The sequence below is a fragment of the Crotalus tigris genome, unplaced genomic scaffold, assembly GCF_016545835.1.
Source record: "Crotalus tigris isolate CLP2741 ecotype Arizona unplaced genomic scaffold, ASM1654583v1 scf7180000017625.6296891, whole genome shotgun sequence".
NCBI classification, from domain to species: Eukaryota; Metazoa; Chordata; class Lepidosauria; order Squamata; family Viperidae; genus Crotalus; species Crotalus tigris.
This window is the reverse complement of record NW_024096520.1, coordinates 2,420,129-2,663,921: the sequence shown is the minus strand read 5'-3', so window position 1 is coordinate 2,663,921 and position 243,793 is coordinate 2,420,129. Positions and strand designations below refer to the sequence as shown.

Here is a 243,793-nt window from a genome sequence, read left to right as displayed (position 1 = left end):
TATATTTCTTGAGTGTTAGCTGAGATTCAAAAAATATTACTACTTTATCATTGGAAGCATTGCAGTCATAAATTGAGATCTCCCTTTATTAGGTTGCATATAATAATTGTGAATGAGGCAGGTATGTATAGGATAGACCCAGAGAGAGAAATGATTGTCTGGGTTTTGAATGTGACTTGTGCAGAGTAGGCCCTTCATTTGGCTTTTTGGGACAGGTTAGTTGTTTGCTTTTGATATATAATTATAAATTTCCCAGCAGATCAGTATTTTCATGGTAAAACTTGTATACTGACTGAGTAAGTTGCTGGCTGTAAATCCTTCGCATTTCAAACCATTTTACAGTGAAGAAATGAAAAAAAGAGATGGAAGAAGAAAAAAAGGGAACGTTTTTATATTTTTCTTAAAAGAGGGAAATTCACTCAGTCCCGAGGTATTATCTCAGGGCAGCAATCCTCTGCACCTTTCCTACTATTTGTAAACTAACAGATGGGATTAACATTAATGCAACCATCTGTGCTTTTAGGCTGCAGTCCTAAATATATTTATTAAACAAGAATTCCAATGGCAATCTATTTATTTTAAATGGAGGGTTTCATTGGAGTCCAACATAAAACTAAGAATTTAGTAAGATATCTTGAATTGTACTAATGGATGCCAATTTATGTGTGCATTGTGTGTGCATGTTTAACTGACTATTGCATTATAACAATTGTGAGCTTTATAACCTGTAGTTTATTTTTTTTTTAAAAGAAACACAATTGTGTTGACTTCAGTCTAGTTTCTACAATGTAAGCTATGTAATCTGGAAACTATGGAAACAATTTTCAAAAAGGATACCAACATGAGTCTGGTTTGGCTTCATAAAGATCAAAGAAAGATAATTCCAATTTAAGTTTTACTTTCTTGTTAGGTCAAAGGTCCAGGAAGCATGTATCTCCCTGAGAGAAAGTGCAAAGATTTTTATCCTATGGTTTTTATCCTCTACAAATCCAACTCTAGCTTTTTTTTTTTGGTCAAAATGCCTCTTGTCCAAGAAAGCTTCCAAGGTTAGGAGACTTTTAGGACTTAGGAGGTTGCCATATGTAAACTTTAAGGGAAAAATATGTGTCAGAAAAATAATTTTATAAAGTATCTTTAAAATGCTTATACTGATAACCAATTATCTTAAGCTCTGAACAATTAGTTTTAAATCATCATTTAGCGCCATGTGAAAGACCCTATAAATTTCAGGGGGGTGATGGTTATTTGTCTGCTCTCTTCTAAGTGTATGCATGAGCAAAAATTGAAATCAGATGCTTTCTACAATGGGAATTGACCTGAAAAATACATCATTTTGTCATATTTGGTATTTCTGAATGAAATATCAAACTTGGTCAACTTGATTCAGTTTCTGACCGAAAAAAACATTGCACAATTTAAATTGAGAATAAAATCAAATATGGAAAAGCATTTCTTATCTTGACAAATGAAATTAAGAGGATTCTGGAAATAATATATTTAAAAAACTAACAATACAATCTTCCTTCCTTCCTTCCTTCCTTCCTTCCTTCCTTCTATAATTCTGAACAACTGTGGACATACACATTTCTTCTCCCAGCAATTTCCTTTATGAATTTTTAGACATGTTTTCTTGGGCCTGTCTGATAGAACTGCATGATTCCAGGAAAATATATGTCTGTTTTAAGGAGGTATTGACAGGTGTGGCACTGGTGTCCACAACTGTTTTGAATCACAATTTCCCCCTCAGAGCTGCTTCTCTATGTAACCCTAAAATGATTTTTTTTTGCCTTTTATCCCCATGTATAGCAAAAAGAGATAAGTTTTTTGCCGCAGGTAATGATTTAAATATTACGTGTTTAGATCACAGGAAGATATATTCCCTTAGGGATGTTTAACATGTGGTCTAATATATTGTCTAGTAACTGTAAGCTAATTGTTTAATTAAACAGACAACCAAGGGGAAGGGATCACATGTGCCAAGATTGCTTTTAATATCTGGATTAAAATGGCAGCTGTTCCAAAATCTGGCACTTTGAAGAGAAGCTCCTCTTCAATTAATTGCATTAGTTTTCCATTCATTTCATTAGTCAAAACTGAAAAAAAAAAGTTTCACACATCCCTAAGACTTAAATTATTGATCAGATGCATGATAATGGCATTTTGTCCAGACCGGAGCTACAGGAACCAAAGTTATATAGTACAAGCATAGGAACGTTGGGGTGGCAATTGTACAGACTTATTGTTTTTCAAATACATTTGAAAAATTAAGATATTTTGCATGTAAAACTAGAGGTAAATGTATACTTATTGGTCCGCAAATAAATTTTTGACAATTTTGGGAATCAAATATAATAGATCTTTTGTTCCAGTGAATCTCAGGATTATAAGTATGTGACCAATCCTTTCTAACAGAAGGGGAACATATTTGGAAGAAGTTAAATAGGATTGTATAGTCCTCTGTTGAGTGTCAGTATAAGACAAAGGTAAGGGCCAACTTAAAAAGTCTTCCATCCTTGGATATTCACTACTTTGAATAATTCAAGGAGAATCTTTGCACTATAGTATTACCTATAATTGTAGCTCCAAAATCTAACAAAACAGGAGGATGAACAGCTTGCGACTCTGGCAAGCTTATAGTTAGATGGAAGCATAAAAAAGAAAGGAACTTAAAGCAAAGCAAAGCACAGCAAACATCCATAATCTAAAAAAAAAAAAAAAAAAAAAACAGAATAATTGAAGCCACACAGATATTTTTCATTATGGCTGGTTTCATCTCATAATTTGGATCAGTGTCTGGGAAAATAGTTATGGTCTCAGGGCTTTCGAAAGACCAGTAGGTTCAGCGAATGGTGTTCCATCAATGGTGATATGAAAGAGAAGGCACTCTTTTCTGCATCCTGTTAGGTGTCCTTTTTTTTTTTGTAAAAGCAATCTGAAGCATGTTCTACCCTGCCAGATCTCATGAGATGAGCAGAGATAATTGGAGACAGCTGGTCCCACAAATAATTTAGCCATGTGCCATGTATTTCTCCCAGATGTCTGTAGAAAGCAATACAACTACAAATATATTGTAGGACTGTGGAAATCTACCTCATGGCAGCAATTCTTATTCTTTGCAATTTCCCTTATGTGATTACTTTGTGAAATTAATCCTAAGATTAGAATAGCTTGATTAAGTTTGTTGAAGAGATTAGGCACCGTGACTGAACCATGGCTTCATTGAAAATATTTTGGGGAGACTACTGTTATATTTTTAATAAAAAAAAAAATTCGAATGCAAACCTGGATGATTTTCTTTTTGCAGACTGAGTACTACTAAATGCAATCTTATTATGAATATTATGTTTGGAGTCATTCACTGTGGGTTCAAGTATTAAATAGGTTTTTTTAAAAATTCTAAAATTAGACACCTTATGAGCAGCAAACAATTCATCAGCCAGACAATAATTTTAGTTGCTGGATATTTTCTTGAGTCCTTTTAGCATCTAGCACTGGAAAAGAGCTTCAAATTTGCCACACTAAAAATATAAAATTCATAATTAATTAGAATTACTTTTTAGTAATTACTATCTTGGTAGGACATTAAATTAGAAAAAATTATATAAATACTTTTATAAAATTAATGCTGAATATAAATGCAAACCATCATGAAATATTTTGGTTTTTATACCTTCAATGTGTCTTGATGATTTTGCACTAAAAAAAGTAGGGGTTCTCTTAGAATTGAAATCTGTCACAAATAGAACTTTGAAATGTATCATCTGTAGGTTTTATTTCAGTTAAATATATGAGGATGAAAAGCTTAACATTTCACAGCACCTGTTTCCTGTTTCTTAAGATTTTTGCAGTATTTGTTGCCAAATTATCTTCAGTCTGAGAACATTTTGGGTTTGTAAGAGTCAGATTGCACTCATATTTGCATTTGAACTTGCTTTAGGCAATTGCCTGACTATATTAAGAATATTTTTAATGAACATTACTAATACAAATGCACTTGGCATTCAAATTAATGTACACCCTGAACTCATCCATTCAGCCCCAGAGAATGTGTTGACTTTCCATCCTTGAAGTAAATATTTCATTTTTCTCCTCAAAACCATTTCCCCTTTTACTGTCATTCTCTTTCTGTATCTCCTGGAATGAAGCCCTCATGTGGCTAGCATTGCTGCTTATGCTTTCATGTCAGAACTCCTGAAGTACTTCTGGGTCACCATTGCCATTTTCCAGGGGATGACCTGTTGAGGGTCCTTTCATGTCCCCATTAATTGCCCACCAAAGTGGTACCTATTTATTTATTATCCTGTTGGTGGGCAGGATCTGGAGCGAATGATAGGAGCTCACTCCATCACACAACATCACTTAGGTTTCGAATGCAGGCTTGCTGATTGTCACACGACAATCAGCAATTTTAACCACTTGAGCCACTGTGCTGTACCATGGAGCTAGCACTTACATGCTGCTGCTGTTGAAGAGTGAAGAGGGTGGAAGGAGAGGATTTTTATCATTCTCTCTTGCTTACCTTCCCATCCCACCATTCGCCAACAGCAGTGCCCCTCCTTCCCATCTGTTCTCACCCTTGTTGCACCTCCCTTATTTCTGTGCTTTTTTGAAGTATTCATGATTGACCTCAGTGTACAAATGGCTCGCTCCATACTTGCCCTTTCTTTTAGCTCTTACAAAGTCAGACAATAAAATTAGCATAAGGAAAAGTTAAATTAATTAATGCATTCTCAGCTCAGTAATGTGCATGTTTGCAAATAGTATGACTTGGTAAATAGATACTTATTATCAAGTACAGAAAAAACAATCTAAATAATCTCATCCCTTGGCTCTGGTTTATTTTATTCCTCATTAGGTTTCAGTCCTGATTCATAGTTTTATCTATGCATCATTATTTGTTCAGTTTCAGTATCACCCAAATCCAACTGGTTGGCTTATTTGTTCTTGAATTTTTTTTTTTTTAGTGAAGCATTATATTGCATCAAATTGTCATTCTTAGGTCTCATGTTTATAAACCTCCAAATGATCCTCTTGTTTTCAGTGAATATTCTTTTGTTTCAGTTCCATTTCTTTATAAAATTAATCAATTACAACTTGACTACAACATTTTGCTTTCTTCTTTATCTCAGTTCGAAGTACAAGAAAGTGCAGTTTCAGATCATTCTAATTAACTAGGGCCCACTACTTCCTCTTAGTTGTAGCTTAATTGTACCTTCTATTCATTTAATGACTGAATCTTACTGATTAATTCCTAACTGATATTATTATGGTTTTTCAGACTGTGTCTGTTGTTTTAATGATCCTTTGTTTTGGATCATTCTCCTACAAAGTTAGAGAAGATAATTAGCACTTCTTATAGTAGACAAGCAATCAGTAAAATATCAGATGAATTTTAACTACGTTCTTCAAGTTCTATCTTGTTGGCATGGCTGCTCTTTTAAATTTTCTGAATTTCCCTCATATGTTTGATAATGTTCCCCAGTCTGCATCAACAAAAATATGCTGCTTTATGGATTGTATTTTTTGTATTTATCCTATTGTGTATTTATTTTGATATTTATTTTGCTCCTCCAGTAAGATCCTCATGTTTATGTTGTTCATAGTAGATGTTGACAATAAACAGAGTGTAGAAAACTGCATTGTTCTGCACCAGTCCATTTCTTCTGTAAATCCAAATTTTTCTATTTGTCTGTTTTTTAAATTGTAGACACTAACAGAAAATCCTGCATCCTTTCTTAAAGTTGCATTTTGCATCTCTTGCAAATTGTTCTTATTAACCTGGTTTTTGCTACAGTCGTTAGCTTTGCTTTTGCAGAACTGTCTAAAGTTTTCCATATCTTCTTTGAAAGTCCAGAATTCAGCCTTAAATGTCAAGCAGCATAGTTTGCTTATTTGTTATTTCAATTTCAACTTGAGTTCGATTTTAAAATTCAACAAAAGTATGTAGGTAGGTAGTAGGTAGTAGAATTCCATAATGTGAATGCCATGGTAGAAAAAGCCTTAGGCCCTAGAGCAGGGGTGTCAAATTTGCTGCGTGACATATTGTGACTTTTCCCCCTTGATGGAGCTGGGGTGGGCATGGCTTCCACTTGATGCATCCGGCCTGCGGGCCGACAGTTTAACACCCCTGCCCTAAAGCTTCCCAGATGTAGCTTTCCAGATGGCAGAACCCATAATATACACACTCTGTTGAGTCTGGTAGGATAGGATGATATTGGGAAGAAAAAGACCTTCCAATAACTCCTCCAACAATCCAATAATCTCATGTCATGTAGAGTTTATAGTTAAATTTTAATGTCTTAACACGGAATATTCTTCATCAATCTATAATTTTTGATAGTACATTTAATACACATTTTTAATTCTTCACTGTTTCTCTGGCAAATAAAATGTTTTTGTATTCATATTTTAACAGATTAAGGATTTTTTGTGGACAAATAAGTGTACATTTGAGGCTGGACAACAAGTAACCTCATAGTCAGAGATGTTATTCCCATGGAAACAGATGTTTCTGCTTTTCTCTGTTGGCTGCTTTGGAGGTAAGGATATGTGCTAATAACGTTTCTGCCAGAGCTCCCGATTACCAGGTTTTTCTGCATTCTCCTTTCATAACTGCTATTAACACACATAACCCTTTCAAAATGTATGTCTGAAATATGACCCATGGGTGTTCTTTTTACACCAAACCCTATTTTGTATTGAAACCCAAATTTTAAGAAAATATGCTTCAAAAACCACTGATTTTAGTGAAGTTTGGAAGTCCAGGAATCTCTACTTTCATTTTTTTAAATTGCATATGCATTAACAATACTCAAGTTTTTACTTATTTGAAACTCTGAAAAGCTGAGCAACTTTCAGATAGCTTGCCTTTTCACAATTACTAGTATAAAATGATTATTCATCTGATAGAAGATTGTTTTTAATATTATATGTAAGTATTTAATATGAGAGGCGTAAATGGTCATTGCTGGTTTTTATATTTCCATATATGAAAATTGAGACATCTGCTAACAGTTTACTGCCAATCAAAATATGCACCTCATTCTCTTTTTCCTATCATTCCATTTAAAAATGTTTAATTATAGTTTTATACTATTACTTATGTTATTCAGGACAGTTTATTGTAAACTAAGTTCATTCTAACTTTATACTTTACTTCACAAAAATGTTTCCGATATTAGAATGAACCAAGTGAAGGAATAATTTAAATAAATTCCCTATCAAAGCTGAAGAAACCTTCCTCTTGAGGCTAATTATCTTGTATATTTGCCAGTAGGTTTTGCATGTTCTAACCATCAGTTGCTCTTTCCTGTCATGTTTTTTATCCCAAAAGAAGGACAAAGCTCTGATAGTAATTTTGAATATCTTGAAAGTCCTGAAGTTTTTGGAGATCAAACTATAAGAGCAAAACTGACTTTGAAAAGCAGACTGTTTAAAAGCTGGAAGACATGATTGTAATGCAGCTCTGATTTTTAAAAATATATTCTTGATACACTGCAATTTGAATACACACTAAAAGCGGGCATTTGGGTCCTTCCAAATAAACAAAGCCATCTAATAGGATCTCCATCTGAAATAAATCTTCCTTGTTGCAGTCCTGGCCCTCTTGAATAGTATCCCTTCAGAAATACATATGACTGCCACTATGAAGGTGTTCTGAAAGTCTTTGAAAACTAAGCACATTCTCCAAGGCTTAGGGAGTGAGGCAAGAGTGATTGTTGAACTTCTGTTGTTATTTTGCAGAGGAGTGGGGGTTTCACTGATGGTTTTTCTCTTTTGCCTTATTCTCATAGTACAGTGTAAGTCACCCAGAGTCACACGGTTTAGGAAACTTCTAAATTTAATAGCATAAATAAAATGTCTTTCTGTCTTCTTCTGTAATAGATATAATTTCATAAGTCTGTTTTCTTGTAGCTCTTTTAAAAATTAACAAACTTGGTTTAATGACTATGTTGTCAAGACTTTCACCTATATTCCGCTTCACTGGCAGCTTGACAAAGAAAAGGGAGAAGGTGGGATGGAATGCAAGGGTGGGAGGGAATTGCAGCTGGGACAATGCTTCAAACCAAGGACACTTCGAGCTGTTGGATTAGCGTGGCCCCCTCGTTCCCATAACAATAGGGACAGAAGTGATTGGTGGATGTAATGGACTGTGGGTGGCCCATAGGGAAAGGGGGGAAATTAACTATGCTAGCTTTTGCACAGGAAACCCAGGGCTGATTTTGCTTTGTCTGTGCCAATATGGTTTATTCAGTAAAGTTTATACTCTTGGTAAAATGATGTCCCAGGAGTTTCCTTTTTGGGGATCCATCAACCGGACAGTTGATATATTGAATGTCTCTGTGATGAAGATATTTCTTATGAAGTACTCAAATGAAGAAAGAAACATGTTTATAGATAATAGTAGAAAACTGATAATAGTCTTTATGCCAAATCTTAGCTGATATCATAAAACAACAGTTTGTAATTCTGTAAAAAAAAATGTTAAAATATATTCTGGCTTTCTTAAAAGAATAATCTGCTTGAGGTCTTTATGTCATTTAAAAGATTAAACATTATAGGAGATTTTGCATCTTCTATTTTTTAGATGCTCCTTCTATCTAAAAAGGAAATGGAAACCCTGATACATTTGAATTTTTATATTGTTAAACATCCATACTGAAGGTATATTATTGCATCATAGCCATTGATAGAACATTTCTATATTGACTAGGAATGTTCCAGGAATCTAAACTGAAAGAATCAAAGAGGCAAGGCAAAAGTGAATACCATTTGAAAGATGTTCTCCCTGTGCTTTTTCCATCTTACTGCTTGCAACTCTCCATATTTTATGGGTTACGAGATGACCTTATTCTAGTAGGTCATGCTTAGGTCCTTCTCAAATATGAGTACTCACATAGGGACCTATGCTTAATTCAATACAGGATTAAAGGGATTCCCAATTTTCAGTTCTGAATTCTGAATGGTTGAACTCCTAAAGGTATGTTGTCTTGAAATAACCAAAGATTGAAAAATCCACATGTACTATGGAAATGATACAAAGATTGAATGGAGGCTTAGTTATTATTAGGATCCCAGAGTCAAAACAATTTAGTATGAAATTTTTATATTTGGAAATAGTGGCAATAATATAGATGATATCTTGTGAGTTAGGATACTAATTGTATAGAACACAAACTTATTTGGTAGGACAATCTTAGTAATACAGAAATTAAATTTTAAGAATTTCAGAAAAAGGTTGTGTGAATTTCTTAAATATTATAGGGTCTGTGAAGGTCTGGAATAACATGTACAAACCCACCTCACTGTGTTATCTGCTTATGTAGACTAGAACAGTGGCCTCCAATCTTTTGGGCACCAGGGACTGGTTCCGTGGAGAGAGGTTTTTCCATGGACTGCTGTGGGTGTGGTTTCTCATGCTGCCTGCATGCTATAGATGGAGGTTCACTTGTTTGCACAGCCCAGTTTCTGGCATGCCGTGACCCGGTGCCAGTCCATTGATTGGGGGCTTGGGACCCTTGGCCTAGAAGATAAAAATAAAATTCTAAATAAGTCAGTTTCAATGTATAACTTTTAAATGGAGATATAGACCCATATCTACCTTAATCCTGTTTAATGTTGTGTATATGCTGGGCTTATCAACCAAAAGGTCAGTAGTTTGAGACCTAAGTGCCACGTGATGGGGTGAGTTCCTGTTCTTTTCCCAGCTCCTGCCAATCTAGCATTTGAAAGCATGCAAATGCAAATAGATAAATAGGTACCACTTTGGTAGGAAAGTAACACGTTCTGTGCACCTTGGCATATAGTCATGCCAGCCACATGACCACAGAAGCGTCTTTGACAACACTACAGTAATGGCAAAAATTGTGGAAACCTTTTGGGAAAAGTGTATTTTTGAGGTTTGATGACTAATAACACCACTTTTTTGGGAGTAGTACCATAAAATTGGCAATAAGCCAATCAGATCACAGTAGGATTCAGTTACTGATGTCATGTATTGAAGCTGAGAGGAGGACATTTGTCAGTGTGTTACGTGATCACTATCAAATTGGTTGGGTTTTTTTGTGTTCTTTCCTTTAGCGAGCTTGTAAAACGTAATAAAATTAAAGTAATGGTGCAAAGAGTTGACTGGTTGCCCAGAAAGCGATGTAACATAGTATTATTAAGAGAACAAGGCTACGGTTTTAAAGAAATTAGAAGAAAAATTGGTGGAAACTTAACCAAAGGTGACATTTCTACTATACACTTTTCCCAAAAGGTTTCCACAATTTTGGTCACTACTATAGCTCCCTTGGCTAGGTAGGAAACAGAGAGGAGCACATTTCCTAGGGTCGGACACAACTGGACAGGTGAAACCTTTATCTTTACCTTACACGCACGTACACAGTTAATGTGGTTATAAAGTATAGTAGAGTAAAATCGTTAATAATAAATTCTCTTATTTTTTAGTATCTTTTTATAATTGTTTAACACTGAAAAGCTTTGCAAATAAAACATACACTTTGAAAGTAACAGCAGCTACTTTATTTTGTTTTCAGTTTTCAGTCCTCTTTAACATTGGAAACATTGCTAAATTATTATCTTCAGTTTAAAAATTGTTACTAGCTTTCTTGAAAATTTCAAATTTCTTGTACATTATACTTTCTAGCAACTTGAATAAAGACTCCAAAAATGGAACTAGGAGATTAATAAATTAGCTACTTTATATACCACACCAGGCATCATAAGAAAGGCTGAGTGACAAAGAATTGAGGCATTTGAACTATGGTGCTGGAGAAGATTCCTGCGAGTCCCCTGGACTGCAAGGCGATCAAACTGGTCAGTCCTAGAGGAGATCAACCCTGACTGCTCTTTAGAAGGCCAGATCCTGAAGTTGAAACTCAAATACTTTGGCCACCTAATGAGAAGGAAAGATTCACTGGAGAAGGGCCTAATGCTGGGAAAGATTGAGGGCAATAGAAGAATGGGACGACAGAGAATGAGGTGGCTGGATGGAGTCACTGAAGCAGTAGGCGTGAGCTTAAATGGACTCCAGAAGATGGTAGAGGACAGGAAGACCTGGAGGACCGTTGTCCATGGGGTCCCGATGGGTCAGACACGACTTTGCAATTAACAACAACAACAACAACAACAACAAATCAGTGACTGAGATATTCTTTCTGAGCATATTGTATAAAACTGTCCCTTTTCCACAGCTTCTCAAATTATTGGTTGGGTATCAGAGTAGTAATCATGCTTCAGTCTTAGAGCTGAATTAAAACAAGACAGATAAGACAATTGTGATTCAAATTGAAGAACAACTATAGGATTGAAAATTGAGTACAAAGTATAGTATGCTTTAAGAGAGTGTTCTATATAGTTTTTATGTTTGACTTGTGATTCAAAACAGCCGTGTTAACTTTTAAATTATAATTACCTTGTATATTTTATTGATCGATGTCATATAATTTACTTGTTTTCTACTTCTTTAAAACCTATATAGTAAGTTAAAGAGATAAGATCTAGCATATTTTGTAATCTGAAAGACACTGCAGAAAATTTCTCAAATGCTGCCAAACAAGCATAGGAATAAAACAGTAGATATGATTTACTGTATATAAAACACATTTACAATATTCTTGCCATTCAAGTATGGAGGATCATTAGTTATAATGAGAAATAATCAAACTTCCTCCAAACTGTGCAATCTAAGCATTTTTCTTTTTTGAAAAGTTGTCATTTTGGCATGATAATATGTTTAGACTACAAGTTTCCATTGGATATTAATCTTGTTTTTCATTAGGCACTCTTTTTATGTAAATGCAGAAAGTGTATGAATGTCTCTCTTGTAATAAATCATATTTTAGTTTAGCAACAATGCACAAATTATTTATAATTATTTATAATATAAACTTTAGCTTTTTAAAGTTAAAATCTATATATTCAAGTCATTATTCTGGTTTATTATGTGTGTATCCCTTTTAACTATTAAAACATCAGCAACTTTCAACTTTATTGCTATCATTCTTGTACTCTGTCAACTTTAAATCCATATCCAAAACAGTCTGATTTTTATTTATATCCTCTTTTAGCTCTTCTTTTAAGCCCATTTTTATTGTATCAGACAGTCTAAAGAAAAAAATCCATGTACATTGTTGTTAAATGTCCTTGAATTCTTCTGAGTTAAAATATTTTTCTCCATTCTGTAACCTTTAATTCTTTCTAGTTGCCTTTAGTAACCAACCTTCAAAGTCTCCTCTAATCATGTTTTTCTCCCATCCAGAACATTTTTTCAGAAAATATTCCTTACACTTAAAGCCTTCATATATTTTTAATAAGATTTTAAACAAACTATAGGAAGTATTCTCATAAGTATTTCAAAATATTACTTCCAGTCCATCTGTTTCTTAGTCCACAGGTCACCAACCTTTGGGCACCAGGAACCGGATCTGTGGAGAGAGGTTTTTCCACAGATTGAAGGGTGTGTGGTTTTGTGTGCTGTCTGCATCTTGCAGATGGGGCTTTGCTTGTTTGTGCGCCCGGTTGCTGGCATGCCGCAGCCCAGTTCTGGTTGATGGATCAGGGATTGGGGACTTTTAGTCCACTTAAAAGCTTTCCAAAATCATTCTAATCACCCTTTTGCTGCTTGTTTTGCTGCAAAAAAGCTTTTTCTTAATTTTTAAACTAACGTAAAGATTATTTCACTGTGGGTTAAAGGAAAAATCCCAAGTGTAATGAAACTTATCTTTCTGAAGAATCTTAATATACAAGAAGCAATTTATAAGCCATTTCCAGTAAAGGTGATTCAGAGGGGAAGTGGGCAAACCCAGCATCCTTTTAAAGCAGGGCTTTTCAACCAGTGGTATGCATACTTGTGGTACATTAACGAGTGGCAGGTGGTACGCAGCCCTGCCTAGCCAAGTGTAATGGGGGAGGGAAAGAGCCAGCGCAAGCAAGAACTTACTGTGAGAGAGTCCTCTGGAGCTGCAGAGTGGCTGAGGTGAGGCAAAGGCCCTCAGCTCATTTCTGGCTCACCCTCCCCCATGAGAAAGGAGGAGGAGGGGGGCGGAGACAGGAGAGGCTACAAAAGGAAGCAGTTTGGGTGGGAGAGAGAGAAAGAAAAGAGAAAGAAAAAAAGAAGCAGTCTTGGAAGGAGGTGGAGTCAGTTCTAGCTGCACCAAAGGGGAAGGAAGAGGATGGGGAAGAGACCAGAGCAGAGCAGAGCAGGCCAGACATGAGCCAATCTACAATGTCTGTGGCAGCCACCTGTGCTAGCAGCAACAAACAGGCAAGAAATGCAGCAGGGGAGGGATTGCCCTCCATGAGGAATGAAGAAAAGTAGCATCAGCTGGAGATGAGACATGGAGGGAGGGAGATGGAGAGTGGAAGGATTCTTATGTGCCTTTGTGACTTTGAAGTTCTGGGATTTGTGCTATGAAGGCTTTGTGTTCTTAAGGAGTGTTTGGCAATTTCTGTTTTGCTGATGGCCGATGTCTCGTGTTAGCTTCTATTGCTCTGCTATTGTTAGTTGTAAGTTTTGCAGTATTTTTCTCCTGAATGGATTTTGCCTGTAGCATTCCTTTACTTATGAATGGAGCCATTTGGGGAGGCTGCCTTAGCTGGCAGCCAATACTTACTGCAAACCTTAACTTTCTTTTATAGCCAGTAGCTAATTCTTAAAGGGGAATGTGCCTTTTTAAGCTAGTTCACTCAGCAGTTTGTCTTTTCTGTCTCTGGAGGCTTTTCCTTGTTTGATGAATATATGGAAGAGGGAAAATATGAGGGGGGGGTTTCAGATTCTTCCTTCAGAGGAGGTGGGCATAAGAAAGATGGAGGCAGGGAGGGAGGGAAGTTCCGCCTTAGCACTTGGCCACCAGCAGCCCTGCCATTGACTTTGCTTGTCAAAAGGTTGCAAAAGGGGATCACATGATCCTGGAACACTGTGACCATCATAAATATGAATCAGTTGCCAAGCATCCAAATATAAATCACGTGATCCTGGGCATGCTGCAATGGTCATAAGTGTGAAAAATCGTCATAAGTCATTTCAGTGCAGTTGCAACTTTGAACAGGTTTTTTGGGTTTTTTTGGTCAATATTGCCATATCCTAAAAGTGGTACAGTCGATGAAAAGGTTGAAAAGCCCTGTTTTAAAGGCTTCGAACAATAACCTGGGGGAAGATGATTTTCTTAGGTCCCAGAGCTCTAACATCCACTGGAAACAGCTGCTTCACAGTCTCAGTGCAGGGAGCATCTGGAAGGAGAATTCTGGCCAATCCCAAATAATCCTCAAGTTCAGGGAGCTGATTCATTCATCTGCTTTACTTATGGCTGTAGTTGTTGATTTCCCTAAAAGTGGAGTTTTGTTGATTTCCCTAAAAGTGGAGTTGTTTCAGTCTGCCATTGTTTCCCTGCAACAGATGTTACTTTCTTCATTTAACTTCTATTTATGTTTACAGTATATTGGATTGTTAAGGCAAGATTTAACTACTCCTTTCTGGCTCTAAAAAATTTACAGGACCCAATCTGAGTCAGTCACTAGGACCAGAAGTTTAGTCTTTCAAGTGCTAGAGCCCATCCTCAGGGAATTTCTCTTTCTCCAGAAGTTTTCTGAGGATGGGCTCTAGCATGAATCCAAAAGCTTGGAAGATTAGACCTCTGGTCCTGGTGACTGACTCAGATTGGGTCCTGCAACATTATCCTGGGTCACCTATATTTACTTTCATTCCTAAGAATTTTATCCAGATATGTGGGCCACAATTTAGGTTATTGTCTTTTCCAAGAATCACTGTTTTAGTAGCATATTTTTATCTTGTAGTCAATATTTTATGGCTATTTTATCTACTTTATCATCATCATATGACAATATCTCAAAGCTAAGAAATAAATTTGGATTGATTTATCTGATAATAATAAGCCCCTATTTTATTGTTTTTGTTTACTTTTGTGTCTTTAATGAATCTACTCTTATAAAAATTTACATAAAAGCTTGCAAATTCATTTCAGAGTGTGCTGTGCTGATCTCGGAATGTAATAATCTATTCTAAACTCTTGATTTTTTAAAACAAATCTGTAATAATTACATAAACCTTATAATTCATATTGACTTTTCCATCTAAGAAAAACTGTCATTAATATATTGGAAATCTGTACTTTGGTATTACTGTATGTCTGCATATGAAATCAGTATATATTCTTACATGTTTTAAAAGAACTACTAGTGTATTGTCATAATGTATAGTATTGGTTTAGTAATTGTGTGAAAGTGAGATTTGAAAGTTTTATTATTTTAAGAGTTTGTGGTACAGTATGAGTCCGAACATTCTTTTCCATTTTTATGGTTAGATGAGGCTCAGGTGCTACCAAAACTGTGGTAGCAAAGAATGCCCATTAATAATATTATGCTGAACCAACTCAAGTGTGAAGCTGGCAATATTGCAGTAGAAGTTCTTTTTATTACTACATGCCAAAATAACAAGCTTCATTTCTTCCAATATAGATCTCTCTTTGTATTTGTTCAGTGTAACAATGCCTTACAAAGTTACTTTATATTTATTCCATATTACAGTCCCATGGTTAATTAGGAAAAAAGAAGGCAAAACTTGTGTTCATCTCAATTTTTTTAAATCAAACTCATTAGAAAATATGGCTTGTTTTATTCTTTGTGTAGATGTATCATGTCATTGAACAAATATGTACCATCATTAGAGAAAGATACTGGTTAAAAAACAACTTGGACAATGATTTGGGAGGTTCTTGGCCATGGTACAGAATGGGCTTTCCTATTAAGTACTTTCAGTGTCTCATGAATGTAACTAATCAGATTTTTCTTCGTGTTAGAAATTATGGCGAACAAGAATCATAAAAAGTTAAAGTCTCCAAGTCAAGCCTAACTCCTGATGATTTAAAGAACCAGTGCATTATAAATGTGCAATATTTAAAGTGTTGGTCTGACTATGCTTCTGACTTAGAAACATCTGGAATTTGAAAAAGCACTGTTTTAAATTCAGAAAAGATATTTTGATCTTGAAATGGGACTACAATTTCTTTTAAAATTCAAGGTAGTGTTTCAGAAGGAACTATTTCAGCATTGGGACATTTTGCATACTCTTAATGTGCATATAGTTGTCATGGTAACAGTATGTACTTTATTTGCATTGCTAGTGTTCAGGATGATGTTTTGACTTCCCAATGTATCCTTTGCAGTTATGCTCCCTCACCTATATATTGATCAAGTCAGATTTTTGAAATCAGTTAAGGTTGATTAGGGGTAATCACCAACCTGAAAAAAAACTGTATACCATTTGCTGAAATCTGAGTAATATATGTAGTAGGACCTACTATAGATTTGTTGAATATAAGTTCAAGGCCTCATATCTTTACTCCACAAAATTGTTTTGTTGTACTATGTAGAAATGGACTATATAAAGTAGAGTTAGAAACATTTTATATGTAGGGGTTGTATGAAACCTTCGTATCTCTGTATAAGAAATTCAGTAAATTGTATCTTTTATATATTTATAAATTAATTTATAAATTTAATTTAATTTGTAAATTAATTTATAAATTAATTTTTTGATGAAAATAATATATTAGGGCCTTGAGTTTTGTCATGTGATAATATCTTGAAAAAAATCAAAATAAATTGTGCCTTAATTTATACATATTTTTTGATTTAGGCCTCTGTATGAAGTGAATTGTAAATGGTTTTATAAAGCTGTAGTGCTTGTAATATTTATTTATTAAATTTATATATTGCCTTTCTCACTATCTAGAATGATTCTGGGCAATTTACAATGCAATATTGTAATGCAATATACTGATTAAACTATCCTTAGGGCCATACAATATGGATTTGATAATACTGTACTCAAAATATGGTTTTTGTAGTACTGTTGTATTGGCTAACTAACATGGCTTTTCTTGTATTTTAAATTTGCCTTTTTTCAAATGTATTGCTAATAATTTTCCATAAGACCTAACCTTTTTTGAAACAAGGACTGGCAAGAAAGCATTCAGTACATTGTATGTAAAAGTTTCATTTTCAGCTGTTCCTAAGCTTACTCCATGAACAAAGCAAATATTCAAGCTCAAATTTGGGAAGTGCTTAGAACGTGTCTTTTCCATATCCATTCTGTTATTTTTTTTCCTTTGCAAAAGTTTCTTTTACTTTTATTCTGAATATAATGCTCTTTTCTCTGGCTGTGGTCACATATTATTGTAAGCTTTAATTCTTATGATATAACTGAACAGATGATTATTTCTAAACCAATCAACTTTTATTTTTGAAATTTTTTGTTATGCTAACTATAAAAGTAAATATAAGCCATTTTTTCAGGTTCACCTTTTCATAGGGGGACCCCACTTTATCAGAGTACTCTTTTAAATGATCTTCCATCTCAGTTTCTCATTGGAAAAAGTAAGCCGAGGCAGATCTAGGACCAGATTTGGCCATCACTAAGAGGTCATATGTAGTAGTTTAAAAAAAAACCCCATAAGAATAATTAAGAGATAATAATAAAAAAGAGATTATTGGCAACACACACTATTAGTTAGTAATATATGTAATTTGCTGATTTAAATATTGAAAAAAATAAGTTTAATGGAAGAAAAATATTTAGCAACAGGGCTTGATCTCTAGCATGGAAATTATGTATAAAATATCAGCAAAAATGCCTAATTTATAAAACTTATCTACTTCAAAATTATATTACAGTGTTATATTATTGAACAATGTCTAGAACACATATTTCTAATTTTCTGAGTGTAGACAAAAATAGACAATTTTATTTTTAAACTCTTTCTACAACCAAACTAGCATTCTAAGACATATTATACTGTATATGCCTTAGATAAACCGTATAAATTACTTACTGAGTCTATAGTTATGCTAATGATGGCTATTAATTTATCACTTTTAATCTGATTAGTCTCCATATGAAATGTACAATTTACACAGAGTAATGAAATGTAAAAAGAATGAAGCACAATTATTTTAGGTACAAGATATTTAATTTGAAATATATCACTTGTACATGGTAATATTAGTTAATACTTCTTGCACATTATTGTTACAAATTATTTTTGTCAAACACATTCTAGGCTATGTGTCAGCCACAGTAATATTAAAGTATATTTCATTCTTTTTTAAAAGAGGAATAATTGTTAAATTCTTGGTTATGTTGCCTTTAGCAATATTTTGGCCTTTTTCAATAAACTGACACTATTTTGTGAGTGTTTTTTTATTTTTTTTTATTTTTGAAACATTTATATAGCTGCACATCTTATAACCAACTCTGGGTGACTCCCAAACAACTGTGACCCCTAAATAAAAATATGCTTTGTTACAGAAGAAATATAATTAACCATTATTGATGCTATGAACATTTATGAATTTAATTTCATTATTTAAATTTTACAAATCAGGTATCTATTGCGACTATGTCATTTATGACACCTTTAGATAGCATACATAGGATTTTGAATATGTGTATGTGTGTATATACATATGTATGTATGTAAATATGTAAATATGTATTACTGTAAATATAGAGAAAAGAGAAGATGTCCAAACTCTAGGAAGATTCACAACAAGACCATGAGATTACAGCCATTATTTAAAAGCTATAAGATGGCTTTTGGTGCACTTTCCAGATTTCAGTTGTTATAAAGCTTTTGCCTAAACTTCTGGGAAACAGACATTTACACATGAGAACATAGGCTTTACTCCCACAGGTCATTTGCATTAATGGGTACTTCTATATTTTTTTTAGCAGGCTTGTTAGAAAAGAGTTGGAAGTATTTATTGGTCAGAACTTTGTCTTGTGAAATCCTTATCCTTTTGATGTCTGTTCTCATGCACAGAAAAGCATGAATCATGATTTCTCTATGCTTCCAACAAAGGAGCACTGCTCTCTTTTTGCAAGAAAATCGTGAGATTATCATGTGACCTCTCTTTTTATACATTCCTAGAGCTAAATATAAATTGATCTCTAAACTCAGTGCCGCTTTGAACACAAAGAAATATATTAAGGCAGTAGGATCCAGAGCCAAAACTTAGTGGCCAAGGCAGAACTGATAGATTACATATATCTCCAAATAGTTATTCCCATTCAGTCAGCCCTTTGAGGTATAGTAGTGGCCAAAATTGTGGAAACCCTTTGGGAAAAGTGTATTTTTGAGGTTTGATGGCTAATAACACCACTTGTTTTGGGGGAAGTATATCATAAAATTATATGTCAGTGGGAAGATAATTTAATCAAGAATGTAATGCAACAAAGTTTATTCAATTATCTGTATGAAAAGTTATAGCCAAATAACCAGAAAAAGGAAGCACAACTTAGGTTGATATCAGGTAGCTTTCCTTCATCTGATTGTAGCCAATGAGCATGAGTGTTTAGAGAGCCAATCAGGTGTCATCTTGTTTTGGCAATAAGCCAATCAGATCACAGTAGGATTCAGTTATTCATGTCATGTATTGAAGCTGAGAGGAGGACATTTGTCAGTGTGTTATGTGATCTCTATTAAGTTGATTGGGTTTTTTTGTGTTCTTCCATTTAGCGAGCTTGTAAAATGTAATAAAATTAAAGTAATGGTGCAAAGAATTGACTGGTTGCCCAGAAAGCGATGTAAAATAGTATTATTAAGTGATTAATAATTAAAATAATTATTAATAATTAAAAGAAATTAGAAGAAAAATGGTGAAAACTTAACCAAAGGTGCAATTTCTTTTCCCAAAAGGTTTCCACAATTTTGGCCACTACTGTAGGTTAGGTCAAGAAAAGACAAGCCAGATATATTTTTTTAAAGGTCTTATTTGTTATTAGATAGAATAAAAGAACTTTGAAAGCTTATCAGATTATATTGTACCTACTGGCTGATGAAGACTTGACAAATCCTATTGATGTACATTGAACTGGGATATCTGAAGTTATACGGCTAGTGCCAATACTGTGTGGTGATTACCTTAGTGTTCATGGTTAAGACTTAGATAAAGTGAACAGAAATTGATGATTGCTAAATGAATTAATAGTTCTGTTTGATAGTTCTCTCTCTCTCTCTCTCTCTCTCTCCCCCTCCCTCCCTCCCTCCCTCCCTCCCTCGTATATATTTGTGAATGTATGTATATGGGTGGTATGTGTCTTCAACAATCTTGGGTCATCTATTAGAAGCCTGGGACTTTGAGAATTCTGCACAGTATCTTACCTGTTCCAAGCACGGCAGTCTTCTGGACATAGAGCTCTGATGTTGTTCCTGGGATCTGTGGAGTCACAACTTCAAGTGCTCCTACCACCACTTGGACCATTTTGGCCTTTACTTTCTATAACCTCTCTAATTCCTCTTACACACAAACTGTCAAGGTTCTGACTGATGATCCCAATGAAATAAGCACAGCTGAGACATTCCAAACTCTAATGCAAAACTTTATTGGGTACAGCATACCAGCACTGATGAATAGAAAAACAACTCTGGCAAAAATGTCATCAGAACAGTAAATTAAAAGTGTAGAACCTCCCTTTCCCTCTGTTGGTTCAGGTCGCAATCCCCAATTAAGTGCCAGACATTTGTTATGAGAAAAATCTTCAGTTCCCAGACAAACGGTTCTCCGATGACCTTGGTTCCCAGGCTGGATCATTTACAGGTGCACTGAGCACTCCAAACATTCCCCCTTCCCCTGCATCTATAGGCAAGTTAAGAAACAATAATGGCTGAAGCAGAATAATGTTTCTTTGATGCTTGACACACACACACACACACACACACACAGAGAGAGAGAGAGAGAGAGAGAGAGAGACTTATTCATTCATTTAAATATTAATAGCTTGTCAAATGGGAGTTGATTCCCTCCCTAAAGATATGGAAAGTTTCTGACACCTGTTTATCTTGGGTTAAATAAATACTTGGATTTTTACTCTGTAATATAGATCAGAGCTTTTCAACCTTTTCACCCATTGTACCACTTTTATGATATGGCAACATCCGAGTACCACCAGTCGCCTAGCAAGGTGTCAAAAACTTGATGACCCCCCCAAAAAAGGAAAAAAAGTGATAAAGTACAGGTAGTCCTCGACTTACAACACTTCCTTAGTGACTGTGCCCCCCAAGCCACAGCCGAGCAAGACACCTGCCTGGCCGCGCTCTTCCTCCTGTCCGAGGTTTTCATTGTTGTGAACATTTCTGTTGAGGATTGGCAGTGGAGGTGGAATGGGGAGTATTTGGTTTTTATTCCCCCCATCTGCTGGGTGGCTGCAGCAGGTTTTGGTCACTTCACATGACCCTGGGACACTGTGACCGTCATAAATATGAATCAGTTGCCAAGCATCTGAATGTAAATCACAAGACCCTGGAGATGCTGCAACATTCCAGCTGATTGGTGCTTCAGGGCTCAGCAGAAGCACCAGGATCAGTGCCGAGCTCCAGCTGGAGCCTGGCGCTGATCCTGGTGCTTTCACTGAGCCTTGACAGCCCTGCAGCTCCAGCCATCTCTCACTCAGGGTTGTATGGTGTTACCACCAGTTCAGCTCATTCCCCTCCCCCGCTACCACTTTTCTAGGATGGTCGCGTACCACCTGCCAGGTGCCAATGTACCACAGGTGGTACCCGTACCACTGGTTGAAAAGCCTGATATAGATGAAAAACTGCAAGTCTGAAACATAGCTGTTTGGTTCTTCAACTCCAGAACATCAGGTGCTTCTTTTTTATCTGTTCAGCTGATTAGGCCTCCCTACAGATACTAAAATTTGACTCTAGTGGTGTCAGACTTTAACCAGCAAGAAAAACTGGAATCTGTTAGATAGCTCAGAAGAATCTAAGAACTTCTAATTTTTTAATGACGGAAAGTTAGAAGCCATAGGAAACAAATTCCAAAGACTGTTGTTTCCAAAATCAAATCCTATATACATAATCAAGATTTAGCCTTCTTTTTACTTTTCCTTTCTGTGCCTGGCCTATGAAATGGGCTATCCAAATGCATGTTTTGAATAGAAGATTCAGGTTCCACCTGTCTCTTATTTTGACAACTGTCAACTCCACTATTATGTTCTGAGAATGTTCACAAACATGATTTTGTTTTAAAATCCAGTAAATTCTCATCTTGGAATTTTAGTGGCAGTTTTAAAAATGTGGATGTGATTCACTCCTTTGAACTTACTTTAATGTTCCTGTAGTGCTGGAATATGTATAACAGTTTTAAGCAACTGAATAATTTACTCAGACTTGGAGTGTAAACTGGGTTTGAGGGCATTCTCTTCTTATTGATAGTGCATAATTAACTCATTATTAGAACAATATATTTTACATAAATACTTTGTGTAACCTTTAAATTAAGCTTTAAAATCAATGCTAATTTTTCAGTACTTTTAGTGAAATTATGTCCTTTTGTCAAGGGAAAAAGAAGTCTTAAGTGGTAATTTTAAAGGTAGGAATAAGTAAAATAGAGGTTGTTATATGACTGCACTTAGAATTTCCCCTAAATGTGTTCTTGCTGATGACTGCAAAATTGTAGTAGAAGAGCAGTTCTCAAATAAATAAAAGATGATTAGTCTGTCCATATGTTGTGAGTTTAAGGAATTTCCATTGTGTCTTCTGATTGCTAGTTGGTATTTATAGATGTCCTTCTGTCTTCTTTCCTACATATTGGTTGTCACTTTCCTTACACTGTATGTGGTAGATCAGGGCTTTTCAACCGACGGTATGCGTACCACTTGTGGTACTTTAATGAGTGGCAGGTGGTACGCAGCCCTGCCTAGCCAAGTGTAGTGGGGGAGGGAAAGAGCCAGCGCAGGCAAGAACGTACTGTGAGAGAGTCCTCTGGAGCTTCAGAGTGGCAGGGGTGAGGCAAAGGCCCCGGCTCACTTCTGGCTCACCCTCCCCCATGAGAAAGGAGGAGGGGGCAGAGACAGGAGAAGCTACAAAAGGAGGCAGTTTGGGAGGGAGAGAGAGAAAAAGAAGCAGCCTTGGGAGGAGGTGGAGTCAACTCTAGCTGCACCGAAGGGGAAGAAGGAGGGTGGGGGGGAGAGGAGATCAAGCAGGCCATGCAGGCTGGTCATGATCCGATCTACAACTTCTGTGGCAGCCACCTGTGCTAGCAGCAACAAACAGGCAAGAAATGCAGCAGGGGAGGAATTGTCTTCCATGAGGAATGAAGAAAAGTAGCATCAGGTGGAGGTGAGACACGAAGGGAGGGAGATGGAGAGTGGAAGGATTCTTATGTGTTTTTGTGACTTTGGAGTTCTGGGATTTGTGCAATATTTTCTGTCTCTGGAGGCTTTTCCTTGTTTGATGAATATATAGAAGAGGGAAAATATGGGGGGGGGTTCAGATTCTTCCTTCAGAGAAGGTGGGCATGAGAAAAAGGGAGGCAGGGAGGGAGAGACGTTCCGCCTTAGCACTTGGCCACCAGCAGCCCTGCCATTGACTTGCTTGTCAAAAGGTTGCAAAAGGGGATCACATGACCCTGGAACACTGTGACCATTAGAAATATGAATCAGTTGCCAAGCATCCAAATATAAATCACATGACCCTGAGCATGCTGCAATGGTCATAAGTGTGAAAAATGGTCATAAGTCATTTCAGTGCAATTGCAAAACAAAACAAAAATTGTTTTTTTTTGGTCATCAAGTTTTTTTATATATATATATTTATAAACTTTTTACAATAAAATACCTCCCCCCTCTCTCCCCCCTCCTTGCCAAAGCTGAATACAGGGTTAAAAAAAAAAAAAACAAGAAAAAAATAAGATTAAATAAACATCAATACATACATCCAAAAAGAGTAAAAATGCTTTAACTCCAATACATTAAAAACAACAAATCTAATCATAACTACTTTAAACTATAAATTATTCAAAGGCTAAATAATACTTTCTAATCCCATATTTATTCTGTACAAAATTTACCCATCTTTTCCACACAGAATTATATCTGTCTTGTGAATGGTCTTTCAGATAAGTCGAAATTTTAGCCATTTCTGATAGATAAGAAACTTTAAGAAACCATTCCTCTAAAGTAGGCAAGGAATCTTTCTTCCAATATTGCCCAATCAATAACCTTGCCCCCGTAATAAAATTCAACATTAAGATAATCTCTTTACCATCACAATCTTCAATAATATCTAACAAAAATAATTGTGGTGTAAATTTTATCCTTCTATTAAAAATTTTCTGAATGTTCCACCAAATCTTAATCCAAAAAGCCTTTATATTTCTACATGACCACCAAATATGATAGTACGTTGCATCCAAACAACCACATCTACAACATTTGGGGTGTAGATTCGGATTTGGTCATCAAGTTTTTGACACCTTGCTAGGTGGTACTTGAATATTGCCATATCCTAAAAGTGGTACAGTCGGTGAAAAGGTTGAAAAGCCCTGTCCTAGTGTATAATCACTTAAATGTGAGCCAGCAGTGTGCTGCAGCTGCCAAAAAGGCCAACACAGTGCTAGGCTGCATTAACAGGGGGATAAAATCAAGATCACGTGAAGTATTAATACCACTTTATAATGCCTTGGTAAGGCCACACTTGGAATACTGCATCCAGTTTTGGTCACCACGATGTAAAAAAGATGTTGAGACTCTAGAAAGAGTACAGAGAAGAGCAACAAAGATGATTAGGGACTGGAGGCTAAAGCATATAAGGAACGGCTGCTGGAATTGGGTATGTCTAGTTCAGTGAAGAGAAGGACGAGGGGGGACATGATAGCAGTGTTCCAATATCTCAGGGACTGCCACAAAGAAGAGGGAGTGAAGCAAAGCACCTGAAGGCAGGACAGGAAGCAACGGGTGGAAACTAATCAAGGAGAGAAGCAACCTAGAATTAAGGAGAAACATCCTGACAGTTAGAACAATTAACCAGTGGAACAACCTGCCTCCAGAAGCTGTGAATGCTCCAACACTGGAAGTTTTTAAGAAGAGACTGGACAGCCATTTGTCTGAAATGGCATAGGGTTTTCTGCCTGAGCAGAGGGTTGGACTAGATGACATCCAAGGTCCCTTCCATCATCATCATCATCATCATCATCATCATCATCATCATTATTATCAATTTTATTTTTTTGAAGTTGTTGATTGTTTCACATGTCTTCTGTAGTTGTTCCTTTCTACTATGATGAAGGTGTCTTCTACATACTGGTTTGATACTTTGGGTTATATGTGTGGAAGTGTATAGTTTTTAGGCATTTTATTATTTTTCTTGCTATGAGTTCTGAGAGTGGCGATCCCATGGGTATTCCTCTAATTTGTTGGTATATTTCTCCATCAGAATGAAAGTAGGTAGTGAGGCAAAGCTTGAGAGGTCCTTGATTCTGCGTATTTGGGCCTTAGTGCAGTGGTGGTGAACCCATGGCACATGTGCCAGAGGCGGCACTCAGAGCCCTCTCTGTTGGCACATGTGCCACTGCCACCAGCAGCAGGTCCATCAGGCTGCCACTGCCACCAGGAGCAGGAGCCCTGCCCAGTACAAAGGAGGCGAAGCGGTCAACTAGCAAGCTTGAGTAGAGGTAGTAGAGCAGAGGCCACCAACCATTGTTGATTGGTGGACTGGAAGAAAAGGGAGGGGGAAGCATTTTACATGTGTGTATGCGTGCACCAGACTGCAAGCACGCATGCGCTGCAAATGGGTGGGGCTAGTGCTTGCGTGATACTACCCCTGCCCCATCCTTGTGTGGTGCAGCGCCTTGTATCTACACCCCACAGTGCGGCAGTGGCTGTTTTTGTGCCTTGCAGCACTGTGGCCCATTTTTGCAGCCCTGGTTTTTGCGTGCCAAAGGTGGCACTCAGAGGCGCCTCCCTGCTCCCCCCAAGGGCACCACAATGCTGATGTGGCCCTTGCACTTTGTGATAAATAAGTGGGTTTTGGGTTGCGGTTTGGGCATTCAGTCTCTAAAAGGTTCGCCATCACTGCCTTAGTGTATTTGGCTAGATCAGATATATTGCAGAATACTGTTGCCATGGATTATTTCACAGGTTCTGCATCTATGGATGCAAACAGTTCTGTGACATCGAATGATACCCTGATTTTATCTTCTTACATTTTTTCAAATATCTAAAAGTAGAAGCAAGTTCCTGTGGAAGGGAGATTTGACCTAAGAAATCATTTTATAATTATTTTATTCTCTCCAACCCCCAAGAACACTCTGTTACAAAATCTGTGTTTTATATTCTGAATTTCTCCAAATAGTTGTAGGAAAATATTTTAATAGAAATATTTCAATTTGAGTGGAAAGTATTGGGTTTGCATGATTGTTGTTTTTACATTTTTTGTATGAAATTTTTGCCATGGATAAAATTTGTCCTGCATTTTTCTCCAAGCTTTCATTTTTTATGAAGGAAGAAATACTGCTTTAAAAAAATAAAAAAAGAATTTCAGCTAAAGCTTTATGGATGGACATTAATGTTGTTGTGCTTGTTTATTTGCACAGTGATCAATAAATGTATGTGAATATGCTAAATTTTATTATAGACTTATTAATTTCCAGAAATAGACAACCTATCCAGCTAAAGATATCTGTAGATACTTCTCTAGCTTTAGAAATAATGGTTTTATATAGTATGTATATATTCAGGTCTGTGTGTGTGTGTGTCTGTGCGTGTGTGCATGCATCTATCTGTTGCTCTGTCTTTCTGTTTATCTGAATGGAAGACCTCAAATGCTGATATTGAACTAATTCAGTATGCAAACTGATAGGGAAAGCTGTTCTGGGTGATAATTCCTTTAAGCTCCATATAACATAGCCATTATTGGGATTAGTCAGTTACAATTTAATATTTGTTGAGAAAACAAAATAAAGAATGTACCAAATGAAGAAGAATTTGTTCTGGCATATTATGGGAAATGGCATAATATCGCCAAGATTTCAGTATAAAATGTTTTTCTTTCTGGAGAATAAAAGTTCTGGTAAAAAAAAATCATTAGGATAAATAGAGAACATTAACTTTTATTACTAAAGATATTAGAAATCTAGAAGGGAAATAATAATACTAGATGGAGTGAGAATCTTTACTGGGAGTGAGGGAAGATGTGTTAAAGGCTTCCTGTGTAATTAGCAGAAAGACACTAGCAGAGAAAAATCACAATAGGCAGCAGGTCTTTATAGTTTTCACCAAACAAAGCAACATTTGTTATACAACTATTCAACAGTTCCATCAACACCCCTGCATGGAGATAATTTATTGGCAAACCTGTAAATGAAAGACTTCTGACAGTAAATGCTGTCTTGCTGCATAGCTCAAATCACTGCAGTGCAGCATCTCTGAGGATAATGATGCCTGGGGGAAAAAAATCTTCCTATATTCCACTTCTTAAGGAAACTATCTTAAAAAAAAAATCGAGAAATTCTTAAAAAGTCAATGGTTTGCAATTATCCTTTGCATAGATATTGTCATTACAGCCAATAAAATCTGTTTCCAATCTTCATCACTCTGTTTGGGGCAGCATAGGAAAATTGTAAACATTGTGAAATAAATAAATCAGCAGAGTAGCATCCTATTTCCGATATCTGCTTCTCCATCTAAAGCTTCTGATAGGATTTATTGATTATGTGCCATCAAGCCAGGGGAACTCTTAACAACCACATAAGTAGACCTTTTTCAAGATGATATGTCCTCAATCAAGCCTTTCAGTTTTTCCAGTGGCACAGCCATTAGAATAGTAATGTATCCATCCACCTTACTGATGCCCATCCTCTTCTCTTTAATTCCACCCTTCTTAGCATTATATACAGAGATACTTTGGTAGTAAACTGCTTTGAAACTCATCTAATTTGGTACTCAACACATTTTGACGTAAAAATGTTGTCCCGGTACTCATTGTTTGTTTGGTATACAACATTTAAGTAAAACTTGTCACTGTTGGCTGCATTGTGACTCACTACAATACTCTTTATGGGAAAAACCTGTTTGGTACTCATTTGTTTTTGGTACTCATTGCATCTCCAATTAATGATGAATACTGAGGTACCACTGTACTGTACTTTTTTAAAGAGTTAGTCTTCACAAACCCTGGTTTGTAAAGCTGTGACCCACTTGATGAAATAAATACATTAAATTAGGGAAAGCATGCAGTTTCTGAATTCTTTCCAATATTTTTATCAGCATGAATAGAGTGGGCATTTATGTCCTTGTGTATGTGTGAATGTGTATTATTTGTAGTCTGTGTTGCACAATCTGGATGGAAAGGTGTTGAGTATATGTAACTGCCTGTACCAGAATGCATTGGGGAACATTATTCAGGAATATTTTCCTCCATAGCCTCTGATTGGATCTAGCATATTTTAAAACTTTATTTTCCTTGACCAGTTTCTACCACCTTGCCAAATTTTGTCCTGTTTTCTGTTTGGGCAGTTGTCTGCTGAAAGACAGACAAAATATAAAGAGCCCAGAGACCATTTACATACAACCATCCATTGGGTTGAAAAATTATAAAAAGTGCTTTGTGGTAGGAGAAGAAGGAGAAACTAATTATTCAAGCTGGAAAGTTTGATAAGCATGCAGTGCTATATGAAGAGATAGTGCACAAGCTTTAAAACTGCTCAATGAATTGAAGAAAATAGGGCTTTATATTCACCTAAGAACTTTTTCAATTTGTGGCATATTGAGTGAATGACAAAGAATTGTAGTTCATTTCATTGTGTTATGGAATTTGAAAGAAACTTGTTATTCAAGTTGAGACAGTATGTATTTAATTAGTATTGTTGACGGTTAGACACCTCATAGATTTTCTTTAGGACAGTCTGTCCTTAACCTAGCCCCTCAGGTTTTCTTATAGTGTGCTCATCGCCTTTGTAACTGAATCCATCCAATTTACTTTTAGTCATCTTTTTCTCTTTTCTTCCACCTTTCCTAACTCTATAGACCACTCCAGAGAGCTAGGTCTTCACCTCATGTGTCAAAGGTATAATTTGAGCCTTAGGTGAGAACTCTGTGTTGATTTGTTTCATGTTCCATTTGTTTCTTTTCTTAACTATCCATGGCATTCTCAGCAATCTTTTTCAACACTAGAGTTCAAAAATGACAATACTCTTTCTTCCTCCTTCTTTAACGTCCAATTTTTTGCTTCCCTAAAAATGTCACAGGGATCACAATTGACTGCATGATACTCACCTTTGTAGATAAAAGATATGTCCCAGCACCTGCTTTTTTCCCCCAAGGCTTTGATTTTTTTTCACTTTCCCAAGTACTACTTTCTAGTGTATTTCTTAACTTTTTGGTTCATTACCAATTGAAACACAACCCTAAAAGGAAAACAACCTATCCACCACATCAGTATGTTCATTGACACTTCTAAAAGTGATTGTTGCACTTGTTGTCATAAATTTGTTCTTGTTTGTATTTAAGTGTAGTGACATTTTTCACTTTATTTAACTACAGTTTGCAGATTATTTGCATTTTCAAACCATTAGAATAGGGTCTTCAGGATGTTGGGGGCAATGTATATATATATATATATATATATATATATATATATATATATATATATATATATATATATATATATATATACACACACACATTGCTTACTGGTGTACAACGCTTAGAGAGTGCTTGCACTTAAAGCGGTATATAAGTCTCATAAATAAATGATATAGGATATTTTATTTTTTTTTCTTCCAGTTTTGAAAGCATACTCATCTTTTACAATACAACTTCCCTCAAAGATCTAGTATACAAATTGAATAAATAAGTGGAGAGTATATGGCTTTGTCTCGCCTAGGAGCCAACCTGAAACCAATCTATCTTGCCATATTCTGTCTAGACTTTGGCTTTCTGACCTCTATATAGGTTTCACATGGGGCAATGAGATATTCTAGGATTGCCACTTTTCTAAGTATATTCCACAGTCTGACATGATCAACACAATGGACAGTCTTTAATCAATAAATGCATATTGACTTCATTGTGATAGTCTTTAGCTTTTTCAATTATCCCCTGGGCGTCAATATACATTTCTCCATCTTTTCTAAAACCATGTTGAATACCTGGCAGCTTCCTTTTTACATAAGACTCTGTTGCATTATTTTGCTACCGTAGTATGTAAAATACAGTTAGTCCTTGACTAGTCTAGAGAAAAGAAGGACTAGGGTGACATGATAGCAGTATTCCAATATTTGAAAGGTTGCCACAAAGAGGAGGGGGTCAACTTATTCACAAAAGTACCTGTAAGCAAGACAAGAAACAATGGACGGAAACTAAGGAGAGAAGCAACCTGGTATTAAGGAGAAACTTCCTAACAGTGAGGACAATTAACCACTGGAACAGCTTGCCGTCTGAAATTATAGGTACTTCATCACTGAAGGTTTTTAAGAAAAGACTGGACAGTCACTTGTCTGAAATGGTATAGGGTTTCCTGCTTGAGCAGGAGGTTGGACTAGAAGACTTCCAAGGTTTTTTCCAGCTCTGTTCTGATTGGCTGTATTGGCTGACTTACGGCCATGATTAAGCCCAAAATTTCTCTTGCTAAGCAAGACAGTTGTTAAGTGAGTTTTGCACTGTTGCCACATCTGTTAAGTTAATAGCACGGTTGTTAAGTGAATCTGGCTTCCCCATTGACTTTGCTTATCAGAAGGTCACAAAAGGTGATCACGTGACCCTGGGACACTGCAACCATCATAAATACATGCCACTTGCCAAGCATCCAAATTTTTATCACAAGACTGTGTGGATGCTGCAACAATCATAAGTGTGAAAAACAGACATAAATCACTTTTTTCAGTGCTTTTGTAACTCTGAAAGGTCACTAAATGAATGGTTGTAAGTCAACCTGTAGTTTGCCCACACTATAGATACTCCTTCCACTCATGTACTGTTCCAATTACCATGAGTGTCATTAGTTGTCTAAAAGTTAACCCGAGTTTTTCTACAGGGGTATGCTGAGTGCCATCTGAAGGGCCCATCATCCAGCAATAGATCACCAGACAATTTATATTGTCTATCTATGAGGTTTTCTTGGTAAAATACAGGAGTATTTACCATTGTATATACCATTGTGCCATCCTTACTTAAATGATTACCAAAATATGTGCCTCCTTGCTTTAATGGGCAGCTGTCATGAGCTTCACACCTTGGATTACCTTAGTAGAATCACGATACTTGTGACATAGATATTTCTTAGGAACATTTCTTCCCATGATGAGCACAACAGGATTTCAAGGCAGGGGCATCAGTACAGTAGATTTTCTAACAAGTCTATTAGTTATGTATGGCAATTAAAACAAAGGTTGTTTTAGTATTTAAATTTTTTACATCTCAGTTGATATTTGCTATTAAAGTTGGGCAGCTACAGTAAATTTGAATTACTAATAATAATCAAATATATTAAAATAACTGGATATTTATATTTCAGTGGATTTTACCTGATAGGGACACTAATCTTCACTTCTAAATATGCCAATCATGTTTTCTGAAAATTCAGTGGAAATGGGGAAATGAAGGAGCAAAATTCAGGATGAGAAAATGGAAAGAAAAGAATATTGTGATGACAAATATTCAATGCTCAAGTTATAAAATACTGCTCTTATAATAACACACAATTGGAGATGACCTCTTTTTCTTCTGAAGGAACTGAATTTTTATAATACAGAAGGCAGTTTCAGTTACAAAGAACTGACTTTTTACATTACAAATTTCCGTATCTTCTTTGTGGCTGAGCAATCAGTGTTGCATATGCTTTGCTCTTGTCATTTCAACCATTGTTGGCTTGTTGTGAAAGGGTAAAGGATCATTACTTTTAACTGAGGATGATAAAACGTTGAATTGTTTGAGATCATTAAACATTATTCTAATAGCAATGCAGAGTAAATGGTTTTGTTGCCAGTACTGCAGACGTTTTTTTTCATTAGTATATATAGACTCTCTGATAGGCTTTAGATGATTTTGGAGGCCATTCCACCTTGAAGTTGTCAAGCATTGCTCCAACAGATCTGACAGGCTATGAAAACTGATTTAAGAGTAGAATTTATGTTTTTATTTCTGAAAATAGAGAAATTAATTGGTAAATGGAGCTGAGGATTGAGTCTTCTTTCTCTTTACTGATCATTGATCCAACCCTGTCTTGGTTTTATTCCTCCAAATTCTTGTTTCTAAAATTAATTCTGGATTTAACAACAGTATCAGATTGGGTCTAATTTTCCTTGAATTTTCCTTCCCTTTGCATTTATATTGATCCATATTAATCTACCCTAAAATTAATCCATAATCCATATTAATCCATCCTAAAAAAAGAAACATCTATTTTTAAATGAGTTTTAAAAATGAGTTATTTAAAAGAAGGTAAAGAAATTGTAGTTGTATTCAAATTAATCCCCAGCTGCTTTCTTTTTACTTCCTACCTCTCAAGAACATCATAAACAATAAAAGTTAGGGATTTCAGATGTAAAAATCAGAAGAGATTTTGTAGCAATGATTAATCTCATTTTTCTTCCAAAGCTCACAATATTCTTATTCATTTCCCACAATTTTTATATTTGAAGTGTTTCATAATAATAGAAAGATAGTTGAATGATTTTTTCAGTGAGTAAATATAAATACTGATTTTACTGTACTGCATTTTTTGCGATTCTGTTTGAGAACAAAGCTAAGGATTGCAGTACATAATTTTCTGTATCCAAGTACTGATATTTCTTTGAAAACAGACACAGTTGGAAAGGAAAAGTAATCTTTACAAAAGCTTTAAAATAGTTTTTTTTTTAAAAAAATAAAAATAAAACAGAAACCACGCCCCATATAAAACTAAAAAATGAATAATGTGTTAACAGATTGAAATTAATAAAGCTTAGTAAACATTATGTAATTTTTAAAAAAGCACATTTCCTAAATGTTAAAAGTATTGGCTAAAGGTAGAGTAATATTGGTGGAAGGATAAGATGCAAATAATATTGGTGGAAGGATAAGATGCAAATCTTCAGCCTCTTGAGGTTGAATCCATAATTCAAACACCCATGTTTTCTTTTCCCAATCCTGTTTAAATCTTAGAACTTGGAAATGATGAAAGGAATGAGAACATACTAAAAGGAACAGTGTGGGAATAAATAATGTCAGCATAAAGAATTCTCCCAGTTTTCTGACCATAGAGTATGGGCAGCGTATCTCAATTGGCTGTCTGAATTAATATTGGAATCTCTATTGTTCTATTTGGAATGTAGAAATGTTTAAAGAACTTCTTTGTCCTGTTTAAGGTGCATCACATTTTTTTTCTAATAGAGTTTCACAATTTTTCTTCTCTACAAAAAAAAAAAATACATAATACAGGAATGTTCAGTGACTTTAATTTGAGATGATCAACATGATGGACAGCAGAACTTTTGACTTAAATTTCCACGAAACCTACACAATACGACACTTTGTTGGAGCTGTAATACAAACTTCTGGGCCATGATTTGTTACTTATCCTGGTCATACCACACCTAATGATTCTAGCATTTTAGAGCAATTGGCTGGATTTATGAATCATAACAAATTGATAGTGATGTTTGATGGGAGCTCCTTGGAAATAATAAGGTTCATTTTGTAGCAGCAGTAAAGATTGCCAAAATGAAACTACCACAAAGTGGAGTATAGTCTGTAGGCTGTGTGCCATCACACATCTGTAATTTGCTTCTCTAGTATATACAGTCAGCAAATGCTGATATATCCATGTCCTTTGGCGTTTTCTATTTTATTCTGCTCAGAGAATAGGAGTGTTTTGCCTTCACCAATTACTGGAATTTCCTAGAAAATACCAAAGCTTAGCTGGAAGGACTGTTGTTGTTATGCACTTGCTGTATAAGAGAGGGTTTGTCAGTGTATAAGTTAGGAAACTGAAATAAAGCAGGAGACTGACAGATCAGTTTCTACCATTGTAATTTCCTCCTAGCTAACACTGTCTTCAAGCAACCAAAATGACCAAATGGTGAGTATAGAAAGCGATTGAACTATAGTATTACTGAAAGGAAGTTTAGGAGTTATTTATAGCATCAAAGTCATCGCTAGGTCCTGACTGTAGAACTGATCCCAAATTGCTCATGTGAAAGTTCCAAGATAAGGTAAAGAATAAGAAGAAAGCCAACAACTTTCCACAATATGATCTTGAAAATATATCCACCATTTTCAAAGAGAACCTCAGGAATCACTCTGAAGCTCCGAACCTCACTGTAGAAAACCAGAGGAACAGTTTAATGAGGTTGTTAAGGATGAATGTGAAAAGAGACTGTGAAAGATAAAGAAACAGAAGAAAACAAGCTAGATGTCAGAAGAAACCATGGACATTGCCAAAAAGAGAAATTAAAGCTGAAAGAGAAAAAAAAAAGATAGAGATAAAAAGCAGTATTACCACATCCGTAAAGACATCAAAGATTGAAATAAACATGGAAAAACAACAAAAATATTTCAAAAGATTTCTGAATTCAAAATGTACTTCCAACCTCAAATTGGTATGCTACAGCCAACTCTAATTGACAGATAACAACTGATTCAATAGAGATCAATAAATACTGAAGGAGATCAATAAACATTGAAATACTGCAAGGTAGAGATACCAGTATACATTAGAAGATATTCCCAAGAATCTTTAGCATTAAAAGATGAAGTTAGATTACACTCCGATCATTACCAGTCAGAAGGCTACAAGAACTGGTGGAATATCCATAGAAGAAGAATCAAATAAATGTCTGATCAAACTGCTAGAAAATCTGGAGAATGATAAAACAATCCATAGATTGGAAGAGGTGAATCTATATTTCAATACCAAAAAAAGAGAGATGTAAGAGAATGTGAAAAAATATTGCACTATTGCCTTAATTTTATATGCTAGTGCAATAAAATTTAGGAGTCCAAAGTCCTACATGGAAACAGAGATCCCAAATATTCAAAAGGCGAGGAAAAGAAAGGAACTGTCTTTTAGAAAAGGCATTTAGAAAAGGCGAGGAACTTGAGACACTGATGCTAATACACACTGGATAACCAAGAAACTCCCACCAATACCAAAAAGAGGTCACTATGTGTCTCATTGATTATAAAAAAAACCTTTGTGTCACTCACACCAAACTGGAGTGTGCTCAGAAAAAAGGCAGTCATAGAAATTCTCACTGTCATCATGAGACACCTGTGTAGAAGTCAGGACTTTATATGTTTAGTCTTTAATAGAATTGCGCTTCCGCAAGTGAAACTAGTGTAGAGTCTGGAGCTCTTGTTGAACTCTCAGTTCTCACAGAACTGACCTTCTGTGCCAATTGTACCCATTTCTTGACTGGAAGGCTTTTAAACTAATTACCCATGCCATGGTCATCTCTTGATTGGGTTGTTGCAACACAATCTACATGGTATTGCTTTTGAAGACCATTCAGAAGCTGGTCCAGAATGCATTAGTCTGGGCAGTGATGAGTGTGTGTGATATTCACATATGTTCCCTTTGCTTCGCAAGTTGCAGTGGTTGTCAGTTGGCTTTCTGGTGTAATTCAAAGCTTTCTGGTTTCTTGAGGGACTCACTATCTCCATATGCTTCTGCTTATCTAGTCAGATGTGTTGGAGTGGACACTTCTATGCCCTATCAATTAAGCATAGCCATCTTGTGGGACCTAAGAAACAAGTCCTGCCTGCCTATGATGACTCCTGTTCTGTGAAATAACATGCCACTGGAGGTTCACACTGATTCCATCTTGTTGACTTTCTGCAAACTTCTTCATATCCAGGTTTGCAGAAACTTCTAGAAATTTCTGCATACCTGGATATTCTCTCAGTACTTGGCTTAGAATGGTGATTGAACCCTTTTTGTTTGCTTTATTTTGTATTTTGCATTTGTTCTTTGGGCTTTCTGGGTTTGGCTTTTAGTTAGCTGTCTTCCTTTTATGACATTGTTTTCTTATATTTTTTTTATTGGTCTGGTTCTTGTGTAATTGTGTGGCTTCAAAATTATTGTTAATAAATAAAATAAACATAACTGAAGCCCAGCTGGGGTCATTTCTGAGCAAGGAAAACCTTTCTCTATGATTCCTTAGACATAGGTAAAACCTTAATGACTGCCTCATTTAGAGACCATTTGCAGTTAGAATGATGAAGAAAAAGTAACTTTATGATCAAATCCTCACTTTTGCAACCTTTACAGATTTGTAAAGCAAAGGAAAGCTGAGGTTAGATCATAAGCAGTCATGGTTTCTTTTAGCATCCATTTCACTTAATAACCAAATTGCAAATTCCAATTATGACAACCTGTATGTTGGATTAGCTCATTTGAAAGGAAGAGAAAATTGAAGTTACTTTTACTAGGTAAAATAATATTTGAGAATTGTCATAGTTTGTGGATCTCTGCACTGAAAATATAATTCAGCAAGACTAATGAAAGACATTAGTTTAGTAGCTTTAAACAGAATTGGACAGTAATACTCATGAAGATTATCACTTATGGCCAAATATTTAGCTCACTAGAGTATAGAATGCTAGAAGTGCCACTATTATTTTCTTTACTTTCCTTTGGGGAAATAAAAAAAAAGTTATTGAATCTTATTTCTATCAAAATGCATATTCAATACCAATACTTCAAAGTATATATCTTATTTAAATTTGCTAAGTTATTTCCTCAATACTCCTACATTTTCTTATTCATAGGTGGTGGTTAAGTCAAAATCATCCTATACAATCTAAGTTTACATTGTCCAAAATATGGTACAGTTACATAAAGATGTGGTTGTGTTTTTTTTTTTAAGATAATCTGTTTTAAGATTTAATTTTTGTCTTGGAGTTTTATAAAATAAGTAAATATATTAACTTTCTGTTATTATCAAATTATCAAATGCATGAAAAATATGCTAAGAGATTAAACTATGAAACACCCTTTGGAAAGTTTTAACATCACTTTTTTATTATATGCAAAGCATCAATCTTTAAAATGTATGAAGAAATGCCATGCTTCCTTTGAAAATCAAAAGCTATTCATTTCTTTTATAATGTGCCTTTTAATTAACTGCTTTTGTCGACACTTCTGAAAGGAAGGCAAACAGAAACAGCCCTCAGGAGATGAATGCATAGAGTTTACATTTTTAATTTTTTATTTGAAAATGATACAAATTAAGCCTCAACCATAATTGCCAAAAGAAAGATGACCAAGGAATTTTAATATAGCAACAGTAACAGATTGTCTTAGCCATCATTTCCCTGTTTTCATTTCACTCTCAATTGTAGCATCTTTCATGTTTGATTCTTAATGTGGGTCAAGAGCATGACTGAAGCTGCACTTTTATGCTATTATATTTATACTATATAGAAATATGTATATATTTATAAATATTTATTTATTAATGTATAGAATTTATAGGCTTTCCCCAAATATATAATAGGGAATTAAAATATTAAAAAATAATTAATTAATATTAATTAATATTAATTAATTAATTAATTAGAAAATACCCACATAATGTTCATATGAAATTTGGAATCACAAATAAAAGCATTAACAATACTATTAGAAGACTCAGTCTTATAACTCAACAGTCCAATCCCTTGGGCCTTCTGAAATAATTAGTTTTCAACTATTATTTCAAGGAGAATAATACTCCAGATAAGATAAATGGTGACTGAAGAGACATGCTTATGTGGCCCCAAAAAGTGGCACTCTCTAAATGATAGGACATGTAGTGAGCCTTGCTCATTTTTTTAAAAAAAATCAGGTGAGTAGATGTTCTGGGAGAAGGCAGTTCCAGATATATCTAGGTGCTAACCCATAACCCATTCCTTAAGGGTGTTAATTAGCAATTTAATTTTTGAGAGTATAACTAATTCAGCCAGATGTCAAGATGTACAATTGGATATCATTGGTGTACTGACTCCTTGCCAATGGCTAACTTTCCCACTGGCTTCATTAGATCTTGAATTGGATGAAAAGAAGGTTGAGCCTTGTACCATTCTTGTGCCATAACTAAGGGGCCTGGAACTAAGTCTCTGCTTCTTCCAACTGGAAATATCTTTCAGGAAAGTGTTCCAATTGAATTCCCTCACTCTTAGGCCTCATAGATGGGTGATACAGATAACCATGATCAATTACATCAAGGCCACTAAGAAATCAGACGAGATCAGGAAGATCTCACTGCCCTTGCCACAGCTAATCTATCAGTATGATCATTGCCTTCTCCATTGAAAGCTGAACTTGGGCCTGAAACTGATCTAGGCAGCATGTTTCCTCCATAGTCCTCTACAATTGCCATCCAACCATGTTCAAGCGCTTATTTAACGCTGTCCTGACACAAGTCTCTTTTCCTTCTTAAAGAGTTTCCCAGTCAGGAGGAACAAGACTTGCATAATTATGAGATGCCTAAACAGATCCGGCAGATGAGCCTATCCACTTTCTCAGAATTCATAGGATTAAATTCATCTGAGATAAGATCACAAGAAGGACCCTCACCATTTCCTCTAGAAACCTTTGTCCCTTGCACACTTAATTTTTTTTTACGATGATTGCTTGAATAATGTTCCTGCCTAATGTGCCCATTCTTACTCAATTGGGTACAGGAGTCACTGTATAGCAATGCACAGGTGCAATAATAGCAGAGAAGTACTGATATTTTGCCACTCTTATCACAATGATATATGCCCATTTATAGGCTATTACCTGTATTTCATCAGGTTCATACTTGGTTTTATACTAATGGGGTTCTAGGTACTCTTGGTTTGTCTCATTCCCTGGAACTCCTCAGAACATCAACTGTTCTCAAGGGTCATTAACCTGGGAGAGACCATTCAGCCTTCCATCCTTCTGAGGTCAGTAAAATGAGAACCCAGATTGTTGGAGGCAGTATGCTGTAAACTTCTTAGACCAGTGGTTCTCAACCTTTCTAATGCCGTGACCCCATAATACAGTTCCCCATGTTGTGGTGACCCCCAGGGGCGTGGCCAACTGGGTGTGGCCACCAATAAGAGGAGTAGGACAGCTAGGGAAAAGGGAAAAAAATGGCGGACAGCGTGGTTTGGCGACCCCCGTGAAATGGTCGTTTGACCCCAAATGGGGTCCCGACCCACAGGTTGAGAACCACTGTCTTAGACAGTGCTGTAAAGTGCCAAGTATACTTTTATTAATTTAATTTACAAATTGCTTCATTTAAAGTGACTCTAGGCATGTACAAAAGCAACAGCAACACTAGTGTAGTAAACTACAAAACTACAATAATACGCAGTTAAAGAAATATAGAATTTGATGGTTTGAACAACAACAAAAAAATATAAGTTTCTTAGCACTGGGAACTCTACATTACTCATATCCCAAGAGGTTTTGCATTTTTTAAAAACTTGCAGAAGACAGTGAGAGAGGAGCATCCCTTGACTTTGGGGTTCAGGCTGTTCCAAGAAAGGGAATGCCTGTCAAGTTCCATGAAGTTGGCAAGATCAAGGGAATAAGAATGACATGCCTTTCAGCAAGGCATCTGTAATGCTAATCTAGGGTAAACACAAAATCTTCAAGCACTAATAGGAGGACTCAACACAGCATGATACCTTCATAGAGAATGGCCCCTGTCACATCTATCAGTAAGTCCTTCATATTGTCCTTGGATTGGACAGGCATAATCTATACAGAATTGGTTGTTTTGAAGATCCCCAGCTATGAACTTCATAAGGCTTTGTAGGTAGTAACAGCACTTAAATTGTATTCAGAAATTCTATGGGCAGTGGATATGGTGGAAGCATAATAGCATTATTATATAGGACTGAAATGCAAGTAGAAATGGACGAAAAAGGAAAAAAAACCTACCTCCCCCAAAAAACAAAAAATCAAGCAATAGAGAAAACATAACCACCTGAATGTAATCAGGACTCTGGGATATTTCAATTAAGCATTTTTTCCTTGTATGTTTATTAAGGAACTACACAACAAATAATTGCAACAATACATGTCATAATAGGGTTAGTATCTGAAAGCAACAGAAAGGTGTAAAATTAAACGTGTGTCCTGGATATTTATGCAATAGCAGTGAGGTGAGGCTAGTATAAATGTGTCGCTAATACAGGCATTAAAGAAATACATGTTCTTTTTTTCTGTGTGTCTAGAGTCACAGGGCCATTGTCTCTCCTGGTTGGGAATTTTCCTTTTTGGCCTTCAGGGGACAGCTGAGAGGAGGAAATGACATGTGCCAGAGTAAAGACCCTCCAATTGTTCAAGCATGCTATAGGGCAGGGGTAGGCTCTTTTATGACTCATGGACTTCAATTCCCAGAATTCCTGAGCCAGCCATGCCATGCTGGCTCAGGAATTCTGGGAGTTGAAGTTCACAAGTCATAGAAGAACCAAGGTGGCCTACCCCTGCTATAGGGAATTTGAATTTCTTCAGCATAGAAGAATATAGAATCCACGAATGGGTTTAAGAAGTCCTCTCGCCCAATTAGACCAAATCAGTCAAGTTGCCACGCCCGTGCTGGACTAGGTCACACCTCAGTTTCGATTTGGGCTCAGCCCAGACGGATGTGGTAACTTGGATCCCAGAAAAACTTTAGGAGGACAGGTTGTAATCTCTTCAACTTTATTTGTGGATTCTTCATTTTTTCCTTGCCAGCTGTCCTAGTTTGGTAGAAATCCATTTCGGATTCATTCAGTCTGCCTTCAGCAACCTCCCAGGTTTTTTTTGGCCAGCTGATCATCGCGATTGCCGCTTTTAGTGCAGCGCGACGATCGAGTTCCTTTCATACAGCGATCTGTTTGCCTTTATCTGATTTCTACCGGGAATATAACAGCTCTTCTCGGGCATTCAGCCCTCGCCTTAGGATTCCCTCGCTGGTCGCTGCAGGTGCCATTTTGGGGATCTCTGCATGATCGTTTTTCCCTTCCTACAGCAGGGAGACATTCTAACTTTAATAGCCTCCTTTCACTTAATTCGGTTTTCAGTTTGGTACTTTTCCTTATTTCTGTCCGGCGGTGTACTTTTCCCCTGGGCACTCAGCCTGCGATCTATGGCTCCTATATCTGCAAGGGTGACCCAGGCCACCCTCCTCATCTGCCGTGGGTGCCATTTTGGATCACCACGTGGCTGGCAGCGGTGATCTCACCATTGCACATTTCTCTCCCAACCTTTCTTTTTTGCTTCATCCGGTTATTTCCTTTTCTTTCTGAATGATGGTTTATTTACCCATTTCAATTATATACATTACATGGTTTCTTCAATTCAGTTTATAGTCAAAAGCACCATTTACCTTTCTTAACTGCTAAACTGCCCTAACTGTTCAGCTGGGCTTAGTTGGACTGTTCTATCACAGCCTGTTTCCACTGTCTGCATCTAGTGGACCGGCAACTTCTGTTATAGCCGCCACTAAGTGAGGCACAAGGGATCCCGTCACTAAAAAAAGAAGAGAGCTCCTTTACTGACATGCGACATTTGTCGTAAAGTGTGACTCCGCGCTTAACCGTGGGCTGGACTTCACAGATCCTTGTGTAGTCCAGTACCACCCCGGTGGGCCATAGCCGCATCTCTTGCAGACCAGGACGGCTTCAGCAATCTGCTGGAAAACTCCTGAATGTTATGGTGGATAACACCGTTCCACAGGCTTTCACCTCCAGTGGAAATAAGAAACACAAGTCACCTAACCAGACAGCAGCTGCAAAAATCAAGGCCAAAACCAAAAGAACTTCTAAGGCAGCTGAAAAGCAAGCTGGTCGCAGACATAGAGCGCTAGAAAAACAATTTTACAAGGCCTAAAAGCGGGTAGGGGAGAGTGCAGCCACCTCACCTCCCCTCCCTCTCACATCGACATCGGGGGGTCTGCACACCTCATCCCTCGTGCGGGCATGGTCCCCAGAACGAGATCTTGTTCAAAGTCCTTCATTTGGGTTCAGTCAGGATCATCTTTCACTCTTTGAGCAGGATCTAAGGGCATGGGACCAAGATCCAGTAGCAGGGGCTGTGCTCATCCCACCCACAGTGGCGTGTGGAGCTTCAAAGAGCTTCTCCCTTGTGGGTCCATCTCAGGTTCTGTCAGCCTTGTTTACCCCTACGGTGGCGGGCTTCTGCCTGGTGAAACAACCATCATTCACCGACCAACTCCAGGCCATGATTTCCCAGGCAGTAGCACAAGCCATGGCGTCATCAGTGCAGGCTCATCGTCTGCTGGGCCTTCAAACCTTCGGCCATCTGTGGGGACTTCACGATCCGGGGATTACCAATACCCAGATCCGGCCTTGCCACCATGTTCCTGCGGGAGCGAGGTGTTCGAATATTCGGAGCACGACCTCGAAGAGGTTCAGTGGTCAGATGATGAGTGCCACATGGAGGTGCCTCCCTTGGTAGATTTGTTTAATCTGACATTTTTTCCTCTCTCTTATGCAAGGCCTGCGCCACCGGAAAAATCGAACTGGTGAAACAGGTTCAGACACCCGGTCAGGGTACCAGCCCGCTATTCTCGGAACCAGTTGTAACACAACAGCAGATTCTCTGCCCTCCCGTGTTTTTGAAATCGGTACAAGATCAATGGGGCTTCCCCAGCACCTTTTCCGCATTTGGGGGGATAGACTATAAGCTTATAGATACGGTTTCGACTCTGAATGAGGCGGTGGAGATTCCGGGGGTGGACGAATTCCTTACTCCCATACTTTCAGAATCCAAGATTCCAGGGGACATGTCGGAGGCCCTGAAGGCCGAGGACAAAAAATCTGACAAAAATTTCCTTCCGTAGGACTCACCAGGCTTCGACGTGGGTGGTAAGAGCTACCACATCAAATTCCTTTTTCGCCAGAATCTCTCTGATCTGGCTACGTGAACTCCAGTCCAGAATATCCCCAGAGGAGGTGAGGGTACATCAGGACGTGACCAAGTTGTGGGTGGCCTTGGAATATATGGCAGATGTGTCTCTTCAGGCGGCCAGATTCTCGGCCCATGCCATAGCATCTAACGTCGCTACACACAGGTTATTTTGGATTAGGAACTGGCATGCCAACTCCAAACACAAATGGTGGGTGGCCACTGCCCCGTATCAGAGCGGTCGCCTTTTCGGGGAGGCCCTCACTCCATACTTGGTGGAAAATGGAAAAGAAGAGGGTGATCTACCATCTTTCCAAGAGATCGGGCAGACATTTCGTCCCATATAGCCGCCATCCTTCCTTTCGGTTGACATCAGAACCGGCTTCAGGACACGTATCCCGGCCCTTTCCAACAGGACTGGACCGTTCCTTGGACCGGTCCGGCTATAGGGACAGGTCCAGACAACAGGTTCAAAACAAGCGGCCCTTTCGAGGTAGGGGAGGTCGTCCCTTCCGTAGGTCAAAGTGACTTGGGGTGGACCCCTCCCATTGGCGGCAGACTGACTTATTACATACGCAAATGGGAAGACACCACCACGTATGCTTCGGTGCTCACTACCATCAGGGACAGCCTGTCCCTGGAATTCGTGACAGCTCCCCCTCAATATTCCATCACCTGCCCTTTGTTGTGGAATCCTGTAAAAAAGGGTCTCATGCGGGAAGCCATTCAACATCTGTTGAGCATAGAGGCCATAGAGTGGATACCATCGGACCAACTGGGGCAGGGATTTTACTCCATCCTCTTCGTAGTATCAAAGTCCTCAGGGGTATGGAGGGTGATACTTGACCTCGAGTCTAAATTCACACCTATCATATCGCAAGTTCAAGATGCAGACACTCCAGTCCATCTTGGCCAGTGTACGGCAGGGAGACTTTCTAACATTGATAGAGGCATACCTCTACATCCACATCCATCCGGGTCACAGACAATTCCTCAGGTTCAGGTACTCCAACCATCACTTCCAATACAAGGCTCTACCATTCGGCCTATCATCGGCCCCCAGGGTTTCCACCAAGGTCCTGGTGGTACTGGCCACACATCTCAGGTTGATCCTGATTCGCATTCAATACTTGGACGACATCCTAATCCATTTGTCCTCCGCACTGAACGTGTTGAAGGACCTGGCATTAACGATCAAGACGCTTCAAGGCCACGGTTTCTTAATCAACTTTCAAAAGAGTCACTTGGTTCCAGCCAACCGCCTTTTACACTTATGCGCGATAATAGACACAAAGCTCTGCCAAGTATTCTTGTCCCAGGAGCATCAGGTCAGCATCCATACTCTGGTCTGCAAGGTCCGCAGGGAGAAATGGGTGACCCTAGCCTTGCTCTCCCAACTATTGGGAAAACTGATTTCCTGCATTGCCATAGTACCCTGGGCCAGGCTCCACACAAGACAGCTCCAATGGTTCTTACTTCCCTACCAAAGACAGGGCATGAGCTCCTTCCCCCAGAGCGTACGAGTCCCATCACAAACACTCAGATCCCTTCTCTGGTGGATCTCCCCGGCGTTATCCAAGGGTTCTTTTTTCAGGGAGCCCGTTCATGTAACCCTGACCACGGACGCCAATCTGTTTGGTTGGGGGGCATACCTCCAACTTCAGTTTGCCCAGGGCTAGTGGTCCCAGCAGGACTTCAAACAAAACATCAACTGGCTGGAACTCAGGGCTATATACCTGGCTCTTCCGCTTCCGCAAAGCAGTTGCGGGGTGCCATGTGTTGGTCCTGATGGACAATGTGGCAGCAAAGGCCCATGTCAACCGGCAAGGTGGCACTCGATCTCGGTCCCTGATGTCCAAGGCCCGGTTACTGGGGTGATGGGTGGAGCGGAATATCCTTTCCCTGAAGACAGAGCAAATTTCAGGGGAGGTGAACCGGCAGGTGGATTATCTGAGTCGATCTATGGTAGACCACTCAGAATGGCACCTGCATCCACATCTCTTCAGGGAGATCACGCAGAGGGTTGGTCAACCAAGTGACGACCTATTGCCTCTCCAGCGAACGCCCAGCTCCCATGCTTCTTCTCCCATTTCCCCTCTCAGGGGTCGGAGGGAGCAGATGCCCTCCGCAGTTCTTGGCCAGAGGGTCTATTATATGCCTTCCCACCTTTCCCCCTGATTCCGGCAGTCATCAGGAAGCTGTTACTGGAACAAGCGGAGCTGATATTCGTGGCCCCACACTGGCCGAGGCGACCATGGTTTGCAGATCTCATGAGCCTCGCCATAGCTCCTCCGTGGAAGATTCCTCCAGATCGGATAGTCCTGTTATAAGGGATCATACAACACCCAGACCCGCAGTGGCTTCAGCTAGCCACCTGGCATCTGAACGCCAGTTCCTGACATGGGGTTCTTACTCCTCAAGAGTGATTTCCATGATTCAGGCTTCTCGGCGGCCAGCAACAAATCGTATTTACGATGCCACTTGGAAAAACTTCTGTCGATGGTGTGAACAAAATAATTTGTCCATCTCCTCAGTTACCATCTCCTCGGTTACCATACTTGTTTACCTCTTGGAAGGTGTGGATAAGGGCCTAGCACCCAACACTATCTGTAGGCAGATGGCGGCCCTCTCCACGGTCTTCACCTGTGCCAATTCCGCACCGTTGTGTCAGTACCCGAGGGTTTGATCCTTTATCAAAGGGGTCACAAACAGTAAGCCTTCTGTAGTCCATCGCTACCCCACTTGGGAGCTTCCACGGGTACTACAGGCTATTACAGAGTTCCCCTTTGAACCCATCAGGTCTTACAGTTTACGACACTTATCTCTTAAGGTGGCCTTTTTAATTGCGGTTATATGGGCGAGATGCATTTCGGAATTAGCTGCTCTTTCCATCAGGGAAAACTTATGCACTTTTCACCAGGACAGAGTGGTCCTATGGTTGGACCCCTCGTTCATCCCCAAGGTTAACACCATATTCCACAGGGCACAAGAGATCGTGCTACCGGACTTTTGTCCTAACCCTTCACATGACTTGAAACGACAATGGCATTCTCTGGATGTCCGCAGAGCGTTGCACCATTACATTAAGCAGACAGCTGGTTTCCGCAGGTTGGAGCGCTTTTTGTCACTTTTCACCCAGCTTTTAGGGGTCAGAAGGTCTCTTCTTCTACCATTGCCAGGTGGATTAAGGCCTGTATCACTGAGTCATACCAGTCATGCTTCTTGCCAGTTCCAAGGCATCTGACAGCACATTCCACATGCAGTGCTTCTACATCGGCTGCATGGCATACTCAAGCATCTATTGTTGACATTTGTAGGGTCCTTGCCTTCCTCCTTTATCGTCATTATAAGCTCAATAAATTTGCCTCTACAGAGTCCTTCTTCGGCCACCGAGTCTTACAACAGGTGGTTCAGGCCATGTCGACACTAGACCAGCCTGCTTCCCACCCGTAGGATTAAATGGGCTTTGGTATGTCCCATTCATGGATTCTACATTCTTCCATGCTGGAGAAGGGGCATTGTCTTACCTGAATGCCTTTTCTCAGCATGACAAATGTAGAATCCACCCCCTCCCTTTTAAACCGAAGTCAGGTCCTGTGTCAGGTTCCAGGAGCCAACACGTCATACAGTCATTAGCTTCGCCCTCTTCGAAACTGGGGTGTGACCTAGTCCAGCACGGGCGTGGCAACTTGACTGATTTGGTCTAATTGGGCTAGAGGACTTCTTAAACCCATTTGTGAATTCTACATTCGTCATGCTAAGAAAAGGCGTTCAGTTAAGACAGCGCCCCATCTGTTGGGTTTATTGGCAATAAAGGACCTAGGTAGGTCAAATTGGCACTCTGTGTCTGCTATTTATTGTATGCTTTGGTCTGTTCTTATACACACTGTGTAGAAGACCTTGAGAGAAGCCCAAGGGTGAGATTTTAGTTCTTTTTTTTTTTTTATTGAAATTTTTCAAAAATTTTACAAATAAACATCCCCCCCCCTCCCAAACCACCCCACCCTCCCCCCCGACTTCCCAGAACTGAATATAGGATTATTTAACAAATTTTAAAAAATAACGTTTACAATTTATAAGATAATTAATAAAAATAATAAAGGTCATAATAATAATATATATAATAATATATATAATAATAATATGCATAACATAAGCTTTAAAATGAATAATATATACTAAAAAAGAAAGAAAAAAAAGGGAAAAGAAAAGAGAGAGAGAAAGAAAAAAGAAAAAAGTAGACGAAAAATAGAACATATATATAAAAAAAATATATATAAGTAATAATACGTAAAGAAAAAAGGAAGAAAGAAAGAAGGAAAAAACAATCATTACAAGTTATAAAAAAGCTAAATGGTATTTTTCCATATCCAAATTATATTGTATGAAATTTATCCATTTTTCCCATACTGCAAAGAATTTCTCTTGAGATTGCTCCTTTAAAAAAGCCGAAATCTTTGCCATTTCTGCCAGATACGAAACTTTGTGAAACCACTCTTGCAAAGTAGGCAAGGATTCCTTCTTCCAATATTGCCCTATTAACAGCCTAGCGGCTGTAATCAAATTTAACATCAATATAACCTCCTTAGCATCACAATCAGTAACAATACCTAGTAAAAATAATTGCGGAGTAAATTTTACCCTCCGTTTAAAAATTCTTTGGATATTCCACCATATCTTAATCCAAAAAGCTTTTATATGCTTACACGTCCACCAAGTATGATAATAAGTAGCATCCAAATGTCCACATCTCCAGCATTTCGGCTGCAGATTAGGGTACATAATGGACATTTTCTTTGGATCAAGGTGCCATCTATAAAACATCTTATAAAAATTCTCTCTTAAATTTTGCGCTTGTGTGAATTTAACATTTCTTATCCAAATAAGTTCCCAGGTATCCATTGAAATCGTTTCACCAATATTCTGTGCCCATTTAATCATACAATCTTTAACTAATTCAGGTTCTGAGTCCAATTCCACTAAAACCCCATAAACTCTCTTAATATGGGTTGGCCTTTGATCTCTTACTTGTTTTAAAAGAGCTTCATCTTCTCTAAGCCAGCCCATTTTACAATCCATCTTCCATCTGTCCACTATTTGTCTGTATTGGAACCATGAATAAGTTAAATTTTCATGCGTTAATTCTTCCAAAGATTTTAACTGCCAATCTTGGCCATCCCATCTAAGTAACTGTGCATAAGAGACCATATCCATATTAACCCCTTTCCTTATACCTTCTATGGCATGCCGAGGTATAGCCCATAATGGTATTTTGAAGTCACTTTTATAATACTTTCTCCACACTCTAAGCAAAGAGATTCTTATAATATGAGACTTAAAAACCCAATCCACTTTTTTATTAAATATTAAATAGGCATGCCATCCAAAAAGTAAGTCCCAACCTTCCAAATGAAGTATTTCTATATTTGTTAAATTCACCCAGTCGCTGATCAATGTTAATACTACAGCATCATAATACAATTTCATATTTGGTACCTTGAGTCCTCCTCTCTCACGAAAATCTTGCATTATTTTAAGTTTCACCCTTGGTTTTTTCCCTGCCCAAACAAATTTATTAATACCTTTTTGCCATTCATCTAAATTACGTTCATTCTTTAAAATAGGTAACATTTGAAACAAAAAAAATAAACTTTGGCAGGACATTCATTTTGATAACTGCAATTCTACCCATAAGGGATAACTGTAGATTGTTCCAGTTTTTTAAATCCTTCTGTACCTCCATCCACAGCTTTTCATAATTATTTTTATACAGTTTTGCATTAGAAGCAGATAATGTGACCCCCAAATATTTTACCTTATCAACAATTTCAAAATCTGTTAAGTTAACTAAAACCTGTTTATCACCATTAGTCATATTTTTAGCTAATATTTTGGTCTTATTATTATTAATTTTAAAACCAGAAACACATCCATATTGTTGAATCAATTGTAATAAGAGATTTTAGTTCTTGCAGCCTTTTTCCACATGGACTGAAAATAATCACTCAAGTTATTGGGGCAAAACCAAGCAGAAAAAAATTGTAGTGAAGACAATGATTCATATTATTTATAGAACATAATGATAATGATGATGATGATGAAGATGATAATAATATAAAAAAGTTGGAAGGGACCTTGGAAGTCATTTAGTCCAATCCTCTGCTCAGTCAGGAAACCCTATACCAGTGATGGTGAACCTTTTAGAGACCGAGTGCCCAAACTGCAAACCAAAATCCACTTATTTTTCGCCAGGTGCCAGGTGGGCGTGGCCCACTGGATGGGCGTGGCTGGTCATGGCAGACTGGGTGGGTGTGGTCAAGGTGGGTGTGGTCAACTCGATGTTGCTTGGGGGGAGGGATGCCTGTGGGGGCCAGGCAGGGTTGGGGGAGATCCAAGGTGTCTCTGGCAGGTGGAGCGGTGGGCAGGAGGCTGATCCTGCGGGGCGAGGCAGGACAGGGGTGCCATTGTCGCAGAACAAGGTGAAGCAGGGGTCTGGGTCGGCTGTTGCCTGACCCCATCGGCCCCCACACACAGAGGCCAGTGAGCACATGGGGGCCAACAGTGTCTGTCAGCAGCCATAGCCTGCCGGTCCCTCAACCAGTGCACTCTGGGGCTCTGCAGCTTGCCACCAGCAGTTCAGAGAAGCCACTTCTGAGCTGGATGGCCGACCGACAGCTGAGGAGGCAATGCAGTGGGTCGTGCCTGGGAAAAGGAGAGCATGCGAGGCCAGAAGGGATGGGATGGGGGGAGGGAAACCAGCTGTGCTGGGATGCATCTGGCCACATGGGACCTCGGCGAGTTAGCAGGCGGCTGGTTGAAGAGGGACAGTTACCATCTCCGGGGCATGGCACGCATGCCCAAAGAAAGGACTCTGAGTGCTGCCCCTGGCACATGTGCCATAGGTTTGCCACCACTGCCCTATACCATTTCAGACAAATTTATTTGACAACATTGGACATCACTATAGCATTTGCATTTATGTTTGGCCCAAAAAAGCCAAAGAATTCAATATTCATAGTTTTCTATTAGCCACAGTTACTTTTCATGGGAGGGGGCAGAGGGATATATCTCTCTCTGTGTGTATGTGTGTCCCCAAATCAAGCAATAAAAATAGAAATTTTGTGGGCTTTCCTTTTGTGAAGATCATTTCAATTATACTCATTTATCATGTATTTTTCCTGACTTCATTATATCAGATCCCAGAATATTTTATGTTTGTAGAATGAAAGTAGAAGGATTTTAACTTTTTCATCAGTGGAAAGAACTGTTTTCAAAGCAGCAGTTTTCACTTGATTTTTAATTATGCCAGATGCATTGTTAATGTATTTTAGTATTGTCAGCTGTGATATTCTTTCTTTATCAGTCTTTCTAGAACTCAGTAGCAGTAGTTGATTTCTCTCTGGGTTTGTTATTCTCTTGATTGAAGCCCTCCAGTTAGTACTACTTTTTAAATTTCACTGCCATACTATACATTTGATGTTGTTCCTCCTCTTTTTGTTTTAATCCACTCTAGATATTTTTCTGGTTTTTTTAATTAGTTAATACAACAGCTATTACTATACTCCTTGGTTTGGGATACTGTTGAATTATTTTCTCATTATCCCTAATAGCTTTTTAAACTTTTCAGTCAATCTAAGTAAAATTTTGCTTTAAATGCAAAATACTTCTAATCTAGATATCTTTGAAACCAATTGGAATGTTGTTAAATTCATTTAGTTTAATTGCTGTTCATAATTACATTGGAGAACAAATATTTCTTTCTATAAAATCCTGTTCTTTTAGACAATCATCAGGTTTATTGTGCTGATATTGCATTGTTATATCCTTTTGTTATATATTTTATGCCTTTACCTAACTATACACAATTTTATACTTCTAACAATAAGCATAATATTTGATTGCAGTGAATTGCAAAATTGATAATTATTGATAATTATATTTTTCTTCTTTGAGGAAAGATATCCCAGGAAATTATGGCTGTGCAATTGCAAGTACTTACTATCTTAATCTATTTCATAGTGTTTTGAATTTGCTTTGCTGCTGTCAGTCCCAAAAAGTAATTGGAAACCTGCACTGTATCTGAAGATAATTTTTAGATACACATTCTCAATGTTGGATATATACCTCTGGATACTAAGGAACTGTGGGAGTTGGTTTAAAACTTGGACAGTAAAAATGTAAAATACATTGATGAAATATAATAATAGCTAGGTTCTCAGTGTGATATGGCAGGTTGGCAGGTTGAAATAAGACAATAAAAGAACTACACTATATTAATAAAACCTTTTCTAAACTTTTTTACAATTTTAAATTATAAATTATGCCCCTAGTAATACCATGAGTAGATATTAGCAACTTATCATTGAATAAAGAATCGGGCCTTGTGGTTATTTTTTGATTATGGATTTAAGCATTATCTTTTATATTGCCCATTATATTATCAGTCTGTGAGGAAAAATCTAGGAAAAAAAACAGATGGACAATCTCTCAGCATAGATAAAGCAACAATATTCTTCATTTGATCTTATTCTAATGTATGGCAGATAGTAGCTACATTTGCCCTTGCTGAACCAGTAATATGTTAGCTCTTGTAGAAATGGTATAAAGTGTTGAATTAATATTTCCTGTTTTAATAGTATTTTCTTCTTTAGTTTTACTTTGTTCCATGTCAATAGCCTCTTAAACATTGAATAAAGGAACATGAAAGAAAGAAAGCTCAAATTAGCAAGATTGCAGATGGTTTGTTGCAATGTAACCTTGTCCCTTTTGAATATGCAGATAATCTATGCCCAGATTAAGAAATCATTATAGCTATAAGTGGTTTTTTGAACAAAATATTCAGAAATCAATATTTAGCCATTACATTTCCCTATGAGTTCTTAACTTACTTTCAAAGATAGGTTTAATTAATTTCACTTCTGAGTAGAGTGGCATAAGCTGTCTTGCCATAATATGATTATTATTGTTAGTTGTGTTGTAATCAACTATAATAATTTTATTTAATATTTAATATTTATTATTAATAAATTAACCAAATGGGTTATTGTTTTAAAATAAGATTAAAACATATGTATGGTTCAGTCTGTTATAGGAATACAGTTCTTGAGTATGTAATTGAAGTAGACTGAGGGAGTCATAGTCTAGAGAGCATGCGATAAATGCATTATGCTTCCTGCAACAGGACAATTAGTCAATAAGACAGCTACAGAAAAAGGTTTTCTTTTTTGTCTTTTTAAAAGACTCACATCAAACAATAGGTCTCCCACTTTTCATCAAATGTAGTTTCCTCTTTTACATACAAAACTTTCCCCCCCTTTTTCTGGTCCTTTCTTTGAAATACTTTGAATCCTAATAAACTTTATTTCTGAAACTTTTCAATTAAATATTGTTATTCCCAAAACTGGGTCTTAGCTTGGTGTCGAAGCCAATTAATTATACCAAATCCAAGGTATTGGTACCAAAGATGAAAGTCACCCCAGCTTTGAAAGCTGCCGAGGCCTCGTCTACAGTTTTACAGCAGTTTTTATAATCAAAGGTGATTTTCATACACCGCTCTGCCCACCCAACACATCCTTTTTCCCTCCCCCTGATAATACATGCATAACATATAATATTGATTGGTTATCTGGATTGCAGCTCCCCTAAAGCTTTCTTGCTTGCTATGCAAAATAGCTAAATGTCACATTACCTTTGGTCACGGAAATATTGGAAAGCTTCTAATTTCTTGTGTCCACTATGTGGTTTTGGGGTTTTTTATAAGTGAGCTGTTCATGTGCCCAACATCTTGGCTAAGTGGTTAAACCTGTGAATCTGTCTTGCTTCATTGTCCCTCCACACACACACACACACACACACACACACACACACACACCCTGCAGTCCCCCTGTTAGCAGACTTGTCTGTAAAATCCTCAGTGAGCAGAAAGGGGAAAAAAAGCTGTTAAAGGAAAAGTTGTTTAAGAGTTTAAGAGTAAATGTTTCTTCTCAGAATTCATCTCCTCACTCCATGTCCATCACAACCACACCTGGGTCCTATCTCCACATATGATCTTTCCTCTGATCCCCAGGGCCTCATCTGCACATACATTCTTTCATCTGATCCTTCATAATGTTTAAAACACACCTTTGTTTGTATGTTTGTGTGTTCAAATGCATATACAATTTTATAAGTTTTTGTATATATCTATCTTTTGTTACCTTTTTCCAACCCATTAAATTATAGGCCTGAAGGAACATGTATTGTTTTTATGAGTATGTGGAATAAGTATTATTATAAACATCCCTACATGATGCATTGATACCTTTATAATAGCTGTAAGATTACAAGCTTTGCCTTTTCTCTATAATGAGGAATAGGTTAAGAATGTTATTGTAAATAACACTGGCTTCACAATATTTACACAGAATGGTTTTCAGGAACACTGCTGAGCCAGACATCATTAATATTGGATTGGATTGGATTGGTTTTAAGTTGTGTTCATCTAGCTTTAACAAAGCTGGCTGTGCATACAGATCACTCTTCCTGTAGTCATCAAACCAATCTGGATTTTAGTTGCTTCTGTTGTTAAATCCTTTGTAAACTAATGAGCACATCTGCATGGGCTTATCTACCTACCCTGCCAGGTTACCGTGTTGCCAGTAGGGACCATTAGTCATTTTCAAATAGCAGGAATAGACAATTTATTCACTCCTTCACTACCACCAGTGCTTTTCTGCTCTGCTTTCAAAATGCTATTTTTTTCTTCTATAATCTCTTTCTGATTTTATTTATTTAATATGTGGCCCATCTCACTCTTCAAAGTGACTGCAGTGTGTTACTTTTTTCCACAGCACTTTCTCTTACTTCAAGTGATAGGAGAAATGATAAGCCATTATTTGACTTACTAATCTGTGCAAATGAGTAATTTAGAGAAAGAAAAGAAGTGTGTTAGGTGTTGAGCCAAGAACAGGCATGGGTTGTAATTATTATCTATTACAAGACAACTGTTAGAAGTAGCTCTAGACAACTTTGGAGACCAATAGGGCAGCAAGAAAGGATTTTAAAATTTCATACTGATTGAACTAGTTTATATATATGTTTTGATGATTTTACTTTGTATATATAACTTTAATTTATATGTTATATGTGTAAGATTCACAAACAAGAAAAAAAAGCAATTCAAACGTTGGAAGCAGTACAGAAGTAGGGATTTATCCATTGGGAAGCTAAGGCAGCCTTTAGTCCAGGTTAAACGTTCATCTGAATGGGATTTTCCTAAACTATTGTGATGTGAAGCCAGAATGAACACAAGATAGGAACAGTTTAAGAGTGCAGCATGGATTTAAACTAGCTTCATGCCTTTCTATATCTAGATTGATTTGTCACTTTAATGAGAGATACATAACTAAAGCTTTTGAAGATAAATTTGCTGACTTCATTCACTGAATATATAGTTCATTGAGTGCAAATACTGTATTATACAAATTCTGTAGATCAGTGGTTCTCAACCTTTTTAATGCCGCGACCCCCAACCGGTCATAAGTCGAGGACTACCCAACTGGTCGTAAGTTGAGAACTATCCAACTGGTTGTAAGTCGAGGACTTTCCCTGCCTGGGAGCACCGTGCATGCGTGGTGCAGCCCCCTGCGCCGGCCGAGGCATAGCTGGCAAGCGGCAGAGATGGCGCAGGCCGAACACTGGCTGTGCCACCAGTTGGCCCAGCCCAAGGGAGGTAAGGCACCCGCCGGGCCCCATGCATGCCAGCAACCCTCCCTGCACCCGCCGGCCTCCCACCTCCCACCCCTGGCCCTCTTTTACTTACATTTTTAATAGTTGCTCAGCAGGGAGGGGTGGAAGCTTCCAGACAGCTCGCCTTCGCTGCAGACAACTTGCAGCACCGTTTGCAGAATGGGACTTTTGGCGGGCTCAGCAGGGCAGAGACAGCCTGAATAATCCCTATTGGCTTTTGAAAACCAATAGAATTAGACTCTATTCAAGAGAGTCTATTCTATTGGCTTTCAAAAGCCGATAGAATAAAAGGGAGTAGCACAGCTAAGGAAAAGGGAAAAAAAATGGCGGACTGCATTGTTTGGCGACCCCTGTGAAATGGTCGTTCGACCCCAAATGGGGTCCCGACCCACAGGTTGAGAACACTGCTGTAGATAATAGTGTTGGATTGCTTCAGTTTGTCTTTAGAAATTTATCAAGCAATTCTAGTTGCTAGAAGCTGTTTCAAACTCTTTCAGTTTTGATAAATTCTGCAACTAACATGAGGTCTACAAATGAGGTGAATTTCTTGACTAGAGTCACTTCTCACCTAGATTAGAATTGGGTCACTTCTTTAGGAAACACTTCATTGAAACAAGGGTAGCCATTTTTCATAGGCCTTATGAATAGCAGTGATCAGTGATTTTCAGAAGAACAATTGCTGTAAATACTTCTCACAAAAAACAAAAACAAAAATGTAATTGTTGCACAGGGGTTCTGAAAAATGTTCAGGAAAATTTCAGTTGCATGCACTTGTTTTAAAAAAGTCACTTTTGCTATTACATTAGCAAAATGTCATTTATGTATTATAATTCTAAAATGATTAAAATAACCAGAACAGCAAATTAGCACTACTTCTACATTCAATGGATTGTCCTTTAAAATGGTGAGGTACTGAAATGGCAATTATTGCTATTAAGTGGCTTGGATAGGCATCTGTTATTGCTTTTTTTAGTGTTAAAAATAAAATAACTATTTTTTCTCCAAGCCAGTATTTTCATTATGCTTTGTTGTAAAGATCATTTACTTTAAAGTGTCCTATGTGTAGCCCATTGAACATCTGTACCTGTGAAGCTATCTTTTATAAAAATTATAAACAAAAAGATTTCTGAACAAATCTTCTTAAGGATAAATAGGCCATATCCTTCACCTGTTTGTAATTAACCTGAAGGCAGAATAGGGTGTATAATGTATATTTGGGAAGATAGCACTGGCTTAATCATTATTTGAGAATATCCAGTACAGTAGCCATCTAGACTTTACTGCATGAAAATATACTTCTAATGGATAGAAAATGATCTATCTGAACACCTTTTGTTCTAATTTTGTCCCAACTTTCTAATTTACATTTAGATTCCAGATTTTACACCATTTACATTTTATCCTATTTATATTTCCATTTTTCTTTTTATTATAAAGATTGCTTACATAATAGCAATAACATTATTTAGACTTATATACCACCCACAGTACTTTACAGCATTCTCCAGCATTATTTGCATATTGCCTCCAACCATCTGGATCTTCATTTTATCAAGGTCAGAAGGATGGAAGGCTGATCCTCTTGAGGATTGAAGTCAAAGCTGTGGGCAGTTTTTGTCTGCAATGCTGCACTTAACCACTACATCACCAGGGCTCCTCTCTAAGTATTTAGAAAAGTAATTTCCAACTATAAAGGATTTTATTAAAAAAAAGAATTATTATAATTCCATAGGTCTCAGTTGTGAAATTTCTGAAAATTTCTAACTAAATAGTTTTGAGACTTACGAACAGGGACATGTAATATACATCCATTCAGACTCCTGATCTCATCAGTCAAGCCTTCCCATCCAATATTGAAAGGCCATAGATTCACCTCTGTTTTAGTTGAATAATGGTAGATGTTGGGTCTATTCTTCATGATTGCACTCTTCATAGGGAATAGTGCAGAGATGTTAAAATTAAGGGAAATGAATTGAAATACAGTTCAGTATTAAACTTAGAAATAAATGTGTTTATTATACTGTATATGCTTTCGGATGTGATGAAATGACTCTAAAATGATCATAATGTATTTGCATTTTTAAAATAGGACATAAGAACAAATTTTGTATTCTCTTTTAAAGGAATTTTTGGATTTACAAACAAAGAGTTGAGGATAATATATAATTTTAAGACATTATATGAAATGTCTTAGTATCTCATGAAAGAGAGGAAGTAACTGATTTCTTTTGTTTGGGTATAACTTGACAGCTAGAAAATTAGATTAGAAATGGAGAGACTTCTTATTCCTTTCTTGCTAGGAAGGTCACTGGGAGACTGTGGGCCAGTCATTTTCTTTCAGCCCAACCCATCTTACAGTCTTGATGTTGTAGGGAAAAAATAAGAGGTATGAGTATTACATGTATCACAGTAAGATATATAAAATAAAGGTGGACTATAAATTAAATAATTAACATTTCTATAAATTAAACTATGTTCTTCAGGTAAGCCTCAATTAACAACCACTATTCAGTGGCCATTTGAAGTTGCAATAGTCCTGAATGAGTGATATAATCTGGCTGTTGCACCACTCCTGTAGTCATGAATAATAGTGATCTGGGCACCTGGACAACAGTTGGTTCAGACTAGAAAGCTAAAGAAGAAACATGCATAAGCTTTTCTTTCATTTTTACATATTAAAGTTAATTGAGAGTCATTATTATTAGTGGACCAGAGGAATGCTATGGATATAATTTAGTTGGACTTCAGTAAGGCATTTGATAAAGTAGACCACAACCTACTACTTGATAAGATAGAAAAATATGGGTTAGATAGCATCATCAACAGATGGATTTGTAACTGGCTGACCATCTGCACTCAATGTGTAGTCCTCAATGGAACTGCATCTATATGCAGTGGGCTCTGTTTTAGGCACAGTACTCTTCAACATCTTCATCAATGATTTGGATGAGGGGATAGATTGGGAACTCATCAAATTTGCAGACGACACCAAACTGGCTGGAATAGCCAACACTCCAGAAGAGAGGCTTAAGATACAGAAGGCTCTTGACAGGCTTGAATATTTGGCGATATTTAGCAAAATGAAATTCAATGATGAAAAAGGTAAGGTTCTATATTTAGGTAAGAAAAATTATATGCACAGGTATAGTATAGGTGGTACTTGGGTCAATAGTAGTAACTGTGAGAGGGATCTCGGGGTCCTAGTGGACGATCACTTAAATATGAGCCAGCAGTGTGCTGCAGTTGTCAAAAGGACAAACACAGTCCTAGCCTGCATTAACAGATGGAATAGAATCAAGATCACATGAAGTGTTAATACCATTTGGAATACTATATCCAGTTTTGGTCACTACAATGTAAAAAAGATGTTGAGATTCTAGAAAGAGTGCAAACAAGAGCAACGAAGATGATTAGGGGATTGGAGACTAAAACATATAAAGAACTGTTGCTGGAATTGGGTATGTCTAGTTTAATGAAGAGAAGGATGAGGGGTGACATGATAGCAGTGTTCCAATATTTTAGGGGTTGCCACAAAGAAGTTATTCTCCAAAGCACCCGAGGGCAGGACAAGAAGCAATGGATGGAAACTAATGAAGGAGAGAAGCAAACTAGAACTAAGGAGAATTTTTCTGACAGTTAGAACAATTAATCATTGGAACAATTTGCCTCCAGAAGTTGTGAATGCTCCAACACTGGATGTTTTTAAGAAGAGATTGGACAACCATTTGTCTGAAATTATATAGGGTTTCCTACCTAAGCAGGGGTTGGACTAGAAGACCTCCAAGATCTCTTCCAACTCTGTTATTCTGTTATTATATATCTAATTTGATGCAAAAGACATCTGACATGTTCAGCTTCCTTATTTTGAATTTGTAAATGACTTGGAATAAATACAAATGTGTATTTAAATTTATAGAAAGCTGTTGGGTTAAATTTGGACCACATGCAGAGAATGCTAGTTTTAGTTCCCTTAGAAACTAGTGAATATTTACCACTCCTTTAGTTTTAATCCCATCCTATTTTTTCTACCTACATTTTTAAACATGTAATTATTGTATTTAAATGTTAATACCGTAGGTAAATTAATGCCATTTTTAATTGAATTGTGATTGACAATTATAAACAATTCTAGCACACCTTTTGTTAAAGTCTTTTAAGGCATCCTTTCTCTGGGAGTCATAGAAAATTCCTGATGAACTTTATGTCTTGCAATTCTTTCTAGTTCAGCAACATTCTTTATTCGTTCAAATGAATCCTGTCATTCTTTCTCATGTTTTAAGTCATTGGCAAGCAGTTACAATTGTAATTTTCTTTGCTGCCTGAAATAATACGGCTTTTAGATACCCCATGAAAACTAAAGTCCCCACAAAATTTGGTGCCTTTGTTGTCCTTCTGCTAGAAAGGAAAAGGAAGGTAAAGGAAAGAAAATTCATTGTGATGAGCTGAATAACATCAGTTAGATACTTGGGTTGGAACAGTTACTATGGAAAAGACAAGGTTGTAATGTTCATATTCAAAGTACCGATTATGAGTAATAGAAGCTGGTTTGTATTCCAAATGAAGCAGCTTTGCTAATAATAATCTTTATTAGAGAATTGGATTCTTATAATGAATACTTTTGTGGACATTAATTTGAAAGTTAATGGAAATGCATTGATTAGGATCAAATATAGGTCTTTTTGTAGGTATCTACTTATTAAAACTTCTGTCTCTTTTTTTTCTTTTTGGAAAAAACATAGGTATTGAACACTTAAAGACAAAAATAAGAAGTACTGTATCTGTGCGGGAAGGGCAAGGGGTTGTTCTCCTCTGTGGAGCACCAATTCATTCTGGAGGTAAGGAAACAGGAATCTATTACATGATCAGGCAAAATGATTGATGTGCAGTAGAGCAGGATATTATGAATATCCAAAAGTCATGTTTGAATCTATATTAGTGATTACATTATTTAAATTGTGATATTGGGCTATTGCACTTTTTTTTGTTTAAAAAATCCTAAATATAAATTTTAATAAAACTGGCATGCTTATGGAAGAAAAGGAAGTATGGAAGAAACGGAATAATTTCAATAAATGAAAATATTTGTATTTCAGGATTGAAATAAGGGGACTTTGGTGGTCTCTAAGCTTGGTTATTTTCTTGCAGACGTTTCACTACCCAAACTAGGTAATATCATCAGTGCTAGTCTTGATGACTAGTGATCAACACTGATGATGTTATCTACTTTGGGTAATGAAACTTCTGTAAGAAAACAACCAAGCTTTGAAGGCATCAAGGACCCCTCAGGGAATGGCTTGAATAGAGATTTACTATTCTGATAAATGACAGTGCAAGCTATTTCATGAAAGAAGTTCATGTAAGAAATTCAACTAAAATGTCCAATATTCCCATAGTTGCGTGTAACAGGAAACTCAAATCATAGAAACACAGAGATTTAGTTAAACCCAGTACTGTGATTTCTATCGCATTTAAAAGTATCTGTTTTAAACTTGGCACTAGATTCAGAACCATTGGGATTATGTATTTTTATTACATAGATAATAGAAATCTATTTTATAAACCTATTTCATGCTGCTGAGAATTGAAATTATTTTTTTTTCTGGCTTCCAAAAGCTGTGTTTCCATCTTCATATTATTGAATTGGAAATGCTTTCAGCAGCTGTAGGTAATGGCAGTAAAGATTCCATCTGTTCCTTTTTTAAAATTCATTTTTAAGGTCTTTAAGATCATCTATAGAGAAAAAGGGAAAAGTGTTTGCTTTTGAGGTAAAGAGCATAGTGATATGCCAGTCAGAATACAATCCTATGCAGGGCTTCTTAGAAAAAAATCCATAGAATTTAATGCTAATCTTGGATCTTCTTAACCACGATACCCTTTTTTCTTTGATAGAAATCAAAGATAAAGAGCATAGAACCAACAGATGTGTGAATGAGTATGTGTGTGTGTGTGTGTGTGTGTGTATGCATTTGTGAGTATGAATGTATGTATGTATGTATTTATATGTGTGGATACAAAGTCTACTATTATACAAAGTCTACTATTGTGGATACAAATATTATATAGATATAGTAAATAAGGATTAATGATAAAATCTCCAAGTTTAGAGTTTAAAAAAATCTGCTTTTTAATATCATCACATAAAATGACAACAATAATAATAATGCAATGTAATACAGTAATAATTTATTGTGCTATTGCCATATCAAATTGAAAAGAAGAAAGTATAGATCATAAGTGTGTCAATATCAGGAGATAGTAGAAGAAAGATCTAAAAATCATGATTTTCAAGATCTGAAAATTGTAATTGAAAGATTATGACATAAACTGGCTGAGATGGTCACAGGAATTATCAGCACACTAGATGCCAAAACAAAACTTCTTGGACAGCTTAGAAAATCTGTAGTAGTACCTTAGGTTCTTAGGGAAAATTCAATGTATGTAAAGGCCAACACCAACGAAAGAATGATAGCTGTGATTTCACAAAGCAAAAATACTACCAATAATAATAGATGCCTTAAGTACAATCTCAAAACCTCTGGTGAACCATTTGAACACCATGGGCATTGACAAAAATCACCATCAGTCAATTACAAAACAGCTTTATCTGAAACGTTATATCGTGCAACAATACCTTTAATACTGTACCATTAACAGTTTCTGCCTATAACATGTCCTTTGGAAAGATTCAGTAGATAGATAAAATCTAGTCTAGATTAATTGATTGTGATAAATCATAATATGATACTTTCAGCACCATCTAATAACATCTGCCTATTCAGGTTCTTGGAAAGGACTCAATATGTAGATAAAAATGCCATATCCAGTCTAAACATCTGGCAGACTGTGTGATCAATAAAGGAATTTCAGTAACTATTCATCTACATTGGAGGCCAAAATATTTATTCCACATCACAAGAAATACAATCAAAGCTAAACAATTATTTATCACAGAATCAGGATCAAAATGTGTCTCCTGATGCCAGAGTCTCTGAAGTATAAATCTGTGTGGGGAAAAAAATCTTAATATAGTTTCTGTTGTTCATTTAGTACAGTCAGTTTCTATAAATTTGACCATATTTAAATAATCTTGTAAAATTGATCATAATCTAAAAATTATTTGAATTAGTAATTTAACATACCGTATGAGGAAAGCTTACATATCATATACCCACAACTACTTAGATTGGATTCTGTCTACATAGTTATGGACCCAAGCCAGTTTTATCTACATTGTACATTTCTTCACTCAGTATTAAATTCATTGTGACTTAATTAATTTCATACAGATATTGTTTATATTATCCATGTCATAATAGCTCTTGGTGACTTCTTGATTATGTTCATCACTAACACTCTGATTTCAGCAGACCCCGTTCTGTGTTTTACTTTATACTGTATAGAATATAATAAAATAATAATTTTATTGTTACTTTAAATGTACACTAATCGACATACATTAAAATGAAATTTCATTGCATTCAGCTGTCTAAGGCTCACCACTTCTGATATACACTACATAAATATGACAAAAATAAATAAATAAATACACAATTATGCATATACCCACATATATGACACAGAGAAACAACGTCTAGTTCAGATTATGTATATGTGTGCATGGTAAGAAAAATGAAAAATATTAATCAAATGTTGATAATAATGAAAAGAGCAAAAACCTCATTTTCAATTGGAACTTTCCATTTCATTTTAAAATATTTCAGGTTATTTCATTGATAGTTTTCTTTATTATATACAGCATCCTATGCCTTACATAGTAATTTGAATTTATAAATCACAGACATAAGGACAGCTTTTTTATCAGATTAAAAAAAAAGTTCCCTCTGATAAGGAATTAATGGACATTTAAATAAAGGACTAAATATTTCTTTAGTTTATGTATATATGTTTGTTTTCCTATACCGGTGTGGGTGTGTGTGTTTGTGTCTGTGTGTATTTTACCTATAAATAGGTTTATTGGATGAACCTCTCAGTTTTGTAACCAAACTGGCAGAATTAAAAATCAAGGGGAAAAGGAATAGAATTAGAGTAATAAACTCACAATGGGCAGCTGCTGTTCTTACAGTATAGCGGTTAGAGAGCAACAGTAACTCTGATTAGACATAAAAAGTGAGGGACGAAGGGATAAATAAATAAATAAATGCATATATACATGAAAAGTCTCAATACAGAAGATATCAGACTTTAAAGGTAATTTTTTCCTTATACCAAACAACAAACTGTATCTTGATATTTTAACGGGATGGCTCTGTATGCAATTTGGGAATCCTTCTGGATAATCATCTCTTACATAATTAGCAAGCAAATATTTTGAACAAAAGCATCTTGTATTCTATTGTCTCTGTCCCTGGGTTGGGTGGTCCTTCTTAAAATTGCTACTGTTGTCCTAGGTCACTTCCTGTCTGGAAAGTATCTGAGTGGTTTGCAAAACTGAAAACCACTTGAAAGCTATAATTGCTACAGAATGTGGCAGCAGAATAGATATGGGGACTTCTTATTTGACCCACGTGACAGACCTGCTCTGATTACATCATAAGCTTCCAAGGTGTTGATTGTCACATACAATACAAAGCAACTCATGTCTTAATACTTAGCTCCCTAGGACTATCTTTCTCCTATATCTGCTTGATCATTGGTATTGATCTTATGGGGCTTCAGTCTTATGGATCTTAAGAAGCTTCTCAATAAATTTGCCTGCAGTCAGGAGCAGTGTTCCCCTAAATGTGCAAATATTTTCAACCTTGTGGGGCTTTTTTAAAAGATTTAGATTTTCCAACAGGCCTCAGGCTAGAATATAGGAAATTGTTCCCAGATGGTGACTGGTTAGAAATACATTTGTTTAGTTACTTTTGGGGTATGTGCCATATATTATACTGTTGGTTTTATCCTATTCTATTTTTACTATTTTTTAACTTGATCTTTTATTCCTATTATATAAGTTAACAAAAGTCACTCAATGATTGAGATGATGTATAAGTTGATTTGATAAATAATATGTACAAATACGTTTTCATGTAATGTACTAGTTAAGGATTTTAATTATGTAATACTTTTTTGTCTTCACAAAAGATACAAATAATTCAGGATCTTTATTAAAGGACAGTATATTTTTTAACAAATGTTGTAATTGAATTTGAAAATGCCAATTGTCTGTGGTTTGAGGAATAGGAACAATGAGAGAGATACATTAGAATTTTTCTGTAAATATCTGTATTTTCAATTATTCCTTATTTCCCTTCCTCCAACCATAGCTACATTGAAAGTACTCCTCCCGCACAATAATTCTTGTATTGAAATGACTAAAATTAAGAATGTAGCATTGTTCTGCAACCAATAATAGAACTATTCAATTGTAAGTTTATGTCTTTTGTTCCTAGTTCTAGTTGATGGATCTCAAGGTTTTGTAAAAACAAACATGTTTTGTCAGTTGGGAAAATGTTAGATATACTTTTCATACTACCAGCAAACTTCACTCTACTGCATTGGAAAAAAAATCTGTTGTTGATCTTGAGCAATATTTCATAGATTATTTTGTATATATCATTGGATTCCTCATAGCTCTTAGTTCGTGGACTGAACTTCAAACATCCTTTAATTTTTCCCATAGGATATCATGTAAAATTGGCAATGCAACCTGAAATGGACTATTAAAGAATCTCTGTAGGTATAATCTGTAAAAACCTGCCAATCCCTCATGCATTTTAGCAACAGTTGTCCACAGTTAGGCTAGCATTTATAAACCTCCCTGTCAGATTTCACAGATGAGCCTTGTTGTTTTCCATTGCTTTATATTTCACAGCGTGTATTCTAGAACAGGGGTCCCCAAACCCTGGTCCGTGGACCAGTACTGGGCTGCGGCATGCCAGCAACCAATCTGCGTAAACAAGCAAAGCCCCATCCATGGGATGCAGGCAGCACATAAAACCACGCCCCTTCTGATCCACGGAAAAACCTTTCTCCATGGAATTGGTCCCTGGTACCCAAAAGGTTGAGGACCTCAGTTCTAGAAGATGCTTCTAAGAAAATAATTTCTACTATAGTGAAGACAGTACAGTCCTTTTTGATTTTTTAACAATATTGCTTTGAATTTCTTTTTGGGGGGACGTTCTTTATATTGGTATTATTTGGGAGCAAAACTGTTCATACTGTTTTTCATATCAATATTTTGTTTTCTTTGTTTTAAATAAGTGATGAATTAATGTCTCATATCACAGTAATGCTTTATAGGTACATACAGGCTTCTATCTTATAATCTTTTACAGGTAGAAATTGTATATTCAGGATAGTTTGAGCTATTAGGATTTGAAAGATGTGTTTTGACATCTGCTACTAGTTGTGGAAGACTCTCACATTTTTGCTTTCTCCCAGTTTTTTTTTAAAACCTGAAATTATTTTTTATTATTTATGAAGTAGTTGTGAAATAATAATTTTTCACTGAGTACTCATTACCTGCTCCCCTTCAAACTGATAATATAGTAGGAATTTAAAGTAGTGCTTTACATGCAAATAATATGTGCTTTTTATTGATTATATACCATCATTTTCAATTCCTAGCAAACACATAGATTTTCTCCATAATGATCTATCTTCAATATTTTGATTCTCAGCAGGGTCAGCGTAGCTGACTGCCCTACTTGCATGAGAGCTGTTTTACTTAACTAGCAGATCTTCAGAAGTGTTGTCTTGCCTATACACATACACACACCTGTGGAAAGTCGACCTAGGAAAGTCGTCACATATTCTAGAGGATATGCTTATCTCAGCTGTTCAAGGAAAATCTTCTTCTTATGCCAACAAGAACACCAGTGGAGAATTTAAAGAAGATGAAAGATGGGAAGAATATACTGAAATACCACACAGAAGATATGTCAACATCTAAGATACCTTAGCAGATGTTCCCTACTTACAAAAACTTCTAGCACTAGGTGTTATAGTTAGATCAGAGTCCAGCACTACCAAGTCAGAAGGCTGCAAGAGCTGATGAAATAGGGCAAGCAAAAGAAGAAGAATTAGTAAAAGTCCTAACCAAGCTATGCCAGCAAATCTGGAGAATGGTACGATGACCAATAGATTGAAAGAAATCAATCCACATTCCAGAAGAGTATACAAACTATTATAAAATATTTTTACTTTTCCATGTTATCAAAATTAGTAATCAAATTAGATTAAATAATAATTAGATCAAATTAGAGCCCTGCAAAGAAAAGGCAATGCCATGTGAGAAACTGGGTTTAGAAAAGGGTCAGGGATATGAAACATTAATGCTGATGCATGCTGAACAATTGAGAAACTCAAAGAATACCAAAAAGAAGTCACTATGTGTTTCATTGATTATAGAAAATCCTTTGATTATGTCATTTGCATCAAACGGTAGAACATGCTCAGAAAAAGGAGAATCCCATAACATTTCATTGTGCTCATGGGAAGCATATATACATGGAAGGCATAATATGGACAGAAAATGGTGAAACAGAATGGGTACAGGTTGGCAAAACAGTGTGACAAGGCTATATATCCTCCCCTTATTTATTGAGTCTGTACACTAAATATATAAGAGAAGCTGGATTGGAAGAAGATGAGTACATTTTGAAAATTGGAGAAGAAAACATCAATAACCTGTATTATGCTAATGACATTATCCTGATAACTAAAAATGCAAAGGATTTGCAAAGTCTAGTAATAATACCCAAGGAACATAGTGAAAAAAATGGGACTAAAGTTACATATATTTACAAACAAGTAAAAAAACATAGCTATAAGAATGTATAACAAAGATATCAAAGTGGTGGATAGCTGCTGTGTTTTACGATCAACCATCAACAGAAAAAATCAAGCAGTCAAGAAATACACCACAAATAGTACAGTAGAATATGATTACCCTACCTTATTTGGCAATCTCAGCTACCAAATAATTTCCAAGACAGTCCTATGAAGTGCATTAGAGATAACCAGTCAAATGATGATCAGGACATAAGATAACATCACTAGCAAATCTGGTTGGGATAGAGTTTTACTAAGTATATCACAGTATTCATGAAGGCCTTGGAAAATATATTCAATTACTGAGAGGTGTCTATACCAGCGAAAATCATAATCATGCAAACCATGGTATTCCCTGTAACATTCTATGGAAATGAAAGTTGGACTTTAAAGAAGCAGGATAGGAATATTGATGCTTTTGAACTTTAGTGTTGGACATGACTCGTGAGAATACCATGTATGGACAAAACCCCCAAATAGAATAACAGAGTTGGAAGGCATCTTGGAGATTTTCTACTTCAATCCCCTGCTCAGGTAGGAAACCGTATACCAATTTCTTCTTAAAAACATGCAGTGTTGGAGCACCACAACTTCTGGAGACAAGTTGTTCCAATGATTAATTGTTCTAAGAGTCAGGAAATTTCTCCTTAGTTCTAGGTTGCTTCTCTCCTTGATTAGTTTCTGTCCGTTGCTTCTTGTCCTGCCTTCAGGTGCTTTGGAGAATACTTTGACTCCCTCTTCTTTGTGGCAATCCCTGAGATATTGGAACACTGCTATCATGTCACTCTTAGTCCTTGTTTATGTGTCACCAAGTTGGCATTAATTCTTAGTGACCACATAAATTTTCTCCATATCCCTAACTTGATCTTTCATACTTCAAGTGTAAATCATTATAACTGAGTCCATCTGTCTTGCTCCTAAAAAAACATTCCTGATTTGAATCATGGAGAGAGTTGCAGTCCCTTATCAAGTCAGTGCCAACTTCCTTATTTTTTTATAAAAGATTTATTTTATAGCTTTATATTAGATTTATTGTTTTGTTGGCTTTGTCTATTTTAATCTGTTTTTCATTTTATTCATTTGGTAATTAGCAGGATGTAAATTGAATAAGTGAATTTATAAACAACTCAGTTCTAATAAACATATTTATAAAATCTTCTAAATTTAAAGAAATAATTGCAAAGCAAGTAGCAGATGAGCCTTTATGCAAAATCTATGAGCCTATAGCAAAATCTAGGTAGAATATCTGTCTTCCTGCCTTAGTTTATAGTACTCACAAATATATCACAACAGTATAAAGTCAAGATGAATTTAATAAAATAATTGAAACCTGAATATTTCAGCAAGCAAAAGGGAGGCTATTTCTAATAAAGAACACAATTATTTTAAGGTATATTCCATTAATGAATTTTTCAAACAAACCTACCAATTTATGTTTCATGCAGCTTTATCTTTATTTATTAAAGAATTTAGCTGACAAATTATCACAACTACTATCTTTTCATTATTAACAGGACACAGTTTGTAATTCTTTCTACCACTATATTGAAAACAATACAATTGTGTTATCCAAAACAATTACCTGCAGAATTCTTGGGAGGAGGTTAAAATATCCATTTTTTCATTTGAAATAAGCTATAGTTAATGTGACTATATTTTTAAATTTTGCTTCTTAAAGCAATTTTTCACTTTCAGAGTAAGACAAAAAAGGGCTTGGAATGCCACTATTAGTCTGGAACAATTATCTCAGGAATAAGATAAAAGAGAAATAATCTATTAGATCTGCAAGGTAGTCAGAGAATCTAAATGGGCATTTTGTTCATAGTAAGCACAAATATGTGAAGGTATTTGCTAAGAGATTTTAAATAGAGCATAACTCAAAATAATAGGGAACATTAAATCTACTAGCTTTTCTGTTACAAGATTTTAAGTCCCACCTGTCCTAGATTTGTTTTTGAAGTATTCCTATCTACAAATGATTGTTCTGGGAGTGCTGAAAACCTACAGTGCCATCTGGGAGTGCTGAAAACCTACAGTGCCATCAAAATACTATACAGAAAATAACATTGCACAGATTTAGTTTGAAACTAAGGAGTTGTTGATTAACTAGTGACCAGAGTAACTTGATTGATTGGCAGCTGCAGAAATGAAACAAATAAATAAACCAACAAAGAAACCATGGATATTACTACCAACAAATGTAGCAATACAAACCGACATATATGATGGCTGTTTGTTTTTTCAATAATAGTATATCTAATAACTATCACTTTTCTGTTAAGGGTTAAGAGTATTTTAATGCATCTGTTTGGATACTATAAGCAGAGTTGATTAAAATTGAAGGACAAACTTAAAGAAGAAAGACAGATCAAAGGTACAAGTACTGATTAGGCAAAACCTGGCTCAAAAACAGTAATTGCGAGAGGGACCTTGGAGTCCTAGTGGACGATCACTTAAACATGAGTCAGCAGTGTGTGGCAGCAGCCAAAAACCATGTGAAGTATTAGTACCACTTTATAAAGCCTTAGTAAAGCCTCACCTTGAATACTGCATCCAGTTTTGGTCACCACATTAAAAAAAGATGTTGAGACGTTGGAAAAAGTGCAAAGAAGAGCAACTAAGATGATTAAAGGCCTGGAGACTGAAACATATGAAGAAAGGTTGCAAGATTTGGGTTTGGCTAGTCTAGAGAAAAGAAGCACTAGGGAGGACATGATAGCAGTATTCCAATATTTGAGAGGCTGCCACAAAGAGGAAGATGTCAAGTTATTTTCCAAAGCACCAGAGGACAAGAAACAATGGATGGAAACTAATCAAGGAGAGAAGCAACCTGGAATTAAGAAGAAACTTCCTAACCAGTGGAGTAGCTGGCCTTCGACGTTATGGGTGCTTCATCACCAGAGATTTTTATAAAGAGATTGGACAACTCATTTGTCTGAAATGGTATAGGATCTCCTGCTTGAGCAGGGGGCTGGACTAGCTCTGTTCTGATTCTTGAAGATGCCGGGTGAACTAAAATAGATTCTAGGAAGTGTTAGTTGCTGAAAACTTTTTTGTTTCAGAAGATTCCAAGGCAATATTCCTGAAGTGTTCATGATTGATATCAACAACATAATAAAATAATAATAAAAAGTGCCTGGTGATGGATATGCCTTCTTAGTGCAGAAGCTGAAGTAAGAAGGCCCGGTTCTACCAGGACAAGAGAGAATGTTGGATGTGTATGTTGTATTTTCCATGTGTTAGTGGCCTTGTGTTGCTCCATCACAACACAAACTTTACCCTTTTGTACTTACATCTGATACACAAGTATAAAAAGAGAAGTTTTCATCATGATGATGCTATGTACAATTTATTATTTATGTCTCCTCACACCCATCCTCCACAATTGCCTGTGACTATTTGGTACCCAAATAAAAGGAATTATCAACTAAATTATAATTTAATAGTAGATACAAAAGAGTTTTGAAGACAAAAAGCACAAAATTTCATTCTTCCTACTTTATAAAATGAGTTAGAGAAATATTTCCCAGGATGTTGTTAAGAATAATTGCTACTATATTTAATGGGAAATCTTCTGAAGAAATATAATTGATAGGGAAAAGTTTATTTTTCTTAATATGTTTAGAACAGGATGACTAGAATAATTGGAAAATAATTTTATTTTCTTTGGACTATATTTTATTTTGTTTGCATATAAAATTAAATTCTTGTGGTGGGCTTTAGAAGGAACCTAGTGCCGTCTTTCCAAGAGAATCAATGAAAATTTGAGATAAACATCAAGTGTGAAAATGGGGACTAGATTCAGTTACACTCTGTATATACATAAAAATCTATAGTTCATGGCAAAAGTTCAGAATTTTTAACAGTCTAATTTAAAAATAGTTTAACAGTTTCAGGAGATGAAAGATGACCTTGATAACTCCTAATAATTTGCTACTAGTTTATGATTTCTCTTCTCCCCACTTGATATTTATCAGTGTAATAAGACAAACTCTCCTGTAAGTGTGTATAAATTTAAAACTTCTGTTGCAGCTCTAAATGGAGTTAAGAGTTGAAAAACAGCACTTTGTTCTTACTTTGAAAAGTCTTTCAGCATGTATTTGGCAAGGTAAGAAATGAGGGCAAAACTCCTGCTGTATTGTGTTTCCCTTGCTTCCCCCATTTTATTTCAGCAGAGTAAATCAGTTACATCATTAAATGAAATTGCTACTCTAGGGACACTGATACTAGAACAACCATGAGAGAATGAAGTAGTTTTGAAATGGATGATATGTCATTCCATCTCATTCTCAAAATATCCCTTTGGAATGTCTGTGGAGATTCTCAATTATCCATGTCCAAGATGCTTTTTCCAAAAGATAACTGCATCTTGTTTATTTTTTCTTTTGAAAATATATATATATATATATATATATATATATATATATATATATATATATATATATATATACACACACACACATACATACACACACACACACACACACACACACACACACACACTTCATGAACGGACGAGAAGCAACGAATGAAGAACGCTCCTATTGGCAATTAGATCCTTCCCAGGAGGAGCGTGAAGGATCCACTCTGGACACTAAACAATGAAGGACAGTTGATGTAGAGAATGCCATGGTGGGGGGTGGGAACATAAGCACCAAAATGCACAGTGCCCAGATAAGTATTACTCATAAGGTCAAGGGAGAGGGGAATACAGAACAGGAAGAAAACATCGATCCACAATCAAAGGGGTTGAACAGTACCTGGGGCCCTAATGGGATGAAGATTATCACTGAATCGAACGCCCCTGAGACCCGTAGTAGAAAGAAGGATGTGATAAATACCACCGAAGGGGAGGGGGATACGAAGGTGTTAATAGATTTAAAAACTAATAACAAAGGGGCAGGTAGGAAGATCCGAAGGAACGACAGAAGAGAAACATCTGGAACATTAATTGACCGGCTGGGGCCGGTGAGGCAGTCTAGGAGCTGGGTGCAGATGTCAGCCAAACCTATTTAAGTCATTCTTGTTAAACTGGCTTTTTAGCCCTGACGATGTTGGGAGTTCCCAACCAAAGCTTGGCAGCTTTTAGTAAAGTATTTTTCTTACTTAAACTCTCCTGGTGATCGCATATTATTTATTTTATTCATATATATATATATATATATATATATATATATATATATATATATATATATATATATATATATATATAGTTTAGCTAGTAATAAATGCAAGAACACCAGGAAATTATAAAACTATAAAAAGTTTTAATAAATTTAAAACACCAAGCTTTTGCCGGCAACTGCCGATATCATCAGGGTGGTTTCCAGTCGATGGGAATGGCTGTGGCATTCTTTGCGCCCAGCTTATGGATCTCGTCACGGGCCCCAGCCAATCCATCTGCACTTTGATCCTAGTTTCCGTGTTATTGATCGTTGTTTTCTTGCTTTCCTTTGTACCAACATTCTCATCCTTTTTCTCCTCATGTGGTCGTGGGTTGGGGGAACTTGCATGTTTTCGTTGTTTGTTTTCCTTATCCTCCTTCCTGTTACTCCCCCTCCTCATTCTCCTCCCACCTTCCCTCTTTCCATAGTCTTTAGTCGCAATTATCACCTCATTGCTTTCTCCTACATAACCAGTTTTCATTGTAGTTGTCTTATCGTGACTCCCATTCTCTGATGTTACTTCACTAACTTTCATTTTCTTGTCAATGGGGGCATTTCCAACAATACCGTCAGGGTTTGTAACATTCTTAGCCTGGCTATCACTCCCCCCTTCACACAAAATCCTCGGTGTGGGGGTCATCCCCTCTCCGTGGCTCATACTCTCTCCATTCCCTCCATTCCATTCGTCTTCAGGGGAAGGGAAGGGGGTGGGTTTTTCAGTTCCCGGTTTCTCACTCCCTGCCTATTTCCAGGGGGAATCCCCCTTCTGAGATGTTTCCTGAGGTGTGCAGGAGCTGCAACGTTGGGAGCGATCTCTTCACCCTCCCATGGTTCGCTCGCATTATCGATGTGAGACCACATTGTTAAGATGCCATCATAGATGGGGTTAATCATGGAGCCGCTGGCGGGGGTGGGGGCAATGTTACAGCCCTTCCATTCACGATTGTCTTGCGTCCGGGTGTTGGTAAGGGACCGCATCATTACACAATTATTCATACGGCATGGGGAGACCTCAGATTCACCGGCAGTAGGCTCACAGCTGTTAATACGTTTTTCCACTTGTTGGGAGTCAGCACATGCCTCCACACTTGGAGAGTTGCTCAATAGTAAGCTGTTCTCTATCCGGGCGTTTCCAGGGCTTTTTCTCTCCACCAACCCTCCTCCCAGAAGGCACGTTGTAGTATTAGACTGTTTCTTTCCGGGGGACTGGCTGTTTCTGGCCCATGCTCTTAACACTATGTTTGTAGGACATAAGTCTATATGCCGGTTGATGGACTCATTGTTTGAAAGCCAAGCTTCCTTAAGGAGTCAGTCCCCTTTTCATGTTGTCATTAGCCATCACCTGGACATTATCGAAGTCAAACCTATGTCCTGACTCTAGCATGTCTGCCCCGATTTGGGAGTATTGATCGCCTCTCCTCACAGCCAACTTGTGCTCGTGAATCCTAGTTCTAATGCGTTTGGATGTCTCTCCCACATAATTCACGGGGCAATCTTTACAGTTGATTTTATAAATGATGCCGGACCTCTCTGTGATGGGAAGTGGGTCCTTTGGTCTCATTAACTTGGATTGTAACATCTGATTTGGGTTAGGTGCCACTCTCACGTTGTAGGGTGCCAATAACCTAGCTGTGGCCTCAGATGTTACTAATATAAGGAAGAGTAACCCTGGTAATTTGTGGTGTTGGATCTTCCATTTGAAACCTAACAGGGGGTCTAAATGGCAGGCTATGGCATCTGATGAATTTCATGGGATATCCGTTGCATCTGCATATCTTGAGAAGATGTTTCCTCTCCTCTATCCTAGCCTTAGCCATGCTGCAGTGTGAATCCACCCTCTTAAAGAGGGTCTTAATGCAGTTGACCTTGTGGGACACCGGATGGTTACTGTCATAATGCAGGATTCTGTCAGTGTGCGTGGGTTTGCGATAAACTTGGGTCCTCACGATTCCATCTGGTTGACGGTGAACCAAAACATCAAGAAATGCCAGTTTACACTGGTGTTCTTCTTCCTCCGTAAATTGCAAATCCACGCATACTGAGTTTAGTGTGTCCACAAAGTCACCTTTCTGGCTCCTCTTAACAATGGCAAAGGTGTCGTCCATGTAGCGAGCCCAAAACTTGGGATAGCATTGGGCCATCGCTACATGTTCCAACTGCTGCAACACGGCTTCTGCTATGATACCAGAGATCGGTGACCCCATGGGGGTGCCCTTAACCTGCTCAAACGTAGTATCTTGGAATGTAACCAGATCTGCGAATATTGTTCGCTCCTCTTGATTGCCAGCTTGTGCTTATGCAAGCGGGTCTTCAATCTTTTTGATGTTTACCCCACGTAATTGCTGCGACAGTCCATGCAATCTATTTTATATACCACTGCTGATCTTTCTGCGGTGGTGAGGGGGTCTTTGGGGCACATGATCTTCAATCGCAGAGTCTGGTCAGGTTTATGTGCCACTCTTATGTTGTGGGGGGCCAATAGTCTGGCTGTGGCAGATCTGGTCACATTCTATCAACCGCCACATAGACATGTGCCCAGCACAACGGACATTACAGACATGGCACATGAACCGACCCTTGAACCACTGGAGAAGACCAAGGAACCAACCATATGTCCGGGAGAAGAACGGGACACCCCCTGCAAGATACGATCAAACAGACACCCTTCTAATATCGGACCAGGATGGCATGACTTAAATAGCCCCCCACGAACAGCAGACATCCATCGGAAGCCCGATCGACAGCAACGGAGGAATTTCCTGATGAATAGAATGAATGGATGTGTTACGACAACTAGACCACACCAGGAAAGAGAGAACAATTCCCCTCCAACTGATCCAATAAGAGAACAAAGGATCATGGGATGGACCGTTACCCGTGTAGCTACAAGGAGTTCTACTCAGAAGCATAGGGGGAGAAGTGATAGATCCAATAACATACAAACGGAGACGGTGACCATAGAGGGGGAGGGGAGAGTGGACAGCATGATACGAGACGAAACACCAGAGCAATGACCGCACATGCCGAGGAGATCGGACCATCTCCCGACGAATGTGGCGAGCAGACGCATGATGACAATTGAACCACATTGTGAGGGAGAGAGTGGTCCCGTGCCGACTGATCCAATAGGGGAGCAGAGAATTGTGAGCAGAGTGTACCCAGTGACATGGCGGAAAGACCTCCCAGTGGGGGGCGAGGACGGAAGATCTGGACGCGGTGAACGGGGGACTGCCTAATTGCAAACTTGGCAACGATGGACCGTCACCCGTGCAGCCAAAAGTGGTTGCTCCCAAAAATGAGGGGGGAATAGCGATAGATCGAGTGAAACACAAATTGAGACAACACCTATAGAAAGGGACGGGAGGGAGAATGGCATAAAACGGAATGGAATACTCGAACCACGATTGCAGAAGACGGGGGGATCAGGCCGTAACTCGACTTGGATAACCGGAGGAACTAGAAAGAAACGGGGGACAACACACACACTCCCTAGCAAGCAGAACCATGGACAGAAGGTTGGTGAGAGGGAGACAATCACTACCCACAAGGGAAGTGAAAGGACTCCGGCCAACTCCAGGATTAGTGAGGGGGATATGCGCGATGGAGCACAGAGAAGGAATGAGAAAGAACTACACTTTGATGTAAGATACACACTCAAATTATAGCGCGCTCAGCTGGGACCTGTGACATGGTCTAGGAGCCGGGTGCAGATGATTAGTGATTGCATATAAGCTTTCCCAACAACTGCCTTTTACACCCTGACGATGTCAAGAGCTCTTGACGAAAGCTAGGTTTAGTAAATAAATTTTCTATATTTTTATTCTCTTAGTGATCAACTTTATTGATTTTAACATATACCATATATGCCGGCGTATTAGGCGACCCGGCGTATAAGGCGACCCCCGTCTTTGTCGCCGAGCCGCATTCCTAGAACATCGTCTTATACGCCGGAAACTACCAGTATTTCCGGCGTATAAGACGACCCCCGTCTTTGGCGCCAAGTTTAGCACTTACGGAAGTCGTCTTATACGCCGGCATATTCGGTATGTATGTATGTATGTATGTATATTAGATGTAAGACCAAAAACCCAACTCTTGGGTACATTCATGATAAAATCCAAAAAGAAGTCGATCACCAAGAGAAATAATAAAAGAGTTTTTAATAACCGAGCTTTCGTTGGGATTCATCCAACTGTAAGAACGTCCTGCTGCTGTAAGAATCAACCAGAACACCAGGTACGTTTCAGTAGTCAACAAAGGTTTATTTCGCTATGTCGAAAACAAAATCAGCTCTGGGAAACACCCCAGCCCAGCGTCCTATTAATCCCATCACCACACCCACCGCGCACGCCCCAATCACCCCAATTACCTAATTACCCCTGCTGAACGCAACCCCATCTGCACCACACCCTATCATCATCCTATCAATTACATTCTGTCAGACCCAGCGTCATAAATCAGCGCTGTCCGCCCACATAATGTCTGTTCATCCGGGCTTCCCGTGCAATAGAGTAAGCAGCCACGTGGTTCCTCCGTCATAGCGGAAGCGCCGGTATTAGTCCCGACACTGCTCCGCGTCCGGCTCCACCAAGGCTGTTCGGAAGTCGGTTCAGAGCTCCGGCTCCACCAAGGCTGTTCGGAAGTCGGTTCAGAGCTCCGGAGACCGGCCAACGTCCGTACATGGGTAGGATGCACGCTGGGGCTGACATCCGGCTCCCCCTCACCACAGGGCCCCCTGAAATGAAACAGAGACATTCACGTATGCTATCACCTATCCCCCTGTGTTCCTCGGTTTGTGCGGCCACAGCCTGTGATATTGACGAATCAGGGCAGGAGCGAAGACATCCCCCTCCCGAACCCAGGATGCCTCGGATAAGGGGTATCCTTTCCATAGAACCAGATAATACATATCGCCCCCCTCCACCGGGAATCCAGTATGTCCTGTATTTCATACCTTCCCGGGGCAACGGGCCCTGGGGGAGGTTCATCATGGGTGGTCCCTTCTACTGGTTTTAATAGACTCACATGAAATACTGGGTGTATCTTACCAAGTACTCCTGGCAATTGCAGTTGCACCGTAACAGGATTGATGATACGTACTATGCGGAATGGTCCAATGTATTTTGGTGCCAGTTTCTTGCATGGTACCTGCAACTTAATATACTTGGTGGACAAGTACACCCGGTCACCCACTCTCAGGTGCATTGCCCTTCTACGACTTTTATCTGCTTGCTCCTTCACTGCCTTTTCCGCATGTTGTAACGCCTGTTTCACTGTACTCCACACCTGACCTGCACGGGACATCCAATCTCCAGGACGTATATCTGTACCCCCCTGTGGTTCAGCCCCAGGTAATGGAACCGGATCGTATCCATAAACTACTTGGAAAGGGGTCAACCCGGTGCTTTTATGCACTGCGTTGTTATACGCTAGTTCCGCGAATGGTATGAAGTCTATCCAATCTGACTGTTGGTGAGATACATAAGACCGGAGATATCGTGAGATTGCCGCATTAGCCCGTTCCGCCGCCCCATTAGTGCAAGGATGGTATGCTGAACTCAGGCCTTGTGTGGTCCCAATGCTTGCTAGGAATCTACGCCAGAATTGAGCCGTAAATTGAACACCCCTGTCCGAGATAATTCTACGGGGTGCTCCATGTAATCTATATATGTGTTGCACGAACAATGTCACTAGTCCCCTCGCAGATGGCAGTCCTTTGCAGGGGACGAAATGTGCTTGCTTCGAGAACAAGTCCACAACCGTCCATATGACCGTGTACCCTCTGATGTTCGGTAAATCAACAAGGAAATCCATCCCGATGTCCTGCCAGGGTCGGATCGGATTAGATACCGGTTGTAGCAGTCCCATTGGCCTCTTCGGTACCACTTTAGACTGCGCGCAAATCCTACATTCCTTAACGTATCGCTCAATGTCCTTCCGTAAACTGGGCCACCAGAACCGTCGCCTCGCCAAATGGAGCGTCTTGACGAAGCCAAAATGGCCTGCCAGCTTCGAGTCGTGACATTGATGAAGTACCCGATGACGCATTTCCTGGGGGATGTATAACCTATTCCTATACCAAGCCAAGCCATCACGCTGGGTTAATAACCCGGGATTCGCCTGCAACCAGGGATCGGTCAACAATACAGTTTGCAGTTCCTCCTCAAACGTCACCACTTTGGCACATCCTTCTACGTGTGCGGGATCCCTACTACATAGCGGCATAATGGTCTGGATCACTTGTTCCTTTTTACTATCATATTGTGGTAGCCGGGAGAGTGCGTCTGCTAGGAAGTTCTTTCCTCCGGGCACCACCTTCAGGTGAAACCGGAAACGCTGAAAATACTGCGCCCATCGAACGTGTTTCGGCGCCAATCGCCTTGGAGTCTGGAGGACCGCCAGGTTCCGGTGGTCCGTCCACACCTCGAATGGGTGTTGCGCACCCTCCAATAGATGTCGCCAGGTGGACAACGCCCATTTTATCGCAAATGCTTCTTTCTCCCACACTGCCCATCGTCTCTCGGGGTCGGTAAACTTCTTGGAGGTGTATGCGCACGGTTGCAAGTTGCCTTGGCCGTTACGTTGCATCAAAAGTGCGCCGACAGCCACATCACTAGCGTCGGCCTGCACTATAAATGGCTTATTTGGGTCGGGGTGCAATAGCACTGGTTCCTCTGCAAATAGTCGTTTAAGAGACTCGAAGGCCCGTTGGCAAGCTACCGTCCATTCCAATGCCTGTTTGGGATGGGGTTTGCCAGGTGTGGTTTTGGTGCGCAACAATTGAGTTAATGGTAGAGCCACATCAGCGAAAGAGGGGATGAATTGGCGGTAGAAATTGGCAAACCCCAAGAATCTCTGCAGTTGACGACGGGTCCTCGGGGCCTGCCATTCTAGAACACTGCACACTTTATTAGGATCCATTTCTATCCCCATAGCTGACACCCTGAACCCTAAATAATCTATCCGGTCTTTGTGAAACTCGCACTTTGACAGCTTACAGTACAGGTTGGCGTTTAACAACTTTTGCAGCACTGTCCGTACTAATTGTACATGGTCTTCTAACGTCTGCGAATAGATGAGTATATCATCCAAATAGACAAGGACGCCTCTATATAGATGATCATGTAATACTTCATTTATCAGTTGCATGAAGACGGCCGGCGCTCCTTGTAATCCGAAAGGCATCACCTTGAATTGGTAGCTGCCCAGGGGACAGTTAAATGCTGTCTTCCATTCGTCCCCTTGCCTAATGCGTACCCTATAGTATGCCTCACGGAGGTCTAGTTTTGTGAAGATTTTCCCAGCCGCCAAATGAGTGAGCAGGTCTTTCATAAGCGGCAGGGGATATACTTGATTTATACACACTGCGTTCAGACCTCGGAAGTCTACACATAACCTCAATCCCCCGTCCTTTTTCCCCTGGAATATAACTGGAGCGGCTATTCTCGAACGTGCTGGTTCTATAAAACCTCTGGCTAGATTCTTATCAATGTACTTTCTCATTTCCTGCAGTTCTGCAAATGTCATGGGGTACATTCTGGGTTTGGGTAGCTTAGCTCCTGGAGCGAGTTCGATTGCACAATCAGTCTGTCTGTGCGGCGGCAAACTATCACATTCCTGTTCGCTAAACACTGCCGCGAGATCGTCATATACCCGTGGGTATGGGGTTTCGTCCTTCTCCTTCGGGCGTGTCGCCACACGCTCCTCTTCCTCGACTCCTACGTCCGGATTCTCCGACTGTTCGTCGGCTTCCTCAGCCTCCACATCCATAACCGGTTCCTCTCCCTGTGTCCCTTCAGCCATAGCTCCACGAAAAGCAAGACGAAGTGAGAGCTGATTTACTGTAAGAACGTCCTGCTGCTGTAAGAATCAACCAGAACACCAGGTACGTTTCAGTAGTCAACAAAGGTTTATTTCGCTATGTCGAAAACAAAATCAGCTCTGGGAAACACCCCAGCCCAGCGTCCTATTAATCCCATCACCACACCCACCGCGCACGCCCCAATCACCCCAATTACCTAATTACCCCTGCTGAACGCAACCCCATCTGCACCACACCCTATCATCATCCTATCAATTACATTCTGTCAGACCCAGCGTCATAAATCAGCGCTGTCCGCCCACATAATGTCTGTTCATCCGGGCTTCCCGTGCAATAGAGTAAGCAGCCACGTGGTTCCTCCGTCATAGCGGAAGCGCCGGTATTAGTCCCGACACTGCTCCGCGTCCGGCTCCACCAAGGCTGTTCGGAAGTCGGTTCAGAGCTCCGGCTCCACCAAGGCTGTTCGGAAGTCGGTTCAGAGCTCCGGAGACCGGCCAACGTCCGTACATGGGTAGGATGCACGCTGGGGCTGACACCAACATTGTCAGGGTTCTAAAAGGTAGGCGCTGGGGGATACGCTTTTTATAAAATGTTAATATCCTGCATCCGGCTTCTAGAATGTGTTAACAGGCCCAGCTGATTGTGCCGTGCCTTAGATATTTCGCATACATCATTATATCCCATTTCCTTTATCCGACTGTAAGTAGTTCCATTAACTCTGATGCTGAAAGGAATATATATATATCCCTAATAACTATAAAAATGTGAATCCCAGGCATATTTGTGTAATGGTATAAAATCTTTGAACTCTGGGATGAGTATAAAACAGCTGTTTATTGTTAAAACAATAAAAGCAACTATTTAAAAAACCTAAAAATCAACTGTCTTAGCTTTTGCTGGTCCACTGCCAGCATCATCAGAGTAAGCATTTGGGGTGGGTTTTTGCTTATAAACCCAATTGACTCCATGCTCTACCCATTGATGGGACCGATGGGAACGAACAACAGGAGACAAGAACAACAAGTGGATACACTAGGGGAGGAAGGGGGAAGTGGCAATGGAGGTGCACATAGAGTGTTGGATCGGGGTACACAGCTCACAGTGATCACGGGAGGGGACAATTGGAAGATAGATCGGCAGCAACATCATATGGCCGGGTGCAGGAAAGACGGGCAGGGAAGACAAAGAAAGGGAGGAGGAACCCACAGAACTGGAATATATGCCAGGAAATGAGATACAGAGAGGAGAGGTAGGATTGACCAGAGTGGGAAAGGCAAAGAAAGGAATGATGGGAGGAAAGAGAGCGACAGGACTAGAATGTAGACAAGGAGATGCGGGACAATTAGAGCAACTATGGTTAGTTAGAACAGGCAGCCCCATCACACGATCAATGGGTAGAGCACTGAGTCAATTGGGTTTGTAAGCAAACTCCCCAACCCAAATGCTTACTCTCACGATGCTGGCAGTGGACCAGCGAAAGCTAAGACAGTCGATTTTTAGGTTTTGTAAATAGTTGCTTTTATTGTTTTAACAATAAACAGCTGTTTTATACTCATCCCAGAGTTTGAGGATTTTATATCATTACACACACACACACACACACATCCCTCCTTCTCACCCCTATGGATAATATGTGTCTTCTCAATCTCAAGTCCTCTACCAGTGGCCTGGAATTTTTAGGGTTCTATGCTGCATCTTAGCTGTTCTTAACACTTCATCCTTCTGGACAAAGAGCTCATTCCTGGGATCTGTTGGATCTTCCAGCTTAGGAGTAACAGCCTGAGTACTTCTACCATCACTGGACCACCTTGTCCTTTACCTATCCTCTCCAGTTGCTCCTTCAGGCCTTGGTACTTCTCTACCTTCTCATACTCCTTCTTCCTGATATTGCTGTCACCAGAACCTCTATCTTCACTGATGTCTTCTGGTCCTTGACTACCACTACTATGTCTGATTTATTAGCCAATACTTGCCTGGCCAATCAACTAGACAACATGGATCTGGAAGTCCCACAGGATCCTAGCCCTGTTGTTCTTCAGTACCTTTTGTGAAATCTCTCATGTGGATGTGGAAAGGCCTAGCCCGTATAGATGTCCCTGTATATAATGCCAGTTCTAATATTTCAAAATTGTTCTATCCTGATCATCATTGCCTCAGTCCTCTTAAGGCAGGGATCTCCAACCCCCATCTCCGGCCCTGTGCCGTGCCACAGTCCATTGGGAACTGGGCCACTGAAGTGGTAGGTGAGTGCATGCACACACAAAATCATCCCTTCTCCTCCCCCCTCTCCTGCCACTGCTGCCATCTCCACCAGTCCACTGAGCTGGAAAAGTTGGGGAACTTAAAAGGTTAATCCTATTATGGTTCTGAAGTCAGTGTAAAGAAGCGGTTTTTTCTTTCAGAACTCTTAACTAATGGATGTGAAAACAATATACCTGAAAAACTATTTTTATACCAAATTGTTTGCAGCATAAATTGGGTTGAATATCAGGTTTCTATCTAAAATAAGAGCTTTTGACTAAGATGAAGTCGTAATACGTATCGACACTGACACCATTATGATTTATTTATGAAAACTATTCTTGAGGTATCATTAACATGGTTTGGATTACATTTAATATTTATAATTCTTGCATTCATATCTTCATGCTTTATAGTTTAATTGTGAATCCATTTTAATAATTATATTATTATAAACCACCATAATTTTTTAAAAGAAAAATGGATGCTAAATTAAACATTTAAATATTTTAAATGTGTTTTTAGGAAAAACAAAGGATGCTCTTCAGCTCCTATTATTAACATCTTTTAAATTTTATGATTTTGATTGTGTAAATATGGTATTTCATATTCACAATATATTCAGTTAAACCTCGTACTTAAAATTTCTCACCAAAACATCAATTCAGAAATAAGTTATTCAAATCATTTGTTTAACAAGAGCACAAATCAAGATCATTCCTTTTGCACAAAAACACCTGCACTTATCAACCTGAAATTAGGCAGACAGAGGCAACTATTCATTCAAATTGAAAGACCCGTAATTGTTTTTTAAAAATGGACTTGGATACAAAAGCATTTGCAAATATTTTTCTGAGACAGATTATCATTATCATTTCAGAAAGATCTATTGAGAAGGAAATACAGCAATTTGTAAATTACCTACCTAGCTCAACAAGATCCATGATTATGTATAATCCTAATAATAAATATAACTTGCACAACTGTTTCTCCTCAATCGTATCAACAAAGGAAATATAATTATTACCATAACATGTAATAAATAATAGTAAAAAATATCAACATCAAAAATACACCAAACATTTTTCTTTGAAGATAGTGATAGTGTGCTGAATACAAATTTAACAAATAAATTATGTTTTTTTCTGTAACTGCAAATTTTGTATACATAGTGACTGTGTGCATTTTCACCTTATATTTGGACAAAAAGTGCAAAGCCAAGCTCTATTATTTTAAGGGCAAAATATAACTGGTTTTACCTATTAATCCAGACATTAACTCTAACAGAAGCCCAGTAAAGGTTTATAAAAATTAAGGGAGTTCAGGAGCTAGAAACTCAATCAGATCATGCTTAGAAAGTAGATAAGAGGACATATTTGGGTTAGAGTGGGAAGATTAATTGGGAAGAGTTTAGCAATTTTTTTTTTAGTTTGGTCCTAAACATTCAGAGCATGTGTTTTGTAAGAAAATTATAGCCATCACCCACATACGTAACAAAGATGGTACTCCCATATCTTCTGTCCAAACTCTTGTTTTTGTTTGTTTTATTTTTTATAATTCTGAGCTGTTTTTATAATTATGATTGTAAAATGTTTGAGTTTTATCTTGCTGTAAGCCACTCAATTGCCTTGAAGTGCGAGATGGTGGCAAATAAATTTGAGAGAGTGAGAAAGATATATATATTCGTATTTATTGTAACTATGCAAGTGTTTTTAGCTAATAAACATTTATTTTCACTCTGACTGAGGCACAGAAAGGTTAGGATTTCATATCACATATATTACAACTCATATAATAGTATTTAAGAAATTATTCCCAAAATGAAACTTGAGTTTCATTTCCTTCTCCCCTATGTTTCAATATGTGTTTTGTAGTAAATGTTTAAGTTCATCTAAAAGCTACTGGATTATCTGCATAATTTTGTAAAAATATTTGAAGTGCTGTTTTTAAAGAGTCCACCTTTGTACAGATAGTTCTTGACTTACAACAGTTCATTTAGTGACTGTCCAAAGTTACAACACACTGAGAAAAGTGACCATTTTTCACACTAACAACCGTTGCAGCATCCCCGTGGTCCCATGATAAAAATTCAGATGGTTGGTAACTGGTTCGTATTTATGAAAGTTGCAGTGTCCCAGATCATGTGATCAGCTTTTGCGACCTTCTGACAAGCAAAGTCAGTGGGGATCCAGATTCACTTAACAACCATGTTACTAACTTAACAAATTCAATGATTCACTTAACAAATATGGCAAGAAAAGTTGTAAAATGGAGCAAACTCTCTTAACAAATGTTTCACTTAGCAACATAAATTTTGAGCTCAGTTGTGGTCGTACCTCAAGGGCTACCTGTATTTATGGAAGTTAAATAATCAAAAATTGAGATTTCAGTTTGTGCAGCTAATTATCATTGTCATTGTCTAGCAGCCAAGCCTTTTGTGAACTTCTTTGGCAATTGTTTCACTTGCTCTTTCCTCATAAAGAATGGATTAGCAAGGAAGAGGCTGAAAAGGACAGATAGTTTGATTTCTCATGCATAGCAATAGCACTGAGACTTATATACTGCTTCATAGTGCTTTACAGCCCTCTCTAAGCGGTTTACAGAGTCAACATATTTCCCCCAATAATAAGGGTCCTCATTTTATTGACTTTGGAAGGATAGTATTATACTTATATATTTTCACATATTTTCAGAACTTTCCTATGCTTGGATCTTCAATGAATACCCAACATTTGTGCAAGAAGATAATCGGAGATTTGTTTCTCAGGAAACTGGACATCTCTACATAGCTAAAGTAGAGCCATCTGATGTAGGAAATTATACCTGTGTCGTAACCAGTGCTGTAACTAACACCAACACCCTTGGATCACCAACACCTTTAGTGCTACGGACTGATGGTAGGCATTTATACTAATGTGGTGTAATCAACAGTATATGGTTTTACTGCCTACAGATTTTTTTGGAAAGCACAATTGTGTGTGTGGAAATGTATAATTTTGAAACACACTCTGTAAATTTCCGTATTTACTGTTGTGTTTTTTTAGCGATTGTTATTGTACCTCCTTTTCTTATTCGTATTTATAAATAACTTCAATTGTAGCATATATAAATTGAGCGTAGAATTTTTCACTGTGCATAAGAGTCACAGACACTTTACTACAACTAATTAATGTCAAGGAATGATTGAATGCAGCAGATGAAACATCACCTGCAAATTTTACTACATTGCAAAGATGTAGAGCAGGAATAGGATCATATGAAAATAAGTATGCCAACTCCATGGTTGATTTTTACTTACTTTCTTGTTCATGGAAATGGAAAACCTCTCTTACTCTTCCTTCAATACATCTTTCTCCCTTCACCACAACAACAGTAACCAGACAAATCTTTAATGAAGGGAATTCAGAGACACCCAGATGCACATTTCCATACACCAAAGGATTATATACTGATTATGACTTGTCATTTATACTAGCTGTTATTTCTATGTGTATAATAAATTACTTTTTCCACTTACTCAAAATCGCAATCAAGATCTGTAACAGTTCATCAGAATTCTGCTGCTATTTCATTTTTACAGGCAGATGTGTTTGCACATGCATGAAATATCAAGAAGCAATTGTAATGCAACAGAGAACGTTCAAAGTTATCTAGCTAATTGTTACATTCTACTGCATTCTCTATTTTCTTTTATTATACTACATTTTTAATGCTAATAGGAGGTAAGTTGGCATGTTAAGTCATGTCAGCTGTCAGTCAAGGGATAAAGCAATAACTATGGAAGTAGTAATCCATCTATACTTCAGCAGAACTCTTGTACAGTTGCTGATCGGGGTGTTCAGTTTCTATCTTTCTTTACCTTTTCTGGAATAACAGGTGTGATGGGGGAATATGAGCCCAAAATAGAAGTTCAGTTTCCTGAAACAGTTCCTGCTGCTAAAGGATCAACTGTGAAACTAGAATGCTTTGCCCTTGGAAAGTAAGCATATCTATTTTATTTATGATAGAAAGAATTGGACATAGAACATGCTATTGCATATGTTGTACTTATTTGAACCAATTTTAAATGAAGTAATATTGGATTATAAACTGAAGAACCTTTTATAAAGGGACTATTTATTATATAATTATTCTAGATTATATAGTAAGAAATGAACATAGATTTCATACTGTGCATTCAATATTGACTTTATGTAACAGAATCCTGAACCTGGTTTACATGGATTAACTGAGATACCAAAAACTGCAATAATGCATAATATTGGCTAAATTTATGTTTGATCAATATAAATTCAGAGAAATTTGCTGACAGCAGTAACATTAGAATGAAACAGGGCATATTAGGAGATTTGACAAGTGAAAAATCAAAAAGTTCTCAGTTTATTATTAGCAAAGTTTATTCTTGGGGACCAGGTCAATAGACGAATGGGTAGGAGATCAATGATTCAATGACAGATCTGTTTAAGCATAACATGCCTACTCAAAAACCAACAGGTGATTCAGAAAATGGCCTACTGCTGAGGCCATATGCATAAAGAACTCTGATAAATTGAAAGATAAAAAGGACAAGTATAGAAAGTGGAAAGAGGGGCACATAACTAAATCAGAATCTCAACAAATAGTCCAAGCCTGCAAAGAGAAAAGCTAAGACTCAGAATGAACTAAGGCTTGCTACCAAATTCAAAAATAACAAAAAAGCTTCTTTCAACATGTAAACAACAAGAAAAAAGTGAAGGAAATGATTGATCCATTACTGAGTGAAAGTGGCAAGAAGCTAACAAGCAACAGGGAGAAAGCAGAATTATTTAACTCGATTTTTGCATCTGTCTTTACACAAAGGGAAAAACAGACCAACCTATCAAAAATAGTGCCATAAAAAACCAGAATAGGAACACAAGTTAAGATAGACAAGAAAATGGTAAGTGAGCATCTGTCCAGCCTAGACAAGTTCAAATCACCAGGACCAGATGTATTATACCCCAAGGTTATCAAGGAACTGACAGATGTGATCTCATAATCACTGAAATATATTTTTCAAAGATCCTGGAGCACTGGGGAACTACCAGAGGACTGGAAAAGAGTTGATGTAGTTTCCATCTTCAAAAAAGGAAAAAAATGCATCCAGGAAATTATAGACCTATCAGCCTGACCTCAATACCTGGGAAGATTCTGGAAAAGATAATCAAACAATGAATCAGCGAACACCTATAGGTAAACAACGTCATTACTAAAAACCAACATGGGGTTGTCAAAAACAGATCATGCCAGACAAATCTTATTGCATTCTTTGACCAAGTGACAAAATTAGTGGAACAAAGGAATGCTGTGGATATAATTTACTTGGACTTCAGTAAGGCATTTGATAAAGTAGATCACAACCTACTGCTTGAGAAGATAGAAAAATGCGGGTTAGACAGCATTACCACCAGATGGATTCGTAGCTGGCTGACTGGCCGTACTCTGCGTGTGGTCCACAATGGAATCGCATCTACATAGAGGGAAGTGTGTAGTGGGGTGCCTCAGGGCTCTGTTCCGGGCCCAGTGCTCTTCAACATCTTCATTGACGATTTGGACAAGGGGATAGATGGGGAACTCATCACATTTGCAAATTACACCAAGCTGGCAGGAATAGCCAACACTCCAGAAGACAGGCTTAAGATACAGGAGGATCTTGACAGATTTGAACACTGGGCACTATCTAACGAAATTCAATGGTGAAAAAAGTAAGTTTCTAGATTTAGGCAAGAAAAACCAAATGTACAGGTATAGTATAGGGGGTACCTTGCTCAATAGTAGTAACTGTGAGAGGGATCTTGGAATCCTAGTGGACAATCACTTAAATATGAGCCAGCAGTGTGCTGCAGCTACCAAAAAACCAACACAGTGCTGGGCTGCATTAACAGAGGGATAGAATCAAGATCACGTGAAGTATCAATACTACTTTACAATGCCTTGGTAAGGCCACACTTGGAACACTGCATCCAGTTTTGGTCACCACGATGTAAAAAAGATGTTGAGACTCTAGAAAGAGTACAGAGAAGAGCAACAAAGATGATTGGGGCACTGGAGGCTAAAACATATAAGGAACGGTTGCTGGAATTGAGTATGTCTAGTTTAATGAAGAGAAGGATGAGGGGGGCATGATAGCAATGTTCCAATATCTCAGGGGTTATCACAAAGAGGGAGTAAAGCTATTCTCCAAAGCACCTGAAGGCAGGACAAGAAGCAACGGATGGAAAATAATCAAGGAGAGAAGCAACCTAGAACTAAGGAGAAACTTCCTGACAGTTAGAACAATTAACCAGTGGAACAACCTGCCTCCAGAAACGGTGAATGCTCCAACACTGGAAGTTTTTAAGAGACTGGACAGCCATTGGTCTGAAATGATAAAGAGTTTCCTGCCTGAGCAGGGGTTTGACTTGATGACCTCCAGGATCCCTTCCATTTATTATTATTATTATTATTATTATTATTATTATTATTATTATTATTATTATTATTATTATTCTCAATCATCGCACAGTCAGCCAGATGTTCAGACTGGATTTGGCATTTTGTCTACCTATCGAGTCCTTACCCAGGACCTGGGATAGGCAGATGTGGATGTTTGATGGTATTACAGGTATCGTCGCAGGATGGAAGCAGTTCCTAATAAGGCCGCCTTTTGCAATTGACTAATAGCGAATTTGTCAATGCCAATGGTGTTCAAGTGGTGCTCCAGTTGTTTTGGGATTGCACCCAAGGAGCCTATGACTATTGGTACTACCCTTGCTTGCTTTTGCCACAGTCTTTCTATTTCTATTTGTAGGTCTTTGTATTTTGTTATCTTCTCCAGTTCTTTCTCTTCTATTCTGCTGTCTCCAGGCACTGCCACGTCCACTATCCAGACTTTTTTGTCTTTCTTATCGACAATTGTTAAGTCTGGGGTGTTATGTTGCAGGTGCTTGTCTGTTTGAATTCTGAAGTCCCAGAGCAGTTTAATTTTATCATTTTCTATGACTTTCTCTATTTTATGATCCCACCAGTTTTTGCTTACAGGCAAATGATATTTTTTGCAGATCTTCCAATGCACCATTGTTGCTACTTTGTCATGCCGCTGCTTGTAATCAGTCTGTGCAATCTTCTTGCAACAGCTTACCAAGTGGTCCACTGTTTCTTCAGCTTCTTTGCATAGGCGGCACTTACTGTCTGTTGCTGTCTTCTCAATTTTGACTTTGTATGCATTTGTCCTTAAGGCTTGGTCTTGTGCAGCCAGAATTAGTCCCTCGGTCTCTTTCTTCAATTTTCCTGCTCTTAGCCATTGCCAGGTTTTATTATTATCTGCTTTCCCAGCTATTTTTTTCATGTATTGGCCATGTAGTGCTTTGTCTTCCCATGCCTCTATTCTGTTCTTCATTTGGTCTTTCTTGTAGGCCAGTTTGGTCTCTCCAGTAGTTAGTAAGCCTTCCTGATATACTAATTTCAGTGCATCTTCATCATTGTTCTTCAGATATTCTTCCAAAGCCATTTTTTCTTCTTCAACCATCTGATGTACTTGTAGCATTCCACGCCCACCTATTTGCCTTGGTAGATAAAGTCTATCAATGTCACTGCGTGGATGAAGGGCATGATTCATTGTCATTATTTTTCTGGTCTGCCTATCCATTGCTTTTAGTTCTGCTTGAGTCCAGTCCACTATTCCAGCTGTGTACCTAATGACTGGGATTGCCCAGGTGTTGATTGCCTTTATGGTATTTCCTCCATTGAGTTTGGATTTTAAGATCTTCTTCACTCTCTTGATGTATTCACCTCTAATCTTTTTCTTGACTTCAGTGTGCTTGATGTTGTCAGCTTGAAGGATACCCAAGTATTTGTAGTACTCTTCCTCATCCAGACTCTTAATGTTATTTTCGTGGGGCATCTTGATTCCTTCAGTTTTCACTATTTTTCCTTGTTTGATAGTAAGTGTGGCACATTTGTCCAAGCCAAACTCCATTACAATATCTTGGCTATATATACGGACAGTGTTGAGCAGCGATTCTATTTCAGATGATGTTTTTCCATACAGCTTCAGATCATCCATGTAAAGGAGGTGGGATAGTCTGGCAGATGTTTTTGATGTTTGATAGCCATGTCCTGAGTTATTCAGTATTGTTGACAGAGGAAACAGTGCAATAACAAATAGTAATGGTGATAATGAATCTCCTTGAAATATTCCTCTCTTGATATTAACCTCTCCCAGCTTTCTCACCATTGATCTGCAACTGTGTCTTCCATTGTGCCATCGATCTTTGCACAAATTTTCTGATGTTTCTACTGACTCCTGTTATTTCTAGGCACTTTATTATCCAATCATGTGGCAGAGAGTCAAATGCCTTTTTGTAGTCAATCCATGCCACATTCAGGTTGGTCTTCCTTCTCTTGCAGTTTTCCAAGATCATTTTGTCTATTAGGAGTTGATCTTTTGTTCCTCTGCTATTGGGGCGGTTTCCTTTCTGCTCAGGTGGAAAGAGATTGTTTTCAACTAGATGCTGTTGTACTGCATCAGCTACCACACCAGTTAGTAATTTGAAAGTTGTTGGTAAGCAGGTAATTGGCCTGTAGTTACCTGGTGTTGCCCCTTTTGCTGGATTTTTCATTATTAGGTAGGTTTTCCCAGTTGTTAGCCACTTTTCAATTTCTCCTCCTTGTAGTATATTGTTGAATTGCTTGGCAATGAGTGGGTGTATAACAGTTAGATGTTTCAACCAAAACCCATGCAGTTCATCTTCACCTGGTGCTGACCAATTTTTGATTTTCTTTGCTCTTTTTTCTACCATTTTTGTTGTTATTACTAGTTCTTTCATTTCAACTTCTGTTTTATTTGCATCCACCTCTTTTAACCAAGCCGCATCCTTGTTGTATTTCTTTGGGTTATCCCATATCTGCTTCCAGAACTGCACTGTTTCTTCCTTGTCAGGTACTGACTGATTCCTTGCAGTTTCTCCATTGATGGATTGGTAGAAACGTTTCTGATTGGATTGAAATTGGAGGTTCTGCCTATAGTTTGCAATTCGAGCTTCATATCTACTGATTTTCCTGGCTATAGCTGTTATTTGTTGCTTTATTATTTCCAGTGCTTCCTTGATCTTCCTTGTTTCTAAGTGGTATTTCTTGATTAGGTATTCTTTGGTCTTCTTGTTCTTCAGCTTCTTTTCTTTCATCTGTTCTAGCTTGCTTGCATGTGATCTTAACTTGCTGATCTTATTTTCTAGTCTAACCTTCCATTTTTGTGGTGCACTGTTTGTTTGTTTTTCTTTTTTGTTGATTTTACATCCCAGGTATTCTGTTATAACTGCAGCTGTGCTGTACATTAATTGGTTTGTTTCTTGCAGTGAATTGGTGCTTATACTTGCTATTGCAGTATTTGCATCTTTTAATGCTTGTGCTAGCTGTTTCTTTGGAACAAGCTTCAATGCAGGCAGCCTTATTCTGTTGTTTTTGTGCTGTTCTAGATGCTCAATTATTCTTTGTTTCAATTCTTTTATTTCTTTAGTTAGAGGGTTTTGTTCTTCCTGAGGAAGAGGTGCCTGGTTTCCAAATGAGAACAGTTGTATATCTCTACTGGATTCTTTCACTGCCAACTCCCCCTGGTTTGCCTCTACATTCTGAATTACTTCTTGTAAGGCTTTGATTTCTTTGCCCTGGGTAAACCTTTGCAGTTCGTCTAATTCTGTTTCTGTAAATACTTTATTTCGTGTTATAAATCGGCGTTGATCTGCTAGTCTCTGTTCTGTTATTTCTGATTCTGGATGTTGTTCTTTCCAGAACTGGTGCATTCGTTTTAGATATCCTCTTCTTGTTGGACTTGATCTGTAGTAACAGATCATTATTTCTTTGTTTTCCATCACTGTGTATCTGCGACGGGTAAACACCTTTTCTTCCAGTAGTTCTGCAGCTGCTGGCCCTGGTTGCTCAGCCAACAGTCCTGAGTCCTGTAACCCATTTTTCACCAGATATCCAGGAACTCCAATATCTAGTGCGGACCTTGTTAACCCGGGCGACGTCCGAGCCGGTATGGCATTCTGAAATTTACGTCTCACCATATTTTTTATGGGAGAGACACTCTTTGTCTGACTCCTCTGATGAGACCTGTCCAGTATGGTTGAACCTCTGGCATAGCTCTCATCTTCCTCAGAGTACACAAGCCCCACAACCACGTCAAGGTAGTGCCTCACTGGGGGATGATTATTATTATTATTATTATTATTATTATTATTATTATTATTATTATTATTATTTTGTAGGGTTATTGATCCTGATAAAAACATCTTGTAAATAGTCTTGTTTTTCCTTCCTTCCTTCCATCCACAATGTAGTACAGCAGCTCCAACCTTTTTCATATCTCATACCCCTAGAACGCTTCTGATATATTCTTGCACTCCTTACAAAAGTTGAAAATAACAGCAATGAATTATACATATACACTAGAATCCAAGTTTTCGCAGCCCCTGAAATATTGTCTCGCACTCCCATGGGATGCAAGCACCCCCATTGGAAACCCCTGAGATAATAGGTGGAAAGATTGATTTCAATTAAATTTTCATTCCATCTTTTTGAAGGGTTGAAGAGGTTTGTCTAAAAAAAAAAATAAGAATCACTCTTGAGCAGATTTAAACCATTAACTGATAACTGCCTTCCAAAAGCATACCAAATACTGTAAATTCCTTCTAATATGTAAATTGTGATATTTTTCTTTTTTAAAAAAAATCAGATAATAATGTACAGCACAATCTTTAAAATATTCAATTTAATTTCATTGCTGTAGTCCAGTTCCTCGAATTAACTGGAGAAGAGCTGATGGGACACCATTTCCAAGCAAAGTAATGTTGAGAAAATCCAATGGCATGATTGAAATTCCAAATTTCCAACAAGAAGATGCTGGTCTTTATGAGTGTATCACTGAAAATACTAGAGGGAAGAATATTGCAAAGGGACGGCTCACATATTATGGTAAGCATTTAAAAAAAAAAACAGTTCTAAAAGCATTTAAGGAATGTTCATTTGAGAGGTGCTACTATTTCCCACTTTTTTCCAACTACAAAAAAACTTTTGAAGAAATTTCAGTTAAAAGAGTTCCCAATGTTATCTTGTGAGGTTCTATGGCTAGGATTGGGCTTGAACCTGGTCTTTCCAGAACCTGCCCCAAATTCTGTAACTCTGCAATGACATACAAAAGAAAATGTGTTAAATCAGTGATATAAGTGTGTATGTGTTCAATTTGAATATTGAAGATACTAATTCACTATTAGCTTTTGATAATTAATTTACCTTTTTGTTCAAAGTTTTAGAAGTTACGGACTTTGATGAGAACTTCTAAGTGAATAAAGTTCATATATATGTCACAGAGAACTCAAATTATTGTAAATGGAGACTTAACAACATCCTATGAAATTCAAAAAGGAACACAATAAAGCTGCCCATTATCCCGCCTTTTGTTTCTATTAGTCTTGGAAGTCTTGAATAGAAACATAATGCAAAGTGAAGGGGTAATGGATAAAGATTTAAATATATAAAGCATTTGCAGATGATGTGTTATTGGCGTTGGAAGATCCATTGAAAAGGATAGAGTTAATAGGAAATGAAATTGGTATGCTTGCTGACTTTAAGATTGATAAATAAAAGACGAAGATGTTAAGAAAAAATATGGAGACATAGGAGCAAGCAAAATTAATGAATGGCACCGTGTTCAACATAGAGAAAAAAATAAAATATTTGGTTATTAACTTGATTAACATGAATTGTATGTTGTTTAAGCATATGTTAAGATGTGGAATGAAGTTTTTAAAAGTATTTTAAAATGGGATGAATTACAATTGTCATTATTGGCAATAATTTCTGTGAAAAAATAAGAATCCTATTCCTTTTTCAAACATTCCCTATTCAAACATTCCCTATGGGTTTAGTATTTAAACAATAGCAGAAATAAATATATACATTTATTTAGCAAGATAAAAAAAAATAAAAATTGAGCAAAAGGTCATTCATGACGCTTACCAGATTTGAAAGTGTACTTTGCAGCTTGTTGCTTAATTTGGTTGAAAGAACGGGTGATGCTGAAGGGTAGAAGGTGATTGGATTTAGAAGGGCACAATTTGAGATTTGGGTGGCATGCCTATGTATGATATGACAAGATTTCAGAAATCATTTCATTAGATGTGCCATCCTGAGAATTTGGAATAAATATAAACCTCATATATGTCCAAAAGTACCTTGCTGGATTTCCCCACAACAAGCATATTATAAAAAAGAAATGGCAACTAGACAGAAGTGTTTAAGTATGGTGAATTGCTAGAATACTATCAAGATATGGTTGTATTTAAAATATATTTTTTTTATTTTGAAAAACTTAATAAAGCTGTTTTAAAAACTGAATTTGCCTTAACTGGGGCAGAAGTTTTGATTGGCATGAAATTTCTAATATTTTCAGCTTGGCAGTTCTTTCCTTTTTCTTTCTATTGCTGAAAAATGACAGCAGAAAAAAATTGCTTATACACTACTAACTTTCTAACTAAAGATTCTGGATCTAAAATCAGGGTCGACCCATCTATGTATACGAAAAAACCAAATAAAAGAAAGAACGAATAAAAACATGTGTTATTTTAATTGTCTATCACATGACCCCGGGACACTGTAACCGTCATAAACACATGTGATCATTGTTGTAAGTTTGAAAAATGGTCAGAAGTCACTTTTTTCAGTGCCGTTGTAACTTCAAATGATCACTAAATAAATAGTTGTAAGTAGAGGTTTACCTGTTCAACATATTAAGGGTATTAAATTTTGTCTAGGGCTGGCAAAGCTCCTCCAGCCTTCTACATCTTAACTTCTTTTAATGGGCAGCTGTCAGGATATTACAGGATGCTGCTGTGTGTGTTAAACTTAATCTCTGTTGATAAAAAACAGAACTTAAAAGACCTATAAAGAACTGTGACAAATTATAATTAGCCGCTGCAACAGAATAATTAATTATCTGAAACTTTAATTTTATTTGCTTATTTTAATGCAAAAATCATACTTTCACAATACCTCTACAACAGTGGTTCTCAACCTTTTTAATGCCGCAACCCCCAACCAGTCGTAAGTCGAGGACTACTCAACCGGTTGTAAGTCACGGACTACTCACTGTTTGCAGAATGGGACTTTTGGCGGGCTCAGCAGGCAGAGACAGCCTGGACAATTCCTATTGGCTTTTGAAAGCCAATAGAATTAGACTCTATTCAAGAGAGTCTATTCTATTGGCTTTCAAAAGCCAATAGAATAAAAGGGAGTAGCACAGCTAAGGAAAAGGGGAAAAAAAATGGCGGACTGCATTGTTTGGCAACCCCCGTGAAATGGTCGTTCGATCCCAAATGGGGTCCCGACCCACAGGTTGAGAACCACTGCTCTACAAGGCTACTGTACGTGATCTGCTTTTTCTAAAATATTACTTTGCAAATTATATGGGCATAATGCCATTTTTCTTCCTATTTTCTTCAACACATTTTTGCTTAATAAAATATGAAATAAGCACTCTATGAAAATCCTCTTGCACATTTTAAAATATGCACCCACTGAATGCCAGCAAAGTATATTGCTATTTTGTTGGGGAAAAAGCTGAAGTACTAGCTAAGTGTTAATTAGCAATTTTTATAAAACATTATACCCCAAAATGTAATTTTCCTTGTGAAAACTGCAAGTTAAGGAACGTTTCACTTCCAGTTGGAATGAAAATGCATAATACGAGGAAGCCATATAGGAATATTTTAATAATATTTTTATTCCATAAGGCAGTATAGCAATGTAGCTTGCCTTTTATTCTATAAATTAAAAAATAATTAATATAAATAAATTTCTCATATGAAATAGAAAAGCATTGGCAATCACAGCTGCCTTAAGTAAATAGCTTATCTGCTGTTCATCTGCTGCTTAAAATAATAATACACAATACAACAAAGATTAATTACCAGCAAATTTATCAACAACTTTGACAATTAACTCTAAAAATTAACTGGAGATTTACCTGCATCATTGTATGCCAGTCATACCTTCTAATTTCTTAAGTTGATTATTTGTTTTATTGCTGTTGTTCATGTCATAGGACCAATGCATTTCATTTTTTTTCTTGTTTTGACTGCAAATATCAAATATTGATGTTGCTTCTTTACCCAATTTACTGCAAATATTTTCCTGGAGTCAACCCTCCTTAATTTAAACCATATTGTAAAATCTAAATTTGAAAAACATTTAGGTTGGTTAGTTAGTTAGTTAGTTAGCCACCCATCGTACGACACGGTAGGGCAACATTGATATATGCAATGTAATTCAGGGCTAAATATTTTATTATTCAAGATGTACCAGTTCAACTGACAATTCCAAAGATATAGGAATTAATTTAAGGACTGGTTCTACCCATCAGCTGGAGACTTGGCCAAAAATTGGTATGAGTATTATGTTTGTTTGTTGAATATTGATCTATTCAGCAAAACATAGAAAAACAATACAGGTCCTTTTTATTAAAACCATATAGATTCATAATAAAACCTATGTTTTGTGTAGGCTCTAGGGATTTGATAGAAAACTGCCACTTTAGATGATGTTTTATTTATTAAATGAACAAGCAGCATCTTATTTGGATTTTGATTTCCCAACGAAACTTTGCAATCACAATTTGCAATTTAATTTAAAAGTCTGTGTTCCATTGCTTCTCAACTCACATTTTAGAAAAGGCTTGTTGTGCAAGCCTTTCAAACTATATATTTTTTCTATATTTTAACAGCTTATATCCATATTTTTAAATATTCTTGACCACAGGAATCACAGGAAGGCTTGGAGATATTGGCCCAGCAATTCTCTCTGTCACTAAGTCTGGCACATGGCTTTTCTCTGCTTGGTATCACTTTTGATCTCGTGTCAACTTCAAAATCTCTAAGGAATCAAAATTTCTCGGTGTATCTCAGGATCACCAGGCAACATTTTTTTTCTTTCTTAATTCATAAATCTTCAGTAGTCTTCATGTCTAGAATTTATTTGAGGCTGTGCAAGCCAATATGCCTCCCAAGTCTTCTTCCCAGAGTTTGTCTGAAAAAATTAAGATTCTGCCTCTTAGGACAGTACAACAGCCTTTTTTCCCCCTCCATTGCATACATCTTCCAATGAGAAAGTAGACTAAGCTAATCTCAGCTTTTGCTCTCACTTAACTAGCATAAAGCTTTGGGGTATTTTTGTGGATGTCTAACAGCCAGAAACAATCCATAATAAAATGCAGAATATCATATAGCTTACCACATCCTACATATTTTAAAAAAGAAAAGGCTGGGGAAGAGTCTTTTCCTGATGTTAGAGTTACCTGTGTTACAGGCCTGGAGACTAAAACAAATGAAGAACAGTTGCAGCAATTGGGTATGGCTTGTCTAGAGAAAAGAAGGACTAGGGATGACATGATAGCAGTGCTCCAGTATTTGAGGGGCTACCACAAAGAACAGGATCTACCTATTTTCCAAAGTACCAGAAGACAAGACAAGAAACAATGGATGGAAAGTAATCAAGGAGAGAAGCAATCTAGAACTAAGGAGAAATTTCCTAACAGTGAGAACAATTAACCAGTGGAACTGCTTGTTTTCAGAAGTTGTGGATGTTCCATCACTGGAGGCTTTTAAGAAGAGACTGGACAGCCACTTTGTCTGAATGGTATGGGGTCTTCTGTTTGAGCAAGGTGTTGGACTAGAAGACCTCAAACGTCCCTTCTAACTCTATTCTGTATTCTGTAATTTTTAAGTCACTTCCATACCTATACAGAAAATCAGCAGCTCAGTACTGTTTGCTTATCTGATGTTGTACCACAATTTTGTGTGGTTGCAAGGTAATATACCAGTATGCACTCTTCTGTTGATATCCTTCATTTTTTTTCTGAAGGTCTGTGATTAATGAGAATCCACAACTCCATAAGACTTTTTACTACTTAATTCAGATCATAACTCTTTTCTCTGTAGTGCGATATACTTTTCCCTTGGAAATATTTTTTTCCTGAAAGTTAAAGGATTAGCACTTTTGTACTAATCCATCTTCTAGACCCATATCAGAAGCAGCAATGTACAAAACAAATGGAAAAGTAAAACATCCAGCTATATCCACTGCAGTTTTGGGAAATGGAACAAGGATCAATGTGATTATTTTCATGGAACTTTGCCTTGTTTCTCTTAAGGTTTAATATATTTGGCTTTCTGGACAGGATGATCATGAATGTTCTACATCTTATTAGAGTTTTTCATGCCCCATACAATAGGAAAAGCAAATCAGGTTGTTCTAGTGGTTACGCTGGAAACCTGGAGACCATGACTTTTATTCTGCCTTAGGCACAAAGCCCTCTGGGGGACTGTGAAGAAGTGAAGCTGGGATTGTTGTCTGTACTTGAGAAAAGCAGTGGCAGCCAGGCAGAAATTATTTCCTTTCCCCCCAAGGCTCAGGGTTGCTAATGCTTTCCCCCAAAAGTTTAGAGCCCAAGAAATTTGAGGAGAGGTGGCCTCAATCATTTATTAATTTCACCCACTTGCAGTTTACTCACTAGCATCCTTGCTGGCGTCAAGCTGCCTGGCTAATTAAGCCACACCCTGACATTTTTAAGAAAGTGCTCATGTCCAGAGGAAGCCTCATTTTCCCCAGGCTTACAGAAGTGAATACTAAGATAAGAGTGGAAAAAAGGGGGAGTTGTAGGAGAAGAGGAGATAGGAAAACAGCAAGCCGTTGGGGGAGTGGGAGGAAACTGGAGAATGCAAGCAAAAGGACTATCAGTTCAGAATCTATCTGACTCTTGACTATGAGAGGCAACTGCCAGGACCACAAGCTAGGCTAAGCAGCCTATCCTGGTGGGAGTCCTACCTGAAACTTGGCCTGGAGCTCTGCAGCAACCACTGAAGTAGCATCTAATCACAACTAGTGCAAACTCTTCAACATCTTCATCAACAATTTGGACGAGGGGATAGATGGGGAACTCATCAGATTTGCAGATGACACCAAGCTGGCATGAATAGCCAACACTCCAGAAGATAGGCTTAAGATACAGGAGGATCTGGACAGACTTGAACACTGGGCACTATCTAACAAAATAAAATTCAATGGTGAAAGAAGTAAGGTTTTATATTTAGGCAAGAAAAACCATATATACAGGTATAGTATAGGTGGTACCTTGCCCAATAGTAGTAACTATGAGAAGGATCTCAGAGTCCTAGTGGACAATCACTTAAATATGAGCCAGCAGTGTGCTGCAGCTGCCAAAAAGCCAACACAGTGTTAGGCTGCATTAACAGAGGGATAGAATCAAGATCACGTGAAGTATTAATACCACTTTACAATGCCTTGGTAAGGCCACACCTGGAATACTGCATCCAGTTTTGATCACCACGATGTAAAAAAGATGTTGAGACTCTAGAAAGAGTACAGAGAAGAGTAACAAAGATGATTAGGGGTCTGGAGGCTAAAACATATAAGGAATGGCTGCTGGAATTGGGTATGTCTAGTTTAATGAAGAGAAAGACGAGGGAGGACATAATAGCAGTGTTCCAATATATCTCAAGGGCTGCCACAAAGAGGAGGGAGTCAAGCTATTCTCCAAAGCGCCTGAAGGCAGGACAAGAAGCAACGGGTGGAAACTAATGAAGGAGAGAAGCAACCTAGAACTAAGGATAAACTACCTGACAGTTAGAACAATTAACCAGTGGAACAACCTGCCTCCAGAAGCTGTGAATGCTCCAACACTGGAAGTTTTTAAAAAGAGACTAGACAGCCATTTGTCTGAAATGGTACAGGGTTTCCTGCCTGAGCACGGGGGTTGGACTAGATGACCTCCAAGGTCCCTTCCAACTATTATTATTATTATGGATTATCGCACAGTCAGCCAGATGTTCAGACTGGATTTGGCATTTTGTCTACCTATCGAGTCCTTACCCAGGACCTGGGATAGGCAGATGTGGATGTTTGATGGTATTAAAGGTATCGTCGCAGGATGGAAGCAGTTCCTAGTAAGGCCGCCTTTTGCAATTGACTAATAGCGAATTTGTCAATGCCAATGGTGTTCAAGTGGTGCTCCAGTTGTTTTGGGATTTCACCCAAGGAGCCTATTACTATTGGTACTACTCTTGCTTGCTTTTGCCACAGTCTTTCTATTTCTATTTGTAGGTCTTTGTATTTTGTTATCTTCTCCAGTTCTTTCTCTTCTATTCTGCTATCTCCAGGCACTGCCACGTCCACTATATTATTATTATTATTATTATTATTATTATTATTATTACTACTACTACTACTACTACTACTACTACTTTTGGAGGGAGACAATGGTTGTATGACATTTTACTGACTGCCATTTTGTTTGCTTGAAGGACTAAAGGATTAAAGGTATATTTATGTAGCTATACTGACTTGCAAAGCCTAGGAGGTAGAGTTAACGCAAAACAATAATCCGTGGTTGGGGAAGGTTTGTGGCACAATAAAGTATTGTGTTCATAAGTGCTATGATCTGGTGTGTCCAGTCCATGGGAAGTAAAGAACCCTCACAGGGAGTTTGGGCCACTCCCTCTTTGGATGTAGAGGGATAAAATTGGATACAGAGAAACAAAATACTATAGCCGGAAGGGAAGGGAAGGGACAGTCTTAGATTTATGGCTGGATCACCTTAACTGAGATTAAGTCTGTTTTAATGACAGGTCAGATCTGAAGTGGAGACTCCAGGGGGAAATTATGTTCTCAATGATTGATAAGTAAACCATCTCAGAGCAAGGGAGCTGTGTGGATGACCTAAAGTCTCTTTGACACTATCTTTCTATTATTTCAGTGTCTGTCATAATGCTTTTTCTTTGCTTTTATTTCTGCAGATATTGTATGCGACTGTGTTATGTAGGCAGTGGGCCTGTGGTTATAAACTTTCAGTACACTGTGGCAAGATCCATAGCATCAGCAATTAGACGTAAAAAATATACTGTAAATGAAATGTTTATTCCATTTACTTCAAAGTGATTTAAAGGTTAACTACATTTAGTAGGTAGTAATTTCAAAGGCAGTAAATTATGTTGAACTTTCATTCAACCAAATGTCTATATTTATATCTATAGTACATGTGTATCTATATCTTCTTCCTTCTGGATGTTTGCATATTAGTTAAGCAAGACAGTGAAATTACTATCTTACTACCAACAGGTTAAAAATGTTTACAGGACCGTGCACATGACATTATGAGATGAACATTTAGAGAACATTTTGAATTGAATTTCTTGCATTCATTTGTTTTTGCTTTTCCCAGGTCCCACACATGGTTTCTCTTTTATTAATTTTCTTATTTTATTTTTGCTCTTTTTATTATTTAAGCCAAGCCTCACTGGGTTCAACTGATAAAAGATTTTGAAGCTGCAGTGGAGGACAACATAGACTGGGAGTGCAGAGCAAGTGGCAAACCTAAGCCTTCCTACAGGTGGCTAAGAAATGGAGAACCTCTAGCATTAGAGGTAATGCGCTTTTGTTTGTTGATCTTGTTTATTTAAAAAAATTATGCAGAATTATATTGACTAAACATTCAATATAATTCATAATCAATATGAAATCAGTGCCATGGCAAATTTCTTCTGCATTTTTTTAAATTATGCATCTTCCTTTTGATGGAAGAGGGAAAAATCAAGAATTTTCAAGGAGGCTGAGAAACGTGCATGTGAATGTCTTGTTTTTCATTATTTAATCTTCCCTGCAGTATGTTTTCAAATTGCTTGTCTCCCTGTGTAAAAGCGTGAGAGAAGAAGACATCTTAAGGGAATTCTTCCATGGCTGTCTTCCTAAAACAGGAAGCATGAGCAGTCAGGGAAGCTCCCATATATAACAGAATACAAAAACACCAGCTGCTTCTTGCCATGTTGCAACATTGTTCAGACGCAGCACTGAGGCAAGCTGAAAAAGATCACTAAAAAGTATTCCAAAGAAAGATTCATGCATTCTTAAAATACCTGTAACATGGAAAAACTATAGCTTGTTTGCTTGTGGGAAAACTTGTAGGAAAAATACTTGTTCAGCATGCTTTAAATTAAATTAGTGAACTGAGCAGGGTGTTATTTCAAACTGACCCCATTCAAATCTAAAATGATATAATTTAGAGAATTTGATGGACAGCTTTAGTTTTAAAAAATAAAGGGGAAAGGGGAAAGACAGAAAGAAGGCCATCTGTTAAGGCAACTTTTTGGCATCAATCAAGAATATCGCTATATTCCCAAGATAGCTATTTAGGTAACTGTGAGCTCATGGTATAGAGAATAATAGTGAGCTGTTTAAAATTTTTTCTAGAGAGTTTGTCATCAGAACTGTCTCTTCTCCTATGTTTATAAGTCTGAGATTTAAATCTTATGTGATCTTGCACATTTTAATTATACTTTTACCTGTATTTTTAGCATGATAAAATAAACCTAATTTATTTTACAAGAAAAAGATGTTAGTATTTTGAAATAAAGTTGGGAAGTTATGAACAAAGAAAGGTCAGGGCATCCACAAATTGAAAGAGTGCCCGTAAGTTACATCTACTGTGATTGAGATTTTTAAAAATTGTTTAGTCCACTAGCAACAACTAGAAAAGAATGCTGTTCTTCCAGAATAGCACAGGAACAAAGGGAAATACCCCTTCTCCAATCCTAATGGATGAATGTTTGTGGTCTTGGGAAGAGAGGATCATAAAGCAAAAATAAAAATGGTCAAGCAAAATGAAGCAGTGTTCTTTTTAGCTTATTTCCACATGGTAGTAAAGATAATTTTAGGGTCATTAAGATTATTAGATCCATTGTATAAAAAAGTTACAACTCTTGGTATTAAAGTCCATTGATATATTTGGTACAGCATTATATTTTTTTTCTATCCTGTATATAGGCAGATAATCCAAAAATAAATCTCTTCAGTTTATCAATCTCTGCACAATATAATCTTGGATAAATTTGCTACATCAAAATTAGTATCATTCTCATTTGTCTTTTTTCCAGAAAATTATGTCACTAGTATTCAAGGACTTATTTAGTTCCTTTCCATAACTTCTGCTTTTATTCAAAGAATTATGGAATCAAGATTGTAAGTGACCTTGGACATCATCTAGTCTAAGTCACTGGCCGATACAAGAAAGTAATACTATAACATATCCAACAAATGTCCCTCTACCCTCTGTTTATATCTTTATATCTTGAGCAAAGGAGACATAGACTCTCCAGGGAGACATTGTTCCACTGTTGAATAGCTTTTACCATTAGGAAATTTTAGCTGAAGTGCATTCAAAATCTATTTCTTTGTAATTTAAACTCATTCTTTCTTGCTCTGCCTTCTTGCTCTGCCAACAACTCTGAACAATTCTGCCCTCTCTTCTGTATGACAGCTCTTCAAATATTTGATAGCAGCATCATGTGTCTTTGCAGTCTTCTCTTCTCCAGGCTAAATACACACAATGATTACAGGTATTCCTTATACGTTTGTCCTAACTGGTTCTTTCCTTTTCTGAACATATTCCAGTTTGTCAGTGTCCTTCTAAAAATGTAGTGCCCAGAATGGAATGCAGTAATCTAGGTGTAGCTTGATTCATGAGGAATAGAGAAGAATAGTGATTTCTTGTCACTGTACTTCTGTTGATGAAGGCTAGGATTGCATGTGCTCTTTTTGCAGCTTTGTTGCACCCATGGATCATAATCAGCTTGTGAGTCGCTCAAATACTTTTTGTGTGTATTACTGCCCAATATAATACTTCATCCTTTAGTCATGCCTTTGGATTTGCATTGAAATTCAGCTTACTAGCTCCTGTCTGTTATTACAATTTCTCAAGTATTCCTGAATTTTGATACTAACTCCTGATACTTGCTGTCCTGTGATTTTTGTCATACAGCTTGCTTCTGGGTTCAATTCAAGGTTCATGACATGGGAACAGGTTATCTGAGGAACCATCTTATTTCAATTGGATTAACCATCCCGCTTACTCCAGTAGAAGAGGCTTTCTACAGACCCCATTAGCCAAGTTTAGAGGGCAGGGACCACAGCAAAGAAGGCTCTTCTAGGTCCCACTAGGAATCTAGGAGAAGAGCCTTCTTTGTTGTGGCCCCTGCCCTCTAAACATCTTGTAAACAGAAGAGATTTCCCTCCAACCCTTCTGGCTTTTCAAAAGGTTCTTAAAACCTAGCTCTGCTGGTTGATACCCTGGTGGGGGTGCACTCTGCTGGTTGGTTGAGTGAGAGATAGAAGCCTACTGCCATACCATCCATGAGGGTAGATTTTTGGTTTTTAACTTTTATTTAATTGTTGTTAATTTTAGTGCTTCTATATTATGGTTTTATTCCATTGTAAGCCATCCAAAGTCACTCTGGGTAGAGAGATGGATGGCATATAAATGTAATAAGTTTAATAAATAAATATCTGCAATTTGATTATCATATTTTTGACTTCTTATCCAAGTTATTTATAATTGGGTTGAACAACACAGGGTTTAAAATGTCCTTAAAAACTCTGCAAAATGGCCAGTCAGCAGTCCTTCCCTTTCAGTGCTAAGTTGTTGATGTTAACTCGTTGTGTATAATTGTTCAACCAATTTTACTGTACATCTGGCTAACTGTAGCATAATTGAACCTCGATGTTATGGTTCCGGCTAATGAAATACTTCAAAGAACTTCCAGGCATATTTTCCTAAAAGTCATTTATTGTTACAAAATGTCGGCACAGGCATAATGGAGGTATGCGAAGATCTAAATTCTCTTCCTGTGAGCAATTAAATTATCAGCATGTTCCCTCCCCAAATTAGCTGTCATATATCACGTTATCCAATTAGTATGAAGATCAAAGATTTCCTTCCTCTCTCTTTCCCTTTAACCTCTTCTGCTCTGCATTAACTCTAAAAATACCAGACAGTTCTGCATATTGTCAAAGCAAGAATATACAGTATTTGCAGTGTTGACACTCATATTGTATTTTCTCTACCAGAATCTCATGGAAAACATGTCAAATACTTTGCTGAAGTCCCATGCCAACTTCATTCCAATGGACAATTGTAGTCACCACTTTGGAGACCTTAGTGCTCTCTGAGCTTGGTAGTTTGCTTGTAGATGTTTCATTACCCAAATATGTAACCATCAGTGTGAGTGAGATTTGTTTCATATTTATGTACAATAGCTGCCAGTATTGATAGAGTGTATTTTTCCCCTTGGTGGTACTTTGATTAGGGTATTGTTTTCTGCTGGATTGTTTGCCTGGTATTAATTGGTGGATATTGGCTGCTGGAGAGGATGTATCCTAGTCTTTATGTTTCCTTCTTAGCTTTTTTGTTATCTCTTTTGAATGGTATGTAAATATGGTTTATTTTTATGTGTCTTTTGATGGCTAATTTGTTTGAATGTCAAGTTTCCAGGAAATCCTTATGTTTATAGCTTGGTTAGGATGGTCACATTTAGTTTGGTCCCCACTGAAACTGTGGTTGAATCTGTCCAGGGTTGTGAGATTAAAATTTTTTTCATCCTGTTTTTTGACTGCTAGTTGTTGTTAATAGATGTGCTATGCTGGTCTTCTTCCCCATCACTCTATCCCAAACTCATCATTCTATTTAAAAAAAGGTGTTTTTTTTTATAAATGATGCCAACCAACCCATAAACTCATGCAGCCTATCGCATTCTATTCTAAATGTTCACAAGCTCGTTGCTTTATAATGTATTTCAGGATTTTGTTTGGAATTTACATCAAACTGGGTTCTTTTTCCCCCCTTTTTTTGCAAAGATAGGAACAACATTTGTCCAACTCTCGTCCTCTAGCACTATACCCATTTTCTTCTGAAAAATGCTCATCCTCCATGATTTCTGAATGATCATATAAAAGTCTCTGATATGAAATCTGCAAGATCCTTCTAGACCAGTGGTTCTCAACCTGTGGGTCGGGACCTCATTTGGGGTCGAACGACCATTTCACGAGGGTCGCCAAACAACGCAGTCCGCCATTTTTTCCCCCTTTTCCTTAGCTGTGCTACTCCTTTTTATTCTATTGGCTTTTGAAAGCCAATAGAATAGACTCTCTTGAATAGAGTCTAATTCTATTGGCTTTCAAAAGCCAATAGGAATTGTCCAGGCTGTCTCTGCCCTGCTGAGCCCGCCTAAAGTCCCATTCTGCAAACGGTGCTGCACCAGTTGAGTAGTCCTCGACTTACGACCGGTTGAGTAGTCCTCGACTTATGACCGGTTGGGGTCACGGCATTAAAAAGGTTGAGAACCACTGTTCTAGACTCTTGGAAATTATAGTTGCTTGCATGAATTCCTAGTTTTCTAATAGAATAAAAAGCTTGTCTTTTTATTCTTTGCCATCTGTCAACATACCTTTACATGTTGACCATTATATGACCTGCTGCATGGCTGTTAATTCTAATGTTCTTATTCAGTATTTGTTTGAATTTGATGGATTGGTTTCCTGTGACTTGCTATGTGCAATTTTTCTCTCTGGTGACTGATATCCAGACCTGATCAAATTATTTCCTTTTTGCCTTTCTATGTATGTTTACATATTTCTTAAATTCAAATTCCATTAATCTATTTCTCCTGCTACATTATTTCTCGTATGTAACATTTACTTACATTGGATTGCCACTCCCTTTATTTTTCAGTCGTTCTGCTTAGTTCCGTTACAGTTCATGAGCTCCATGTACTCCTTTAAGCTTATTAAATAGATTCTGCAGGGAAGAAGACAGAAGCAAAACAGGAATTAAAAAATTCTGCCCTCACTTCAGCAGCAGCGGACCCATCCGTCACCTTTTTCCCTCTTTTATTATAGAGTCCAAACCCTTTTTGTGGCAATTTTCTTGTTTTGTTTTATTTTGTTTTGTTAGTTTAAATTCCTTTTGTGCTTTAGCCTATTTTTCCCCCTGCAGATATTAACTACTTGGCTATTACACCCATATTCCATTTCTTATGGAGAATAATAGAGTTGGAAGGGGCCTTGAAAGGTCTTGTTTAATCTTGAGGTCTTGTAGGCCAATCCCCTGCTCAACAGGAGACCCTGTATCATTCCAGACAAGTGGCTGTCCAATCATTTCTTAAAAACTTCCAGTGATGAAGCATCCACAACTTCTGAAGGCAGGTTGTTCCACTGATTAATTGTTTTTACTGTCAGGAAATTTCTTCTTGGTTCTAGGTTGCTTCTCTCCTTGATTAGTTTCCATTCATTGCTACTTGTTCTGTCTTCAGGTGCTTTGGAGAATAGGTTGACTCCCTCTTTGTGGCAGCCCCTCAAACATTATTATCATGTCACCCCTAGTTCTTATTTTCACTACACTAGACAAGCCCAATTTCTGCAACTGTTCTTCATATGTTTTAGTCTCCAGCCCCTTAATCTTCTTTGTTGCCCTTCTCTGCACTCTTTCCAGAATCTCAGAGAAGAGCAACAAAGATGATGCATGGTTCTTTAAATTCTTGGATCAATCAAAACTCTCTTGGCATCCACAATTGTTCATTAAGCTATTTTCTTTTTTAAAAAAAAACGAAATAGTGTAGAATTCCTCTCCCAGTATCAGTTTTTGAGGATGAAACTAACTTTAAATATTGACTTCAATTTTCTGTCAGCTGTTTTTCTGTTAAGTTTTATCAAAACATATATTTTCATGAAATATAATGAGTTGGCTTTGTATATGAGAACCACTGGTAAGATAGACAGTGCTTCTCACTGAGCATTATGTTTAATTTTTCATTAGAGGATTCAGCTTTCATAGTATATATCAATGCCAAAAACAACTTTAAATACTACGTCTGGTATTAGCTTTATCTTCATTTGGAAGTAATTTATAAACTATAATTCTTCATGTACCCTTCTGCCAGGTAACTTTAAAACTCCTGATTTTGGCTGTTGGCCATAAAGTTAAGTATGGTTGCTATAGTAAAGGTAAAGGAGTCCTGCAGATTTTACTCTTGCTAGTCATTGCCAACTATGGGGAGGCGGTGCTCATCCCGTTTCAAGGATCGTTAAGGGACCACTGTCTGAAGGCGTTTCTGCAGTCAAGTGGCCAGTATGATGTCATGGAGGATTATTATCTTCCCACCAAAGTGATACATATTTATCTACTTGCAATCGAATGCTTTCGAACTGCTAGATTGGCAGGAATTAGGAAGAGGATTTGGAGCTCACCCTCTCACACAATACTCAGCATTCAGACCTCGTTTTAATCTCTGAGCCATTGTGCCATTCCCATGGTTGCTATAGATTAGTTAGAAATTCTTATTGATTTATTGTTTTTTATCAACTTCTTTTATTCTCTTATTAGTTGTTAGAGAGCTAAACTGTTTTATCTTTATATTTGTTTCAGTCTAATGTTGCACTTATCATTTTTAATTCTGGTTTTTGAAAAGTTTCCAGTCTGTCTATTTTTCCATTGACCTGAAGATTTCTGTCCATGGGATCCATGTACTTCTCTAAGCTAATTATAAAGGCTATTCTGAAATGTATACATACAGCTGTTTCATTTCTTGTAATATTCTCAAAGTGATTGTTATTTTTTTTCCAAAAGTTTTACTCTTTTACCTCTTTAACCAGATGTTAACTATAGATTAGGATCAAGTCTGGGATAGTGAATGATCTTGTCTCTTCTACAACTTAAGAATAAAACAGCAAGACCTCAACAGAGTCTTTAGACATGGCCAGGTTAGTTTCCCAAGAGATAATTAGAGGAGCCCAGAAAGATGGCATAGAGCTAGCATCTGCTGTTAAAACCTCCCTCTAAAGCCACTTCTTAATTTTTAACTATCTCTTTTACTCCTTTTTATTCCATTTTATTTAATTTTATTCCGCTGAAGACCTGTATTTTTACTATCTTTAGTGGATACTGGCATTTTTATCATCTCCAACCATGAGGAAAAGAAAGAAGAGACATTGCTTAAATTCTGCTTCTCAGACTACACTCAAGTCTACTAAATAACTCAAAGTTGACAGATATCTAAAAAGTAAATTGCTCCCCATAATTAATCAAGCCTTTCCCCCTTTTTTTTATAGCCTCTCAAACATTTGACCACCTCCACCCTGGAATGGGATCTGTAAGCAGCGATAGAGAGTGTCCAAGTTTTAAATCTTTTTGTTCCTATGCCTGAGGAACCTTTCCCTTCTCAGATTGCAGCCATTTGTCCAACTGCTGCAAGGCTTATGCAGCAACAAGGACTTAAAAAAGCAAAAATGTTACTGGCTTTATAACCAGACAATGCCTACTGATGTCACAAAAAATATTGTCAATTTTGAGCTTCTGAACACAATTGACAACCGAGTGGACACTCTAAAAAGACTTTTAGTAAGTTTTAACACAGTCATCCAAATATTACTCCTGAATCAGTTAAACCAAGCCTGCACAGAGAAAACTATGACTCAAAACCAGATAATAGTGATGAAAGGTGGATCCTAATTTAACACCTAAAAAAATTGAGGAATAAGTTAAGACATCTTGATCTACATCCAGAAGAATGCAAAGCCAATTCCACCCTCCTAGGAAGCATTGGATGAAAGGCAAGCACATCATAACTATTACTTACATCCTAATGAGAATACTGTGCAAATCCAGAGTAAATAGAGGAAAATGGGGATCCAAAAGTACAGACATTCTCTCCCTTAGTCACCTTCTACACTGTAAAAGGCAGTTAATTCATTTGCAGGTTGAATGGCTCCCAACCACGAGAGACTTTAAATGAATCCTTCTATTATTTAGATATCCTATTATTGCCAGAATGGAGCTTTTTTTGAGCAAATTTGAGAATTTCCTATTACCGGTGTTTCACACAGAGAGAGTTAGTCCATTAATAATTGTTCTTGGCAAACACTTACTGGAGCATAGATTGTTTGAAGAACAGGTTAAAGAAACAATGGTGACATGGGTGATTGATCTAGGACACAATATTAATTTGGACCAATGGCAGCAGGTATGGACGCGAAACAATAAAATTACATTGGCGTCACCATACAAAGAAAATCTGTATAAGATAGTGTACAGATGGCATCTCCTTCCAGCCATTTTAGCCCAAAAATGTACAAAGGATACTCATCTTTATGTTGGAAATGCAAAAAAGAAAAGGGCACCTTTTTCATGTTTGGTGGACATGCAAGGAAGCACAGGTGTACTGGCGCATGGTTTGGGAATGGGTGACAAATGATTATGTAAAACATCCAGTACAAACCTGACATTGTTGTTAGGAATCCTTGAAAAAAATATTAGTAAAGAGGATATGTATTTATTTATTCATGTGGTTACAGCGGCAAGGATTTTATTCGCTCAAAAATGGAAAGATATGGCGACACCTAGTGAGGAAATTTTAATTCAGAAAATTATGTATTGCGCAGAATAAGACAGGTTAACTAAAAGACTAAAAAATCAGGATGAAATGGATTTTTACCAAATATAGAATAAATTCTATAGATGGTGGGGAAAAAAAATAGGGAAGTTATTGTAATGAGATAAGTCAAGATTGAAATTAGAAGGATGTTATTGTAAAGAGTTCTATCTGTAATTAATGTTAATATGAACTGAGATGTTTGTCAAATGCTGATTTACCACGTTCAGTGTTTTTAATTTTTTGTTATTCAATACATTTTTTATAAATTTTAAAAATAATAATAATAATTGTTCTTGGCAATAAGAGTGCTTTACTTTAAAGTTTAATAGTAGCAACATAAAAGTAGGTAACTCAAAGGATGTTCTATCACTACTGTCCTTGAGAAGAGATAGCTTGAATAAATAATGTGTACTTCCTGTAGAAGATCAGTTTTCTGAAGACCCTGTAGGGACAAACCTGATTAACTCTTTCAATACCTTGCCAGATACTAAACGTCAGTATTCTAGATGATCTGAAGAGAATTATTAGCAACAACATGTAAAGTTGCTAAACCTCTAATAGAGCTGGTCATCCCAACTGCCCAAGAAAATGCAGCCTATTTTAAGAAACAATCTGGTGATTCATCCCCTATTTCAACGTAGAATATAGACATGGAAAAGAGCACCAGAGAATCCTTGGAAGTGGTTTTCATCTTACTTCCTCTACTCCTTGATAAAATATCATACTATGCAGAAAATGTGAGAGAAATAAAATAGAGGCTGACAGACAAGAGGAAGCAAGCTGCAGCCCAATCATGGTGAGTCACTAATTGAGGATGGCTTTGGAACAGGACAGAGTTATAAAGATGTCACCCTTAGCTCAACACTTCACTTTGGATGTAGATAATCTTCTGAGTTCCCAACCTGAAAAACTATCCCACCAAATTGCGGCTCACCCACTGGAGCTTATACAACATTAAGGCAGTGTTGCCTTAATTTCAAAACTGTGTGGTTTTTGGTTTTTGACCCTGAAGGAATTTTGGATAATTTCACTCTAGTTGAATAATTAAAAAAACATGTTTATTTTAACCCAAAATTCCAGTACCCTCCCAATCACTCCAGTAATATTAAGTACTGACTTGGAATATCACTGGCTGGAAGAACAAAGTAACAGATTGGGATATAATGAAGTTCCTCTCTCGCTTTGACTTCATAGCAGTCCAAGAGACATGGATGACTACAGATGAGGAAATGATTATTCCTGAAAGGAAATATAACATGAAAGGGTATATTTATCCAAATGCTAATTGCTTGTATTTCATATAAAGATGATATATTTATCTAAATACTGATTGCTTGTATTTACCACATACACATTTTATTACTATAATTTCTTTTATCTACTTTACTCTGGATTTAGAGTCTGTATGTATCTCCCAGATATCACATAGTCCCTATATATCCTATGTATTTTCTGAACTATTGTATTTCTTTATCAAGGTTCCTGCTTTACTCATAATTATAATAAATTATTTTAAATATATATATATATATCTAAGTAATTGATTGTTGTTATATATTTTGTTGCTCACAAAGGAAGATATCTCCAAATCTTTTATATGATTTGTATAGTGTATAACATACTACCATAATAGGTTTTGTTCGTGTTCTTCTTTTACTTGCTATTTACTTTTGCCCAAATATTTTTGTTTGAATTTATTATGCAGTAACTAAGCAGCAAATAAATTATCTCAGATCCGTTCACCCAGGGGATAATATTTATGCTGTTCAATGCAAAAAGAAAAAAGAAAGATAAGTAACAGAAAGAAAACAAACCTTTTGATGTGTTTTTTGTTATTTTCATAGTTTGGGAAGAAGTGGGGGAATGTATATATTAAAAGCAACTGAAATGAGCCCTTTTGGACCGACTGGATCTGGAGGCCATCAGAATACAAATATTGTGATTCCAGCTAGAAAGAATAGAAAATGCACAGAGTGTCTGATTTTAGAGAAAACTGGCTTGATTTAGAAAGATGATTCAGTCAAATCTCCTTTTGAGTAAATCATCTTCTTAGCTTTACACATCTGTAGTATATACACTGTACTGCAACTCAAGTCAAAGTGTTGGTTAAAGCTAATTCTAGCAGAGGAGCTCCATCCCCCAGATATCACATAGTCCCTATATATCCTATGTATTTTCTGAACTACTGTATTTCTTTATCAAGGTTCCTGCTTTACTCATTTTCAAAGCACTGATCCCATTCCCTAGATTACACCCCTCTTCTTTCGGGCCAGTACAGGGCTAAAGAAAATAACTTTTCCCAAATTTATTCTTGACATATATTTTACAAAAATTGTTACCTATATAAAGGTTATTTTAAAGCTCAGCACCACGTGGGATGTATAACTGAGGAGACAGTTTGGATTTGCAAAGGGAAACTTCTCCTAAGGTTCTGTCTTCTCCACCTAGTCAGACTTAAAAACACTGTACTTTAATATCAGTATAAAGATAAAGCCTCATTATGTATGGATAGCAAGTGAACAAAAGATGTACTTGTGACATCTGAATGTAATGTGGTCATTCATTCATTCATGTATTCCTTTCTATAGATTTAAAAAATACAGTAACATTAACCTTAAAAATACTTAAATTTAAGAAATGATAAAAATCTGAAAAATGAGAAAGGAAAAAGGCTTAATATAAGGAAATGGGAAAAATTGGAAAAATAAAAAGAGACCCTGCCATATATATTACGTTATTGTGCCCGAATTGAATGTACATGTGTATGTCTAGGAAAATCTGCATCCATGATGTAAAAAAGATGTTGAGACTCTAGAAAGAGTACATTGAAGAGCAACAAAGATGATTAGGGGACTGGAGGCTAAAGCATATAAGGAACGGTTGCTGGAATTGGGTATGTCTAGTTTAACTAAGAGAAGGACGAGGGGGGACATGATAGCAGTGTTCCAATATCTCAGGGGCTGCCACAAAGAAGAGGGAGTCAAGCTATTGTCCAAAGCGCCTGAAGGCAGGACAAGAAGCAAAGGATAGAAACTAATCAAGGAGAGAAGCAACCTAGAACTAAGGAGAAACTTCCTGACAGTTAGAACAATTAACCAATGAAACAACCTGCCTTCAGAAGCTGTGAATGCTCCAACATTGAAGTTTTTAAGAAGAGACTGGACAGCCATTTGTCTGAAATGATATAGGGTTTCCTGCCTGAGCAGGGGGTTGGACTAGATGACCTCCAAGGTCCCTTCCAACTACTACTACTACTTCTACTTCTTCTTCTATTTCTTGTTGTTGTTGTTGTTGTTGTTATTATTAGCTTCTAATTCATTACTTGGACTTTAGTCTCAGTCTTCAGCTAAAATAGGTGATCATTTCTTGCCTTAGATAAGTTGGGCCTAAATAAGTTTAAAAATCTTCTTCACCAGGATAAGTCTGCCTGCTCTTTAAGACCAGGAATGGACTCTTTTTTTTAAAACCTGTATGCCTTTGACGACTGTTCAGTTATGTTCAACTAACAGAAAAGGCCTTTCTCCTTTGGTCCCAGAGATACAAAATGAATTGCCATCAAATACAGCTTCTAAAAAAGTCCTAAAGATGTAAGCATTCCACTGAATTGAATGCTTTGCTGTACTGGATTGAGGTATCACTGAATTTTTATAGACAGTTCACATACAGAATGGTCTCGTGTAATAATCTATTGGAAGTCTTGATTCAGTAGCATTAATTCTTCAGCATCATATAACCTGCTGACTTATTCTGTGTTCTCTATAGCACTCTTCCTGCTCCCTCATAAAGTTGTTGCTAATCTCTGATCACTTCCTCCTTTCCTTTTTTCCAAGACATGCACATGGAGAGCACAAGCTATTTTACTCTCTTCCTGGTGGGATGTACTCTGCAAGCTGCTAGAGTTTACTTGTCCATTTAATGTACTTCCTATAAATAAATCTCTTTTTGGTTAAAATTGAAAACATGCTTCACTATCATTGATCTCATCAATTCTATGTTCTTGGGAATGTTCAGATATACAAAGCAGATACTTCAATCCAACATCGACTAATCACAATTTTAGCCCCAAAGAAATTGTGTATTAAGTAGAAAGCTTGACAAGTATTTGTCTATGTGAGTACATATGAGTATATATGAAAGACTACAGAGAACAGAAAAGATTCAAATATATAATCCGAGCAAGAATTAGACTTCAAAATGAGTTGTCATTTTCAAAGGGAAAAAAAACCACCACTTTTTTTCCTCCATGTAAAAGCATTTTGCAGTAGACAAGCTTGTAAGCCCCAAAATTAAAGTAAGTTGATCCCAGGATTGTTAGGAAGAGACCTTACTGACAAGCAAATCCAACTCAATCCTTTCAGAATTTGAAAGAGGATTTTCAAACTGGTGTTTCAGTCTGACGCTTATATCTACTGCAAAGCTCTATAAAGCTTTGTTCCTCATAAAAACCATTATTAGCATATCACTCACTTTGGTCAATGCATAGAAGAAGTTCCAGAATTGTCTAAAACATAGTTAAGCCCTGTATGAATTCTTCAAATGAAGTTTAATGAAAGTATGAGATACTGCTGTTCAGTCAAAACATCGTTTGTCCGTTTCTCTAGTCACGTAAATACATTCCTTTTTATTGTTTTGCTTTTACTATCCAGGGAAGAATACAAATTGAAAATGGAGCTTTGACTATAACAAACTTAAACTTGACAGATTCTGGCACGTACCAGTGTATAGCAGAAAACAAACACGGTACAATATATGCCAGTGCCAATCTCCGAGTTGTAGGTAAGTCACAACTTTGCTTTCTGTGTTGTTGTTGTTGTTCGCCAGATATTTTTCCTCTGCTGCAGTAGCTGTCATGTTTTTCCTACACCATCTTGAAAATTTAGCAGAAATGCTTTCACAGCACTCCATTTATTAGCATTTCTGTGTAATTTTCTCAACTGTATCTGAGAGATGTGGTGGAGGGTAAAGAAGCTCACTGTATTTTATAGCTCAATCATTCACTGATTTAAAACAAGGACACCAAGATAAGTTATTAATTATGGGGAGAAGAGACACAAAGCTTGGATACCAGCCCAGTGATTAAAACTAATCACACAATTGGGAAGCAACATTGGCTCAGCATATTACTGTGCGGCACTGACCTTCTATTATTGAAGCTTTGGTATTCTTGAGAAAGCAATGTCATTTGAAAACAACAGAGAAGTTTCTCTGACTTTTTCCTTGATGATATGGATGCAGGGACCCATTATTAGCTATAAGTGGTCCTCGACTTACAAGAGTTTATTTAGTGACCATTCAAAGTTACAACTGCACTGAAAAAAGTGACCTATGACCATTTTTCACACTTGTGACTACTGCAGTATCTCTGTGGTCATGTGATCCAAATTTGGGCGCTTGGCAGCTGACTCATAGTTATGACCGTTGCTGTGTCCCAAGGTCATGTGATCTCCTTTTGCAACCTTCTGCCAAGCAAAGTCAATGGGGAAGCCAGATTCACTTAACAACCACATTACTAACTTAAGAACTGCAGTGATTCACTTAACAACTTTGGCAAGAAAGGTCATAAAATGGGGCAAAATTGACTTAACTGTCTCACTTAGCAACAGAAATTTTGACTCAATTGTGGTCGTAAATTAAGGACCGCTTATACTAGCTTTCTTTTAGAACAAATGAGGATTTATCCTCGTGCAGAGATGAATTGGCAAAGCTTTTGCTATATTCAAACAGTAACTAGCTTTGCAGTTTTACATTTTTTTATATTATTTCTTAATTCAGAGTTTAGAAGCCATATTGAGTATCCCTTGAGTTAAGGAGCCATCTTGGCCTCTTTGGGGATTGTATAAGTAAGACGGGCTGCATTTTTACTTCTTTCCATTGCTCAGTGAAGTGCCTTGATCTGCTCCCCCATACTTAACTGCATATGTGATCAGCAAAATGGAGGATATACAGTAAACAGTCCTTCCAGGAGTTTTGTCCAAGCACTGCTATCACAAAGAAGTACTCTTTAATTCAGCCACTCTAATGAATGGATTGAATAGTTTGTAATATTTGGACTATCTTACCGTCTCAAAGTTACAATACTCTTTACAAATAACTTAACTGTGTTCTGAAATTGAGATAACTGTGGAATATTTTAGCTGGTCAGGCAATCTGAGGCAATTTTGTGTTCTGCAATGTCTTATATTTAGAATGGAAAGTAAAAGTTACAGTTCTGCATTGTGTTCAGTTTTTCTTTTTCCTAATTGAAATAATAGTGTTAAGATGATTGAAACCATGTAAGTGCAAATCTGAATAAAGCTGTTAATTAGACCATTGATTGCACAGTTTTCAGTTTTGATGCCCAAATCAAAGTCTGACAATGTTAACACTTAATATAATTTATACAGATTGTTGAAATCTAGATTGGCTGGTGAAACTGATTTTTGAATAAAATTAAGGAATAATTTGATTCTGTCCAATCTGCTGCCAGAGATCATTCTTCTACCATGTTCATCTTCAAACATCTAAACTGAATGTAGGTTCTTTTTTTAAGCAGAAAGGCGGGCTAAAACGTATCTAACAAAACTGGACAAAATGTGCTGAAAAAGTTTCCAACACTAATATTATTTTGAAATGAATAAATGAAAACTCCTAAATCATTGAATTCAACCAGATTATAACAGTAACACCTTTGGTGGATTATGAAGAGTTATGAGATACTAAGTATCTTTTGTAAGAATTGTTTTAAATTCTATCTATAACATAGACTTAATTCATTTTTTATGTAGGAAAATGCGACCTTTATTTATTTATTTATTTTGTTTACAATCCTGAAATCAGCAAATCTTCTTCCATGAGTTTGTCCATCTGTAATCGGAATTTTATTTTTGATATATTTAAAAATTTTACACTGATTTATTGCAAGCTCTAGAGAATTTATGATCTATATTGGCATAGAAATGCCATCAACATATAGATAGACATAAACAAACCAATCTATCCATGTGATTCAATAAAAGTCTTGTTGGAAGAAACTCACTTGATGGAAGTTTCATGTCCCCATTCTATAACTCTCTCTGGCAAAGTCTTGCAGCAGCCAATGAAGCCAATTGCCAGTATCTTCCCAATTGTGGCTGATTTCAGAGTAGAACTGGAATTAGTTAATGAAAGAAAGTAGCAGAGATTTGGCTAGACTGGGAAATATCAATCCCAGAAAGAAATAGTTATATGGGTGTCTCAGTGAAGCTATCTACAGTCAAGCTCAATCTGAACAACATTTGTCAGTGAAAATATATTTACATGTTGCTTTTTGCATTTTTGCTAGCATTACTTTCCACAGCCCTTTTAATATTTTAAACAGAGCATGGAAAGAAAAACAATCCATGATTTCTCTTCTCTTTCTCTCCCTTAAATCTTCCATCTTCTCCCTGTCTCCTTCCCTAAAGTCAAAGATATCAGCAAGCCGTCTCCTGAGACTGAGTAGCATCTTGTTACTCTTCTTCTATCTCCAGGACAGTCTTCACAATAAATTATTAAACTGCAATTTTGTTATAATTCCTAAAAAATCAATTTATGGAAGAGCTCTAATCTAATCTTGCATTTGTTCTTCCTCTGTATATTTTTAAAAACCGGTTTCCAAACATAGCAAAACAGCTTTTAGTGATGTATAGAAAAACATGTTATCAGAAAATGTGGTAATGAGAAAATGTGGTAATGCTTCCTCATTAGCACAACTTAGTAATATCTTCTTGAAATAAAATTCTATGATTGAGACTTGAACTCTGACTTGAGTTTGATTCAACTCAGTTAATGCCTTTTTCATGACTACTTCTAAAACTACTGCCAAATCACTATAGGATATCTCTTTCCATCTTCCTATGTCAAAACAAGGAACATTGGCTGATTTATTGGGGGAGGGACAGCAGTACTTTCACAAAATGGTGGTTGTACTTAATGCCTGCCATGAGACAAAATGACTGGTAGGGCGATCATGCCCAGTAACAAAATGCTTATTTACCACAACATAAGATAATTTTTCAAGTTTCTTTGTACCATCTCATCAGGATTTTCATAGAATACAAAGACATTGCTGCACATAAATATGATGTGAAATGTCTTTGCTTTCTTTTACAGCACGACAGCAACCTGCATTTATAAAAATAAAGCTAGGCAGAGACTCACTGGAAGCAAAGGAAGCATTTGGGACATATTGTTACCACTAATGCAATGTTTTAATATCACATTGTATTAAATATTGTGAATTCAGCCAGACAAATGGGTAACAAGTCAATACCAATTGTTGGAAAGTCACAGCAAGAAAGAAATTGGCCGCTGTAAAAAGACAAATGCTGGAAAATGTAGGTCTTTGGAGTCTTACAATCAGTGAACTGAAAATAAAGCCTTTGCTTAATCCCAGCTTAATTCAGTGGCATCTTAATGTACAATTTCTGTTTCAGTGCTATTTTGGCTGAACTAGAATGGGAATTTCATATTCTTCAATGGTTAAAGAAAAAGAAAAAAAAAATAACATGAATTGTGGAACTCACTGAGGACATGCTGGAGAAGTTGTGTTTCATAGTTAATGTGTTTCTTCTGCTGCTAGCTTCTGCTCCTGACTTTTCTAAAAGCCCAGTGAAGAAATTGATTCAGCTTCTAAAGGGCAGCACAGCTCATTTTGAGTGCAAACCAAAAGCTTCCCCTAAAGCGACAACTATTTGGAAAAAGGGAGGTGAGCTGCTCCAAGAAAATGAAAGGTATTATGTTGTGAATATCTTCATGTTATAATGTAAATATTGCCATATTCTGAAAAAAAATAGCAACACTATTTAATTTAGAAACTAAGTAATTCACCCAATTTCATTAAAGTATACTGTATGGTACAGATGAAAGAAGAGATTTCTACTCACTAAGAACAATATGCCATATAGATTTTTTTTTCCCCAGGTGCTTATTTGAAATTGTTTGGACTATTAATGGCAGACTTTAGAAAAACAATCTTATCACCGTTGGTCTTTCCAAAATTTGAAACAAATGGCTTGGATTTTGCTTTAGAATTGCTGCATCAATTTTCACACCTGCTCTCTGCAGAAACTGAGCTACGTGTCTTGTTATGAATGAAAGTTAGTGGTTGGTTGACAAAGCTAACTACAAAAGTATTTTACCACTATCTTTAGCATTATATTAGCATGTGTGGTGCATTTTATTTTGTGTTTCTTTCTTCCATGCCACTGTTGCTTGTTACGGTTGTGCTTCCCAGTGTGTTAATTCTGACTGAGAGTTCTTGTGCAGGTGCTGTAGATAGTAGATTTGGAGCCATAGAAGGAGTAAATAAGCAACTTTTTCTTTAAACTAAGATATTTAGGTGTTATTCTCACTTGAAGGACTGAAAGAGTTTTTATTTATCCAAAGTAAGATGATCCATGTAACTCCAGGATTTTACTGCTCCTGTTATCTTTGGCCTTGATGTTGGGTTTGGATAGAGGTCAGATTACATAATGATTGAGTTCAAGTTGCCTCTCCAAGCTCTCTGAATTGTAGCAAATGTTGTTATGATGTTACTCCATTTCAGCTTACACAAATTCTTGCTTTCTTCTCATGCCCTTCTCATTGTTGCAAGCAAAACCAAAAAGGGGGGGGGGGTGTTAGCCCACTGAAGATGAACCAAATATATGCACACAACATATCAATACACCTGTGTGTCAACGCTGTGATAATGGATGTCAATGTTCTGACCACTGAGAATCAGCAGCCATTTTACTTTTGCTTTTAACGTGCCTTTTTTGTTCTTCTAGAGTTCAGATGCAGAAGGGGGGAATGGGGTAAATGCCTGAGGGTTTAGCTAGGCATTACAATGTAAAAGTGTGGGAACTCAAGGAGTTTGGTGGGCTGAGGAGCCTGAGAGAAAAGCCCATGTTTTGCGCTAATTGGAGAATGTGATTTATGACAGCTTTTGTGGGGTGGGAAATGCAACCTGTTACTTTGTATCTGGGGGGAGGGAATTTCAATCTTGGGTTCAACTATGTAAGTGCCGATACTTTGTTTACTTAATAAAATGTTCTTTAAGGAAGAAATCCTTGCCTTGAAGTTCTTTTAATTGGTTTCATCTATTGGAACCATTAAATTAACCCAAGACTCCTTTTTCTTTAAAATTGCGGGGTCCTGAGTTCCAGTCACCTACCCAAAGTAATAGGGAGGCTGACAAAGACTCGGGGAAGATCCCAATATGGAAAAGGAGGAGAACCCTGTCACCACAACCACAGCCACAGCTGTTACATTGGCAGATGGAATGCAGGCCATTGCACCAATTGAAAGTGTGGTCTCAGATGCTTCAAAGATGGGGGCAAGACCAATGCTTTGACCACTGAGAATCAGCAGCCATTTTACTTTTGCTTTTAACATGCCTTTTCTGTTCTTCTAGAGTTCAGATGCAGAAGGGAGGAATGGGGTAAATGCTTGAGGTTTTACAATGTAGAAGTGTGGGAACTCAAGGACATTGTCTGATAAGGTTTTGGTGGGCTAAGAAGCCGGAGAGAAAAGCCCATGTTTTGTGCTAATTGGAGAATGTGATTTATGACAGCTTTTGTGGGGTGGGAAATGCAACCTGTTACTTTGTATTTGGGGGGAGGGAATCTCAGTCTTGGGTTCAACTATGTAAGTGCCGATACTTTGTTTACTGAATAAAATGTTCTTTAAGGAAGAAATCCTTGCCTTGAAGTTATTTTAATTGGTTTCATCTATCGGAACCATGACACTGTGTAAATTTTATTTTGTATTTATATATTGAAACTTTGGAAAAGTTATAATGACAGCTTGTATCCTAGATGAGAATGTCAAGATTGGGACAAAAATGAAAACTATAATAGTTAAATAAGGTCCTGACTCGTCCTATTGTTTTTGAAACAGTTCAGAAAATTATGACTTTCATACCCATCTTTTCCATATTTGTTCATCTGTCCAATTATAAGCACTAATTCATTCATATTTTTTGCAGGGGTGGGGGTGGGGTAGCATATATAGAAAGCCCATGAAGGGCAAGTAAGTATGTCTGCAAGAGGAGTAAGAAGAGAACAGGGTTTATATATTCTTGACAGATACATCCACAATGACTCTGCCATCTGTGCTTTGTGCTACATTTTATTGTACATTCCAATTCCCATCTCATTGATATAAACTTAGTTTATTAGAGCAGAGACAAAAGAAAGTCAGCAATCTGATATTAATGCAGTCTTTCTTATTCTCTCATCCCTAATAAACTGAGTAAGATGATATATTCAGCTATTTCATTCATCCGTGTGTGTGTGTGTGTGTGTGTGCATACACACACACACACACACACAGAGAGAGAGAGAGAGAGAGAGAGAGAGAATGGGAAGAAGGGAGGCAGGGAGCTAATAAAACATAGAATAATATAATGAAGCAGAATCGTGGGAGATTCAAGGCAGACATTTTGTGTAGTGTATAATAAATTATACAAAAATTCACTTTTTCGGGTTATACCAATGACTATCAATGTGAAGGATTTTAGAAACTTTGATAAACTTTATCTTTACAGGTTAAAGTTATCAATGGCTATTAATCATGATGACATTTAATTATTTCTAGGATCAGAAGTACATTCTTCTCCGTATCAATTGATGGGGATACTCACAAAGAGAAAGCTGCTATTGTTCTCAGATCTTTCTTATGGGGAGATGGATCAGTGTTACAGAACAGAGTGTGGTTGATTAAACTGATTTTTTTAATCTAAATAATGTTATATGTTTATAAAGAAAGACTAGATAAAGAATGGCACAACAGAAAGTATTTATATTGAAAAACAATTAGTAGATTTCTATAGCATTCTTAGAATGACAGAAGAGGATTATAGACCTTGATTGATGATGATGATGATGATGATATCTGTTCTATCATGTCCATTTCTCAAAAGATTTTTTTGGATCATCTCCACATTTTCCAATCATATATAGTTGTTGTTCTCTGTTCTTTTATGCTCTGTCTGGTGTCAGTGTTGATGGTGTCTAGCCATTGTGGGTTTTGATGATCTTGTTTCCTTTTACTACTGGTCATTCAGAGCATAATTGCCTTTTTCCTATGATTGCATAACATGTCTGAAATAAGGTGGGATGTTGTGATTTTGTCTTCTAGCAATAATATTAGTTTTATATGCTCCAGCCCTTGCTTGTTTTTCACCTTTGTTGTCCAAGGAATGTTTAGAAGGCTTCTGTAATACTACAGGTTAAACAAGTCAATTTTTCCTCCTGTCTAGCTTTTTGATGGTCCAACTTTCGCAACCACAGATAACTATAGGAAATATGATAGTGCCCTTCATTGTCAGATTGGTGGGTGTTGCTTTTCTATACTCAATTCATGCTCATCATTGCTGTGTGATCCAGTGCAATTCAATACTTTTATTTCTGGACTGTAATTACTGCATTGATCAATTTGTGCTCCTAGCAAAATGACTCCTTGTGTGCATTTGATCTCTTCACTGTCAAGTGAACACCATTGTTATTTTGACATTTTCATTCAGAAAGTTGTGTCATCAGCATGGTATTCCTTCTTCCAATCTTTACTCTGATTTTTTATTCTTCAAGCTGCAGCTTCCTCACAATGTCTTCGGCCGACAGGTTGAATAAGAAAGTTTAAAGAATGCAGTTTTGCTGCACTCCTTTCTCTGTCTTAAAACAATCAATGTCTCTATGTGGTATTTGCACAATGGCTTCTTGATTTGTGAATAGCAGCTGTACCAACTTGACCAGAAGTGTTGAGATCCCCAGGTCTATTAGGCTCTCCACAGCTTGTTATGATCAACCCAGTCAGAGGCTTTCTTATAGTCAATAGAGCAATTGTAGATGTTTTTTTGATATTCTTGAGATTTTTCTATGATTCAGTGGGAATTTCCAATATGGTCACAAGTATTCTGACCACTTCTAAAGAAAGTTTGAACATTGAGTAATTCTCACCAGATATTATTGTATGATCTTAAGGAGAATCTTGCTAGTATGAGGAATGAGGACAATAATGCAATAATTGGAGCAATCCTTGGGAGGAGCCATTTTTTGACATTGATCATTTCCAGTCCTGTGGCCATGAGTTCATTTTCAAAAATTTCTGGCATGAGTTTCTGATGGTTGGGGGGGTATAGGCCTCAGCAATTCTCCAGGGGTAGATATCTACCCCTCAGGCATTGTTGTTTGGCAGTTGGCTCATTGCCCACATAACTACTTCCTGAAGGATGACTGATTCTATTTCTGCTTCCTTTTCCTCATCATCCTTCAGAGATTGGGCCTCTTTGCTGCTGGCATACAGCTCTTCTCTACATTCTCTCACCTTGTTGGTCAAAAAGTTCTTTCTCATGCTTGTTTTTGATGATGCTTTTACAAGCAATAAATGCTGTTGGAATCCTTCTGATTTGCACAAATGTATTCCTGGTGTGACTCTTCATGCAGTACTTTTCTAGCTGTTTGCAATGCTAGCCCCAATAAACTTTGTGATCTTTCCTTGCTGTTCTTTGGAAATCCACATTCAGTCTCTTGGCTTCTTGAGTTTGTGTACTACTTTGACTGATTTTCTTTGCTTTCTGATGATTTCATCTGAGAACCATTTGCACCTTGTATCTGCTTTCTTGTATGGCATGTGTTCCATCATTGTTTTAATTATGGTAGATTGAATTTCTTGCCACAGTTCATCAGGCCGTCAGCAGTTCAGTGAGGACTGAAGTGGATGATCAATGGCTGGATAGGACATAGTCAGTCTGATTACAGAACAGTTTATTTGGTGGGTCCAAATGCTTAGGCTATTTGAACCAGGAATTCCTGATAGGAAAATGATATTCATGTCAAAGTTGAACCAAACAATTGCCTGCATCATCCCTCTCACCAAGTCCAAAGCTGCTAGTGATACCTCTTGCTGCTTGACTGCCAGCATTTGCATTGAATCACCCAGTATGTCAGCAATGTCTTTTTTGGGCACTTGTTCCAGAGTTTTTTTCAATGCTGACATAGAAACCCTCTGTTTCAAGTTCCATTCCATTAGTCATTGGGGTATAGACTTGGACTACTGAGATTTTAAGGGATTGGTACAGATACAGATGGTCATAATGGGTTCATTAACTTACAAGAAGCTTTCCACTGCTTGGGCAAATGCCACTCCATTCATTTCCCTGGTGTCATGTCCCAAGTAATAGTGAATTCCTCAGACTGAAAACAGCCATTATCTACCCAGCGTAGCTCATTGACTCCAAAGATCTTGATTTTCAACCTGGCCATCTCCCATTTGATAATATCTAATTTACCCTGGTTCATTCCTTGGACAGTCCATATATCCAAGTATCGCTGTATAGCACAGATCTTTTGTTTCAACAATGGCTGCATTAGCAGCTGGGATTCTTGCTGCATTTGCCCAAGGCATATCATTAAGGCCTTAACTATTCACTGCAGGTCCTTGCTGTCCCCTGATAACTTGCTAAATACCATCTGACCTGGGAATCCTACTCATCATATCTGATTCATTTGAGAGCCTTTCCAAAAACATTTTCTAGCCAAGGTTTTTACAAGGAAGGTCACCAGTTCTTACCTCAAGCCTCCCTATTTATTCAGGCTTGGGAATGGCTGGGTTAGACTTAATTATGTGTGAAAAAATATAACTTGGATTTAGAAAAGAAAATGCCATATAAACTATTTACAGAAGAAAAAAAGGTGACTACTTCATTTAAGACTACCAGATCATATTGTTTACTTCTATGTATGTTTCAGTGCACACATAAAAACATCCCACCAGATGGTATATATTCAGAGGAAACCACATAAGGTCCAAGGGATGAGGTGAAGAAATGGAATCTCTAACACTTAGAGAATATCTTAACATGTGTCTTAGTGGCACCACAAAAAATATTCTTAGAGTAAAACATGCACACAATGGGAAGAATGCACAATATCTATTCGGAATAGCTGATGCTTAACAACTGGTTGTTACTGCTGTCTCCTATACTTGTTTACTAGCAAATTGGTAGACAATACAAATTATTCAGGAAATTTGATGTAGTGCCAAAGGAACTAATAAAGCCAAGCAATCTGGCAGCACCATGTCAGTTTAGAATCAATGCTGACAAATGTAATATAATGAATGTTGGAAGGGAAATATTGAACTACCCATGTATAAGAGTGGGTTGTTATAAATTAACCTCTAACTGCTTAGATTGGAGCCTCATTTGTGGAATGTGTTCAGTCTACAGCTGCAGTCAAAATAAAATGAACCAAGATATCAAGAAAGATAGAAAAAGATGTGTAGTAACTTGAATTGTTGTTACATAAATTGATGTTAATGCCCTTAGACATTCAATATTCTATTGCGGAAAGGGAATGAGCAGTACCAAGTGACAATTCAAAAGAACTGAGAATACTTTCAGATGAATAATAAGGATGAAAAATGGTAATTTATGGCTTGAGAAAGGTATATATAAATTGATGGAAATATCTAGAACAGAAAAAAATGTTTATCACATTTAATATACCCTTGTCAGTTAATACCTAAGATTTTTAAATGGACGAATAATGCAGTAGAGGTGAGGAACTTCAACTTTGAGAATATTTTCAGCATGGTCCTTCCAGGAAATCTGTGACCTGTCTTTCTAACAGCTTTTTTTTTCAGAGATAGAAAAAGCAAAAGGAGATCAATTATTCTTGGTTTGATCCTAATTAACAGAGAAGACTTAGTCAAAGAAACAAACGTAGTATGACCAGTAGTAGGACCTTTGGGGTCACATGATCAGGTAATACTGGATTCTTGATGATAACAAAAAATAAAGCTGAATGCAACTGAATGCATATCTTGGATTTTTTTTTTTTTTAAAAAAAGTGGATTTAAATATTCTTAAAGCAATTATAAATAGAATTCAGTGGCAGAAGAAACTAATAAGAAATGCTGAACTTAGTGGAAATATTTTGAAAACTTTATTTCTGTTGAAGAATTAACATTTTAATTTACCTTTCATAAAAAGGAAATATTTGTGATAATCCTGTTCAATATTTTTCCCATAAATTTTATCAAGCCAGGGACAATGCATTTGTCTCTGGTCAATGTCATTCTGTTACTTTAATAAGACCAGATCATTTTGACCAGTATTGTCAACTTCAAGGTTATTAACTAATTAACTATTTACTATTTAACTAACAAATCCTTAAATGCTGGTAAGTTTTATAGCAAGCTGGATGAGGGAAAATAAGCTGAAATTGAATCCAGACAAAAATATATATATTCTGTTGGTAATGGGAAACTGGATTTGAGGATTGTTCGTCAGCCTATTTTTGATAGGATTACATTCCCCATGAAAGAGCAGGTTTGCACTCTAGGAAGGCTGCTCCATTCTCAGCTACTACAGATGGCAGTTCTGGAGAGACACACCTTCGATTAATTACACAATGAGCTACTATAACTTTTTCATGCCTTTGGTGTTGATTATCAACACTTTGATTAGCTATAGTCTTGATTAGTGCAAGGCCTTAACACAGAGTCTTCCTTGAAAACAGGTCCAATATCTTATGATGACTTTACGAGAGAAAAATATATTGATATCAAATGCTTATTTGGCACAACTTAAGGTCTTGATATTCATCTTTAAAGGCTGTCTTTCTAAGTCTTGTATATGACTAACTTTTATTCAGGATGATGTGAGAAATTGTGGTGAGGGAGAAATGAAAGGGAGATTAGACATAAATAATCAAGAAATAGAAGAAAAGCCCATCGATAACTTATCTTATAAAAGACAATTGAGTCCAGGCAGCAACACATCCAGTGGTGGGATTCAGCTGGTTCACACCACTTCGGCAGAACCGGTAACTAATTTTTTGTTGCTTAGGCCCAGCATGGACTTCCGGAAGTGGCATCCACACAGAGAACCGGTTGTTCACATATTTGAATCCCACCACCGAAGACATCTAGAAAGAAGTATTCAGATCAGTTAAATAGACCCTGCCTTAATGAACTCAATATAAAGGAGAGTTAGAATTTATCCCAAGACAAACATCAAGGACACTTTATTGTAGTCTATAAAATTCTTGCTTCCTTAGTCTTGCCAAACTGTGTGGGACTTAACAGATTCTTTTGAAGAAGCATCTACAATCAGGAATAATCTCTGTAGGGGAGGGCTTTCTGACAAACTGATGCCTGAGGTCTGCAATGTACTCTCTTCATACTCCTCCAGTCTGAGCATTTAAATTATCTGTGGAGACATGCTTTTTTGATCAAGCTCTTAACTGAAATTAAAATAATTTAAACTATATTCATTCAATCAATCAGTCAATCAGTCAATCAATTTCTGTAACTGCCCATCTGGAAGCAAGTGACTCTGAGTGACTATAAATTTTTTTACTTAGGTAGTTCAAATTTAATTTATTATTTCCCTACTGCCTCCCCCCAGCCCTTTTTTAAAAAAATGTACAGGAATCTTTTATGCATCCATCCATCTCTTGTCATGGTTTATATGAGCATAATTTGGTTAATTTATTCACTGAGAGAAGAAAGAATAATAAACACTTTATTTTGGTTCTTCCCTATCAGTTATGTCCGTGTGTTTTAAATCGTCTCATTTTCTGAAGATTGAGCAATTTGGACAATTTTTTTTTTAAAAAAACCCTTCAAAACCAAAAGAGTGAAGCCAGGATCTCATCCCATGTTTATGAAAACATCTGCAATCATATTGCAGATTCTAATGCATAGTTCTAAGAACATTTATTTGAAATTAGTCTGACTGAGTTCAGTGAACATTATTCCATATTCATGGGATAGTAGCATAAGTTATATTTGAAATTTCTTATGCAGCTGGATTTTTCAACAGAGGAGGAATGTGCAGCATTACCCAGTAAAAATTGACTTCACATTGTCTTCGTGCTCAAATACCCTCTTGTCAAAAAACAGATATTTTTTTAAAAAGTATTTGATTAGATTTATGCACCTTTTCAAGCATACTTCAATGCTTTTAATAAGACAACTATAGAGAAATTGTTTCTTAAAAATGCAGCCCTGAATTTTTTACCTAAATCTTCCAAAGATATCTAACATGACTGCATTAGATTAACGTAGGAGTAGCTACTAAATTAAAAGTGATGTAAATTCAGAGTGAGATAAAATAGTTTGATGGATGTATTCTAATTCCCTTCTTTGAAATGAATTATCTGAAGCCTGAGGTGTAAAGCTTCTGTTCTGGATGATGGACTATTTCTCATCAAAGCAATACTGTACAGCTTCTCATCTTTTCAGTGTTTCTTTGTAGAACCCAGCCAGTTTTAATTTTTAAGAACCTATTGCCTCACTTTATTCTTAACTTTCTTCCTACCTGATTTGAGTCTATGAATAAATAACCAAAAAAAGAAGACCAAGTATCAAGGAGTGTTAACAAAAGTTTAAGGGCATAAGAGGAAATTAGTCAGCTTTTTCAGATTTTATTTTAAGTTTATAGTTAGTTGACAACTGTTGGTTTATTGAACATTGTCAGTAAAATACTGTGTTGTCACCATCTGCCATATTTCAGTCTGAGCTCTGGAGTTGCAACACATGACTGGTTCTAAGGGCTAGAGTCCCTTGCCTTTTGACAATGTCTAATAGCATTAAAGATTTTCTTTAATTAATGGATATCTACCCCCTTGCCTTTCAGTTTGATTCCCTGTTAGATCTAGCAAACAAAGGGTTTTGATGTAGGTTTGTTTGTTTAAATTTGCTATAGCTGCCCATTGACTCTGGGCAGTGTGTAAAACTAAAACATCCACCAAAGCAAGATAAAATATAAAAGTACATAGTCCAGCTCACAGCACATGTTCACAGCATTACTATAAAAAGGCACAACATGTCCTAGCCTGCTCAGGGCAGATGGTAAATACTGCAACAAGTTTTCCATTAGATTGATAATTGGATTCAAGCAATTGCCAAGAAAAAGTTAATACGTCTCACACTGAGCTCACTAGAGGTGTATTTGTCTGTCCTCTTCTCCAATGGATAGCCAGAGGACTGAAGACAATCCAGGAAAAAAATTTTTTCCCAACTGACAGATGTGAGCCAGTTACTGAGATGATGTAGACTCTTTTGGCTCCCTTCAGTGACAATTTCAAAATAAATATATATATTGTTAATATTTTTTTCTGCAAGCTACCCAAAGTCACCTTGTTTAAGTTGAGTGGCTGTGTAAATGTTACTAAATATTATTTTTAAATAAAGAAATAGAGAATTTAATAAAAAATCAGTTTTCAAGGAAACTTATTTTATGTTAGTGCTGTAGAAATGCCTCACAAGAAGGAAAGTGGAGTGGAAGAGAGAGAGAGAGAGAGAGAGAGAGAGAGAGAGAGAGAGATCCATTTTCCTAGTGGATATAATTGTGTCCTCTCCAAAAGTTTGCCCCTCACTTTTCAAATCACCCAGATTTTTAGAGCGGCAATAAATCCCTCATAAATAAATAGGAAAATAAATAAATAAAATATTTGTTATTATTTGTTAAATTATATCCTGCCTTTCTTCATTTTTGAATTATGTGGGAAAGGAAATGTACATTTTTTTAAAAAAAAGAAAGAAAGAAACATCAAAATGCCCTAAAATATTGGCAGTGCTCACACAAAACTCTAGATAATAATCTATGTATAATTCAGGTGTTCTAAAATATTTTCTTGACATTTCCTGGACAGATTTGGAGAGTTGTTGAAATGTCAGGTCCCTGAAAGTTAGTAAACATTTCTGTCTTCAGAAAGGGAAAGAGAAAGGTCTGGGAATTGCAGGTCAGCTTTTTTGACATCAATCTGTGGGAAATTTTTATAGGAGATGATAAGCAGATTGATTGGTGGCCATATTTACAGATACAATCAAAATATAGCAAAGATATGGAAGAGTATGGAATAAGTCGGACTCCACAGCAATTGGATAAAATATTGACATGCAAGAAAGGAACGTTTTTAACAAAAACCTATAAACTTTTATTAGAAGTTGAACTGGAGGAAGAAATAGTAAAGGGTCCAATGTTAGCATGGGTACGAAATATAGGTAGAAATATAAAATTAGATGAAAGGGAAAGAGTATGGAACAAAAATTACAAACTAATGTCGTCAACCGCATACAAAAAAAACCAATATAAAATGTTCTATAGATGGCATTTAGCACCGGCGAGATTGGCTAAGATATATAAAAATATGAATCCAGACTGTTGGAAATGGAAAAATAACCATGGACCATTTTATTATATGTGGTGGCAATGCCCCAAAGCAAAGACTTATTGGGAGCAGATAAGGAGATGGATATAGGAAATAACAAAAGAACAAATTGAACTTAAACCCGAAATGTTCCTATTAGTCATAATCAAACCAAAGATGGAAAAACAACTTCAATACATCATTATACACATAATAACTGCTGCACGCATTGCATATATGCAATGCTGGAAAAGGGAAAATATACCAACAAATGTAATGATTATTTACAAGATACTAGAATATGCTGAGATGTACAAACTTACTTTAGAAATAAAAGACAAGGAAGTTACAGAATTTTATGAGATATGGGACAGGTATTACAATTGATTAGAACTGAGGAATAAAAAAGTATGAGAAGTAATGTAAATAAGTATAAATAAATGTAAGAGATATAGGACATAGTATTGTTAAGAAAAAAGAAAAATGTACTTTGTATTTTGTTTTTTGTAAAGAGAAAAAGAAAAAATAATTAAAAAACACTCAGTTCTCAAGAACAAGTTTTCAGAGACTAATTTTAATTCATTATTTAACCAAGAGGTTCTTTGGTATGGTGTGGGGACATTTTATATTATATCCTGATTTGATAAAGCAATATCACCTGTTTATTTCTTTGAGTTCTGTGAGAACTGCAGCAAAGTTTATTTTGCAGCAAGTTTAAACATTATTCCTCTTCATGATTGCCTATAATTAAAGGAAGGAGTTATGGGGATCATCTCATTCAATGGGCTAAATTTTAAGGGAAGGGGAGGGAGGGAGGGAGGGAAATAGAAAATCAAAACTTCAGTAGTTCTGGCTACCCCACACTCACAGACCTATATATGTCCATAATTATACAGTATATTCTCAAATTAATGTCATATGCTTTGGTCAAGTAATACTAAATTTTATCAGAGTTAATGCAAGGAAATGGTGATAAAATCATATTAAATTTTAAAATAGAGGAAACGGAGTGTTGATGAAAATTAAAAATTTTGGCTGGACTTGCTGGGTGGATGAGCATTTGGCAGAATTAAATTAAACTTATACTTAAATTTGCTTGATGGTTTAAAACAGTAATCTGGAAAATAATATATTTTCATATTACTTAGCATTAATACCAGTGGGGGATTACTTTTCAAACCTTTTTTTAAGCAGTTCAATTTAACTTAATTTAGTAAGTGATTAATATATCAAAAAAGCTTAACTTGTACTTAACCTGTCTATTAAAACGTTGGCAAGTGGAAAGTAATATATCCCCTTTTATTATCATATCAATAGGACCTTTAGTTTTTTTTAATTCTCTGAGAAAAGCCTGGCAAATATATAAATCTATTTTTGAGTTACTAGCTATTCGAAAATAAAGCTGTTTTTTCATAACCTGCATGGCCCATTTTTTTTATTATTACAAGCAGTTTTAATTTCATACCGTCTGTACTTTTATGATGTTTTCCATTTAAAAATAGCTTGCATACCAGTATATATGCACACAAGCATATTATTTTATGGCTATTTTACAAATAGGCAAAGAGATTAGTTCTAAAAGCAAAACGCTTCAGATTCCATTTTCTTCAATTGTTCTTTCAATTTAAAAGCCCCACAATCAACATGGCAGTTATATAAAGAAAGTAAGTGTTTTGAAGAGTTGTATTTTTGCAAAGGAATGTTGTCTGATAGTATTCTCCAGGTTGAATGCATATGATTCTTGTAAATATGCACAGTAAGCAATAAAACAAAGCTGGGGATTGGAGAAGGCAGGAGGAGAAGCCATGTGTCTGCTCTGTTTGCATGTAAAACCATCAGACAGAAGTTTTGTACGAGAGAACGGAATTCTGTATTCCTATGCTACCTGCATATAACCTTTGACCCAGCCAATTTTCTGTTTCTCATTCTGATTTGTGAGGCAGGTGTAAAGAAAAGGTACAATAAGAAAGGTACATTTTAAGAGAGGAAGGAAAAATCACTGTTCCTACATGCCTATTATTTTAAATGCTAAATAAGTATTTTTTGCTTCCTTTTCATACATAGATGGAAGGGATAATAGCTCTGTTATGACTGTGTCTAGTTTGACTTAGTTCTTTAGAAAAATGCAGCATTTCGTCAGGCTGATTTCATTTTGCAGCCATGGTACACCTAAGACAGTGAGAGATTGCGAGTGCAAATCATATGAGAAAGCTCTGAGCAGAAGTAGAAGAGTTTAAATCATTGCATGTACCCAAAACATAAAGGAAACCAGTTTTATAACATTTAAAATATACCCAGTGATTTTTAAAATATTTCAAAAATTGCTCCTATTTTCAAGAGGAGAACTGAAAGTCCAACACAGCTTCATAGCCTACAAAAGTGTGTTTATATTACTGATTTTTTTTAAAAAAAAAATAGATGTGCAGAAAACCACACCTTACTTTGACTTCTTCATTAATAGCAGTGAAAGTGAGGCTGATAATGATTCCTCTAAGATCTCCACACCAGCAATATTCAAGAAAGCCATTTAACACCAAGCAGATGATACCCAAAAGAAACTGCCCGGTAAACAAAAACAAACCTCAGCTAAGTATTTGGAGGTATATCTTCATCTGTTTCCGTATCTGTGGGGTCTCCATTAACAATGCAGGAATTTTAGCCTTTGGAGAAAGAGCTCCCCTCACCTGTTCTGTCATTGGACAGACTAAAAAAGATGCTTCCTGTGCTAAAGAGTTGGGATCCCTGCTTGCCAGTGATCCACATTTTCCACCCATGCTGCACTAATTATTCCAATGGATAAACAGATGGCAGAGAAGGGAAAGCACGAACCGATGGTGCCCCTTCCCCCTACAGAAGGGGAGACAACCACCTCTGCCATCAAATAATAAAGTTGATGCCTTGGTAAAATTACCAACCTGGTCCCAGGCACACAGTGCCTGTGCTTGATATTCAAGTGACAAGCATAATGTCACCCTTCTAAACTGGAATGTGGCTGGGTGGTTTACACCCACCAGAGAGGACCTCATATTGCTCCAAGAAATATGGACTGGTGATCTGCTATTAAATGGACTTCATTCTCAATTAGAGAAGAGCTAGGGGACCTGTGGATCCTTATCCCACTATGTTGTGAGCAATATCAAGCCCTCTTCCCCCTCCCCCATTTAGATTATATATCATGGCTGTGTTGATCCAATTCAATAACCAGTATTGACATAATATTGCAAGTAAGACCAGCTAACATTCAGTTATCATAATACCAAAATTATGGCATTTGCCCAGAAGCTAAGACTCCTGGAAGACAGATGACCACAAGATTGATTAAGTTTCAAATACATGGGAGTGTTTTTTCATTCTACAAACAGTAGAACACCTCACAGGGATTATGTTGCTGAAAATCCACAGATAAACATCTGCAATTCTTAAATTTCTCAAGACGAGATAGCCACTATATACTTGCAGTGCTCAAATTCAAACCAAGCCAACAACACAGATATATATGGTGCCCCTTTGAGTCCCTTTTCTAATTCAGCCTATTAAAACTTGTTCAATCCATTTTTTTTAAGATTGACCCTTCAAGGCCCCAGCATCGAAAATTATACAACATACAGTATTGCCATGTTCTGCATAGCAGTGCTCCATCAAATGATAACCTGTGTCACAAACCAATTTTAATAAGCATCTAGAGTGCTGTGTATTGAGATTTAGTCTGCCATATACTAACCTTTACATTCCCGTATACCCAAGTTCTTACCCTTCCTTTTATATTCCTATTAGATTTTTTATATACCTTTATCTATCCTTTCATATATCCTTAGCTTTTAATAATAGTAATAATAATTTACATGTTGATGTATTTTCTATGTTTTAATTGATTGTACCTCATCCTCCTCATGCTGGTTTTTGAGCATAATAAAAATTAGAAAATTGCTATTATGACTTTTACCTGCCTATTTAAAACAGGTGGAAGGCAGGTACATGAAAAATTTATATGTGCACTACTATGTTTTCTGAACTGCTTTGGGAAGATTTGTATCTTGAGTTTCATGATGCCCTTAAAAATGAAATGAGGTTTCATTTTTAAAGATGCTTGAAAAACACAGCATCAGTAGAACATAGAGTTTCAAATAAACATGTAGCAAATGTAATAATTTGAAAAAGATTTATCTCTAACAGTTTGATTACTTGACTTAGGCTTGGCTCTTGTGCTTGGTATTTGATATCTATGCTTGTGAAAGTACAAAGGTGTAAACTATATTTGAGTTTGTTGAATGTTTGGTACTTAACTGTTATTTTAAAAAATCCTCTTGCACTATTTGGGGAATGATCTTCAGTGTGCATACAGTATATAAATTCAATTCTGTTGGTTTGGGTATTTTCTTGAGCTTTCTTGGTTCTCTGTAAATACTCTGTGCTCCCTTGTATGGGGTTGATGTGCTTGACAGTGTACTTGTTGAAAATGCATGCTGGTTTTTCAGTCCTGCTGGAGCTTTAAGATAAAGCCAAGAATGTGTATTTCTATTTTTATTTACGATAATTTGCATTTGTGTTCTCATACACATAGCAATATGTGTAGCTGGGTGGGTTTTTTTTTTTGCCTGCTTTGATGTTTTAAAATACAAATAAAGGAAGGCTTTATTTTCTGGCTTTAATATTGTCAGGCAGCAACTGAGGACTGCTATTTCTAGATTTACTCAACCCCAGTCCATCTCTCTGGCCCTTTTGTGGGATGAATGATGGGCAGCAATCAGTATAGACTGCCATACAGCCTACTCTTGTGAACCTGGGGTCAAAAGCAAGAAAGGAAAGATTGTTCAGAGTGCCCATTATTTCCTAGAGCTGTATCCTTCATAACACATGAAAATGCAGCCAGTTTTAATAATCCAGAATATTACAGGTTGGGCCACTTTGTTTTAAGATTATACACTACAAGGATAGGCCATTCTTAGGTTACAGATATGATCAGTCAATATATTTGGCTTTGTTTCTATATACAGTAAAAGTGTTGATATACAAGGATTATTTTTTTTAAAAAAAGTAAAGTCCTACTGCAATTTTGTTTATATTAGATCAGAGAAATTATTGCTGTATTTCTAGTTTCATCCAGAAATCTTTTAGCTACTTTATATCATTGTGAAGTTTGGAAAAATGGAATATATGCAGTATTAATGTAAAGTTTCCTTGCTTTATTGTTTATATGTGTTTCAAGGCAAAGCCTTATCAATCTCTCTTGCATAAAAATAATTAAATAATTGCAAGCACACACACACACACACACACACACACACACACACACACATGCTAATCTGAGCTAAAGTTTTCAGTTTTCAGTCTCCATTTAGAATAATTATAGGTGGGATTATAAATATTGTGGCATAATTAAATTAGATTAGAACCCTCTCTGTCATTTTGTGTTAGTCACTCTAGCTAATTCCCTTTACAGAGCTTTTGACAGACCATTTCAAAAAACACTTCATTTGAGGGAAAATACTTGATAGGGTCAATGTTGAAAATAGATTTATTTTTCTTTCTCTTTTATGTTATCAGTTGCATAATTATTGAAGCCAATATTAAACATTTATTGCAGTTTTAATCAATGTGTATACCATTCCAAAGAATACACTCAATACATATGTGATGCTAAAACAATGAAATTGATATTTTAATAAATAAGTCATAGCTATCATTTGATGATATTAAAATGGAGGGAGCTGCAATGTTTCCATTTTCAATATTCAGTTAAAAAGATAGATCATTTTAACAGAGCCAATCATTTTGAAAAGGGCATTATTAAACAATCTCAGTCCTCAATCTTTTTGTAAAAGTAGGCTGTTTAATTTTGACATATTATTATTTCTTTGCTATATGCATTGGCCTATTTTGGTAATGTAGCTTTTTCTTTTTTCTTATAATGTTTTTTTCTACTATCAATTTGTTTCATGTCATTTTAGAAGGTAATTCTGAGATACATGTAGTTTTAAGCTGACATGATCCATTATCACTATTATTAATATGATTCATTTAATTTATAACTCAGAGTGTTTGATAATTTGTTTATTATAATTAGATGATATATATTGTTTTAATATGGCAATCCTTTATTGCAAAATCAATGGAGCTGTCAAGAGTTTTTTTTTTCTTATTGATATACAATGGTGTGCATATGTATCTCTAGAAACCTCTAAAATAGTTTGAGATTATAAAACAAACTTATTTGAAAACATTTGGATGATCTTCTCCTCTTTCATCCCTGCTTACTCGACCAATGAAATCATAACATACACATGGCAACATCAATCATGTTTCAGTTTTGTTTTGTAATCTGTTTTCCAAAGTGTCTTTGAGGGCAGAGACTGATCTTGTACCAGTGCAGAGATGGGTGTCAGAATACAGGATAAATCTCTTTTCTAAGAGAAACTTTTCCATCTTGTTGAGTGTTAATTGATGCAGTGGATTAGAAATCAAATCAGGAGTTTCACTTGGAAGGAGAAGAAGCAAAGAAACAGACTTCATATAATTTGAAACATAAAACATGGAATGTGAAATGACAGTAACTAATTTTTCAGAAAAACAAAGTTGATAAAATTTGGATTCACCATGTCCGTCTTGTTTAACTCACCACTCATTTTCCATTATTGTAGTTTCATTCTTCAGCATTCCAGTTCCCAATCCATGCTTGAAAAAAAAAATTAAAACATCACTTCTTCACCAGATCCCTGCATAAAGGATCCTTACACACACACACTGCCTTTCCCATCATCAGCATCATAATGTTCATTATGCAGTGCAGCATCCTGCAAGTGTCCCCATTTTCCCCCTCCTGTGTGCACCAGTGATCCATCTGAAGTGAGTCCTAGAGCAGAAAATAGCTGGCAGAGTGCTCTCAACTTTACTTTTCACCTTGCCACATTTCAGTTTTTCAGTGAGAAAAGAGAATGAAAGTAAGCTGGGGAAGTAACAATTTAGCCCTCATTCAATGTGGAAAAGTAGGGTGCCTTGGCTTCTGCAGTTAAGGGGGGGGGAATCCCAAAGGTGGGGTAACTCAGGCATTGTCAACATTCAGAAGCTGCTCCAGAAGAAGTGAAACTTGTACTATAACATTTCCTCTGGAGAAGAAACTAATTAATTTTCAAAATTAATCAGAATGGCTTTTGAAAATGGCTGAAAGTATAGAAAGACAGCAGATGCATGTATCCCTTATATCAATTACCTTTTTAAACTAGAAGCTGCAATTATACAATGAATAGCAGCCTATTAATGAGCCAGCAGAGACCAAATAATGGTTTGAAGAACTTCCTAATTTTAAGTTGTAAAAATGTAACATGATTGCAGAATATACTTGTTGCGTCCTTCGCGAAATGGCAAGACACGAGAAGCAGTTGTAGTTCTCAGGAACTCTTTATTCTTAGTTCAGCTTTACAGTTAGAAGACACCGGCAACGCCCAAAACTCCTGGCCTCTTATATAGGCCATCCCCGGGTCAATCTGCAACTTTTGGCACACCAGCACTTGCGCATGCGAACAAGTACTGGCGACAGCCTGTCTGGTCCAGGGCAACTTGCACCTGCCCGAGACCGTTTGCAATGCCCCGAGCCTGCTTGCACAGGCTCAGGACATAACACCCCTTCCCCCCGGGCTAAAACTATTCCCCATACCATAATAACACATAACTCATTTCTTTAGTGTAGTGCCATGCTCCCCAATACCAGGTATTCCCCATTTTCCATCAGCCTCAGTGCTCTACTTTTCTACTAGCTCTGTTTTGCCAAGAGAGTTACAAAATCCTCCAAATACTTAGGAGATTTCCTTGCTCTCTGTGACCTCCCAAGTTCTGGGTACTTGCCAAGTACCCTTTGACTGAGGGGTGATGCGTGCCTGTCCCCCCTATTTTGCCTTGGTGGTTCCCAAGGGCTGTGCTCCACTGCCTGGCCTGCTTGCTTGCCCACCGGGCTCGTCAGACCAGGGCTTCTTTCTCTGTGTAACCTGGTTGTCCCGCCTAGCTGTAGGCTCTCTGGCCCTTCTAAGTGGCTATCACTGTCGGGCGTTCCTGTAGAACCTCCTAGGTCCGTCCAAGACCTATCAGGAGGCTGTCTGTCCCCTGAATCCCGTTCAGTGTCCAGGCTTGTGTGGTTTTCAGTACTGTCCCAAAACTCAGTTGTCCCCTGAGTGAAGTCGACCACCTCCCTGTGTGTTTGCCCCCTTCTGGGGACAGGGGTTGTGTTGGGCCAATTAGAAGGAGTGTGTGCCAGCTCTCTTGCAGGGTATGGATTGTTGGGATGCTCCCGGGTATACTCCCTGACTGGAGTACTGAGTGATGCGGGTGAGTAGTGATTATGCCCCCGGGGGACTCCCTGGCTGGAGTAGGCGTTGCTGCCTGGTATCTAGTTGGGCTCCTTGAATTCCTGTTTGGAGCACTCGCGGAATCTTGAGATGGGCTGTTTGTAGCTTCCCCATTGATAATGGGCATCATTCCATGCCCCTCCCTTTGCCCAAAGGGTTCCCCCTCCCCCCCTGGAAAAGACCCAGGAGTCTCAGTGGGAAGGTCCCACCTAGGGCGAAGTTGGTCAATGTGCCGACGCAGGACACGACTGTTTTCCAGGGACACCTCGTAAGACAGAGGACCTGTGACCCTGGATATAGAAGCGGGGACCCATGTATGACCAGGCCCGTAATTACGAGTCCAAACTGGGGCACCCACAAGTACTTGCCTAGGTGCCCTGGGGTGAGAGACAGAAGGAGGCAGTCTGTCCGGATGCAACCGGTCAAGCTTGGTAGTCAGTTTGCACCCCCAACGAAGTTCAGCTGGGCTTCTCCCTTTAGAAGTGGATGGTGTGGTGCGATAAGAAAGGAGGAAGTCAGCCAACCTGTGATGCCAGTCTCCGTAGGTCAGTTTCTTCAAAGCGTCCTTGGTGATGCGAGCCATGCATTCAGCCATACCGTTGGTGGACGGGTGGAAAGGTGCAGAGGTGGCATGACGAATCAGGTTAGCCTGCAAGAAAGCTTGAAATTCGGAGGAAGTGAATTGTGGGCCGTTGTCAGACACAATGACGTCTGGGAGCCCGTGTGCAGCAAAAATCCCCCTCAGTACCTGAATGGTCTTTGCAGTGGTGGTGGATGAGACAGGTACAACCTCAAGCCATTTTGAATGGCTGTCAACGAGGACCAAGAAGAATTGACCCTGAAAGGGCCCAGCGTAGTCAATGTGCACCCTAGACCATGGAGACTGTGTTTCCTCCCATCTATGTACAGGAGCTTGGGGCATTTCAGGGCGTGAGCGTTGACAAAGGTGGCATGCGTGCACCTTAGCTTCAATGTCTTTGTCTAGGCCCGGCCACCACAAATGGCTGCGCACAAGAGCCTTCATTCGTACAATGCCAGGATGACCCTCGTGGAAGGAACCTAAGACCCTAGTCCTCATTGAGGTGGGAATGACAACTCTGCTTCCCCAAAGCAGACAACCCTGAGAGGTGGACAACTCGTTCCTTTTAGATCAGAAACTCTGAAACTCAGGACCAGGACAGTGCTCAGGCCATCCAGACAAAACCCAAGAAAGGACACGTGAAAGTGTGTGATCTGTGCCTGATTCAGCAGCTACATCCCTGGCATTCAGAGGGGACTCGGGCAAGGCTTGGATAGAAAGAAGATTGATGGCTGGCGCGGGGTCAGCTTCTATTACCGGCAGGGGTAATCTACTGAGGCCATCAGCATGGCCCATTTCCTTCCCAGGCTTGTGAAGTAGGGAAAAATCATATGCAGACAAAAAGATAGACCACCTGAGCATCCTGGGGGAGATGATTTGGGGGGTTTGCTTACGTGTGGTAAACAGTCCCAGCAAAGGCTTATGGTCAGTGAAGACCGTGAAATGCCTACCATATAAAAAATCATGGAATTTTTTAATCCCAGCAACAACAGCTAAGGCCTCCCTGTCTATTTGAGCATAATTACGCTCAGCAGAAGACAATGTTCTGGAGTAATATGCAACAGGAACCTGAGTTCCATCAGACCTGAGGTGGCTCAGTACAGCTCCTACCCCATAAGGGGAAGCATCACAAGCGATGCACACAGGAAGGGATTCATTGAAATGTGCAAGTACACTGTTAGAAGTAAGTAAGGCCTTGACCTCATTGAAACTTGCCTCATGTGTTTGTGACCACTGCCACACTGCCTGTTTATCTAATAGCCTGTGAAGAGGCTCAGCTACACTAGCCTTATGTGGAAGAAAGGAATTGTAGAAATTCAGAAGGCCCAGAAAGGCCTGTAGTTCGGCCTTAGACTTTGGCCTAGGGGCATGCATAATAGCTTTTAGTTTGGATTCAGCAGGGTGAATCCCAGCAGCATCAATTTTGAACCCCAGGAAATCAGTAGAAGGCACCCCAATTTTGCATTTGTCCTTTTTAAGTTTGAGGCCTGTTTTCCTGAACCTTGACAGGACAGCCCTCAGCCTTTCAGCTAAATTGTGTATGGAGTCTCCTGAAATTAATACATCATCAAAGTAGGGGCAAACCCCTGGTATACCCCGTAGTGTGTTTTCCATTACGCTTTAGAAAATCCCAGGAGCGACATTTACTCCAAATTGTAGCCTCTTTACCTTGAAAGCCCCTCTGTGGGTCACAATGGTCTGAGCTATAGCAGCATCATCATCAACAGGCAGCTGTTGATATGCTTGAGCTAGGTCAAGCTTTGCAAAAACACGCCCCCCCTTGAGGGAGGCCAGAATATGACTGACCACAGGAACAGGATAGGCATGTTGCTGCAATGCCTTATTCAGAGTGCATTTGTAATCAGCACAGATGCGAATGTCCCCATTTGCCTTGAGAGGCGTGACAATGGGGGTCTCCCAGGGACTGGAGTCAACAGGTTCTAGAATTCCTTGTTGGATCAGTTTATCCAACTCAGTGTCAATTTTACTCTTTAAAGCAAAAGGGACCCTTCTTGCTTTAATTCTAATGGGAGTGACAGTGGGGTCTAGCTTTAATGACACAGGGGGTCCTTTGAATGTGCCCAGCTGGGGGCTGAAAACATCTGCAAATTCTTTGCAGACTTCCTGTAGGTCGAGTGTTTGTAGGCTGTTGAGCCCTGTGACGTGTATCCCCAAGGCCTCAAACCAATCGAGTCCTATGAGACTCGTTCGTTCACCCCCTACTACTAATAGGTCTAGTGGACCCTCAAAATCCTTATATTGCACGTTAAGGGTGGCCTCCCCCTTAACACACACTCTGGAGTTTTGAAAGTCTGTTAGCACAATGTCAGAAGGCCTCAACTTGGCCTGGATTCCGCTGCCGGAACAAATCTTCCTAAATGTATGCATAGAAATGATTGAAAGTGCAGACCCCATGTCCAGTTCCATAGTTAATGGAACCCCTTGTAGCTTCACCATTTTCTTAATGGGCTTGTGTGTGCCTGTCCTATAGATGCTTCTTCGCGAAGCGCAAAACCCCACCCTATTCTGGCTGGGACCCCTGGTACCTTTCAGGCGCAATTCTTCCTGAGGTTGTACCTTCTGACGGCCCAGGCACACAGCTGCAATGTGTCCTTGTTTTCCGCACGCCCTGCAGATAGCGGAGCGGAACTTGTGGCGACCTCCACAGCCGATGCACTTGGGGAGCGCTGAAGAGCTTCCTTTTTGTTTCCCTTCCTTTGTGGGTTGGAGACGGTCCACTTCCTTGTCAGGATCCTCCTCAGAGTTTCTTTGGACTTCTTCTTGGTGCACGGATGCAGCATCTGGACTGTTTCTGATCGGCCGCATGTTCTTGATGGCGCCGCCCGCTGCTTCTTCTGCGGTGACCTCTCTCAAGGCATCTTGGAAAGACAAGTCCTCCTTGGCAAAAAGTCTCTGTTGTAACTCTCTATGCCTTAGTCCGCATACAAATCTGTCCCTCAGTCGTTCTTCGAGGTCCTTGATTGTTTGGCGGCCTTCCTCAATGCGGTGATGTACTCCTTGGCCGATTCTCCGGGTCGTTGATCTCTCTGCTCGAAGGTGTGGCGCCACGCGATGATGGACATCTTGGGCTGGAAGTGCTCCTTCAGTAGCTCTTTTAGATCTGCGTAGCTGACAGAATCTAGAGGAACAGGTGCTGCAAGGTTCTCAGCGATTTCGAATGCGTCTTGACCGCAAACGCACAGCAGGGTGGCAGCCTTTAAACTATCCTCCCTTACTTGGCTCACCTTGAGGTAGTTTTCCACCCTGGCTACGTAGGACTCCCACCTCTCTGGATGTGAGACGTCGAATTCCGAAAGCCTTCCAATCTTTGCCATTTTTGTAGAAGGAAGGGTCTATCAGCCAGCCTACCCCCGAATGCATGCTGGATTGGCGGGTAGCTGCCGAGTCAACGCCGTTCCTGCCGCTCAGGACTCACTCGGGTAAGCTTACACCTTTTCTTCTTCGATGTAAGGCAATCCCATCCTCATCGCCAGTGTTGCTTCCTTCGCGAAATGGCAAGACACGAGAAGCAGTTGTAGTTCTCAGGAACTCTTTATTCTTAGTTCAGCTTTATAGTTAGAAGACACCGGCAACGCCCAAAACTCCTGGCCTCTTATATAGGCCATCCCCGGGTCAATCTGCAACTTTTGGCGCGCCAGTACTTGCGCATGCGCACAAGTACTGGCGACAGCCTGTCTGGTCCCGGGCAACTTGCACCTGCCCGGGACCGTTTGCAATGCCCCAAGCCTGCTTGCACAGGCTCAGGACATAACAATACTAATGATATTTTTCAACTTCTTTGGTATGTTGCTTTTGTTTGAATCATGATGATAAGAATATGAATGGGGAAATAGGGTAGTTCAGCTAAGTCAGTTTATCCTTCTGGCATAGAAACAGAACTACAACACATGAGAAGTGCAGTCTTTATTCTTCAGACAATTCCTGCTTTCATATGTTTAATGATGCTTATGCTATCTAATTCTTAGTAGTGCTTATACTGCATGCAAAAGATAAAAGGAACAGCTTGTAAACTATGGGAAAAGTGGTTACATATTAGGGTTGATTCTCCAAAACACCTCTCTGAGGCTGCTCCATGGAGGCACAGTGCAGCTACAATTACTCTGAAATTCAGGACAGCTTCTTTGAATCTTATAAGAATCTGTTTCTGTTTAAGTTAATTTCAGCTGCACAGTATCATAGACGGCTCTTGTTAAAACACTCCAAACAGGAAAGAAAAATACCCAATATGATCATTTGTACCTTCTCCCTTTGCCCTTCTCACAGCTTGAGAAAAGATTGCAGATAAAAAAATCTTACTGGTTTCTTTGGAGGAAGAACATGGATTCTAATCACATTGGGAAATAGCCTGTAATCCTCCATTCCATATTGCTTTCTGAAAAGGGCATCACCCATAATAAAATAGGTAGTTGCATATTTTCCGAAGGCCTGCTTTCATCCACAGACTCACTGAAGTGTGGAAATTTAGAGGGAACATTCCAAACAAATAACTTTATTATGTAATGAATACAGTATGGAACATACTCTGTCATCTCATGTACAGAGATATATTAGAATTGTTAGAAGAACTATTTGTAAATATTTTAATTGTTTAAACTCTTAAATTGTAGAAACACATAAATCTCCCAAAATATAATCTTATTTTTTCTACATTTTTTTTTATTTTTAGAATATCATTCTTAAAAGATGGAAGCTTCCAAATAACTAATGTGAGTAAATCAGATGCTGGAAGCTATACCTGCCTGGCAGAAAACAAGTTTGGAAAAGCTAGCAGCTCAACTGCCTTATTAGTAACAGGTAATTAGACAGCTAATAGTCTCTCACTTGAAAATTATATGAATTGAGTAATGTGTGAAAGAGATGTTTTGATTTTGAATTTTCATCTTAGATTAAAATAACATAGTGTACATAACTCAAATGAAATATATAATTTGAGATCTTTTTAAATTGCTGTTAATGTCACACTATACATTTTTTCAGAGGTTCTGAACTGCCAGTGCAGATGGCATGGAATAGTCATAAAGCCTCTGGAAACATCTATTAAAAGCAGGAAGGCATGAGAGGTTGATATGCCATCAAATGTTAATATTCTGAGAGGTAATCATGGATCTCCCCTCCAGAATCTGAAAAAAATGAAATGGAAAAAACAGAGAATGATCTTTTATTTATAACTATGAAATGTTCCAGTAAAGGTTCAAAAGACAGGATTTTCCTGATCTATCAGTCAACAGAGAATAGTAGTCAATATCATAGCAATTTTAGCAAAAAGAAGATGCTGTACACAATTAGAAGATAAAGTGCAGTAGGAGATAGCAAGGAAAATCATTCACAGAACCTTTTCCATTTACTGAAGAAAATGAAATACAATTTTGTTTGCAAATAAAAGAGGAAACCTGCTGGTGGACACACTCAGACGACACAGAAAAGCCCACTCTTTTTTTAAATATATAGTATATCACATACACATAGAAAATTGATTTCCCAACTGTGCCCACCATTTTGAATCAATGCTTGTCACTACAAACACCTCTGAAAGAAATACTTGCAGTTTGGGTCATTCTTTTTGAAAATCCAGTTTTTTTGTAATTTGTATAGTAGAATAATACATCAATAATGTTTTTTTTTTAAAAAAATCAAAATAACTTGTTTTAGTCTTCTTCTACATTAATGGCAACCTGCAGCTCGCAAGTTTCATGCACTCTCAAATTCTTTTTGTAGTGCCCGTAGTATGCCTAAAGGAGCAAGGAACAATTTTATCCAATAAAATTATTATCCTCTCCTTCCTGTTTGGCCATTTTCCCCATGGAGTTTGAGGGACAAAATGAATGGACTCAAACAATTTTGCTTACATCTCATATTAAACTTACCCCCATCAAAAAAAAATTACAAAAAGGAGGAAATATATTGTATCTTCCTTACATCATATGGTTCCAGGTGGCAAAGAAATGCCATAATAATCATGTTGCAATATTTATCATATTGTGAGAGAGGCTTGAGTTTGTGTATCGGTTTAAGCATTTCTTTATTTTTACTATGATTTACTGGATGTTCTACACTTTGTGGTAACCCAAAAGCAAATTTTTACAAAGTATGATTGTTTCAGTAACAGTGCTATGTAACACAAAACCAACCATTCAGTAGCAAACATACAAAAAGACCCACTGAATCTTTCTACATAATTCCCACTAAAGTATTACCGAACACATTATCAAACTGTATCTAATTTGCATTTTTTAAAAAAAATCTGGAAATTTTTAAGTTCAGTTTTTCAAATACAGCATGATTACATCATTATGACATTATTTTGTTGTTACTATTCTTGGAAAATAGACAGAGTTTGGAAAACCTAATAGAGAGCTTAGAATTGACTCAGGGTTTTTTTCTTGTATTCTTAAATGGAATAGATTATTTTAAAAAGCATTCAAATGTTAACACATTAGCACATTAGCTAGAACTGACTCTGTATGTTCTTTGCAGAACCAACCCGGATAACATTGGCACCATCAAATATGGATGTGACTGTAGGGGAAAGTATAATTTTACCCTGCCAGGTTCAACATGACCCACTCCTGGATATAAGTTTCACATGGTATTTTAATAGTGCATTGACTGACTTCAGAAAAGATGCATCCCATTTTGAGAGAGTGGGTGGGGTAAGTTATAATATAATTATGTAATTTTGCTTTATTATTAGACATGGAATCATGTTGAAAAAGCAAAAAACCCATAATTCTATTCCTGATTAAATTGTATTCTGTTGTCTATAGCAGTAGTACTAGCACGTAGATTATACAGTGCTTTATAGCACTCTCTGAGCAATTTACACTGTCAGCATATTGCCCCCACAATTTTACCGACCTCAGAAGGATGAAAGGTTGAGTAAACCATGCGCCCATCAGGATCGAACTCCCAGCTGTGAGCAGAGTTTGCCTGCAATACTGCATTCTAATTATGTACCATCTGGTCTCCTATCACTAGCATATAGCTTTATAAATGTAATTTGTAGTTAAATAAATTATGATAGCATGAAACTTATCAGTTACCACCATAACTGAGCCCAAAATTTCTGTTGCTAAACAAGACAGTTTTTAAGTGAGTTTTGCCCTCGTTTATGACTTTCTTGTCATAGTTAAGTAAAACACTGCAGTTGTTAAATTAGCAACATGGTTGTTAAGTGAATCTGGCTTCCCCATTGACTTGGCTTGTCAGAAGGTTGCAAAAGGTAATCACGTGATCCCAAGATACTGCAACCATTCTAAAGCAGCCAAATTTTGACCACATGACCACGGGAATGCTGCAACAGTCGTAAGTGTGAAAACAGTCATAAGTCACTTTTTTTTCAGTGCCATTTAAATGCTCACTACAAGAATGGTTGTAAGTTAAAGACTACCGTATTCTGGATAGTTTGATAGTGGTTCTTGAAGTTTTGCTCAATGTGGACACAGGCTATTTTGGTTACAGCCCCAAATAACTTTCCAAAGAGTTTGATGATTGATGTTCCATTTTCAAGTAGGCAAAGTTTTGTATTTTCACAACCCCGTTAGTTCTTTAGTTATGGCCTCTAGTTCCTTTGTTTCAACTTAAGTAATTTTTATTTCCATGACGTTTTTTAAATTGTCTTGTGAGTTTTTAAAGTTTGCTTCTTTAAAGTATCATTATTATTTCTTGTTTGTTCAGATTTTGGTGGTAAAAGTCGTAGAAATGATGGGTTAGTCATAGGTTCCTGTAAAAATTCAGATTATGCTGGGTAACTACCAAGATTTCCTGAATTATTAATGTTGCAATTATGATTTGAGAATGCTAATATCAGCTGAAATTGTGCAGATATTGGTAATATAATGCTTTACTACTTTAATTCTATCCAGCCTGTTGACAATTTGTGTTCTATGGGCCAGCAAACTGCTTATCAGGAAAGGTGTCCTTCCTGTCACTATAAACTATCCACAGTAGCAGAGATCTAATTTTGCTAGCTGAAACTGAATAAAATCTTTCACTGCCCAAACTATATGAAACATTGACGGTTTCAGAACTTTCTTTCTTTGTTTTTTCTTTGTTTTCATAGCATCCAAGACTGATTTACATGGATTGTACTGATTTTAGTAATATGGTGAATTATTAGTATAGGTAGTCGTTGCATGATGACCAATGGTTTAATAACCATTCAAAGTGACAACAGTGCTGGAAAAAACTGACTTATGACTAGTCCTCACAGTTACAATTTTCTCAGCATCCCTATAGTGATTTGAATACAGATGATTGGCAACCAGCTTAAACATACAGTGGTTGCAGCATTCTGCAGTCACATGATCACCAATTGTGACCTTCCCAGCTCTCCAAGCAAAGCCAATAGTGAAGCAGGGAAGAGATCACAAGTTGTGATCATGTGATATCTCACTTAATGAGTGCAGTGATTCACTTAACAATTGTGATTAAAAAAATGGGGGGGGGAATGGAAAATCAAATGCAGACATGTGGTATCTCATTTCACAACTGCACAAATTTTCTGATTCCTATTCTTGTCATAAGTCGAGGACCATATATATTACAATTCATCATGCTATGTGTTGCATTTTACTATAATTATATATGGTATGGATTTATATATGTATGGATTTTTCTATTTGCATCAAAGAAGTAGTCAGGCTTTTATTTAAAGTAAAATTATTCTCTTTGATAGTCCCACTACTTAGTTTACAGTCTGAATATTTATAACAAGATTAATTTTACTGAAGAGGTCACTGAAAGAGACACTAAATATGGCTGACGATATTTTATATTGAAGATATAACTTAAGATTTAAACCATTCAAACTGAATAATGTATGTTTTCTGGCCACAAACAGTATGAATATATGGAGTAAAATTAAACTGGACATAAAAAAAATAGGATTCATTTTAGCGTCTGTCTTAAAAATATAGCGGAACATGAAATATGATTGCAAATTGGAAAACACTTCTCTAAAATGAAATCGATAACTCAAACAACCTGGGAAAATATTTTCATGTGCATTATGAAAAGAGGAAAGTGGTATCACTTATATTCCATCCCTAATATATGATGCAAGGTGTTAAGGAGTCTTAAAACACAAATACAGGAAGTCCTTGACTTATGACTCTAACCCTAACAATCATTCCTAATTTGAATTGATCCAGTTCAATATTACTTATATTTATGTTGCAGTTTATTTTTTCCAATAATCTCCATTTTCAAAAAGCAAAATTTGATTTCTTCCAACTGTCACTAGCAAACTACATGCATAAATATAATTGCATTTTAGATATTAATTGCTCTAAGCATTACTACCAGAGAATACCATCTTCTTTCAGGTTATGATTATATTTCCTGCAAGAATTCTGTAGCAGAATATTCTACCTTTCAATCAAAGCTCCCTTTCTTGTTTTAAAAGTAAAGGGTTACGTGGTAGCATGAAGTACCTCAATGCTTGGCATGGAAATCAAAAGGAAAAAAAGTTGAGGCAGCATGGCAATTGTTATTTTGGTTATGATTCTGATTTCGGATTTAAACTCAACTTTTTATTAATTGCTGTTTATCAAGATAATATGAACTGCTGTCCCAGAGTGCACCTGGAATTACAAAAGAATATATATTCTTTAAACGGCAAGGGATTAAAATGTGATGAGATAATTCCTTCTTTTAAAATATGTAGACATACCAACCTTAATAATGCTAACATTAATTTTGGTTTAAAACTCAATAGTTTAATGCCAAATTATACTACAGTACATATTCAAGATTAAGTCCTGGAGCTATGATAGAGATGGAGCCTGTTTTCTACTTGCACAAAATCCTAAATTCAATTCAAAATAAACTGGTATCTCCAGTTTAAGTTAATCTTAGATGCTAAAATGCAGAGCACTAACATGAATGATAAAAGTACCAGAAACTTCTAATAAAATTAAAGTTCTTAGAAAAGGGGCGACATTTGGCCTCTTTTATGATAATAATAATAAGTGTGATGGTCACAATATAATAATAACATAATCAGGTGGCAGACATTGTTGAAAACAAATGAAGAAGCATTTCCTGGGGTAACAAAGGAGCCATTTCCTTATAACTGAAATCTATTTTCATTAACTAGGAACTAAATCTGGTCAACGTAAATCATAGATATTTGAGTATCTTTTTTTTTCTCCTTAGAACCTTGACAGATTGATCAATAGCTTTAATGATCCTTAGTGCAATAAAGGTGGGTTTATGGTTGGTCACTTTGCTGATAAGGTCAGAAGAAAAGAACTGAAATAAAATGTTATCTGCACTGGGAATCCAAATACTCAGAAAAGGCAGTGAGAAACTGTTTCTATATTGTTGTCAAGAAAACATTATGGATATAGCTGAAACAATTAAACAAGTTGGATACCAAATGTTGGTACTCAGGTCAGAAGGTAATAATGTCAATAATGATGGCAATGGGGGAAGGGAAGGGAAGGGAGAAGGGAAAGTGAGGGAGGGAGAGGGAGAAACTGAAGCTGACAAAGCAAAAATTAACAGGAATTGAATGTGTTAAATCAGATTGTTACTATTAAGGATATGGGACCTTGTTAAGGTATGGAACAGCAGACATAAAATTGACATTGCTAAGCTCATAAGTAACAGAGTTATATCCACTTAAATTGGTGGCTAATTCATTGAGAAACAGAGTTATACAATTGTATGCTATGATTATAGATGTAGTGGTTTAAGGCTGAATAATTCTGTGACAGATTGCAGGAGGTAATCTAGAAGGGTAATACATCTACCACTCACTACTAATTGCTTATTACAATAAAAAGTTGGGAAAAGATTGATCTCTAATTATAGGACAATTTCAATCATATACTGTAAATATAAAGATGGGAGTATAATAATCTTGAGTTTTACAAACACAATTATTTATTGGCTACTAATACTGGCTTAAATGAATATGAAGGCACACTCTACACCTAAAGATCACAGAAAGGATAATAGTGGAATTAAATTAATTGCATGTTAAAATATAGAAGATAGAAAACTTCAAGTCAGCCAAGATATACTTCCATGTGTGGATTATAAACAAACTATGAATTATTGGGGTCAAATGTATTGGTTTAAATGACAGAAAAAGATGTGCCATCAAGATTTGATTTTGAGGACATGGTAAACCTCCACTTAAGTATGAGTCAGCAGTGTGGTGCAGTTGCCAAAAAAAGCCCCCTACCCAATTCTAGGCTGCATCAACAGAAGAATACCATAAAGATCACATAAAGTGATGATATGACTCTATACTGCACTCGTGAAGCCATATTTGGAATACTGCATCCAATTCTGGTCAACAGAATACAAAAAATATGCTGAGGCCCTAGAAACAGTGCAAAGGAAAGCAACAAAGATTATAAGGGGTCTGGAGGCCAAATCATACAATGAGTGCTATGTTTAGTCTAATGAAGAGAAAGATTAGGGGAGACCTGACAGAAATCTTCCAATACCTGAAGGGTTGTCACAGGGAAGAGGGGATCAATTTATTCTCCATAGCACCTGAGGACAGGACAAGAAATATTAAGTGGAAGATAAAGAGAGATCCATTCTGGAAATAAAAAGGAACTTCCTGCCAGTGAGAACAGTTAGTCAGTGGAACAGCTTGTCTGCTGAAGTCATGGGTACTCCATCACTGGAGGTTTTTAAGAAAATATCAGACAACCATTTCTCCAGGATGGTATAAGGACTCCTGCCTTGAGCAAGGGTTGGATTAGAACAGGCATGTCAAACACAAGGCCCGGGGGCCGAATGTGGCCCGTGAAGTGGTTTCATGTGGCCTGCGAAGCCATCCTGGAAACAGTGAGGGAACGGCCCCTGCTGCCTTGGCCCTGGCCCAGGCCGGCCGGGAGCCAATGTACAATTTTGTGGTGGCCATCTCTTCTGAAACTTATTCAGTTTTAGCTCTACAAGGCCGTCTGGAAACAGTGAGGAACTAGCCTCTGCCACGTTGGCCCCGCCCCCTGCGTACATGCTGGGGAGGTGTCACCCTTTGTGAGGAATGAAGAAATGCACCATCGCCTGGAAATAGCCAGCAAATGGCCCTCGCCTACTTCACATATCCAGCTTGGTGGGCTCCGGTGGAGGGTTTCAGCAGGCAGTGGGGCGCTCTCCTCACAGCACCAAGAGGCTGAGCTGGGCAGCGCAAATCCCAAAAGAAACATGAAGCCGCACAGCTCCCAGCCTGCCCAGTTTCAGCAGGCAGCGGGGTGCTTTCCTCACAGTGCTAAGAGCTGAGCCAGGTGGCATGAATCTGATGAGAAGTGCAATTCTGCCTAGCCCCCAGCCTGCCCGGTTTCAGCAGGCAGCAAGATGCAAAGTTGGCGAGCTTCGCACCGCCCGGCTCAACCACTTGGCGCTGTGAGGAGAGTGCCCCTCTGCCTGCCGAAACCAGGCAGGCTAAGGGTTGGGTGGCATCGTGCTTCTTTTTGGATTTGCACCACCCAGTTCAGCCTCTTGGCGCCGCGTGGAAAGCGCCCCAAAACCGGGCAGGCTGGGGGCTGGACAGCATTGCGCAGATAACGTTGACTCTCACACTGCTCATCAAGCCAGATATGTGAAGTAGGTGCCCATCAAGCCAGATATGTGAAGTAGATGAGGGCCATGTGCTGGCCACTTCCAGGCAATGGTGCATTTCTTCAAAGGATGACACCTCCCCAGCTGCATTTCTTGCCTGTTTTTCTTCTTCCTTCATCTCAAATATTTTCCCACCACTCTGTACTTAGGAAGGAAGGAAGGAAAGAAGGAGAGGGAGGGTCTGAGGGAAGTCCTGCTTTAGTCATGCCCTGCTGCCCTTTCACCATCTTCTTGCCCCCTCCTCCTGGCCTATCCTCGGGGTCTCCCATCCTATTGCTAAGGAAGCTTTGGATACAAAGCCGGGTCTCCTCCCATGGAGAGGGAATAGGCCTCCCTCTGATTTTGCCCTCATACCCATCATGAGCAACCTGGGTAAGGAGAGAAAGCACAGCAGCAGCAGCCTTGAGGAGGTGGTAAGTGCAGCTGGGTGCCCCCTTGGGGAAGAAGGGCTGGGCTTGGTGCCACAGGTGCTTGAGGACCAGGCTGGGTGTTTGACCTCTGCTGCCAGGGCTCCGGGCAGCCATATCACCATCCAGCCCCCCCACATGGCCTGAGAGGAACAGTAAGGCCCCTCCAGTGGACCATGCCTTGGCACTTGCCCTGGTCCCACCCCTTTCTGCCAGAGACCCCCAGATCTGTCCCACTCCTGCTTAGGCCCCCACAGGCATCCTTGATGCAAATGATGTAGAGCTGGCCACACCCACTCCATCCATGCCCAGGCTGCACCCACCCTGGCCACACACACACACACACACACACACACGGGCAATGCTGATGTGGCCCTCAATGAAATTGAGTTTGATACCCCTGGATTAGAAGACCTCCAAGGTTTCTTCAGCCCTGTGATTCTATGACATACAGTTAAATCATAAGATCATAGCAAGGAATAGATTTAGTTGATTTAACGTGTGAAGGAGACCTGAGAAACAATGGGAAGAAATGAGAGATATTGTAAAAAAAAAGGGGGGGGGGAGAAAAATCCCAAATTTTCAGAGAAAAAAAGATCTAAGACAGTTTTGAAATAACCTGTCATAATATCCAGGGAAAGAGAGGATATGCATCACAAAAACAGTAAAACAACCAAACAAGCTTTGAAAGATCAAAAATAGACTTAGAGGTGTACCTAGCATAAAATCTTATACAGATTTAATAGATCATGCAAAAATAAAGTATGAATAGTAATTAGAGATAAAAAAAATTAATAGGACTCATGTAGTTAGCATGTTTTTACTTATCTTGGCTTGCCTCTACTTTTCTTAGTTGTTTTGCTTTGATGCAATTCCCCTCTGGGGAGAAGATCAAAGCAAAATAGGAATTGAAGGTACTTGCCTTTCCTTCATAACTATCCTTCTATGGTTTTATTTAGCAATGGATACATCCTTTCCCTTTTCTTTCTTTTATTACTGATACAGTGGGGAAGACTTTTTGATTGGGTTTAGTTTCAGTGCTTTAGTCTTCTTTCTGCAGATGTTAGTTAGTTTGCTGGTATAACTTCCATTCCCTAAACACACATCTCCTGTTGTTCTTAATTCAATTGAAAGTTACCAGAACATCCACAGCAACTTCCTAAGGTGTCTCCTCCACTTTTTCTCTCATTAGAAAGAGAAGTATCCAATTAGCTTTATCTTGTTTTCAAACATTTTGACCTGGGTATTTCTTTCCACACAAACCTGGCTGGTGATTCTCTAAAACTGTTGAAATGAGCTTTCTCAATCTAAGGGGCAAGTATGACTGTGCTCAATTTCTCCAATTCTTTCCCAGAAAACATCACAGATGCCAAGAAAAGATACAACGAAACAGCTTTTTATCTTTCGATTCAGAAGTACTACACTCGCATGTTGCTTATCACTGCACTGTGTTACTTTCAGGCTGAGGGCTCAGCTTCTACTCCACTGTCTCTTTATCTGAGGAAAAAATGCTTTAAAACTGATCAATTATATTGTAATCAAAGCTAATTGTTACCATTTTTTATTCCTCTCAACAGAGTGCATCTGGAGACTTAATGATTAGAAATATTCAGCTGAAACACAGTGGAAAATATGTGTGCACAGTGAAGACTGAAGTGGATAGTGTATCATCTGCAGCAGATCTTATAGTACGAGGTATCTTTTTTTAAGGAATACCATTTGGAGGTATTATATCTAATTTCCTCAAGTAGAACATGAGAATGAATCTCTTTTAACCACAGTATATGTTACAAACATACACCACTTTGTATGTATTTGTGCAAATGAAGGCAAGCAATGACAGCATAGTAACTTGTTTTAGTGGAAATGACATTTCATTTTATTTGTATCCCGCCTTTATTATTTTTACAAATAACTCCAGGTGAACACATCCAACACTTCTTCCTCCTCCTTTTCCCCCACAACAACAACAACCTGGTAGGTGAGGTGAGCTGAGAGAGAGAGTGACTTGCCCAAAGTAATCTAGCTGGTTTTTATGCCTAAGGCAGGACTTGAACTCACAGTCTCCTGCATTCTAGCCTGGTGCCTTAATCACTAGACCAAACTGGCTCTCTGACCAGTTCTCCTTAAGAATGAACTAAATACATTAATGAATTCTAAAAATAGAAAATAATTTAATTACAGGGGCTCAAAACTATGTATTTTAAGTATTTTTCTACAGCTGAAGCAACACTTTTGGTTCTATAAGACCAAAGGTCTCGCTATTAAAAATTTGCCTTAATGAACTGTACTTCCAAACATTCAGTGTTCACAGTGTCCATATTCATTCCACTGTTCCCAGCTATCTAAATAATACTCAGGGACATTCTTTGATAGGTAGGGAAAATTTAATTAAATACAAGATTGGTGAATAGTATGTTCGCTAGCTGGTACATTAGCATTTTATACTCGTGCAACTCCATCATTGGTTACCATATAATACCTTCCATTCAGCATTATTTTGTATGATTTGGTACTGCTTATATTTCTTAATATAATTGTCCCAAACCACAAGAGCATTTGTGATAATTAAAATGACTATTGCATTTATTAATACCACTGCCATCTTCAGAAATGACCTGTATGAAAAGTCAGTCATCTTTACATTTGATTCACCTTGCTTTCTTACAGAAACAGTGCTTATTGTTTAGGTAAGAATAGTATTTTCCCGATCAAACTACCTGCATGTGTGAAATAATTTTGCAAGCTGCCTTATTTAGACATAAGTATTCAGAACAGAGCAGTGGTTTGAAGTATAATCTCCATGTCCAACCTGAAGCTGATAATGCCAATATAATTATAATTTGTAGTCTGTTTTCCAGTATAGGCAATAAAATATTTTTAAAGTTTCCAAATACAAATATAAAACCAATCCTTCTCTGTTTATAATGAACTAAGAACATAACAACAACAACAACAATAATAGTAATAATAATAATGTTGGAAGATACCTTGGAGGTCATCTAGTCCAACCCCCTGTTCAGGCAGGAAACCCTATACCATTTCAGACAAATGGCTGTTCAGACTCTTCTTAAAAACTTCCAGTGCTGGAGTATTCACAGCTTCTGGACACAGGTTGTTTCACTGATTAATTGTTCTAACTATCAAGAAATTTTTCCTTAGTTCTAGGTTGCTTCTCTCCTTGATTAGTTTCCATCCGTTGCTTCTTGTCCTGCCTTCAGGTGCTTTCGAGAATAGCTGGACTCCCTCTTCTTTGTGGCAGCCCCTGAGATATTGGAACACTGCTATCATGTCACTCCTCGTCCTTCTCTTCATTAGACTAGACATGCCCAAATTCCAGCAACCATTCCTTATATGTTTTAGCCTCCAGTCCCCTGATCATCTCTGTTGCTCTTTTCTGTACTCTTTCTAGAGTTCAACATATTTATTTATTTATTTATTTATTATTTTTAACGAACAAGACAAAATAGAACAAAGCAAAACATAACACACATACACACAATATATACTCCTCCTATATACTCAACATCTTTTTTACATGACTTGGAGAATGTGTTAAATTTGACCTTTCCAACCATAGAAAATTATTTTTTTTCAATGGGGCTTTAATTTACTGGGCTCTGCTCTGCCCTGATCCAAGAAACCTCCTCCAGCTGGCTCAGCAATTCTGGGGGTTGAAGTTCAGGAGTCATAAAAGAGCCAAGGTTTTCTACCCCTTCCTAGAAGGAAAGTCAAATCCCTAGTGCTGCAGTGCTGTCCCTGGTGCTGACATTGTGTTAAACTTCACAACAAAACTACTTTAGATAACAGCTTGTCAGATTGACAGATTCAGGACAGGATATTAAAGACTAGATTAAAAGACACAATTTAAAGGTAGAGAAATCTGAATAAAGATCTCAAAAAGAATGCATAATCTATTGTCTTTTATTGATTTCCTGTTTTAGAGCTTCCTTTTATTACCATAAAATAACAAAACAATGGTTTGGTGAATGTACAAAAATCTCTTTTATTGCTCTATAAATTGGCTTATTCTTTTGCAGTGATGCAAGAATAAAAATCATTTGTTATTATGTTTTAGTGATTTTTAACTTAAAAGATCACAACCTACTTTAAAATGTGTTCTTGCTGCATTAGGTTCACCTGGACCTCCAGAGCATGTAAAAGTGGATGAAATAACAGCTACAACCGCTCACATTTCTTGGTATGAGGGCTTAGATAATCACAGTCCAATCACAGGCTACACTGTTCAGGCCAGGACACCATTTTCAGTGGGTTGGCAAAGAGCCAGAACAGGTAAAGTTTATAGCTATCTTTAGATATTTTATAATAATTGAAAAAAATGAGAAATTTGTAATTTCTTCCAAAATGTTTTACGACAGTTCCTGATGCCATCGATGGGAGAACATTCATGGCTACTGCAGTAGATTTAAACCCTTGGGTTGAATATGAATTTCGTGTAGTTGCCAACAACAAAATTGGAGGTGGAGAACCTAGTTTACCCTCAGAAAAAGTAAGAACTGAAGAGGCAGGTTAGTGGGTCTCTTTGTTTGCTTGTTTTATTGGATAATTTCAGCATAGCAAAGTGGTTTTTATTGTTTACAACTCTTGTAATATATTTTCCCACCTCGCTACCCAATCTGTCTCAAGTATTGGGAGGATGTGTCAAATCAAATTGTTAATATTTTGACAGTGTATGAAAGGACAAGTATGCAAAATTATATTAATTTAAACAATCAAAAAAGAAGATTGATAATGCAGTGTTGCTATGCTACTGTGATTGTGAAATCAGAATCACCTGTCCTTTAAATTAAAAAAATCTTTCCATAAGACAATATATTTAGCACAGCTTTCTGCTGGCAAAGTTAATGCATTGTTTTTGGCACCAATAAGCACCTTTAGATGAGGTTTAACAAGTGGGTGTTTCTTGCTGTATCCCCTTATTATAAAATAAGGGTAAACTAATTTGAGTCAGCAAGGGATGGAGATTACTAGAGCAGGACACTAAGTAATCTTGTTTGATGTTTAGTTCTGGAATATTATAAGTGGAGGAAAAACTTACATGGGAATAATAAAAATTATTCTATATCGCAGTTCTTTTGCTAAAGTTTGGAAAAATGAAATTAAATGTAGATACAAGATCTAGATGTAGATACAAGAGTTTAGCTCACAATAGTTAAAAAAAACCATTTTGCGATTTTTAAGGTGTAAAGAACTATAGTAAGTTTGTGTGATTATTGAACAGAAGTGTTATACAGGAATTTATTGCATAAAAATAAGATTTTTTCTTAGAATTTCTAATATTAATACTGCCAGGGCCTATATAGCTTGTGTGTCTTACACCATCTGTTTTATCATATATGTACATACATATATTCTCTCTTTTTTTCAGGATAGCATAATATAGGTAGTCCTTGACTTACAACCTCAATTGGAACCAGATATGTCATTATGGTCATAAGTCGAGACACTCACATAACCAGTATTTATTTTGTAAACAACATTTACAACATTTTTTGCAGCAGTCATTAAGTGCATATGGGATCGTTAAGTGAAAGCCACAGTTGTAAATGCAAGCACATTCTTCCAAATGTGCACTTTTTGTTGGAAACTGGCAAAAAAGTCAGCAAATTGCACAGTCACATGACCATAGAATACTGTAACCAGTCATAAAGGCAAGGCAGTTCCCAAGTTCTTGAAATGCTGACTGTATTTCAGAGGATGCTTGTATGGCATGATTTTTGACAGAAATTCTTTACAAACTGTAAAGCACACCTACCAGGCCCATCATAATTTTGAATGGTCAGTAAGTGGCTGGTCATATGTCAAGCATTACTGTACTCCCAATGCATGAGTTTTTCCAACTGCTTCATGTAGATGTTAAATAAAGGGGAGAAACTAAGCCTCATGAGTCCCCACAATTAATGTCTACTACATTGATATGTCCTTCTCTATAACCACCCAGCAAAATGAGCCACTAAGGAAGTACTAGAAAAAGTGTTTCTAATCTCCAACTCCTGAAAGGGGGGGGGGAAATACCATTATGATACTGAATGTTGCTCAAAGGTTCAGAAGCAGTTAATTGCCCTCCTGCTCCACCCCAGTCCTTAACAAGGTTATCAGCACATGACAACATGTAATGGTGGGTTTCTTCTTCACAGTTCCAGAAGTACCACCATCTGAAGTAAGTGGAGGTGGAGGCAGCAGGTCTGAATTGGTGATAACATGGGATGTAAGTCCTTCTCCTCCTTCCTCTCCCCCTCCCCCTCCCCTTCCCCCCCTCCTCCTGTAATTCATAATTAACTAAAATGTATTCCTACATACCAGAATATCTAACTGTGAATGTGAATAACTAACAAATACATATCATATCATGGGCTTGTTATGTACATATTCTGTTTCTTTTTTTTCTAATTTGATATTTTAGTGTGGTACAATTTTTCATACATTTATTTACACAGTTAATGCAACATTCCATAATATTATCCATGGTTTTTCATACTTGTTTAGCAGTACCAAGTGGAGAATCCTGGGTCTATTTTCCTTAGCTCCACTGATCATAGACAGCTATCCAAACAGACACACAGAAGAGTCTTTAAGTTGTTTCACTAACACCACAATCTTATACAGAGAAAGGAAGAAAAGGGGTACTTAATGGGAAAACCTCATGTGGGAATGCCCTCCATTAAACTGAATGACTAATTCATATAGCCATATTTTGAATTATATTCCACCTTCCTGACATATGAATAACTCCATAGCCTTCTTACAGATAAAGCTTATTGTAATGCCACTCTAATTAGGTTTCAATTCTATTTCACTAGTTACAATCTTTATGTTATGCTCCTTTTTTGATTTCTACCTTTTTAATATTTTTCCATCTTCTTTTTTGTAATTACAGTTATTTCATTTCTTTTTATATCCAACAGGGTGTTATGTCTTTAAAATGATTTTATAAGGTTTCTTGAGAATGAAGTAGATGTTGTTCATTCTTCCTTTTACTCATTTTACCAACTCTTCCTTTTAAGACATATAACTTTGTTACATAGCAGTAAATTAAATATCTATTTGGTTTAATATTAGTCTGTTGTCTTACTATTTCATGTAAAGAAAGGTCTAATCTGCTTTATATTCTGTATAGACTCAGTTAACTACAGGTACTTAATAAGTCGTTGACAGTGTTCACTACATACGTTTATGCAGTATATCTTGTAGTTGTATTTTAACCTTCATTGAAAAGGCATAAGATAATGTCATGCCACATTTAATTTCAGGTTTTAATCAATAAACAACAAGGTGAAGAGTCAGCCTGAAGTCAAGCACTTGTTTAACTAACTTGATATATATTTTGTCATCAAAAGGATAGATTTAAAAAATTCTGACAGATTTGAAGGCATTGTAGAACAAACAGAGCATAGTCTTCAAAGCTTTAGCTAAAATAACTTGGAAAACAGTAAGTCCCTCAAAACTATCTGTATGAAATTCCATGGGCTTCAAGGTCCTATGTGCCATTCTTTCAGCTTTATTTAATATAGTGTCTTAGCAGTAAGAGCCACTTAAATATCCTAGGGGCTATTGCCAAATAAGTAAGCTTATGTGTAGGGCCAGGCTATTTGCGAGACCGCCTACTACCTTATAGTTCCCTTCGTCCGGTTAGATCCCACAGGCTGGGCCTCCTTCAGGTCCCGTCAGCCAAGCAGTGCCATTTGGCGGGGCCGCGAAGGAGGGCTTTCTCTGTGATGGCGCCCACGTTTTGGAACCAGCTCCCCTCGGAGATTAGGACCGCTCCCACCCTGGTGGTTTTCCGTAAGCTGCTTAAGACCTGGCTTTTCCGGCAGGCCTGGGGTTTATAAAATCTGACCCCTGGATGACTGTTCTTGTACTGTTTGTTTTGTTATGTTTTATGTGTTTTTATTGTTAGCCGCCCAGAGACCTCTGGGAGTGGGGCGGCTTATAAATTTTAAAAATAAAAATAAAATAAAATAAAATAAAATATTCTAAATTTTCATGTATTGGAGGTCATTTTTCCTTTACTAAACTGAAATTATTAGCACTCAGAAAGCTATGCTATTAAAATGGTTGATTAGAGGTTTTATGAGATCACAAACCATTGTCAGATTGGAAGGTTACATTTCTACAAGGATGATGATGATGATGATGATGATGATGATTTTAGTATCTTATTTGTATACCATCTACATGTTTAGCCAGTTCCTGAAGAATTACAGAATGGTGAAGGATTTGGTTATGTGGTTGCTTTCCGACCTCTTGGCATTACAACCTGGATACAGACAGTTGTTACATCACCTGATACCCCAAGATATGTCTTTAGGAATGAAAGCATCTTCCCATTTTCACCCTATGAAGTCAAGGTTGGCGTATACAATAATAAAGGAGAGGGGCCATTTAGTCCAGTGGCCACAGTGTATTCTGCTGAAGAGGGTAAGTTACTGAATAAATTAATTAGGCATTTTATCTGCAAATGAATAATTAATCTCAGTGCAGACATTTGAATTGACTGACAAATCAGTCATCTTAGATTTCTCTGTTTTTTAATCATTATTATTTTTTGTTCTTTGTTTCCTAACTCAGAGCCTACAATCGCTCCTTCTGGTGTTTCTGCAAATAGTCTCTCTTCTTCCACAATTGAAGTTACCTGGATTCCCATTCCTTGGAAAATGGGCAGTGGGAGATTATTGGGCTATGAGGTAAAACCAAATTTCTGTTGTTCTTCTTTCTTACTGCGATGGGATGCTTTTCGCTTTCAAATAATTATTACTTTGCAATAGTAAGCCTATGTTTGCTATTAAAAATCACCCATCTTGTCTCTATTTCACAATAGGAAAATGAGTCATGGAAATTTTTACTTTTTCCCCATTCCCCCACCCCTACTCCTACTTTATGGAGGAAAGTTACTTAAATGGGTGATTCTTCAAAGTTGAAAAAGCAGCTTTCTGCTTCTGAACCTAGATGAACACATGGCATAGCTGAAAATTAATCTGATCTTATGGGGAATATAAAAGCCAAATGTAAAAATTCACAGATTTTCATACACAACTTGAGTTTTGGCTTTTTTGCTGGCATTACACCAGATCAATTATAGCAAGTTCACTAAAACTGCACTGAAAATGAAAATTAACTGGCAACCAACTTTATATATGCTTGGTTGGTATCTGCTGCATCTTCGCCCATGAAAATCACATAATCTTCCATCTAAATTCATTCTGTATAAACCTGTATAAACCTTTAAGTACATTTAAGTACACATTTGGAAAATTGAATATGAGCAAGACCTTTATGTGATTTTTTGAGTTCACTACAAAAATAGGTGCACAATTTGATTCTCAGATACACAATTTGATTCTGCTGTTTTTATCTACATCACAGTAGAAAATCTGGTATGCCCATCCAGTGGTAGATGTCTATTCAGTAAATATACTGGTATCTTCCTCAAATCAAAATAAAACTCTTTTGGATTTCATAGGAATATATATTTTTCTTCCTAATGTTTTTTTCCCACAATAGCCCGGAAACAAAACTGCATTTCAGCTATTTTAATTAAGCAACAGATGACACCAAACAATAGTGTCAACAGCGTGATTTAAATTAAGCTGTTACTTATTCCCTCTAGGTAAGATACTGGAACAATGGTCTGCAAGAACAGTCTTCAAACAAAGTAAGAGCCACCGGAAAGGAGACATCGGTGAAAATAACAGGCTTGATGAGCAACTTGGTATATTATACAGCTGTTCGAGCATACAACAGTGCAGGAGCAGGTCCTTTCAGTGCCACTGTCAATGCTACCACAAAAAAACCACGTAGGTACTTCAGGATCATTAAGAGCAGAAATGAGAACCCGTTACTTCCAAGTCAAAAATACCCACCTCTTTTTAAAAAGCATCTTAGAATTCTCTGCTCTGTTCTTTGGAAATGTATACATTGCTATCTCAGTGAATTAAAAATTACTCTTGTAACTTGTGGAAAGGAAATAACAATTTAAATATAATGCCGTGCATGCTACTATAGGGATTGTGAGATTATTGTTGTTGTCAGTTGTGAAGTCGTGTCTGACCCATCGCAACCCCATGGACAACAGAAAAGCAATTATATTCCTGCCCCAATATTCTCAATGTATTAGAAACATTACTATTATACTGAAGATAATTAGAAAGCCATGAATTCTAGAGCTTCATTTGTTCATTAAAGCCTGGTTCTTCCAGAACTTATTTCATTTTCCTCTGTATAAGGATATTTTTGAATTTCCATTGATTAAGAATTTGTGTACAAGTAGTCCTCAGCTTATGACCTATTGCTTAGTAACCATTCGAAGTTACTATGGATTTCCTTAATGATACTTTTGACCTGATTCTGAAGTTCTGACAGCCGCCTTCTCCTGCCCCTTGAGTCACATGACTGCATTTCAGGCATTCGGCAGTCAGGCACATTTATGGCTGCTTGCAATATCCCATGGTCAGATTTTTACCAAAAACTGGTATTTACCACAATGAACAATTCACTTAATCCTGGTGTTGGTTTAATGACCATGTTATTGGCTTAATTACCACAATAAACAATGCTGTAAATGTGTTGATCTGGTCTGTCATTTGATGATCCACTTTACAGTTGTCACAACTTACAACCATAATGGGAAGGCTCCATTACAGTTGCAAGTCAAGGATTACCTGTACAGACTTGTATGTACATATATCAAGAGCTATATATTGGGATGAAGATGTAGTAGCATAAGTTATTTTAGCTTCCATTCTCCCAAGTTTGAAGTGAAAAGTTAATCTCCATCTCTACCAAGCCTCAAAGTTACTTTAACACCTTTCATTCTGAGTAACTACAAGCAAAGTTTTAAACAGCTTTGTGAACAGTAACAGAAATAGAAAATAAAAACATTTTCTCTGTTTTTCCTCTCCTTTATTATCCTGCCATGTGGTTCAGCACACCCAATGAGTCTTTCTAGGTATTGCTTCTCTTTTGTGATCAACACACATCAAACTGGATTAGCAAAGTTCTGTTAGTGTTGTTGTATTGTCACAAATATTTCAGAGAGTTGCTTGCCATTTTTGTATGGATTTTGCAGAAATTTCTGTAGGCTTCGAACTTGGTACTGTCCAGAGTGCTGATCTAACAATATTTTTCTTAATGCAATTTATATAGCTGCTTATCTATGCAAGACACTCTCAGTAACAGAGATTTTTGTAAGTGGCAACTATCTTCTCAGATATCTGGGTTGTTAATATTTCTTCTGTATAGATTTTCATTATACTCTTTTCATCTTTGTCTGATCTTTGATTCAGTTATCATCAGCCCACTAGTATCCTTTAAGAGAGCTAGTTTAGTGCAGTGGTTAAGACATCAGGCTACAAACTAGGAAACTGTGAGTTCTAGTTCCACTTTAGGCACAAAGCCAAAGGTCCTTGGGCCAGTCACTTTTTCTCGGCCATAGAAAGAAGGTAATGTCAAACCACTTCTGAAAAATCTTGCCAAGAAAATTTCAGGGACTTGTTCAGGCAGTTTGCAAGAATCAGACATGATTGAATGGAAGAAAGAAAAAAATAACGTTTAGCATACCAATTAGAGAGTGTAAATTGTTTCTAAGTTCAGAAACTTTTTTTAAGACTTCTTGTTTTTCTACAAGTTCACTTTTGATGTTTTACAGATGTCATTGTAAAACTACTTCTTGTTTCTTCTAATAGTTCTTTGAAATTCTTGGTTTAGTTCCTTCCTCAGATCTTTATCTTTTCTGACTATGGTTTCTCTTCTCTTCTTGGCAGTTTCTACCATTTGTTCTAACATCCTGTTTGCTATCTTCTGTTTCTTAGTTGATACATTAATAGACATATTTACCAACTTCTTTCGTTCTTCTTATTCTGTATCCTTGAAAATGATAAGTATATGCTCAAGACCATATTACAGTAATTGATTGGCATTTATCTGCTGCTTTAGCTCAGCTTGGGAATTGCAAAACTCCAATAATGAATGTCAGGGAGCACAGTGATAAAATGGGACTTAGTATAAATAAAAACAAAATCAAACAGTAACCATCTCTAGAAATGAAAAGATATTGAAATGGGGGATACCTTCTACTTTTTAGGATTGACTATTAGTACTATCAGAACCACCAGTCAACAACTACCCTGCAAATTTGCCCATTGTAGTTAGCCATGAAGGTCTTTGAAAAGATATTCTGTGTCTATTCATACACAGATCAAAATCATGCAGGCAATGGTGTTTTTTGTGACACCAAAAGTTGGACTTTGAAGAAATAGGGATATTAATGCTTTTGAACCTTGGTAGTGGATAGTCAAGAAAACAAAAAAATCAACCCAGATTTCTTACTTGAAGCATAAATATCCAGATTCAAATAATCATACTTTGCACATATTATGCAATGATCTAGTTCACTTGAGAAATGTGTAATTCTGGGAAAGATGGAAGGATGTAATAAAGAGGACAGCTAGCAGCAAGATCAATGAACTCAGTTACAGTAATAAGAGATGCATCATTGGATGACCTGAAAGACCAGTCTGAAGTCAGAAATTTCTGGGGAAAATCTGTTTATGTGGTCATTATAAATTAGTAGAACATTATCAATCATTTCAATATAATCTCCAAAATTATTTGCTCAGTACAAAATCGAAACCAAATAATTCTTTGTTCTTTCTCCCTCCATCTTTACCTTTCTTCCAGTCCCCAGTTTTCTTATACTTTCCTTTTGCACATATATTTATAGTACACAGATGTTAATTCATGTGCCTAATAATTCATAGTCATACTATCAATGCCTATTAAATAGGAGGTCATCCTGAGAGAAAGCTACACAACTGATCATTAGCATGTTTAGAAATTGATGTCCAAGATTTAATTATTTAATACTTGACCAACTGCTAATCTAATTATCCCGTAATTTTAGAAAATAGCGAGTTGCAAAAAATAGTTCTTGCCTGAAAATCAAATAGGATTAAGTAAAATCTACTGAGTTTTCTGAACAATTTTAACAGTATCTATAAGAGTGACTTCTTAATTCAGTTTTGGTGGAATTCAATTCAATTCAATTCAATTCAATTACTTTTTCCATGTCAGCAAATGTATTCTAGGATTCCTGATTTTCAGGGAATTCCAAATACATTGATTTTTTTCCTATTTTATTATAATTGTAATTATTTTATTCAGCAATTAAATTGTCAACAGTTCAGATAATGCCTCCTTGCAAAATCAATGGCTGTTGTTTTTCCATCATTTGATTCAAAATGTAAAGTAGTGTCTTTTTTGCAGTCATTCATAGGAATCTGGAACAAGCCACTAAATTAAAGGAAGAAGAGAAAAAGAGAATAATTACAATTGCGTAGATAATTATGCAAAGGATCTCTTGTAGGTGTGTGTGTGTGTGTGTGTGTGTCTATGTGTCTGCATGCATTTCATCCTAGTTTGCAGTAATGTTTATTTATGCATGTTTGAAATGGCATAAACATCACTTGCAGGCTTGGGTGTGAATTTCAGTCAGCAGAATATTCAATGGAATTCAGTCACTTTAAAATCATATCCTTCTAAATGTTTCCAAACACAAAAACAGTGTACAAAGGATGTAGTGACAGTCAGGTACCTGAATTATTTGCTTTGAAACTTCGAATGCCAAGTAAATTTAAATCTTGTATTCATTATATTTTTAAGCACCCAGCCAGCCTCCAGGAAATTTAGAGTGGAACATTACAGATTCCAGGGTAGTGCTGAACTGGGAACAGGTGCATGCCATGGACAATGAGTCAGAAGTAGTGGGCTACAAGGTAAGTTCCAGCAAGGCAGTGATGATGTAACTAAAACTGCGCTTTTAAAATATCAGCATTCTCTTTCTCACCACAACTACATTACTCAGTAATTTAGATGAAACTCCATGCATTGAGTCTCATATCCAATATATTCAGTCCTCACTGAAGGATTGGGGAGTAGCTAATTTCCCAAAGATTTTCCTAAACTTTTTGTGTGCTTCCTTAAATCTAGAAGAAATTATCCTGAGACTGCAGATACATTCCTTTTTTATGTAGATACAATTATATATTTTATTCCATAAGGATAAAAATGTATTAGTACTATATAAGATATGGAAGGTTAAGATTTCTGAAGAAATATGCTTAGCACTTAGCAATAGCACTTAGATTTATATACCACTTCACAGTGCTTTATAGCCCTCTCTAAGTGGTTTACAGAGCCAGCCTATTTCCCCCAACAATCTGAGTCCTCATTTTACCGACCTCAGAAGGATGGGAGGCTGAGTCAATTCTGAGCCAGTGAGAATCGAACTGCTGGCAGCCAGCAGTCAGCTGAATTAGCCTGCAATGCTGCATTCTAACACTTTGCCACTGTGGCTCATGAGCATGTGCGTAATTTTGGTAAATCTTGCTACATCATATCATGAAAGTATGTACTCAATTGAATAGAATCAAGATTACGTGAAGAATTAATACCACTTTATAAATTCTTAGAAAGACCATACCTGGAATACTGCATCTAGTTTTGATCACATCATTACAAAAAAAGATGTTGAGACTTTGGAAAAAGTGCAGAGAAGAACAACTAAGATGATTAAAGGCCTGGTGTCTAAAACATATGAAGAACAATTGCAGAAATTGGGTATGCCTAGTCTAGAGAAAAGAAGGACTAGAGGTGACATGACAGCAGTATTCCAATATGTGAGGGGCTGCCACAAAGAAGAGCGGGTCAGCTTATTTTCAAAAGCACCAGAAGGCAAGACAAGAACAAGGGATGGAAACTAAACTAAGGGGAGAAGCAACCTAGAATTAAGGAGAAACAGTGAAAACAATTAACCAGTGGAACAGCTTGCCTTCAGAAGTTGTGTGTGCTTCATCACTGGAAGTTTTTAAGAAAAGACAGGACAGCCACTTGTCTGAAATGATGTAGGGTCCCCTGCTTCAGTAGGGGTTGAACTAATAGAGGTCCCCTTCCACCTCTATTCTGATTGATTGATTGAATATATTATTTTGGGAGAAACGATGCCTGTTAAATCTGAATGTCCGTTAAATTCAAATGTAATACTTAGTTAATAGGCATAATTATTTAATTGCTGTTTTATATCTATGCACCAATGTGCTTTAGTTGACTGATGATTATACAAATAATGTAACATAAAAAGTATACAATTACGCAATTACATCAATTGTCTGAATTGCTTTGGAAACAAAGATTTTGTCCATTGTTTGGAGTGAAGCTGTAAGTAAAACTTTCTTGTTGCACTTGAAATTTATTGAATGGATGTCCAGATAATTGAGGTTGTACTATATGCATTGTTTTCTTACAGTTCTCACCCGTTTAATTTTTTAGTCTTTATCTTTGTACATAATCCTTTCTTCAGCAAAATTTGTACAGCATACAACCTTCTAACTATAGCCCACCTGAGAGGCAGTGGTTGTCCAAGACTATTCAGTAAACTTTAAAGCAAATGATATGAACATATGAAGCAATAGTGTTAAGTATCCCTTAAGTAGCCTATTCCTAGGATGAGTTCTGGGAACTGATCTTTTGGGCTTGTGAATGGGACTGTAAGGAACATATACTATATTATGCCTTTCTCCTTTCTTCCCATTCTCTCAATGTCTGATTTACTATTGGGAATTAGGAAAGATAAAGTAAATCTGAAAAAGTTACTAAATGCAGAATGCTGACTAGCCATTAGTAACATTAACAATAATATTTTAGAATATGCAGAATAACATCAGTTTGAAACTGCTTTTAATTAAGCTTCTTACCTCACAGAGTTGCTTAGAACAAAATATTCCTTCAGTCCACATAATAAATAGTTTAATAAATTCTCTGGACTATGGCCATTTGTATATTAATTGTATTCTGAAGAATGTTTATTATAGTGGAATTCTGCATGTTGTTCTGAAATGAATCATCATTTAAATGTAGCACAAAAGACAGTTAAGTTCTATCCAGAGTAATTTCTTGCTTATATGCAAGCTTTCTTTTACTATGGTCCATAAATATTCATACTTTTTTTTTGTTTGCTTCAATATCCATATCCTAGTTACTTACATACTTACGTGAATGCTTGGTACAGATAAAGACAAATTCCAATAGAATAATAATCTATTTGTTTAAAAGATCCCATGATTGAGAAACCAAAATATCCAGTCTCTTTTTCAACCCTTTTTTCAGGAATCTTTTTTTTTCTTCTACCTAGAAATGATATAAAATGATGATTAAGTAGTATCACTGAAGTCATCACTTTTTTTTAATGCTGCAGGTTTTATATTGGACTAGCAGTCAGAACCAGCTCAGTATCCTGGACACAAACAGAACATCTGCAGAACTTTTGCTTCCTTTAAACAATGATTATGTTATAGAAGTGAAAGCAGTGACTGATGGTGGAGATGGCATTAGCAGTGACCAGATTAAAGTCCCTAAATTAGCAAGTATGTTTACAGGATGCTAATGTATGACACTTTGTTAAAATATGGTTTATCTTCAGGATGAAACTTAATATAAAATATGAATGTTATTTCATGAAAGAAATTGATCTGGTCTTTTGGATGAACTTGCTTCCAAATAAAGAGCTATGCTAAGATTCTCTACTTTTACCATATCATTTTATATAATGTGGCCAAAATATGAGATGAATGTTCAATTTAAAAAGAAGAAGGTGTTTCACCCCTCATTTACAATCTTCTGGGGGTAGATTTTTACAAGGAAACAGCAGGAACTGAATAATGCTTAATTTAGGAAATTAAGGAAAAATGTCTTTAGTAAGTGAGTTTGTATAAATAACTACATTTCCATATAGTTATTATTTCTGATAGATCAAACATATATTGTATTCTTGTAATATATGCATGAGTTCAAAACATTATTTTAACAGTATATCATGCATATCAGTAAAGATACAGTAAGTGATTCAGTCTGGCTAACTGTGGCTAGGAATAATCAGACCTTGCTAATACTTGGTAAGGAAACCACCCAAAAAAATCCCAGGATTGTAAATTACATTATAAAGCTTTTGATTGATGGATGGATGGATGGATGGATGGATGGATGGATTGATTGAATCATGAAAGTACGTAGTGACAAATGTCTTTCTTGGTACTGCCAAGAAAACAATATGAACAAATCCATATAGTTACCAGGAACCAGGCCCAACTTTTCAAAAGAAAGTTCCATTTATCATATAATGTGTTTCAGAATTTATAATATAGATATGTTCTCTTCCAAAACAAAACACAAAATAAAAATAAAAGGATGAAAGGCCAATATTCAAACAACAGGATAACATTAGAAATAGATTACTGTGTTTTAGACCTATAAACAATTTAACTGAAAAAATGTTTCCCAAACTCCTAAAATATAAGAATTTCTTGAATGCCAGATGCCTGTGCTTAATTGGAGAGATGAGATTTATTGGCTGCATAAACATAATCAAGCCCAGACACATACAGTCAGCATTTTCTACAGGTAATTATTTGTATTGAACCCACTGACTATTTTCACACACTAAATAATTTTCAAACAAATTAATTAATTTTATTGTTATTAAATTTTTTGAATGTCAGAACCTGGATCAGTAATTGTGTTTGCAAAGAATGACAAATTCATCTTTTCCTTGGTAGAGACAATTAATATTTACCAGCCCTTTCAAAAACATCACAGAATTACAATTGAAGAAGCAGTGGCAGACAAAAGACACTTACCAATAGAGGAGAATATTTGTAGCTTAGAGTTGAAGTGAGGAGTCCTTGGTAGTCTCTGAGCTAGTAGATGTTTCATTACTAGCACTGATGATGTTTGGGTATTGAAAGGACTGTAAGAAAACAGCCAAGCTCAGAGACCACCAAGGATCCCTCAAAAGATATGTATTTATTAGGAATGCCAATTTCAGTTAGGTCTGCATCAATATTTCATCTATGAGAATTTTCTGATTAAGTACACTTGTTTTTTCAATAGTCTCATCCAATTAGATTTTATGAAGAATAAGAAGGATACAGCTATCTTATCTTGGAATGGTTTTCCGTTTTGCCAAAAGTGAAACCATTAAGGTTGAAGATTCTTATCAAGAAAGAAATCATCAAGCCTAAGGGGTTTTTGTTTATAGCAGATGGATAAGATTCTGATTAATTGTTTTGTTGGGAAATTTCTCCTTAGTTCTAGGTTGGTTGACAAACACCTACCAATAACAATAATCATCCTAGAACTAAGGAGAAATTTCCCAACAGAACAATTAATCAGTGGAACAACTTGCCTCCAGTAATTGGAGGTTTTTAAGAAGAGATTGTACAACCATTTGTCTGAAATAGTATAGGGTTTCCTGCTTGTGCAGGAGGTTGGACTAGAAGACCTCCAAGATCCATTCCAAGTCTGTTATTCTGTTATTTTTTATACTTAGCAGGGACATGTCTGTGGAGATTTTCAGTCCTACAGGTCATGGTTGTCCCAAAGGTGCTCTTTCAATAGGCAATTTGACTTTCTTGTTTTTCTTTGAAGATGTTTTGCTTCATCCAAGAAGCTTCTTCAGCTTTGACTAGTTGGTGGGGAATGGAAGGATTTATATTCCTTGCAGACAGCTGGTCATTTGCATTCTTTTAGCAAGTCATTGAGGCCCATTGGAGGTTTATGTGTCCTCAGTGTCTTGAATAGTGCAAATGGCTGTGGAGCCTTTTTGGAACTGGTGAAAGGACTGTGTTGTAGACTGGAGATAGATGATGTATGTCTCTCCCCCTCTGTTGAGAGAGGGCTGTTCAACTCTAACCTACTGTAGATGGCCTCTTTGACCCCTCTTTCAAATCAGCAGTCCTCTCTGTCCAAAATGGGGACTTTGCTGACTTCAAAAGAGTGACCTTTGTCTTTTAATACAGTGAGACATGTGCAGATCTGTACACTGGGGAAACAAAAGAGCCACTTCATAAATGCATGGCACAACATAGGAGCCATCAGGACAAGATTCAGCAGTCCATCTGCATTTAAAAGACAGATGTGTGGAATATCAGGGTACTGTTAAAAATACACATTATTTTGTTCTTCCACTAACCTTTTATTTTGTTTTTCATTTGTTTCAGGTATGGATGCAAGGGGAAGCTGTGCAGGAATCTTAAATTGTATTTCCAGCTTGATGTCAATAACTCTGCTCTTGATTTTCAATGCAATATTGTGATAGTGTATTTTCAGATAGTGCAAGACCAGATGTATCATTTACTTTAAAGTGCTTTTTAAGACAACCATTACAAGACCAACAGAAATAATAGGTGGGAGTTATGCATGCATTTACTACCAGTCTGCATTTAAACATTTTTTGTATCCTTTCTGATACTTCATTCTAAAGAAATAAAGATCATGTCCATCTCAAACAATTCCTTCTAAAGGAATATAAAATGCCTTAAGACTTAATGAACCAAAGGATTTTTTACATTACATATTTCTGATGTGACAAAAATAAGAAGATCAGCATTGGAAAAAGCTTTGAGAGTCTTTATGTTTTCCAAGTAACAAGAAATTATTTTAACGTTATCTGAAATAAAACATTCTAATACTAATTTGCATTAATTACAAATTATATTTCAACACTGTTTGATGAAAAACCTTGAATAATTTTCTTAAAGCCTCTCAGTGCTAAACTTCATTTGAATAAATGATTATCTCTGTTTATATTCATATAGACTATACATATTTACTTTTGTTGTAAATAGTTAAATATAAAAAAGCTGGTTTACTAAAAACCTTATCATGCTTCCAATTTTTTTTTTGCCTCATTAATGTTTGGTAGCTTCTGCTAGTTTCCCCCACCCACCCATTTTTGTTTGTTTGTTTGCTTTATTTGTAGAGACTGTTTAAGGAGACAGTATTCTTCTCTGTTCTAGACTGATGTAATCTTCTAGAATGTCTTAGTTGAAAATGTATTTGTACAGTTTCAAAATTTAAAAATGGAAAATCCCAGGATTGGCTTTTACATTAGAGCACTGAATGGTACCTTATCTTTTTCATGTCTTTCCACCCACATAAAAAAGGAATTGTACTTCTTTTTGGTTCAAAACCATATTAATCGATGAAAGTACTTCAGAAGTTTTACAGGACAAATTCACTTGGAACTATGTTCTTCCATAGAGCTGTCAATTCGGTCCTTAACATTTAGAATCCTCTTGATATATCAAACTTTAAAAGTATCTGAACTTATTTTATTTATGCTTGCACATCCTTTTGGTGTAAACTACTGTAGCTCTTCTTGTTCCCTTAGTTTTACATCATATTTTTGTCTATATTAGTATTTTGCTTTGTATTTTTTTAGAAACAGATGAAGTGCCCAGAATAGAACATCACACTTCCAGTACAATGCACCAGAGCCTTATAGCCAGGAAATAACTTTCTAAATTATATGTAATGTGTTTGAATATCCAACCCACAATTTGTTGCTGTCCTAAATGCCAGATTATACTCTCTTTGGATTTAGGTCCAACTGCAATGTTTCTACCCATTGTTTAGAATTATTCTGGATGATAGATTCACTCCTGCTCTCTTATTTATATAAACAAATTTAATTTTCTTTTTGACCAATGTTTTCATTCCAAATAATGTATAAGCATCCCTGTTTGGCATACCTTGTTTACAATTTCAATGCTTCTAAAAATAATTCTCACTCTAAATATAATTTGTATGGATTCACTTTTTCTGACCTTTCTACTGAACACTTGAGGTAGACTCTTGAACAAGAGTTGTAAAAATTCAAACATTGCTCTATATTTTATTAGGTTTTTCAGAACAAAAAATAATCATATGACTACAGCTTTGACAGTTTCTCCTTTTTGTGTCTGTATATAATGTACATAGTAAAATATAACACTGTAGCTTCTGGCTCCTCAACATGGAAAATGGGAACTACTGATGCTTCCAAATACTTATCTTTCAATGGGAATAAAGATCCTTTACATAATACATAGCAAATGTTCATCCACTGAATGGTAAATTTACCATTCGTGTTACAAGAAAATTCTATGCCATGTTCCTATTACTACCATTTTCATGATCAACTTAACTGAATTTACCTTCTACTGCTATTGTCTCCATGAGATGTTTAGAATATACTAGTTTCATATTGAAAAGTTTTACCTAATTTTCTTTCAACTATTAGCTGTGTGTGTATATATCCTATGGCTATCTGTATGTATTTTTTTATTCTAATAAAATATTTATAATATTGAAAATTTCTAGTTATGTCAGAATTTCAAATATTTCAGTATAACGATAAAATCATAGATAGTTATTCTTTCTAAGTTTGAGTCCTTGTTATTCATTAGTAGTTAAGCTAGAATCAAGGTTAAATGTATGTTTCTGTTTTAGAATTATTGATTTTCATGCTGTTTATCAAATACATAGATATTTTATTTGAGGTAGAATATCTTTGTGCTTTATAATTTTCATGGTAAAGTCGGGAACTGAATGGAGCTGAATGTTTACTGACATCCAGCCAGTAATGCTCAGATTCATCCAGTCACCCTAATTCTACTCCAAAACTAATGACTTTGGGGTCATTAAAAGGGAATTTTTATAACTATTCTATTTCTAGAACCATCCAAAATATATTCTAGTGTGAGCTCAATTCATGAAATGCACTATACAAGGCATATTAGATTTATACATAAATGTATTTATATAATCTGAAGTATAAACTAGAACATAGGATCTTCTATAATTTATAGAAGTTTCTTAACAGATATTTTAACTAAATAAGCATCCATTAAGACAGACAATACTACAAAAAAAATCACTAAGGTGTGCAAACAAGAAACACAGACAAAATTAACTTTCATCAAATTTTATCTAATACCTTCATTTTATTCCTAAAAAAATCCAAATCTTTCAAACCATAAGGCTAAGCTTCCTTAGCTATATATTTTTTAATTAGGACAATGTTACATGAGACTTAATTATGTTCAGTATCAACTTTATGGGATTAAAGGATTTGTGAATTGAAGAAAGGTGTGAAGACTGCACTGTGGTAAATTTTATAAATATTGAACTATATCTAGAGATGTCCCTCTATGACTAGAATAACATGGAAAACAAAAAAAAGATACAATCTGAATGCTTCAATTTCTTTTACCAGTCACCATGCTCTAATACGCTATATAGAAGGAAAGGTGTTTGTCTTTGTACTGAACTTTTTTAAAAATGAGAATCCCATAATTTTCTAAAACAGCATGGGTCACTGCCTTCAGCAATATTCTAAACTATCCCAAAAGTGGTTTTAGAAATTGTTCTATTTATAATTGCTTTCAAATGCTACCATGCAGCTCAAACCCATTTTCCCAAGCCAAATATGAAAAAAATGAAATCCTTTTCTGCCCTGTTGCAGACTGGAATTGGGAGTAACTGGACCATATTATTAAGAAACAATGTATTATTTATGTATTGCTGGGTGCCATAAAGCCTCTAATTTAATCCATTTAAAAAGCCAATTGTGGATCAAAGTGATCCATAATTTCTACATGAGCTCTGTGACTTTGATTCAAGAGCTGAAAATAAAATGAAGTGGGAAGCCTTCATCAGTAGGCAAGTTGGCATGACAGGATATCTCCCAATATTTTAGATTCTGAAGAACTGAACAAAATGAATGAAGATGTAATGTTTGTTGCTACATTTCTTGTTCTGGATTAGAAATATTGTTTAACATTATAGGTGAAGAGGTACAACTAGATGTATAACATTGCCAGCTAAATACACTGTACTCATTGAAACCAGAAAGATCCACTTGATTTATGTAACCTCTCTTGTACAACATATCCAGCACTAAAAAGACATGGACTTGGCAATCATGCAAGATCACCATTTGTTTTCTTGTTTATCAAATTGGCCGCCCATCTCACAAAACTGATTCTGTATCACACAACAATCCCAAAAGATAATAACTATATAACAATTGTTATCCAAAACCAGTATATATTATTATTAAGAAACATTAAAAACTAAAACAGAACTAAACAAGAAAAGGAAAATAATAAAGGGATATTAATAATAACATTACATATACAGTACTGTGCAAAAGTAATAAGCAGTTGCTTATGCCCTAATGCAAAAATGCCCTAAATTAAGAATGCTTTCAGTAGTAGAAGTGTTAATAGTTTATTTTTATCAATTAACAAAATGGAAAGTAAATGAACAGAAGAGAAATCCAAACCAAATAAATATTTGCTGTGACCACCCAGTTGCATACTATTCTCTGTCTGTCTGTCTCTGTGTTATATATATACATGTTTTACCATTTTTAACATTGTAAGACGCTCAGACTCACCTCGCAGTGAAATGGGTGGCAAACAAATTTAATAAATAAAAAATAAATAATTCAGCCATCTCACACATCCCCTGGTGTTTCCAGGCCTGCTGACATAACCAGGTCTTAAGGACCTTCAAAAGTGACAATGTTGACCTCATCTCTGGGGGGTGGGAGGGAATTCCAAAATGCAGGTGCCACAGCAGGTACATAGGGCCCACCTAGTTCTCTGGACTATGTATCCATTCTATTCAAACTGGTCAGGTGGGCAAGTTAAAGCAGGAAAAGGTAGTACCTCAAATATCCTTTACAAGGCTTTAAACATCAACACCATCACATTGAATTGGATCCAGAAACAAACTGGTAACCATTGTAGCTAGTGATGTAATATACATTCTACCAGGGACACATATAATTTCACGCTGCTCCAATTTGCACCAGGTGAAGGTTTGGATAGTCTTCAAGGGCAGCTCCATATAGAGTGTATTGCAATAGTTCAGCACGGAGGTGACCAGGGCATGAGAGACCACGAGTAAGGTCCTTGAAACAGGAACATGCACAAATGGCACCCCATGCAAGTTGTGCAAAGGCCTTCCTAACCACAATTGCCATCTGCTCTTCAAGCAAGAGTCATGAGTTCAGGAGGTCTCTATGGGATAGTATAACCCCATCCAACATTTGAAATATATAATCATACAACGAGAGGATCCTCAAACTCAAAGCCAATCAATCTTGTCAGAGTTCATTTGAAGCCTGTTGTTCCCCATTCAGAGCCTCAGAAGATAGGATGTACAGATCATCAGTACATGACTACATCATTTTTGCATCAGGAACTCTAAAACATTCTTGATGATGATGATGATGATAGTAATGATAATGATGTCTAGAGTTAACCTATTCTCCAAAGCACCTGAAGGCAGGACAAGAAGCAATGGGTGAAAACTAATCAAGGAGACAACTATCCTAGAACTAAGAAATTTCCTGGAAATTAGAACAATTAATCAGTGGGAAAACTTGCAACCAGAAGCTCCAACACTGGAGGTTTTTTAAGAAGAGACTGGACAGCCATTTGTCTGAAATGGTATAGGGTTTCCTGCCTGAGCAGGGGGTTGGACTAGATGATCTCCAAGGTCTCTTCCAACTCTGTTATTCTGTTATGGTGATGATGATTTATGGACTAAAGGAGACAGCAAAATATTGTTGAGGTAAGATACAGAACCAGCATTTAAATGTTGTCTCATAATGATTGTGCTGCCCAGAATATCAGCACAAACTAGAAACTGGATATTTTCCATATCTGATAAAATATGCAGATTGATTGTAGTTTGCATAGCTGCACAGAAATAATTTAAAAGGCTATAGCTGAATAAAAAAAAATTCCTTGCTTGGCTCCTGGCAAAAGACGCAGCTTGGAATCTATGGGATTTAGATGGTGAAACAAATTCCAAAGTATAGATTTGTAGATATGAACTATGCATCTATTGAAATTGGTATTTTAAAATTAACCCAGTAACACATATTGCTTTAAATATTGGTTTTGGAACATCAGTCATAAGCACATGTTTGTTTATTCTGCCTTTTTGGAAGGAATAAAAGTGCTGGGCAGTGCAGCTGCCAAAAAGATGACACAATCTTATGAATTACACACATTTTATTCAAGTTAAGCTATTGCATTCCAAACACACTGAAACATGTCTTTGTCTGCAGATGGGTTTCAACTGTTTTTTTTCTATTTGTTTTAGTAAACCAAAGAGTAAGAAATTTATTCACTAACACCAATTATTTTTATGATCTTTTGTCTAAAAATTCAAGAACGCATATAATTTCTTGATTCATGATTATTACAATCAGTTTCAAGAGAAAGAAAAGGAATAGAAAATTACATATCGCTAACAATTCTGTTTGGAAATTATGGATGGTATAGCCAAACTACACATCTGGAGGTACACATCTGGTAAGGTTTATCTCATCGTTTTCTCCATAAACCAAAACCTGTCAATGAACAAAATCGCCTGTTTTTGCATTTTCATGCCTGGTATAACTGTAGTTTAGAGTTGCTCATAAAATTATCTTGATAATTAAAAACAATTTCCCTTCAATTTAATGGAAAACAAATTGTACTCACACTTTTTTTCATAAGAAAAGTTAACACGCCACCGCCACCCCACCCCCCCAAAAAAATGTGTTGATATTCTCATGGGGAATGTGATATTCTTGACTTGGCCGAATGACATGGGTAGAGGCATTCACAGCTAGTTATGATGATATCAAAATGACAAAACATGGTTGTAATGTCATGATGAAAGCTCCATCCCTAGCATAATTGTCTGTGATGTGATAAAACAAGCGAAAGAGGTGGAGTTTGTACCTCACTCCTGTGGTACTGCTAGAGAAATACTAAACAGGCAGGAGAGAGTTAACTAGGTATAGCTTTACTATGCAGAAAAGCATGATGTTCATTGATAAAAGACACTTGCCACCAGCAAGATTGGCAAAAATGTTTAAAAATATGTTGATAGATAGATGTTGGAAATGTAAACATAAGCTAGGTACTTATTATCATGTATAGTGGACATGTGTTAAAGCAAAGAGATACTGGGAAAAAAATACATGGCTAGAAAAGATGTTGGGAAAACATCCAGATTTTACACCTGAACTTTTTAAAATTAGGTATTATGCCAGAAAAGATTGATAAACAAAGTATATATTTGATTTTACGTGTGATAACAGTTGCAAGAATCATATTTGCATATTAGAAAAAGGAAAAAATATCATCAGAGGAAGAAATAATTAAAAAAATATCAGAATGTGCAGAAATGGACAGACTTACTATGAGGTTGAAAGAAAAAGAAGTAACAGAATACTATCAGACTTGGGACTTGTTTTATCAATGGCTGGAGAAAAGAATAAAGGATTAGGAATTAAATTTGTATTAGTGAATGATAAACTCAGACAACACATTGTGGAATAAGTACTATTGAACTGTAAGGGGAAAAAATAATACAAAAATTACCCCCCCCCCCAAAAAAAAAGAGAGAGAGAAAAGACACTTGGGTGGAGACAAGTGCAAAATACATATCTTCCCAGTATGTATATTCGTTTAATGGATATTCATATGATTAATTACGAATAGTCAAGCACAATTACATCATGCTGCATGCACTTTGTTCTTCTAGACCAGGGGTAGGCAACCCAAAACACTTAAAGAGCCACTTGGACCCGTTTCCCACCAAAAACAAAACACTGGGAGCCGCAAAACCATTTTGATATCTAAAATGAAGATAACACTGCATATATCCTTTTTTACCTTTATTATAGGTGTGTGTGTGTTTGTGTGTTTGTGTTTGTGTGTGTGTGTGTGTGTGTATGTATGTGTGTGTGTGTGTGTGTGTATATATATGTATATGTATATGTATGTATGTATATATATATACATACACACACACACACACACACAGAGGTAAAAAAAGGATATATGCAGTGTTATCTTCATTTTAGATGTCAAAAGGGTCTCTCTCTCTCTCTCTCTCTCTCTCTCCCTCTCTATCTGCCCTTGGTCTGCCACTCCTCTTCCCCCGCTCTCTTTCTTATTCTCTCTCTCTTTCCTCTCTCTCTCTCTCCCTCTCTCTCTTTCTCTCTCTCTCTCTTTCTCCCCCCCTCTCCTATCTGCTGCTCACCTGACAAGCTTCAGGCTGTTGTCAACAAGATCAGGGGTAGGCAACCTCATCTCTTTTATGACTCATGGACTTCAACTCCCAGAATTCCTGAGTCAGCCTAGCTGGGCTAGCTAGCTCTCTGCTGCCCTTCCTGCTTCCTGCAGAGACGCAGCAAAGGGAAGAGCTCTGCCCAGTAAGCTTTTCAGCTCCTCTTCAGTTTATACACACACACACACACACACACACACACACACACACACACACAAACACACACACACACACACAGAGAGAGAGAGAGAGAGAGAGAAGCAGGGAAGCGCAATTCCTCTGTCTTTGTCTCTCTCTGCAAAGGCAGAGGAGGCTGGGAGCCGCATGGGAAGGCTCAAAGAGCCGCATGCGGCTCCGGAGCCGCAGGTTGCCGACCTGTGTTCTAGACAATTCATAGCCTCCCTGTTCTATCTCTCTTGTCTGGAAATAAGGACCAATTCTGACCATTTTAGGACTCAGGTAGTCAATCCAACTCACAAAGTATCTCCTGTTTCCACCTCTTGTTTGTAGTGAAATTCCTGCTCTGAAGCTTTTACAGGTGAGTTAACATGAGCAGCGAAGAGGCTACACAGTGATTCAGAATCACAAGTTTGAAGCACAACCAAAAGAAGTTCTAAAATAGTTCTAAAGATAAAAAAAAACAGAAGTCTTTATTTTTAGAAACTGAAAGACAGATTTCAGCACAGTACTACATTGCCCCTTTAATTAGACTCATTAATTATATTCCTGCCAATCTTTATAGAGGCCCTGCAGGAAACATTTCATGAGGAATTTATCCAGTTTATTGAATTATTATTTACAGAAGCTTGAACTGAAATTACTAAAGACATGCAATTCATTGTTGCTTCTCTGGGATTTGACAGATGATATGGGTGGCGGAGTAGAAGAATACTTATAAAAGCAAACAACTGTTAGAACCAGAAGTAGTTGGATGGCAAGAAATCTTTGAGTTAAAGAAGTAAGGGCTTTAGAAGCTGATTCAATGTTTGTGTTGACTCTGACATTAAAGAAAATAAAGATATATTTTCCACAAGACAATCTATAGAGCAAAATGAAAATAATATTCTAGACAAATGAAAAGCAAGATAAATAATTTAGATTAGCTAGCATCCATCTGAGATCATTTAAGGAACTCAAATAAGAAAATACTAATTATTCACCAAACCTATATACTGTATCATATTCCTAATGTTGGACTTTATACCAGATTATAAAGTTCCCATTAAAATGCCATATTTAAAAAAGGAATTAAAAAAAAATCCAAGAAATTGTAGGCAATCTGTTTTAACATCTCTCCAAAGTACATTAGTGAAAAGGATTGTTAAAATTAAAAAATTACATTTAGCAAAACAGATCTACAGTAGCTGAAGAAAACATGGCTTTTAAGAAAGGTAAGTTTTCAGAAAATGTAGTTTGTTGCAAGTTATCAAACCAGCTATTACTCAGGACTTATTCCTTAGTAAAATTACTGACCTGATATGCACTATAAAGACCTGGCTAAGTAGGGGCAGAAGTAGAGTCAATCTTTCCCAGGTCTCTCCACCAAGTTATTCCACAATGCAGTAACCTAAAATTGGAAGAAAGGTGGTAGGGCTATAGTCTAGAGCAGAGTGATAAAACTATATAGGAGACGTATAATTAAGAATTGAATTAAAAACAAGGTAAAGAATAAAATAAGGACAAAGTTCAAAGGTGTAAAAAGACCAAGGGATATAACTGCATAAATTAGCTAAAGCCTGATTAATATAAATACAAGCCTGATTAACATAAATACACAAATATATTTGGTTGTTAAACCTTCCTAGATAGTTTGGAACCAGGCTTTCCCTAACTACTACTACTACTACTACTACTACTACTACTACTACTACTACTACTACTACTACTTCTTCTTCTTCTTCTTCTTCTTCTTCTTCTTCTTCTTCTTCTTCTTCTTCTTCTTCTTCTTCTTCTTCTTCTTCTTCTTCTTCTTCTTCTTCTTCAAGAGATTTCTGTGTTTTCTATAGTCATACAACCCGCCTTGCCTACCCTACAAGGTTCCATCCAAAAAAGGTGCGGAACTCCGTTCTGGGCATTCTATGAGGAAAAAAAGCCCTGGAAATTTCTATTATGTATTTTATACCCCCCTTCCATTTCTATTATCTTTCTTTCACAAAAGACAGATGTTCCTCACTAGATCAGAACAGTTCTGGGAAGGCATCTTACATATAATTTCAATATCCTTGCAAGTGATTGCTTTGTTTGTCTCATCTAACATTCATGTACTTTCTCACTGTCTTTATCTGTCATCTCATGGCACGAAATAGCAAATGTTTTCATACACCATAAAATTCATCAGCCTTAAAATTTATCAGCCCAGATTCCTATGCCTCTTTAATGGGAAGAATTGAAGTAGAAATATCTGGCTTGCCAGGCAAATTCTAGCAGTCCTAAAATAATAATACTGAGTATTTTTATTCTTTAGTTTTCAAGATTTATAGAAAAGATACACTCTCATTATCAGGGTATGAAGAACAGTTGGGTGCAGGGCAGTCGACTCTCAACAATGCCACTTAAGTGTAATTCCTAAAGCAGCAAAGACATTCAATTGTTAAACAATATAACACTGCCTAGACCTTGAAACAAAAATATTTAAACCCAATGACTTGATACTTTGAACATGATACAGCACATGTTCAAAGATCAAAATCTGGAGAAAGGGTTCATCCACTTGATCTATATAAAATGTCTTTGCATCTTTTTGACTGCCTGCAGTCAAGATTGCCAACAATAAAACAAGAAATGAGAGAGAGAGAAAGAGAGAGGGGGGAAGGGAGGGAGGGAGGGAGGGAGAGAGAAATGAGAGAGCAAGAGAAATAGATAAAGTACATGGATTAAATAGAGATAGATAGATAGATAGATAGATAGATAGATAGATAGATAGATAGATAGATATAGAGGTATATGATGGCAAGATAGAGAGATAGAAAGATAGGGAGATGGATGATAGACATATGGAGAGAGACAGAGACAGAGAGATAGAGAGAGATTCTACTTCCATTCCAAGGATAATGCCCCTTTGGCCCCAGTGGGAAGAACTGCAAAACTATTCCCATTATTAAAATCAATTCCCAGAAACAGTATTAACAAGCACTTTTTCTAAATACTTTTTTGGTTGTAGGGGTGGGGGATTTATAACAGAGCATGGATTCCCTGCCAAATGTTTTTGTGCCATTAGGATTTGAAATTACTCTCTTATGGAAACTCTTGCAAGTACAGTATGAGTGGTCCAGGGAGGTGTGAGACTACACTTTCTTTTATTATACAATATTCTGCACAGCAGATAAAAACTTTTCCCTTGTTTTTTCTATGCAATCCGAAAACAAATCAGAGTAGAAGTTTCCCAATTAGCAACCATGGAAACTGGAAAATGATGAAGAAACTTGCAACAAACAATTTTTTTTTTTTTTTGTATCTTTGGTCATTTCAACACAGCAAGAAAATCTTAAAAATACCATGAAAAGAGTGGAAAACACTTTCATGCCTCTCAAGAATGAAACAGAAAAATTGGAGTCTCTTTTATAGAAGTAATATTTTAGGGAAATGTAAAAAAAGATAGCATTATTCTGTATTGTTATTATTTTGCCCAGTCTTCCTTACAGAGTTTTCTTTTTATGACCCTGTAAACCCTTTTATTGGGATGGAGTCAGGATGACTGAATGGAGCTGAGCATTTACTGATTGGCTGCTCTTCCTGATGCTTATGCAGAGTTCGCAGCAGATATTTTCTCCTTGTGCCCTGATAGAGAAACATCTGCTGCTGCCTAGGATTGAACTCTCAAACTTCCAAGTGGGAGGCAAGCGTCTTCACCTGTGCCACTCAGTCTTCCTTACAGAGTTTACTTTTTATTAAAACATTACCCCTAAGTTCATAGAATCACTATTCTTTTGCAAAAAGTGGGCTGTAAGACTCTCAAATGAACTTTCCTTAGCTATTCTGACAATTCCAAATGGAAACTTCTACAGAGACAGACCAACAAATATTTATGTATCAAGCTTTGCAATAACCCCCCTGTCCATATAAGCCAATTGGAGCGATAGATAAGAAGAAAAGGTTGAAAGGTACCAATTGCTTCACTATGACTGATGGTGATGAATCCAGGCCTAAGTCCAGAAAATGGCACCTAGTTACAATACTCATGGATCCTTAACACTTTTTATAGTTGTCCTCAAAACAGGTGGTGATGGTGGTAAGATGATTTGAGCTCCCTAATCTCCTGTCATTTCTATGTTGAGAAACACACAGTGATTGAAGACTGTACTATTAACCAAGTTGATAATTACTATCTATCATTTTGTCTTCTCTAAGGTCATCTCATATATCAGCAGTAGTCCTAGTAGAACAGCAGAAAGGAATTTTTTTATATATACAGAACAAGGTTAAATTGTGAGATTTATTTACAGACAGATTTATTTATTTATTTACAGATTTATTTATTTATTTACATTGTGCCAATAGTAGTCAATCTGAATTTTTTTATAATAGAATCAGACAAATTCATGGAGAATCAGATAATAATTCATGACTGTGTAAAAGTCTTAAGCAGAATTTTTATTACTTAGAAATGATAGTGGAAGGAAACCAACAGCCTCCAATCCTGGCATGCAAGCTTCTCAAATGCCTCGTGGTGGAGAATGAGTGACACAGAAGGCTGGACTGGATGGGTCTGCAGTATCTAGCATGACTTTTCTTATGTTTGGCCACAAATAGATTTAATGACAGAAAAATGATCTCTACTATGTTTTTTATTCTAAACTGATTGAGCAAATCATCCCCAACCTGGGATACAAGATGAAAGAATCAAAGTGTGGTGGAAAATGTCATAATAGTTTGCTAAATTAGGGTAGCAAAATTCACAACTAGGTGGAATTCATTTGGGTTTCTGGAAAATAAATAGTATTTGCATTGGAGTAAGATATTAAAATCTGAGCATGCTTAGCCTTGAGTATAGCACACTACAAAGGAAGGGTTAAGTCCAAATATTTTACGCTCTGTCAGAAAGATAATGGAGCAAATTTGCTTTCTGTTGAAGGAGGAATTTCAGACTTCAATACAGAGGAGACTTTTGTATTGTTATAAGTTACAATTCAACAATGGACTTCACTTTAAAAAAGTTAAGTATAAATTGAAGGGGGAACTGTCAAAAAATCTTCAATGTGTGCAGATGCTGCCCAGCAATTCCTTGCATTGCCAAGGGACAGAATTCCATGATTCAGCTTCTTCCTAATACTATGCTTTCCCCAAAATTGGGCAATATATTTCCCTGGAGTTTTTGAAGCCTATACTATACTGTACTGTTGTGGAAGGATTGCTAAGGAATTCCAAAGATGCTTTTTCAAGAGGCAACTGGACTTCCTTTTTTGTCTTTGAAGACATTTTGCTTCTCATCCAAGAAGCTTCTTCAGCTCTGACTGGATGCTGGGAAATAGAAAGATTTATACTCCTTGCAGTCAGGGGGTCATTTGCAGTCTTTTAGTCAGTTGTTAGTGCTATCTGAAGGCTTATCTGTGTCTTCAGGGTCACTTGAGCAGTACAAATGTGTGTGGAGCCTTCTTGGAACTGTTGAAAGGACTGTGTTGTAGACTAGAGATACATGGTGTCAGACCCTTCCTCCTCTGTTGAGAGAGGGCTGTTCAATTTTGACATAGATGGCCTCTTTGAGCCCTCTTTTAAACTGGTAGTCCTCTCTGTCCAAAATGTGGACTTTGCTGTCTTCAAAAAAGTGGTCTTTGCCTTTTAAATGCAGATGGACTGCTGAATCTTGTCCTGATAGGTTTGTTCTCCTATGTTGTGCCATATGTTTATGAAGTTGTTGTTTTGTTTCCCCAATGTACAGATCTGCACATGGCTCACTGCATTGTACTACATATACCACATTGCTCAGTTTGTGTCTGGGTGTTTTATCCTTGGGATGGACAAGCTTCACTCAGGTGACCCTGAAGACACAGATAAGCCTCCAGGTAGCACTAAAGACTCACTAAAAGAATGCAAATGACCAACTGTCTGCAAGGAGTATAAAGTTTCTTGGATGAGAAGTGAAACGTTCAAAGAAAACAAGAAAGTCCAGTTGCCTCATGAAAAAGCATCTTTGGGATAACTATGACCTGGATGACTATTTTAAAAATTCCTGAATATTACTATGTACTTCCGATGAACTAAATTCCATTATATACCTGAAAAATTTTCATAAACAGGGAAATATCTGGAGCCAAAGAGTTTATGGAGACCCTGAGACTTACTGTAGAGCAGTGATTCTCAATCTCAAGAACTGTAAGAAAATAATATTTCCCAGAATTCCTCAGCCAGCAAATCAAAACAGCTGGAGGCTTTTCAGGAAGAAGTGGGGAGAAGGAGGCAAAAGTAGAAAAAAGGAGGCAATCAATCTGAATAATTATGCTTGTTTATTTCCCCAATGTTTCTTTACCTGGATCAGTCATATGTATTTGACAGCAAAATAAAGATATTTAACTTTGCTGTAGCATTAAGTGCTGATAGATTTTTGACTATTATACTTAATTGCATTACAGTGCCATTGCTCATGATGACCATCTCCAAGGAAGGTGGTTGCTATGGTACCCATGCATGTTTTCAGGAACACTACCAAGAACAGTCTAAAGTAAGGACTACTCTTCAACTTACTCTGAAAGTATTCCATTCCAATTTTGGCTTTGAACACTGATAATATGATTTCCATCCATTCCTTTTTCCCAAAAGCATCTTGGTTCTGGGAATACAAAGGCAGTCATTAATTGTATGGCAAAATCTCACTAAACTGCTGGCTCCTAGAAAAATGATTTAACAATGGCAACATAGCAACTTGTTCCTATGTTCTGCACTGGAAAGTTAATTCTGTAACTGCCTAGTAAAATCTGCTTCTGAGTGAGGTTTTATGGTGGACTAGATGTTTCCAAAGGAGCAGAGATGGAGCTGTGGCAGTGGACAAGAGTCAGCAATGATTTCTGGCTGGCAAAATCTTTCCAGATAATAGAGAAACTCAGAGATTGCTCATCCTCATTCATTGCTTTCTCATAAGGAGACTATGAGTGATAGGGAGTCAGGAGAGAAAGAACTTGCTTGAACGTGCAAGGGCAACCTTTTAAAGGACACTAAGTTTAATCAAATTTTCAGTTTATGCTAGGAATTGTACAAATGGAATCTAAGCAGGGGTACAGGGAGGGGTGGCAGGAAGGCAGGAAAGAAGGCAGGAAGACAGGAGGACAGGAAGGAAGGAAGGAAGGAAGGAAGGAAGGAAGGAAGGAAGGAAGGAAGGAAGGAAGGAAGGAAGGAAGGAAGGAAGGAAGGAAGGATGGATTTTGAGTGTTTGATATGTATGAGTTTAAGGTTAATGTATGTTACACTAAGCAAATTAGAATACTGGATTAATTTACTAGAAGGCAGCTTCCTGTATGGTGAACCACACTTGGCCAATAAAGAATTCTATTCTATTCTATTCTATTCTATTCTATTCTATTCTATTCTATTCTATTCTATTCTATTCTATTCTATTCTATTCCTATGTTTCTCTTGACATAAATGAGAATTCTATAAGAGCATATTGTCATAGCAGAACATTTTTTCTTACATAAATAGGTTTTTTTTTCAAAAAATTGAACAATCCACACACCTCGAAATTGAAAACAAGTCAGCATAATAGGTATGTGAGTCTATATAAACACTAGAGCCTGTTTCTCAGAACAAAAGCTGAGATGCTTTCTTGAATATTTCTGCATATTAAAATTAATCTACAATACCTGCTTAAAATAGCACAGATTTCTTTAATGTAGAAAAATGGGGGGGGGGAGGAAACACAGCAGAAGGAAATATTATAGTGCTACTATTGGGTTACTTTAGAGCTTTGTTTGAAAAACAGTTCTGTGTATTGTGTCCTATTATTATTTCACTTTGAGTCATTTTTTGCAGTAAACAAAATTAGGTTGTGTAAATCTTTAGAGAAGTTTGGTTTCAAAGCAAGTAGGACAAGAAGAAAATCCTAGAGAGAATACGTTCTGCCCTATCAGCATTCCAAGAAACTATAGAGAAAACAAAATGGAAAATCAGCAATGCAGAAGGGAAAAAAAGGATAATAAGTATTGAAAACAATAATCTCATATTTAGTAGACAAAGAGATACTATATGAAAAGCCTATTGAAAGTGAATGTTTTCCTCTTACAGTAACTTATCTCCAGTCTGTAGCAGCACAGCTACAGAGAATGTGTTTGTGGACAGATAGTCCTCGACCTACAACATTTGACCATTTAAAGTTACAATGACACTGAAAAAAGTGATTTATGACCATTTTTTCACCCTTATAACCATTGCAGCATCCCCAGGGTCACATGACCAAAATTCAGATGTTTGGCAACCGATCCATATTTATTACAGTTGCAGTGTTCAGAGGTCATGTGACCTTCTAACAAGCAAAGTCAATGGGGAAGCTACATTCACTTAACAATTGTGGCAAGAAAGGTGATAAAATGAGGCAAAAAAACCCTTAATAAATGTCTCACTTAGCAACATAAATTTTGGGCTCAATTGTGATTGTAATTTGACAACTACCTGTAGAGTACTTTGAGGAATCATTCATTGAAAAGTATCATTTATCATGCATGGAATTTCTTTTTCTTTTCTTTAAATTAGAAATGTTCAGTTTCTAATTTAATTTCTAATTTCTTTAAATTAACTGATCCCAATGCTTACTAACCAAGCTTTATGTCTATGTAGTTTGCTGTGGCTTAGCAATACTCTGTCTCAGCTCTCTTGGTCTGCCTTGGTCATCACCTGTTAAGCTCTACATGACATGGAGCCAGGCTGTCTACAAAACCAGCTTCATTCCATCACATCAGCCCAGTCCACTTGATCAGGAAGGGAAGGTATGCTGCAGACACCAACAATTGAAGCGTTTTGATTGACAGGGTGTAGGAAGAGAAGAGTCACTGGAGAAGGGCCTAATGCTGGGAAAGATTGAGGGCAACAGAAGAAGGGGACGACAGAATGAGGTGGCTGGATGGAGTCACTGAAGCAGTAGGCGTGAGCTTAAATGGACTCCAGAAGATGGAAGAGGACAGGAAGGCATGGAAGAATGTTTCCATGGGGTCGTGATGGGTCGGACATGACTTTGCAACTAACAACAACAACAAGGAAGAGAACCTTCTCTGCTGCTGCTCCCACATTATGGAACATCCTGCTCCCAAAGGTGAGGGATGCCCCCACTCTGCCTTTAGTAAAGGCATCAAAACCTGGCTCTATGGCTTTGCATGGGAGGCATGGAAGTCCATTCAACAATGGGGCTGGCTGGCTCCATAAGAGCTCCCCCACACATACACCTGTATTAACTAATATAAAATGGCCATCTTGGACTTTTTTTAACTTTTCTGAAATTTTATAATGTTATAATCTTATAATTTAAAGCCAAACTTGCTATTTTAATGTTAGTTTCATATGTTGTTTTATATGTTGATTATATTCCACACTACCCAGAACCCCACTTTGAGGAAGTGGGTGGTTTAGAAAGACGAAATATAAATAAAAATATGCTAAGGAAAAACCTTAATTGCTGGCATTGCCACTAGTATTATCTGTTGTAAACATGCTAACTTTGAAAACGGAAGGGACTCTTGCCCACTTATTTTCTGTTTTTAGCATCTTTAGCTTCTAGTTGGCTTATCTGTTTGCACAGATATCTTGAAAGTATCTTTTACTTGCAGTTCTCCTTGTACGATATCCCCATTTTTCTATGCAATTTTCCCAATGTACTTATTTTTGCGAGCATTGTATCTAGGAGAAAATGCATCTTTTTTTCTGTAGGTATGCATTTTGGGGTTTATGTTTCCCAAGTGCATATGTCTGCATATACTTCTTTGAGTGGCAAATCATTTTTATATCCCTCAGCGCTCACTGAGGAAATCTAATGGGCATATCGAATTTGGATTGCACAATTTAAGCAAAACAGAAATAAGAAGTGAAATAGATGCATGGGAAGCCTGTTTTGCTTTGAAAGTTCCTACTGCTGAAAAACTACTAAAAATGCCAAACTGTCCAGTGATATCATCTTGTCACCAACATATCTCATTTCACCTTTGTAAGGCCAGACAAGGAGCAATGGATTGAAACTGATAAAAGCAGAGATTCAACTTAGAAATAAGGAGAACTTTTCTGTCAGTGAGAACAATCAACCAAAGGAACAGTTGTCTTCAGAAGTTGTGGATGTTTCATTACTGGAGGCTTTCAAGAAGAGACTGGACAGCTACTTGTCAGAAATGATATAGGGGAGGGGTCCCCAACCCTCGGTCCATGGACCAGTACCGGGCCGTGGCATGCCAGCAACAAACAAGCAAAGCTTCATCTGCAGGATGTAGGCAGCACACAAAACCATGCACTCTCCAGTCCGTGGAAAAACCTCTCTCCATGGAACTGGTCCCTGGTGTTGTGTCCCAGCCTACGTGAGTCCTTGTTAAGCTCACAAGGAGAAACCCCTGTTCCAACAAGCAGGCTGGAACCGCAGGAAAAAAACAATCCCCTTTTATTATTCACAGACCTGAGTCAATGTCCAAGGCATACAAACATAGTGCACAGAAACTCGATCCTCAACACAAATGGTTGCCTTCAGCAACCAGCACCTCCCATACCTTCCCTTTTATTATGCAGCCAAGGCGTGGCTTCCTAATACCTTCTCCTTTGCCTTTGGAGCCGCCCCATTGCAATCCTCTGTCTTACTCTCTTTTCTTGCTGGTGTTTACATGCATCCTGGATAGCTCTCAGCTGTGAGTCATCACTGTCCAATTCAGACTCCCAGCACAGCTGTGTCTCAGCCTGAGCGCAAGTAGAGGGGCCAGGCTCCTCCTCAGACTATAAGTGTTGGAGCTCCACAGAGCCTTCATCTAACTCTGATGTCACTCCAGGCCCCTCCTCTGATTCTTCAGACAGCTGCCGGTCCATTGGCTGACGAGAAATCACAACACTTGGTGCCCAAAAGCAGGGTCTCCTGCTTAAGCACAGGCTGGACTAGATGACTGCTGACTGCTGATTGAGGAATTCTGGGAGTTGAAGTCCATTCATCTTAAAGTTAACAAGGTTGGAAAATGTTGTAGACTGTGGACAGGTAATCACAAAGTGAAGTCTCCTTTCTAAACAGGTAAGATGGGCCAGACAGTGTCCTTCCTAATCACAATAGGCACTTGTAATATTCCATACTGCTCAATATTTCAAAGAGCCACTCACACATTTGATTTATTTGTTTACAGTTGATGTCACACTGGTATCATTGTTTTCCTTCAGAACTTCCTTTGTATCTGTACAAATGCAAGAAGTGAAACCCACCCAGGTAATCATCTCTGAGCTAAGGTGTATTTTTTTTAAGAATCATTAAATGAAAATAGTTACTCTTAAAATACAGGAAACTAGAACTGTTTCATGCTGGGCCACCCTGGAATTCTCTGATTTAATTTTAGCTCCGTCTTCTAATAATGCATGCATTGTTAAATGAGCTCATGCATGGGATGGAAAATTACCAGGTAGATGTCTGAAAAAATTCCCTAAGCAATTTGATTGTAGTCTAATTAGTGTTCTAATGTATTTTACAATGCACACACATCATTATTTCCTCTTCATTAACTGCTGATATACATTTTTTATTTAAAAAAGCACAGCAATTTCAATATCCTAAAATAACAAAATTGGGTTTGTCCTCCTTTCAATTCAAGAAAATGATTAATACAAATAATTTCAGCCACATGTATAAAATCAACATCCAGTTTAAAGTTGTTTTCAAGTTGTGACACTTGTCAAAACTGATATTTGCAATGCTTGGAATACTAAACTTTTATTAAGCATGAAATTCTATGTATGTAGTTCAGTTGTAAGCCACACTGCATTTGGGGCAGTTTGTTCTCCCAAAATCCATAAACTAGAGTGACTAATTTTTTTAAAGCAAAAGACATACTTGATTTTCAGGTAGTGAATTAAGATCCATGCTCCCCAAGTGGATAGGGACCTAAAGAAGTGGATAGCACTGTTATAATTATTTTTTGAACAATATAATTGAATAGTAAAAATAATTATATTAGTTACCGGGAGAGGTTCATTTTGCTTTCTTTCTAAAGTTTTGCTCATTTGTTTACTCTAATGAGGCTATTAGACTTATTTATCTTTGCCTCTTAATTATATGTTTGTATTTACTTCTGTATAATTTTGGTTGTAGGGAAAATGTGTATAAATTGCAATTTCTGTTTCCTCTTTTTGCCTTTATCCACCCTTGTATTTAATGCCTTCTTACATTAAAGATAGCCTTCTTTATTAAATGTCTTTTGCTTAGGTTTGTATAATTAACAATAATAGTCACCTGACTGTTTATTCATTTGAGTTGGGTGGAAAAGGGATGCCAAGCAATGTTTGACAATCACCAAGCAGGATTTAGAAATGCTAGAAACATTATCACTGCAGGGGGTATGCACATGTGCTTTTAACTTTATTTCTCCTACTTTATGGGAATAAGTATTTTGCATGTTCAGATAGAAATGATTTTAATATTAATTGTATCAGATGGCATTTTCCTTTGCAGCAAGGAAAGGACTGGGATCTTCTGCTAAGAACAGACAAGTTTTACTGAAATGAAATAATTTGGAAAATTAAATTAACTGGGGGTTGGGGTTTTTTTTCTTTTTTGAGAATTTTTTTTTCCTTTAGGGTAAACAGCTTTTAGAGGAAACTTTGGTAAAAGACAGTTACATAAATGGCAATTCTCAATGTGGAATTGAGTTGCTATTTTAATTATTAGGATTTTCTATTGGGTTTATATATTGTAAAAAAAATTCATATTGCTAAAATGCATTTCTGAATTTAATTTAGTGGATATATAACATTCTACTAATCCTTGCTAAAAAAAAGTGCATATTTTTGTTTTCACACAGAAAAATAATGGTGACCCCGACTCCAAATGCAATTGAGGTATGATAAGGATGTTAAAATATATGGTTTATATAAAGATCAGACATCATTTGACAAGATGTTGTTGAGTTCTGATGAAAAATTGATTAAGAAACTGTATAATCTTTTATTGAATTTGAAAATGGAAGATGAACAAGTGAAAGAAACAATGATAATATGAGTGAAAATTTTTAGATATAATATAGAATTAAAGAAATGGCAAAATCTTTGGGATAGAAACTATAAATTTATATAAGAAAACTTATATAAAATGTTTTATAGATGGCATTTATCACCCGTTAGGTTAACAAAAATGTTTAAAAATATGTCTAGCAAATGTTGGGAAAAAACCAAAAGCCTGGTACATATTATCACTTGTGGTGGATGTGTGTTAAAGCAAAAAAAATTTAGACATAAGGACATACTTGATTAGAAAAGATGTTAGGGAAACCCATAGACTTTAAACCTGAAATCTTTTTATTAGGTATAATTTCAGAAAAAAATTGATAAACAAAGTGTATATTTAAAATTACATGTATTAACACAGACATGTCAAACACAAGGCCCGGGGGCCGGATGCGGCCCATGAAGTGGTTTCATGTGACCTGCGAAGCCATCCTGGAAACAGTGAGGAAACGGCCCCCGCTGCCTTGGCCCTGGCCCAGGCCGGCTGGGAGCCAATGTACAATTTTGTGGTGGCCATCTATGCTGAAACACATTCAGTCTTAGCTCCACAAGACTGTCTGGAAACAGCAAGGAGCCAGCCCCTGCTGTGTCAGTCCCACCCCCTGGATGCATGCTGGGGAGGTGTCACCCTTTGTGAGGAATGAAGAAATGGACTATGTCTTGGTGCTTGCCCTGGTCCCACCACCTTCTGTCAGAGACCCTCAGATCTGTCCCACTCCTGCCCAAGCCCCCACAGGCACCCTTGACGTGAACGATATAGAGCTGGCCATGCCTACCCAGTAGGCCACACCCACCCAGTAGGCTGCACCCACCCTGGGCACAAACATGCCCCCAAGGGCAATATTTTTGGAGTTGTTTTATTCCAGACATACTTTCAAGCAGCAGTGTCCAAAATGGGGACAGTCAGTCAAAAAGACAAGAAGACAGTAGCAACCATGTGATTGAAACTCCACCTCTTTTGTATGTGTCAACATCATACAAAAGTTCGGTCACATGGCTGTGATCACTTTTTGGGTTTTCTTAAATTCCTCTACACCTGCTTCATGGATTCCACTGAAAGAAAGTTTTTCTTTCTTTTTCTCTTGCAATGCTTCTCAGTTCTGAGGGTCCCTTTACCCATGAATGTTTTTAAGCATATTTGCATTTTTCTTTATTTGAGCAGTTTAACAAAGTACGATATTTAGGGGGGGAAATATCTGACTACAAACCCATTGCATTCTTTGGAAATACTATATGCCTAGCCCCTGCCCCCACCCTCACTCCCCCCAAAAGATAAAGATAAGCTAAGTAATAAAAATCAGAAAGAAAGAAGAACAGAGGCATGGATGTGTCCAAGGGTGGCTTGCTGTAGATCAACATGAATGGGTTTTATTAAATGATGTACAAATATAATGAATGGAGAGAGAGAGAGAGAGAGAGAGAGAGAGAGAGAGAGAGAGAGAGAGAGAGAGAGAGAGAGAGAGCGAGCACTCATGTTACGAACTGGCAAGTCTTCCATTTCCAAAGTTTTAAATATGCCTACAAGATCCAAACATTTCCCTATTTATGTCATAATTACTTGGGCTCATTCAGTGTTCAATAAGATCCAACAAAATGTCTCAGGTTCTCAAGTGAATTGGCAGTTTATGCTGTGTTTAATCAAGGAGATGAATTTTGGACAAAATATATTACAAGTATTATCCAATATATATCAAAAACAGACTGCTCAAATTATTGTAAATGGGGGTTTGTCAGAGGCTTTTGTAATAGAAAAAGGAACAAGACAGGGATGCCCGTTGTCTCCGTTATTGTTTGTTTTAACACTGGAAATTTTGTTGATTAAAATTCGGGAGTCTCAAGAAATAAAAGGAATAGAAATTAATAAAAAAGAATATAAATTAAGAGCCTTTGCAGATGACTTGGTTGTTACTTTGTCTCAACCTGTTTCTTCGGTGGTGAAATTATTACAATTGATTCAACAATATGGACGTGTTTCTGGCTTTAAAATTAATAATAATAAGACCAAAATATTAGCTAAAAACATGACTAATGGTGATAAACAGGCTCTAGTTAACTTAACAGACTTTGAAATTGTTGATAAGGTAAAATATTTGGGGGTTACATTATCTGCTTCTAATGTAAAATTGTATAAAAATAATTATGAAAAGCTGTGGATGGAGGTACAGAAGGATTTAAAAAACTGGAATAATTTACAGTTATCCCTTATGGGCAGAATTGCAGTTATTAAAATGAATGTCCTGCCAAAGTTTATTTTTTTGTTCCAAATGTTACCTATCTTAAAGAACGAACGTAATTTAGATGAATGGCAAAAAGGTATTAATAAATTTGTTTGGGCAGGGAAAAAACCAAGGGTGAAACTTAAAATAATGCAAGATTTTCGTGAGAGAGGTGGACTCAAGGTACCAAATATGAAATTGTATTATGATGCTGTAGTATTGACATTGATTAGCGACTGGGTGAATTTAACAAATACAGAAATACTTCATTTGGAAGGCTGGGACCTATTTTTTGGATGGCATGCCTATTTAATATTTAATAAAAAAGTGGATTGGGTTTTTAAGTCTCATATTATAAGAAACTCTTTGCTAAGAGTGTGGAGAAAGTATTATAAAAGTGACTTCAAAATACCATTATGGGCTATACCTCGGCATGCCATAGAAGGTATAAGGAAAGGGGTAAATATGGACAAGGTCTCTTACGTACAGTTACTAAGATGGGATGGCCAAGACTGGCAGTTAAAATCTTTGGAAGAATTAACACATGAAAACTTAACTTATTCATGGTTCCAATATAGACAAATAGTGGATAGATGGAAGATGGATTGTAAAATGGGCTGGCTTAGAGAAGATGAAATTTTTTTAAAACAAGTAAGAGATCAAAGGCCAACCCATATTAAGAGAGTTTATGGGGTTTTAGTGGAATTAGATTCAGAACTTGAACTAGTTAAAGATTGTATGATTAAATGGGCACAGAATATTGGTGAAACGATTTCAATGGATACTTGGGAACTTATTTGGATAAGAAATGTTAAATTCACACAAGCGCAAAATTTAAGAGAGAATTTTTATAAGATGTTTTATAGATGGCACCTTGACCCAAAGAAAATGTCCATTATGTACCCTAATCTACAGCCGAAATGCTGGAGATGTGGATATTTGGATGCTACCTATTACCATATTTGGTGGACGTGTAAGCATATAAAAGCTTTTTGGATTAAGATATGGTGGAATATTCAAAGAATTTTTAAAAGGAGGGTAAAATTTACTCCGCAATTATTTTTACTAGGTATTGTTATTGACTGTGATGCTAAGGAGGTTATATTGATGTTAAATTTGATTACAGCCGCTAGGTTGTTAATAGGACAATATTGGAAGAAGGAATCTTTGCCTACTTTACAAGAATGGTTTCATAAAGTTTCGTATTTGGCAGAAATGGCAAAGATTTCGGCTTTCTTAAAGGAGCAATCTCAAGAAAAATTTTTTGCGGTATGGGAAAAATGGATAAATTTTATACAACATAATTTGGATATGGAAAAATATTATTTAGCCTTTTTATAATTTGTAATGATTGTTTTTTCTTTCTTTCTTTCTTCTTTTTCTTTTTTATATATATACATTTTTTATGTATTATTATTCATATATTTTTTTTTATATATATATATGCTTTATTCTTCGTCTACTTTCTTCTTTCTTCTTTCTCTCTCTCTCTTCTCTTTTTATTTTTTTTTTTCTTTTTTAGTATATATTATTCATTTTAAAGTTTATGTTATGTATATTATTATTATATATATTATTACTGTGATTTTTATTATTATTATTAATTATTTTATAAATTGCAAATGTTATTTTTAAAATATTTGTTAAATAATCCTATATTCAGTTCTGGGAAGTCGGGGGGGGGTGGGGTGGTTGGGGAGGGGGGGGTGGATTTTTATTTGTAAAACTTTTGAAAAATTTCAATAAAAAAAAAAAATGTCTCAGGTTCTAAGAGGATAATACTGTATAAGCTGAATGAAGTTGAGTTGTTTACATTTACTTCATTATCTTGATTTTTTAGAGTCCAGTTTTAGGAACAGCATCAAGAGGCCACTTTTCCTCCTCCTCCTCCTCCTCCTCCTCCTCCTCCTCCTCCTCCTCCTCCTCCTCCTCCTCCTCTCTCCCCTAATAAGCAAGCTTATTGTATTGAGTTGTAAGAATATTGATTGAAAAATCTGCTTATCTGCAGTCCTGTTCAGAAATTTAGCATAGATTATTCCTTGGTAAGTCTGTATAAGATCACATATTTACTGAGTATTTGTAAAACAGTGCTGGGCATAATTCAAAAATATTTTTGAAAAAGAAAGACTCTGCATCTCACATGAACACAGCATCTCTTTGCTATTGATTAACGCACTCCCCAAGAATAGATCAGGAGTCACATGATAGACTTAGATTGACTTGGTTAACAGACTAATCTAGGCAGATAACATAAACACAGCAGGCAAAGAGAGAAGTCCGTACTCTTTATATATCATTAGAATTAGATAAGCAGACATGACTTTAACTTTATCTAGTCCAGCCTTTCTCAATTTGTTTTCCTTGCAAGAACCCTTGAAACAATTATTAGGCCTCAGGGAAACCTTGCATAAAAATTATTGTATCTATAACTCATGATACATTAGCAAGATCAGTAAGTTTAGTTGCAGGATGTAAAAATTCCCACCACTGAGAGCACTAGCATTCCCCAACACACAAAGTTTATTTTTTAAAGTTTATTTTTTTAAAATTGTGTGGTCTTGTGTAGCTCAAGTTGAGAAAGGCTGATCTAGACCAGGGGTCCTCAATCTTGGCAACTTTAAGACTTGTGGACTTCAACTCCCAGAATTCCTGAGCCAGCATGGCTCAGCTTGGAAATCTCTCCCTTTCCCCTCATCATGGCTGGCTCAGGAATTCTGGGAGTTGAAGTCCACGAGTCATAAAAGAGCCAAGGTTGCCTACCCCTGAACTAGACTATCAGGGAGATTTTAGACTATGACATACATAAACCACTGTGTGCTTCTCAGTAGTTACATATTAATGGGATTATATTCTAAGGCATCAGTTAACAGCACTTATCTTTATGGGTTATGTAATTTTCCCAACGCTACAACCTAAATTAGTGAATTATTTATAGATATTCCATTTTATTCTGACTATTTCTGGCTACAGTGTGAAAACTTTTATGAAATTTTCTTAGGGTGCCTAGGAAAAAGTTGCCATAAAGAATCATATTACAGTGAAGGGTAAGGATTTCTTGGGAAAGGATGAAATTCTCCAGAAAATAAAGAAGAAAATAATGGGAGTTGAGAATGACTACTTAATGTGGCTGGGCTTCACTGAAATTAAAGCAATATACTAAGCATATTATGGATACACTCTTTGTTCTGTGTAATCAGATCCTCTTGATTGAAGTCATGAGCAAGACAATTAATTATATGGAAAAAGAAGAGAACAGGAGTGAGTATATGGATACTGTTGGTGAATTATGGTCTGTGACACCGAGAGCCTGGCTCCTTGCCTAGACTTAGAAAGACAGTGTTGAATGATGGAATGATCAACATGGGACTGGAATAGCAATAGACTGTATTTCTTGAATACAGAGCAACAAATCAGAAACTAGAATGTCATTTCTTGATATAGAGTGATAGATGTGAGAATAGTAGTGATCAGAATTGAAAGATACTTCAAGAACTAAAATGAGAGACTTATGGATTTGTCAATCTACTTTTAGGGGTACAAGAATCACCCCTAAATTTGTGGGAAATTGGCCATGTTGAAAGATCTAAAAGGAGGGACTTCAGCTTTTGTTCCCCCGCCCCCCCAAAAAACATTTCCTGAATAAAAGTTTTTATTAAATTAAATGGTATAATTAATTCAATCAAGTTGATTAGAAAGTCAGATTCAGACATCAGACAATTTTCTAGAACCATGATGTCATACATTTTGTTTGGTCAAAAAAGTCACTGTTTTTATTCATTATTTGTGTGTTAGAAAACAAAGTATTTGATTGGAAGGGGGGAGGGGAGGGCAGGAGAGGAAATTCAGGTTCTCTTTCTCTATCCTTTCTTTATGGGCACTGGTGAAATCCAAATTCTTATTCAAAGAAGCAATGTACTAGTAATTAATTAATAAGTAATTAATTCAGTAAATGTAGCTGTATTGATTTTGTTCTAAATTCTATAGGTGATTGAATTACTTGTCTTACTTGTCTGAACTTCCTTTTCCCCCCCAGTAATTTTATTTTCTATCTATAGATTTGGATTCATTGATTTATTAACTTATGTGCACGATTACATGGTTGTACAACTATTCTTTTATTAAATCCTCTATTTTTGATTTGGAAGATCCAATTTTTCATGTTTCTTAAGGTTGAAGGGAGAAATGCAGAAAGAATGATCTCCCCAGTGTGGTAGATGAGTGTGTGTCCAATAGGAAGTTTAACCAAAGTGGTGGCTGCTTATAATGATCTTTTCCTGGGAAAACCATAGAATAGAATAGAATAGAATAGAATAGAATAGAATAGAATAGAATAGAATAGAATAGAATAGAAGCTGGAAGGGACCTTGGAGGTCTTCTAGTCAAGCCCCCTGCAGGAGAACCTATACCATTTCAGACAGGTGATTGTCTGGCTCTTCTTAAAAACCTCCAGTGATGGAGCACCCAAGATTTCTGGAGGCAAGCTGTTCCATTGGTTGATTGTCCTCACTGCCAGGAAGTTTTTCCTTAATTCCAGGTTGCTTCTCTTTTTGATCAGTTTCCAACCATTGTTTCTCATCCTTCCCTCTGGTGCTTTGGTGAACAACCTGGCCCCCTCTGCCTAGTTGCAGCCTTCAAATACTGGGACACTGCTATCATGTCTCCCCTATTTTTTCTTTTCTTTAGACTAGCCAAACCCAAGTCCTGCAGCTATTCTTTGTATGCCTTAGTTTCCAGGCCTTTGATCATCTTTGTTGCTCTTCTCTGAATTTTTTTCCAAACTCTCAACATCTTTTTCGTGACATGGTGACCAAAATTGGCTGCAGTATTTCAGGTGTGGTTAGTAAGGTTTAAATTACCCTGATTTCAGGTTTGCAATAAGGGACCATTCCAGTGCCTATCTTCAGATGGCAGCTGCCTGGTAGCTTGCCTTCCTGAATGGCTTGTGCACACCAACATTTTATGTCCAATAACCTTGCATTGGTTTACACAGCAATGAGACAAAATTTACCTTAACAAAAAGTTTATATAAGAATTCACATTAGCAATTGTAAACAGTTTTAATGAGAGCCAGTTTGGTGTAGTGGTTAAGGCACCATGCTAGAAACCAGAAGACCATGAGTTCTAGTTCAACGTAGGTGCAAAGACAGCTGGATGACCTTGAGCCAGTCGCTATCATTCAACCCTAGGAAGGGAGCAAGGGAAAATTATTTTTAAAAAACTTGTCCATGCAGGAACTTGGGAAGACACAACTGAATGGGAAAGGGGAAAAAAACCCAGTTTTAATAGAGTTTTCAGATCCATTAAAATGGAAAGTTGCAGATCAGTTGATATAAGAATTTGTGGATTTTTCTATACTGCTATAAACACAGCTTCTTCTTCACCCTTTCTGCTAGATTACTGGTGCTATATGAAGGGGGGATGCTACCCTATCAACTCTGCTGAACAAAAATCCAACTGTCCATCTCTCTGTCTGCCCCATGCCCCAACTCATTGCCTGTTTTTTTTTTTTGTACCCAGAATGAACCAGATATCTCAAGTCAGCTTTCTTTAAAGCCATAAAATGGTATGTTAATATAATAAGGCATGTTAAATATAATTATAGAACTTAAGAAGATTTATATTTTTATATTGAACAAACTATTCAGCATCAGTTAGGGTAAACATAACTTTATAATTGTAGTTGGTTTTTCTTAAAGCATGTGAAGCAAGCAAGACACTATATTTAGTCAAACCAGTGTACTTTATCACCTCAGCATTAGCCTTCTATCATATGCGGGCCGTCATCAGAAATATGATTATGAAAACAATAGGAATCTTTTGACTTTTCTATAATTCTGCTATATTGCAGAGGATCTATTCAAAAAGATCACACTCTGAATAGATGCATTAACAGAGGGATAGAATCAAGATCATATGAAGTAATTAGTACCACTTTATAAAGCCTTAGTTTAATAACACCACACCTGGAATACTGCATCCAGTTGATGAGACCTTGGAAAGAGTGCATAAAAGAGCACCAAAGATGATTAGGGGCCTACGAAGAATGGTTGCAGGAATTGGGTATTTCTAGCCTAGTGAAAAGAAGGACATGATAGCAGTGTTTCAATATTTTAGGGGCTGCCACAAAGAAGGAGGGGTCAGCCTATTTTCCAAAGCACCAGAAGGCAAGATGAGAAACAATGGATGGAAACTAATCAAGGAGAGAAGCAACTTAGAACTAAGGAGAAACTTCCTGACAATAAAAACCAGTGGAACGTCTTGCCTTCAGAAGTTGTGGGTGCTCCATTACTGGAGGCTGGGCAGCCATTTGTCTGAAATGTTATAGGGTGTCCTCCTTGATCAGGGGGTTGGACTAGAAGATCCCAAGATCCTTTCCAACTCTGTTATTCTGTTATATATTCAAAGCAACAAACTCTCTCTTAAAAGATCAGATTATGCATACTAAAGAAAGTTTGATATCCAGTGCACATCCTTGTCATTTCCAGTTTCTGAAAGTCCAAATATTTTGAATAGGAAAAGCTCTGCAGATCTATATTAACAGTTCACTTTCCCTCCTCCTCCCTCCTGTTTCTCTTCTTTTTCCTTTTCTAAGCAATACTGCAGATTCCCCCTGCAAAGCCTCCCAGCTTTTTGACATGTAAGCCATCACATTTGCCACTGTTTCTATGCAGCAACTCCAATTCGTTCATAATTTATTTTGCTATTTATTGAAGACATTTGTTTGCCTTGAAATAACAGCATTTTCTGAACTGTTTGTCATCACTATTTTTTTTTAAAAAAATCTGGATAAAATAAAGCCATAAAATAAATTTTAAAAAACCCATACACTTGAATACAATATAAAACAAAATTGACAGCAACCGCAAAGCTGAAATAAAGATATTAAAATTGAGAGACATGAAACAAAGCTCATTCTGTTCAGAATGCAGCCAATGATTATAAAAGTTCACAACGGGAGACAATTGTTTTAAAGCGCTATTTCCAGATGTGTAACCTATTTCCACTGGCCCTCTCTTCTGTTTCACCTTTTATCAGTTTGTTCTCTGGGTCGCCAGTTTTTTGCTTTATTGCATCTTGAAAGGAATACTTATTACATTTGTAAATTATATGAAACTGGGTGGATAGCTAATAATGTAAAAAAAATCAAACACACCTTGAAAGGTAAGAAAAAACATTTTGCAGATAACATAAAATATAATAAAGGTGAATGCAAAGCTCTTCACTTAGGAAAAAGAAATCAGTTAAGAAGGTATATCTGACTTGGCAATATTGCATAAACAAAAGAATTATGGAATTGTAATCAACCACACATTAAATATAAGTCAGTACAGGTAATCCTGTACCACAATTGGGACCAGAATTTCTGCTGCTAAAAAAAGCAGTCATTATTGGCTTTTACTTGTTAGAAGCCACCTTAGAAGATCTCAAATGGCAATCACAGGACACTGCAATGGTTGTAAATACATGGTGGCTGCCAAATTTTTGTTATATGATTATAGGATTGTAGTGACAATCATAAGTGCAAGTATTGATCATAAGTAACTTTTTTCAATGCCTAAAACTTTAAACAGTCACTAAACGAGTGGTTGTAAGTTGAGGCGTATCAATAGTATGACATGGCCATTAATATATAGATTTAATTTAGGCTAAATCAATAAAGTATTCTTTTTTTAAAATCGGTAGTATTGCTTTAACTGTTCAGACATGTCCAAATCTTGGTGACTTTATAGGCAAGTGCTCTCCATGCTACCTTGTCACGCAGAACTTCTTTTAGTTGTTGGGTGTTAGTTTTTATATCTTTGATGGTATGAAATGGGCAAGTTATTTGCTTGATCTTCTTCTTGATCCACTCCTAGCATGATTGGCTTCTCCAATGAATTTGCACATATGACATAGTCAAAGTAAATCAGACTTAGTCTTGGAATTTGGCTTCTAGTGATACTACCTCTCTGTTGGTTGTTCTAGCTGTCTATTGTGTACACAATAATTTGCACCAGCACACAGTTCAAAGGCATTAATTCTTCTTCAGTAAGCCATTTTTAGTGTCCAATCCTCTCACCTATACATTATTATAGGGGAAACTGTTGCTGTAACTAGCCTGCTTTATATCAATATACTTTTCCAGAACTTGTTTATCTTAACCATTGCAGTGCAGCATAAGGTTGACCTGCATTTGATTTCAGAAATAGAACTGACATTGTGGACAATTTTTGATCCAAGGAAGATAAATTCTCTAATTCAACTTCCTCCTTGTTGATTTAACTCCTTTACTGATCCTGAACCAATCTGTGTCACCCTAGAATGTTATCACTGTTGCCTCCTGATCAGTGCACAGTGTGCAGTGATTTGATAAGTCTGATCAGGTGGGTTGGGACACCAAGACTACATACATACACCCCATAGTTTATTATGTTTTACATAGTCAAAAGCTTTTCCATAATCAATAAAACACATATAGATCCTTTTGATATTTCACGTGCTTTTCCATAATCCATCTAATACTGGCATTGTCATCTCAAGTGCCATGCCCCTTTCTAAAGCCAGCTTGTATATCAAGTAATGTTTGATGATGTTCTATAGCCTCTGTTGAATGATCTTTAACAGAATTGTGCTTGCATGCGATATCAATGCAATCGTGTTATAGTTGGAGCAGTCTCTGGCTCACCTTTCTTTAATAATGGGATAAAAAGAGATCTCTCCCAATCGTGAGGCCATTAACATGTAGACATATCTCTTGACACAGGACATTTCATGTTAAGTTATTGCCATAAAATGTTCTGCTGAGATTCTAGTTCACCATTGCTTTCCCTAACCCTCCCCATTTATCTGGGCTTGCGACCAGTATATGGTTGACCCAACCCTATGGCTGGATTTAATTTTTTTTTAAAAAAAGGTAAGATGAATTTGCTTTGGCAACCCAGTGAGATGAGGCCATTGTGTGAGTAATGGTGGTTCAGAACCCATATAACATTTTTAAAAATATTGTCATTAGATAATATTAGCACTAGTATCTAGTGAAGAATATGAAGAATATGCCATTCTAGGAACAGAACATTCTGGAAAAATCAATAAAATGTTCTTTCTATCCTCTGAATTATTCCAATCGAGCCATCATGGGTGTGGCCTTCTAGTTATCCAGAAGTTAATAAATTGGGACCGGAATGTAGCATTTTGGGCTTGGTCTGGACATGGTCTGAAACACCTATTTTATTTAGAACACAAAGTCTGAGGCATTTCCAGGTCAAAGGTTAACTTCTAAAAAGCCAACAGATCACACCTAGAGTGGCTACACCAGCATGAATCTCCAGAGAAATACTGATTCGGAGGAAAGTCCTAGCAGTAAGACCAGTTCAAAGTAAAATTGGTTATCCAGAAACATGGGGATATCTCCAATGGTGGGATTCATTCAGTTTGTACCAGTTCGGCAGAACCGGTAGCTAATTTTTTTGTTGCACAGGCCCAGAACTGACTTCCGGAAGCAGCATTCACACAGAGAACCAGTTGTTCACATATTTGAATCCCACCACTGGATATCTCCTTTATTGTATGCACTCAAGCAGAGGCTGGACAACAATCTGTGAGAAGTGAACAGCAGGTTTGACTTAATGGCTTTAACACTTGTTTCCAATTAAGAGTCCATGAGTTATTTTTAAAAGTTCCAACAAAACCAAAGACAGAGCAGTAATACAATTTTTCCTATCCTATAATAATTACCACTGTGCAAAATCATTCTCCTTGGGCGTGAAAGACGCCAATTCAATTATGACTTTCACTGAAAACCTAAGGCTGAAAAGTTGTAGTACATATTAAACTTCGGGGTAGAAAAACACAACACTACATACTTAAACAGTATTATTACAAAAATCTAGGCATCTAGGCTAACAAATGCTAATATGTTCCTTTGTTACCATCTAATTTATATGATTCATATAAGCCCGCAGCAAGAAAGCACTTGTACTAAATTCTATAAGAGATTTTTAAAAAAGAAACAAAAATCCATGCAATGAATTGCAGAGGTATTAACATTCATGTCTAGTTGTGTTATTAAGCTGTACACATCAAATCTGGTAGTACAAGTAGAAAATGTCATAACAAAGTAGAACAGTGTTTAATAAGAAAAAAATTCTAAAGGTCATCAGAGCATTATATAAAAACCATCTGTGCCTGTCAGCTTTCCAAAATAAAGAAGCAAAAGGATGCTAAGGATAAATGGGGTGGTCTAAGCTTTCAGTATTTTGTAGAAGCATATAACCCAGTTTTCATCCTGGCACAGTTGTAGTCTTTAACTATCTCAAAAGGAGCCCTTAGTTATATGCTTATCAGAGAGTACACGTGTTCCTATAAATTGTGGATAATCAAAAACACCTTTGTTTGTGGCAGATGAAATTGTGGTGCTGGTGATCTCTGCTCATTAGTTGCAAGAACTGAAAACGGTTCCGTAAAAATAGGCAATGATTTATTTATGTCTCCCCATTTTCAATAGCAAGAGTCTTACCAATCTCATACTTGGCAGCTCTTTGAGTCTTTTAAATATTTCATAGGAAAGTTCTAAAGATTTTTTTTTTTCATTTTTGAAGATTGCAGCACAATACAGCTACAGCAAAAGGCAATCACAAGACCAGGGAAGTTTCTTTCAGCAAAATTCATAGCTCCCCTCCCCTATTCCTTCCCATATTCCCTTCCATCCTTTCATTTTTCCATCCCTCTGTCCTTCCATTTTGTCCAAAACCAGTTCATAAAAATGATAACATCTATTTTTTTTCTTGTGATTTGAGAACGATGGAGAGCATTTTAACCTCAAGTCACTTAAAAGCTCCCTTTATCAGATACAACATCCTCAGTGTGAAAGTGAGTCTGCCGTTGAGAGCCTCTCATGGAAAATATTATTCCTGGGCTAAATTCTCATTCTTTTGTGCTGTGAAGTATAGTGATGTCATGAGGTCACATCTATTAGTGGCAGCTATTGAAGTGAAAAAGACTGACATTCAGAAAGAGTTGGGGCAGGCACTTGACCTCCTATTGTTTCTTATTGTGAATGGTTTTAATCAGATGATACTAGATTCTATCTGCCCATATCGATTTCAAAACTTTACAAGAATGGATAGTTGCCCTACATTGGAGTAGATAATGTAGAAACAAGAGAAAGTGTGTGAGAAAGTGGGAGGGAGGGAATCAACAGTTAATGAAAGTGCAACAATATCCATCTTGGCTTAGGTCACATTAAAAGGTCATCAGTGATTATATTGCTCCACTTTAGTCCAACTGAGTTACTGATTCTTTTGTATTTAGAAAAAATAATAACAATAACAATAATTTAACTATGAGTACTTAAGACTCGATTCCAAGGATATATAAGAAAATATCAGTATAACATGGCAAGCAATAGAAGAATATTTAAGAATGCTGAAGGATATAATAAGACAAATTAATACTTTGTATCCTTTCTACCAATCTAATAATTCGAAAGAGATATTGACAGGAGAATCTCTTTAAAAGCAGCAAACATGTAGAACCTCCTGTTTGTGTCTGCATTGAGTTTCATGTCACGTGGAGCCTTCATTAACTTACATGGGTTCTGAACCACCATTACTCACACACTTTTTCAAAGGCCTCACCTCAATTGGGTTGTCAAAGCAAATTCATCTTATCTTGTGCTTGGGATGCTTTGTCTAGCTCTGTCAAAATGAAACTATCAAGGTTAAGAAGTATTTAATATCATGTGGTGATAGACCATTTCAACCTGTTTCCCAAGTTTTTGGAATGACAATGACAGATCATCCGGCTCTTCACAAAGACAGGGGAAAACAAAATGTAATCAAGTATAATCCTTTAGTGACTAAAATAAATGTTTATTTAATTTTGCATTACAAGCTCAACCTTTACATGAAGATACGCAACCATTATCCAATTCTTCCTCGCCAATCTTACAGTAAAACCACCAGCACTACAGTGTATGCTGAGTTATTCCAGATGTCAAGTTTCTGTCTTGTATATTTAAATTTTGAGAAAAGAGAATGCTGGAATGCTGTCAACTTTTATCAATAAAATATATTACAAGTGTCCCTTGAAGGATGCTTCAATCAAGCCATCTGCATTTGTTAGTTCTTCCGGAAATGATTAAACTATGTATATGTATGTGTGTGTCTGCTTTGTGTGTGTGTATGCCTGTGTGTGTGTATGTATGTGTGTCTGTGTGTCAAAGTGTACAGTTTTATTTACAAAAGAGATGTGGGAGGAAAATGAGTTTTAGAAAGTAGGAGATTCATTCACGAAATCAGGGGAATTAACAATCGTTAGTTCTTAACTATCTGAGTTTGAACCCCATTAGGTTTCACTAGGGTCATAGCACTAAATTGATCCTTCATCTTTAATAGCTGTACAGCCATCAGGTACTTCTCCATATTAGAACCCCAATAGTTTCACTCAATGAATTCAGTGGATGCAGATGAAATATAGTTTTATTCCATTTCTTTTTAATAAAAATGTATTAAAACTGTACATTTCTTTAAAAACCAGGCAAAAAGAATGAGACCTGTTTTGAAAGGGGAATTTGAGAGAAAGCAGAAGCATCAGATCTATTTATCCTTATTCTCTTTTATCCTTACAATAATTATTCAACAATTTTCAGCAAGGTCAATGGGTGAGTCAGTCAGGATTTTACTGAATAAGATAGGGTTACATTCCTTAGTATGTTTTGGGATGCATTCAAGCTGTCTTATGAAGGAATAAGCATTTTTTTTCCTGTCCTATCCATGAAGCTTACTAAATGTCTTTGAACTAGTGATTATCTGTCAGCATCAATAACTTCATAAAGCTATGGAGATAACGTAGCTATGTTTTGTATTACTGTATTCTAGTACACATGCTCAAAATGCCCTAGATAGCTTGATATGATTGGCAAGCACTTTTTTTCTTTTTAAAAGATATTCTGATGTTGAAGGGAAAGCTCTATTGTAGTTTAGCAAAACCAGAGGAATAGCCTGTCCTATATTAAAAAATCAGGGAAGACAGATGGGCAAGTATGTGAGCTTTTTCCATTGTCTTTGATGGGTGATCCACTCTTTGTTAATATTTGTCAACATTGTAGACATTGTCTGCAGGCATGTGATAGAATTTATTTAGTAAATTCTTTTTGATTATTACCCTTCTTTTTTAAGCTGAAAGGAAAGAAAAATCCTTGCAGTTAGTCTTACTGTGTATAGTGATGTACACAGACACAATGTATGTATTTATCTTACTGTGATATTATATTGAATTTTATGTGGAAAAAAAGAAGACTAAATCTTGAGGCATGAGAATAATTGTCATCCTAAAGGTTAAGCTCATCATATTCTGTTGATGGTCCTAATTTTTTTTATCTAATTAAAATCCTTTGTTTATGATAAGCACTGACATATTCTGTATCTCTTTTTTATACTAAATGAGATGCAATTTGCCTTATATTTCCCTTCTTATTTTCTCCCTTGTTTGCCCCTGCAGGCAAAGGGTATTTTTTTAGACTGTCACCTTATGAAAGATTTTGTAAATCTAAAGGACTCACTTCAAAAAAACTTTTTTTTAATTCACCAAACCCAAAAGAAAGGGCATAAAATATTTCTGGGCTTTGGAGAAAGAAGGTTCTGAAAACTGAAAATGTGGATAGTCAAGAAGATAATTAAATGGAACATAGACAAGTCCATTCAGATTTCTTATTTGAGGCACAAATGATGAGGATGAAATAATTGTGTGAAACTGTAGCTCTCTGAAAAAAGTCTATGATTCAGGAAAAGGCGGAAGAAACAATAGGATGACCAACTTCAAGGTGGATGGACTTAATTATATTGCCAGTGGATGTACACACTGGTGATAAATAATTGTGAAGAACATCTATTTGCATGATTGCTATGTGATTGCTGATATTGACTTGATGGGACATAATCATCATCAGAATCATGACCTAAGAAGGTTTTGAACCCAGATTTTTTTAAATCTAAATGGAAAATGATTATTGTAAATAACAAGCCTAACAAATCAACATTTTTATCAGCAGGAATATTCTATAGTATCTTGAAATAATTGTGAAAGTGGGTTTCACTCATTAGACCAAAATCCAAATCTTTTGTGATAAAGGTAACAAAGCCTATATATACCAGAAAATATTTCAACTTATCCAACATTACAGATTCAATATTGAAAATGCAGAGAAATCCTCCCTGGGATATATCAAATGGAAGAAGATGGTGATTCAGGTAATTTGTATTCATCCAAGTTATTTGGACTTTCATAAGTGATAAATAATATTTGACATACTCTGGAAATGGCAGGGTAAGCAGTAAATATCCTGGCCACTGAATACATAAATGTTGTTGCAATGGAATCAGTACTGTAGGATTTTTTTTTTCTGCCAACTGTCAGCCCAGCATGTATCTGAGAGCAAGAGAGAAAGAGGAAGGAAAAAAAAAACATTAAATGAAATATTTTCCGCATTTCATCATTTAATACACATTGATTGCTGCTTATATGGAGGCAACAGTGACTGATATTGTTTCTGTAGATTCTGTGAAAAGGCTGTCACTGATGCTATGCAAACTTTATTTTAAAAAATAATGCTGTTGCTGTAATCTTCTTTGAGTCTTTCTGTCTCTTCTCTGCTGCTGTGACAGCCTCTAAGGGCTAGAGCACATTGGCATTCATCACAAGGTAAAAGTAGCTAGCAAAATTAGAATAAAACATCAGCTTCTTACCATGAAAATAACTTCTCTTGGCATCAGTGCCACTTTTTTTTTCAGAGAAAGTACTTGGCAAAAATCTATTCCAGACATGATAATTTTTTAAAAATATTCTCTACATGTATTTTCAGATAAAACCAGCAATTGATTATGGATAATTAACCTTATTTTAAAGTTTTCCTTGGTCTTCCTTCCTTGCTTGCTTCTTTCCTTCCTTCCTTCTTTCCTTCCTTCCTTTCTTTTTTCTTTCTTTCTTTTTCTTCTTCTTTTTCCTTCCTTTCTTTCTTCCTTCCTTCCTTCCTTAAAGCACAGGGAAGAAAATGAAGGAGTATGCTCCATTCTTAGTCTTATTGCTTCCCAAATTTCCACTTGAACAATTGGTTTGAGTGTTTATATTTTCCCCTGCCCTTCTTATTTAATGCTTCAAGTTGATCTTACAGATTGTATCGAAGAGAACAGGATCCTTCTTGATTGTGCTTTCTCTTCCAACTTTCTCCAGTGTTTTTCATTGCAGGGAGGCAAATCCCATTACAAACCTCACACAACAAATTGCGTTCCAAACATCCAAATGCTTGTTGTGTTTCTTTTCATTCACACCTTTGCTTGCTTTCAACTTAGATGCATAATAGCTCAGAAAGAAAGAAAGAAGGAAGACAGGAAGGAAGGAAGGAAGGAAGGAAGGAAGGAAGGAAGGAAGGAAGGAAGGAAGGAAGAAAGAAAGAAAGAAAGAAAGAAAGAAAGAAAGAAAGAAAGAAAGAAAGAAAGAAAGAAAGAAAGAAAAGGCAAGGAAGCCCTGCAATTTTGAAATTTCCCTGACCTGCTGTGAGAAGGGAAAAGGATCAAGTTGAAATGAAATAATTTCCATATTACAGTAGCCCCATTTCCAACATATGTTCTCGTGCCTAGTTCTCTCTCATAAGCATGCCAATGTGGCACCATACCCTTCATGCTGTCTGCAAAATAGTTATCAAAAAAGGGATTTCCTTCCTATCCAAATGGAGTTATTAGCTTATTGCCATAATATGGCAGTTGATTGCTTCACTGGACTAGACCTATTAACTGGAGGTCATGCTATGATTTTTCCATTAATGCAGTGTTTCCCAAACTTGACAATTTTAAGGCATGAGGACTTCAACTCCCAGAATTCCACAGCCATTCCGTTGCTGGCTGTGGAATTCTGGGAGTTGAAGTCCACATGCCTTAAAATTGTCAAGTTTGGGAAACACTGCATTAATGAAACTATGAAAAGCTGACTATTGTGATCCTAAAGCAATTGTTCGCATTCTCTTATTCTTCCTAAGGGTTCTACTTAGGGAATTATCTATGGGATGAGGACAAGTCCATTCTTGGTAAGGATTATGTTCAGCCTATCAAGGCTATGTAAACAGCAGGGAGGGAAATAAAGAATGCACACTCATTGCCATCCTTTTCATGTTGAAGGGCTCCCTCAACAAGATTTCTAATTTGTTTGTAGCAGGTAAGAGGAAGAAAAGTATTCACTTTATGAGTCTGCCATTATTTCAGAACTCAGTTTGTATTTTAATTTCAGTTCAGTTCACTTACCTGAATTCTCTGGCAGCTACTTGTCGTTTGTCAGCTTTTTCTGCTCTAGAAATAAATATCAGTAGAACTAGAACTATACCAAAACATACAAAGGGGCACCAAAGGAGCCCTTTTTATATCTAATTTGTTATTTGGATCAATGCCAAGTAGAAGCCTCATCTAAACCTGTGTCACCAGACTTTCATTTTCCTTTAAATACCTATTATTATTATGTTCTTATCATTTAGCTCAGTGATTCTCAACCTGTGGGTCGGGACCCCATTTGGGGTCGAACGACCATTTCACGGGGGTCGCCAAACAACGCAGTCCACCATTTTCCCCCCTTTTCCTTAGCTGTGCTACTCCCTTTTATTCTATTGGCTTTTGAAAGCCAATAGAATAGACTCTCTTGAATAGAGTCTACTTCTATTGGCTTTCAAAAGCCAATAGGAATTGTCCAGGCTGTCTCTGCCCTGCTGAGCCCACCAAAAGTCCCATTCTGCACACGGTGCTGCACCAGTTGAGTAGTCCTCGACTTACGACAGGTTGAGTAGTCCTCGACTTACGACAGGTTGGGGGTTGCGGCATTAAAAAGGTTGAGAACCACTGATTTAGCTTCTCCAAAGCTTACATTTATTATGAAAAAAAATGTAATCCTGATTTTACTATATCTTCAACTAGATCTAAGAGCTTTGTATAGTTATTGCTACATGTTTCAACTTGTCTTCCTTGGGATTATCTTTTTAATAATCATTCGTTCTTATTATTCTCAGCCTGGATTTATCCATTCAGACGAGTAGCAGAAATAATTTGTGGGCATTAACCAAGATTCAACAAACACACACCAGGGAGGTATTCATTTGAGACTATTCATTAAAATCTCAAAGTAGGCCATCAAATATTTGTGGGGGAATCAAACATTCATGTTAAAATCACCTCTTCAAAAGAAACCACAGACAGCTTGAACAAAGTTTACAAAAACATTACTCTCTCATTGTCAATCAACAGGAAATAACAGCATGTAAATTTCTGAGAAAAGCAAAATCTGGCATGCAACTGGTAGAAGATCATGTAACAGTAGCAGGATGAAAAGGACTTTCCCCTGAAATCTATTCTTGTATAGTGAATATCTGAAAACATGACAATAAAGAATAAGCACTGTAACACAATCCAAAATGAAGGGACCAAACAAAATTGATTACAGCCTGGACTGAATAATGAGAGAAGAAATTGGTGAGAAAATGATGCACTCAACAAAAATTTTCAGTTCATTGGAAACCAGTGAACTATTTTCCCATTCCCATTTTAAAACAGTACAGTTCTAATAAATTTCAACAATATCTGTCCAAGCAATGGACTAATGATTGGAGCATGCAGCAAATGTAGCATAAGTACAAAACCAAAATAGAAATAGATAATTACAGAGGCAATATCTGATGCTTCTTCCAAGACTGGTTCTTCAAACAATTCATTTCCTTTCAAAATGCAAATTTGATCATTTATAATTTCCTATGAAGTTAACATTCGCAGTGACAATTATTCAGCATCAAGGGCAAACACTTAATAATATTAAATAATTAATATAGGCAAGAACCCAAAATGTTTCATGGAGTATCATATTAGCAAAGTTAGCTGAGTGGAAAGAGAAGAGAGAAAAATAAGGGTGTTTTTTGCAAGGTGGGTCAGAATTGGCAAGATGGTAAACAGTGTTTGAAGAAATCCTTTTGAACCTTCTCTCTTTCATCTAAACCAGTGGTTCTCAACCTTTCTAATGCCGTGACCCCATAATACAGTTCCCCATGTTGTGGTGACCCCCAACCACTTATACATCACTGGGTGCCAGGGGCGTGGCCAAAGAAAAAGAGGAAAAATGGCAGACAGCCTTGTTTGGCGACCCCCGTGAAATGGTCGTTCGACCCCAAATGGGGTCCCAACCCACAGGTTGAGAACCATTGATCTAAACTAAAGGATTAGTATCCCTGCCAGTTTAGCATCATCTGTAAACTTCAGAAATATTCCCAGAAATCCTGTGTCCAAATCATTAATAAAAACACTGAACTGTAAGGGTCCAGGATAGAAACTTGTGGCATTCCGTTCAGTATTGTACTTCCCTCCAATCTGAAGTTATAAAGTTATTGATAAGCATTCCTTTCATGATATCATTCAGCCAATCTATCTGATAATGGTATTAACTAACCATTATTATTAAGTGACTAATATGAGATACTCTATTTAAGACTTTTTTGTCTCTAGTGATTAAGGCACCAGGGCTAGAAAACAAAACTTGACCATGAGTTTAAGGGCCGTCTTAGCCATCAAAGCCAGCTGCTTGACCTTGGGCCAGACACCCTTTCTCAGCCCAACTCACTTCACAGGGTTGTTGTGGGAAAAATAGGAGGAGGGAGGTACATTAGATATGTTTGCCACCTTGGGTTATGTGTAAAAATAATAAAGGCAGGAAATAAATAAATAAACAGATACATTATCCACAACATTCCCCTGATATGCTAATTTTATTATTAGATTTGTTTGCCATCCATCTTGCTTTGAGGCAACTGCTAAGCTACTAATTTCACCAAGGAAGTTTAAAGTTATTTGTTTGTGGCAAATCCATCTGCCTTTTCCTTTCCCTTTTTGAAGGTGAGCACTGCACTGGGTTTCCTCCAATCTCCTGGGACCTCAAAAATCATTCTAGAGATTACCATGTGTGGTTCTGCAATTATTTTGCTGTTCCTTTAGCACCAGGATATCAGGCCTAGCCAGACCATCAGCACTTGGGTTTACTTTCGCTCTGTAGCATTGATAAATGCTGCACAAAAGAGGAAAGAGTTAATGCTAGGAACCTGAAGAATACATGTTAAAATGTCATAATTGAAATCCAAGTTTGGTGGCTGACCAGGAGATCCAGGTTCAAAAGGGAAGCAAGTGAAAAAGGGAAGGAAGGATCTCTGACTAGCAGATTCTGATGAAATAAAACAGTGCTAACAAAGAATCCTAACATATATTTTGTCTTATAGCATGCTTGTTTTTCCAACCATTTGAATGTTTTATATTTTAATTTTCTGCAATCCCTGCTTCAGTGTTTTTGGTGTTATCATTGCTGATTTCTGTTTTGGTTTTTTTATGTGTTTTTAACAGAAGGTACACCACCTTAGTCCCTTCAGATTAGGTAGCCTTATAAATCAAAATAAATCAGCACATACAGTACTCTAGCTTCTAACATTTTTCAATCAACTCTCATTGGGAGGGGGGGGGGTATTAGCCCGTCATCATCTCTTCTAACATCTGCTCCTTAACTGAACAACTTTATAGACTTACTTTATTTTACCATTGTGAAGTAGGGTTTTTTTTTTCCTGGTATCTCTCACCAAGAAATTACAAGAAGAACACAGAAATCTGCCTGAATAGAAAGAATGATATATGATTAAAAGCTGGAAAAGTTGAAGTTTGAATGAAGCAGAGTCATTGAGCTGTATGAACCATGTCATATTAACTCTGGATCCAAATCAATATTAGGCATAATAACCTAAATTTCATTGGACAGAACATGTTTTCTACCAAATAATCTATTTTAGTGAGGCTGAAACATCAGTGGTGGGTTGTTTGTCTGACTTTGCAGTGTAATAATCCAATGGCAGGAGTAATCTTGTGGTCCATCCTTTCAATAACAAATTGCATTCACTCAAGCACTATGAAGAATAAGAACCCTGTGTGGGGAAGTGCTATGAATGATTAAAAAATTCTGCTCTATCTTATTTTGACCTCTTATGCTCTTCCTGTTCTGCACTAACTAACATAAATTCAGGCAGCTAACTTCTTTAGAAAAAAATAAGACAATAAAACATTGTCCTATTAGCTTCAATCAAGATTCCTGAAACCAGCACAGATAGCTGTGGATATTTCTAGGCAGTGCTAGACCTGAGGGATGTGTTCTGCAATGTGGTATTACTGCCATGTAATAAGCGCTGGCCATTATTAACTTTTCCTGAGACATTTCCTGACTTGGATCTAGAGTTGAACGATCCAACAAATGTCTTAAGAAGCGATCCAAGCAACATATTTTAAAAATAATAATAATAGAAAAACTGGAACAGGTGCAAAGTCATATGATGACGATGACAAGGGAACTAGAAAGAAAGTGCAATGAGTTAGATAGAGGCAACTATGAATATTGAGACTTGTAAGATGCTTGAGAGACATCATACAAAAGAAGGACATGACTACTCCTTCAATGTTGTAGATTAGAATGAAGGACACAATCACCTTATGTTATACAAATCAGGTTCCTGTTAAATGTTTAAAAAAGCACTCCCTAACAATTTCAAAGTAGAAATGAAGTCAAGCAAGTTCTGGGTTCTCCTTGAATGGAACAAAATGTTAGATTTGATGGTCCAACTCATCGCTTTTTACTTGGTCTTTCTTTAAAGATAATAGCCAGTTGGGAATGTCATTATTCACAGGTTTGAGGGACCAACCTTTGCTTTGTTGAAAAGATGGAAAGAAAATGAAGTATCTAAATCCACATTTAATAAGGCACCAATTAGGAAAGTCCAGAATTAGTTCATTTGATTTTTTTTAAAAAAAAAAACCACAACCTTATATACTTATAGAAGGGATATTTGCAAAAAATATGGAAATACTTTTTCAAATCTAATCTTCAAACCTATGTATGTTACATCTTACATAATATTTGAAAATAAAAAATAGCAGAAGAAAATCTGAAAAGGAAAATCACACTGTGCATACACATTTCAGAAAAGATTATTTGAAAAATGTTTGTTGGATTTAACAGTTAACACAGTATAGATAGAAACAAAAGCATTTTGGTTCAATGCTGAACCAAAACCTTTTAATCACCTATTCAATAAATGTCTTTCATTTATGTTCTCTATTATGTAGGTATTCTGAGTATATAAGAGATAATTTCATAAAAATGTGCAAAATAGTGTGGACTAATATTGATTTTCGTAGTGCTTGCAATTTACTATCCAATCCTTCCATAATCAATATAGGACAACAGTTTGTTCTTATTTTTTATAAATTTCTTATCCAAAAACATTTTACCTATAAAGGCATATTGCACACTTGTGTGTGCATTTTTTATATTGTCATGGAATATATGGGGCATAGAAGAATAAATAGTAATATATGTCACAACAAATAGTAGACCCATTGAGTGATTTCATAAGATATTGTGACACATGTACAAAAGAGTGGAGCTTGCATCTGGATGTCACAGGGGAAAAAAAATAATGGTTTGTGTGCACACAGGAGATGGCTCCAAACAGCAGACCTCCTTGGAAACTTGTCTTCTACAGATCTTAAAATCTTACCTCAACAAAGGGGTAGGGTGCAGTTGGAGTTGGCCACACAAAAAGTGGTACCAGATTTCTTTGTTGCTGTATTTACTGTTTTTGCTTCTATGTTTTGTGTGATAAATAAATAAGGGGTTAAATTATTTTCCAAAGCAGCAAAGGCAAGACAAGAAATAATGGTTGGAAACTAACCAAAGAGAGAAGCAGCCTAGAACTAAGGAGAAATTGCATAACCGTGAAAGCTATTAACCAATGGAATAACCTGCCTTCAGAGGTTGTGTGTGCTCCAGCACTGAAAGCTTTCAAAAAAAAGATTGGACAACCTTTTATCTGAAATGATATAGAGCAGGGGTCCCCAATTCCCAGTCCGGGGACCAGTACTGGGCCGCAGCATGCCAGAAACCAGGCCGCACAAACAAGCAAAGCCCCATCCATGGGATGCAGGTAGCACACAAAACCATGTATTCTCCAGTATGTGGAAAAACCTTTCTCCATGGAACTGGCCCTTGGTGCCCAAAAGGTTGGGGACCTCTGATATAGGGTATTCTGCTTGAGCAGGGAATTGGACTAGAAGATGTCCAAAGTCCCTTCCAATTTTATTATTCTACATTCTATGTTCTAAGCAGGTGCTTAACAAGAGCTATCTATTATATCTGTCTCCAGGAATATAGAGAGTAGAAGTTTTGTAAGTTCTATATTGCTGTGCTTTTTGGAGACCCTCAAGGATTTGTCTTTGAGCATTTTTTTTTAAAAGATATACATATTCCCTAGGCTACCAGAGAAATAAATTTCAAAGTTTATATCTATGAATTAAAAAAAAGATTGTTCTTACTATTGTTGTTGTTATGATGCAGCTTTATATCAAGGGATATTTTTAGTAATGAATATGTGGGCTGGGCATTGTATTACTCAATAAATAAATAAAATGATATATTTATTGTGGCAGAAGTCTTTGGAGGGAAGAACCTATTTTAACAGAATGCCAAAGGCATAGTTTCAGCTTTAATCTTCTTTTTGGAAGCATTCTGAATTGTTGCAATATTAGTTTTGCAGAGGTGATTCATCTACAAAATGAACAAAGCACAAGTGAAAAAGAGAATTTGAAAACCAAAGTTAGTCAGTTGTAATTATCAAAGATTCCTCTCCATTTCAGGCTGTTGTGTCATTATGTCTTGTCCTAGAGAAGAAATAACTAAGGCTTGGAACTTGGAACAGGGAAGTCAAGTGTAGTGACTATATGAACAATACCTGAAGTGTCAACAGTTTCAATCAAAATATAAAGTTGAGGCAAGGCACTGAGTATGTGGCCATGGTTACCATATTAATTTCTTGGATCACCTCAGGGACATTCCATAGCCAGGAAGCATGTGCCACATTCCATTCTCCCTGTCATCATAGAGACCAAAGGTATAATAGATGGAATAAAAATTGAGTTCTTCAGGTTATACTTTGTTTGTAATCAGAGGAAAAGAAGTAGACCTCTCTTCACATCTTATGTATATCTTCAATATTTTCATTAATATGGATCTGATCTTGATGATTTGGATAAGACCAAAGAGGGACAGGCCTGATTAGTACTTGGATGGAAAGTCACCAAAAAATCCAGGGCTCCTGGGAAGTTGAGACATCATCTCAGAATAATTCAGTGACAATCTGGATTATGTATACACTACTTGCTACGAGAATGCTGTGCAAGTGCCTTTGGGATCAAGATTAAATCAGGGATAAAAACAAAGATCTGGGGCAAGGAGAAGTAAAAGAAAAGAGACTTTTAAATATATGATGTCTCTTGGTGGATCACATTAATAATGCATCTTGCCATTTTGTTTCCAGGAAAGGCCAACCAGAAAAATTCAAAAATTCACTAATTTGAACTGTATAGGGTTGCTATCAGTCAACCAATTATTTATTTTCTTCTTCCTTGGAACAGAGTAATATTACATTTATTTAAGATAAAGACAACTACTGCCAAATTTATTTTTTTCCCACTAAAACATTTCATGTACTGGCATGAACTCCTTAGCACAATGAATGTGCCAACTGTCAAGTTAATTATACAGTTTTTGATGAAGCATGTTCCTCTAACAGCTGTCATTTATTTTTCCTGTACAGGTAGTGCTTTTTAGAAATAAAACATTCACCCTCTGTGACCACTCTTGACTCTTAATTTTATTGGGAAGTGAAGGGTGTTTTTCTTTTAAAAGAAATCTACTTCAGCAAAGTGAAGGAGAACAAAGGTTTTTGACTTTCCTCTGCTTGCTAAGAGTCTTTTTGAAAGGGAAGTTATGGTTATTCAGTTATTCTACCATATATTATTAACATGAAATAAAAAAAGCAAATATTTGTGCCGGATGTATTTTTGTGTGTACTTTTGCTTGCTCGAGCATACTTTGTGAAAAAATACTCTTTTCTTTGAAACTTCCAATATCATATGTGCTTTATTGTATTGAAAGAAAAAAAATGGAAATGGTTAAGAGACTCACAAGATGAAGACTCCATCTCTATCCAGTTTATGCATTGATTTAGGTTTTTAACCTTTTATATTTTATATTGCTATTTTTATAACATTGTAAACCACTCAGAGTCTCTTAACAGTGTTATAGGTGGCAGGTAAATTAAATAAATAATTAAATAAAATTTCTGTGAGCATTTTCCATTACCTGAGAAAGGAACATTCATAGCAGGGTGAGGGTGGGAGGAAAAAGTCAAGATGGCAGCTGTGACTGTGTCATGAAAGCCCTGGTGGAAAAAAATGACAAGATTTTGATTGCATAATCATGGATGCCACCTTGATTTTTTTAAAAAGAAAAACCCTTCCCCCTCATATGAATATGAATGATCTCACAGACATAGAAGCTGTACTTGTCACTGATCATCTGGTGCTGGAACAAAGCAGACTTCATAAGCAAACACAATGTCTTATATAAGGGAAAAAAGGAAGGTGAAGTTGGCTAAGTTGCCGGCAGGAAGTAGGTTCTTGTCATAGTCAGAGAAGAAGGAAAAGATGGCAAATAAGTAAAACTGTTTTTGGCAGTTTCAGAATGCAAAAAAATATGCAGATTCCTGGATGATGGAAATTCACCAGAGAAAGCTGGTGAATGAAATGCTACAACATTATGGGTATGCAAGATCACTAGGCACATATTTAGTCCTTAATCAAGGAGAGATCCAGCCTAGAACTAAGGAGAAATTTCCTAAACAATGGGAACAATTAACCAGTGGGATGGCTTGCTTCCAGAAGTTGTGGCTGCTCAAGCACTAGTTTTTAAGAAGAGACTGGACAGCCATTGGTCTGAAATGGCATAGAGTCTCCTGCTTGAGGTCCCTTTCAACTCTATAGAATTAATTCCATATTTTGTAGTTCAGAGAGTTAAAAGATGCCCTGAGATAATGAAGAGGGGCTAGGTAACTAAACCATCACAAAACAAAAAGGGGTTATCATATCTGGGTTGCAGTATTTTGGATAATCATTAATTAAAATAAAGAGATATGTAAATTTATTTTTTAAATTCAATTAATTAAAAGTTAAATTTAATTGAAACAATTAATTAAAAGAGTTTAATTTAATACTTTGCACTCATCTAAAGGTTGTTTGCTATTGGTTTTTAGTCAGGTCCAAGATCCAGTTCATTAAAAGAAAGAAAGCACATATTGCTGATCTAAGTCTTCACCTCAGTGACCCACACTACTTTTCCAATATGAAAGAGTATTCTTATTTTTGTTGCATCCCATCCTCAGTAAATCTATAGTTCGTGGCATGGTAATAAATTCCAATTTTTAATATATAATTCTTATCTTTTAACAGTACTGAACAATCAGCAATAATGGAACAAGTCCATGCTATATAAATCAAACTACCAGTTGTAATGATTCAGACTCTTCTCCATGGAACAAAGAAATCACAAGTACACATTTCAAAATGCACATATATTTTAGAGTTTGAATGTTCACAGTAGATTTACATTCAGTTTCTTTATTCAGACATTTTTTATTCCTAAGATGTATAACTAAGTATGTATACTAAAAGAAAGGGGAGAGCCAATTTGGTGTAGTGGTTAAAATACCAGACTAGAAACTAGAAGTCTGTTTAATTGGTGCAGTGATTAAAGCTTTAGGCTAGGAACTGGGAGACCCTGAGTTCTAGTCTCACCTTAGGCACAAAGCCAGCTGGGTAACCTTGGACCAGTCACTTTCTCTCTGCTTTAGAAATGAGGCAATGGCAAGCCACTTCTGAAAAATCATGCTAAGAAAACTGCAATGAGTTGTGCATGCAGCTTTTCATAATTGGACATGATTAAACAGAATAATACATGTATAGTTTTTGTACACATTTTATATGTGCTTTGCTTATAGGAAATTGTGTTTTACATATGTTTCTCTAATGTTTGCAGTGTTATACCTATTTTATCCCAATGTGTGCAATTTTGTACTTGGGAGGAGGGATTGAAAAGGATGGATTATGTGTTTCAGTTCTCCAAAGATCAATGCAGCAGATACCAAAACAGCATATGAGCCTAAAATTTTAATGGAGAGAATTTTTCATCCAGATACTTCTTGAATTCTGAATGTGCTCTGAAAGACAGATATATATGTTCTCCCAGCTTACTAGATGAGTCAGAGGGAGAAATGCAAAACTCACTTGGTCTGGATCAGATTTGTTCCCACAAAATTGGTTGAAACTCTGTCTATCCAGTTCATACTTATATTCTGCATTTCTGTTTTCTTGATATGCATCTAATGGGAGTAAGAGTGAAAAGTTAACTGAAATGAGCTGTAGTAAAATATTCAAGTGTTTATGCTGCATTAAAATAGATGCTAAATCACAATTTGAACAGAATGTTAAGAAATTAAAGCTGGAACCACATGGTGCAGCTGACAAGCATTAATGATGAAGTGTGTTCATTTGTTCCTATGAGAGCTTTTGTTTTTAGTTGTTTGTGCAGAATCCTTGTTTGTTAGACAAAATACTTTCTGTTTAGAAGCTCCATTGTTTCTGACACTTTGGAAGGGTGAATAAACAAGGTAATGTACAGAGAGGAAGAACTAAATGAAAACCTTTCAGCCAAATTGCTGTTTAGTGGCAATATTCACCTGCTCTGGGCTCTGCTATGCTTTGTCAGTAATTCATCAGTTCCAATGTTTATGTCAGAGCTCTCTGAAGATAACACCATTGATTGAAAAATAACAGCTCCAAACTATATAATAATAATAATAATAATAATAATAATAATAATAATAATAGTAGTAGTAGTAGTAGTAGTAGTAGTAGTAGTAGTAAAGTTGGAAGGAACCTTGCAGGTCATCTAGTCCAAACCCTTGTTAAAGAAGTAGGATAGGAATATTGATGCTTTTGAACTTTGGTGTTGGAGAAGACTCCTGAGAATACCATGTATGGACAAAAACCGCAAACAGAGTTGAAGGCACCTTGGAGATCTTTTACGTCAATTCCCTGCTCAGGCAGGAAACCCTATACCATTTCAGACAAATGGCTGTTCAATCTCTTCTTAAAAACTTCCAGTGCTGGAGCATTCACAACTTCTGGAGGCAGGTTGTTCCACTGATTAATTGTTCTATCTGTCAGGAAATTTCTCCTTAGGTTGCTTCTCTCTTTGGTTAGTTTCCATCCATTGCTTCTTGCCCTGCCTTCTGGTGCTTTGGAGGATAGCTTGACTCCCTCTTCTTTGTGGCAATTCCTGAGTTATTGAAACACTGCTATCATGTCACTCCTAGTCCTTCTCTTCATTAAACTAGACATACCCAATTTCAGCAACCGTTTCTTATATGTTTTAGCCTCCAGTACCCTGATCATCTCTGTTGTTCTTCTCTGTACTATTTCTAGAGTCTCAACAGCTTTTTTACATTGTGGTGACCAAAACCGGATGTAGTATTCCAAGTGTGGCTTTACCAAGGCATTATAAAGTGGTATTAACACTTCATGTGATCTTGATTCTATCCCACTGTTAATGCAGCCTCCACTATGGTGGAGCAGGAGGGAAGGAAGGGGTTTAAATATGACTTTAGTAGCAAAATGGCTGATTACTCTCCATCATTCAGTTTTATAAGTTACTTTCTGCAGAGCTTTGTATATTAACACATTGAGATCAGACAAGATGTTATCCCTATGCCTGCAAATAAATAGGTATGATAGCATTGCTAATATCAAAATTTGCATTCTTCACTATATTTCTCCCTCTGTCTACTGATCTGTCTTTTTTCATGCATTCCAGCAACATTGCTCTAACTACAGATCTGCTGTAATGCTTCCAGCATTCCCTGATTCACTCTTTCACTAGATCCTCAAGAAATATTGCTGTCTCAGGTTCATTCCTCAGCTTTGGCTGTTCACAAGGTGCAGTTGCCATAGGCAGGAGTAATCTGGCTAAAGAAGATTCCTGGTCTGAGATTCTCAGTCATCCAGATCATGGTTGTCCCAACGATGCTTTTTCAAAAAGCAACTGAATTTTGCTTTTTCCCTGACGATGTTCTGACTGAACTGAAGAAGTTTCTTGGATGAGAAGCGAAAGGTCTTCAAGGAAAAAACAAAAGGAAACGTCTTCAAGGAAAAAGCAAACTCCCATTGCCTTTTGAAAAAGTTCCTGATCTAGTAACTGCCATGTCTGAGGTAACGTCTTAAACATGGGCATCCTTCAATTTTTGCCTCAAAACTTCATCATTTTGTTGCAGAAACAATGTCATCCAAAGTTTGAGGAATTATATAGGTTATACCTATTTGATTTGAACTTAAATCAATGTTTAAATTTACTGTTGAAAAGGGGCTATTTTCATATTATTCGAAGAGGGAAAACTTTCCTCAATGCTCCAATGTTGCAAAATGTGCACTACTTATTTATAAAGGAGAGGATTTTCTCTGCTGAGGCTCCTTGGCTCCAACATATCTTCCCAAAGGGTGTATAGCTGTGCCCATTTTATGCTCTTTTCCATGGAACCATTTTAAATCACTGGTATGCCTCTTACTGGGTCATTTAAAAATATTTACACTACAAAAAATCCTGGTAGACAAAAGATAGATTAGAATTCAAGCAAACAAATAAAATGAATGCCTAAACAAAGAAGTTAGATGTTCATCAAAATGCCTGTGAGATGGAAAAAATTCAAAGATTGGGGAGGAAAAAGGAATGTGCAGCCTGATTAACAGAAAAGGGGTAAAATGGTTATATATGATAGCACTCTTCAAATACCTAAAAAAAAATGACTCATACTCTATCATTTCCAGAAACAGGACACAAAATATTAGGTTTGGTTATTGGAAAGCAGATTCTGATTGAATGTTGTGGGAGAGGACTTAATAGTGAGAGCATATGTGGAAGGCTTCTCTTCAGGAACTGCCTTCAAGCAAGTAGGAGTCTTCATAAGATATGGTAAAAAATAGTTAAGTGATGACCACAACAATAAAATTGAAACTGCAATGCAGATTAAAAAGTGGGTGGAGTTTTTGTTGCACTTCATGAGGACTATTTTACTTCTTTTTAACATACCCTGAAGGTACCCTTGAAGCAGAGGCTAGACAGCCCTTTATTGGGAGTGCCTTAATTTGAATTTTTACAATGAGGAGGGGGACAAAGAGGAACAAATGACAAAATCCTTGCATTCTAGAGCAGAAGTCCCCAACCTTTTGGGCACCAGGGACCAGTGCCAAGGAGAAAGGTTTTTCTATGGACCAGATAGTGTGTGTACTGCCTGCATCCTGTGATGGGTCTTTGCTTGTTTGTGTGGCCTGGTTGCTGGCATGCTGCATACCAATGCCGGTCCATGGACCAGGGGTTGGAGACCCCTGTTCTAGAGACTCTCTTGACAGTCATAGGTAGGTTCTATCTTAAAAATCAAAAGCAAATACATTGTTGTAGAATTACATTTATCATGGTTTGAGAAAGAAATGAAAAATCCATCGAATGAATGCAGAATGCTGATAAGAGCCCTGGTGGAGCAGTGGTTAGAATGCAGTACTTCAGGCCAACTCTGCCCACTGCCAGCAGTTCGATCCTGACCAGCTCAACATTGACTCAGCCTTCCATCCTTCCAAGGTTGATAAAATGAGGAACCAGATTGTTGTGGGAAATATGCTGATTCTGTAAACCTCTTAGAGAGGGCTGCAAAGCACTGTGAAAGCAGTATATAAGTCTAAGTGCTATTGCTATTGTTATAAAGAATGCAGAATGCTCATGAAGAAAGCATCTCCACAGAATGAAAAATCTTGACCAATGTTTTTGCCCTCCCTACCACCTTGCTAATTCACTTCCTTCTAATAGTTGCAAATTATTTTAATTGCCTATTTCATTCCCAAGCAGTCACCTGGTGTTTTAGTATTGAAGAATCTAAAACAACCACAATAATCCATTTGAGAGTTCAAGCTCATTTCCATGCATTATGCTTAGGCTTGGATCTTTCCATTTCAGGCTGGAAAATTAACTTCCCCTCCGCCTTTGCAAATCAGTTTTTGCGCATTAAGATCAGGGGTTGCAGCATTATAATATAAAATGTTTTGTTTAAATGGGTTTAAAAATATGCAAACAATGGTGGCATTTTGTCACCTCAGCAAGCAAAAAAGCCACCTCATTTCTCTTTACATTAAGACCACTGTGTAATAGACTTTGCAAATCTGGAAAAGACAGTAGTGGTTTGTAAATCACTGAATGGTCAGAACATGATCTGCACCATCTATCCATATTAGGGTAGTAAATTGCAACCTTCACACTGCTTCCGGAGATGATCAGCAGGAGAATCAAAGAATCCTTGTCATAACAAATGTACTGATAAATACTCTCCTAAAGTACACATATCCAGTTTCCAAGGCTATAAGGTCCAGTTTTGTATAGTGCAGACCTGGGTATTTTATGCTCTGTGGGCCACATCCAGCCCTTTAGCTGTCCCTGTGTGTCCCGTGGCATTGGCAAGATCAGGGGCACAACAGCATCGGTGGGTGTGGGGCAATGGCATCAGCAGAAGTTGGGGCCACAGTGGAGAACAGGGCCATGTTGGAGGCCCTCCATAATAGTCCCAGTTTCTCATATTAATTGCTCACTACTGGTGTAATGATTAAGTTGCTGACCTAGAAACCAGGAGAGTGTGAATTCTAGTCCTGGCTTAGACACGAAAGCTGGCTGGTCACTTTGGACCAGATGCTGTCTCTGAGCTCAACTCACTTCACAGGGTTATTGTTGTAGAGAAAAATAAGAGAAGGAAAGAGTATTAGTTATGTTCAATCTCTTGAGTTATTTATAAAAATAATTGTTGTCCCCAATTCGGATCTGAGTCTGGTGCCAAAGTCAATAAAGAACACCAGACACAAGATGCAGGTTTTGTTTCCTTTTATTGAAGCACTTCAGCAAAAAGGGGACGCAGCCAGCAAAATGCCAGGACCCAGAACAAAGGATTAAGAGAGCTTTTTACAATTTCACTAAAGCAGAAGGCAGAATACGGCGGGATATATAAGAAATATCATCTAATAAACATTTTAGTAATGATCTAACAATTTGTTCTATTAGTTTCTAGCCATCCCTGTTGCTAAGCCCTGGCTAATGAATGCTCCAGGAGTTATCTATTATTGTACACAGTCTATTTGCTCCAGGCCATCCCTATTTCTAACTTCTAGCTGAGGTATGCAGGATGTCTAACTCTTTGTTACCGTTTATCAGTTCTCTAACCACCTAGAATGGATACAAGTGTTACACATGCATATTCTCTGTGAATAAACACTCTTTGTTCTTGCCAGACAGACTCCACAAATACAAGTTTCCTGATTGTTGTTGTTTTTTTCAAGTGTATGCCCATAGCCCTGCTTTGTTTTAGCAGACAGCCCTTCATAATAAAGGGAAGATAAAAATATTTTTTCCTTCCTTTTCTGAAAACTGGTTGAAATCCGAATGACAGCTTGGTGCCTGACGTATTGCATACCAGACCTTGGGTAGTGAAAGATTAATGCATGGTATGGGAGTAGGGTAACATTCTATGACAGTCAATTCATATATCATAGAAACTCTTTATCACATCTAAAGCACTTATATTAACACTGAACAATAACAACAGCAAAATAAAAAAACCCACTAATACTACCAATACAAATATTCATATCATATCAGTTGAGATTCCCAAATATACAAAATTAACACAAACATATTACAAAGACAATTCAGAAAGTAAGCTAGTACAACATAAGTTATGGATGCAGCAACACTGGAAGTTTTTAAGAAGAGACTGGACAGCCATTTGTCTGAAATGGTATAGGGTTTCCTGCCTGAGCAGGGGGTTGGACTAGATGACCTTCAAGTTCCCTTCCAACTCTGTTATTCTGTTTTCTGTTTTTACAAATGTCTATTGTCCAGTAAAAACTGAAAACAAATGAGTTGTTGGCTGTCATGCACTTGAGAAGTAAGGGCCCAGGTGAAAAGAAGTGTCTGAATCTGTTGTAAAAATTGCAACAGCAAAAGTACAACATGTACTTCCTAAGCAAGACAGTAAGGGTTCTTCCCCCCCCACCCCCAAAATGACCCTAGCTAGGATAAAAGTATTTGCCCATTGACAGCACTTCCAGCTGGGCTTTTTTTAACAATCTGGAAAGACCAATCTAACAATTACCTTGGTAACTGTTTGGCCTCCTGGAGATTAAGTGTGGATCTCTTTTCTTATCCTCCCTTTTCAAACGTGTACTCCTTCCTACTTGTAGTCCCATGGATTTCAGGAAGTGCATTTAAAAGTAGTTCAAAAGTGGGCCCAATTCCTTATAGATCTCCTTTACTGAGTGAGTCCAATGAAGACTGGATAGACATTTTTTTTAAAGGAGGCTTTAAGTTTATTTCCTATGCTGAAAAGAAAGTTGGACTCCGTTTCTCGGAGTTTTCAGATTCTAACATTGCAAGCTCAAACTTCACTGTGAGTGAGAAGATTTCAAATATTATTGTGGTTTCATACAACATATTTTCCCCACTGCAGCCCTGAGCACGTCCTCAAACTTTCAATGAAGAAATATCCTGTCAGACTACAAGAGAAAGGGAAAAGAAAAAGAAAAGAAATCACCCAGTGGTAGTAAATTGGAAGTTGCTAGCAAATGCTAACCAAAACTCCTGTTTTCTGTCATCACTTCCAAAATCTTATTTGGAAGGTTAGGAGAATAACAATGGCAGATATAAACTGACATATCACTGACCCGCAACTTTATTTCCTTGTACTATTTCCATCTTTCCTTCCTTTGTCTGCTTTAGAAGTATGGAAAGTGAGCCATTGGGCTTCCTTCCTATCAGAGAATGTCTACTTAATAAGGCATATTGTTATATTACTGGCATCAATTAGTCTCCTGTGTGTCAGCATGTTTCTTATCATTCTCATTAAACCAATGCAAGGATGGTCGCTTTTTTGATGTGGATATAATAGCGATTAGTTCAAGGCTTCTAACAAGCTGGGGGCGGAGTACCTTCTGTTATGAATCATTGGTGAGATCCATTTAATATGTATTTGTACCATATGTTAAGCTGGGAAGAAGAAAAAGAAAAGAAGAAAAAGGAGAAGATATTTAAAGGAAAAAAAGTATGCTTTGTATGTATCGAAATAGCACTTTGGAAATTGTTACTGTTCTTCAAAACACCTTATGCCGAGAAAAATGTCTATGGAAACAGGCCCACTCTTGATTCTTTGGCTGATTACTTTATTACTTGGGCTGGTTCTTTGCCCCATATCCATTACAGCGTTCAGAGTCCAGTAGATGGAAAGCATGGAAGTGGGCTTTACTCCCAGATGTGCATGCTTGCACATGTGTGTACACAGGTATGTATTTCTAAAATAGAATAGAATAGAGCTGGAAGGGACCTTGGAGGTCTTCTAATTCAGCCCCATGCTCAAGCAGAGAACCTATACCATTTCAGACAAGTGACTGCCTAGTCTCTTCTTGAAAACCTCCAGTGATGGAACATTCATGATTTCTGAAGGCAAGCTGTTCCACTGATTAATTGTCCTCAGTGTTAGGGAGTTTCTGCTTCTCTCTTTGGTCAGTTTCCAACCATTGTTTCTTATCTTGCCCTCTGGTGCTTTGGAAAATAATTTGACCCTCTCTTCTTTGTGGCAGCCCTTCAAATACTAGAATATTGCTATCATGTCACCTCTGTTTCTTCTTTTCTTTGGACCATACCAAGTCCTGCAGCCGTTCTTCATATGTTTTAGTCTCCAGGTCTTTGACCATTTTAGTTGCTCTTCTCTGAACTTTCAGTCTCAAAATCTTTTTTGTAGTATGATGATCAAAATTGCTATGGTTTAATAGGGTTTTATAAAGTGGTACTAATACTTCATGTTATTTGATTCTATGCCTCTGCTTATACAACCCAGGATTGTATTAGATTTTTGGGCTGCTGCTGCACACTATTGGCTCATATTTAAGTGATCATCCACTAGGACTCCAAGGTCCTTTTCACAGTTACTGTTTTTGAGCCACATCTTGCCTAATCTGTACTTTTACCTTCGATTTTTCCTACCTAAAGGTAAATCTTTACTTTTCTCCACATTAAAAGTCATTTTGTTGGATAGGGCCCATTGTTCAAGTTTGTCAAGATCTTTTTGGATTCTGAGCTTGTCTTCTGGGATGTTGGCTATTCCTGCCAGTTTAGTGTCATCTGCAAATTTGATGAATTCCCCATCTATTCCCTCATCTAAGTCATTTATTTGGGCCTTGTGGTACCCCACTGCTTACTTCTCTCCATGTGGATGTAGTACCATTGAGGACTACTTGTTGAGTACAATTTGTCTGTCAGTTACAAATCCATCTGGTGGTGATGTTGTCTATCCCACCTTTTTCTAGCTTACTAAGCAGCAAATTGTGGTCTACTTTGTCAAATGCCTTACTGAAATCTATGTATACTATGTATGTATGTTATGTGTTATGCTTTCAATACATTGGGTATATTGCCCCAAATAATTCCAAAGCAATGATGCAATTCCTTCAAAAGCAATCAAACAAGAGTGAATGGAGAGTCTTATTTAAAGAGTTAAACTTTAAATAAGAAGCCACTCTATAAAAATATTTTAAAATATTTGAACTTTGAAAGTCTTAAGCACCTTAAAACTAGATTAGCAAGACATAACAGAGACAACCATTTCACAGAGACAAGTCTGGGAGGAGAAATATAGTTGAAGGTGTTGCCAAAAACTTATAAGGCTTGGTGCCAACCACAACTGAATAATGAAGCAAATTTATATCTGAAACATGAGCTGAGAACATCTTCTTTCAGGTTACTAAACAGAACTGATTATTCAGGTATGAAGCTATATAGCACTTTGTATTTTATTTTATTTTATAGCACTTTGTATTTTATTTTATTAAATGTATATGCCATCCATTTCATGATCTGAGGTGACATATAACATTATGAGAACATAGATTTTTATCTGGGTAGAAAACTGCAGCCTCTGTGACAGTTCAGAACAGTTGTGATATGTTCGCAGTAGGTTTCAGGCAATGAAAATTTGCAGTAGTTGCAGTGGTGGGATTCAGCCAGTTCGCACCACTTCAGCAGAAGCGGTAGCTATTTTTTTGTAGCCCAAGCTCAGAATGGACTTCCAAGAGCAGCATCCACACAAAGAACCGGTTGTTCACATATTTGAATCCCACCACTGAGTAGTTGCAGCCTTTGAGCTACCTCAAAGTTTGACAGAATATTTGAAAAACATTAGCCTTGTCATGACTAATATTCATCACTGTCACTTGGTTATCCAAGGATGATCATAGCTGGTAAACAAGCCAGAGCTGAAAGATACTCTCAAATTCCAAGCAGTGACTAAGGTACAATATCCCAGGAACAATCTAAATCTCCCTCTTAAAGTAAACTGGTCCAACACATTGCATCTCCCCAAGGCCCAAAGCAGTTTCAGAAAACTATAAAGCAGTTATACTAACATCCCCTATCTCCAGATCATATCACCACTGCACCCCAAAATAAAAAAAAGATCTAATTTGTGACCTCCATTATGTCTCAGGCCTTTGCTGATATAGGATAGTTTCATGCTTGCCATGATTACAATGGACTGCACACCTATCTTCAATTTCTCAAGTCCTTCAATAATTCTGGGAATTTCTACCTACAACTCATATAGGAAAACTGCTACAGAGCAGGGAGTAGTAGCAATTCCATCTGATTCATAGAATATACTGTTGCTTCACCATCAGTTCTGGTTATGCTCATATCATCTCCCCAAAAATTGATCGGCATTATGTCTAAAAATATATCAATTTGGCACTTCAAAAATAAAAAATCAAGTCATTATTCAATCATTTAAACCAGTGGTTCTCAACCTTTTTAATGCCGTGACCCCCAACCGGTCGTAAGTCGAGGACTACTCAACCGGTCGTAAGTCAAGGACTACTCAACTGGTGCAGCACCGTTTGCAGAATGGGATTTTTGGTGGGCTCAGCAGGGCAGAGACAGCCTGGACAATTCCTATTGGCTTTTGAAAGCCAATAGAATTAGACTCTATTCAAGAGAGTCTATTCTATTGGCTTTCAAAAGCCAACAGAATAAAAGGGAGTAGCACAGCTAAGGAAAAGGGGGAAAAAATGGCAAACTGCATTGTTTGGCGACCCCCGTGAAATGGTTGTTCAACCCCAAATGGGGTCCCGACCCACAGGTTGAGAACCACTGATTTAAACAGACACCAAATATAATAAGAATCATCCATCAGAACAACAAATAATAAAAGTGTCTAATTAGAAAATAATCCCAGACCAGATCTAATATTTTAAAGCTGTATGTTAAGAGAACTCAAGAATTTGGATGGGGTACAAGTCCATATGCAAAATTATAACCCCTTAGGAAGAAGGTGATCTACCAATAGGAAGAACTGATCTGGAATTATTTCAAATGTCAAAGAATTCATCTCAAAATCAAGAATACTAGCAATGAAAACCTGAACTAGTATAAGCATGATTAGGGACCTTAAGACTGGAATTACATATATTTTTCTCCCCAATTTAAGGGTTTCTAACTGTGAATAAGTATCAGTGGAACAGCTTGCCTTCAGAAATCATGGGCACTCCATCACTGGAGGTTTTTAAGAAGAGACTGGACAGTCACTTGTCTGAGATGATATAAATTCTCTTGCTTGAGCGGGGGACTGCACTAGAAGAACTCCAAGGTCCCTTCCAGCTCTATTCTATTCAAATATTCATTTATAAAAATACAGTTTCAATAGCACAACCTATAGTTGGCTAAAATATGATTTATTCAATTAACTCAGAGACCTGGATTTCATTACAATACAAAGACCTCACACACTTATCAACCATATTTTTGCCTGGGGTATTGTACAAATCTTGTCATTATTATTTTCCAGGTGAAAGGACTTCATTGGAAAACTAATTTGGCGCCTTTAGAGGGTGATGTGATAGGAAAATCTTACCTTAAAAATATTTTTAACCATTTTAATCCATTATCTGAACTAGGTATGTAATCACTGTGGAAAATATCAGCAGAAGACCCCTGAGGAATAAAAAGTATCTTGATCACAGCAAGAAACTGCGATGGGGTGCAGAACCATAAGTGCTGGAGGATTTAGAACAAGAAATTTAAGATATCAAGTACGTTTTAGCTTATATTTGTAGTGATAGCATCACATACTATATAGGAGATGATCTGAGACTGTCAGTATGATTTGAGAGATTAGCTGCATTCAGCTTCAACACCCGCTGAGCTTTCAAGCTTGATAGACTTACTATTCTAATCCTGTTTAATATATTCCCTTCTTCTTCATTTCTGATTATCTCCAAGTTTTCTAAAATTTAAATTTCAGTGTGACTGCGAGTCTGCTAATAAAGAGTGTACTTTATTATTCTTTTGCTTTTGTTATTCTGTTTATTTTACCTCCCTAAAATGTCCACTGAGCTATTTTAATTCCACTCCAATATTTCAATATTAGCATGGATTATTGCAATGATAACACTAGTGGGGTAGGGTATCTATCATGGCAATTAAGGCTTAGATATAATTCTAAAAAGCAGCTGAAAAGCTATTGAGCTGCATCTGGACTATACTACATCAGATTGCAAATCCTTCTCCAATGAAAATAATGGCAAAATTAACATAAGTACCACTAAAACAATAAACCTTGGTGGATAAAACTAGCTAGGAAAAAGAAAAAAGGACCCCTGTCTCGCTGTATCTACTTCCTACTTACTTTTGCATGTGAGAAAGATGTTTGTAGGAAACATTCCTTGTAAAGTGTTGAAACCCAAACATTAGTTTATCATGTTATCTGCAACTTGCACCAACTGGGTAGCTTGTACTTATGTGAGTCTCAACAAAGGAGAGAGCAACTTTCTGTAGTTTCTGAAGCTTATTGACCTTGTGCAAATATGAAGCCAATTTTATTTACTAGATCTTAAAAGCAAAAATCAGATTACTGAAGGAATCAAGGTATCCTCTGAAAAAATAATTCTCTATATTTTGCTGGACCACTGCTGGTAGAATTTCAGAAAGGCTGCAGGCTGAATGTTTTATAACAGTTTATACCACTCTACTGCTGTTAGCTATAGAAGATGGGAGAAATCAAGTTTAATTGAAAGGAAAGTCATTTTTTCACTATCATAAGTTAGCCAGAAAAACCACCTACACTCACTTTTCCCAGCATCTGGAAATTATAAATGAATCATGACATGAAAATTAAGCTAAGGCTGTAATTGCAATAATGTACACCGGAAAGCTGTTTTCATCAAAATCATTAGGAAATAAGTTTAGGATTGAAGTTTTAATGTGCAATAGAGTATCTGTTCCCTTTCCTTCTGTGTCACACCAGAATATTTATTCTACTTCTGCTTTTGCTATGGTGAGCAATTATTCTGATACCACTCCACCAGTAACTAAAAGAGAATTTGCAGTAGGTTGTAGTATTCAAGAAGTATATAAAGAAATGTGGTGGATTTTTCTGAAAGTCAATGTCCAAGGCCAGGGGTAGGCAACCCAAAACACTCAAAGAGCCACTTGGATCCGTTTCCCACCAAAAACAAAACACTGGGAGCGGCAAAACCCTTTTGATATCTAAAATGAAGATAACACTGCATATATCCTTTTTTACCTTTATTATAGGTGTATGTGTATGTGTAGGTGTGTGTGTGTGTGTGTGTGTATGTGTATATGTGTATATACACACACACAAACACATAGACACACACACACATATACACATTAAAAATAAAAGTAAAAATATGACTCTTGGGAATATCCATACTATTAAAACAATGATCACCAAGAGAATGCTTTAAGAGAATAAAATTACATACACACACAGGTAAAAAAAGGATATATGCAGTGTTATCTTCATTTTAGATGTCAAAAGGGTCTCTCTCTCCCTCCCTCTCTATCTGCCCTTGGTCTGCCACTCCTCTTCCCCCACTCTCTCTCTCTCTCTCTCTCTCTCTCTCTCTTTCTCCCCCCCTCCTATCTGCTGCTCACCTGGCAAGCTTCAAGCTGTTGTCCAACAACCTCCGGGGTAGGCAACCTCGTCTCTTTTATGACTCATGGACTTCAACTCCCAGAATTCCTGAGTCAGCCTAGCTGGGCTAGCTAGCTCTCTCCTGCCCTTCCTGCTTCCTGCTTCCTTCAGAGACGCAGGAAAGGGAGGAGCTCCGCCCAGAAAGCTTTTCAGCTCCTCGGAGAACACTGTGAGTGCACTCTCTTTTACACATACACGCGCACACACACACACACACACACCCAGACACACACACACACACACACACACACACACACACACACACACACAGAGAGAGAGAGAGAGAGAGAGAGAGAGAGAGAGAGAAGCAGGGAAGTGCAATTGCCTCTCTCTGTCTCTGTCTCGGTCTGCAAAGGCAGAGGAGGCTGGGAGCCACAGGGGAAGGCTCAAAGAGCCGCATGCGGCTCCGGAGCCGCAGGTTGCCGACCTGTGTCCAAGGCACAAAGGCAGCCCAGATCCACAAGCACTGGTTAATACATGGAACTGTGAAGTAGGCAATAGCTTAGGTTTCCATGGATTTTTTCAGAGGAGGAGCAAGAAGCAGTTGCTGAGCTGATGGAAGGGAAGTCCTTGAAAAGGGAGTTAGTGGGAAGGAGAAAGAGGTATTTAGAAGAAGAGAGAGAAGCCTTCTTATAACTTGAGTTGCTAGACAGAATTTTTTGTTGAAGATGTTGACTGATGTATCTGAAGAGAACTGGGTTGTGCTGCATTCATGAAAAGTGGAATGTCTGAAGAAAGATTAGAACCAGACTTTCCAAAGTGGAGCAATGCATTATCTGAAAAGAAGGCTGAGGAACTGGGCCACTTTTGCCCAACTGAAGTTTACAAAGTATCAAACAGACACAAGAATTTTAGTACTATTTAGATAAACTGGTATGATAGTAATCAGGCTGTCATGCCATAGTTACTTCATGGCACAACTATTACAGTATACTATTAAGCCACCCTTGAAGGCATGAACTGTAATGGACATGCCTCAATATGCTCATAGGACATATCTACTTTATGAGCTGCATTGGTTATTGATATTCTTCTGGGTAGCCAAGATATTGATTCTAACTTTTAAAGTCCAACATGGCAGAGGGCTTGGTTATGTGAAGAACTGCTGATTTCTGTGGTGTCTGGTATAAGCCAATAGGGCTGACATATTTCAGGTCCCTTCAATTAAGCAATGTCATTTATCAGGACCAAGAAAGCATGTCTTCTCTGTCACACCATCTGCCCTCTGGAATTAAATGCCCTTTGATATCCATGTGGCTTCCATTCTGATGGCATTCCAGAAAGCCCTGATGTTCTGGATCTTGTCCCAGGCCTTATGTTAGGGTTCCTGTCAGATATCTTTGTTAAAATTTGCTAATAAGATGTTATAAATATCAATAGGTTTTAAAAATGCAAATGTATTTTTGAACTCTGTGTCAAAAAAAATGAATGTTTTGTTTTATGAAGAATCAAGAATGATTAATCTTCAATAAAGATTTATAATCTTTGATCACCAAAATATGTTTTCTTATTGTTTATGAGCTAACTGTCTAGCTATGTAATATAAAGACTGATCAATATTATTCAGAGTGGTCAAGATTTAATGATGTGTTTTAAAATTAGACTGAATGATTTCCTATATAGAGCATAATATGATTTTATTGTTTGCATTTGAGTTTTTACCTTCCTGCCATCTTTTTTCTTGTTTATTTCTATATTAAAGCAATATTTTAAACATGAAAAATGGTATCATATCACTTCTCCCTGGTATTTCCATCACAAAGCTAATTTAGCACCATAACTTCTTAAAGTACAGTGTCAAAATTTAAATAAAACAGTTGAAATGGAGTTATGACCTCTAGAATAACATGGAACTATTACTTTCTGTAATATAAGAACTATACTTCTGCAGAGGTAGCCTGGAATCATACACTTTGAATCCACTTCCAGCTCATTCAACTTGTAATCAATTAAAATATCAAGATCATTTTCATGAACTCAAGCTATGTCGCAGTATCTTCACATGAACAGAACACCAATAGAATTAAAGCTACATATCATTAGCTCAACATTTTCATATTTAGGAACTCTGTAGTGCCTTTTCACAGTTTTTGGCTGGAATATTCCAGATACAACATCCGCCTTCTTCAGACAGCACAGACATTGGTTAACTTAGTTAACTAAAACAGAAGCAATAGTTCAAGACATTTGAAGGCATCAGGTCAAGAAAGTGTGCTTTGTTTGTTCGTCTGCTTAATTTTATTTATAACCCATATTTTATTGATCAAGCTGATGTGCTGAAATTAACAATACAGTTCAAAAGAATCACTGATGAATTCCAACAATTTTTGGATATAATAATAACATTTTAGAATACAAAATATATAAATAGCAATAATTTCTCCAAAGAAATGATGCACAACTTGAGACATTAGAAATATAATGTTAAAAACAAATACCTAAAGGAGGAAAGCTTGAGTCCAGAAACAGGGATTCAATAAAACTGGACAAGCTCCTGATCTTCATGAATTTTCTGGCAGACATAAGCAACCATATCCGAGAAAAGAAGTAATTGGAGACATTGCAGTTTACTAATAAAGACTCAAAGTGGTCTTCCATAGTCCTCATAGACTATATCAGCCCCTGCATCATTCAAAATACTGTAACTCCCTTGAGCAAATTTTCACAGATTATGTGGTGGTAGAGAAAATCTTAATTTTCTTCTCTCTCACTTTCACAATGAAGGCTCTCCATGCATTCTAAGCCATGTTTCATTGTATCTGCTTTTAGGTTTCTGCTGCTGGCCTTTTCACTGTCTATCAGTCTGCTTCAACATCTGTCATAGAGGAAGGTAAGAACAGACCTGAGCAACTGATCATTTCATGCAGATACCAAGCCTTTAATTGAGATGCTAGTACATCTTGAAATTCCATAGAATCATCCTTTGTTTTGGAATAATGATTACAAGAGGAACAATTTCAAGAAGAAAATTGAATGTCAGCCCATTTGTCCTTTCTTGGATAACATAAGTGCTTTACATGGTTCTTTGTATTTTTAGACATAACGCTCCCATGGTCTATAACTGTAATGGGGGAAGTGCTTTAAAGAGGAATTACAGAAAGCTCTGTTCTTTTAAGGAACACAAATAAATTTAATACCACCGAAAGGATGATGTATGACTCTGGTCAGAGACTTTGGGTTTACTGCTTAATTCTTTACTGTTTGGCAGTCTCACTAGGCAACAATTTCATAATCAACTCCATGGCTCAGCTTTCTGGAAGCAATACAGGGATAAAAGCTGAGTCCAAAAGACCATAGCCCGATGCCTCAGATTTTCTTCATCAATATGAGATGAATTTAAAGTTTAGGTATTGCATTTCAACTAATAATACATGTTATATTATACACTGTTATATTCTTATGGAATGCTTCTTTCCTCACCCCTTTTGGCATTTATATCTAGTTTGTCATGCTATTTATATCCACAGAAAGAGAATTGACATGTGCATAGGAAGGATGGAAACAATATTTTGACAGGAATAATGATCCTCATGCTTTTTCCAAACAATTTATTCCCCTAAACAATTTTTTAAAATGAAAATGGGGAAGAATCTGGAACTATCAACCTATGCTTTCTTTTTCATGCTGAATATCTGGTTTTTGTAGTGTAGTCTTGACCTAGATTTTAGAGTCATGATATCATGACTCCTGAAAGCTATTTTCATGGCTTAGTCTGGGAAATGACTGGGATTTTTTAAAGACTGTCCATCTTTAAGGTTATAATTCAATGTAAATTTCAACCCTTTCTTCCACGTACTCTCCCATTGATCCAACTGTATATTATATCCAGACTTGTCCAATTTATCATGTGATCTTTAACTTGTTTATCTCTGTTTCTATTTTCAATACTTAGTAAGACTTTATACAACTTAGCAACAATATGATCTTAATTTGTACCCAACTCTACATCAAATTCAGTCTTGCCATTTTCAAATATTTTTTTAATCATTGCTTAACTTATCAATATAGATATTATCTGAAATAAAACAATAACATCCTAGGTAAAACATTCATCTTAATTACAGAAATTCTTCCCAAGAATGACAGTTGCAGTTTTCCCTATGTCAACATAACTTTTCAAACTTCATTCCATACCTTAAGATAATTATTTTGAAACAATATACATTTCATATTAGCACCCAAATATTTAATCTTTTTTTCAACACAACACAAAACCTAAGGAGATGAAATAGCTAGATTTTTCTCATAGTGGCCAATCTGCAACGGCCACTAAAACGATTCATGGGATGTTGCAGCAGTTCTGCATTTGGAGTCCTTTCATTAAGTTGGTGTGTGCTGTGGTACAATTTCAACTGCCAGTGGGTCCTTTCAGGAGACTGGAAGCAGAGTGAGGCAAAAAGTCCTTCCTCTCAAAGCACAGATACGCTTTTAAGAATATGGCAACCGTCCAGTGCAATTTCCGAAGAGACAATTGCTCCCTTGAAACAATATTTCTTCATGCACTGATAAAACAGAACTAGAACAGAAAGAGATATGTTGACCTTGTTTGCAATTGCAAGTCAGGGACTCATATCTTCCATTATTAAGTTCACCATTTTGTCTTGAAAACTTCTAAGTCTCTTACTGAATCTATCAGTTGGGCCTACTTCTCCGCGCTTGCATGGTGCGTCCTTGTTTACAACAGATCCAGATCAAAAGGTATTTTCTCTCTCATCTTGTCAGTCTTTGAATTAGAAAGTCCAGTGAAGTGGAGGAAGAAAGGATAGACGAATACCCATGGCTTAAGCCTTTGACAAAAAGGCAGTATTCAAATAAAATAAAGCATTAATTAATTAATTAAACAAACAGGCCCTTTCTACCACTCTTATCTTACCTAATTCAGAATTTAAAAAATTACCAGTTGAAGCTTCTTTTCCAGGTAGGCCCAAGTTCAATAACTAGTAAATGCCAATCCTCTGATTGTTCCCAGATCCACTAATCAGAGGATCTTCAGGCACCCAGATAAGAATAGGTTTAGTGTTTTATTTGTTTCTTTACAAAAGGGGGACATGAGATTCATTACAGTAACAGGATTCCAGGGATAGAGATGATGCTATTTTCTTTGTTGAAATGAAATATCAATGCAGCTGGAATGCACCCCTTTAAGTCTCTGTGGGTCAATGCTGCAGGTGAAGTGCTACCAGTTTGGGCATTTTTGGCCTATGTTATGGGATTCATTGTGTGTTGAAGCTAATCTGTCAAGTAGACTTCAGAAAAGACCATTACAAACCGTAGGGACTCCAGGATCAGGGCTTTTTTTCTCATAGAAGGCCCAGAACGGAGTTCCGGCACCTTTTTTGGATGGAACCTCGTAGGGTAGGCAAGGTGGGTTATATGACATGTGTGAGTTCCAGCACCTTTTTTTTTTTTTAGAAAAAAAGCACTGTCCAGGATGATAGGGTTTTTTTTCAACAAATTTTATTTATAATACAGTTAAAAACAAACAAACATTGGATTTAACGTGACATTCCAGTATATACATTCTTATCAGATTATTCCACTTTTTACAATCAATTCTTCATCTCTACATATACATCTATGTTTTATATACAATACTAAAATAACATGTATTTCTATTTTAACATTCATTTTTAATCCCGACCGTCCTCTTCAAATTCCTCCAGTGGTAAAATTTACCCAGGTTTCATAATAAACTGATCCACATTTGTCTTTTAATATCATTGTGAGCCTGTCCATTTCCGCACATGCTAATATTTTATGTATTAACTCTTTCTCTGTGGGAGTTTCCTTGCTCTTCCATTTTTGCGCTAAAGCAAGCCTAGCTGCAGTCAGAATGTGTAGCAGCAGGTACATTGTTCCCTTGTCGTATTTTTCTGTCATTATTCCCAACAACAAGAGTTCACGTTTTAACTCTAAGTCCAATGTTAATATATCCCTCAACCAGTTTCATGTCCTGTTCCAATACTCATGAGTCTTTGGGCATTCCCACCACATATGGTGTGTTAGAGAATTTTAATTTCTCTGTTGGTGAAAAATAAATCAGAAGCTCTCACAGTTGACTGCATTTAGCTGATTCAAAATAATTTCTTTATATTTATATCAAAATATTTACAATACCATGCATTCTTCTTTACAGCAACATAGCTCAATGAAGACTTCTTACAGAGAGATACAGAGACAAACCTGAGACTGAAAATTCAGCTCCTAACTCAAAACTCTTTTGCACAGACTCAGTAGCACTTTCTTCACATTGGCTGACTGAGTTACCACATGACTCTTCCTGCTCATGAATATTCCAACACTCCTCCCTTCATGACAGGAAGAGACATCAGACCTATTGACTTAATACATTCTCCAGAGTGAACACCACCCAATGGTTTAGTCATCATGTCTGCCAAATTATCCTCAGAAGAACAATGATGTAAACTAATCAATTTTCCTTTTACAGCTTCCCTGACATTACAATACTTAATGTCTACATGTTTACTTCTGTTCTTCACCCTGTCACCAGTTGCGATTTTTATACAGGCAGCATTTTCTTCAAATACCTTTACAGATTCTTTTACATTAATATTTAAACCTTGCAACAACTGTACATACCATGTTACTTCAGAACACAATTCAGATAAAGCAATAAATTCTGCTTCCGCTGTTGAAATAGCAACAGTTGTTTGTTTTCTGGACTTCCATCCAATCAAAGTCCCTCCAAACAATATTATAATCCCAGAATTTGATTTCCTTGTGTTTATGTCATTTGCATAGTCACTATCGACATAACATTTTAATTTCAATTCCTCAGTAATCTGTATTTGAAGACCCAAATTTATAGTTCCTTTTAAATATCTGAGAACCCTTTTTATACCCATCTAATGTAACTTTGTAGGTGCAACAGTAAAACGACTCAAAATGCTTACTGCGCAAGCTATGTCTGGTCTGGACCACTGTGACAGACATAACAATTGCTGAGTGATATATCTCTTGATCACAGGTTTCACCTTTGTCCGCACTTAAACTATTATAAAAATCCGCACTCATGGATGTGGGAGCAGTATTGCTATATTTCATATTATATTTCTCCAATAACTGCTCAATTTTTCTCCTTTGACTGAGAATATAACCACCTTTTTCATTTTTCTGTATCTCTACACCGAAATAATTTTTTATTTCTCCCAAATTCTTTAATTTGAATTTCTTTCCTAATTTATCAGCAAATTCCTTGAGTTGTGATTCATCCTTTGCAATGAAGCAAAGATCATCCACAAATGATAACAGTAGACAATTCACTCCCTGTAACTGTCCAGTATATGTACAATTATCAGCTTTGCAATTTTTAAATCCAAGACCCTTTAAAGCAATATCTAAACAGATATTCCAGTTTCTGGCTGACTGCTTCAGCCCATAAATAGCCTTGTTTAATTTATACACCATGTTAGGTTTTGTAATTTCATAGCCTGGTGCTTGGATCATATAAATTTCTTCCTCTAACTCAGCATTGAGGAATGCAGTTGTGATATCAAAGTGCCAGATTTTAGGCTTATATGCCGCTGCCAACGCCAGTGCTAATCTTATACTCTCACTTTTCACAGTTGGCGCAAATACTTCATCGTAGTGCATATTCTTTAATTGTGAAAAACCTTGTGCCACTAACCTGGCCTTATACTGTATATCATTATTTGGCAATACCTTTTTCTTATATGCCCACTTACAACCCACAGCTTTGGTTCCCTGTGGCAAAGTCACTGATTTAAATACCTCATGATCTTCCATGGATTTCATCTCTTTATCCATGGCCTCCTTCCATCTTTCTTGTTCAGCTTTTGGTAATGCCAACACTTCTTTATACCTTCTTGGCTCATACCACACATTGCAAACCTTTACCTTGCTGGCAGAATACCTGTCAGGTGGAATTCCTTTGTTACATCACTCTGACCTATGTGGTATTAACTGCTTCTGTGTCTCAAGTCTATCTGGCTTCATGTCTTGTTCAGCCTCTCCTCCCTGAACATTGACATCTTCAATAATCATTTTTTCATCATTAGATGAGTTATTGTCATTAAACAGATCACTCTTCCTGCTCATGAATATTCCAACATGGTAGTATGAACCTATTGCTGTTTTACATTTCCAGCATAGGGGTGAGATTTTGAACCCATTTTGGCTAGCCTTACGGGTGGGAAATGCCATCTATAAAACATCTTGTAAAGATTTTCCTTATATGAGGTAGCTAAAGTAAGTTTCCTATTCCTTTCCCACAGTTCTTGCCAAATACGTAGGTCGATACTGAAACCAAAATCCCTACTCCAAATTAACATGGTCTCCTTAACCTGTTCTTCATACATTGTCTGATCTAAAAGAAAATTATATTTTTTTTAAATCATTTTATCCTCAGGACCTAATAAAATTTTATCTAGTTCTGTTGGTTCTATCTTCATACCCCACTCTTTTTTATCTTGCCTATATCTTGCTTGTAGTTGGAGGTATGCCCACCATTCTAATTCTATCCCTGCATCTCGGAGATTCTTCCTTGATTTTAATTCTCCTCTCTCGTCTAGTATGTTTATATAGGTTATTACTTTCCCCAACTGAATAACCTTGGGTGTATGTACATTTCTAATGTTGAGATCCAATTAGGGACCTGCCTGTAGTTCTGTCGTCAAATTTTGATCCATACATCTATTAGTGCCTATCTGACGTAGTGCCTCCGGAAGTGCTGGTGAACTTTATGCTTCTCACAGGATGATAGTTTTGACACTACCCAGTCTGGAACCGCTTCCTTCTGCTTAATCTTCTCCTTCAGTGTGAGCTCTTAGTAGCAAAAGGGCCCCATTGCTTCATGAAACATCTTCAAGACAATGCTTCACTTATATCTTCCCTGAAGCAGAATACTCCCTGAAGATTTGCACACTCCTGTGGATGTATTTATAGAGCCAGTTTGGTCTAGTGGTTAAGGCACAGGAAGGCAGGAAATCCTGAGTTCTGGACTCACTTTAGGTATGAAAGCCAGCTGGGGGATTTTGGGCCAGTATCTCTTTGTCAGCCCAATCCATCTCACAGGGTTGTTGTTGTGGATAAAATAAGAGGAGGGACTGAATTACTTATAAAGTAATAAAGGTGGGATAAAAATAACTGAATAAATAAAATCTAATAATAAAAATTTGGATACTTTGTATGCAACACAATTTGGTTGCAACATAAGCAGAAGTGCAAGACGAAGTTCCATGATTCCTTGGTGGAAAAATTATCATATAATTTCAAGCTGAGTGTTACAAATGTGCCTTCAGTTCAAGCAAACCATAACATAAATGGAGGAACTGGCTGAGGAGTCAAAAGTCTTTTTTTCTCCTTTTGTTTAGTTTACCCATGTTTAAACACTCGAACAGATGAGGTATTAGTGAATGAAGGCAGATTCTGTTAAGAGATGAGTAGCTGAAATGTATGTTTCATCCACCACCACCACCCCTCCCAAGTTTTGGAAAGGATTGCCATGGTCAAACCTCAGAAGAGGAACAGCTTGTATCTGAGGAAAGAGGTGGAATGCAAAATTTGCTTGGGGTGTTGTGCCTGATGGTGCTAAAATCAGAAGGCCATGAAGGGCAGAATGTTATGTGCAGAGCCTGTGACAAAAAGTTCATCCTTGCCAACTAGAAGAGAAATAACGTTATGCAAAATCACAGGAGATGCATTCATATGGCACCTAAGCAATCGAATGCTGTACCTGTCAAAAAGGTTTAATGCTTAAATGTTGGCAGGCAGAATGAATGAATGAATAACATACATGGGCATGTTTGTGGAGGATTAATGACATTACTTCACTCTTGCAAGAAGCAGCCTCCAAGGAAATTTTAGCTTGAGTCTTTGAACAGGCACGTACACAAGATGCTTTATCTGGCCACAGTTGTATATAATTTGGAGGACATATGCAGATTAAATTGTTCCAGTCCTCTGAAAGGTACCTTCACAGCCCAGATAGCACACATGTTGCTCAGTCCAAAATAGCCTGATATTCATCTGCAGAGGTCTGCAAGGAGTTCCCTGAATATAAGCCCAACGTGGCAGATTTAAAAGTGTCTCTTTCAGCCTTTCACTACTGTTTTTTAAAATTCATTTTTTTCAGTTTAATTACCATTGTCATGGCCATTATCTACACGAATGATTAAAAAAAATGCCCTACCAGCTTTTCCTAATCTATCTTTCAACTCTTTTGGAACTACAAGTCCCAGTAGGCCAGTTGGCTGAGAATTCTAGGGACTGTAGGAGCAACATATCTAGAAAGCAACCCAAAGGAGCTTTTTCACGAGGCAACTGGACTTTCTTGTTTTTCTTTGAAGACATTTCACTTCTCACCCAAGAAGCAATGGTTGGAAACTGATCAAAGAGAGAAGCAACCTAGAATTAAGGAGAAACTTCCTGACAGTGAGGACAATCAACCAGTGGAACAGCTTACCTCCAGAAATCATGGGTGCTCCATCACTGGAAGTTTTTAAAAAGAGACTGGACAAACACCTGTCTGAGATGATATGGGTCCTCCTGCTTGAGCAGGGGGCTGGACTAGAAGGCCTGCAAAGTCCCTTCCAGCTCTATTCTATTCTAAAAGAGCTTCTTCAGCTCTGGGTAGATGATGGGAAATGGAAGGATTT

General features: G+C 37.1%; 1 protein-coding gene across 2 annotated transcripts; it reads left to right on the top strand.

The window, feature by feature from the left end:
* Positions 1-6,414: 6,414 nt before the first annotated feature.
* CNTN3 (contactin 3) lies at positions 6,415-172,971 on the top strand. Of its 2 annotated transcripts, XR_005555540.1 has the most exons (21): positions 6,415-6,539; positions 59,120-59,215; positions 84,080-84,283; positions 85,263-85,365; positions 92,173-92,357; positions 100,740-100,876; positions 114,355-114,484; positions 118,287-118,437; positions 143,453-143,580; positions 145,261-145,436; positions 153,353-153,470; positions 155,910-156,068; positions 156,155-156,304; positions 157,934-158,004; positions 159,980-160,214; positions 160,365-160,480; positions 161,404-161,590; positions 165,453-165,565; positions 168,043-168,211; positions 169,159-169,244; positions 170,843-172,971. XR_005555540.1 is itself a non-coding variant. In XM_039333617.1 (20 exons), the coding sequence occupies exons 1-20, from the start codon at positions 6,485-6,487 to the stop codon at positions 170,935-170,937; spliced, it is 2,778 nt and encodes a 925-aa protein (XP_039189551.1). In that variant the 5' UTR covers positions 6,415-6,484; the 3' UTR covers positions 170,938-172,971. The 2 variants fall into 2 exon arrangements, 1 of the variants encoding a protein (XP_039189551.1); XM_039333617.1 differs by lacking the exon at positions 169,159-169,244.
* The last annotated feature ends 70,822 nt before the right edge of the window (positions 172,972-243,793 follow it).

Excerpts from the sequence above, each read along its gene's own strand:
- CNTN3 (XM_039333617.1), top strand. The coding sequence starts at position 6,485 with ATGTTATTCCCATGGAAACAGATGTTTCTGCTTTTCTCTGTTGGCTGC. Across the intron at positions 160,481-161,403 it reads GGAGATTATTGGGCTATGAG|GTAAGATACTGGAACAATGG; the intron begins GTAAAACCAAAT and ends TATTCCCTCTAG. Across the intron at positions 165,566-168,042 it reads CAGAAGTAGTGGGCTACAAG|GTTTTATATTGGACTAGCAG; the intron begins GTAAGTTCCAGC and ends TTAATGCTGCAG.